Source organism: Mercenaria mercenaria, chromosome 5, assembly GCF_021730395.1.
Source record: "Mercenaria mercenaria strain notata chromosome 5, MADL_Memer_1, whole genome shotgun sequence".
NCBI classification, from domain to species: domain Eukaryota; kingdom Metazoa; phylum Mollusca; class Bivalvia; order Venerida; family Veneridae; genus Mercenaria; species Mercenaria mercenaria.
The window spans coordinates 86,570,748-86,859,105 of record NC_069365.1 but is presented as its reverse complement, the minus strand read 5'-3'; the positions used below and the strand labels follow the sequence as shown (position 1 = coordinate 86,859,105).

General features: G+C 34.8%; 7 protein-coding genes and 1 long non-coding RNA gene across 9 annotated transcripts in view; 2 read left to right on the top strand and 6 right to left on the bottom strand.

The window, feature by feature from the left end:
- LOC123557845 (sodium- and chloride-dependent taurine transporter-like) overlaps nt 1-43,878 on the top strand; it is a 49,699-nt gene extending 5,821 nt beyond the window's left edge. For both annotated transcript variants that reach the window (XM_045349573.2, XM_045349572.2), the window contains exons 2-14: nt 7,971-8,216; nt 18,765-18,896; nt 19,573-19,894; nt 21,489-21,621; nt 22,572-22,706; nt 25,653-25,756; nt 29,939-30,063; nt 30,317-30,429; nt 31,373-31,510; nt 36,247-36,346; nt 37,269-37,369; nt 39,122-39,301; nt 40,891-43,878. In XM_045349573.2, coding sequence (XP_045205508.1) covers nt 7,976-8,216; nt 18,765-18,896; nt 19,573-19,894; nt 21,489-21,621; nt 22,572-22,706; nt 25,653-25,756; nt 29,939-30,063; nt 30,317-30,429; nt 31,373-31,510; nt 36,247-36,346; nt 37,269-37,369; nt 39,122-39,301; nt 40,891-41,085 — 2,019 coding nt within the window. In that variant the 5' untranslated portion in view covers nt 7,971-7,975 and the 3' untranslated portion in view covers nt 41,086-43,878. The remainder of the gene's footprint in view (nt 1-7,970; nt 8,217-18,764; nt 18,897-19,572; nt 19,895-21,488; nt 21,622-22,571; nt 22,707-25,652; nt 25,757-29,938; nt 30,064-30,316; nt 30,430-31,372; nt 31,511-36,246; nt 36,347-37,268; nt 37,370-39,121; nt 39,302-40,890) is intronic.
- Nucleotides 43,046-77,360, bottom strand: LOC123557846 (enolase 4-like). The gene is made up of 14 exons (XM_053544751.1): nt 77,274-77,360; nt 76,726-76,919; nt 75,985-76,128; nt 75,387-75,449; nt 68,128-68,302; nt 65,192-65,320; nt 64,146-64,208; nt 62,668-62,694; nt 58,025-58,189; nt 55,365-55,427; nt 52,582-52,707; nt 50,628-50,823; nt 48,349-48,416; nt 43,046-46,690 (listed from the first exon to the last, which is right to left on the bottom strand). The coding sequence occupies exons 1-14, from the start codon at nt 77,358-77,360 to the stop codon at nt 46,454-46,456; spliced, it is 1,737 nt and encodes a 578-aa protein (XP_053400726.1). The 3' UTR covers nt 43,046-46,453.
- Nucleotides 77,361-77,620: 260 nt separating this feature from the next.
- On the bottom strand, nt 77,621-81,640 carry LOC128557401 (enolase 4-like; the record flags this gene model as incomplete). Its single annotated transcript, XM_053544749.1, has 3 exons — nt 81,340-81,640; nt 79,300-79,344; nt 77,621-77,695 (listed from the first exon to the last, which is right to left on the bottom strand). Coding segments are annotated over exons 1-3 (288 nt in total), but the record flags the coding sequence as incomplete, so codon positions are not given.
- Nucleotides 81,641-90,948: 9,308 nt separating this feature from the next.
- LOC123557844 (uncharacterized) lies at nt 90,949-190,291 on the bottom strand. The gene is made up of 20 exons (XM_053544748.1): nt 190,196-190,291; nt 189,479-189,724; nt 183,976-184,140; nt 182,580-182,696; nt 173,303-173,386; nt 162,126-162,177; nt 158,177-158,305; nt 144,213-144,979; nt 138,908-139,055; nt 136,270-136,511; nt 134,755-134,812; nt 129,660-129,903; nt 127,387-127,616; nt 125,379-125,417; nt 122,268-122,381; nt 120,018-121,180; nt 118,184-118,304; nt 98,727-98,780; nt 93,879-94,069; nt 90,949-93,405 (listed from the first exon to the last, which is right to left on the bottom strand). The coding sequence occupies exons 1-20, from the start codon at nt 190,289-190,291 to the stop codon at nt 93,136-93,138; spliced, it is 4,530 nt and encodes a 1,509-aa protein (XP_053400723.1). The 3' UTR covers nt 90,949-93,135.
- A 4-nt stretch (nt 190,292-190,295) lies between these two features.
- LOC128557198 (uncharacterized) lies at nt 190,296-196,583 on the bottom strand. Its single transcript, XR_008371113.1, has 3 exons — nt 196,463-196,583; nt 194,901-194,954; nt 190,296-190,386 (listed from the first exon to the last, which is right to left on the bottom strand). It is a non-coding gene; the product is annotated as an uncharacterized LOC128557198 (long non-coding RNA).
- Nucleotides 196,584-199,727: 3,144 nt separating this feature from the next.
- LOC128557400 (uncharacterized) lies at nt 199,728-238,438 on the bottom strand. The gene is made up of 13 exons (XM_053544747.1): nt 237,817-238,438; nt 232,457-232,508; nt 229,879-230,007; nt 224,100-224,870; nt 222,734-222,762; nt 222,091-222,238; nt 220,548-220,783; nt 217,903-217,960; nt 214,330-214,576; nt 213,341-213,561; nt 209,576-209,614; nt 206,130-206,243; nt 199,728-200,920 (listed from the first exon to the last, which is right to left on the bottom strand). The coding sequence occupies exons 1-13, from the start codon at nt 237,829-237,831 to the stop codon at nt 199,728-199,730; spliced, it is 3,252 nt and encodes a 1,083-aa protein (XP_053400722.1). The 5' UTR covers nt 237,832-238,438.
- Nucleotides 238,439-243,701: 5,263 nt separating this feature from the next.
- On the bottom strand, nt 243,702-262,750 carry LOC123558612 (maltase A2-like). Its single transcript, XM_053544212.1, has 11 exons — nt 262,344-262,750; nt 259,305-259,484; nt 257,770-257,936; nt 256,838-256,963; nt 254,436-254,543; nt 253,450-253,568; nt 251,716-251,902; nt 249,965-250,153; nt 249,283-249,414; nt 248,874-248,964; nt 243,702-247,004 (listed from the first exon to the last, which is right to left on the bottom strand). Exons 1-11 carry the CDS (start codon nt 262,591-262,593, stop codon nt 246,772-246,774), a joined length of 1,782 nt encoding a protein of 593 aa, XP_053400187.1. The 5' UTR covers nt 262,594-262,750; the 3' UTR covers nt 243,702-246,771.
- Nucleotides 262,751-264,196: 1,446 nt separating this feature from the next.
- Nucleotides 264,197-279,034, top strand: LOC123558611 (major facilitator superfamily domain-containing protein 8-like). The gene is made up of 10 exons (XM_053544211.1): nt 264,197-264,593; nt 266,597-266,753; nt 267,621-267,864; nt 268,285-268,398; nt 273,057-273,251; nt 273,685-273,793; nt 274,262-274,396; nt 274,866-274,984; nt 275,683-276,185; nt 278,206-279,034. Exons 1-10 carry the CDS (start codon nt 264,493-264,495, stop codon nt 278,428-278,430), a joined length of 1,902 nt encoding a protein of 633 aa, XP_053400186.1. The 5' UTR covers nt 264,197-264,492; the 3' UTR covers nt 278,431-279,034.
- Nucleotides 279,035-288,358: the final 9,324 nt, after the last annotated feature.

The following is a 288,358-nucleotide window of genomic DNA, read 5'->3' as shown; positions in this document are numbered from 1 at the left end:
GTTATCCTATGTTTACGCTCGTAAACCCCGGTTCACGCTCGTAAACCATAGTTTACGAACGTGAACCTATGTATACAACCGTGAACTGGGGTTTACAATCGTGAACCTATATTTACGAGCGTGAACTATGGTTCACGGCGTTATCCTATGTTTTCGCTCGAAAATATAGGTTAGTATTCGAAAAAACCTAGTTTTACGTTCGAAAAACCTAGTTTATCGATCGTTAATCCTAGTTTTTCGACCGTGAACTAGAGTTCACGTTATTATTGGACAACTGGCTTGCCATATTGTTACAAATAGGTAAACACAGTTTTACGAAGGTAAAACTGTAGTTCACGGCCGTAAACCTAGGTTCACGCTCGTAAATATAGGTTCACGACCGTAAACATAGGTTTCGGCCCGAAATTTTAGTTGATTCTTTAATCTAGTACATCAATCCGTAAACCATGGTTTACGTTGATAAACTAGGTTTCCCGATTGAACTATGATTTCGGTCGTTATTTCCTTAAGTATTAAACCCGTCACCGTAAACTTTGGGTTTACGAACGTGATACCTAACCCTTTAGAGCGTGAACTATGGTTACGATGTTATCCTATGTTTTCGCTCGAAAAAATGGTTAGTATTCGAAAAAACCTGTTTTACGTTCAAAAACCTGTTTATCGACGTAAACCTAGTTTCACGGCTTCGTATAACCAGTTGCCATGTTTGTAAACAAGTTACAGTCGAAAATTAGTTCACGGCCGTAAACTAGGTTCACGCTCGTAAAATAGGTTCACGTCCGTAAACATAGGTTCATGTCCGTAAACCCATGTTCACACCCGAAATTCATTGTTGATTCTTTAATCCTAATATATCGACCGTAAACCATGGTTTACGTTTGATAAACTAGGTTTCTCGATTGAACTATGAGTTTCGGTCGTTATCCTATGTTTACGATCGTTATCCTATGTTTACGCTCGTAAACCCCGGTTCACGCTCGTAAACCATAGTTTACGAACGTGAACCTATGTTTACGACCGTGAACTGGGGTTTACAATCGTAAACCTACATTTACGAGCGTGGACTATGGTTCACGGCGTTATCCTATGTTTTCGCTCGAAAATATAGGTTAGTATTCGAAAAACCTAGTTTTACGTTCGAAAAACCTAGTTTATCGATCGTTAATCCTAGTTTTTCGACCTTGAACTAGGGTTCACGTAATTATTGGACAATTGGCTTGCCATAAACGCTATGAATCAAATGATTAAATCTTGGCAATGTAATATTTGTCCGATGGGATCAAGGGAAAAAAGTAAGGCCGGTATGAAATCTCATGATTAATGAATATTTTTTATTTTTCGACGATGTTAACCTTTATTTATCATGTTTATGACAATATGTGTAAAATATATGTTTTAAACTTACGTTGTGCTGTTTAGTGTATATGTGTAGAATAAGAGCCATTTTGGCCATTTCTAAAATGGATCGTGTATCCGTTCTGGTCTGTTCTAATCAATTTACCGTGTTCTGTTCCAATCGTTTTACCTTGAACTAACGCATTTTAGACAGGATCTGTTCCGTGTAAACAATATTGTTGAATGCATTGCAAACGGCGAGATCTTCTTTGAATACATAATCCTTTTGATAGAGCAACCTGCATTTAGTCAAAGGCTTTCACGTGTAATTTTCAATGAATAAAATAGAAAAGGTTTGCAGTTATTATTGAATTCTGTGAATATAAAAGATCATGCAGGGTGTTGACGTATAAAATCTCGAAAATTCAAATTCATTTTAGGAGAGGTAATCACACACATTTCATGAACGTTTAAGTCCATTTCGTATGAATTTGTGGCGTCTCACAAAAGTTTGTAATTTTCCATTGTGTAAATGCATTCATGTTATTTTTATGCCCCCGAAGGGAGGCATATAGTTTTTGAACCGTCTGTCGGTCTGTCGGTCTGTCAGTCTGTCTGTCGGTCTGTCAGTCTGTCCGCAATTTTCGTGTCCGGTCCATATCTTTGTCATCGATGGATGGATTTTCAAATAACTTGGCATGAATGTGTACCACAGTAAGACGACGTGTCGCGCGCAAGACCCAGGTCCGTAGCTCAAAGGTCAAGGTCACACTTAGACGTTAAAGGATAGTGCATTGATGGGCGTGTCCGGTCCATATCTTTGTCATCGATGGATGGATTTTCAAATAACTTGGCATGAATGTGTACCACAGTAAGACGACGTGTCGCACGCAAGACCCAGGTCCGTAGCTCAAAGGTCAAGGTCACACTTAGACGTTAAAGGATAGTGCATTGATGGGCGTGTCCGGTCCATATCTTTGTCATCGATGGATTGATTTTCAAATAACTACGCATGAATGTGTGACACAGTAAGACGACGTGTCGCGCGCAAGACTCAGCTCCGTAGGTCAAAGGTCCTAAACTCTAACATCGGCCATAACTATTCATTCAAAGTGCCATCGGGGGCATGTGTCATCCTATGGAGACAGCTCTTGTTTGCCTATAAAGTTATATTAAGAAACCATATATGACAGTTCCGTTGACTTAATGGCGAGCTTTCACGATTACATCTATTTACTGAAGCAATTCAAATAACCCATTTATAGCCTAAAATACAGTGTACCTGCTTAATTTGTCATCCGAAGAAACGTAAAACCACAATAATTATTGACATGTTCAGTGCACCATAAAACAAGAACCTATCATTATTTATTCAAGATGCTCAAATAATAAACAATAAGTATATACAGGTTAAAATAGATTAGAATGCACCAAAATATATTAAGTGGATTTTGTGAATTTGATTTGCGAATAACTATTTGTTAGCCTTCTTTTTCCTAAGTATTTTGATTTAGGGCTTAGTTCCAACTTTCAGTACACTCGTCTTTTGTTAACCTTTAAACAGTATCGTACACAACGAAAAGTCGCCATAATGTAAAAGAAGGAATGTCTTGTACTCACAGATGTGCATCAATCACATATCAATTTATTACGTAGTAACAGTATCATTCCTGTCTAGATTACCTGAAATAAAGAGTTAACCTTTAAATCCGCGAGTAACTGACAAGATTCCAACATGAACCGAAAGCGGATTGCGAATGACATGTCAAATCGTCACGAAGAACATACTCTGTGCCTTGGAATCAAACTCTCGACCGCTCGATTCATACCATTATAATCGCCCTTTTTACGTAAAACTCCAAATCAAAAGTCGTCGCCGTTAAGATTAAAGTTTATCTGGATTACCGTCATTATTCGCTTAGGTAGGTACCTACCAAATCCAAATAATCCGCTTTGTGAATAAAATATAACTTTATTTGTGGCCTGACCTTTGATCGTCTGGCGAATGAACAGTTGTGTCAAATTAATCTTCAAAGCCATTTCAATGAACTTTTAAAGAAATATATTTAGTCTGTATTTTATGTAAATATGCGGTTTACAAGTTTTATTTGTACGAATATTCCTTCTGTTTACTTTTTGTAACTGTTTGATTTGTTACTTGCGCACATTCGTATTTATTTTGTATTTTTTCTGCTTTCGAAATTGTACAGATAGGGCCAGATTATTTGTTTATTAACAAACTTCTTCTGTTAATGTTCTTTGACACCCAGTCTCTACAAAACAGCTATTAATATCAGTGGACTATAAATTGACGACAAGCTTGCAGACGAAGACTAAGTATTAAGGTAAATAAAAAAACGATTATTTTACTTCTGTTCATCTGCAAAACACTAAGAATTTTTTGTCGAAACATACTCCGGAAAATAGGCACGGTTTGTGCAGCTTTATTTGATAAGCCTAAAATATTTTCAGGAAATTGTTGCACATGGAAACGCAAATGTATTCTTTAAACAATAAATATGGCACGCCGTCAGTAATTTTGGCAATGCGCAGCAAACAATTGTATACATATTTCCCAACATATATAACTAAATATTTCAGGGCAATTGTCGACAATGATTTGTTTCTGAAAATCACAGAATTCTTTCTCAGGCACTCCCTAGGAATGTTATGACGCGGTCTACCTACAAACCGACTTCCATTGTTTATTTACGTTTATTTACGCTTATTTGCCGACCTTGATAGTTCGTGGGAGTGTCGAAATTTTCCTCTTTAGTGATTGATCGTATTGGCAAGTCAGACTTATGAAGCTGAGAATTCGCACTCGGAGGGTCTTATGTTCGAATTCAAACTTTTTTTATAGTAATCAAGAACGTAAATAAGATAGATATTGATGACGTCATATAGATATTACGACCAAACATATGCTAGTATTTCGTTAAGGGTAGCGCTGGACTAGTGGTTGACATGTTGACTGCTCAGCCCGGGGTTCATGGGACTGTCATATGACACTAATATCTGTTTCCAAGCAGCGGACTCGAGAGGGTCAACATTAATCATGATTTAGCTGAAATGAATTAGTATGAACTAAACTAAATGTGGAAGATTGCACTTAAAACAATTTGCCCACTAACTTGAACATTGCAGTTAAAACAAATTGTCCACAAACTTGTAAAACCATTCAGTTGTCACACGGACCAATTTGAGCAAGAAGTCTTTTTGTATGTTTAGGATTTATGGTAACGTTGAACATTGAATGAATCATTCTTGTTGAATTTGAACGATATGCACAGGGTTTATAGTTATCTGGGCAAACTGAAGTAAGAAGCGCTCAATGTTGGAGTGTTTGTATTTAGTGAGACGTTGCTGATAGAAGTCAACAACCTAAATGCTATTAACATTATTACGTATTCACAAACCGTGACCTTGAGAAAGGTGACATTGACAACGGTGTTTGGCACCTGAACTCCTAGTGCGAAGAGTGTAATATTTTTTTTCTCTCTGATGTTCTTTCACAGTTATTTATGTAGATGTGTTCGTTCTCATTAGCTGACTAGACATTAACACGGCATTTCTGCATCTGTTATTTTTACATATCGTCCATGATGTGTGCTATGTGCCTTAGCTATACTCAGCACATGTTTATATGACTAATAAGTCAAATACAAATAAGTCAAATACAATGTACTTAAAATAAATCTGATGCTATGTGATAAAACACTTATTGAATGACATGTCGATCGATAAGTAAATAGTGTAAACACGGACATGCAGTCAATAGATCGAGCTATTGTTATTGAATATAATATATTTTATGATATATATAGGTTATAATAAGAACTCGACACATCGCATTGGTTGAACAACTAGCTGAATCTATATTTACTTTAGATTTCTTTCCGTCTGTTTGAGCTTACAACAACCCCCTTGCCTTCCTCTCTCCCGCACCATGGTGAAATAAATGAAATCGTTGAAAGCACGTATAATATCGATACACACTGTACATGTATATGATAAAATCAATAACGCTCGGTAAATTTCCATTACATATGTCAGGCTATTTCTATCTTACCAGCTATATATAAAAAAACATATGTAAAGCCTACGTACAAGCTGGTACTATTTAATGCTTTTTAGTTAAGTTATGTCTATTAATCCTAGAAATATCATAATTTGTTTACATTAGCAAAACGTATTTGTTTTATGATTAAAAGGCTTCAATAACAAAACATATTAGAAACTTGTAAAGTAAAAAAGTTTATAATTTTCAGCAGAAAGACTCTTTAATACATATGGGTTCTTTACAAAGGGGATTATTCTCTGCTTTACATCAAAGTACATTTCAGCTGCCCTTGTTACATAACCTTGACGTTATGTCTTTAAGAAGCACATGCACAGTTTAATCATTATTCCTATCTACCTATTTAAAATTAAGATGTGGCCAAAGTCGTTTGTACTTGCGAAGTGTCGCGTGTTAAAAATTTCATTTAGTAAACTCTGAATACATGTACTTTTTTTCTGTACTGATGAGCTATTGAGATATATCATTGTTTTTGCCTTGTTCAGGAAGAAAAGATTCCCGTTTCAGATAAAACACAAACTAAATACTCATATCCGGTGTATGGTATGTTTATGTAGTCATACGCCGCTCTTTGCTATACTTAACTGGGAAATATCGACACTGTATGATATTGACATATTTGCTTGCAATATTTATATAATGAAATATGTTCAACATTCAGTGTAAGAGCTCGATATATCATGGATGGCAATATTTATATAATAAATTATGCTTGACATTCAGTGTAAGAGCTCGATTATGGAAGGCAGGTTCGCCGTGGTATTAATTGCCAAATTCTAAATGAAAGTGCTAAAGCCAATTACTTAATGCTGAGTGCCAGATACATAAAGTTAAATACATTGCCAAATACTGTATGCCATAGACTTAATGCTAAATATCTATTGGCTATTGCTAAATGATAAATAATGCTATTTAACTTTTGAGATAATGAATTGTGTAATGAATGCAACTTTGAAATATTTTAAAATACCAGTCTGATTTGAAGCAGTATTAAACATGTTCTACCGATCGTGGGAATATACGATGGAAAGTGTTTACCCTTAAATGTTAAGATGTTTTTATTGAATAAAAGTTACGTTATGAAAAAGGCTAATGACTATTCGCTTATAAAACTCTTTATTTGAATAAGCACATAGCCATAAGCATTCGGCATTTATTGTTTCGCATTTCGCAATTAAGAATTTACAATTATCGTTTGACAGTCAATATTTGACATTATGCATTTTAGCAATTAGCAGATTGACTAGTCTAGGTTACACAACTGTTGCAAAATGGCGTTAAACCCAAACACTCATTCTGTTGTTCATGTACATGTACATAACAACACCGGTTGATCCATTCTGTCTAATCAATATCAATAGCTGGACGCCTTCCAAGGGTCATATAAGTAATATTTGTAATACACATTATTACAGTGTAGGCGGATTGTATGGTAACTGCAGTGGCATGTCAAACCACCAATTAATGCACGGTGTCAATACAAGGGTCATTACCCGGATGTTTTTCACCTACTTATAATAATAGTGTATTTTGTCTGATTTTACAGATATTAGAGATAAAAGTAAAGCTCTGATTTCTGACCAGTAGATTGCTTAACCACTTCTTCTGATGAAAGACCCATATGCAAGATAAACTACGAACCTTAAACTATGTAACTTTCATGTGGTATAAGTTATAAAGATGTTGAGTTCTGATTATCGCTCTTTGATTTGTCTGACAGTATTTAATAGAAGAAAGTATTCTCTGAAAGATTAACAAGAGTAGTTCCCAGAGTGTAAATGTATGCGTTAAAGTTTTCAAAATCTGATACAAATCTTTTAAGTGTTTCCTAACATAGAACCAAAGAACAATAGAAATCGAGGACCGAGTATAATTTATCTGTGTTGTCAAAATGTGTAAATGTTCTAAAACAGGACACATTAAGTGCCGTGTAGCGACCGTAAACATGTCTCCCGTACTGGCACTCATTTTGTCCTGCGGGATCACGAAGTCCACTTAATGAACGTGTCTGAAAAGTGGAATTCGGCTTAAGCTGTTGCTAGATGCACGCGACATGTTGCATATTTCATTATTTCTGATGAACAGATCTCCGTTGCATTGTAAGCTTTCAATGGATCTGTATGCATACAGAATGTCAGACGAAAGCGTACATTTAAAAATAGTCATGACTAAAAACAAATAGGAAATTCTCGACACTACAAAATCAACCCTCTCAATGGCCTTAACCTTGCAACAGATAGTAACAAAATCTGTTTTTAATTTGTTAAATCTTCCTTATTATGCAAACGCCTGATCATAAAATAGTGTTTTTGTATAGGCTGTTTCCGCTTCAATTATATATTATCGCTTAAGGCAGCCGGTTGCGGATGAAAAAGATGATGTTAATTTGAAAGTTATAAAGAGCTGAAGAAACAATAGATATCATATCAGTTTAAATGCCACGTGTGAAAACTGTGTAACAGAAGGGATATTGATTATTCAAAGAAAGTATAGAAATACGTATTGTTGTTTCTGTAGTTTCAAAATTTCTTGACTTTGGATCGTTTGATTCCAGAAACCATGGCAACGAGTGAAAAAATGAAAGAAGCTTGTAAGGATGATTACAGTCATGAGCGGGAGCCCTTAGAACCCTCTACGCCAACCGACACAGCCACGTTGTCTAGCGAGGGTTTGAAACCGGAAGTTCACGAACGCGAGCAGTGGTCGCGAAAAATAGACTTCCTGCTGGCGTGTATAGGATTTTCAGTGGGTCTAGGAAACGTTTGGAGATTTCCATTCTTGTGTTACAGAAATGGCGGAGGTTAGTACAATTTTGATAGTTCAATGAGCTTTAAAGCAGACAACCTGCTGTAGGTGATTTTCACGTCACGTTATTTTTTTTCGCGATTGGACATACCTTAGATATATTCACGCTTTCTGTTGTAAGTTGTAACCTTAATCAACATGCAGCTTATTATTCAGAGTGTTTTTGAATTCATGTGTCGAAAATTAGTGACAGTAAAGCCGACTGAAATACTACCAACCTTTCAATATATTGTTTAATCAAAAGTTGATTTTTTTTTCAAACAGACGCGTTTCGGTTGCATTCATCTTGTTGATTTCATTTGATAGATATATATGACAGATCGTTCTATTCTCTGTACGATATATATATATATATATATATATATAGAACATTTATGACAGAAGAAAAGTAAGGTGTACTGTTTGGATATATGTTTGAAATTGCATGATTAAACTTAAATGTGACCGGGTATTTCCATCAAAATTTTTCTCTCCTTTTTGTGTTTAAGGAAGTAATATTTTGAAAAGGAAGAATAAGATGTTATCATGATTGAGAAATGGTTTACGTATGAAAGTACCTAAGCAATTAAAGCCATTTCATTTTTTTTTTTACAAACTTCAGTCCAGAAAAATTAAAAGGAATATAAACGCTCTTTGTTGCTGTATGTTTATAGCCTTGAATATGACGTGTAGTGGAAGTAGTCTTCTTTTCTTTACCTTCATTCGGAGCGTTGAACCGGGGAAAATTTTGATTCAGGTGAAAATGACAAAGAGCTTAATCGATTTGATTTTCCTACCATTTAAATTCATATTATACCTGGGCAACACCCTATACATAATAGATATTTATACTGCAAACGCACATTTATGTAACACCCTATAGAACTATAAACATGTCAAAATATTCATGCCTCGTGCGTCATGCCTCCATATCCGATACTCGTACCTCAGTGTCCGATATTCGTGCCTTCAGGTCCGATATTCGTGTCTCTGGTCTGATACACGTGCATCCAGGTTCAATATTCGTGCCTTCTGGTCCGATACTTGTGCCTTCATATCCAATTCTCGTGTCTCCAGGTCCGATACTCATGTCTCCAGGTCCGATTATCATGCCTTCAAGTCCGATACTCAAGTCCTCGATATCCGATTCTCGTGCCTCCAGGTTCGATACTCGTGCCTTCAGGTCCGATTCTCGTGTCATCAGGTTCGATACTCAAGTCCTCCTTATCCGATGCTCGTGACTTCAGGTCTGATACTCGTGCCTCCAGGTCCGACTCACGTGCCTCCAGGTCTGATACTCGTGCCTGTGCTTATGCCTAGCATTTAGTTTAAAACTATCACCAGCATTAAGTTAGGCAGACAGCGCATCCGCGGATGCAATTATGATATTAGAAAGATAAACAGTTACTGATGTAGACGATTACTCCGCGCATTTTCAACATCTGCGTCAGATCGTGTTCAGCTAATGTGTATAAGGCGAAATAGTTTTATTGTTTGTTTTCTTGTCTCCATGTTTCCAGGTTTGTTGTCTAAAATACCTAAAATACAGTACACAAAGTGTGAAACAAAAGAGTACTCGGCTTTCTGTTGCATGGTGATGAAAAAAAACACGAACTCGCGTATTTTTAAACTTAGAGATTAAATGGTATTTTTTTTTCAACTTACATGTTTTACGTTTGTTGCGTAATTTCTTAAGGCATTTTAGGAGATCTTTGAGAAATCTGTACAACATGGTGTGTTTTAATGTGGCAGCTTACATTCTTTCATGTGTAAATTGTAAAATGTAAAAATAACATTGGTTTAAATAGCGACTAGATTAGTTCTACTTCCGTCACATTTTAACATTTCATTGTCGCTTTTTTGCGGTCAGGCTTTATGAGGTCAAACTACACGGGATTTCATTTTTTTTCGGTCAGACTGCTTTATATATTTATATTTATATTGTCGTCAAAACGATCCTGCATTAAATTCTTAAGACATGTTAAGTCGGTTATTAAACGCCTTATTGCCTTTAGACTGGGCATTGTCAAAAGCTTATTTTTGGGGGAAATAAACAATAGTCCCACGGCTTTAAATAAATTTTCTTTGTATCAAATGGTATACGGAGTATTTCCAGTGTACAATGAAGAAATGGTTTAAAGATCAAGGTTGGTGTATTATAACTAACAATGGATTGAGCTGGTCGCTTTAATGCAGTCGACTAGTTCTTAAGAAACAAACATATCTACTTTTTTTCATTGATTACTCGATATTTACGCATGTTATATATGACTGAATTTTAAGCTGACGGGCTTTTGTAATTTTTTGTTTCAGTTCGTTAAATTATTTGATATGATGTCAAAAGATAATTCATTTTGGAACTATCTGAATTGGGTTTATGGGTTTAATGCGCGTTTTAGTCATTTATGATTCTTAGTTGAAACAAAGTGTTCCTAATATTGATGTCAGTTTGTAACCTTAAACGTTAAAAACTAAACTAATTCAAAATATTCAAAACACGCTCAAGGCACATGATATTCAAGGACAATTTGCCAAACGTGTTCATATGTTTATTTTTAAAACGCAATATTACAGATACATTGATACAAATAGAAATTCCCCAAAGACATTCTTTAAATAACAATGGTAAATTCTTTTTTCCGTTTTATGGATATAAGTATGACTGTGTTCATTAAAAACGGGAAATCGCGCAGTAACCGTTAATATAGGGGGGAAAATTTGCCAAGATGAAAGTGATATTGTTGATAAATATTTTACTGTAATAAAATATGGTTCATATTGCTTTGTGTTCCATATGTCAAGGTATACATATTCTATTAAGTATATAAAATGTCTCGGGGGATGGGAGGATGTACGTTTGATGGTTACTGGTAGTAGGCCAAGATATACTGACTTACAACGAAGTCTTGAAAGAACCAAAGTGACCTTATCTGAAAACAGAGAAAACCCAATTACTAATGTTGTCTGGATCAGACGTCTTGCAATATCGATCTGTTCCAGGGAAGATTTCTCAAAGCTTGTTTTGTTTTAAAAATCGATGCAGCCTCTTCAAGACTTACGGTAATAAGTATATGAGCCGCGCCATGAGAGAACCAACGTAGTGCGTTTGCGACCAGCATGGATCCAGACCAGCCTGTGCATCCGCGCAGTCTGGTCTGGATCCGTGCTGTTCGCTAACGGTTTCTTTAATTGCAATAGGCTTTGAAAGTGAACAGCATGAATCCTGAACAGACTGCGCAGATGCGCAGTCTGGTCAGGATCCATGCTGGTCGCAAATGCACTATGTTGGTTTTCTCATGGTGCGGCTCATATGTAATGCTTTCAGCAGAGAAAATTATCACAAAAAGATCTGTCTAGTATGTGTATATAAATCAAGTATGTAATCAAGTACACAAAACCTTCTTCGCATAAATCCGCATAATATTTGCTTATTCCGCATTTTAGAACTCCATATGAATCATTTAGAACGATCATACTTTATTACTTCATCTACCTTTTTATATGAAATGAAATTTGCGTTCCGTTATATATACTAGATAACATCAAACATCAATATTGCTGTTGATTGACGGGGTTATGAAGACAAAAACAAATCATCTTATTTGATCATTAAACATTGTATTTTGGCAAAGAATTTGATTTCTGTACAGTACTATTTTGAGTGGGTGCGCTAGTAAATTCACTAGGCCCTCTTAAGCATTACGTAAAAGCAATTAAGAGATTGGAAAATGTTTCCCTGGTAACACATTGAACATATTGCAGAAGATGATATCAATAACAGATGGGAAATATCGTTAAAACACGTGCTATTTTTCCATTTTTACATTTAACTTGCGTCACACACTTTGTCTGTTTTTCAACACACACGATTGATCTTTGGTTCATTAAATCTTAAGGTTGTAAAAAGTTATTTCTGTCTGCTATTGATCAGTAAGTTCAACATTTTATGATTTAACTGTTTTATTACTTCCCTTTATGAAAACAAACATACAAGAGTTCATGCCCTCCCCCACCCCCAACCCCACCTCCAACCTACAGGTAAGCAAAGCCCAGGAACTGGTTGTCGTTCTAGATAAACACAGGTGATGTCTGCCGGCTAGCATCAGTCAAACAAATATCTCTTCAATAAAATCCTCTTTAATAGCACTTAAAAATTTACGGTATCTCTACTCTGACTCTAACGTAAAGAAAATGGTTTTCTGAGAAAATATCAGTGTCAGTATGAAGAAAGAAATAAACATTACATATTACTTGATCGGTGAGCGCAGATCTACGTATTTTACGAGGACGCCAGTTCGATCCTCGGACATGGCATACGTTATCCGTGTTGATAAAAGACATTGTGTCTCAAATCACATATGATTCATGGATTCATGGGAGGAAGGTGGTAGTTGGTTTGTACTGGTACAGATTCCAGAAAAAAACTGGTTATGTTAACTACCCGTCGTTACATTCAATACTGAAAAACTGTTGAATAACGGCGCGAAACCCAAAACAAACAATCCTAACAAACTTTTAAACACTATAATTCGTGTTTTTTTTCATAGCGACATTAAATTTGTTTCCTCAGAAAAATCTGTTTTTTCTCGCTCTTATCTCGTCTAGACAGGTACAGAGATTAAAGATAGTAAGAAGTTTTTTTCAGAATGTGTAATCAAGGAGCAGGTGATACATTTTGCCTAAAAAAGTCTGTTAGTTTTTGTTAGTTTTTTTTTTTTGGAGGGGTATTAGATTAAAGTCCCAACGAGGAATGTACACATAAAACAGTAATTTATTTCCGGCCGAGCCCACAACTTGTGTCATGTACTGTCATATTTACGTACCCAGCAAGCAGTCAAGGCCGATACTGCTGAACACAATACCAATCCAAGTGAACGCTCGTTGGGATATCAGCAGTAACGGAGAATCGAGCCCGACTCGCTTGCATTGCGGTCCAGTCTGGTAGTCACTGTGCAACTTAATCCACATAATATTTACAGATCAATATGCATTGCTAGTACGTTTATCCGCAGCAAAAACCTAAAAATCTAGCGAGATTTGCGTCAAGGAAGTAATTAATCAACCACACGCATTGCATTACTTGTTTGTTGTCGTTGTTAACAAAAAACCTGTGTCGGTCTCAAGGTTAGTTGCAGATACACCATTGATCCCTGTACGATAACATTGTGCAAACATGCATTTCAGATTACAAACAAAAAAGGTTTAAGTCTTTCAAGATTTGTTTTGATATTTTCATGTAAGCAAAACAGACATTATTAAATTAATATATTAGTGATATTGTTAAGGGGGCGACCGAGATTGGGAAGTAAATAAACTAAAATGATATAACACATCCTTTGGGACATTTTTCGTGTCGGGTTTTTAGATTTACAATGCAATAAACTGTTGATTAAACACTAATTCAAGTCCTTTGAAGGGTTACAAAAAATGAATTGTAAGTAGACATTTCGAGGCAAAAGATAGAAGCCTATTTTAAATTAAAAAAAAACTAATAACGACAAATAATTTTATTTTTCCAGTCATGTTACAACTTTGTTAACAATGAGAACAAGAGCTCGTAGAATACGAAATGCCCCCTTGATGCATTCAGTAATTGCACAATTAACACAAAATTATTTGGTCACTGTACACAAATGTTCTACTGTTCTGGGTCAATGTGACCTTGACCTTTGACCTATTGACCTCTAAAATAATTGGGGTAATCTGTTGGTCGTGATCAACCACCCTATTAAGTTTCGTGATCCTAGGCCCAAGCGTTCTTGAGTTATCATCCGGAAACCGTTTAACTGTTACGGGTCACTGTGACCTTGACCTTTGACCTACTGACCTCAAAATCAATAGGTGTCATCTACTGATCATGATCAACCTCTCTATCGAGTTTCATGATCCTAGGTTGAAGCGTTCTCAAGTTACTGTCCGGAAACGGTTCAACTGTTCCGGGTCATTGTGACCTTTGACCTACTGAACTCAAAATCTATAGGGGTCATCTGCTGGTCATGATTAACATCCCTATCAACTTTCATGATCTTAGGCCCAAGTGTTCTTGAGTTATCATCCGGAAACCATTTGACTGGTCCTGATCACTCTGACCTTGACCTTTGACCTCAAAATCTATAGGGATCATCTGCTGGTCATGACCAACCTCCCTGTATCAACTTTCATGATCCTAGGCCGATGCGTTCTTAAGTTATCATTCGGAAACCGTTTAATTGTTCTGGGTCACTGTGACCTTGACCTTTGATCTACTGATCTCAAAATCAATAGGGGTAATTTGCTGGTTATGGCCAACCTCCCTAATAATTTTCACGATCTTAAGCCCAAACGTTCTTGAGTTCTCATCCGGAAACGCATTGGTCTACATACAGACAGACCGACCGAACAACCGACCTAAAGACATACCCCTCCGTCTCCGAAGGGGAGCATAATAAGTTTATAATAATTTGTTAAAATAATTGTAATATTTTCCCATTCTAACTTTTCTAAAACTCAGTTTCTCTTTAAACCTAATCTGATCTTAAGAGTGGTGTGTAAAGAAAGGTATTCTCAGTCTATATCCATTCCCTTGTTACGTGTATGTGCTCTTACCTTCCCCACAACTTCCTTTTCCCCCGCATTTTTGTATTTAACTAAGACAAGAGAGCTTCTGTTGAAACATCGTTTATTATGTCTATTTGTGCTTTTGAATCATATATGTGCATTCTTAACAGCAAAATACTTGTCTGCTTTTAAAGTGAATGTATAAAGTTAAACTATATTGCCCGAAGATCTGTATTTAACTCCCCTAACGCAGTTATTCATCCGCATTTAGACCAGCTTAATAGCTTTACTTTATTTGCATATTATTATATCAAAGTGCCATCAATATTTTACTTAAACACATTTTCATTTAAACGTAAAACCACATTTAACGCTACAAAATTATCTTTCTATACTGGTTTGTGCATTAAATAAATAAATTTTATTCATTGAAATTCGCTCATTTATCACGTGAATTATGTTTACGGTATTTACAAAACGGTTAAGGTGTATACTGTACAAACAAAATAAACGATTTGAGTTTTGAGTAAATAGAAGTAAAACCAGTTTGTGCGCTTGAATGTTATTAGTCTCTAACACAGTGACACAACGGGATTCGAACCGGCGCTCTCCGGTTTGGTGTGATAGTCTCACTCAGATGTTGAATTAGACTTACAAAGTCTGTTGAGATCAAAAAATCTGTAATAATCTTAATTTCTTTCTTCATACTGACACTTATATTTTCTCAGAAAACCATTTTCTCTCTACGCTCATCTCAACAGAGTCAGAGATAAGAGATATTGTAAATTTTTCGAGAAGGTGCTATTGGGTTTTATAGTAGAGATATTTGTTTTGAAGGACTCTAACGACTGATGCCAGTCTAATGTTGTATGTGAACTAACGAATTAGAATTTCAAATGCAAGCAATAGGTCGCTGTAAAGTAAGGCTGTCTTCACATGAATACAGTATATAAAGCTAGCTATTTAATGTCATATTGACAGACGAAACCGCCGAGCAAGAAGTGCCAACTGATCCACACCGCTTTAGCATTGTATATTTTCCATTTTCTTCGACAGTATCAACGTCTTTGTCCTACTTTTTTACAAGAACTTTGATTACTTATATCGACCTTGCACTGAAACAAACAAATATCTCATCTAAAATGTATAACAGTACGGCTATACTATGCATTTTAGCTCGCAAGCCGAGTGGAAATTTCCGATATGACGTTACTGCATAGTTTAACCAATATCAACAAACCGCATCACCAATATCCATCTAGTTTTGGAAAGTTTTTACAATATACTTTACTTGCAATTATGGTAATTTATTCAGCATTCTTTTTTACCGGTAATTGATGCTTTTTGTATATTTGAATAAAAATTGGGTTTAGAAAATTGAATATTTGTTAGATGATTGATAATATTGTTGTATAGCCATGACTGACAAGTTGCTTTTTGTTGGTAAACAACATCACTTCCAACATAAAAGTCCCAGGGGGTCACTGACCTATAGGTCATTCAGACTATAACAAAAAAAAGAAAAGATTGATTGAACTGTCTGTTTTATAGAAATCTACCATTCATTGGACGTTAAGGTGGGCCTACATGTAAAAAAAGTAAATGACCCACAGCTTTTTTGGTGTAAGTCATCGCTGCAAAACAGAACGAAAGCATTAGTTCCAGTGGAACAGGACATCTCTACAAAATAAATAAGATGCCTACAAGAATTAATGATCGTTGCAAAGCAGATAAGAGGTCATTGGGAAATTGGTTGGTTATATTTCTCTACAACAAATAAAAGTATGGGCCTCCATGTCTGAGCGGTTAAGATATCTGCATGACTTCATCACCGATGTGGGTTCGAACCTCATAGGCGTAGATTGCTTCATGTGAGGAAGCCATCCAGCTGTTATTGCAATGCATATGGTTGAAGTGTAATTGTTTTTATATAAAAAAAGACAACGCTTTCGCAGGACCCATTGAACTAAACCTGTCTAGTATGCAATTACTAATACAATGAATATACCTTGCTGCCTATAACAAAATTTGTAAAACTGAACAATCATGGATTGTCAATAAGTTATGTCTGCGTCGCAGATTTATACATGTACAGGAACCCCAGGGAAAACATTAAACAAAACGCACAGATTCATGCATCCTTACTGACCCAACAGCCCTTGAAAGATACTGCTTATGAAGTGATTAAACTGTCGATTAATACGGAAACACAACAAAGTAATATCTATATGTTTCGTTTTTGGTGTCAGACGAAAAGTTAGATAGTGAGCTTTCTTTCGAATAATACAGCTTCGTTGTAATAGATCCTCAAGTATATCGTTCGGTGCACATTTACGTAAACTTTGTATGTAAACATTGTGTAGCATCAGGTGCAAACACAGTCTAGTTACTGTTACATCGTCTGGTATCTGTTTGTTCTTGCTTGTAGAAAGATAAATTCAGAAATGACATTTCAAAGATTGGAGGAAAATTCCACGCCTCTGTCAGGAACATAAACACTTTTACCACGAACAAACTGTACATAACTTTCATGAGCATGAAATATAGGCCTACTACCTTGATTTTATGACAAAGAAAAACCTCCAATAAAGTACGTGTCATATCCAATAAAGTACACAACCCCTCAAAAAACATATTCCTTAACGATAGAACATATCCCCTGCCAAAGAAGAACATATCCCTCTAATACAGTACATATCCCATTTAATAAAAAACATATCCCATTTAATAAAGTAATGATCCCCTCCAATTAAATACTTATCCCATCCAATAAAATACAGATCCCCTCCATTAAAGGTCGTATCCCATCCAATAAAATACAGATCCCCTCCAATAAAGTACTTATCCCATCCAATAAAATACAGATCCCCTCCAGTAATGTACTTATCCCATCCAATAAAATACATATCCCCTCCAGTAAAGTACTTATCCCATCCAATAAAATAAAGATCCCCTCCAGTAAAAAAATCATATACCATCCAATAAAATACAGATCCCCTCCATTAAAGGTCGTATCCCACCAATAAAATACATATCTCCTCCAATAAAGTACTTATCCCATCCAATAAAATACATATCCCCTCCAGTAATGTACTTATCCCATCCAATAAAATACATATCCCCTCCAGTAAAAAAATCATATCCCATCCAATAAAATACAGATCCCTCCAATAAAGTACTTATCCCATCCAATGAAATATATATCCCCTCCATTTCCTTCATCTCCCTTTGGAAGCTGGTTGTTACTCTCGATTGGACTTCAACTCAGTAAAGCTTTGATACAGCCGTTCTATACATAGAGCGTGACGTCACTCTTTCCGTCAGTGCGACTACCGTAGTGTACCGTAGTGTACACAATGTTGATACAACGTCTTATCAAACTAAGATGTTTCTGTATCAAAGATAGCTACGGTATCGATTTGCTGTTCCTACTAGATTGTTTTTCTATAGTTTTTGGCTTCTTCAGTCCCATATTTCTTAGACAGTACATTGATTGTAGATTCTCTTGAAGTTTTCGTTTCAGGTCAAGTTTTTGTAGATCTACTGTCTTGTTCCGTCTGTTATGTTACAAACATATTTTTCTGATTTCTTTATTCCAAAGTTCGTACATATTCTATAAATATATTTTAAGCCTACAGTTTCAGATATAGAGGATATTACATGAGTGTCTTTTCATATTGAATTTATTAAACGAGTTGAATAAAATAATAAAGCATTTTATCAATTGTATTCAACGAGTTTAATAAATTCAGTGTGGAAAGTCACAAATGTAATATTCTTTTTGATATTTTTATCACATGTTAGCCTTTCCTGTCGAAACATTAAAAATTCTACTTTCTTTTACTATATAAACAAGTCAATTTGACCAACGTCTCCTTTACTATAAACGACGTCGACGTCAAAGCTTTATTACACTAGTGTACTAGTATTATCGTTTTCATTTAATGACTTTATTACACCCCCGCGACGTCAAACATGTGATAAAAGATAAAATCAAATCAATGACGTTTTCTTCGTTCCGTTACAGGTGCATTTCTTATACCTTACTTCATCGCCGTTCTGTTTGGGGGCATCCCAATGTTCTTCCTTGAAGTATCTCTGGGGCAGTTTATGTCTGAAGGTGGTATAGGGACATGGAAGATTTGCCCTCTCTTTCAAGGTAAGTGACATCATATTTTGGCGTGAAATACATTTTGATTAGCTTATGTCTGAAGGTAATGTAGGGCAGTAGCATTATATTCGTCCTTGAAGTATCTCTATCGTAGTTTACTTGTGAAGGTGAAAGATCTACGAGGAAGATTTCCTTCTATTTTAAGATTAGTAGCATAATCTTTGTCCTTGAAGTATCTCTTGAGCAATTAATGTCTGAATGTTGTGAAGGATGTGAAAGATCTGGCCCCAATTTCACGAAAAAAAAAACTGGAATAATTGCTTAGCTAAGTATGTTACAGTTTCAAATGTTTGCTTTGCCCTTTATGCATCTTCAGTGTTGACTTTTTCATCTATATCAGAACCGTATATGACTATTTCATAGATCAAAACAGTGTTTTGTCAGTTATATTGTGACACAAACGAACTTGTGTCTTTAATTTCATGCCATTTGAAACTATAATTTATCCAAGGTATTTGTAAGTTTACACCGAGCTGGTGTCAGCTACTATTTTAGTTTCGTATAACCATTGATGACCTTTCTTCTCTAATTAATATATTTTCGACTAAATAAGACCTCGAAAAAAGCATATTTCTAGACGACAGCAGTATATACACACAAAATGTGTATAGCGGTTTGTTATGTCCTTAATTCAGAGAAATAGTACTTATTTCCGGTTTTTCAGGAATTGGGTATGCGTGTGCAGTTGTTGTCTTTCTTCTCAACTGCGAATACAACATCATCTTGACCTGGGCGTTTTACTATCTGTTCTCGTCATTCACGTCTGTTCTACCTTGGTCTAACTGCGACAACGAATGGAACACGCCCGACTGCCACGTGGATCACCGTCAGTATTCGAAATCTATAAACAATGCCACGGAGACCTCGACCATGACCTACAATTCATCAGTGATTGCGTCAACTGTCTCCTCTCTAACAGCAGTAACATCCAATGTCACTGAAACCATCTCAGTCAGGATTACGGATCCTGTAACAGAATACTGGGAGTACGTATTTCACTTGTACTTTCTTAGTTTTATTTTTAAAATTGTATACATAATTCATTATACATATTTGACTTTCAAACATATGTTTATCTTCATCCCTTTATATGTATATTTATTTTTTATATCCGAACCTGTTCGACAGCGGGATTGGTGTTCATATTCTACATTGGAAGTGACACTAGCAACAAATAACATTATAAGACAAGTGTCATATGGAAAAATAATGACACAGTTATGTGTCGAGTGAAATAAAAATAACTGTATTGTAAACAGTGTCAGTTTTTGTCATTATTCAATGTAGAATTCTATTTCTTGTTTTTATTCGGGTGGTATGGTAATGAAATTAGACACTTGTCGGTATTTAATACGTTACATTTATTCACATTCCAGACCTTCCAATGTTTATGGCTGCTTTAATAATGCTTCCGCGTTTGATTAAAGAAGCAAGTTCAGAATGTGTTATTGAGGTTTTACTAAAGTCGAACGCATGGGGCACATTCTTTTAATAAGAATCCATTTACATACCATCTCACCGAATCTACGTTTCTATGGCAGATAGAATACATGTTTAACCAGAGCAAAGTTTTCCTGTCAAACTTGAAACAAAGGGGAAACACGATTCCAAAAACTGAATAATGAAAGAAAACTATAAAAACACAATCACGAAACAATAACCTTAAAGTCTCTGCCAGGTGATATTCAGAGAATTAGTTCTGGGAGGTGGGCTTTTGTTTCTCCATCTATGGGTCGGATTATATGACTTCGTGCATATGTTGCATTTTAAACCTGCTATCACACTAATGCGCTTTTGTTAATTTCAGGTGGACGTGATTTATATCACTAACATGGTTTTTATTTCTTGCAGGGACCATTCAAAGGCTTAACACCTTAAAATGTTAAAACTAAAATTCAAACGTCATTAAAACGGTTTAAATTTTTGCACATGTGTGTTATAAAACCGGTTAAAACTAAACGATGGCTTTGTTGTAAAATCCCATGCATGCACTGCCTCAATTCATTGTTATATTAAGATTGAATAGAGTTGCATGAGGTTACTGGTACTATGGTTAAAGAATTACAAAAATGTTTACACATTTGTACTTCTTGCATGAAATTTGTGATTGTAGTTTTTGATAGATATAAATGCAGGTTATTTAACATGACGCATTTGTTATTTTATGAAGATTTACTTGCATATATAAGACAGTTTGAATGTGAACAAATGTTTCTATCATAACATGGGACGTGATTTACAAATACCTAACGTTAACATATGGCATTTAATGATGCAAGTGTACGACTTATTCGCAAGAATGAGGGTATTTTTATAATGGAACAATGTACTTGTATGTTGTAAATAATAAGAGAAAGTAGTCTAGTCAAAGTAACGATGCTTTACATCTGTCTTCCTTTGTTTTGTTCGTCCATATTTATACACAATGTATGTCCTGAATATGCATTTTATGTATGATAGTTAAATCAAATGGTTTTTGTAAGAATTAGATCTATATTGAAACAAAAAAAAAACACATCAAAGGGTATTCTAGAACTGACAAACATTATGCTTACTCCTTTATAACGTCCCAAATTACAGGCGTAAAGTGCTACGACTCTCTGACGGCGTTGGTGAGCCGGGTATCATCAAATGGGACCTATGTCTTTGCCTTCTCCTAGCCTGGATCGTTGTCTATTTCTGCATCTGGAAGGGAATAAGAAGCTCCGGAAAGGTGATCTTAAAGAAAAGGGCAAACACGTGTACAAAAATGTAACACTTTCACAAAAAAATCATCCCGATATCACACAAACACATGTAAAAACATGTAGCGCCTGAGTGGAAATATAGAGGTTCCCAGAGAAGAAGGAAAAAAATTAAAAAATATTAGTCATTTGGCTGACGAAAAGGAAATTTTGATTTGGCCTGAAATGGCTGCATTCAAAATCAAGTCCCTTTATCACCCTTCCTGTACAATATGATACTGTGACCTACTAATGCGATCTTTATTTTGTTCAAGGACAACTGGATTTTCTGTACTTTTGAGTACAGACGTTCAGCGTTGGACAAAGAATGCATTTCATGCATTAAACAGATTGCATTTTTAGTTACCTGTCTCAATGCTATAGACACACTCATTTGAACATCTTTTTTAAAGAAGTCAGGTTTTGAGAAAAAAATCTAAATTCCAAAATATATATGACAATTTTTTCTTCTCCTGAGCCACGCAATAGTTGGCATTTTTTCGAAAAATTCCTGAAGTGTAACTGTCTATGATCACATAACGAAAATACGTGGTTTTTGAAAATGGGTGTGGATAAGCATTCATTTTGTAAACAAAAATATGTATTTATACTTTTCAGATCTTCTCATTAAAGCGGAAACCACTCTTTATATGAGTATAAACGGTTTTCGAGTTTAAACTTAGAGATTAATATTTTAGAGCTAGTAAAAAAGTTTATAATCTAACTTTCTTTACTTCTTTCATAGTAAATTGTGTTTTAATATTACCATTTTTCATTTCTTTGCTTACATTTTCTAAAAATAGTAAGTCTTCTTTAAAGATTTGTAAGTATTTCATAAAGTTTAACTTTTATATGTAATTGAATGTTTGAATGAGATCATTCATTCAACAAAACCTTCCGCTATGGTTTCCTTTGCTATATCCAGCTACCACTCTTGTAGGTTATGTATTTCACCGCTACCAGCCCTTACATTTTGATGTTCATCCTGCTGATCCGCGGTGTCACGCTAGAGGGCGCATCAGACGGTCTTAAATTCTACCTGGTGCCAGACTTCTCGAGGCTACTAGATCCTCAGGTTAGTTTAAGACCCATTGTTTGAGAAATGTGTTCCTGATGTGAATCATGCATGGATAACGTTAGAGATTTGAAATACTGGTACTTACCTTGTTTTCACAAGTTACAAATTGATTGTGACATCTAGGAGGCAAGGACTTAGTATTTGATATGTAGTTTATTTAATAGTTTAAACCATTGTTTCTACATTATAAGATAATTATTTTTTAAAAAGATTCGCTGAAAAAAATTTTGCGAAAACGAAAAAGGAAGTTGCCTTTTATTGTCCAGCAGTCATTTTGTGTAACTGTAACATCAGAAAATGAATTCCATGTGGAAAACGGAGCTGACTTCTTCTGTGATGGGTCTTTAATAAAAGTTTTTATTCTTTTCCTCTCTCTCTCTCCTTCATGGGTACAGACTGATACAAGTGAACATTTCTGCTTCAGTAGTGAAAATGATGTGTTTCCATAATTAGATCTCAGCAGTGACAAAAAGAATTAATTGCACGTGTAAAACATGGCAAAATGATTTATTTTCACCTTCAGAATATTTGCCAGAAATTTTTGTATTTATGAACATTGCAAGGTCAAGGTTAAAATAATGCTTGGTATAGCAACTCTAAGTGCATTTGCAAATTTTTGCCATCTGTCATCTGCTAAAGTCTTTTCCGACACTTCTATGCATATTAATCAACATCAGAATATTTACTTGGCTAAATATTTCAGTTGAATGCGTCCACCTAACAAGTATAATGTGAAGAAGGTCTTGAGATCTTCTCTGAATAATTTATTTTTATTATTGATAAAAAAAATTCTACAAAAATATTCTTATTATGATCCTAAATATTTCATAACCTTGGTGGCCATTTAGCGGAAAGTCAGAGAACAGATTCTGGAGTTGTAATGCACTTGGATTTTCTCGTATTTAGTGGTTGTCTCTTTCTTGTTTTAGCTCGACTTTTCGAAGAAAAAGTAGAGCTATTGCACTCGCCTGGGCGTCGCCGTTGGTAAAAGTTTTTGATAAAGTCAAATAAAGCTTGAAATAGTTATTTACTATCAAAGACTACACCAGGGGAAAACGATCCCTATAACACTGATTTGAATTGTGACAGAGTTATGCTCCTTTTTAATTTAGAATTATTTGGTTAAAGTTTTATAAAGTTTTTACTAGCAAAGCTCTAATTCAGAGTCAAGCACTGAGAAAAGTCGAGCGTGCTGTCTTATGGACAGCTCTTGTTATGTAGTCCTATTCTGTACATTATGCGGGGTATATTGCAGACTAGGATTCTTAAAATATGCGCTGTTTCTAAGATGCCTGCAATTAGGTTTGTTAAAACGAATTCATCTAAATTACTGCCGCTGACTGTTTAGCAAGATTATACGACTGCCACTTCGTTCTTCAATCTAAATCTCTTGAAGTTATTGATGCTGTTGCTAGGAAACGGTGATTTTGTTCCTAGGAAACAGATTTATTTTTTATAATTTTCTGAAACTGCAGTAATTTGAATCAATAATGAAATTCTTGAACTAATACTGGAGATGGGAACTTCTTTTTATGTTCTTCCAACATACAATTTCACATGAAAATTGTAATTGCGGAAATGCATATTTTGCAAGTTTTTCTCGTCATCCACTAAACTGTCTCTAAACATCAGTTCATACAGTATGTCCAATTCTTGTAAATTATTTACATTCGAGATTATTTTTGCGTTTAGATCTGACCTTGACGCAAGCCAGACTTGCAAAATCCAGCTAGAAGGTTTTTTTTCCAGTAAAACCAGTAATATGAAATATAGGCATATATGAAAAACATAGGCGTAAGGTTTTTGCTTTACATAACACTGTTTTTCTGTAACAAACCCCAACCATTTTGAAATGTAGGTCATAGCTTTCGTGAAATACCGCTGGGTTATTTCATTTAATTTTCAGATATGATGAAAATATGCATAAAAATACATTACATCCTTCACATGCGATGTAATCGGCGGCGTTTTAATAATAATATGTTTTAAAAAATGTTTTAAAGGCGCATAACATGACGTTCAGACTTCTGAATGTGTAGATAATAGATTCTCACAATAAAACTGCATGCAGTTCTTCAGTATTTTATTTTATGTTGCAAGAAAATGATGAAAACATTTTATATTCCATTAGGGTTAAAGAAGTAACGTAATTTTGTTAAATTAAGTAACCGCGTAAGAATTAAAACGGTCCCAGTTTCTGTTGCATGGAAATTTTAATTCAGTGGAAATGTACTAAAAGTTCTGTGATGTTGAAATGCTCCAAAAAGCCATTAATATTGGGGGAAAATAAAAACAAATGATGCTAAGGTAAACTCCGTGAGTTATATGGGAGTGGAATACTGTCTGAATGTGAAAATTGTACATCTTTGAGATAATTGGTGTTGTACAACTAAAACCTACCGTCTGTGGACACCTAAGTAAATTCTCGTTCGCAGTTAACTGTCCCAGATACCTGATTATATGTATATCGTAACTGATAATCTGGGTCGCTCTTCCTGTAGGTGAAGTTCACAATTACCATTCATAATGAAAACGGGAATCGGTGACAAATTCTTATCTTTTAAAAGTGTCATAATGTAATGAATTATTTCACTAACGCATGATGACATATCGTACTAATATGAAACTGTCATAGACGCATTATTAGTGTTATGACTTGTGTGTTTAGACTGCTCCAAATTGTCACCCTAATTCATTTTTGTTTTGTTTAATTAGCTTTCTAAAGTCGATTTTTTTCACGTTTGTAAACGTTGATTTCTGTACATTAATTAAAACATGTGTTCAGAACCTTTATAGAACTGAAACGCTTGCATGCGTTGTTTTGCGTGTTGTAAAAGTATTAAATGTATTATTCATGTTGCCATGGTAATGAAGCGATTCACACGGCGAAAAAGATAACAGATTTTTTTTTTCAGTGTATTTACAAACAGATGTTTACTTCAGGTATGGGTCGATGCGGGTACACAGATATTCTTTTCATACTCAATAGCTCTGGGAACCCTTACAGCTCTGGGTAGTTACAACAAATTCAACCATAACTCCTACAGGTAATGTTCATTATTTGAAAAGTTTGTTGTTATTTATTTGACATGTATGTTTGCCATAAAATAATGTAAAATCATTTAATTTCCTTCTTAGGGCATGGAATTTTCGAGTGTTTTGCGAAAATGGCTTTTTACGCAGGTATATGATTGCGCGGATTTAAATTTTTATTGAATTTCATGGACTGACACAGCTGCTATAATACGCGGATTTATGGCTTCCACGAAAATTAATGGTTTCAAAGTATTCGATGCTACGTTAGAGAGCTTTGGAAGTTTCATAGTTGTTCAGTTTGTGCAATCTCATTTAAAATATATACTAAATACCAATGCTATATTCTTTTTTTCTTTGATAAGTTTCCTATGGCTTACGGAAGGTCGGTGGTTCTACCCAGGTGCCCGCCCGTAATGAAGTAATGCTTGGAGGGGCACCTGGGATCTTCCTCCACCATCAAAGCTGGAAAGTCGTCATATGACTTAAATTGTGTCGGTGTGACGTTAAACCCAACAAAACAAACAGATTTTCCGCTAGCAAAATTGATTTGTTCCTTCTTTGCAAATATATTGATTTTTAATCAGCATCTTCTATACACTAGTGCTATTTGTTCCCATTGCAAATGTCCAATCCAAATATTGAATGTTAGAATACATTCTTTCCTACTATTCATTCTTTTTTTCCACTGTTTAAAACTTCCTCAATGTGCAAAAAAAAAACCACTTTTGTAAAAAGACTTGGTAAAAGCTAAACAGAAACGATATATCAGCCGTGCCATGAGAAAACCAACATAGTGGGTATGCGACCAGCATGGATCCAGACCAGCCTGCGCATCCGCGCAGTCTGGTCAGGATCCATGCTGTTCGCTAATAGTTTCTCCAATTCCAATAGACTTTAAAAGCGAACAGCATGGAGCCTGACCAGACTGCGCGGATGCGCAGGCTGGTCTTGATCCATGCTGGTCGCATACCCATTATGTTGGTTTTCCCATGGCACGGCCGAAATATCAGAACCTGTTTTTCACGCTGTACAGGTTCAGTCACATTATATAAGCCTACACATTGTGATAATATAAAGTATACATTATGCGTATATGTAATACCACGGAATGCTATATTCAGAGCCATTCAGCCGCCCGGTAATAAATCACAATAATGTTATTGTAATATTTTATCTTAACGCGAAGTAGCTTTAAGTGCTGTATGACGCAAACACTTCTTAAGCACAGAATAACCATATTCTTTATATCTTCTCATTCTGCCTAACACTCTTAACCTACTTTCCCGCAGAATATTGGCATTATAAGTAATATAATACCAGAAAACAATAAAGTACCAACAATCCAATAAACTGCATAAAGTAATAAAATTAAAAATATAGATCATAATTGAGCCTTGCCATGAGAAAATCAACATAGTGGGTTTGCGACCAGCATAGATCCAGACCAGCCTGCGCATCCGCGCATGCTGGTCAGGATCCATGCTGTTCGCTAATGGTTTCTCTAATTGCAGTAGGCATTAAAAGCGAACAGCATGGATCCTGACCAGACTGGGCGGATGCGCAGGCTGGTCTGGATCCATGCTGGTCGCACACCCAGTATGTTGTTTTTCTCATGGCACGGCTCATATTGACTTTGTGCTGGTAGTTATACTGCTCATTTAAGTAAATTGTGACTTTTTTTCTTTCCAAGTCTGTCTGATTTGATGGTGATTCCATCTGTTTTTTGTATGCCACGATATTTGTTAATAGAGTATAAATATAAATAAAACGTGGATGTCAGCCAAAATAAGAATTTCTGTTTCCATTTAATGAAATTCCACATATGCTTGCATGTTTTATGCTCGTTAATGTGGGTTGTTATCGCTCTCCAAGAATGTTTTCAGATTGTATTTTGGTATAATATGACGTGCTTGTGATGTGTTTTCTTTTTAAAGACGATATTTTGTACGGTAATTTTGTGAATATAAATAAAAAACAACACAAAAATAAATCCATGAGTTATGTGTTCACCAATAAAACGCGTAATTAATTGGTTTTCTGACGAGAACTGTTCTTTAAACACGCCATGACGGGCCGGTATTACGATAAGACTTTTCTTTAAAACAACGAAAAAAACTAAGGTTTCGAATCCCATGTGAGCCGTGCCATTGGAAAACCAACATAGTGGTTTTGCGACCAGCATGGATCCAGACCAGCCTGCGCATCCGCGCAGTCTGGTCAGGATCCATGCTGTTCGCTTTCAAAGCCTATTGTAATTAGAGAAACCGTTAGCGAACAGCATGGATCCTGACTAGACTGCGCGGATGCGCAGGCTGGTCTGGATCCATGCTGGTCGCAAAGCCACTATGTTGGTTTGCTCATGGCACGGCTCATGTATGCTTCTTTTAACCTTGTTTTCTACGCGAGCACTTGTAAATGCATATCAGCTATTGCGAGATGACAGTTGCTTCATTTTTGCATAAATGCTTGATGGTAGACCAGGATATCGGGGGTTGAGCACGAAACTTTTGTATCTTGTTCTTTATTTATATACAAGGACACGGCTTTTTTCAATCGAATTGTATAACATACACGCTGCAAATACGTTTCAATCGTTTAAAATACTAGTTTCTTCCATTGTTGTATTGTACTTTAATTAGACACCAATGCCAAGTGAAAATAATAGAATGAAGGACTGTTGCTATATTGATATATTCCTAAGGTTTTAGTAATGTATCTGACATTTTCGTATTCTGTTGATCTAATAACTGATGTACCGATAGTTAGAAAATACAAAGAGTTAATTTCCTGCTTGGCCAAGATCAATACAGTTTTACTGACTGACATTCAAGTATAATTTGAATGATCGCATTGTGCTTTGAGGGGCTAATTAGAACATTGGTATTATCTCTGTGGGTATCCTTCCTGTGAAAATGTTTGCCGAGCGGCTTTTTTTGTACGTGATTAGAATAGCATGACCTTTACAACAGTTCTTCTTCGTAAAGGTAAATGAGGTCTGCTCTCTAAGCCTGTTTGATTGGATTCCTGAAGGGTAAGATATTACAAAAACCGTCAGAATTGAGCCGTGCCATGGGAAAACCAACATAGTGGTTTTGCGACCAGCATGAATCCAGACCAGCCTGCGCATCCACGCAGTCTGGTCAGGATCCATGCTGTTCGCTAACGGTTTCTCTAACTGCAGTAGGCTTTAAAAGCGAACAGCATGGATCCTGACCAGACTGCGCGGATGCGCAGGCTGGTCTGGATCCATGATGGTCGCAAATCCACTATGTTGGTTTTCTCATGGCACAGCTCAGATGTTATTTTGGAGGTTCAAACATAACATTTTTCCAAGTATGACAAACTGTTTAAGTTAAAAACCCTAATAATTGTTCGGTATTCGGAATGTAGCCTTGGTGAGCTCCTCGGGAGGGACTTTAACAAAAACCATAATGTTATCCCGCCGTTAAGGTCACAGTTGTTCGATGTTCAAAGCAATCATAACATGGTTCATACGTTCGACCTTGAATATATGTACTTAATGTATTTGCATAAAGGGCAGTTACTTTTAATTCATTTGGATGGTTCACTTATACATTAATGTATGGGCCTTTAAAATGATTGGTAATATGGTTATGTACACCTCGATTAAATATCTAGCCTACCCACACATGTTTACTTTTTTTATTTCTGTCAGTTTGTCAGATATTGTCATACTAACCTTTCAGTGTAAGTGGTATTTCAGTGTAGCTACGTACAAAGCTTACGTTGCATGTATTTGTTCCAACTGACTGATATTTGGCAGAGCAATGTGCATTCGATATTTAAAACTTAAAATATGGCCATGTACATTTGGTAACACTTTTTAAGCTGAAGCCTCATTTTCCTGAACAATTGTATGCATCTTGGTCCGCATTAAATCCAGTTCATGCAAAAGAAACACGACTAACGTTTTCCTACTCACTTGCCCTTCACTGATTTTAGGTTTGGAAACTCGTTTACGGTGAAGAGTTCTTCGTTTGAGGAAGCCCATCTTAATTGCATATGAAGGCCAGTGGCTCTACCCAGGTGCCCGCCCATGCTTGAAATAATACCTTGAGGTATTTCTCCCCCGTCAGTACCGTACACTTTATTAAGACAATGCGATGTTTTGAAGGCCCTGTAGCAAGAGAAGTTGTTTTTAAAATGTTAATAGTTTGCTATTTATTTTTCAGGGATACATACTTGTTTGCGATTGTGAACAGTTTCACAAGTGTTCTCGCAGGTCTCGTTATCTTTTCTATTCTTGGCTTTATGGCGAAGAGACAGGGAGTGTCTGTGGCAGAAGTAGCAGAATCTGGTAAGATTTGTCTCTGTTTTCAGAGACTTGATAAAGTAGCACGTGTCTTTTAATAACCTAGTTTTTGGTTATATATCTTTTATTTCTATGCGACCAGTCACAGAATTAATTGTGACGCACAGTTTTATTTGTGTGTACTTAATATGATGCGTTAACATCACATTTTCTTGGACCAAATGCGACAGACACCGCTCATACTTTAGGATTTATTAAACATTATGCTAATTATCAAATGTTAATTATTATTTTACAGGTCCAGGTCTGGCTTTTATCGCCTACCCGGAAGCAGTGTCTCAAATGCCCATTGCTCCATTCTGGTCATGTTTGTTTTTCTCAATGGTCATTCTTCTTGGCCTCGACAGTCAGGTGAGTTTTAAACGCTTCAGTTAAAAAGTTCTTTCTTACCATTTTTATAATGAATTGATTGTATATATATGTGGGGGGGGTGGGGTGGGGGGAAGGCTGCCGCTGCCGGGCGGTTAAGGTGACTGAGTTTGGATCAGTCGAATGAAAAGCTTGCAAAACGCTTATTTGTGTTGGTATGACATTAAAGCGGAACAAAGCAAACAGTCATATAGTGGCAACGTTTTCGATTGCAGTAACAGCGTTAATGTGTCTATTTCACATCAGTACCAGACACCTGGACTACTTACTTCTTGTTAGTGTCCGTAATAACAGTATATTGATTCACTTTTGCCTCATAGTTCCTCAGTTTTTAAGCTTGAAATGTTTGACTACTGTTTGATTCTTTGCAGGGTATAATATATTTTAGGGAAAATGTGTTCTGTGCTTTTTTTTCAGGATATTTAGCTACTCAAATACCGTTTATTATGCATACTCATATACCATTTTGATTTATTTCAACATGTATGACTAATAATACAGTCCGTCACCCGAGTGGTGAACGCCGCTGACCTTGACCCACTGCATTCACAGATGTAGGTTAAAAACCTCGCTTATTGTGTACAATTCTTCATGTTTGGTACCATCCAACTGACAGAAGATCGATTGTTCTACCTAAGTGCCTGCCTCTGCGTGACACAATGAGCAGAGAGGTCCCTAGTCTTCCTCCTCAGTCAAAGGCTAGAAACGTCGTCATAAGACCTAAAGTATGCCAGTGGGACTATGAATCCAACAAAAACAACAGGAAAAAGCAGTTCGTCGCCGCAGATACAATAGTTCCACGCTGATGCGACGAATTATTTTATATCTGACGTCTTCTAACATCGCATTAAATATTAGTATAAGGGTTTGGGAAAAAATGTTACAAACGTACTGTTTATATTTATATTGTTCATTTGTATTGCAGTTTGTTGGTGTCGAGGGGTTCATTACGTTTATGGTAGATCTGTATCCTCATGTATTTAGGAAAGGTTACAGAAGAGAAATTCTGATTGGCATTGTTTGTGTCTTCTGCTTCTTGGTTGGTTTATCCATGGTAACCGAGGTATGTATCATAATATTTTATCTATTCATTTATCTTTGAAGTAAATTCTTTCGAAGCATTTTTTGCACTTGCCTGTAGTATTTTACATACTACACATTTGTTGTTTTCAATCTATATTTCGTTTATTTTCGAGTGAATAGACAGTCTATAGGACCTGTAAATGGATCTGGTTTTATTTGTGCATCATATTTAATCTTTCAAAATATCAACATTATGCAGTCAGACATAAAATGCCACACAAATTACAAAACTTTTCCATCCCATTTTAATGGAAATTCACTATCTGATATCAGCAGTAAATGAAGACAGAAAAAAAGTTAGAAATATCGTAACTTCACCATTTTTTTGTTGTTGTTATCTCCATCAAATATTGTCATTTCAGTGAAAGTGACGATTATTTAAAATAGACAACACCTAACAACGATAACAAAAACAGTTTTACGTCTAAAATTAAAAATAGTCGCAGTAAGCTTAAAATTAAATGAGCCGCACCATGAGAAAACCAACTAAGTGCATTTGCGACCAGCATGGATCCAGACCAGCCTGCGCATCCGCGCAGTCTGGTCGGGATCCATGCTGTTCGCTAACGGTTTATCTAATTGCAACAGGGTTTGAAAGCGAACAGTATGAATCCTGACCAGCCTGCGCATCCGCAAATGCGCAGGCTGGTATGAATCCATGCTGGTCGCAAATGCACTATGTTGGTTTTCTCATGGTGCGGCTCAAATATAGTCACATTACGCCTAAAATTAAACATAGTCGCATGATGAGTACGGAGAGGAGCGGTACACATATAACTTCATAATATACATCTGCAGAAAAGCATCCCATGATCGACGTCGGCCCCACATAATGTTACGGTTGATTTTAAGTTGCAATAGTTCATCTAGCACGGCTCATTGAATTAACGCTCGAATGTTGTCGTTGTTATGTGTTATTGAAAGCAGACGATCATTAAATATTGCGACCAAGTTTCATTGAAATTTGTCAATATTTGTTAGAAATAACAGCTAGAAAGCTTTTAAAATAAATGTAAATACAGATGTAGAATTACTATGTATTGAAAAGTATTTCGAAATGAATACTATTGCTCTTCAAATTGTTGAAACAAATCGTTAAATGTTTTGATATACAGCTGAACAAAAACCGTTTCTGTTACACCTCATAAAATCGATGTTTTAATTAACAAATAACGCCCACTTTCAGCAGTAAAATTGTAATGATTTTGAAACATTTACGACATGTCTGCAAAATGATTTGTTAAAGTATTGATTCAAGCGAAAAAGTGTGGAAGTTATGGTGTAGCAACTTGTATGGTCTTTACATTACATGTCCGTTTCCACATTTTAATACATGTCATTGAGTAAATTTCGCATACCTCTAAATTATGATCGCATTGAAGAGCATATATTATCTTTGCAAAAGAAAAGTGTTTTTTTTTGTTCTGTGTATTCCTTCAGATATATTGAAAAGATAAAATTAAATCACTTGGGTAGGACCGTGACTGTACCAGTCACGCTTCACGCTATCCATTTTGATGTAAGAATTAAGGATCGATAAATCATGTCAAATATTGGCCATTTTAAAAAAGCTTTGCCATTTTAACTCGTCTAATAAATTCCCTTATGCAAAAGCGTGTTTGTTTTGCGAAAATGATCTATGTCGCCCAACGTGATCATAAAGTAGCAGACCAAGGTATTTGAAACAAGAAATATCTTTAAAGATGATGGTCGGCGAATTGTAATAAGGAAAGAAGTTTATGAATTTTTCATCTAACATTTATCTTTCATCTAACACTTTTCAAATTGCAAAACTAAATACCGCACTTTAACAATTTAAATGGTTCTGTTTTAATTTTTCGCAAAGGTTTCGTAGGGTTGCAATTTTGTTTCGTTTATCCTTAGACGAATAATTACAGCAGTAGTTTGATGAAGATTCATGAAGCGGTTCATGAGAAGAGGTCATTAAACGTGTTTATATTTTTAGCTAAATTGGTCCCTATCCCCATTTGTAACAAAATAGCAGGAGACCTTACGATATTGTTACACATCGAGTTTGATAAAAATCCATTACATTCTAGTGGTTAATGCGAAGAAAGGCATATCTACTTTTAGCTATAGTGGTCCCTAATAGGGCCCAAGTTCCCATATAAATAAATTTGGAAGAGGACCTTATAATGATGCTCCAGACCAAGTATGACAAAGATCCACCAAGCTGTTCATGAGACGCTATATAAAGGCATTTCTAGTTTTAGCTCTAGCAGCCCCTAAAAGGGGTTAAATGTCCCAGCTGAACAAAGTTGGCTGTGGGCCTAATAAAGATGCTACAAATCAAGTTTGATTAGAATACATGAGAAAAAAATCAATTTAAGGATTTTTTATTTATTATTTTTTATTTATTTCTAAAATATGCCAACTGATCCCGCTTTAACAAATGCATATTCGCTATTCATGAATCTTTGGACAATGACGTCATACCTATAAAAAAGTGAAGGTCAAGCAAAACATACAATTGTAATTATTTCAATATTTCTGTTTCATAAGCAAAGTTTGACCCGTAGTCATATCACATAGATACACTGTATGCAGCGTACCTTCATTTCAGAGTAATGAGATTCAGTCATTATATAGCATATATATAATAAAACGGATTTCAACTGAGTTCAATATTTGCATACTAAAGAAAAATATTCATATATAATAAATCAGTTAAATAATTTATAACAAATATATCAAAGCAAACAAGTACTCATTTTAATATGCAGTCTGAATATGTCACCAAAGCAAGAAATCTTTTCATATACAGACGACAATTTTAAAAAGCACTTCTCTACATAAAAGACTCTTATCACACCCTTATTCATGTGATACGCAGACCGTATTCAGCTCTTTGTTTAATTTGATATATGTTGGTATTTGAACAGGTTTTTATCATACTTATTAAACTTACTTATCATTTTGAGATATATCAATATTCTTGCTAAATATACTGAGCCAAAGTTAGCTTTAAAACTGTGAACAGCGTCGTCTAGGATAAACGCTTTGTTTACATCTCACTCAGCGTAGCACAATCAACAGAGTGAAAGAAATTGACACTCTCGTCCAATCAGGCAGAGCGTTGCATAAATCTTCCATTTTGATAAATTATCTATAATGCGTTATCAAGTAGTTTGATTTGCAAACTGAGGTCACGTGGCATAGGTAACGAAAACGAATTTAGACGGCGTCGCCGAAAAATTATGTGATATTTACTGTTGTAGTAAAATTTTGAAACTGATCTATATATGTTCCGTGCACCTTAACACTTCGTCAAAACACAGGTTTCTTAAAGCACCAATATAAGGGACCTCAATGGCCGAGTTGTTAAGGTCGCTGACCCTGAATCACTTGCCCCTCACCGATGTGGGTTCGAGCCTTTCTTTAGGCGAAGACTTTTACATATGAGGAAGTAATCCACCTGGCTTACGGAAGGTCGTTGGCTCTACCCAAGTGCCCCGCCCGTGATTCGGAGGGTCATCTTCTCGACCATGAAAAGCTGGAAGGTCGCCATAGACCTATAAATGTGTTGGTGTGACATTAAACCAAACAAAAAACTAACAATAAAGCACCAATATAATATGGCTATTCTTATAAATGCAGCTTGTTTAATTACATAAGAATTTAAGACACGGTGTTCACTGAAAAAATGTTTTAAGTACTGTATCAAACCTAAATTATCGAACTTCTGAATCTGTGTTGAAAGTCCAAACTTTCTTCTTTTACTGAGCAAAAAAAAAAAAAAAAAGATTGTCTTTTGTCATATGCTTGTTATTTGCGTGTGTGCTTAGAACTTTTTATTAAAAATGTGAAGTCCATTGTAATTGTGTCATTTTAAGTCACCAATCTAGTGGGATGTGCCGGAGCGAAATTGAAAATGAAGCCTTATTTCCTGCATAATTGTTGATACAGTGCCTGATATACAATAAACTAAGTAATTTTCCTGTCCCCGGATTCGTCTTAGATAGAATACTCAGACAAGCCTTTCTAACAGTTTGAAACGACGTACATGTCATAGTAAATACGAAAAAGTTACGACTCTACATTTTTGTTAGGAACAAGTAAGCGAATTGAACAAAAATCGTTTTGTTTTCTTCATTCATGTAATATACTTTAGGCAGACCGTTTTGGCATATGCCTGAACGCCAGACCAAGTAAGCGACCACAATAAAATCATTCCGTTTTCATTTGCCTACAACATACTTCAGGCAGGTCATTTTATGTCTTAAAAACCAAACTGACTGAGTAAGCAACCGCAACAAAAATCATTCTTTTTCATCTTGCCTATAATATGCTTTAGGCAGGTAATTTTAATTTTAAATACCAGACCAACAAAAAATCATTCCGTTTACATCTTGCCTTTGAGGTTAGTCAGGCGATTTTTACTTTCGTCTAAATACAAAACCAAGAAAGCAACCAGAGCAAGTAAATTGTTTTGTTTTCATCTTGCCTATAATATTCTTTAGGCAGGACATTTTTACTTGTTTCTAATTACAAAACCAAGAAAGCAACCAGAGCAAATAAATTTTGTTTTCATCTTGCCTATAATATACTTTAGACAGACCTGTTTTACTTATGTCTAAATACGAGACCGAATACTAAGCAACCAGAGCAAATAAATAGTTTTGTTTTCATCTTGCCTATAATATACTTTAGGCAGGCCTGTTTTACTTATGTCTAAATGCCACTCCTCCCCATTAGGGAGGCATGTATGTGTTTCAGCTATTCGACTACTACTCGGCGAGCAGAATAGTCTTGGTCGTAGCCTTCTTCGAGTGTATGGTGGTATCGTACGTCTATGGTATGTTTGCATGGGCGTGCTACAGAGCCCCATGTCAATATTAAAACGTGTTTTCAAAAAACTAACTGGGGGTTTGGGGTATCTTTGGAAAAACTAACTATGCAAATGAAAAATATAGGCCGTTTTCTTGAAAAAGCATTAGCCCATAATATTGTTATAACGTGATAGTGTTTTCTTAAATTCTTGATTGTTTTAAGTGGAAATTTATATTACCTTTTGGATCATGATCGTGTTTTGGAGTATTACCTATTATATGGGTCGTTGAATACGGGGAATATTTGAATGCGATAATGGTGGTGCAAGATATAGTAATTAAGGTTAACTGTTTCCAACTAAAATTTCAGTGGGTTTTATAATGAATAGAGCTTTGTTTTGTACGAGACATGAATATTAAAAAAAGACAATATTTGCAATTTAGCCCGTTTCGATTTACAAAGTTGGATATTAAATGATTCATGACCAGAGTTATTGGACAAATATTTTCTCGCATGTTAAGGAAAACCGACTGAATTTGAAAACCATTTCGTTTTTTTAAAAGTATAATTTAAAGCCACAGGGTCCACTAGACTCAACACTTGGTTGACAAACACGCAGTGACTTTACCAGTTAAAGTCGACATTTATTGATTGACCGGTTTCTAAATAACAGATATGTTTGACCAGACGTTAGTTACCCTTTCACTGGCGACCAAAGAAGTAGAGGGTTTTCTAAATCAGGAAAACTTTTTCTTGTTATATCATTTTGAATTGATGAGTCATTTTGTTTTAAATATCTAATAGACATTTCACCATCAGTAACATATAGAATTTTTTCTTTATATATGTAAATTTCTTAATGTTAGTATTCATAAGGAATAATTTCCAGATGCCTGATTGTTATTATAGAGGAATATGAATTTCATTGCAGTGTTTTTGTCTTACAGGTGCAAACCGGTACCAAGATAACCTAGAAATGATGTTCGGGTTCCGAGTGTCACCTTTAGTAAAATACATGTGGATGATCTTTACACCCATTTTTACGATGGTAAACCTTCATTGTTAACGATATACTTTGCCCATCTTTCGACTGTTTTTATTATCAGATATTGATTGAAATTTAGAAAATCCTCATCAGTTATATGTTTTTGGCGAAATACGTCAACTGTGTGTCAAGAACTGCAGTCTCTAGTAACCGCTGTTTATAAAAAAAGAAACCTGTTTTCAGTTGAATAACATATTCGTGCTACATGTATGTAGTATTTAAAACCAAAGGTACAACGTTGTTTAAACAAATAGGCATGTATATGCTAACATATTCAGATATAAAACTTTGGGCATAATATATCTTTGATATTAAACCTTTAACTTCCATACGCATTCAGCTGTATTTGTTAAGTTTGTTTCTGTTGATATTACACATACTTACAGCTGTATTTTGATTCTGTTTCAACACCTTTGTATTATAAAAGTTCTGTTTAATGATTTTCATACCTTATCATTTTTGATAAACTCTATTCATTATTGATAAACTCTATGCCTTTACTATTTCGCTATCTCTAGTTGAAGTACAGTGTTATACTTTTCAGTCATTGCTAGGAGGCGTAACATAAACATTACACAATCGAACCGAGTTTTCCTTGATTTATGCTTCAGAAGTTTCTTCTTACACTTTGTATTCACATTGACATTAATTATATCTTTGTTATGTCTCATTGAATGCGGCTTTTGTAAATAAATGAAAACTTTTTTATACTGATTATATTTCATGCATCGTGTCACGTAATTATCATAAAAGTAATGGCTGATTGCAATCTGGTTTTAAGCGATTGCCATTTTACTTCATATCCTTTCCGCAGCCTTAACGTACTAAAACGTATAAGCGTCTGATGGCCCTTTCACGCTTCCGTAGAAACAACATTTATTACACGAAACTTATTTTGAAAATATTTCTGAAATGTCTAGGTCTGCAGCTCTCAAATACGGTTATATCTTACATCTGAGGTATATACTGACACTCTCAGACATCAAAAATGACATTTTGAGCGATTTGATGAAGTTCCAAAATTATCAGTGTACCCTTGGTCCGTTACGGACCCCTGTGGGATTTCTGTTTATCCAGAGCTGAGCTCAAATGTTTTTTCATAGATTAAAAGCTGACATGCTGTATTAAAGCCCAGGTAATTTCAATTTGTAATAAAGTGCTGAAAATTGGCTCCCCAATAGCAAAAAAAAAAAAAAAAACAAGTCCACGCGCATACATTTAGACGGGGTGACCCCTGCGCGTGACCCCTGACTATCTACGAATCAAAATGCGGCTTTCGTTTTCAAGTTTAGCATTTCTACTTTCATTTTATTTACTTCCGGAAAAAGCTGAAGGTCGAGTGACGTCATTTTCTGTGCTGTCAGAAACATACATATGCCTGGCGAGATTGCATAAATATGTGCTGGCCGTCCTAAGGATATGAGAACACTATGTCAGCTATAACCATATGCATCATAATGTTTAAGACATGATAACATCGTCAAACAAAACATTAGCATAAGCGTATGCATCATAATGTTTAAGACACGATAATATCGTCAAACAAAACATTAGCATAAGTGTATGCATCATAATGTTAAAGACATGATCACATCTTCAAAAAAAAAAAATAAAAAAAACATTAGCATAAGCGTATGCATCATAATGTTTAAGACATGATAACATCGTCAAACAAAACATTACTATTATAAGCATATGCGTCATGATGTTTAAGGCAGAAAAAAAAAGTGATAACCTATTTTGTATCTTTTTCAGGTGACATTTATAATGGGAGCCATAACCTATTCTGAATTGTCCTATGAAAGGAAATTCATCACCTACCAATATCCAAGATGGGCCATCTTGGTTGGGTGGACTTTGGCCTTGTGTTCAGTTCTGTGTGTCCCTGTCGTGTTTGGTTACAGGTTGTTTAGACAAGAAGGCTCTGTTTCTAGGGTAAGGCTTTGATAAAAGTGTACATTATATGTTTACTGTGCCTCACTTCGAAGAAGCGGGGTTGTATTGCTTTACACCTTTCAGTCGCGTGGTTGGTAGATTAAACAGTTTCCACCCAATAACTTGAGAATTATTTGACCCAGAGTCTTCAGACTTGGTCGCATGATTGGGGTCATGACGAAAATAACCTCTACTGGTTTTTGGTCAGTAGGTTAAAATGTCTTTGTCACAGGGTCCTGAACCTTGAAAATAGATTCCGTCAAATTACTGGAGAACCACCAGACCAAGAATTTTCAAACTTGATACCATGATTGGGCTTATAAAGTAAAAGACTCCTATTGTTTTTGGGGTCAGCAGGTCAAAGGTCATGTTCCTAGGGGCCAGAACCTTGAAAACGGTTTCCGCCCAATAACTTGAGGACCATTTGACCTAGAACCTTCACACTTGATAACATGATTGGGCATGTAGAGTATATATAACTGTTTCCGCCCAATAACATGAGAATCACATGACCACGAACTTTCAAACTTGATAGCATGATTGTGCTGATAAAGTAGAAGACACCTGGCACTTTTGGGGTCAGTAAGTCGAAGGTGAAGTTCACAGTTCAAGCTGGAAAGTCGCCATATGACATATAATTGTGTCGGTTCGATGATAAACCCAACAAAAGAAACAGACTTAATTTTGCCAAGGTTATGAGCAATTTTGTTTTAGTGCATCATCTGTCAATAACAGAATTAACATCTTGGGTTGATTCTTCATTCTGCAGTATGAAAGCTTCGAATTTAATTTTTGAATTTTACGTCTTAAAATGTCTTTTAAAGAATGTGGAATATGAATACCCTGCCTGAAATACTAGTCCTGTAAATAAAAGGGTGCTGTTGAATGTAGCGAGTCAGTGGCGCAGTGGTTAGCAGGTTGGACTACAACGCCAGCGGTCGCGGTTCGATTCCGGTCGCGGCTGATATCCGATAGGTTCAGTGCTGGGTGTATGCTTAAATTGGTACTCTTCCAGCAGTATCGCTAGACTGGATGCTGGGGAGGTAAATATGACACCTGCCGTGGGCTCGGCTGGAAATAAGTTGTTCCATCCATTCCAGGTGGGGACTTCCGTCGACTACCCACGTTAAACAAGAAACTTTACTTTACCTTTTAGCGAGAGAAATCATTTTTTTGAATATGTACAGGGTTGGCTAAAGTGTCCTACTGGTTAATGCCGCAGACAAAGAATCACGCCATGTGCGTTTTGTAGATATAACACTTACATCAGAAGAATTCCGAAATAAGAATATGTGATTACATGGGTATTGTCAAGTGTCATTACGGCCGAGTACCTTAAAATCCTTCCATCTGATGACACTATCCAGCTACTTTGCAGAATTAGGCGTCCGGTTACGTTTGAAATAATGACTGAATGACTGGAAGAGCGCCCAGGACTTTAAAATCTGCAACTTGTCATATTACTTTAAGTGTTTGAGTTTTACTTAAAACCTAACAAAATTAATCACAATATAAGTACTCGAAAATGTATTGTTGCATTGGGAAGTGGCAGAAGAATGAAAACAAAACTTCTGTTGATATTTTTTCAGCGGTTTATGGAGACAACAAAGCCAACGCTGAAGAAACATCAGATACGAATTGGAGAAGATCTGAGCAAGATCAACCTTGCTAACGATAATTTGGATCAGCATTTCCCAGATATAACAGGTCTCAGTCCAGGCTCTGTGATGCAGCTAGAAGGAAAGGACATTTACTGTGAAAACAACGAATATTCACCAGCTTGATATTGTGTGTGACAGTTTATAATTATGTTGAGTGTAAACGCATGTACTTAAATATGCAGCTATGGTTGTATATTTGTACCAAAATGATATCATAAATAAATGAGTATTTCAGAAAACTATAAAAAAGTACTTGAAATCTCGGAAAACAATGAGCAGTGACGTGGAGCGGGAATAGTCTTTCTTAGTGTGGTGTATATACGTTTGCTTACATGTTTTCAATATGATTTGAGTGCTTCATCTGTAAATACTGCAAACAAACTACTGTGGTTTGTATAGTCATCTAAAACATTTAGATTACATTCCATGTAGCATGTGCAACATATCATTGATCTCTTTTTCAGCTCATCAGCGGTACAATAAACTGCAATTTATAGTTGCAAAGCTTACACTATGTTAGCAACATCGCTTGCTAGTATAAGATAGCATCGTTACGAGTCCTGCTGTATGTTAGAAACAATGTGAAGCTTGCAGTAAGTTAGCAATATTGCAGGGATAGCTGAATGTTAAAAAATATTGCAGTTTGTTCTGTGTTAGCATCGTTGCAATGCATTTTATGTTAACAACATTGCAATTCGATATGTGAACATAAATTGAGGGGTACTTTCATTTCTTATGACATTTCACTACCATTTATATGGTACTTTTATCACTGCCAACTTAACATGACAGAGATTTTAGAAATCAAATTAATTTTAGTCAGGAGTTTGACTTTTGTATATAATGAACAAAATATCAGCGCATAATAAATGAGAGTTTACAGTTTGATAACAACTTCATGTTCTATCAGAATGTTTCATTGAACATTAATTAATCCTGTTAAACAATAATCTAGTAGATTTTTTGATGAACTGCTGAAATTTTCTTCATACCAATTTTGTATGTTCTTGAAAGGTTCCACATTTAGCATACTACTAAGAATGATAGTAGAAATAAACTATGACATGAGCTTTTTATAGGACCAACTTCAAACTGTTTTTCTATGCATATGAATAACACTTGTACTTTGTTTTTGTCTATTGTGATAACTCGAAATTGTAGGGCGTTAATTAGATGAAATCAGACCATTGCAATATGTAACATTTCAACGTATCTGATTTTTTCACTATTTAGCATTTATTCCTTATTTAGTTCTTTTCTGTTCATTTATTCCTCCACTATCAAAAGTTGGAAAACTGTCATGTGGCATACACCCAACAAATACAAAACATTTATTAAACATAGATCATTCAAAAGTTAAGGTATGCATATAAGGAGTAATTTTCCGTCCATAGTAGATTGTTAAAATAATACAGAAATAAACGTGTTTACGCGACGAAGACGAAATATCAACCTTATGAGTCACCAACATCTTGCGATCAATCAGTAACATCTGTTAGTACATGTAAATACATTTATTAGTCACTTAGATTCACATTTGTCGCTATTCAGATCACGTTTAAGATGCAGAGGGTTTGTAAAAACAAGGACACTTTCGTTTTAAATGTTTTCTTAAAGCAGTCCCTCAGCTTGGCTCTTTTGGATTAGAACCATGGCATTCAGATACTGCACATCATTCTGCCTGTTGACTGCTTTAGATCTGTATCGAATAATTAGCATTTTTGTATTTTCAAATGAACTGGTTTCAAAATGTATGTATGTTTTAAGTATCGTTGTTGATCATTTGGCAACTAAACAATTATGTGTTGCAGTCTGAATAATGTAATTGGTGCCAAAATAAACTCAAAACAGGTGGAAGGAAATATCAATTTTTTGGATGTGTATTTCATTGTTGAAGTTATAACTAGTAAAATATCGCCCGTGCGAAACATTTTTTTCCTACTTCGAGAGTAATGAAAAAGTAACAGCGTTTAACTGTTCACGTGTATTTGATGTCTCGTTTTGAGTGTTATTCAAATCAAATAGATCTTTTGAAAGGTTTTACTGGTCAAAGTATCAATAATTTTGATGTAAAGACCATAGCTTTATTTTCCATAATTCGACTTCTGCAATCCTTTACATTGAAGAAGAATCAAATTATAATGTATAAAGTCACCACTTCCATAATTTAGATCGCAATGCATTTTGGAATACAACCCGATCTGTTTTTGTACTTACTTTCTTTTTCTAAATCGAAATCCAATGTTCTTATTTCCATTTTCTGGATCGCAGTGTATTGTAGAACATGACCTGTTTTAGTACTTACTTCCATTTTCCGGATCGCAATGTATTGCAGAACATAGCTTGACATGTTTTAGTAGTTACTTCCATTTTCTGAATCGCAATGTATTGCAGAACATAGCATGACCTGTTTTAGTAGTTACTTCCATATTCTGAATCGCAATGTATTGCAGAACATAGCACATTTTCTAAATCACAAGTCATTTTGAAACATAAGGGCGATCAGTTTTATAGTGCTTACTTCCATTTTCTGAATCGTAATGTATTACAGAATAGAGCGCATTGTTTGAATCACATTTCATTTTAGAACATAGCTCTATCAGTTTTAGTACTAACTCCCATTCTCCAAATCGAATTGAATGACACGCTTCCAATTTTTTATACGAAATTTTAAAGTCTTTAATAGTTCTATATGAACATCTCTATTTTTTAAATGTCATTACAGTCAACAAACTTGTCATATGGTCGAATAATTAGTTATAAGTATACACAGGGTTTTAAGTACAGTCTTTATTTATGGTTTTAGATGTATGTAAATTAGATAAGCAAATACAATTGTCCATGCCTTGTTTTTAACTAACAAATGAGTTTTCTAATACCACATTCATCATGTTCAATAAAAAAATCTTAAAACTTCATGTTGTTGCTGTGTTATTTCTTAGGTGTTTGACATAAGTGTACTGTAGATGTCCAGAAATGCATTTTGATCAAAGAGCAAGTTTTAGAGTGCTTTTTTTTTTGCACAACAATAACCGACACCATTCCTATCCAATGTCAAATGGGGTCTTCCATAGCCTTATATTTGAATATATATATTTCAAGCCTTATGGTGTTGATCCTCCCTGAATCTATCGTTAATTTAAAAGAAACTATCCATTTGGCTTGTTGGTTTCTTTTGGGGTTAGCGCCAATTTTTCAACAAGATTTCAGTTATGTAATGGCGGGCAGTATGTTCTCCGCGATGATTTGATTTGAAATCATTCGTCCTCCACCTCTGTGCAGAAGTTGGCAGTTACTTGCGGAGAACAGGTTTGTACTGGTACGTACAGAATCCAGGAACACTAGTTATGTTAATTGTCTGCCATAACATAACTAAATAATGTTGAAAAACCTAACCAGTGTTCCTGGATTCTGTACCAGAGTGTTCTTCGCAAGTAAGTGCAAACTTCCACATGTATATGAATCAGCGGTGGAGGACGAATTATTTCAGACACAATACACTTTAGGGATCAAATTCGCAACCATCAATCCGTAGATCTGCTCTCTCTCTACAAGCGGGCGGACTCCACCTTGCTTGCGGAAATAAGGTTGTACCCGCCCACTATCTCGTGTCTGAAGTAGTTCTGGAGTAGGTCTGCTAACATTACTTTCGAAGTTGCCATACGACTTCATTAAAACTGTCTAGGTGATAGAAAACTTCTTTAATTTTCTATGCACAGATGGAATGGCAAAATCGGCCCGAATGCTTCCAAGTTGGACGTACCATTATGACCATGAAACAACTTTATTCAACAATTCACTGCATTATACGGCTGGTTTATAATTAAGATCTTGGACCAGTCATCATAATAGGCAATATCCTTGCGTAATGTTTTGTTTTGACATTCCCCGAATGGTACGCGCTACATCATTAGTCGTAAAATGTCGAAATTACTTACAAAGTACACATTCACACGAAAACTGCCGACTGTCATAACAGGACAATTTAATACGAGTACTAAGGAGTTTTATTGCAGAAGAGAATGAAACGTAAGGAACGGTAGCTCAATTCAATACATTTAATTAAGGTCCTGTACACTTCCCTTTGAAGGTTAGAGAACACCAATTGTTTTCCTATAGACTTCCATTATAACATTATGGTGTGTACGGCCTTCCATAAATCGAAACGTATATCCAATCACATTTTTTTCCAAGAACTATCTTAGTTCCACCAAAATATCGGACGAAAAACATATGAATAGACTTTAAGTAATTTTCGTGTGAATAAGATGACCCCGTTTACATCGTTGTCATGGCGGGAGAAATTCATTTGATGAAACTCTTTTTTAATACACATAAAATGTAGCAAAATGTAGTAAAAAAAAAAGGATGAAATACTGTAAATGCAGTAAAAATATTCCATTTTGAAAAGAATAATCACTTCTTGGGTTTGTTTAAATGACTGACCAATCAGAACGCACAGCCGCTACCTCATTCCCTGTTCTGCTGCGTCGTACCAAAAATGCGTTTTCTCTTTGTGCTCCAAATTATGCAGCCTACAAGTATATACGTTTACGATTCCATAGGTTTTATTTACAAGAGTATGTTTCGAGGACGGAGCGCAAAACTAAGATGCAATAGTTTCGCGCTCAGCCCACAACGTGTTCTGTGTTTACAGTTACACGAAAGGGATTCCCCTGGCAGTTACAGTATTGTAATATAGGCATATGGTGGGGTTAAAGAGCGAAAAACTAATTCAAACTCCTTAGTTGTAGCTTCTACGGCAGAAGCTTTCATTGCATGTTTGTAACTTCTATTTATAGTATTGCATCCATTTGTACCGATGTTCATGAGCTCTGCCTATGTGTATGCCCCTAATACCATGCCGGTACTACATGGGAGGCTACTTTCTTTGTCAGAAAGAGGTTTTACCTGCTGGACAGCAAAACACATGACATTAATGACACTTGTAAAAAAACAACATTTGAACTAAAATTAGTTGTACCATGATAAAACATTTTCTTGTACATTAACAAAATTCATATAATATATCATATAAATATTTATCCCAATGAAGAATTATCTGCAATTTATGTGTATGCCCAGAAGGTCACATATGCAGTGTCATGTTCACAAATAAATGTATATCACACATAAATCGCACATAAAGCAATTTTCACATGAATTCCATTGACACTATCATGAGAGGTTTTATAACAGACTTTAATGCAATATTAAATGTAAAACAAAAAGATATCACAGACCAAAAAAATACCCATGCCTATCCTACAGGCTACCAGTTACTATTATCATTATTCAATATAATGGGTCTTTGGGATATATTCAGTCACAACATAATTTTTATATCAGAAAAATGTTTCCCTAGGACATAAACTCTGCCTGTAGTCTAAACCAATAGGAACATAAGACTGGCAGCATTCAGTCAATTATTTGTCAAAATACCACATGCTCTAGCAATCTGACTTTCATTTAGTTTCTATTATCCTCCTGTTCACTTCTTCCTGCCCGGAGATTCTTTAACTTCTGTTTCTGTTTCTTCACCTTCTCCGCCCTCTTCCTCAGGAGGAGGTGGAACTATTATTGTAGGGAATTTGAATTCTCCATGTGGAAGAAGTCGGTCAGTGTCTTTTAAACAGACTTCTATTGACATCAGTCTATTCAGTTTGGAGACTCGTTCACCACGACATGGAGCTCCTACCTTCAGAAAACGGGCATTCATGCCAACAGCCTGTAATAGAAAATGACCTCCATTTACCCATTTTCCAAAAAGTCATAATGCCTGTTTTCACCAAGTAGGCTAATTGTAATGTATGGGTTCAACTTTAAATGGGAATTGTTAAGGATTGGTCATTTAACATAACTTCTGACAGGGTGTAATATAACAAGTGAGAGGATTTTTTTACTTGGTTATAGATCCAATCACCTTTGTTAACCTTTACCCTGCTAAATTTCTAAAATGGACTGGTCCTTCATTCAGTTTGGGCAGTACCACTTATTATTCAAAGGTTTTTTAACTGAAAATTTACTGACCGAAAAGCGAACAGTGCAGACCATGATAAGCCTGTACAGAGGTGCAGGCTGCTCATGGTCTACACTGGTCACAAAGGCATAATCACTTGCTGCCAGCATGCTAAAAATTAATATGTTTCATATTTATTCCTCATGATCATTAATTTGATAAAAGTCATAACGTGTCAAAGAACATTTATAACATATACAATGGTCAACTCTAAAGAGAAGAGGATTAAACATGGATTCATCCAAAGGTAAGGAGGGCGTGCTGCTACTCTGTAACAAATTGTACGTCTTGTTATCAAGCTGAAGACCCTTGCTACTAGGCATTCTCTTCTCCAGCTCCCCCTTAGGCACTCTCTTCTCTGGCTGGCTCACCCTTAGGCATTCTCTTTTCTGGCTCACACATTCTTCTCTAGCTCACCCTAAGGCATTCCATTTTCTTGCTTACTCTAGACATACTCATAAGGCACTCTCTTCTCTGGCGGCTTACCCTAGGCACACTCTTTTCTGGCTCACTCGTAGGCACTCTCTTCTCCAGCTAACCCTTAGGTCCTCTCTACTCCAGCTCCAGGCTGTTTTTTTTTCTAGCTCACCCTTAGCATTCTCCTCTGACTTACCCTAGGCACACTCTTTTCTGGCTAACACTTAGGTCCTTTTTTCTCCAGCTCACCCTTAGGCCCTGTCTTCTCCAGCTCACCCTTAGGCACTCTGTTTTTAGCTCATCTCTAGCATTCTTCTATGGCTCGTCCTAGATATACTCTTATATCTCACCCTAGGTACTCTTCCCTAAGTTATCCTTGGCCCTCTCTTTTGTAGCTCACCCTTAGCACTCTCTTCTGTACCTCACCCTAGGCACTCTTCCGTAGCTCACCCTAGGCACCATACTTTAGCTCACTGTTGAGAACTCTTTTCTAGCATGCCTTATGCATTCTGTTTTAGACTCACCATAGGCAGACACTCTTCTCTAGCTCACCTTTAGGCACTTTTTTCTAGCTCACCCTAAAGCACTCTCTTCTCTTGTTTGCCCAATGTACACTCTTCTCTAGCTGACCCTAGGCACTCTCTTCACAAGCTCACCTCAGGCACTAATTATTTGACACATATTTCACAGGCCATCAGTTTTCTCTTAAAGTCATTTGAAAGACTCTGCCTATATCGCTCAAAGAGAAAACTGTCATTAGAAAACCTCGGCCATTGAGCTTGAGAACATAGTGAAAGTATAGCCTTGGCCTATTTTCATCAACATGTAAAGCCTGTCAAAATGAAAAGGTAATTGTAATTCAAACAAGAGATGTAATTTGTAAATTGATTTTTCTAACACCAACAGCTGTAACACTGTGGACATATGTAGAAAGCAATTATTGAACATACCATATCAGCTAGAAAATCTTCTGGAGTTTCGCCAACATTGGTTGACAACACAGTTTCATGGGCATTGTCTGTAAGAAATGGACGTAAACAGGTTACAATATTGTTGAAATATTCAAAATGAATATAAGTTTGGTAACATATGTACTCCGCATTTTACAAGCAGTAATATGTTAATGCTAAGAAAATGAACAAGATTGCAAAGTGCTCTACTGACATATTTTTTGACACTGTATATTCTCTAATTACGTACTTCCCATAATAACCGTACACCCTTCCTCACACATATATATATATATATATATATATATATATATATATATGTATGTTACATTCTGTCTTAAGTGAATACCAGCAGTATAGCAGTGATACTATTACTTGAACTCCTTCATTATCTATTGCATTTATAGTATATATTTATTGAAAATATATATGAAAAACGTTTCCTTTTATGGCCTTTATAAATGCCTCACCCCCTTTTTGCAAAAAGAGAAAACCCACAGGGCATTAATAAGGGAATATACAGTACTAAAGTAAAACAAGAGCTGTCCTTAAGACAGCCAATGCTCGACTATTTGAATTATTGTCCCAGAAGCAGTATCTGCATTAGTTTTGGAGATAATAACTTGCATGCAAAACTTTAACCAGAAGTTTTAAGTTCAAAAGGGGACAAAATTTGACCAAAATGCATGTCCGAGTTATGGGACTTGACCCAGTGCGGTTGGTAATTCATCTAGAAAAAGAAAAAATAAGTTTCAAATCTATATGCCTTTAACTCATTAATACCTGCAGCTATATCGCCGCTTAATTACTGGCATCAATTTTCCGATACATTCCTGAGCCACTTATCAATTTATCTGATTTGTATGCCTGTGTATTTTCACTGATAATCAATAATCGATAAGATCTAGGCATCCTTTGATCAATATTAGGGACAAACATCTGTTAATAACATATGAACAAAACTGAAATTTTCACATCTGATACTACAATTCATGGTCTATTCAATAATTTAAAATTTTTAATTTGCAAAATTGTTTCACAGGCCTACTGAAGTAACACGAATATGGAAAACTGCAATATTCAAGAAAGATTTGACATAGAAAAACAGCCATTATTTGATTATTTTATAGTTATTCAAAAATCATTTATTGCTAAACTTTTAAGCAAATGGGATTATAAAAGAACAGAATTATGCTTTATTTAATAAAATTGAAAATACTTAATCAAAAAGAAAGACTCTGCAGTATAATAGAATGAGAAGATAAAGCAGGCAATACCTAGAAATAACTTTCTAGTTTCGATATTTAGTGATGAGTATATTGCAAATACATGCTTAAATAATAAATATTTTGATTGTTTTGATCGCTTCTGGGTTTTATAAATCTTTAGTGTAAAATATTTCATTGGATGACTTTGACAGCAGTCCAATCGTTAGTACTATTACAAACGTAAAATCACGTCACGCGGCATACAGTACTATCGGGCAGATAGTGCATTTATGCGATCCTCGGCATACATGCCTGTTATCTTTTGACGGATAAATACGACATGCGGTACTCGATAAGAGTTAAAATGAACGCACAAATGCGATCTGCGTCCTTAATGAGTTAAGTAATAGCTGTATTTACTTGCATGCAAAACTTTAACCAGGATTATTGAATTCCAAAAGGGGGCATAATTTGGCCAAAATGCAGGTCAGAGTTATGGGACTTGATGTTATCAACTAGTTTTATAACCCCAAAGACACATCTGAAGTTTCAATTCAATATCTGCATTAGTTTTGGAGATAGTAACTTGCATGTAAAACTTTAACCAGGATTTTCTAAGTCCAAAAGGGGGCATAATTTGCTCAAAATACATGTCAGAGTTATGGGACTTGACCAAATGAGGTTGGTTATTGACACAGAAAAAGAAAAAATAAGTTTGAAAGCTATATGCCTTTAAATGAAAGCCATATGTACTTGCATGCAAAACTTCAATCAAGGTGTGATGCCGACGCCGACGCCAGGGAGAGTAGAATAGCTAGACTATTCTTCGAATAGTCGAGCTAATGACACTACATGTTACTAGCTTGCTGTAAATCATTAAGTAGCATAGATTTTACTAAAAATCTTAGGAAAGAAACATGTATCAGTATTTTGCATGTATCTTCATAATTATACTTGAACAACCAAAAATATGGGAAAAAATTCAAGATGTAGGAAAGATGTAGTTCCCCAGGAACAAAGGAAATATGTCAAAGATATATCAGAAAATAAGAATTGGCTATCAGAACTCACCTTCCATTTTCTTAGCACACTGTAACACATCTGACACAGTATTCATTTGTTCCAGTTTATAAACAACACCACTGCTTTTGAATGTTTCTGAGAGTTCTTCATCCTTCAACAGACCAGGTCTGTGCCAAACTTTCTCTCCAAGGATATAACATTTTTCGGATATTTTTTCACATAATGCCATCCACTGCTTGTCTTCCTGTGAACAAAGATTATTATGCTTCTTTAACTATATACAGTTATAATCACAGTTTCCCATCTAGGCACTAAAACCTGCAGTTTGGGTTTTCCTACACAATCTTAAGGTTGAAACTCACCATATTTCATATGTCTATGTTTTGACATTAAAACCAACAAAAATTTGCAGTTTGTGTCTCTGGTCGTGCTTAATAAGGTCAGTCTTTCCAATGATTCTGTTTCTACTTTTACTTTTTTTTGGTATTTGTACCTTTTTAAAATGTTACTTTCAAAATGCAAAAGATTACACTGAACTATGTTTAAATCATAGCTTCATCTGGATGGGAAGTTGCAGAACACTCTTGGGTCTGTGTCTTGGAGATATCTTACATAACACCAAGCAATCCCTTTCTCTCAGTAATCTGATCATTTAATGGGAAAGTGTGTGTGTGTGTGTTCGAGTTTAACATCTTTTTCAACAATTTTTCAGTCATATAAACAACAATGTCTGCTTGTAGCAGTGAGCACAATGCCCAACTTTATAGTGCTGCCTCACTGGAATATCACGCCATAGACACTGGCACCTGATCAGAAAGAAAATGCCTCCGTACGTGTTACACCCTACCCCTAGGTATTCTATAAGAACCATGGTCATGAACGGGAAAATATACTAACCCATTTCAATCGCGTATTTCATACCTAAAACACGCAGGTCAGTAAATGTGTACTACTGTTATTAAACAAGCGATAATTTATCTTCAATCGTGCACCAGTCACCTTGTCTTAATATTCCATATTGCAGAGATGCTCCGTATATTTTATGCTTTAGTTAACGTTACAGAAAAAACTTGCGTGAACTTCCCTAATGAACATCCGGTCTAGAGGTCACGAAAGTGTGCACATGTTAAGCGAAATGTAAACAAACAAAAACAGAATGCAATATATTCACAGTTTTACGATAAGACTCGAAATGATGAATGAAATTCATCTTGTATATGGTTTTGAATTTGAAATCATACTTAGTTATACATCTTTTCTGTTTATTTAATTCATTTTGCACATTTATGCTGCATATAAACATTATAGCGTACACGTGTAGTAAAATGACGACTGACATACATTTTCACATCAGCCAATCAGAGTGTGTCTATAATCTAGAACGGAACTTCACCAGGGAAGTTCAAGCAAGTTTTTTGTGTACCTGTGAAAAAACTGTAAACTACACGTTGTTTTTCTAAGATAAGAACTATTGAAGAAATGTGACCGGTACACAACGGAAGATAAATTACCACTTGTTTAATATCAATAGTACACATTTACTGAACTGCGTGTTTTAGATATGAAATACGCGATTGAAATGGGTTAGTATATTTTCCCGTTCACGACCATGGTTCTTATAGAATACCTAGGGGTAGGGTGTAACACGTACGGAGGCATTTTCTTTCTGATCTGGTGCCAGTGGCCATAGACATGTGACATGATATCCCACCAAGTCACATTATACTGACATCAGGCTGACCAGACCTAGCACTATCCTCTTAATACTCAGTGCCGAGCAAAGAAGCTACTATATCCATTTTTTCTGTGTCTTTGGTATGACGCAGCCATGGATCGAACCCACAACCTCCCGCATTCAAAGCGGGCACTCTACCACTAGGCTACCAAGGCGGTCATGTTGATGGGAGAAAAATGCTTCAAATTAATATCAAACAGAACTGGTTATTAACATATATAAAAGGAGGAAATATTTACAAGCCCAAAAATCAAGAGGATATGTTACCTGTTTTCTGAGTGGATCTATGATAGCTATAACTGCTGGGTACCGGCCTAAAAACTCTGTCCAGAAATCAACCATATCATCTGCCAATTTCTGCTGACCTGTGATAAGCTCATACTTTCCCTTTTCCTGAAAGATTGAAAGCAAGAAATGAGATTCAGAAACAAGATCAAATGCATTGCAAACAGGACAATCCATAAATTAAGGATTTTGAAATGTGGACAATGAAATTCAGCTGATATTGCCATTTTCCTTCAGCTGTAGGAAAACTCTACAACATTTAGAGACTTTAATGGAATGCAACAGTTTGAATATTCTGCAGGTTTTAATGACCACAGACTTGAAAAGGTTGTTAACTTTATGATTTATCATTTATGTGATGACACAAAGGACATACAATGTAATACAAAATCACCAACAAGTCCAGTAACTGTTTTTCATGGGAGAAAATCCAAGTAAAATGCTTAAAGTATTTTTTTTTTTAACCTGAAACCTCAAAACTGTCATTTACAGGCACACCTGCAAGTTATTTTTTCTTAGTCATAACTACTCAAATAAGTTTATGATGCTATAGAAATGTGCTTATTTCTGTTATTCTTAAGACATTATAAACCCTTTACAAAACACCAAAACGAAATATTTTCTTGCAAACAAAATGTCTAAGATAAAGTGTTGTGCTATTTCACATCATTCCTAAATGTGTCCAAATAGTGATTCTATACACAAACTGCAACACCTAAGCAATATAATTGAGCCGCGCAATGAGAAAACCAACATAGTGGGTTTGTGACCAGCATGGATCCAGACCAGCCTGCGCTTCCGCGCAGTCTGGTCAGGATCCATGCTGTTCGCTTTCAAAGCCTATTGCAATTAGAGAAACTGTTAGCATACAGTATGGATCCTGACCAGACTATGCGGATGTGCAGGCTGGTCTGGATCCATGCTGGTCGCAAACCCACTATGTTGGTTTTCTCATGGCGCGGCTATTATGATGTAACAGATACAAATTTCATTTCAATGTTACAGGGTTATTTGTTATGTCATGTAGGATTCTTGTATGTCTAAGCAATATCTGTTTTTGCCATCTAGTCTGTGTTCAGACCCTGTGTTTTGTTCACAGGAGGCTATTCAAGTATTGTATAACTATGTCCCTTTTCTTCTCAAAACACAAGATAATCAGAGCCAAGAAAGCTCGGTCAGAATATGCAAGAGAAATGATTAAAAAAAATAGTCGTTAGCCAGGCTAGAAACCATCCATCAAGGCATTTATAGTATGACATGTTAATCAAATGTGTCTTTAATTTAAATAAAATGTATTTAACCCTAGCTTTTCATTTAAGAGCCTTACCTTTTGTGAAAGTTTTAAAAGTTAAGGATTATATATGATTATTTTGAATAAAAATTTAGTCCTTTTAAACTTTCACAAATAAGTGATTTTCAATATAAGCACAGTGAAACAAGAGTGGAAAGCAAGTTCATGTTAATGCACCGATTCTCCTATTTTTGTCTATCTTGCAATTTATAGTGTAAGCTTCTTTATACCGCACATATTTTACCCATCTACCATTTACCATACCCCTGACTGATTACTCACCCTACTACCAGACATCACCTGCATTTATTCTACATGTTTAACTACAGCTGTGACATGAAGCAAGAACTCATGAATACATTTGATAACTGTATAAACACTGCTATAAATCTGAAATCTCCTTGATTCTTTTTTCACCAAGTCCTTGAAATGTTCTGAAAAGTCAAGGAAATTGATAGCCAATGTCAATAGGCTAAATCCACTAAAAGCTAAGGTCACATGTTGACTTTCCAGCTTTTATGATGGTAGTAGACAAAAGTTGCCTTCTAGGCCTTTTACCACTCCAGGCAGGGTGAGACAGCATCAATGAAAAAGAATTGACCACTAGCAAGGTTCTTGCTTGCAATGGCCAAGGGAGAGTAATTTCAAGCTTAAGATTTATGGAAGGATTTATACAGCTATTGTAGTATGTTTTCTACACTAAGAAATCACATGACTTACCTGGTACTATTAGTGATTAAAATAGATTTCTTATTACATGTACAATGGGAAAAGCAAACTTTCTGTATTCATATGCTGTCCGTCATCAATCTTTTAGCATGGCATGATATTTAATTTTAGAATATAATGTTGCTTATCATGTACATTTTTAATAACTGTTTATAATCAAGTATTAATAAAGCTTTTTAATTACACCAAAGTATTTTTTTACATGCATGACTCTTCATATAAATGACCAGGTCCATCTTTTGTGTTATTGACCAGTGAAAAATTCAACACAATTAAATTTGCTTTACTGAAAGTCAAAATTTGAAGAAAAAATACAAAAAAGTTTATTTCTGATGTCATGTAATAAAACACTTATTGAATAGCTTGCAGGTCTATGGTCAAAACTATTGCCTTAGGTCCGAAGGATAGAGGGCTACAGTTTTCTTTGGACCTAATGGGCAATAGCTTTGACTAATGACCAGCATGCCATTCAAATTATGGTATGATGGTGTACTGACATTAATCAAAATTACTGCTATAGCTCTATTCCCTGTGACAGAATTAGTACAACAAACACGAATGCAAGCAAAATGTATTAAAAACGTTTTTAAAAATCATTCTATAACAAAACAGACTAAGATAGGTTAGATTTTTTTTTCAATAATAAAGGATATTATATAACATAATGTTTTAACAAAATCATCATCTACTCCAAAGGCTACAGTATATATGATTTAATCATCTAGCATGCACATAGAATACATACTGCCAGCTGTTTGTCAGCAAAAGGAAAACTCTGTGACACTTTCTCTTTTGATCCACCTGTGTCCTTTTAAGTATTTTGGTGCAAAATATATCATACATGAAGAAAATGCTATTCAGATGCAAAACCTTATTTATAAAAGCACCTACAAAAATGTTAGACTTTTCAGTTATAGCTTATACTGAATCTGTGAAAGTACATTGTGTAGTATGCATGAGATCTGCAGCGGACTCATTTTGCAATGTATGAGTGCAGTTATCTTATTATATTACTGCGTATGAGGCTTTGTGATTATTGTTTTATACAAAAGCTACATTTTGTAATAAACTTTTACTACATAATTATGCAATTACACTGACTAAATCGCAAACTGATTTTTAATTTTTATAATAAGATGCCCTCAGACTTTTCATGTCAATAAGAAAGAATATTCTGGTCAAATGGTAGGCAGACCAAAATGCTTATGTGATCAAAAATTAATACTGGATGGTGGCAATATAGGTTGCTGGTGTATGTAAAAAGGATAAATATTAACTAATTGAATAAATGAGGTGGCTACTCCTGAATAATGGCTGTTTCTTATAAGATGTCTACATAATATTTATAATATCAAGACAAAGAGAAAGAGATAAGACATAATAATTAACCTGTATTTTCTCTAAAATAATGTGCACTCAAGCAAAACAATATTTATTGAATCATGTTCATTAAAGACATAATGCCAAAATTATCTTACCTCAATTTTAAATAAGAGCACTGCTGTGCAGGGTGCAGAGGCTCATCTGATTTTTTTTTTATCTTTGTATAATATTTTCTAAGTCCAAAAGGGAACATAATTCTTGCAGGATGGAGTTATGTTTCTTGCTGTACAGAGTCAGCTCTTGATGGTGAACAAGAGTTGCAATGTTTAAAGCAACTAAGCTTTGACAGTTTAGTCAAGTGATGACAATACCTCATTTCTTTTCAAACAAGAGCTGTCCGTAAGACAGCGCGCTCGACTTTTCTCAGTGCTTGACTCTGAATTAGAGCTTTGCCAGTAAAAAAGGGACATAACTCTGTCAAAATTCAAACAGAGTTATGGGAATTGTCTCCTGGTGTAGACTTTGATAGCAAATAACTATTTTGAGTTTCAAGTCAAAAGCTTTAACAGTAACAGAGATATTTGACTTTTAACAAAAAAATCTAAGTTAAAAAGGGGCATAATTCTGTCAAAATTCAAACAAGAGTTATGGGAATTGTGTCTCTTGGTGCAGACTTTGATTGTATATAACTATTTTGAGTTTCAAGTCAATAGCTGTGATAGTAACAGAGATATTTGACTTTATCAAAATTAAAAAAAAAATAATCAAAGTTAAAAAGGGGCATAATTCTGTCAAAATTCAAATCAGAGTTATGGGGATTGTTTCTTCTGGTGTAGACTTTGATGGTAAATAAGTATTTTAAGTTTCAAGTCAATAGCTTTGATAGTAACAGAGATATTTGACTTTATCAAAAACTTTAACCAAAAATTCTAAGTTAAAAAGGGGCATACTTCTGTCAAAATTCAAACAAGAGTTATGGGAATTGTGTCTCTTGGTGCAGACTTTGATTGTATATAACTATTTTGAGTTTCAAGTCAAAAGCTTTAATAGTAACAGAGAGATTTGACTTTATCAAAATTTAAAAAAAAAAATCTAAGTTAAAAAGGGGCATAATTCTGTCAAAATTCAAATCAGAGTTATGGGGATTGTTTCTCCTGGTGTAGACTTTGATAGTAAATAACTATTTTAAGTTTCAAGTCAAAAGCTTTGATACTAACAGAGATATTTGACTTTATCAAAAACTTTAACCAACGGTGACGTTGACGCCGACGCCGGGGCGAGTGCAATAGCTCTACTTTTTCTTCGAAAAGTCGAGCTAAAAATCAGATGAGCTAAAAGCTATTAGTCTCTGCAAAAAATCTACTTCTTCATTTTTCAAAAAATTATAACAGTACGTGTCATGCGGAGGTGACAATTTATTAACTCTATTCTCTTTAAATCCCATACTTTTGGGTAATAGAAATATAATGAAATCCCATATATGATAATTTTTAAATCATATGAACTATCACTTCAGTATAACATTTGTAAAATCACATTAATTCCAAGGGTATGATTTCCAAAAACACATTTAATGGCAAGATTTCCCATTTATAGCTCCCATATTAAGATTTTCAGAAGCACCTGAAAACACATGGCAAGATTTCCCACATAATTATAGCTTCTATGATATTACAATTTTCCAAAGCATATGAAATCACAATGGCAAGATGTCCCACATAATTATAGCTTCTATATTACAATTTTCCAAAGCACATGAAATCACATAGGAAGATGTCCCACATAATTATAGCTTCTATATTACAATTTTCCAAAGCACATGAAACCACATGGCAAGATTTTCAACATATATCTTCCACATACGATTTTCTGAAGCACATGCAATAACATGGCAAGATTTTCAACAGAAAGCTTCCACATAAGATTTTCCTAAGCACATAGCAATCATATGACAATATTTCCCACATATAGCTTCCAAATTAAGACTTTCAAAAGCACATGAAATCCCATATTAACATAATTATTATGCTCAAATTAAGCACATATGAAGCAAGATATGATACACAGCTGAAAAATACTTACATAGTCAAATATTTCATGGCCAGCAAGATTAAGAGCCATGTACAGATCCTCACCAGGAGTTAAACCTAATCGACCCATGGATTCCTGGATCAGGTCCAGTCCCTGCTCTGGGCGGTCAAAAGTCATCATCAGTGCTCCAGTGTCAGTGACATTTTTAGCAGCAACCTTTGAAAGATAAAACATATTTTGTAAAACCTGTAACACTTATGATACACATTTAACAAGTACAGTTTGTATGCAACCATTTTCTACAACATTTAGATATGGCAGTTACTCTTCTTATACCAGTATTAACTATAAACAGTAACAAGACCTGTCACTAATGGTGACAAATGCCCCCGCAGCACCTTGACCTTTGACCCCAAAGTCAATAGGGGTCATGTACTTAATAAGTACTATTAGCATGTGAAGTTCGAAGGTCCTGGGTGCAGTGGTTCGCAAGTAAAGTGCCTTCATGCAAAAAGTTAACATTGGCCCCTGTGACCTTGACCTTTGACCTGGTGACCCCAAAGTCAATAGGGGTCGTGTACTCAAAAAGTACTATCAGCACCTGAAGTTTGAAGGTCCTGGGTGCAGTGGTTCGCGAGTAAAGTGCCTTCATGCAAAAAGTTAACATTGGCCCCTGTGACCTTGACCTTTGATCTGGTGACCCCAAAGTCATTAGGCATTGTGTACTCAATAAGTACTATTAGCATGTGAAGTTTGAAGGTCCTGGGTGCAGTGGTTCGCGAGTAAAGTGCCTTCATGCAAAAAGTTAACATTGACCCCTGTGGCCTTGACCTTTGACTTGGTGAAACCCAAAGGCAGTACAGGTTGTGTAGTCAATAAGTACTATCTGCATGTGAAGTTTGAAGGTCCTGGGTGCAGTGGTTCGCGGGTAAAGTGCCTTCATGCAAAAAGTTAACATTGGCCCCTGTGACCTTGACCTTTGACCTGGTGACCCCAAAGTCTGTAGGGGTCGTGTACTCAATAAGTACTATCAGCATGTGAAGTTTGAAGGTCCTGGGTGCAGTGGTTCGCGAGTAAAGTGCCTTCAGGCAAAAAGTTAACATTGGCCCCTGTGACCTTGACCTTTGACCTGGTGACCCCAAAGTCAGTAGGGGTCGTGTACTCAATAAGTACTATCAGCACGTGAAGTTTGAAGGTCCTGGGTGCAGTAGTTCGCGAGTAAAGTGCCTTCATGCAAAAAGTTTACGTTGTGACGAACGAATGAACGAACGAACTAACGGACGGACAGTTGAAAACTAATATGCCTCCCTTTGGGGGCATAAAAACTGTACAGCCTATGCCAATAACCTGGAAAAGGGCACATTTTTTTGTTTAGTTTAACGTCACACCGACCCAATTATAGCTCCCATAAGGCAACTTTCTGGCTTTTGATGGTGGATGAAGACCCCAGGTGCCCAAAGTGTACACAACAACTGGTTTTTGACATGCAGCGTGTTTGCTGTGCCAACATCCAGAACACAGTGGTCAACAAGAGCACCACCTTGCGGGTTCTGATGCTCATCTGATGTTTTTGTCTCTGTATAATATAAATATTGTCCTACTCGTGTTTGCTTTATTTTTTGTTGATAAAAGTTCACTACAGTTTGGATTGCTGTTCCCAGCAAGAATACATTATTTGTTTTTTGTTTGTTTGTTTTGGGTTTAACGCCGGTTTTCAACAGTATTTCAGTTATGTAACGACAGGCAGTTAACCTAACCATATTCCTAATTCTGTACTTCTACAAACCTGTTCTCCACAAGTAACTGCCAACTTCCTCACATGAATCAGAGGTGGATGACAAATGATCTCAGACATAATGTCATCCAATCGTCATGGAGAACTTATGTCTCGCTCTTGGATCGAACTCACAACCCAGCGATCCGTAGATCTGCGCTCTATTGAGCTAAGCAGGCGGTCTTGCAAGAATACTTCAGACTGTTAAGTCTCATATCTTGTACAGTGTATCTTCAGGTTATATTATATCATACTACAGTATAGGATTAGCCTATTACTTTATCCTGTATAGTATTGGTACATGAAGTTTTGATATTTGATGAAAAAGTGTCACCATCTCAAAATACAAATGACTTATATGCTTGAAATGTGTTACATCTTCACAGTTTGTCATAATGTATATGAATTTTTGTCCTCATTAACTAATATGAAAAGTAAATTGAAGAAACTACACTTTCAACTAAAGGGAACTGTTTCAAATTTTTAAATGCTTCATACAATTGTGCAAGTGTAAGATTTGTGTGTTATCTGAATTTAAAAAAATCAAATATTCTAAAAACAAATACTGGTAAGGATAAATAAAAATGCAAACATAACTTCAAAAAGTAAACAATGTAAACAGTTAGCATAACATTCAATCACTCATATGATAAAAAAATGAGACAAGAAAAATATGCAATATATATATATAAAAAGTTTTAAGTTGATAAAGTTGAAAAAAAAAACAAGACAAAGAAATCAAAATAAAACATCAGCATCTCAAGCCAGAATTCACCAAAATTCAGCCTATGTCCAAGAAATATTTAAAACCCCATCAGTGTCCTTTATTAACATAATGTAATATGACTCAGTGTTGTTATATTTTCTGGTCCTTTTGTATCATGGAGTCCATTCAACATATGTGTAATAGAGTTCCACTTCAGCCAGTGCTAGGGGGCGTGAGAGGTGTTGCACATTTCATTACCTCTCATGAACAGACTCAATAACACCAAGTCAGCTATTATTCTTCTTGGTTGCATTCTTTGCTTCCAAACTTTCTTTTTACAGATTTTATTCAGTATTTACAGGACATATTAGATCTCTTGACATACCGTGACTTAGCTGGTGTCGAAGGCAATTTATAGTTCCTGGTCATTTCATTTTTGGCAATGTGTACCTGTCTCTGGCTGTGACTGCTACATTCTATGCTTCCAGGGAATCTATCCTTACCTTTTTATTTTTGCCCTTTAAGTCCAAAATTTTTAATGCAAACATGATTGTCTGAACAAAACCATAGGAACTTAATTGCATAGCATTCTTTAAGCAAATTCACACCTGTTACAACTGTCCAACTGTTTGTTTTAAAAAATAATTAAGTGTAAAAAAAAAACATTAATAAAATGTTTCTTCAACATTCTCTACTCCATTTTCTCTACGCAAAAGATTCTACCCCTTGGACATCAAGATATCAAGACTTTTAGTTCTGTCTGTAAATGACTGTACATGATAAGATAATGCTGTCTAGATATAAATATTTTAAGTTTTATCTTTACCCTGCTAAATTTCTAAAATGGACTGGTCCATCATTCAATTTGGGCAGTACCACTTATTGTTCAAAAGGGTGTTCACTGAAAATGTACTGACAGTGCAGACCAAGACTGACCTGCATGGATTTATAGACTGATCTTGGTCTGCACTGTTCACAAAGGCGGAATCAGTGACTTGCCACCAGCAGGCTAACGGTTAATGACAGCTGGGTTAAGTAATCTGGCACCAAGTCTGTAGATTTCATTCACCATACATAGAGATCTAGATCACACGTTAATTTGAAAAAATATCTGTCATTGTGCTAACAGAGGATGATCAAAAAGCAACTGGTGCAGAATGTGAGCAAAAAAGGAGGACCCAAAAAGCCCTGTGTCACTCACTTGGTCTCGTTCATACCCCAGATAACTTAGTATTCAATCTAAAACAACTTTTGATTACAACAAACATTTTGGCCATAATTTATCTCAATCAGGAAGAACAATAACCAAGTTTTTTCAATCTCTTGACTCTAGTTTATTGAAATTTTTTATACATAATTTCATAAAAATCAAGAAAAAATGTGGCTTCTTACATAATTATGTAAACAATAATTTGAATAATACAAGATGATCACAATAGCTCTGACACCTTCAGCACTAAGTTCTCATGTGCACTAGACTAAAAAGTATAAAAGAATACTGTGCAACTGTTTCAGATCTGATCTCTGTCTTACCAAAGTATACACCATCAAAATAATTCTACATGATATCTCTATTTACCAACAGGCTAAACTGTACAGTGTCAATGAGTTTAAATGTTTTTTAAAAAAAAACTGGCATACTGGCATAGATTTGGAAACATAGCCAATCTACAGCAATTTTATTCTAAAAACTCAGAATTTCAGCGAATTTGTAAATTTAGGTTACCAAAACTTAATCTTACAATACATCATATTTTAAGAATTATGTATGCATAATTTCATTCACTTTGGGAAAAAATATGAGGCTAAACAAAGGATGTTTGTAAAACACATTCTGTGACTCAACCACAAAATCCACAAAAAATTTATAAGTAGCCCACAAATATTAATAATTTCACAGTATGTCCATCATCCGCCTCAGCTAAGACCGTCTTTCAGAAGTATCTAGGTATTTATCTATTGACTACAGGCAATCATCATACAAAGTTTGACAGTCATAGGTCCAAACATTCCCAAGTTATCAATTACAAGCCAAAGGGTTGACCAATGGGCCATGTAACCCCAAACCTACCCACATGAGCAAAACAATTTTCTTCCTCTCTTTGAAGTGGATCAAAATAAAACATCTATAACTTTTTTATGAAAATACATGTACATACAAGTGTAATATAAATCTAGCAAATGTATATCCATATCCCTGTGCTATTATCTTACCCTCTCAGGCTTTTTATTTGAAGGTACCTAAAAATGTTGGATTTAAACAGAATGATATATATACATTCCTGCACATAAATGTATCTCACACATTTACTTTTTAAACCTTTCTTTCAAATCTAATGTCTTATGACTTTTAGCCATAACAAATCAAAGAGCATAGCACTTTATGACGAAAAATCCCAAACTGTCTATGGCATGATTCGATACAGATCCCTTGGGTGCTTAAGTCCAATGCTCTAACCACTGAGTCTGTGAGTAGACTCTCTGATGCAGTTGTAAGAGATTGGCTTTAAACGTGTAGGCTATGCGTAAGCAATCGTAACCAGTCAATTTTGTGTTAAAATGACACTTTTAGCCCTTCCTTTAGGAGGTCTCTAAATACAAGTTGTACTGTTGTAAATAATCAGAAAGTTTTCAACTGTGACATGTGTAAACAGTATACAATAATCATAATAATGAAATAAAAACATCCTGAACAATCTGGCTTAAGTCACCAAATTTTTCTTCTATTTTCATTAATATAAGAAAATAAAAATCAAATGAAATTCCAAAAGTAAGAAAAGATAGTTTACACCAAAAAAAGATTGAATGTTATTTTCTAAAATATGGTATCATGAAAGTTTGCCTTAAATAAAGGTAAAACGTCTGTTTAACATATTGTAATTGCTACCAAGCAATGGTTTTATAAATGTTTTGAAAATTCAAGCAACACCTCATTGCTTACAAGCACAAATATTACAAATGGCATCATGTTAGACATACAACATTTTGCTGAGCGCTATCACCAAGTCCATAAAAGTTTACAAAAAACATACAAACTTACAAAGTATATAAGAATACCTAAATCTCCAGGAAACTTTCATGTTTTAACTGAACCTATTGCATTTAAGTTAAAGGGAAAATAAATTTACCTACACTGAGAAAATAATTACCTAAGCTTATCTCCCTTTACTCACGTCTTGATGAATTTACCATTGTGTCATGCTACTATAATGCGAACTACCCTTGTGCATAATAAAAATTTAGTTAACCCTTACCCTGCTAAATTTCTAAAATGGACTGGTCCATCATTCAAGTTGGGCAGCATCACTTATTATCTAAAGGGGTGTTACTGAAAATTTACTAGCTGAAAAGCGAACAGTGCAGACCATGATCAACCTGCACGGATATGCAGGCTGATCTTGGTCTGCACTGGCCGCAAAGGCAAAATCACTTGCTGCCAGTAGGCTAAGGGTTAAAAATATTATTTAGCTGTTTAGAAATATCTGATTACAACCTGCTGAAACCTTGCACATGAAATTTGTTTTCCAACAGACCTCTTCTGTTGAATTTGCACAGTTGCCCCTTTGTTTTATGTGGATTTTGCATGTAAATAAAGCGCTGGCAACGCCACTGTCAATTTGCTGTCAAACAAGTAATAACAGCTACACTATGTTTCTATTATTTTATACATATATTACATAAAACAGACTTACCCCATTTTTGTTGACAATAGATTTGACAATGTCATTGTAAACAGCAACAATCTGTGGAATGGTCTGAAACACAGAAACAAATGCTACATTCAACAGTAGATCCAGGACTTAAGGCTGAGTTGGAGGATACAACAAACATAGGTCAGATGGGGATGCTATCAAGAAGATCTTACAGTGTATATGTGTCCCAGTGTGCATTCAAATACAAAATTTATATTTAATCTTTCTTAAATTAAAAGGGCAACTTTGTAGCCATTAGTCTACATCATAATAGTTAAATTAGTAGTTTATAAATATAATACATTTTTCTACAGTTTGCAAATGAAGAGACTTGTTCTATACAAGGATTTTTTCCTGAAAAACCATGTCAACAGCTGAGTTATGCCTAATTCCATTTTTACATGGATTACACGGATTTGACAAAATACACTTTTTCAAAAATATACAAAACAAAACAAAACAACATTTAGGATAATCCACCCCTGATAAAACAGTATGAGGCTTATATATATTATACACTTCCTCAAGAGCCAGTGGATAAAGCAGTAAGGCTACCTCAAGCAATTCATGTGGTGACCATTCTTTTCTCTTATACTGTCTACGTTTGCATCACTTTGAAAGCTGGGATAACTGGAGCATATTGCTCATCCCTTTGCAACTTTACCCTTTACCATGCTAAATTTCTAAAATGGCCTGGTCCATCATTCAATTTAGGCAGTACCATTTATTATTTGAAGGGGTGCTCGCTGAAAATTTACTGACTGAATAATGAACAGAGCAGACCATGATCAGCCTGCACAGAACTGATGTGCATGCTGATCTTAGATCTACACTGGTCGCAAAGACAAAATCGCTTGCCAACAGCAGGCTTAAGGTTAAATGCTTGATGTTTTGCTGTACACTAACTAAATGGCTTTTTGGAAAATAGACAAAAAGCAATTCCATAGTAAAAACTTTAATGTGCAAAGACCATTAATGATATAGAAAAAATTATGAAAAGACCAGATAATTATCACAAGGAGTTATTTAACTATTTGTTATCTTACCTCATTCAAAGGCTTTCCAGGTCTAGGTACCAACATGTATTCTTTAATACAGGAAGATTTTCCTGGAGCTGAACGGCCACTCTGGAATATTGTTACCATTGGAAGGGGCATTCTGAACTGTTTTGGTGACTGTAATTGCAAAATTTACATAGTGGTTGTTTAAAAAATATTAGAACATATAACTATATAACAGTCATACAGCCACACAGAAATTGGAGAATCCATGGCCAAATGTTTAAAGTCACTGGTATAAAATCACTCCTTACTTATCAGAATCTGCACTGGCCTCACTTGGAGGGATCCTGATAAATTTATGTAAAGAAACCATCCAGCTAACATGGAGAGGGTGAGTGGTACAGCCGGATAGATTCTGAATTAAAGGAATGGCCAGAGAGGCCTCTCTTGGACTTCAGAATCTTCTATCTACTGGAGTATTGCAAGACTATATGAGCTTTAGCCATGTACACTCAAAATTGATCTAAACTAACATAAACTAATAACATAAAATTTCCAGCTACAAAAGTACTAAGAGGAATATATAATTATGTTAAATGTTAGTTTTAATGAACAATCTAAGTGTCTTTCACAAGAGAGCATAGATACAATAATTTCCTGAGTGGAGTAGCCAGAAGTGAAAAATGTAAAATCTGGTGTTCCCCTAGTAACTTAACAAGAGGGCAAAGATGGCCCTAGGTCGATCACCTGAGTAACACACCATAACAGTGTAAACATGTTTTACCTAGTAATTTCATGGAGACAAACATTCTGACCAATTTTCATTAAGATTGGACCAAAAAACATGGCCTCTTAAGTGTAAACAAGCATTTTCTTTGATTTGACCTAGTGACCCAGTTTTTGACCAACATGTCCCAGCTTTGAACCTGTCCAAAATTTCATTAAAACAAACATTCTGACAAAGTTTCGGGAAGATTGGAGCAAAAAGGTGGCCTCTAGTGTATACAAGCTTTTCCTTTGATTTGACCTAGTGACCTAGTTTTTGAACCCACGTTACCCAGATTTCAAATCATCCAAGACTTCATGATAACAAAAATTCTGACCAAGTTTTATGAAGATAAAATAAAAAATGTGCTCCCTAGGGTGTAAACAAGTTTATTCTTAGATTTAACCTGGTGACCTAGTTTTTGACCCAACATGACCAAGATAAAATTATCCAATATTTCATGCAGACAAACATTCTGACCAAGTTTCATGCACATCAAATGAACAAGAGTGTGACTTAGTTTTTGACCCTGTATAACCCAGTAGGAATCATCAAGATAATCATTTGACAAAGTTTCAAGAAGATAGGGTCATTAATGTGGCCTCTAGGTTGTTAATAAGCTTTTCCTTTGATTGGACCTGATGACCTAGTTTTTGACCCAACATGACCTAGTTCAATCCAAGCCTAGAGATCATCAAGATAATCATTTTGTGCAAATTTTGTATCAAATCAAAGCATAAATGAAACCTTTATATGGCTGAAAGGGCCAAAATAGAAAATTTTGGGCAGTAACTCTAGAACCCATGAAGGAATCTAGCCTGTTTTCGAAAGGAACCAAGATCTTATTGTGACTCAAGTTATGTATCCGTGTGGTTAAAATCAAATATAAAATGCCACTTCTATCATGTTCACAAGGTAAAAATTAACAAAATTTGACTCTTTCAGGGGTCAATCAGGAACTGTAACTCCGGAACCTATGACTGGATCTCACAGATGCATTACTGAATCCAAGATTTGTTGTTGTTGAAGATATTTTGCAAGTTTGTATCAAAACAAACCATAAATTAAGTCTCTGTATGGCTGCAAAAGCCAAGATAGCAAATTTTGGCCCTTAAGGGGCCATAACTCTAGAACCCATGATGGGATCTGGCCAGCTTTCGAGGGGAACTGAGATATTATGCCAATACAAGTTGTGTGCAAGTTTGATTAAAGTTGATTGCAAAATATTGTCTCTATCGTGTTCACAAGCCAAAAATAGCAAATTTGGGCCCTATAAGGGGCCATAACTCTGAAACCCATGAAGGGATCTGGCAAGTTTTTGAAAGGAACCAAGACATTATGCCAATACAAGTTGTGTGCAAGTTTGATTGAAATTGATTTTAAAATGTGGTCTCTATCGTGTTCACAAGAAATTGTTGACGGATGGACGGACAACAGACGAAGGGCAATCACAAAAGCTACGTGACAGGTGAGCTAAAAAAGAAAAATCTTAGAAAATAAAATTTCTTTTTAGTTCATGGTTTTCATAGATGTAACCATATTTTGAAATTTGATATTTTTCACACAGGGAAATTACCAGATGTAATTTCATGAATTCATTGAAAAACATGTAACGAATTTTCAATACAGTGGAATCATTTATTATTAATTTCTTTGGCATACAGTTCTGTTATTTCAGTTGAAACTGCTATTGAAAACAATGTTAAAGTATGAATCATTCAAGTACCAATGTTTCTTTTTGTTTTCAATAAGCAAGACAAGAATAAGCAAACCTTTCACAATTAGCCCAAAGAGATTCTTTCTAATGAAAGTTGTTTGCTATTGATGGTATGCTGTTGTATAGGTACCATACTATGTGCTTCAACATGGATTACAGCTACAAGTCAATGAAAGTTAAATTTTAATCTAAATTAGACTATATCTGTGAAAAATACAGGAAAACACTTGCTTGTTAAAGAAGATCCCCTAACTCAAAACCAACATTCCTGTCAAATGATGTGGGGAAAAAAACTGATTGTAACACTGGTAAATGATAAACCAAGATTTTTGATGGGTATAATTTGTACTGTTTTTTGTTTACTTGGTGCAGGAGTTTATTTACTTATTGACTGCCTAAATATATCATTTTCCTTGACTTTGAAGTAAATGCTGACACTGCTCAAATCAGTCATAGCCGCTTGTGTAGGTATAATTGCTAATTTAATCATCACTTTACCTGACCAAATCGTAGGGCACCAATGTGTTCAAACAATGATACATCTGAGGTTTGTGCCCCTGCAATGCAGACCGCCTGACTGGTAGCACTTAAACAGCAGCTTCCACAAATCATCTTCTCACTGGGTTCATCAGGCACAACCACAACAGGAGCACCTCCCTTTCCACCTTTACCCCTATTTAGACAAAATGTTTAAGTGTTATGCAATTTATACACTTCATTATACTAGGAGAAGTATGTTAATCAAATTCTCATTTAATTTAATGTCAAGTTAATGAAAACCTGTTTACAGTGCATAAACACTTAAGGTTTTAGATCAATAATAGTGATCATCAAGTTTTGTTCTTTTACCCATTCTCTTTACTTGATTTTGTTTTATTTCACCTATTGCTGAAAGCAATGTAATGGTATGTTCTAACTTAAAGTTCTGAGAATGCTAAAATAGTATGAGAGAATATGTATTAAACACATGGACATGACCAACTTTGATTACAGTTCAAAGACATCAAAAGGTGTATGTCCATGACAATTCTTCAAATCTTTTCTTTCATGTTCTATTACCAAAAAAAAACACAAAAAAAACAAAAACAAAAACAACAATATATCTTGTCTTTCTAAGACAATCTGACTAAAAATAGGATTTCCCATTGCAGTTTTCATTTATAATATTTGTTACCGAAATACTCAAAAACACATTTAAGATATGGCTCTAGACAGAAAGACAGACAAATAGAAAGACAGGCAATGCCAAAACTATATCCATCCACCTTCAGAAATAAGAATATAAAAGCTCCATTTCAAAAACAATAGATTTTGTCTAAAAGTCTATCTTTCTTGAAAAAGTTAAGAACATGTTCCCTTGACTATAGACTAGCTTCAAAACTATAATATAATGACGTTTTAATTTCTATTTTAACCTTTAGCATGCTGATGGCAAGTGCCTTTGCAACCAGTGCAGACCAAGATCAGCCTATAGTCACATCCATGCAGGCTGATCATGGTCTGCACTGTTAGCTATTCAGTTAGTAAAGTTTCAGTGAAAAGCCCTTCAAATGATAAATGGTATTGCCAAAATTGAAAGGTGGACCAGTCCATTATAGAAATTAAGCAGGCTACTGGCTAAAATGAATGTTGCAAGTCTATACCTTAATTTTCCCAGATACTGCAGACTAATAATCTAACCATTGTTTCTCAGTAAATTTATGAAATTAAGACTAGTTTTGGCCTCTATAAAAAATGTGACCTATGGTTTTAATGCCTGCAGTCTAACAAAATTATTCTGCTCACAACATTTTTCATACAGAAAAGCACTGCTGACTACGGCATCAACTGCTGTGAGAAACCATGCTCACTCAAGCCTGGCAATTTTCCTTACTTTTTCTATGTCTGGATCATTTGAAATTATTGACTTAAGCATTTTCCACATTCCCTTGTGACTTCTAACAATCAGCATTTTACCTGCTAGTTCTTATTATTTTGTATAACTTATTTCAATTATCAATGAGCCATAAAATGTTCCACATTAGTCTGCATCTATGTTGCAGGATGAGTGAATTCACAAAGAGTTGTTGACAACTAAATTAAAATATCTATAAAATCAATCTGAATAATATGAAATCTGATAAATATTTAATAAAATGTAACACATTTGAGCAGCGCCATGAGAAAACCAACATAGTGCGTTTGCGACCAGCATGGATCCAGACCAGCCTGCGCATCCGAGCAAGACGCATCCGCGCAGTCTTGTCAGGATCCATGCTGTTCACTTTCAAAGCCTATTGCAATTAGAGAATACATTAGCAAACAGTATGGATCCTGATCAGGCTGCGCAGGCTGGTCTGGATCCATGCTGATTGCAAACGCACTATGTTGGTTTTCTCATGGCACGGCTCATTTATTATGCCAAAGGCATGCCTTGTATGAGAAGCATGCTATAACCTTTACATTACTTTTTTTACATCAGTATAACATTAAACAAGTAACAGCAAATTTAAAATGTAATAAAAACAGATTCTTTTCATTGTTACAATTGTTTTTATACAAAGTAAAAATAATAACAAAACTTAAAGATACAATATATATTCATATATAAAGCTAACGGAAAAAGGTATTTACTATTTAGCAGTACCGTAACAATTTAAGCAGGAGGAAAAGAATGTTTCAAGGTGAAACATGCAAAAGATATACTTAACCCATATCAAGCCGGACACAATTGATTCTGCCTTTGCGACCAGTGCAGGTCATGATCAGCCTACACATCCATGCGGTCTGATCATGATCTTCACTGTCTGCCATTCAGTGAGTATCTTTTTTTGGTATGCACCCCTTTTAACAGTTAAAGGTACTGTCCAGTTTGAAAAATTAGCAGGGTAAGGGTTAATGCCATTGAAAAAAAACATGTTTTATTGTGAAATCATATCATTATTTTTGTGGATTTACTGGGTGAATTAATCCACAAAATCAAATCCTAACAAAACAAATGAAATTTCCATTTTTTAAAATTTCTTTAAACATTCTAGCATAAAACTGCTGTTCTTGTCACTTTTCAGGGGTCTTTTAACAGGAGAGGAAATGTGTGTTAACTAGAGATTCTCGCTCTCACCTGCTGTTAAAACACCTTTTTATATATGCCCATTATGTGGCCTATTGTAAATGAATTATGGCCCCAAGTGATTCTGCATCCTCTGCGAGCAGTGCAGACCAAGATCAGCCTGCACGGATGGTCAGCACTGTTTGCTATTCAGTCAGAAGATTTTCAGTGAACACCCCTTCAAATAATAAATGGTATTCAGCCCAAACAGAATGATGGATCAGTCCATTATAGAAATTCAGCAGAGTAAAGGTTAACCCTTACCCATCTGAATTTCTACAATGAACTTGTCCATCTTTCAACTTGGGCAGTACCATTAACTGTTAAAAGGGGTGCTTACCAAAAAGATACTCACTGAATGGCAAACAGTGCAGATCTTGATCAGACTGCATGGATGTGTAGGCTGATCAAGATCTTCCCTGGCTGCAAAGACAGTAGTTCTGTAGGTTTGTAAGGTAAGGCATCATAAAACTGAAACTAAAATCTTTTATCTGTATCAATCAGTTCAGCAGTACACAATAATACTAACTGGTTTTGGTACTTCATATTAAGTGGAACTTTTGCAGAAGGTTTTAATGCTTTGCATTTTTAGCATATAATTATAAGGACAAGGGTTGTTGTAAAACATATAATTATAGTCTTTCCCTCACCTTGACAGTCTGCTGGAGGAAACCAAGTGTGAAAATTTCAGTGTCAAGAATGCAGTGACCTTGACATTAAGACCTTATTACCCAAGAAGTTCAATAGGGGTCATCTTCTGAGGACAGGCAATCATTCTATAATTTGACAACTGTAGGCCCAAGTATTGTACAGTTATTGACTGGAAACCTTTTTCAGTCAAAATGTCACTGACCTCACTTGACCTTGACCTTTAATACAAGGACCCTCATACAAAAGGGGTCATCAGCTGACCAAAGGGCATTATTTGCATGAAGTTTGACAAAATTTAATGATGGCCAATTATTCTACACTTATTGATCAGAAAACATTGTAGGTCTCAAGGTCACAGTGACCTTGGCCTTTGACCCAAAAAATCAGAAATTGTTAAAGACTCGAGACAACAGAGGTAATGTACTGACCACAGACAATCAAAAGTTTGACCACCGTGAGAACATTAGCATTCTCTATTGATCAGAAACTGTATTCTGTCTCAAAGTCAATTAAATTTTGCCCCTGACCCCCTAAAACAATAGGGTTCATCTACTTACTACATGCAATTATCCTATGATGTTTGACTACTTTAGGCCAAAGCATTCTCTTCTTATTGATCAGAAACCAAAGTGCCTACCGACAGATGGATGGTTTGAAGATGTAAAAGACAAGTCAGAACAAAACAATACACTCCTACCTCTTTTCTACAAAGGGGGTGGGGGTTGGGCATAAAAAGAAAAGAACTTGGTCTTACTTCTGTTTTAAACAAAAATTATGAAATGGTGTGAACTTTCCATTTTACATTTTTTGAAAAATTTAGAAAGCATCATTTTTAGAAAAAAAAATCTGTGTTCATTTTATGAAACAGCAAACAAGAGGTTAAAAGGTTGGAGAAAGATTAAAGTATTTCAAACAGGAAACTGCTGATTTAAAAAAAAAAAAAAAGAACAAAGTTTATGGCATCTGCATTTCTACTACAGGCAAAAAATGATCTTAGACCTAGCTAGCACATTTACTTATACCAAGTATTATATAAATAGAATTTATAAAAAGTGTAAAGTACAGACAGAACAACAACACATTGCTATCTCTATCCACCAATAATGCGAAAAAAAGAAGAAGTTTTAACCCTTATCATGTAGGACTTGATTGATTCTGCCTTTGCGACCACCGTGTAGATCATGATTATCCAGCACATTTGTGCAGTCTGATCAAGATCTACACTGTTCACCATTCAGTCAGTATCTTTCTTGTAAGCACCCCTTTTAGAAGTGAATGGTACTGTCAAAACGGAAAGATGGACAAGTTCATTATAGAAATTTAGCAGGGTAAGGGTTAACATGGCTGAACATTCACCTGTAACTTACTGCTTTTTTTGAACAGCATGGATTATGCTTGTTAAATGCCCAATATTTCACAGTTGGTTGGGGTGATAATAATTACCTCAATTAATACATGCTATTAAGGAAAATTGCAAATGGAACAGCTAACTTACCAGTACATATAATGTGCAACCTTTAACTTTTGTGCAATTTATATTAAAGGAAAGAGAATGTTAAAATAATAATAGAAACAGGAAACAAATAAAAAAATCTTACTTTTGCTTGTCCTTATTCTTAGCACTAAAATGGACAATGCTATAAAGTTTTGTATTTCTGTGTTATTATTTCAATAGTCTATAAACTACCCAAATTGAATGATAGACCAGTCCATTTTAGAAATTTAGCAAGCTAAAAGTTAAGGCAATGAGCTAGTAATAACAATCAGCAAATTACATAACCTCCATATGCGAGTTCTCTACAGAGAGCCATGAGTGCGCTGACCTGTATTTACATCCGGAAAGTGCCAAATAACCTAACGAGAATATGTAATAAGACAGAAATTGTCGAGTGTTATTACCGGTCCACAACCTTAAATCTGCTATCTTAAATAACCTTATAGTTATTTACCCGCTTCTGACAAGCAACCTCTGCATAACAAATATTTTCAATTTTGCAAACAGCATTGCTTTGCAGAGATGGCACCCGTAAACAGAATAGGTTGATAATTAAACAAAACTATTGTAAATTTGGTAATAATTACGATAGTTCTATTTCAGCTAATATTCCAGAACATGATGACATGCAAATATAAAATTTTCATGAATTAGCTGCCTTATATCCAGAAGTATTACGGATTACGAATCAAGATTTTTTGTCATAACAAATATGTCTATCAAATCCTGAAATAACTGTGATGTTAAAATGATCAAATCTACAGCATGATTTGAGAGGTCATGAGTTCAACATCCCGGGCACCCTATATGTTCTCCGATGACAGTATGTTCTCTGTGACAATATGACAGAAAACAGTGTGTCTAAAATAATTTCTCATCCAACTTTGAGTAAGTGTGGAGAAATTGTGACCTACTTGCAGAGAACATGTCAGTTAACTGGGACAGAGTTCAAGAACATGAGTTTGGTTACCTGACAGCCATTGAATAACTGAAATGAGCCGTGCCATGAGAAAACCAACATAGTGGGTTTGCGACCAGCATGGATCCAGACCAGCCTGCGCATTAGCGCAGTCTGGTCAGGATCCATGCTGTGCGCTAACAGTTTCTCCAATTCCATTAGGGTTTAAAAGCGAACAGCATGGATCCTGACCAGACTGCGCGGATGCGCAGGCTGGTCTGGATCCATGCTGGTCGCAAACCCACTATGCTGGTCTTCCCATGGCACGGCTCATTAATACTGTTGAAAAACAGTGTCAATTCAGTCATCAAGAAAACATAACATCCAGGGAGTAAGATTTATGGAAATTATGTTATTAAACTAATATGAAAGGTATTTGAAATTCAAAATATTCTGATGTGTAGGAAGTTCAAAATTCATGTATTAAAACATATCAATCCTTGATATCTGCATTTTATTCCATACTTTTTTGTAACTGTAGCTGAGTATGCTAAAAAATGTATCGTAGTTAAAGCGAGAGAATGTAGACAGATCCTATCTACTGTTGCAAACATAAAATATTATTGCCGAATGGAAAAGGCTAATTATTGTGCATGCCAATGAATATTCAATAATGTTTCAAAAGCTATAAAACCCTGTGAAATCATTATCATTCATCAGGGCTATTATTTAATGTGGATTGAATGGCTGAAACAAATCATGAAATCAAATCCCATCAAACATACAAAACTCTCAAATAAATTCTTTGCTTTCTACTTTAACAAAGGACGATTGCACATAGATAAAGCAAATATTAGGAAGTTGTACAGATCCTTTAGAACAGCAATGATTAAAGTTGCTTTAAACTGTGCATTATTCAGGAATTGTTGGCAGGGATGAACCATTACAATATGCAATATGCACTGATCCAAAATTCCTTTCATATCCAAAATGTCAAAATGGGAATATCAACAATGCTACATTAAAATATTGCTGGAAAAGTTAATTAAACTTTAATGTCATACGACTGAGAACACATAACTGGCCCAATGTTCTGTGACGTTGTTTACTTGACAGATCTATTGAAACTTCACATGGGGTATTGGCTTACCAAAAATGCTCGTCAGAATTTGTAAAGAATTTAAAATGCAACGCCAGCATTGTTCAAGTTAGCGGAACTTTTGCTTATGAATTATTCCTGTATGATATGTCAGCACAGAAAGTCTTTGTGTAAAATTCAAATATTCAGAGATACAAATGTACCATGATAACTTTTGAAAACTCTTTTTCAAAATAAGCATACACTGCAAATAATTTCCCTTCACAGCCAATTAAACAATTAAGGTGGACTTTTGCATAGTTCAGTTACCTTAATCCTTTCCATCAAAGAATCGTTTTTTATTTTCATAAAAGCAGGAAAAAGTGCTGGTTTTGCAATGCAGTATCACACTGAATTTGCAAGTGAAATGTACAGTGCCTTGTGCTTTTGAGCAATATATTCGCCAGTGTTGCCACAACAGTTTTACTAGATAACAAAGTCACTACATCCTTCAATGCTTATAACACGGGTAAGTAACTTAACACACCCTATTGTGGGCAATCCTGTACCCAGTTTGCTGGCTGCCCTACTCTCTGCCATAGGAGACACCCTAATATACAGATATACAGAAAAGAATTTATTTCTTTTATTTTCTTTTTTAGTTTTCTATCACAATAACATCTATGAACGTAATAACTGTGCAGAAATACCAACGGAACCTCTGTGGACATTATCAAAACAAACTTAGAAAACTGGGTACAACAACCAATCTTCGACATGCCAACTTTTTTAACCTTATATGAAGGCATAAGCCTGTCCAGTAAATGTCTAGAACTGCCAAACATACATCTGAATTGATCAGCATGTTTTTTGCTACTATGCCAGCTGTTATTTTATGATTTACTAAATGTAAGTTTTTAGAAAATAACAAACATTTGTGAATCAAATGTTGGATTACCAAAATAACTAAATCATCAACAAGTATATACACAGCTTTTGAATTGTAGAACTGAGAATGTGCTCTTTAAAAATATTCAAACATTAGTAGAAATGTAACAACAAACAATTATCAAGTTGTCAGCACAAATAAATCAAACAAAATCATCTGCAAATTAGGCAGATCAAGGATTAAATTAGGCACTTACTTTCCAGATTTTGGTTTATCTCCCTTGCTAAGTCCGCTGCTTGGCTTTTTATCTGACTCATTCGTTTCCTCTGTGCTTTCTCTCTGTTCAGCTTCCAAGGCTAGCTTTTCATCTTCAGCAGCTTTTAGTTTGCCAATTATTTCACTAATTATAACAGAAGGTAAAATGTATAAGTCAAAGACATTTCAGTATCAAAAAGAGAACATGCAAATCATAGAAATGTAATCTTTTATCCTAACCTATAACCTGCTGGTGGCAAGTGATTCTGCCCTTAGGCTAGCGACTAGTGCTGACCCGGTCAGTCACCTGGGGTGTAATATGATCCACAAGCTGTAATTTTTTCGCTACTATAATAAAATAGCGCTTAAAAGAAAAGCATTTGTTTTACTTTATTTCTTCTACTAAATGAAGAATCATCATCAAAAGAAAAGAATCTATCACTAGCTGAAGGTACAGATGGAGATATCTGGCTCTCGGGTAACTGTTTAGCGTTAACTTTGCTCAGCCTCATTACTGCCTGAACAGTTACTCTCGAGCCAGATATTTACATCTACCAGTGAAAGATTCTTATAGTATACAAAATGAATAGTTCGAGTATGCCCTGGTGCTCAACCCATCAATGTTCAAACAGTATTTCACTATATTCACTACAAAATGTAAGAAATAATGGGTGAATTTTTGTCATCAATTAGATCATACAATCAGTTAAGATATCAACTATTGGGCAGGATAATTATTTACCTGACTAAATTATCAAGTTCCTGTTGTTTTGAGGGGTCCTGCCCCTGTAGTTTTGTACAAATTTCTGTATTCATCAGTTGAATTGCTGCAGTCACATTATTTTCTCTATCCTTAGCTTCCTCCTCAAGTTCCTCAGGTTTGGCCACTTCTAACAGAGCTGGGGACGTACTTGAATTCAGCAAGGAACTTACTAGCTGTTAGAATAAAAAAGCAAGAGTTCATCTGATACAAGATCAATTATATGATGCCTGATGCTGACAAAAGCAAACCCAACTCATTATACAGTTGTCTGTGGATATGTAATTAATGGCCTTCGTTCCATTTTTTAGGGGGTTGTGGGGTGTGGAGAGAAGGTGGGGTTAGATTGGGTCCAGAGACCATCTGTTAAACACTCCTTTTTACCTACTGCTATTAAAACTTTCCCATTAAATTTAACTATTTGAGTGAAGGGGTATTAAAAACTTAGTATCCATGCTGTATTTTGAGATAACGAAAACATTAATGAACAAAAAATCTTAAAGTTGGCTTGCTGTTTGCTAACCCATTACTGGACACAATATGATTCTGGCCTTGACAGTTTGTATGATACCCTTATTATCCTGGCACACAATTGATTGTCTGCCTTTGCAGATCATGTTTAGATCAATCACCTTTTAACATTGTGTCTGAAAATTGCATTTATTGAAATTTGGTTCAGTATCATTTGGTGCACCCCATGAAGTAACTGCAGATTGAACAAGATCCAATTATAAATTTAGTGTTAAAAACAAAATAAGTGCTAAATCAAAAGTGTTGAATTCCTTCCATGAACTAGGGAAATAGTTCCAAAGGTCCCTGTTTAGTTCAATAAAACCATATGCTTTATTTTCCATTTTTAAACCTTTTGCTATATTAATTTATTGTTTTCAAAAAATATGTCAGTCTGTATAGAGTTCTGACCTTTGCCATCAATCGCTGTCCTGGCCCGAACCTGGAGAAAAACATTTGTATATTATATGGAAGTTATTCCTTTGTGTATTAAGATATAAAACTAGAAGATGCTTTTGTAAAAAAGTGCATGTCTCCCCCAATGCAAAGTTGTACAGACAAGAAGTCAATAGGGGTCTGTGAGTTTCAACATTCTGGGTCAAGTGGTTCTCAAGTTACTGACCGGAAACGGTTTTCAATGTTCAGGCCCCTGTGACCTTGATCTTTAACAGAGTGACTCCAAAATTAATATGGGTCATTTACTTTGCATATACAATCATCCTATGAAGTTTCAACATTCTGGGTCAAGTGGTACTCAAGTTATTCATCGGAAATGGTTTTCAATGTTCAGGCCCCTGTGACCTTGAACTTTAACAGAGTGACCCCAAAATTAATATGAGTCATCTACTTTGCATGTACAAACATCCTATGAAGTTTCAACATTCTGGGTCAAGTGGTACTCAAGTTATTGATCGGAAATGGTTTTCAATGTTCAGGCCCCTGTGACCTTGATCTTTGATGGAGTGACCCCGAAAAACATAGGGGTCGTCTACTCCAGCAGCCCTACCACGCTATGAAGTTTGAAGGTTCTAGGTCAAATGGTTCTCCAGTTATTGATCAGAAATGAAGTGTGACGTACGGACGGATGGAAGGATGGACAGGGCAAAAACAATATGTCTCCCACAGAGGGGTGAGACATAAATATCTTTCACCATGTCAACACCAGATGCAACATTATTACAAGAGTGAAAATATAAAATCTGGTGCTCATGAGTAAAAGATACCTTCAAGGCTTGATCATATATGAAAACTTTAATTAATCAATGTCTCTTATATCAGCTTTAAACACATTTTACAAAATTTGCTCATGCTTCCACTGTAACATTACAAGACCAATGTATTTCAATTTCACTGTTTCAATAATCAATGGAAAACATGTAACAAATGAAACTAATATGCTTAAAATAACTCAATTAATTTGAACTTAATAGCATTCCCTGTCTGTTGTTTCACAGATTTAATGATTTCTGCTATTAAAGTTACAATTATTCTATTAAACACAAAATAACTTACGTTTACAGTAACTGTTATGTTATATAATGTACATACAATAAAAATGCAATAAATCAGAATAAATAAATTGTTCTCAATTATGTAAAGATCAATTCTTAAATGACTCGATTTGATTTCCAGTTAAACAAAGAAGGAAATCAAGCTCTGTATATTATGGGATAAACAACAGTTGATGCGCGGACCGGTAAGAGAGCATTATGACATCAACTATGACGTCAAATGCCGCATGACGTCCGATACATTACTCCTCGGGTAATGAAGTCCAGCATAATTTAATATTTATTATAATATATCAATGGGCATGTCAGAATGAAAACAATCAAGCCCTTCTTGTGATTTATCGTTACCACAGTTCATCGTTCAGATGCTTCAGTATTTAACCACTCGGGCTAATGCCCTCGTGGTTCAATCCCTCAGCATCTGAACTCTGAACCATTATAAATTAGACAATAATCACTTGAAGGCCTTGATTATTTGTTAAGTAAATGATGAAAGTGACATGTATGTCTATTTTAAAACGAAATTGTTACAAACCTTTGTGATTGTGGGTGTCCTTGAAAATCCTTGGAAGTAATTTGCCTAAAATTGCAAATAAAAATGTTACTATAAAAATTCTAAGTATGAATATTAAAACAAAAAAATTAAGTCACACGAAAATAGCTTTTTTTTTGTGAGAAATTAGGCAACTTTTTAACCGATCAACCGATTTGCCTGAAATTTGAAACATAGATGGTTTTAGAAATTCTTATCACAAAAGTCAACTGTTAATCTATACTTGTGCAAAGATTGTTCTTTCAAACTAACTTTATTTTTTGCTTAACTAAAATATAACCTTGTTTGCTTTAGGCCATATATAACTGTGTTTGCACACAAAAAAGTTTTATAATAAGTGGTTAATGTATCCAATAAGGTGATATATATAATACCCCAGTGATTTTAGATAAGCAAATTTTGTGCCAAAATTTTCTGTTGTGTATATCTCTATTTTAATGTGAATAACTGTTCAAAATTAGCGGTTACGTTTGATAGCCCGTGGCTACTGAATTTCAGCTATGGCTACCGATTTCACCAGATACAACCCTAACCAGGCTACCATTTTTTTGTAATGTGATTTAAAACAAGGAGCTGCGTTCAATAAACGCTTGTTGCCCCCAGTGGCATCCTAAATGTAGGTAGATTTTGCACCCAAGTCCAAAACAAGGTCAAACTGAGGTCAGGTGATGTTTGAAGATGAGGAATGGTCACAGTTTAGATCTGTATTAAATTAGTATCAATTCATTCTTGTACAGGGTATTGATGCTAGACTAAACGGTCCCATTTGGTTAACCAAGAGATGGCTCATATAAAGCAACGTAAGTCCAAAATGAGGTCAAGGTCAAACTGAGGTAAGGTGATGTCTGAAATGAGGCATGGTCACAGGTTACATCTGCATTAGTATCAAGTCATTCTGGTAATTAAGGGGTATTAATGCCAGACAAAACAGTCCCATTTGGTTAACCTTGTACGAATGGACGGACTGACAAACCGAACAAACAGAGGGACAGGAAAATCACTATATGCCTCGCTGGGGGCATAAAAAACATGCTAATTATACGTGTATAGCATGGTGATTTCAAATGATCACTATTAATTATCATTATTCATATGGTTTGCCACAATATGCATAAAATTTAGAAACAGGAAATAGCTACAAATGTATCTATAAGGATCTTACATGCCTGCCTGTGTAAGACAGGGTTTTCCCTACCAGAGGGACTGTGTGGAATGCAAAACCAAGCATTAGCGAGGTTTTTTAATCAAAGCTGTCCCGAGGGTTGGGAAAACTGCTGTCTTACAAAAGGCAGATATGTTAGATCATTTTTCTTGCCTAGATCACGTTTAATAGATCGTGGAGACAAATAGATTTGGGTATTTCCTGTCATTATTTATACAGTTTATCATTTTTATGACATCACAATAGTGCAAATACTATGTGACGTCACTAGCTAAGTGCACGCTATTTTAGACAAGTTTTTTCCCTAGGGAAAGACAGGAATATCTATCCCTGGCGTGTGTGCGGACAAATGTTTAATTTCCCTGATAGGTAGGCAAAAATAAATTTTCTAAAGGCTCCGGTCAATGCATGAGAAGACTCAGAATTACAAGGAAGAAACATAATCAGATTCTCACGAACTTGTTCGACCTGGTTAGGTAAAAAAATGGGGTTACGCCATAACTTAATGGATGTGACAATCAGAATATAAATTGTTCGGGAGTACCAATTAGAACTAGAGGATCGAAGGACCTGACTGCATGGTCAAATAGTCGAACTAATCCGACGTATATGTTGTTTGTTTTATGTTGTGATGGTCAAACTGTAGCAGTGGCTGCAAAAGTCAGAAATTAAAAAGCAACCACTCAGCGACAGTAATCTTGTCTACATGGTCATAGTACGATCTTCAATAAGGTATAGTCGAACTAATCCGATATATACAATTTATTTTATTTTTGTGACGGTCAAACTGTGGCTGCAAAAGTCAGAAATTAAAAAGCAGCCACTCAGTGACAGTTTAATTATCTCACGACTTTACATACCAAGTGCCCGTATACATCTGCAGGATTGTCATAGAACATCGAATTAAGAATTTCTTCCATTTTTTGTGGAACGCCATTTTCCGCGTAAAATTTTGCAGCACGTTCTTTCAGCTCGTAAAGCTCCCTTGCCTCTTTTACGGTTGCCATAGTCTTCTTAGATGCTGACATTTTATCGTTCGTAGTGTGAACCTTTTATTTTGTACTTCTTTAGAGTTTAAACCGAATAACAATGTACTTTTTTATATATTATGTCTGATAGCGTCCTCTTTGTCCACCATATTGGATAGTTACCAGGGAGGAACTTCCTTCCGGTTATAACAGGTGCTCGTAAATTTTATTTGACTGAAAAATTTTAGCGTTTTCGTCTTACATTAATTGATTTATGTCATTTATTTATATAATGGCGTTATCTGATATGATATCAACAATTATTTTGTTGATACCGTATAAAGTATTTAAAAGCTATCATAAATTTATGATATGTTAATGATAATGATGTGCTGTTCCCCACCTACATTATGTAATGTCAATTTAATGATATTTAATTCTTTTTATGATTTGAGACTGGTGAAAGCTTCCAGTTTAATTTTTACCACAGCAGGGCCCAAGCTCATGAACAAAGGGTTGAGCGACCAACACCTCATCCACAAGACCCTTGAGTATTAGTCATTGAAGAGTATTCGTTCATGATCTTTGCTGCATGAGCAGTGTTCACGGCACTTTACATGTCAATGAGTAGTGTTCACGGCACCGTTAGGACTAGTCACTGTGTCATGTTCTCGGCACTCTGAGGACAAGTCACTGAGAAGTGTTAAAGGCAGTGTTCACTGCGCTGTGAGGACAAGTCAATGAGGTGTGTTCACGGCACTGTGAGGACTAGTCACTTAGGAGTATTCACGGCACTGTGAAGGCTAGTCACTGTGTAGTGTTCAAGGCACTGTGAGGATTATTCATTTAATTGTGTTCACGTTACTGTGAGGGCATGTAACTGAGAAGGTTCACGGCACTGTGAGGTCTAGTCACTGAGAAGTCTTCAAGGCACTATGAGGATTAGTCACTGAGTTGAGTCCACAGCACTGTGAGACCATGACACTGAGAAGTGTTCACGTCACTGTAGGGTCTAGTCATTGAGAAGTGTTCAAGGTACTGTGAAGATTAGTCACTGCGTTTTGTTCACGGCACTGCGATGAAAAGTCACTGAAAAGACTGTTCATAGAACTGGGAGGACTAGTAACTAAGTCGTGTTCACGGCACTGTGAGGACAAGGTAACAGAGAAGTATTTAAAGCACTGTGAGGTCTACTCACTTAGTAGTGTTCACGGTAATGTGAGGACAAGTCACTGAGAAGAGTTCATGAATGTCACTTTAAGGTCTAGAACTGAGTAGTGTAGACGGCACTGTGAAGACTAGTCACTGAGACGTGTTCAAGGCACTGTAAGGACGAGACACTGAGTTGTGTTCACGACCCGCTGAGGACTAGTCACTGAAAAGTGTTCACGACACAGTGAGAACAAGTCACTAAGAAATGTTCACGGAACTGTAAGGTCAAGTCATTGAGAGGAACCCATGCCACATTGAGGTCTAAACTCTGAACAGTGTTCACGGCACTGTGAGGACTAGTCACTGAGACGTGGTCAAGGCACTGTAAGGACTAGTCACTGAGTCATGATCACTGCACTGTGAGGACAAGTCAATGAGAAATGTTTACGGCAGTGTAAGGATAAGTCACTGAGTTGTGTTTATGGCACTTTGAGGAATAGTTACTGAGTAGTGTACACAGCACTTTGAGGTCTAGTCTTTGAGACATGTTTACGGTACTGTAAGATCTAGTCACTGAGAAGTGTTCGTGCAGTGTTCACGGCGCTGTGAGAACAAGTCAATGAGTTGTGTGAGGACAAGTCAATGAGAAATGTTTACGACACTGTAAGGATAAGTCACTGAGTTGTGTTCACGGCACTTTGAGGATTAGTTACTGAGTAGTGTGCACAGTGCTGTGAGGTCTAGTCATTGAGACGTGTTCATTGCACTGTAAGATCTAGTTACTGAGAAGTGTTCAAGGATAAACTTAAAATTAAATAAAACTTAAATTATTAAAAAGAAGACGTTTGAAGTTCATAGACTAAACAAGAGTTGCAGAATTTCAACAAGGTTTCGAGCTATAGGACCAGCGCATAGGAGTTTTACCTTAAAGGTAGTTGAATGCTATAGACGATACCAAATATAGGCCAAAACATTGAGAACTGTTCAAGGCAATGTGAGGTCTACTCACTGAGGCGTGTTGAATGCACTGTGAGAACTAGTCACTGAGAAGTGTTCATGGCTCTGTGAGTACTAGTCACTGTGTAGTGTTCACGGCAGTGTGAGGAAAAGTCACTGAGAAGTGTTCAGGGCACTGTGAGGACTAGTTACTAGGAATTTTTCAAGACACTTAAAGGACTAGTTCTGTGAGAACTAGTCTTTGAGTAGTGTTCACGGCAATGTTAGTACTAGTCCTTGAGTAGTTTCCACTGTACTATTAGGACCTGTCTTTGAGTCGTGGAACTCTGAAGTCTAATCACTGTGTAGTGTACCTGTTACATTGAGGAAAGTCACTGAGTGGTGTTGACGATAACGTGAGTACTAGACACTGTAAAGTGTTCACAACAATTAAAGCCCTAGTCAACGTGTAGCGGTCACAGAATAGTAAGCGCTGGTCACAGAGAATTCACGGATCCGTGAGTAAAGGTTACTGAATTATTTTCACGGCATCGTGAGGAGAAGTCATTGAGTAGTGTTCAAGGCGTTTTGGGGACAGGTAATTGAGTTGTGTTCACGGCACTGTGAGTATTAGTCACTGTATAGTGTTCACGGTACTGTGTAGACTATCATCACTGAATTGTATTCACGTCACTGTGAGTACTCGTCCCTGAGAAGTGTCCTCGATACTATGAATACAAGTTTTTGAATCGTCTTCACGGCACCCTGAAGACCAGTCACTGTGTATATTACACTGAGAAGTGTTCAAGGCACTGTAATGACAAGTTACTGAATGATGTTCACAGCACTATGAGGAGAAGTCACTGGGTAGTGTTCTCGGCGCTGTGAGGACTAGTCACTGCATAATGGTTACGGCAATGTGAGGACAAGTCACTGAATAGTGTACACGGCATCGTGTACTTGTCACTGTGAAGTTTTCGCGGCACTTTTAGGAGAAATAAATGAATAGTATGCAAGTCAGTGAGGCACTGTGAGGGCAAGTTACTGAGTGGTGATCACAGCACAGTTAAACAAGTCACTTAGTAGTGTCCACGGCGCTTTGAAGACTAGTCACTGCATAATGTCCACGGCACTGTAAAGACAAGTCACTGAACAGTGTTCTCGGCACTTTTAGGACAAATCAATGAATAGTATTCAAGGTACCGTGAGGACTAATCACAGCACTTTGAGAACTAGTCACTAAATAATATTCATGGCAATGTGAGTACTAGTCTACGAATTGTGTTGAAGGCATTATGAGGACAAGTCACTGATTCGTTTTAAAGGCACTAAGAAGACTAATCACTGAATAGTTATCAGGGCGCTTTGAGGACAAGTCACTGAGTGTATTCATGGCACCATTGCTACGTGTCATTGAGAAGTGACCAAGGGACTGTGTGAACTATTTACCGGAAAGTGTTCACGATGCTGTGAGAACAATTCTCTGAAATGTGTTCACGGCACTGTGAGGTCTAGTCACTGAATCATCATGACGGCACTGTGAGGACAAATCACTGAGTTATGTTCACGGCACTGTGAAGTCTAGTCACTGAATCGTCTATTGCATTATGAGGACAAGTCACTGAGTTATGTTCACGGCTACATGAATACTTGTCATTGAGAAGTGATCAAAGCACTGTATGGACAATTCACTGAATAGCGTTAACGGCACTGTGAGAACAAGTCACTGAATTGTGTTCACGGCACTGTAAGGACAAGTCACAAGTTATGTTGAAGGCACTGAAACACTTTAAGGGATAGTCACTGAATCGTCTATGGCACTGTAAGGAGGTCACTGAGTTGTGGCCACGGCTTCGTAAATACTTGTCACTGAGAAGTAATCGAGACACTGTATGGACAATTTACTGAATAGCGTTCACGGCGCTGTGAGAACAAGTCACTGTATTATGTTTATGGCACTGAGGACTTTATATCACTGTAAAGTATTTACGGCACTGTCAGGACAATTCATTTAATAGTGAGAATTAGTCACTGAGTTCAGTTCACGGTTCTATGAGTACTAGTCACTTAGAAGTGCTCACGACACCATGACTACTAGTCACTGAGAAGTGTTCAAGGTACTGTGAAGACTAGTCAGTGAATAGTGTTCACGGCGCTGTGAGGACAAGTCACTGTGAAATGTAATCGGCACTGAGTATTTATCACTGTGAAGTGTTCACGGCAGTGTTAGGACAACTTTTAATAAGTTCAAGGCACTGTGAGAATTAGTCATTAAACAGTTGTTCTACGGTTCTTTGAGGACTAGTCACTGAGAAGTGCTCACGGCACCATGAGTACTAGTCATTGAGAAGTGTTTAAGGTACTGTTAGGACAAGTCACTGAATTGTGTTCACGGCGCTGTAAGGACAAATCAGTGAATAGTGTTCACAACACTAAGTACTTATCACTGAACAGTGTTCACGGCATTGTGAGTATAAGTCATTGAATTATGTTTACAGTGGTGTGAGTACTAGTCACTGAGTTGCGTTCACAGCACTGTTAGCACTACTCACTGTGTATTGTTCACGATACTGTGAGGACAAGTCACTGAATAATGTTCACTGCATAGTAAGCACTACTCACAGAGAAGTTTTCACAGTACCGTGAGTAATAGTCACTGAATAATGTTCACGGCACTGTGAGTACAAGTCACTGAGTAGTGATCAAGGCACTATGAGGACTAGTCTTTGAGTTGTGTTTACGAAAATCAAGGACTAGTGTTCACGGCACTGTGAGGACAAGTCGCTGAGAAATTTTCACTGCACTATGAGGAATAGGCATTGAGTCGTGCTCACGGTACTGTGAATACTAGTCACTGAAAAGTGTTTACAACACTGTAAGGACTAGTCGCTTTGTAGTGTCCACGGCACAGTAAGCGCTTGCCACAGAGTAGTTTTCACGGCAACTTGAGTAATAGTTACTGAATAGTGTTCACGACACTGTGAGTACTAGTCACTGTGTTGTGTACATGCCACAGTTAGGACAAATCAATGAATAGTTTTCAAGACATTGTGAGGACAGTCACTATATAGTGTTCACTGAATAGTATTTATGGCAATGCGAGTGCTAGTCACTAAATTGTGTTCACGGCATTATGAGGACAAGTCACTGAGTCGTTTTCAAGGCATTCTGATGACTAATTACTGAATAGTGTTCTAGACACTTTGAGGAAAATTCACCGAGTTGTGTTCATGGCACGCCGTGACTACTTGTCACTTAGAATTGATTATGGCAATGTGAGGACAATTCACTGAAAAACGTTCACGGCGCTTTGAGAACAAGTCATTGAATCTCGTTCACGGAACTGTGAGGTCTAGTCACTGAATCGTCTTTACGGCACTGTATGGACAATTCACTAACGGTACTGTGAGAACAAGTCACTGAATTGTGTTCACGGCACTGGTTACTTATTACTGTGTAGTGTTCACGGCACTATTAGGACAAATCATTTAATAATGTTCAAGTCACTGAGTTGTGTTCACGGGTCTTTGAGGACTAGTAACTGAGAAGTGTTCAAGGAACTATGAGGACAAGTCACTGAATAGTGCTCAATGTTATGAGTATACTTAGGTTAGATCTTGTTAATGCGTCAATTCGTACCATAGTTATTATCCACTTCTGCGCAGTAACGGGAATCAATATGCAGATAGTTTGTATTTACATATGCATTGTAAAACAAAACTCAATTTTCTGTTTAAAGCTTTATTGAAATGTCATAATGGAATAAACATTCAAATACAGTTTAACATCTAAATTATTCAAATTCTATTGACATCAAAACCGTTATTGTTAAAAGAATCTGATTACATAATGAAAATACCCTTTTATCAATTTGCAGACCATATTGCTAGAAATACATAATTTAAAGCAAGTTTCAAGTTTATTCACAATCGATGATTGTCACAACCATGCTATTAAAAAAACTAAACATTTCATAAAACGACAGAATCAGCTACTATAAACGATAAACTAGACAATGAAAACATAATACATGTACATGCATACAGTTGATTTAAATTAGGGATGGGAACGAATATTCGAATATTCGAATATTCGAAAATCGGTCGAATATTTGAATATGAAAATCAAATTCGAATATTCGTAAATTATTGTATATTTTTTTTTTCAAAATAAGTATCATTGATTTTAGCTCATTTTAGGCAATATGAGCATGCTAAGTCTACAGAATAAAACTATGTCATGTTAGTTTATCACGTATCAAAAGATGTCCAATTAACAAGAAAATAGCAATGCATAATTGGCAGGGGCCATCGTTACTGATTAACAGTTTGCAACAGGCGTCAATGTGTCAGATGCATGTCAAAAGATGTCCAATTAACAAGAAAATTGCAATGTATAATTACCTGGGGTCATCGCTACGGATTAACAGTTTGTATTAGGCGTAAATGTGATATCTTTTTATCATTTGTTCATTTTTATTGGCGCCTGTTTTATGTAACAAGTTGTAGAATTTTTTTTTTTTCGAAAACAATACCAAACTTGTAGATATTGTCGATCTTTTCACAATATTTTGTACGACGTTTCAGACCATCCGCAGAATCGGTTTTCATCCGCAATCGGCCGTATTCGAATTAAATTTTGAAGTACTTAATAATAAAATCAAGAAAAACGTATGATTGATGCATAAGTTCATGTTGAAGGAGGTTTAAGTCTGCCTTACTTGCTTTTTTACACGCCGATTGAAATTTTTCAAAATGGCGGCGGTAATACAACAGCGCGTCACATGTTTAAATGGGACGACCTGCTGACGGTCCAAATTATAATCGTTTTGATTTTTTGTATCATTTTGAAGCTAAAATACTGAATTAGTTAAATATGTTCATGATTATACTGACAGAATCGTGAAGTAAAACTTTAGAATCGGCGGGTTTCGCTATGTAGGATCGGGTTACCCGAAATAAACATTTTTTTGGCCTTATTTACGATGATCCACGGTTTAAACAAATGAATACGTTGTGTATATGCCAATCACTTAATAAGAATTTGAAACTTCCATTAAAACTAACCGAATATTCGAATATATTCGAATATGGCAGACCGAATATTCGAATAATGATTTCAGTATTCGTTCCCATCCCTAATTTAAATACAGATTAACAAGTAGATTTCCTTTAAAACATGTTTGCTTGATTTTAAGTGGCGCCGACTTTATTGGCGACTTTGAAGTATTAGATGGTGACGGAAGTCAAACCACCGCCCAATTCAGACATTATTTCAAACGGCCGTGACTAAAAAGAGATCTTGTGCGCATGTGATATATTATAGACTCCGGTATATATCGGATTCAAACAATTTGAACGAAAAGTATCTTAAATGTATACATTTTTGTTACCATGGTGATACTAAACCTAACCTTTAGTCTTCAGAAATAGAGGTGAGTCCCCTAAAACCAAACAAAAACATGGCAAAAAAACAAACCTAATAAAAGAAGAAGTTTTGGAATTTCAGAAATAGAGGTGAGTCACCTGAAACATCACTTCCAGTAAATCAGTAAGCCTTAATAGCAGTTATACTGTATTTGTATGGAAAACATGATATAACCAACATGAAAATGATGTCAAAAATACAGTGTTTCATGCATTACTTTGTATCTCTTCACGAACAATAAATCCTTTATGTATGTAAGTTAGATGTAAAAACCTCTTTTGGTGACAATTGGATTTATTGTGCACATTTTTGCCAGTTTGTTAGCGTAAAATTGGGAATGTACACCATTGATAAAAATAAGCCCTCTCCCTTTTACATAGAAATCACTAGAGTGGGGGCTAGAAGTAAAACAAGTATCGGCTAGGCAACAAGGCACCGCAACAGTGGATTCGACCGCTCTACCAAGATAAAAGTCTGTATTGTTTAAACAAAACCGTAACATAATGTAGAAGGAGACAACAAAACCAACATAACGCATGAGGTGTTTTGCAAATCATTATAAGTATTACAGCATATCCTTGGAGACATTAGTACACAAGTTTATTGAAATCCTAGCGTAGTAATAATTCTTGCAGGTAAAGTGTGTAATCTGCACGATAAATTCAAGATTTGCAATTAAGAATTACTTATGAAACCCGTATTCACCGTATTGCATTTTTGTATAAACAATTATTTAATGCATTTACATTATATTCAAATTGGCATTGCTTCGATAGTAAAACTTGTCTTACTTTCCACAAATAGGTAGTACTAATGCCTTTGATGTATTCAACCCTTAGACATTATGTTAAAATCAACTTCTAGAATACACCGTTTTCCCAACTACTAGGTTTCCCAAACTAGTAACACATACATACTAAACAATTTTTGCGGACGGTTACATGAAACACTTGTATTTTTTAACCTAAAGCATAGCATGATGTAAAAATAATATTATATCAGGCCTTGATCAAATATACATATATTGAATTATGTATAATGTACGATTATTTGTTAGTCATTCAGATATCAATAGCGGTTCTATAGCACTAAATGATTGCTCTGTAGTCCTAAATAATAGCTATTTTAGACTTCATTGTTTCGTACTTTTCATTGATCTACATACAAAAATGTGGTAATTTTCATATAGATATACCATTAATGATGTTCGGGACATCACGTTATGAAGAACAATATTTCATTCTGTTTAAAATGAATCTTCAGCCTATTTCAGTGTTTATTTTCCAGCATTAAAGAACCAAACAACCAACGAAATATGTGACAAATGCATTCTTTCTACTTTTAGATATTTCGTCCAAAAGCAATGGTATTCTTTTATTGTATTGTCTTATAAATGCATATTACATTATCTAAAAAAGTGCGATACGGTTGATATTTAAAGCTGTTGGTGAAGCGGATTCATGATTCCGGTAGCGGTTGGCGGGAGATGATACATTGCACATGTTTCGCTCCCTGCACGTCTCATTGGAATAATAAGAACAGTGGCGATTACGAGCTAAAGCATAAAAAGGATTTGCTCGCTTCCTCGCATACATTTAAGTAACAACAGCCTTAGGTAATAATCAAAACACAAAAAGTTTCCGCTCGCGAATCATAAATCAGAGGTGATATTCCTATGCAAATGATTTAACTAAACTGAAAGTTTCAGCTCACTTCGTTCGCATGTGTTCTTTGTCTAAAATGATCCTTATTATCAATAAGAAGTACGCTTCTTTACAATCAAATCTGAATTAGCCCTTCGTTTTAATATTTCAAAGCTCTCGATTATGATTAAGATGACACTGAATAGCCTTTGAGATATTTACATTCTACACATGAAACTACTTTGCTAATTTCAACGATAGTCAAACGAACATGGTAACTGAAATTTCTGAAAATGGCGTAATGAAGATTTTAATTATTTTTTAAAAACAGCTTATACACACTAACAACAAGAATAGTATCAAAGAAAAGTACATTGTAAATGCGAATTAATTTAAAAATAAATACAAGTTACATACAAATCTATATCTAGTCTTAAAATGTATTTTTGTTATGCTGGAAGAATTAATTATGAAGAGCATTCTTTAAATTTAACTAACGCCTCAGTTTACATCATAGACAGATACGGACGAGATCTGTAAAATAATTGCGGACTATTTTTTTGTTCATACACAGAAATGGTTGTACATTTAATTGTATCATATTTCCCTCAGGACATCTATTTACTCGTTATAAATAATTGAAGTTGGTACCGCCAATTTAGTATATTATTGTCTGAAGATCTGTGGTATACTGTTTCAAAAAAATACCTTGCCAATCACAGTCGTTAATATATATGTTTATTTAATAACAGCAACAACAGCAAAAACGAAATATCAATATTAATATTCTAAAAATAAGGCCTGAAATTGTTTGTTGCCGGTATCCCGACCCACCCTATTTTTTTTTGGTCCGACCTTAATTGCTTTTATGTCCTTTGATTTTTTTTTATCAACTTTAACTTTAAACGTGTGGTCACAGTGATGTTAGAAAACAACTGACTGATGCTCTAAAGGCATAACCCCATTTTTGTATTCATTCTTTGACACAAAAATAATTTCCGAAAAGTCGCACTTAATAAAAAAAACTTACCGACCTAACTGCCATATCTTTATTATGTTACCAGAAACCAACAATTTTTGCTAGGCCTAAGACAGATTACGTAGCAGTATCTTTATTTTGTACATATATATTCTAGTAGCAGATTCAGGATAAAACTACAACATACAGAATTTCTAAAATCTTCGTTTTTCATCTTTCGGAGTATTTAGTGTTTATTTCAAATAGAATGTGTTTTAGTCGCATCTAAAAACAGGTAAATTTTGTCGCTGTTGATATGACCAAAACGCTTAAACTTTCAAGAAAATGGCCACTGATTTCGTAAACACATTTTTACATCATTTAAAGATATATTGTATCAATAGATATTGATTTGAACATAAAAATGAATTTAATATGGCTTCATATATAATCTTAAACATATATAATCTAAAGTTGATACATAAAGCTGCATTCAAAATTAACAGCCATTTGAAAAAAAAACTGTCAGTATCTATAGTAATAACACACATTCATGCTGTGTTAAATAATACAGTTATCAAGCATTCATAGATTTTAACACGTGTACACAAACATGTTTATTTTGTGTTTACATAAATGTTGTGTATTGTTCTTTTTTTTTTTTCGGATATGAAATTTACTAACTAACTAACAACAACAACAACAGCAACAGCAACACTTACAGTAACAAGCAATTAAATGTTTGAAAAAAACCTGTCACGTGTGCTTTAATTAAATCAGAAAGGGTGTGTAAAAAATTCTTTCCTACTGAAAATACAGGCCAGTGTGATACACTAATCGAAGATAGATATAGCAGGTGAATAGTAAGATGTATTTAGATCTAATTTGTTACGCATGAAAACTGTTCACATGTTATCATATAACTGACATAGATATCCAGGTAATATAACAACATTTTAGAGAATTAGGTACAGCTAATATCTAAATATATACATATGTGTTGAAATGTGCAGACGTCCCCGTAGTAAATATACACGTTTTGTTGCTTTGTAGACTTTTAATAAATAGTGAAGAAAAACATCTATAGATCTATTCATATTTCTGAGTGTGTCAAAATTATATACTTCCTGTGATGGCACCAGTTTATAAATTTAGAGTGAATGTCAGCTTAGGTGCAAATGGGAGCACTCTGCATGCTGTGTTAGGTGTTGCAAATATAGGTCTTTATGGGATCGTTTATCTGTTTAAATACATAATAACTCCTCATATATTGCTCTTGAAGTTCATTTCTGTCACTCAGAAAACACCTTTGCTTTAAAGTAAAATCATTGGTTGCACAACCATTTGTAAGTACTTGATATACATGTAATGTTTAATACAATTTCTATTCCATAAATGTTAATTTAAACGCACATCGTATTCCTAATTCTTACAAAAGTCATTAATGTGAATTTATGAATAATATTATAATATCGATAAAGACCGGTGTTTGAATTACAGTATCATTTCAATAGACCTTGAATTAAACCTTCTATTAGACCTTCTATATGGTCCTACATGCAAATGTGACAACTATTCCACATTTGTATTATTTATAGGTTGACGCTTTTTCTTGCGGAAACGTTTCACAGTGCAGTCGTGCAAACGTCCAAAGCCATCTTTCAAGTTTGCCATTAGTATCAGAGCGTCTCGCTTTAGTGCGCCAAGGTCCATAATAAAAACTGCACCGAAGACGAGCGCAAACATTCCTATACCGACATATCCAATATTAGCTGCGCTCTTGCGTTCGTCCCTTGCGCTGTTCCTTCGTGCTTTTGCGGCAGTAAGTTTGTCATTGTCTACCTTTAAATTAAAGGAAAGTAATTAATATACGTACAGATAAGTGTAAAATGGTAGGCAATAGAGCCGTCATTATTTCATAAAAGTATGTATTATACAAAGCTGGGATTTCTAAAATAAATTTCAACACTTTTTTTTTTTTAAAAGTATCATAGCAATAACTAACTGCTTAACTGTTAAATTTTAACGAGGCGATTATGGAGATTATAAGAACATATTTTATATCTTATTTTGAGAAGAGTTTATTACTTTGCAACTTTATTTCGACAAATTATTAATATTGTTTAATGTTAGATTTCCTAAAGCTCATATGACAGAGTCAATTTTAATTGAATTTAAGAAACTCATTAAAATTATTATTCTGTCAGCCTCCTAACCGGCAAAAAGCTGGTTCGACCCCCAACCAGGGCCACAACCCAGTTTAGTTCTCGAGAAAGATTATTAAAGAGTTATTAAATCAGCTGTGACTATTTTACCTTTAATGTTTTCTTAACCTTCGACATGAATTCTTGCTCTGCTTTAACCTTCTGCTCATGTGTCAAATTTTTGTAGTTTTTTAATTTCTCCGCCATGGAGCACGAACATCTGCAAGCCTTCCAACACTGGCCTTCGACCTTTTTTATTTCAATACACTCCGGTTCCTTCGGTGTCTGTACGACAGCCAGGTCTAAAATGTTTACATAAATAAATGCATATTAAAATATAGAAAATAAAAGGGGCATAAGCTCATTGTGAAATTTCATCTTATAATACCTCATTGTTTTAATTTCATATTGAAACAGCAATCTTTGTACTGCCTTAAACAGTTTTGTGCAATAATAAACTTTGTATCAGAAAAACTTTTATGTGCATTTTAAAAATATTTTTAATAAAGAGATAAAAGGTAACCATACCACTTTCATAATACAGCCCTTGACATACATTATAAATGAGTGCATCGCTTTTAATCGGATAATTATCACATTTGCGTCGTTTCAAGTCAAGTTAATGCATTATCAGTTAATGATTACTTATGTAAATTATAGAAATTTAAATTTCCTCCTAGTATATCTTCCTTAAGTCTTTCACAAGCTGTTCAACACAGCATGACTTGTCTAGTTTAGTATAATATCTAGATACTAATTGTAGAAATTTTGGAAATTTGATTGCTTCTCTATAGAAAGTTCCTCTTTTATCTTTCATACGCTGTTCAACACTGCTTGATTTGTCTAGTTCAGCATAATATCTGGATACTCACCCCAAAATTTTACATACAATTTATGGTAAATGTATATAAGTGTCCCGATTTGGAAGTGAAATTGCCATTTTGCTGAGTTTTAAAATTTAGAAATTTAGGTCTTGAATAATATTATCATAAGAGCATATAAACAGAAAACATTTATATTAATATTGTGTAAAGTATTATGTATTAAAGACGATATGTATATTCTTATACGACATGTCTTTTGAAGAAAAAAAAAACAACTAAAGGGCCATGATGGCCTTATATCGCTCACCTGAGTTTAGTTGCTTGCTTGAATAAATTTCTTTAATAAAGCTTCAAAAACATCAACAAAAAAAAACTAGATGAGTAGGTCAATGTAAAGATTATTCAAAATACCTACTGAAATCTCTTAAAAAATACAGGTTGTCCAAATCTCTTTGCTGTAGCTTCAAAAACAAGACAGTAGGTCAAAAGGTCAGGATTAAGAATATTAAAGAGGAGTATTGAAATCTATATCAAACTCTATACCAATGGGCCAAATTTCTATGCTGTACCTTAAAAAACAAGACAGTAGGTCAGTATGTCAAGATGAGTATTGAAATCTGTATAAAAATTATACAGGTAGTCTAATTTTCTATGCTGTAACTTCAAAAACAAGAAAGTAGGTCAGTAGGTCACGATTAAGACTATTCAAGAAGAGTATTGAAATCTGTATCAAACATTGAACAGGTGGTCCAAATACCTTTGTTGTAGTTTCAAAAACAAGAAAGTAGGTCAGTAGGTCAGCGTTCAGAATATCAAAGAAGAGTATTGCAATCTGTATCAAAAGTGATACATGTGGTCCCAATTTCTACGTTGTAACTTCAAATACAAGAAAGTAGGTCAGTAGGTCATGATTAAGACCATTCAAGATGAGTTTTGAAATATGTATCAGAACTTATTCATGCATTTTTATGCTGTAACTTCAAAAACGAAAAGATAGGTGAATAGGTCACAATTAAGACTATTCATGATATGCATTGCAAACTGTATCAAACATTGTACTTGTGGCTCACATTTCCATGCCATTGCTTCAAAAACAAATAAGTCTGTGTAAAACAAGGGACCAACCGGACGTGAGAAATGTTGACACAAGGGTCATGATTTGAACAATTTTGGTAGAAAACTACTAGAGCATGCCACATATCAAATACTTAAGCTCTGGGCCTTATGGGTTTAGAACAGAAACTTTTTTATTAAAGGATTTCCTTATATAAGTGTACTCAAACCATGTGTCCTGGGATCATTTGAACAATCTTTGAAAAGGACTACTACACGATGCTACGTAATATCAAAACCATTGGCCATGTGGTTTTTGTAAAAATAGATTTTTAAAGTTTTCCTATAGAAGTCTATATAAACCATGTGACCCCCAGAATAAGGTCATATTTGAGCATAGGGGATAATTTGAACAATCTTGGTAGAAGACCAGATTATGCTAGATACAAAATATCAAAGCCCTAAGTCATGTGGTTTTCGACAAGAAAATTTTCAAAGGTTTTCCCTATAGTAGTCTTTATAAACTATGTGATCCTAGGGGGAGCCATATTTGACCCCAGAGGAATAATTTGAATAATCCTTGTAGAGGCCCACAACATGATGCTACATACCAAATATCAAAGCCCCAAGCCCTGTGATTTTGGACAGGAAGATTTTCATTTTTTTCCTAAATAAGTCTATATAAACCAGGTGACCCCCAGGGCGGTACCATATTTGACCCCAGGGGGATAATTTTGCCAGAATGGCAGAGGACCACTAGATGATGCTGCATAACCAAATATCAAAGGACCACTATAGAAATAAGGGGAAAGTTACTTCCCCTTTGTTGTGTTATCCCTGGTATTGGTGTGCACTACATGGCTCAATTTGTATGTCATTGCGTTTTTGTTATTTGTTTTTAGAATTATGCATCTGATTGATAATGCTTTGTTTTATGAACACTTTTACCGAAATCTATCTATCTATCTATCAAAGTCCTAAGTCATGTGCTTTTGGACAAGAAGATTTCCAAAGCTTTTCCCTATATAAGTCTTTATAAACCATGCGACCCCAAGGGTGGAACCATATTTAACCCTAAGAAATAATTCGAATAATTAAATAATCTCGGTAGAGAACCACAAGATGATGCTACATTACAAATATCAAAGCCCTAGGCCATGTGGTTCTGGACAAGAAGTTTTAGGTTTTCCCTATATAAGTCTATATAAATCATGTGACCCCCAGGGTGGGGCCATATTTAACCATAGGGTAACAATTTGAACAATTTTGGTAAAGAACTTCTGGATGATGATATATACCAAATATCAAAGCCCTAGGCCATGTGGTTTTGGAAAAGAAGATTTTTAAAGTTGTGTATGGAATTCAATTATTTGAACTAATTTCAAAGAAGATCATCTACGGAACATTCCTGTGAAGTTTCATCAAAAGTTTCCCGATGGTTTAGGAGGAGATATTGTTTAAAGGAAAATGTAGAGAGACGGACGACGGACGGACGGACGCCAGACGGTGATCGATCACATTAGCTCACCCCGAGCACTTTGTGCTCAGGTGAGCTAAAAATAAAAACAAGTAAAAACGGCTTTTTTGTTTCCAGGACAGAGAGCAGATTACTATACTTAGTAACAATTTTATAAATAAATGCTTACGCTGTCAGTGTTTTAGATGTTATTATGAAAAAGGACGTTATTATTTCCCCTGATTTGTTTAGAAAACAATCTGAGGTTGAAAACTATACACCGTCTTTATTAGGGTTAATTTCAAGTAGACATTATGAATTGCTTTAAACTCGCCTAAGTAGCAAGGACTAATGAAAGTTTATAGAAATTAGAGAGGACACATTGGTCCAGTAGTAAGATGTCGGACTTCTCCAACTTGATTTTATATTGAGGTCTTGTTCCGGTTACTTTACATATCCTGAAACTGGGTCATGTAATATATTTTACACTATCCTCCAGGCTCCAAGGCTATTACAACAATACCTTGCTCTATATTGTTGTATTCGGCTAGAGCAGTTGGTCCAACAAGGCGCTTGCGCTAAGTGCAATCCGTCCTGGCGAAATTAACGACTGCGGAATACATCATTGCAGATCAAGGCACTGTTTAAATCATATACGTACATGTACCTATTTCTAGTGTTATACATGTATATGCCAAAACTGACAATTCAGATAAATAAGCCCGAAAAGTCGTTAAAATGGCTTAAGCTTTAGCCTGCAGGCGGCAAGTGATTGTGCCTTTGCGACAAGTGCAGACCAAGATGGAGGTATAAGCTGATTATGGGTCTGCACTATTCGCTATTCATTCCGTAAATATTTAGCAAATATCCGTTTGAATTTTAAAAAAATGTGTGCTGTCCAAACTGAATGATGGAACAGATTATTTTCAGCAGAATCTAACTTCGAATACATACAAGAATGATAAGCTATTCACACTAAAGCTTATGAAAATATTCGAGTTAGGCTCACGGATAATTAAGAAATACATGCCACTGGATTTTTGAGCAAATTACATTTGCAGAATTGCGTTAATAGAAATAGACCAAACAAAACTAAACTGGGAATGTTGTTATGTCAAATATGTCCTATTCAATCGGTTAAAGCAGCATGCCTCCAGATCGTTCGACAACAAAAAATAATAATTTTTTGTAGATATCTTGAAATAAATGCTATATTTCTTAAGAAGGCTTTAAAACTTAATTACTGACAAACTTTATGTTACGGAGACACATGAGAATTTGCTGTTTTTACTACTTTTTACGATGAAAATCGAAAAGCGTTTGCCACGCTTTTACTCCATGTAAACTGTCTCGATTATAAATATCTATATTTTGAAGTCATTATTCACTACTTCAGCTATAGCGCTATTGGCTACGACGGCGGGAAAATGTCTTTATTGCCGCGGTGGTCCGGGGTTCGATTCCCGACGCGGTCACCTCTTTTCTTGATCTGGAACTTTTAAAATATTTTAGAAACAAACAATTCATATTCTAACCAAAGTTCTATTTGAAAGAAAGATTATTTTTAGCCAAATCTGGAGGCATGCTGCTTTAAGATTAAAAGTCAAAATGTATGTATTGACGTACTAGAGACTAGGTCACCTCCATAATCCTCACCAAAGCCACCATCTAGGTCATGATCTACAGGGAAAAAGAAATTTGATCAACATTTGATCATGTCATGTGATGTATATGTAAAATAGTGGAAAACAAATGATTAATCTGTAAAAAAAAGAGCAAAAGATTAAACCGCGTCATATGATGTATAAATAGTGTAAACACTTTATCAAGTGAAATCATGTAAATGTCACATTAGATTGCATTGTAAGATGTAGTGTAAAATGAAACATTAAACCTTTTCATATCACGAATATGTAGTAAAACGGAACATTGTATCACGTCAACTGACAAATATTAAGTGTAAAACGAATCATTTGACGAATACGTAGGCGCAGCAGGAAACATTAAATCACGTCATAGGATAAACAAATAGTGTAAAAGGAAATACTAAATCACGTCATACAATGAACATATGAGCCGTGCCATGAGAAAACCAACATAGTGGCTTTGCGACCAGCATGGATCCAGACAAGCCTGCGCATCCGCGCTGTCTGGTCAGGATCCATGCTGTTCGCTAACAGTTTCTCTAATTGCAAAAGGCTTTGAAAGCGGACAGCATGGATCCTGACCAGACTGCGCGGATGCGCAGGCTGGTCTTGATCCATGCTGGTCGCAAAGCCACTATGTTGGTTTTCTCATGGCGTGGCTCATATAGTGTAAAAGAAATATTGAATCACGTCATATGAAGAAAACGTAGTGCAGAAAGAAATATTGAATAGAGCAATATGATAAAAAAAATTAGTAGTGAATATAATAAGGCTTCTAGGCCAATCTGACCCCACTTAACCCCTTGCCCCTCTTTTAAAAAATCCAAAGCCAACCAATTCAAAACATAAAAGAAATAGGTTTTCATAGTACTGTATGAAAACATTTAGTAAATTATTTAAATCTAGATACTTCAACTGAAGACAAATGTGTTGAAAGCATTAAAAGTTTGGAAAGCAAATATACCTGGGAATACCTCTTGTAGTACGAAAAATTTCACTAGCGAGAAATGTTCCACGCTGGCAATAATGATATTGATTTCTCTCTAGTGAGAAATGATTGACACCTAGTATCGATTGTCACTCCGCATGATAAACTCTCTCTTTGTCTGGCGTTATGACAACCCAGCCGATATTTACTACGTTAGTATTTTCAAGTTTTTTGTATTGTTTCTGATTTTAAGTAAATCTATGGCGTTTCAAATAACAAATCATAATACACCACACACTTAAAAACAAAAAAATCACCAAACAATTAGCCAACATAGTAAATTTATATATGCGAATTTTGCTATATCGATACTGTCTGGTATAACAGATCTGTGTGGTTGGAGGCAACTGATCATTGCATCTTATCATACATTTCTCGCACCTCTGGTCTTCCTTGGGTTTCGAGTTTGTTAAGGAAGACCCGCAGAGGGGTGTAGAGGACTGGAACGTTGGCCTACCGCAGGGGAGAAGAGGAAGAGAAAAAGAGAGAAGAGAGAAAATTGCCCAACCCCTGCGGTTGCTACCACACATCACCTCCTTTTTGAAAAGTTTTCAATTTCTACTTCTATACACCCACTTTTGACTATATTTCTCAAGATGCGTGGGTTCGAATCCCACCAGAGCCATATTTTTTTCTAGTTATTTAGTTACTACGCACTTCCGTGTACAATGTTCACGTCTATTTTTAGATTTAGTTACTACGCTACTTCCGCACACAATTGTGAAATGAAATACGACTGTTTGTTAAGAATATAACAATTTTGAACACATTTTGAAAGTAGTATAGGAGTCGTTTTAGGTACATTTTCATATTATTTATTAAAATAGTTCGTAATTGTTTGTTCGTTTTGATTTACATTCTTAATATTTAAAACCTTATACAATATGTCGTACAGTGATACTTTGTTTTGTAACATCTTTATGAAAAATAAACAACAGTAACCACAGAGCGTACTTGTTTTGTCTTGATATTGTATGTTGTTATACTTAACTCCGGGTATATATTCAGTTACCTCCTTCGGCAGAGGAAGTCCAAATGGATCAAAGTACAAAGTATTAAAGTAAAAAACCCAATGTGTTCCAGGTCCAACAGAGTCGTCCAAATTTATAATTCCACATTCATTATTCAACTTTGATTTTGGTAAATTATTTCTACTAAATACACCCCTAAAATTTTTAATTTTTAATTTTTTAACCCATTGTTCAATTTCAAAGTTAGAAATTGGTTTGTTTATAAATTTTATTTTTTTTTTACTATAGGAATTCGTCTGTACGACCTCCGTTGGGAATCAATCTGTAATCATTTCCCACTTAACAAAGATGTAATCAAAGGTATCCCTAGACTAGCAAAAAGTGCACTCAGAAAACCGCCATTTTGTTTTTGTTTTTGTGTTAATTTAATCACTCCAGACCCTACTAGTTGCTTTCTTTGATTAGGTGTAAGATATGGTGATATCATATTTCTCTTGTCATTAGCTACCGAAATCATACCATTCCCAAGTAACTTACTAACACCGGTACTGGCCAGCCCAGAGAGGGCTCCGATGCCTAGAGGGGCTAATATTTTTGGAGCTACTTTTGCTGCCATTGGAAGAATTGTTTTTCCTAACAAACCAACTAAAGCTCCTAAAAATTCACCATTTTGACCTTGACTGGACATCTGTTTTTTTGAAATTGTAATTTCTTATCCCTTCTTATTTGCAACAGCTTTTTTAATTTGATTAATTTGTGTTTTTGTTAAAAGTAAAGGGAAGTTTCCACGTAATTGTTCATGTTTTAATCTAAAAGTATATGGAATCTTATTATCATAAGCCTGTGCTAAATTTTTTTTCTATCCATCTGTTAGGTTAACTTTATATTCAATATAATTTGATGTCATTATATACTTTATATTTATTTTAATTTTTACTTTATTTCAATTTTATTTTATTTAAACAATAACAAGTTCATTTCCAATAGTATTTATTTCAACTGTTTCCTCATACAATACAATTGCGTAAACACGAATATTAGCTGCTGGTGCAACATTTAACTTAGCTGTTAATGTAATATGCTTAGGATCTTCTGTTATTACTTCCTTTTTATATTCCAAATTAAAATGAACAAATCCAAATAAACTATAAAAGTTTGATCTATTTAACAGACTTCCAGTAGTCTTATTATTTTGTTTATAATAATAATTAATTACATCATCATATATTCTTGATATACTTGTGTATTCTGTTTTCTGGATAAAAAACACCATTACCAACTTCAAGACGACAGGAGCTTGAAGTGCAATCATCATTATTAGCATTTACCCTAAATGTATCTAATAAATGCGGGTTATGTTGTTGTGAATTACTTTTGTTAGGTCGTTGTAAATAAACAAATACATGTTGTGGTTTTGTTAAACCAGCTGTTATTCTAAAGGTTATATTATTTTGTCGTGTATCAGTTGATTGTGTCACCATTTCCCGAAGGTATGACCATCTTGCTTTTGTAAATCTTTCAGCAACTAGATTAAACCCAAATTTATTGAAAATTAAACGTGGAACCCACAGAATTAATTTTGTTACAATTACTCTACCTGGATCAACACCAGCAGTTCTAAAAATTAATTCATCATCATCCGTCAGCTGCAGTGTTATTTGAATTTGACTTGGAGGTAAAATATCAGTTTCTAAACCCTGAAAAATGAATAATTATTTAACGGAATCTTAGCATTTATCTCATTACCACCTTGGATTAATCCCTTTCTAATAGCAAACCCCGAATTATAATCGGCATTATCTGCTCTACTTTCAGCATTTTTAGTAGTATCTAAAAAGATAAATTCATTTTTTCCAGTTGTTTCTACATAATCTTTAGACAATTCAAACCAAACTTTTTACATTTACTACCTTATATAAATTATTACAATCATATACAATTTTTCCATTTTGTTTAACCACTAACTGATCAATTAATGAAACTGCATTATTAATTAAAGCAATTTGATCTCCGTCAGCATAATTAGCACCATCAGCAAGCTTATTAACTTTAAAACTTACTTCAAAATAGCCATTAAACCAATCAAAATATGAGCTTCTATCATTAATTGTAAAGTGATATCCGTTTTTTTGTTGTTTAACATTATTTCCCAAGACAGATATTAAAGCTGTATCTAATTGAATAGGAGTTAGTTCGTATCTTTCACAATATTGTTTTGTTCTAAACATGTATATATTATATATTATTTTATTTTTTATAAATTAATCTATTAATACGTTTTTGTCGAGCTAAAGTCCCCGATCCTGACAATATTTTATTTATTCTCATATTAATATCCTCCTTCTTATTATTTTCTGTTATTCTTTTCTTGTAATTCCTTAACAATTAAATCACCAACTGCCGGAGCAGGTTTCTTTTTAAATTTTTCAACAATTTTATTAGCAGCTAAATTTCCAACTTCCATTCCAACCTTTTTTGTTCCACTTTCTAGCGCGGCTTTTCCTGCTGTTTCCAGAGCTTTTTTTCCAGCTGTGCTAATTGAAGATGCAACTCCACTTGAAAACAATTTCGTTAAAGTGTCAAAGATACCTGTGCAAAGGACTGCGTCCTCGGAGACCCCAGGTCTACCATGTATATGTTCTTCTCCTGTGTGAGCATCAACATAAATAAATATTCCTTTATTTTTATCATAAACTTTCTTGTACATTATATAAAACTAAATTTTAATTAATTTCTTTTAATATTAATGTAAAACTTGTTTCAACCTCATTAAAATTAATTATTCTACCAAACACGTCTGTAATATATATTGTTTTTGAATTTATAATATATTTATTAATTTCAGAATATCCAACCCTGTTTGGTTCTTTTGTAAATGGATAAGCTCTTGTTAAATCTGCAGTACTTAAAGCATAGATAATATCACTAAAATTACCATCAACAAGTGAATTATCAATAAGATCACAATGAATGTAAATTGTATCCACAGAGTTAGTTATATTTGGTGTTGTAGTTCCCCATTCAGTATTTCTCAATGTTTTTTTCTCAAATCCAAGCAATGTATGAAAATTTGACATTCTTAAATCCAACATAAAATTATCTTTAATTGAAATCAAAATCTTAAAACTACTTAAATCAAATTCCAAACTTATTGGAGCAATATCTGATTTATCAAATTCATAATCATCATTACTTATTAATGTTTCCCTTATGTAATTATTAATATCAGTGTAACTGTAAGAACCATTTGTAAATATAATATCTTTCCAATCCTTACCATTATTATAACGAATTCTTTTATTATCATATTCATCACTAATATTATGCCAAGAATAAGTCATAGTGTTAATACTATCCAAACCGAAAACATAAGTTTTATTTTTATCTAAAATTAAAGAACGACCAAATCTGATTGTAAAATCACTTGGAGTATTTTTATTATCATCTTTAACTGTTTCAGAACTTAATACTATTTTTTGTTCCATTTATATATTCAAGAAAAATATTTTTTATATAACATTTCATGTTGTTTTGGTAATAATTTATCCATTTTTAATAATTTATCAATTATATCAATACCTTCATTTTTTAGTTCTTCATCATTATTTCCAGCATCAATCGAACCACAAATTAACTCCAAGTCATTAACCAATTCTTCTGGATTACATGGACAAACGTCATAGCCCTGTCCCCTAATTACTTTTTTAAACTTCATAGATCTTTTATTGATAGGCAATCCTGATTTTTCTGTTAATTCTTTAAATATTTTTCTAGAATGAACTGAATGTTTTTTATTATTGTTATATCTTTTATTAATCAAATCAATTAAATCATTATCTACTTTAGTGTTAATTACTTCTTTTCCAGTTATTCTATCCTTAGCAATTAATTTGTTTTGACCATAAAGTTTATTAAGATCAATAATTAAATTACCATAATGTCCATTTGGTGAAACTTTATATGAATTATGATATCTTATTCCCTTTCCAAATACCTTTGAGTCTTTAATCATTTTTGATAAGCCTTCACCGTATCTTTTAAAATTTTCTCTATGTAATTCTAACTCTGAAACATACTCACCTGCAGCCATAGGTTCTGCATTTATAAATTTAATTATTTTATCTGGTCATTGTTTACTATATTTATTTATATCACGAGTAAATACCTTTAATTTCTCGGTGACCCCCTTTTTTATTTGCACCCAATCATCTTTATTTTTGTTTATTGCTAACTCTGTTAATGTAGGCAATCCATATTCTGATAATACATCTTTATCGATATTTATATCTAAATTTGCCGCAAATTCTTCCGGAAATTCTTCAGTATCTTCTTTTTCTTGTTCTTCTCTTATTTGATTTTCATAATCTTTCAATATCTCTTCAATATTTTCAACATGTTTAGAGGTGGGTAATGGTGGTAATAATGGTTTTTCTTGAAATAACTGTGCTAAACCTTGATATGTTTGTATGTCTTTCATTTCATCACCAAGCAACGCTAATTGCTCTTTAATTCCAGGTAATTCTTTTAACTGACTTGATAATTGTTCTTTTTGACTTTCTATTCCTTCAGTAATTGGTTTATAAATTTCAGTGTAGATATCCCGATTTGTAGCTTTTTTAATTTTTTCTCTCATTATTTCTTCTCTAAGAGCCCTCATCTTTTGCCCGACTAAGTTTTTTCTTATTCTCATTTCATTAAGTTTTGATTGTATTTATATAATAATATAAGATAATGTAAAATAATGTAAAATAATGTAAGATAATGTAATATTATTATATAATGGAAATTCCAAATTATGATACAAAAAGTAATGCCAAGCACAATAACTTTAAACAACATTATCCTTTTATGCCGGATTCATGTTTTAGAATGTTAATATGTGGATCTTCTGGATCTGGAAAAACAAATACACTAATGCATATACTTCGAAAACCTCTTATATATTATGATAAATTATACTTGTATGCTAAAAACCTAGAACAATCTAAATATCAGGATTTAATTAAACTTTTAAATGGAACTGCAAGAAAAATTAAAGTAGATCCAAATGAAATACTTGAATATTCAGCTGATCCCAACCAAATTGAACCTTGTGAGAATCTTGAATCAGAAAAACAAAAAGTAGTAATATTTGATGATTTTGTATGTGAAGATAAAAAGGTTCAGAATGAAATAACAAAATACTTCATTCAAGGACGTCACAAAAACTGTTGTGTTATTTATTTAAGTCAGTCTTACTATAAAACACCAAAAGATATTCGGATTAACTGTTCACATTATATTTTATTTGAAAGTCCAAGTAAACGAGAAAATGATATGATTTGTAATGAACAAAATATTAACCCTAACTCTTTTGCTAGTGCAACAAATCAAAAATATGATTTCTTATATATTGACAAACCAAGGAAGTTTTTAAGAAAAAACTTTACTGGTAATATATAGATGGGAGTTTTTAATGATGTAAAACAAATAAGTGAACCCGACAGTATAAGCAAAGTGATTATGCTACTAAAAAACAATTCAAAAAACTTAAAAAGGAAACGGAATCGTATCTTCACAGAAATAAGGAACTCGATAACACAATGAACAGAGCATTGGATATTGGAGGTAATAACCTTATAAACCTAGGAAATCCAGATAAACCCAACGATGCAGTTTCAAGACGGTTTATGTTTAAAAAAGTTCAAGGTGTAATAGATGACTATAACCTTGAAGATATCAAAAGTATAAAACAGACATTAGAAACAGAAGTAAAGAATATTGAAGAATTAACAAAAGATTTTAAAAAGAATTCATTATTAATAGTTCAATTACAAGATAAAATTGAAAAAGAAATGAAAGCTATGGTTGATTCTATTAAAGAACTTGAAGAGAAATCTGATTTGACAGACGAAAACATAAAAGAAGTATTTAAAACAAATTTTGAAAAGTTATACACTCAAATTCAAGAATTAAAAGATAGTATGATTAAACATGAAGAACTAAAAGACAAGATTATTGAAGCCGAGAAAAAGTTACAAAATATGTATCAGTTAGAAATATGAACAGAAATAAAAAATCTAAATACTGAAGCTGAAAAAAACACCAAGATTTACTCGATACATTTTCAAATAAATTTGGAGAATATAAATCTGAACTAATGCAGAAGAAATTACAAAAGTATAAAATATTTTCTTAAAACAAGAAACACAATTAGCTAGAACAAAAGATGTTGTTGACAATTTGTCTGCTTCTGAAGTTGCTACAACAAAACGAGTTGATGATTTAGCTGAAGTAATTCTCGAACATGAAAATAAATTTGCAGAATATAAATCTAAACTGGAAAAAGTAAAACGTGAAGTGTTTCTTTTTGAATATAACAGTGGTTATAATGAAGGAGAACCAAATTCCTTTGCGGCACATTCATATATAAAAATGAAAAAGTATTTTGATCGCCACGGTGTCTGGATATATTCATTATATGAAAATATAATTAGAAGTGGTCAGGGATATTTTAATGCATTTAATTTGGAAACTGGAAATATCGTAGATTATAGAGATTTTATAAACATAAACCAAGAATATAAACTAGCTGTACCGTATGTGTTATTAAAAAATGTGTTTTCAGTCAAAAAGGCTGGAACTTATGTAATATAAATCAGGTTTTTTATAGTGGCGCCCGGACAGTTGGAAAAATGCAAAATATCACATTTTCTTTTTAGGTGGTGGCAAGATGGTTTTACAGGTACATTTCCCGGTGGGAGTGTAAATATAACATCCAAGTTTGATGAAAAAGGGCTCGTATTTAACAATGTATGTGTGTATCAGAAAAAAATTAAAATTTATTTAACAGAAAGAACAATGTTTGACATTCATCCTTATGACGATTCATCATCTACAGAAGTATCATTTAGTCTTATGACGGATGGTTATGTCAAATTCTACATATTGGAGGAATATATAAATTATAAAGAAAGTAAACTTTTGAATTAAAACATTATTTAAAGTTTAACTATATTTTTATTTAACTGGAATAATTAATATAATGGGAATATTTAATAATATAAATGAAAAAGTAAGTAAAATAGAAAGACAAATAATAAGAAAACCTCCATTGTTTTTAACATGTTATACTAAAGATACTGATAGTGGATTATTTCAATGGAAAACTGTAAATGCTAGTCCTGGTTTAGTTCAAAATGGTAATAATGTAACAATTAATTTTAATTGTATTTTAATTATTCTTGTTGATGCAATTAAATTAGATAAAGGAGAAGCTAAATTACAACTAAAAAACAAAGAAAATTTAATTCTTCAAAGTTACGATGTAAAAAATAACAGAAAAAATGAATCTATTTCTATTAATTATGCTAATAAATTTAAAATGAATGATGTTATTTATATTGATTCTTTAAACGTTAAAAATATTCAATTAACAATTTATGGTTCTATAGTTTAAGAATAAGCTAATGTATCAATACCATTATCAAGAATATATCTTTTATCGTCATAACATGATAAAGATGTTTTATTTATAACATAACTGGAAATATTATGCTTATCAGAACGAATAACTTTAAAGGTGTGATTACTTCGGGTTGAATTAAACAAAGTATCTTTATAATTTTTATGAACTATTGTTTTCTTTACAACATGTTTTTTAATTCCTTTACATTTTTTAACATTAACTTCGTTTTCTAATAAATATGAATACATTTTACTACGTAATCCAACAAATTCAACGATTGGAATACTGACAGCTTCATCTTTAAATTTTCCAATTACTTTTTTATTATTGTCGAAATAAAATTTTGAGTTGTTATCGTAATCACTATTATCAAATAAATCTTTGTCCTTATAAAAATCCTCATATGCATCTTTGGTTTTTATTTCATAACATAATGAATCAGTGTCAGTGAATAGTAATTTACAATTACCCTCGTACTTTTCCTTAATGTAATTATAATGAAAATCATACATTAAATATTTTGATAAATCTAGAATACACATTCCAACATAACAAGGTCTGTTTAATAACAAGCTTTCTTTTATTCTATGAATACCAAACAAATTCTTGTTAAACATCGTTGAACTAACAAATGAAGGTTTTGCTATATACTTCAATAAAATATTTTCATCATGTGTTAGCTTAATATTAACCCTCTTGCGTAAATTCTCCATCGTCTTACCGAATACAGAGTTGTTCATCAACTTAAAAAAGTCCTTTTCAAATGAATTTTTTGCTTCAGATCTTTTTTGAGTATTAAAATCAATATACGTTTTTAACCAAGAACTTTCGTCAAAAGTTAATATTCTATGTATTTTTGTTACTTTTAACCCTAATTGTGTATATAGTTCAAGATTTTTAAAATGAACAACATAATTTTGTTTTTTCATTAAAGTTGGAACTAATTTTTTTACATTACTTTTTCCTATTTCAAATTCTTTTTTAATATTTTTACTATAATTTGAAAGCCATTCATCTGGTATTTTAATTTTTTCAGGAGCCAAAGGATAATCATTATGTACAGTATGTAATTCTTTTGGATATTCAAGATCACATTCAACTATAAAGCTAGTTTTACCTTTTGCAATTAATTTTTTGAATTGTTTTTCGGATGTAAATTTAAAGTTTCCAGAGGGTAAAGGTCGACACATGGCCCAACCGTAAAGGTTATTGGCGTCGAGGTACATAATGTATTTGCTGTTAAGTTTAAGATCATAATCTTTCATATATTTATTGTTTGCTTTACTGTATCTGTTTGAAATATAACTTATTCCTCCTGTCAGTCCCTTTTCAATAAAAAGATACATATCAATATCAGTTATTAAATCTAACTGAATTCCAGTCATTTTTAACATTGCATCCCAAGCTAAACCAGGACTACTAAAATAATGACAAGGGTCTAATTTGTAGTACTCTAAAACCTTCTAAAATTTTCGAATACATCAGCTAAAAGAAATACGTCAGTTTTTAAATATAGATCATGATATTCTCCCATTGTTTTAATTTTAAATTTATTCCAAACATTTTTAGCATGTTCATATTCTTCATTAGATATGTGTGTTTCATTTAAAATTGAATAAAACTTTTCTTTAGGAGGTAATTCTGTTTCTTTGAATTTTTTAAATGAATCCATGTAATCATATGGATAAACACCTTTTGTTTTTAATAAATTAATGTTTTCATAATTAAATTCTTGAGATAAATATTTAAATTCTGGAATATTTTTTATTAAGTTATCCAATGATTGGGACATAAATTGGAATGAATCAATAAAAATTAAATCACTTACCATAAATGCCATGTATCTTTCCATATTGTTTGGAATAACATTGACTTCTTTTTTAAATTTTCCTATTTGTTGCATAATAAAGTGGAAATCATAACCTCTTAAATTATGAAAAATAACGGGAATTTTATGTGTTAGTCTAAAACTGATATTACATTCTGAGTGAGCACTTCCTCTGAATTTTCCTGTTATATGACAGTGATCACGGACCTTCGGTCCATTCGGAAAACTTTGTTTTCCATCACGTACTTTGATTGAATCATTTATATATTCTTTTCCACAGATGTGGCAAGAGGTTTGCTTTTTAAATTCAGCTGAGTCTTTTTTAGACATTCTTAAATCTTTGTAAAAATTATCTCTAAATATTTCCTTACAATACTCTTCTTCCTCAAGCATTTTTTCAATAAACTTATAAACTGCATTAGGTCCTCTGTAAATCTGTGTTGGTTTAGTATATTTGTCATCATAACAACAAACAACTTTATATCCATAACCACAATCTATATGTTTTTGATATAGTTCAGTAAATGAAGATTTAGATGAAGGTAAAGCAGTTAAAACTTTCTTAGTTACTGATTCAAAATCAGCATAGATAACAAAAGGTACTTCTAATTGTTTGTGGTAGTTTTTAAATTCTACTTTACTACCTTCTGGTGGCATTTTAACTCCCTGAACACCATTGATAGCTAAACAATTTTCAACATGTTCTTTTAATATTCTTTCTTGAGAAAAATTTTGTAAGCATGATTTACAAAAATGTTTTTTATTTTTACATTTTGTTTTTTTAAACATTAATCTGTTAAAGTCTTTTATCCAAATATAATGTGTTATTTCGTTATTATTAATTAGCAACATGTCACAGTGTTCTTCGTATTGATATTTTGATATGTACAATGGATAAATTCCCGTAGGTTCTTCATAACCAAATATATTAAATGAAATATCATTTAAAACTTCTATTTTAGGTATTTGATTTAATGTAACAGGAAATTTAATTCCAGTATAATCAAGATCGTTTATATGTTTTTTATAATTTGAAACTCTTTCAGAATGTTTTGTTGCAGGAAATTTGTAAGCTAAATGACACCATCTAAAACATTCATTATCATCATTCTTTATATTTATCAATCCTTTCTTTGGATTTTGTAATGGTTTTGGTAATTCTAAATAATATGAAGCAGCCAGTGGTGTATATTTATATCTATTTATATAATGAACGTCAACTGACTCTATTCTCCAACCGCTTCCTTCTGAAATCCAGTTGCCAATTCTATTTATTATTTCATCAAAGGCTTGACGTAAAGTGTTTTTTATTTCGTTTGCGTTAATAATTTCTAAAGCCTTTGATTGAAAATAAGCTGATTTATTTTTGTATCTGTTGCACTTATTTTTACAAAAGTTATTTTTAAAACAACGTTTATTTTTATACCTTTTAAAGCTTTAAGTTCAGCTTTAATATGGATAATCCGTTTTTTGGTCATTTGGTGGGTACTATTTATCCTAGGGAGCTTCAGTTAATTAAAACTAACAATTCGGATACTGATGCTTCATTTTTAGATTTACATCTCTCTATTTATGACAATATTATACATACCAAAAGTTATGACAAGAGGGATGATTTTAATTTTAGTATTGTAAATTTTCCCCATTTGGATGGGGATGTACCTCAGGCTACATCTTATGGGGTATATATTTCTCAATTAATTCGGTTTGCCAGAGCGTGTAGTCATGTCAAGCATTTCAATGAACGTAATCAATATATTACAAGTAAACTTCTTCAGCAAGGCTACCGTTATTACAAATTGCGTAAATATTTTACTAAATTTTATTATCGTAATTCTGATTTAGTTTTAAAATTCAATAGTAATTTAAAGACACTTCTGCGAGAAGGTATTTCTAAACCCGTTTTTTATGGGGATGTGGTTTACAAACTTCGTAAGGTCTTGGGTCATGGTAATTTTCCAAATGTATTTGGAAAGATTATCAAACGTTTTATTAAAAGAGGTTACGACCCAACTGTTTTGAGACATACCGCATGTTTAGTGTTCAACCCGTTTACAGTTGGACACTACGCTTCCCTCTTTGATTGCGTCTGACGGAAGAGGGGGAGGACTCTATGATGAGCAGTTTTTAAATCCTACCAGGACTGAACTGTTTTGATATTTGTCTTCTGGCCTGTTTCGTCGGGCCCTTAAGGGTGTTTCTCTTGTTGCTCTGTCTTCTGAAAAGGCATTGAGTACATACGTTTTTGGTTCTTAAGGTTTGCTTTTTATATATTTATACACGAGCATTTTTATGTTTTACATGCCATGCCTTTTTGTTTCCATTACGTGTGTTAGAGATTCACCTGGAGGGGATTACTTTTATTTACACTGTCCCATGTCTTTGGAACATGGTGGGGGTAAGAGTGAGGTTGGGTGCGCACCATAAACCGGTTTAAGCTCCCCAGTGGTGTTTTTGCCACTGACCGTTCCAAGGCGGTGCCCCACTGTGTTCCTTTGTTTGTTTTTTTGTCCTTGTGTGTTGACTTTGTGTGCGCGCGTGTGTATATGCTTATTGTTCGTCTTGTCCTTATGTGTTGGCTTTGAGTGTGTGTGTGTGTGTTGTTCGTTTTGTCCTGATGTGTAAGCTTTGAGTGTGTGTGTGTGTGTGTGGTGCACGCGTTTGCGTGCTGGGGGGTTCGTTTTGAGGAGGCTGCGCTTTTGGTGCGTGGCATTCCCTGTTTGATATTTTTCTTTGTTTTTAAGCATTTCATAAGAGTCGTTTATAGTTAAATATAATTGATTTTTTGGATCTTGTCTATATTCAATTTTAATTTCAAATTTCTTATAATATTGCTTTATAGATCTCTCAATTTCCATCTATATATTATATTTAGAAAAAAAATTCGTTAAGCAAAAAAGGGTTAAAAAAAATAATAAAATAAATAAAGTTTAAGAAGAAATAAAATATTTAAATTTATATCTTTTTCCATTAGTTTTTGATATTCCACTTTTTACCCTGTTTTCCCCTTCACAGCACATTTTTATTAACCCTGAATTAATATCAAGGTCTTTAAATGCTGCGTATGTGCTTTTATATATTTTTTCTTCATTAGTGTCACAGCCAGTTGCAATAACTCTTTTAGGGTTGTTTCGATGATTATTTGGTCTGGGACAATCACATAATCTTACATTACTTTCCTCTTCTAACATTAAACAACCACAGTCCCATTCAAATAAATTCCTTTCTAATAGATAAGGATCTATAACATTTTGTAATTTATCAATGACATGATTTTTATATTCATCGCTAACTATTTGATTAAGATTTGATTTAATAACATTTCTTCTTTTAAGAACTTTTTTATATGAATTATTGTCTGGATTCATTATTTCTCCTAAAGTGCTAGATAATTTTGACATAATCATTCTATCTATCTTTCTATTAACCATCTATATATAATATACTTATAGAAAAAAATCTCTAAAAACGCACGTAAAGAAATTATATTGATTTGAGAAATTTGTTTATATTATCTATATCTTTTGAATAAGATTTTAAAGTTATTTTTTCTAAATTGTTATCAACTGTTAAAATTCTAATACCTTCTTGAGACATTCTGTTTAGCCATTCTTCGTGTAATTTGTGTAGTTTTTCTAAATAATCTAAACCAACTCTGTTTTCTTCAGTTCTGTTTCTTTTTTGAAGTCTTCGAAAACATATTTTAGGATCGGTTTTAACATAAATGAAAGCATCAATTTGGTTTTTTCCATGTATTTTAATAACATGATCAATTAAGAAAAGATTGTATACTGCCCACTCGGGGTCATTTATAACATCGTTGTCGTGATATTGTTTTGTAAAAACATTGTTGTTAGTTAAATAACATCGTTCAAGAAAAGAAACACCGTCAAAGTTTTTAGCAGAATTTAACATTTTTATGTGGCTGTTTAAAGTTGCTAATTGAAAAGGAAATGAATATTTTAGAGGTTCTTGAGCAGCAAGTTCAAAAAGGTTATATGAATTTCCGCTTGGGTCCATAACATTTTGCCATTCATGAATTGGTTCTGGAATTATATTAAAATTAGGATTATATTCTTTAATAATATCTAAAAACGTACTTTTTCCTGATGCAATATTACCTTCAACTGATATAATTTTTCTCATTTATATAAAATACTTATAGAAAAAATCTTTAATTAAAGTTTTTAAAACTTTAGTTTTAATATAACTCTTCTTCTTTTTTACTTTTATATCCGTTAAGTTTAAATTCCTTCATATATGTTTCAAAGGGCATTAAATATTTTTTTTCTTTCTGCATTTCTAACAGTATTGTAAAAATATCTTGAATAACTTTTTTCTCTTCTTCTTTTCCAGGATCATTAGGGTTATGAACAGCAAAAGCTGCAATCCGTGCTTTTGTTTTTAGTTGTTTTATTTTGTGATGATGTGTTTTTAAAATAAATTTCTTGTCGTTAAGTTTTAGTTTATTAATAAATATGATAATTACTGATGGAACAACACCAACAACTGCTACAAATATAGGAATAGCTGGAACAAGTGCTAATGCAGCTGAACAACCAAAGATATTTGTTGTAATATATAACCCAGTACTTACTCTCCCACAAAATTTATAACTTTTTCTGTAAGCAGCAGCTAGTTTAGTTAGGTGAATAATTAATTGATCTATTGTTTCTATTCCATTATTAGAAATTAGATTTTTACTACTCATTTATATAATATATTTTCAATTTAAATTTCTTCCAATTCATTAAACGGAACCCAACTATTAAATTTTTCATTGTAACCTTTCCATTTTACTAAAGCTGGTTTTTTCTTATAGTCTCGTCTAATAACTTTTTCTATTCTAAAAACTTCTTGTGTAGTAGGTAAAAGTTCTTGTTCATAAAATGATCCTTGAATTATTTCATCATTTAAATCTTTTATAGTGTATGTTCTGTGATTTGTATTATTAATTTTATAAATTATAAATATTTCCTCTGTCCAGTTTGGTGTATATCCTTTTTCAAAATGTCGTTTAAGTTTGCTTAAGCGGACTCGATCATCAATTTTAAATTTTGCTTTACTCTTTGGTATCTTTAAATTACCATATAAGTTAAAGTAAACAGTACCTTTATTTAAGTTTTTACTGGCTTTGGTTGGTGTCATTTTTATACTAGAGTGTTTTGTTTTGTTATATTTATCAACCATTTCCTGCAAATTATCTAAATAAGTATAAGTATTATTTGTTGTAAAATATTTCCACATTATTCTTTTTAAACTTCTATTAAATCTTTCGATTACGACAGCTTTTCCTTCATTAAATGTATGATACATATTAATCTTATTTTTATTCAAAAATGATTCAAACTTTTTATTATAAAATTCTTTTCCTTCATCTACCCATAAATTTTGTGGAATCCTTGCAGTCTTTGGGGACTTTCGTCCCTGAATTCTATCTTCAGGCCGAGCATGAAGTTCATCAGGAGCTGAAGCTCCAGAAATTATTTTTTCAAATGCTTCAGTAACAGATTCTCCAGTTTTATTCTTAAATGGAATAATCCAAGCATATTTACTGAATATATCAATAACGGTTAACAAGTACTTTACACCTTTATTATATTTTGAAAAGGCTTGTATATCAACTAAATCAGCAGACAAAGTATCATCAATATCATTGACTATTACTCTTCGTTTTCTAAATTTTCGTTTAATTGGTTTATGTAATTCTTCTGCTAATTTATCACTCCATCTGATTCCGGGGGTATACTTTATACCCATTTCCCGTTTTTTGACTTTCGTTTTTGTCTGGGCATTAAACCCATAGGGAACTGTTGTTCCTGTCCGAGACCAAGTTTATATTTCGTTTTAATTGTAGGTTTTACAACTAAATGTTTTGCAATCTTTTCTCCAAATGTTTTTGATTTAGTGTTATTTAAGTTGGAAAGCATTTGTTTATCACATATACCCTTTTTTACACCGCTGTCATAGCAAAAGTCGTGGGTCTTACATACTACGTCCAGTTCGTTGACAGGAGGTCCATTATCTAAAGGATTTCCTGGTCCACAATAGTTATATCCTGGAAGTGTTAACCCTTTTTTAGGTAATAAAGGTAACACTGCTTTATGGATATCTAAATTGCCTGCTTTGATAGTACTTTTAACAAACTTTGATTTCATTCTTCCACAAGATGAACAGGTGGCCATTATCATTCTTTTCCCTTTTTTGCTGTAACATAACGGGGGTTTATATTATCAGTAAATCTTCTTTCTTTCAAAACTCATCTATATCATATGTATTTAAAACTTTTAATTAGGTTTAAACCTGTGGTTTGTTTAATTGTCCGGTATTTGTCTGGGTTGGTTAAGGGTTACAGGTTAAATAAGATCAGATTGGCTCTTCAACCTTACGTTCATTAAAGATAAGGTTTAATTATAATTTACCTATTTCTTTTACGTTTTGAATTGGTTGGCTTTGGATTTTTTAAAAGAGGGGCAAGGGGTCAAGTGGGGTAAGATTGGCCTAGAAACCTTATTTTATTCACTACTAAAATTAAAGTAAAATAAAAAATTATATCGAGCCATATGACGAAAATGTAGGCCTAGTGGAAAACGAAACATTGAATCACGGCATATGAATATGATGGAAACGTCATATGACAAATATGTCGTAGAAAGCGAATATTGGCTATAGAGGATATTTGTTTGTTTCAGTGTAAGATCGAAATATATTTCACCGAGTGAACACTATAATGCAATATTTTCATGAGTGGCGCAGCCACGAGTGAAAATGTAAATTATGGTGTTCACGAGTGAAATATATTTCGATCTTACAGTGAAACAAACAAATTTTCTGTTTATTTTAAGAATTTTTAATGTTTTTAACCAAATTATATTCAGTTTGACCACCCAACGTCACGTGCATCGCATCATAACGTCATAATGTCGTGACGTCAATATTTCTTTGTAGAAAAAACTATAAATAGTTCTATTACGTTTCCTGATTTCTTTTACATTTCATCATGATAAAATTTAAATATTTATGATCCTTTTATTATTTCTATACATCTTTACCTTTACTAAACATATTTTGCAAGGAAATTCCTATCATTTATAAATCATATCATTGCGAATTCAAATGTAGTTCCGTACCAGTGAAAAATAAAAATGATATTTTCACTGTTTGAAACAGTGAAAATATCAATTTTATTTCACTGATAAATTTCAGTATTTCACAGAAGAGCATAAAGTAACGTCATTTATTTTATGCTAACTAATGAAATACTGCATTCTATCAGTTAAATATTTTCATATCCAACCACTCATACTGTGAAAATATGAAATCTATATTTTCACACTGTGAGAGATATAGCTCCGCCCCCGCATACATTGTCTATGAATTTTAAATTATTTGCTTAAAACAGTATGAAAATTGTAGTCACACTTTGATCTTTATACTTTATTTCTCGATTCAAATTATTCTATTTAATGAGAATTTCATAACGTTATGCAGTAAAAAATAAAATGAAATGGAACTTTATGTTGTGTGCGTCTTTATAACGTCACAACACGTCTGACGTCATGTCTGTTTACGCGCGCCTGTTTCCCGCGCTGAGATTAAGATTTGTTGCAGAATGCACATCTCAACGTAATTAAGCATAAAATAAAAAGAAAATTTGTTTGCTTTTTGTGAATATGGAATATATTTTACCTCGAAGTGAGAAAATATTTGAAATTTTCTCACTTCTCAGTGAGATATATTCCATATTCACTCAAAACAAACAAATATCCTCTATATGATGAAAACGTAATTAAAGACGAAACTATGAATGAATATGATGAATATGTAGTGTAACAGAAAGCATTTAATCACGTATAACAAATATTTAGGGTATAGCGGAAACTACAGTGTTTCAAAACAATGTCATGTTTACTCTGCTTTGGAAATTCGACAGTTCTACTGGTGTAGGCTAAAACTAGATTTGTATGCAGACAGAAACATCGAATCATCATTTTAGTGGTTGAATAAATATCATGTAATGTAAAGGTTCACAATGCCTTCACCTGTTTATACTCTCCTTTGGGTTATGAACAGAAAATGTAATTATTTCCTACTTTTCCTGCTTTACGTCCATTAATCATATCCACAGACGTACTAGTTTTAAAAACGTCTTTCTGTATATTACAAGTTACTCGAGTATTTTTGGAAACTGCATTAGTCATACCTTGTTTGTAAACACCATATTTATCCCCATAGTAACCGTCCTCATCTATTAGACCATCACAGTCGTTATCTTTCCCATCATTCTGACTCGCAGCCGATATGTGACAGAGATTTTCCTTCGGCTAAAATTAGTAACATTTTTAAGAACAGAATAGAACAGGTAATTTATTTCATAGATAAAGAATTGAACTCCCGTTGTTATACAAACAAAGTGTAAATATATATATATACATTAATGCAAACAGTAATATTATCAAATTCAGCACAAATAACAACATAGATTTACACATATGCAAGCAGAGGGTGAACTATTACAATGACACATTTGTACAAGCATTACAAGAAACATGTATGCGGCTTATTTATTTAAAATTACTATAACATGATTTCAGATTTAAAACTGCGCTTTTTTCAATTACATTTAGGAATTTAAAAATTGTTTTCTTATTAGAGCAAATGATCTTTTGAAGTGGTATTCATCTTCAAAGTATCTGCTTGAATTGCATATTTTACAAAGTCTCTCATTCACAACCAACCTATTTCTCCCATATCGATCCGTTAAAAGGTATTCGCAGTTCTGAATTTCGATGTTCAAGCTGTCACGAAATTCATCAACCATATCAAAGTTCGAGCGTAAATAGAAATTTGGTGTTTAAAAAATCTCAAGTTCGACCGTCGATCTCGCTCGAAATTTTCACCGGCGCGCGCTCGAAATTTTCACCGGCGCGAAATTCGCGTTTGTTAAATTAGAATTTCGACTTTCGAGCAAGTAGAAATTCGACTCCTTGAAAATTTCAGTTTTCGTTCTGGTTCGAAGTTCAATCCCAGCTCGAAACTAGATATCTAGTGAAGTTTAATTTCGACGCTATTCGAGCCGACTCGAAATTCAACATGTTTGATGGTTAATTTCAATATTACAAAATTAATTAAGTCTTGTGTGTTTATTTTCCCTCTCACAACAAACAACTTCTTACTTGACTTCATTTAGACTGATGTTACAATTAAGAAAAGGGTTTTATTATTTACTTCTATAGTATTATTCCAAGCAGAATATCTATGCTACTTTCTGCAGAATACTGGAGTCAGCTCGGTTCAGTGTGTATTTCAGCTTGTAGCTCAGTAAAGGTTAGAGACTGAGCTACCCAGCTGTCAAGGCCAATGCTATAATTTAAAACGTAGTGTTACCATCTTTAAGGCTAGAATCTCAATTTGTGTTGTATGTAAAAAGGGTTGATTTTCTATGTTGGGGAGGACAGATAGAAAAATGTGGTTTTTATGGTAAATTCTTGTACAAGAAGTCACAAAGATGTGAGAAAGATATTTATGATGTATATATTCGTTACAATATGACTTTTTAGTATTGTTATAATTTCTGTCCCTTTTCTGGATCATGGAGTCCATTCAATACATTTGTAAAAGAGTTCCGGTTAAGCCGGTGCTAGGGGGCGTGAGGGGTGTTGCACTTTCCATTACCTCTCATGAACAAATTCAGTCAAACCGATTCTACCATTACGTAGCTTGGACGCAGTTTATGCTTCCAAACAATATCCTTACAGATTTTATTTTTTATCATTTAGTGTAGTTTAAAATGTAGAGCTGAGTTTGAGATAAAGGCTGTGTATTACAAATATTTTCAATTATATTACTTAAAAGTTTTAAAATTCCATAGCATTGGTTAATTCTCTTGTAATCCTTTGGTACTACCGTTGCTTTAAAACACTGTTTTAATTTCTGTCACCTTATACTTTGGCCGTACATGTTCTCTATTTGGAATCCCCGATTGTATACTATCTAATTTTCATTCCAACAAGAAGATACACACTTAATGCACTTACATTTTGAATGACAGCGCTTTTAACATTTCCTGGAACCACAAACCATTTTTCTGTGCCAGACTGTACAACTGTCATTTCATATACGCTACTATCAATGCTCACGTGACGATAAAATGGATCTGTGTCGTCTGCTTCTTTTGACACTATTGTGCTGTTGAGGTTTCTATTAACAAAGTATGTTTTTATTTCTGTAACATCAAAATCTATACATTTCAATACGTTGTTCGGGACGAATGTTAAGACAGTATCGTGAAAACTTCGTGCCGGAACTAACATGTTGAAGGACGCCTTTGTCGGGTCTGCTGGATCGTAGAGGTATAACCCAACTCCGATGTTCTCAGACGATTTGATCTTGTAAGCTGCACCCACGTCAATTTCCTGTTCGATCTTGTCTCCTCTGTTATAGATAGCATGGATAGCGTCAAAACCACCGGATATATTTACAATGGTGTTATCAGCATTAGAGACGATGAACAACTTCCCATCAAATAGTCGGTTTACAGCTTCTACATCAAAAGCAGGTACCACATACTCGGTTGACCAGGTATTTGTCGGCAAAAGTTGATTGTACTGATTTCCTACTGCTTTTGGGAACAGATCGCCACAGAACACAGCTGACGGCTTGTTGAATACAAATTCAGTTCCAGACATGTCATTTTTGTTTTGCGCTTGCAGACGACTGAGAGGCCCCAAAATTACATTTGCAGAATCTACCTCACCATGCACGCTATTCATTGAGTAGTACGCTACATAACTTACATCGTCATGCTCGGACAAAAAAGTACATTGTTTAGACTCCTTCTTACCATATTCCACTACCATAAACTCTGTACCATATGTATCTACCGGATAACCCCTACAACTTTGTATTTTCCCGTCTAATTGTATTAGAACAATTACTGCAACATCATCGTCCGACAAAATTGTATAAGTAGCAACATACTTTGTGTCTGAATCTGTGCAGTCAAAACTTCTCTCCCCGGTTTTGTAATAACGTGTCCCATGACGAACATTTCCAGTTTTCATATAACTGTCTGAATACACTGCTACATTTGTCAGCTTATTGAGTGGTGAAACAACTATTCTACAAGCTGCAAAACTGGATCCAAATAGTTTATCGGGAATCCTCAAAATAAATTTCTTGCCATAGCTATCCGGGAAACCTGGAACAAAAAGATATATGCATGTCGTAATCTCAACTTACTTGTAACTAAAATATTCTTCATAATTAATTAATTAATTTATTTATTTATTTATTTATTTATTTACTTATTTATTATTATTATTATTATTATTATTATTATACTATTATTATTATTATTATTATTATTATCATCATCGTTAATATCAATATTACTACTTCTAATAAGAATGATAACAACAACAATCCAGTGTGAAAAGTTTCAAGATGAATATGCAGACATTCAGTCATTAACAAATATATTTTCTAAGAATGAATAGTCGCTCTTGTACAAAACGTCAATAAGCATATTTTTAGGCACATTATAAGGTTATTAGACAGTGTTGAGTACAATACTGAATTCTACTGGACGTGTACACAGCAGTAATAATAGCATTTAAATAAGGCATACAGCTAGGGGTAACCCAACATACCCAAAACATTTACCGAATTTAATGCAATATTTCCTGATTGTGGCGAACAGCGTCAAACATTTGTTTTGATTCTGTAGCATTTTTGTATGGTTTAAGGTATATATCCCTCTTGGAAATAAAAAGACATACAAAAAAGTAATCAAAAATCAGTGACACGGTTCATTCAAGCATTGAATACCATTCAAAATGCACTAACACTTTTGTGTGCAGGTGGTCAGCCCTAGCTAAAATTGACCGGGTGGGTGAGACATTTTCACCTTTAGTGAAAGTACAGTGAAACTTGATACCTCGAACTCGCTTCATTTCAGGTATGTGCACAAAATATCATTATAAATCTAATTTCTCGAAGTAAAACGATCGGTCCTTTGAGATTTGAGATACCGAGTTTCAACTGTACCTCTTTCTAAGCTTTTAAAAGCAATAGAAAATTTACAACCCGTCACTGAGATTTTATAAAATGTTATATACCACCTTTTGAATTATTCTTATGGCTGTAAATACACTTCTTAGACATAAACTGCCTTAGAATTATAGTTTCACTCTGTAAATTGTACGGTACCAATCAGAACATAGCGTTGACACTCTATCCGTGTGGTATTCATTTCTTTTCTGATAAAATAAATAGCAATTGCTCACATTTTCCGCAAAACTTTGCACAATAGAAACTTGCGAACCCGCTGTTCTTTTGATCTGTACAAAATCCTTCGTCATACTGGGAACAATTCACGAATTTGTCTGCACAACGCCATCCTTAAGAAAAAAGTGAATGAAGTATTGCCACGAAATACAAAGTCCTCTACTGGAAGGCAACTAATTTTCTCTAATTATGTATTACACAATGATCTGTTATCTGTCAATGATGGATAAACAATACTGTATTATATATACAATATGCTATAGCACAAAGATTGGAATATAGTTTGCATATACAAAAATATTTAGATGTTGATTGCTTAAAACATCTATAAACATAACATTGTATCTAATTTCAATTTTGATCACATTTCGAAAAAAAAAAGATTTGAGGAAAATGTAAGAAACCATCATATTAAAGGGAAGTAATTCTGTAGAAAATATACCAACAATTTTTATGGGGTCCATATCACAAGTGAGTTTACATTAAAATAATTTACAGGCCGGATAGGAAAAACTCAATTTTGACTTTTAAACTTCAAGTGTGACCTTGACCTTTGAACAAGTGGGTGTCCGCATATCATACTCTGTCTCATTATGAGGAACATTTATGTCAAGTAATATTCCAATTCCTTAATGAATGACAGAGTTATGTACCAGAAAGGAGAAAAAAATCCCGTGTGACCGTGGACCTCCAAACATGACCTTGACCTTTGTGTCAATGATATGGGCGTTTCGCAAGAGATCTTGTCTAAATATGGGGAACATTTGTGCCAAACAAAACTGAAATCCCTCAATGGATGACAGAGTTATGGACCAGACAGGGAAAAAGCCCCATTGACATTTGACGCCTATATGTGACATTGACTTTTGAGATAAGGATCTGAGTGTTGCGCATGACAAGTAACCTTATTATTGGAAACATTTGTGCCAAGTAATATTGAAATCCCTTTACGGATTATTGAGTTACAGCCCGGACAAGAAACAAGCCCATTTGATCTTTGACCTCCAAGTGTGATTTTTACCTATGAGCTAGAGCTGTGGGTGTTGTGCATAACTGGGCGTCTTATTATAAATTATGGGGTACATTTGTATCAAGTAATATCAAAATCCCTTTCAGATTGGAGTTACAGACCGGACAGGAAAATGTCCTGTTTACATTTGACCTCCACGTTTGAAATTGATATTTAAGCTAGGGGTCTGGGTTTTTTGCATGACACGTCATCTCATTTAGGGGAATTGTTCTGCAAATTGATATTAAAATCCCGTTTTGCACGAGTAAACCCCTTTGGCCTTTGATCTCCAAGTCTGACCTTGATCTTTGAGCTACGGTTCCGTGTGTTTAGCATGTCATGTCGTCTGATTATGGGGAACATTTACGCCAAATAATATTGTAATCCTTAGATGGGTGACAGTGTTCTGGACCGGACACGAAACAGACGCTTTTATGTCATGTTAACATTTTATTGTGCCCTTGACCTTTGAGCTAGGTGTCTGAAAGTTGTGCATGACACATGTTCCAAGTAATATTAAAATCCCTTCAAGACTGGATATGAAGAAAGCCTTAATGACGTTTACCTCCAAGTGTGGACTTGATCTTTGAGCTAGGGGTCTGGGTTATGCGCACGACGCGTCGTCTTATCGTTAGGAACATTTGTACAAAGTAATAGTATGGATAGTTATGGACCAAACGGACGGAATAACGGACGGAAAAGCGCAATCCTATAGTACCCGAAACTGGTTTTTAACCAGTAGGGGACTAATAAAGATACTTCGATACCAATAACGGAAAACAATGCAATTTTTTTTTTAAATCTCGGATGCAACCGGAATGAAATATTTTCTAGACTTTTTCTGACCGTGACGTGCATCTGTGCTCCTACACAGATCGACGCTTATACCTAATAACTTTATATCGGATCTGCACGCACGCACGCATAGACATACAAGTGGACTACATATTAGCACAATATACACAGGATAAGAAAACGACTCATTATATTTATGTACACCTTTGCGTATGCGTACATGTATGATGTTAATTAGCATAATTATTTTGCCTGCTTTTTATAATACTTGTTATCGAATAACGTTGTTAATATAATTTTAATACTATTTTGAAGTATAAGGTAACATCTAAGATAAGTATAAATAAGAAACAAGAAAAAACAATAGATTTTTGCTACAAAAAACAGTCCTCATAAAACTATAAATTTCCCCCGGTTCGCATATCCAAAAGATAAATAAAAAAGATCACCACTTTCCTTTCCATGTCAATGAGTTAGCTTATTTCTCACAAAGTGAAGAAGTTTGTAAACTCTTTGTTAGAAAATCGTTTTGTCGAAGAATGTCAATATTTTACCTGTAGCTTCTTGTACAAGATTTTGTATTTTGTAGATCTTTATATGGGATATTATGTCTTTTATAGCTTCATATTTCTAAGTCTATCCGAATTTTATTATTGTTTACATTTTAATTACATATATCAATTACGTTCACGTTAGCTTTTGTGATCGCCCTTCGTTCGTAGTACTTCTGTCGTCTGTCCGTCGTCCGTCGTCTGTCCACAATTTCTTGTGGACACAATAGAAACCACATTTTGCAATCAGTTTAAATTAGACTTTCACAGAGCTTGTATTGACATAATATCTCACATTCCTTCGAAAACTGGGCAGATCCCATCACAGGTCATAGAGTTATGTCCCCTTAAAGAGCCAAACTTTGGTAATTTGGCTTGTGAACACGATAGAGACACATTTTGCAATCAATTTTAATCAAACTTGCAGAAAGTTTGTATTGGCATAATATTTTGGTTCCTTTCGAAAACTGGCCAGATCCCATGATGGATTTCAGAGTTATGCCCCCTTAAATGGCCAAAATTGCTATTTTGGTCTTTGCAGCCGAATAGAGAAACTTGCATGTTCTCTACGCCCATCAACGTGTGTATCAGACAAAAACGTAACAAAATCTTATTTTTACGCATATGAATGTGTACAGGAGGTAACAGTTTACCAAAATCATATTCTTTACAGCTATTAACGTGTATATAAGACAACAACTTATCGAAATCATATTCTTTACGCCCATCAAGGTGTATATGATGTAACAACTTACCGGAATCATATTCTTTACAGCCATCAACGTGTATAAGATCTGTAATATAGAAATAGCTTTGCTTAAATCATTGCTTCCATTTCGTGCTCAGTATACATACATGCAAAAATACATGCATAAAATACATGCTAAATTATAAAAAAATAAACAGTAGGCAACGTAGTATTTAATCATATACAATATCTGAATATCAATCATTTACAATATCTGAAATTTTATCATCTAAAATATCTTAATTAATATCAGTTATATACGATATCTGAAATTTAATCATATAGTCAATATCTGAAATTTAGTCATATACAATATCTGAAATACTGGTAGATATTTAGAATTAGGGTAAGCAGACAGTTATATCCAGATACGAAAACAGTTGTTACGATATTGATTTACCGAGATATTAAACACAATAAGAAAGGTTCTTACTATTCATTGAAAGACTACATATGATCATGTTTTACCGAGATTTAAAATTAATTCATATAATGTTGTCTCAAATGTTTCTTTTCATAAATATTTGTTGGGGGATTAAAAATTGTGGGGTAGGCCAAGTTTTTCTCGTATAGAAATGAAATGAACCAAAATTCTGAAGCAGCAATATGTCAACATATCAGCATTTAATATGACTGAATAAGAGTGCCAGACTGTCACAAAATACGCCCGTCAACGAACTTTGCCTAATTCAAGGGCCATAATTTAAAAGTGCCTGGGGCGATTTGAGTGATTGGCCTAGAAAGTATGCCCACAAATATTGTCGGCAAGTTTGGTAATGATAGGATGAAAACTGTTCGACGTAGAAAGCGGTCAAGACTAAATTCGCAGTTTTCGAGTAATACAAAGGTCATAATCCAAGAGTGCCTGGGGCGATTTGGTTGGTTATTGAACTCGGCCGAAATATTATGCCCACAAACATTATCAGCAAGATTGGTGGTAAGGATGAAAACTGTTCGATTTAGAGAGCGGACAAGACTAAAATTGCAGTTTTCGAGTGATTCAAGGGCCATAATCCAAGAGTGCCTTAGGCGATGTGGCTGGTTATCAAAGTTGACCGAGATAATATGTCCACAAACATTGTCAGCAAGTTTTGCGAAGACAGGATGAAACTGTTCGACTTAAAGAGCAGACATGCTTTGGACGCCGACCGCCCGCCGACACGGGTGTTCACATAATAAGCCCCGTTCTTTCAGAGACGGACGTATAAAACTATACATGTCTCACGTTCTGTTTTTTTTTTGCCATGCTGGTTTAAAGTCCTTTCCTTACATCTTTTACATACATACAAAAAGCAAATAGGTGACATATATTCCTATATAGTTAACACTAAGACTACAAGGTACGAGTGTACACAAATAAAAACCTTCAAATCTACTGTAACAAGCTTAAATCTAACATATGTTTATATAGAACATAATCTTTTATTCTTAAATATTATTACACAAACTGAAATTCTAACAGATAAATAAATGCCCTGAATAGTTATACATAAATCGAATAGACATGCAATCAATTTTCTAAAGTGTCTTTGCGATCAGTGCAGACCAAGGTCAGCCTGCAAATTCGTCGTGGTCTTCACTGTTCGCTATTCAGTCAGTGCATTTTCAGTGAACTTGAATGATGGATCAGTCCATTTTAGACATTTAGCAGAGTAAAGGTTAAATAAACAAATGACGAAAATGGAGTACGCATCGAAACAAAATATACTAATAGTTAAGGAGAACTTGGCAGTTGCACAGATATAAACGTATAAGCACGTTGTATTATTCATAAGATACAAGATACAAGATTCTTTATTTTGAGTCGTCTTTTTTTAAACATATTACATTAGCATTTTTGCTATTTTCCGACTATAACTGATATAGATGCACTTGTCTATCCTTCCTATAATGACCTGTATGTAAATATGATATAAATATTTTCTAAATGAGTGATTGTTTCATATATGGTTAATACAACTGCTCAACTGCCGCATTTTCTTAAACGATTTATACATAAATATGTACATACGTACCCCAGTTAAAAGATGCATTCGCAAATGTACCTATCATTGAAACTTTGTCGAATGGGTTTTCAATATTTATCCTAACTATGTTATTTGTGTTGTCTGTGTTGTCTGCTTCTTTTTCACACTTGTCTTTCTGATGTTTGTAACCGGTCCCAAGGCAGAAGGTACTTCCTGTATGCCAAAACCAGAAGAAAGACATATCAGAAGTGCAGTCTTTTCCCGCCTCTGCATTAAAACTGAAAAAAAGTAAATGCACCAATGAATAATAATAATAATAGTAATAATAATAATAATAATAAAAGTGACTTTTATTTTAAGAGGCAACGCATTCAGGTAAAAACACGATCTTCCAAACAAGCCTCAATTTAGATTGGACACGTGTAGCACGTGCAAACACAAACTGCTTAGAAGGTGTTTATTCTGATGTATCTTCCATGACAGCATTTTCGCTGCAAAGAGAAAAAATTATGTCAAAATACAGCCCGATTTCTGAATCAACTGTTTTCTCCCTATTAATATTTAACCGCGTCCTTTTTTCAGGCATACTTGCTTCACACTTACATTTCTATACCAATATTAATTCACAATTACCAATATTTTTCCACATGCCGTAAAAGAAAACTTCATTGTCCAGATAGCTCTACATAGCTGACGGACATTGGAAAAGGCTAATGCCAAGCTGAATGTTAAGCTAACACAGAATTCGGTACAGGGGTCGAGTGTCGAGCTGAAACTTTATAGCTTGTCTTATGAAAACGAAAACAAGCTGAACTTTAAATGTTATTATTTGCTATTCTTTACCATTTAAATGTTAGAACAAGATGTAAGCAGGGTAGTGTATTACACGTAATTTGCCGAATAACCAAAGCGTCAGCGTGACACAAATATATGAGCCGCACCATGAGAAAACCAACATTGTGCGTTTGCGCCCAGCATGGATCCAGACTAGGTCAGGATCCATGCTGTTCGCTTTCAAAGCCTATTGCAATTAGAGAAACTGTTAGCGAACAACGGATGCGCTGGCTGGTCTGGATCCATGCTGGTCGCAAAGCCGCTATGTTGATTTTCTCATGGCGCGGCTTATATGTATTTATTATATACCTATATAAATTCTGTAAAAAATCTGCTTTTATTATATACCTATATAAATTCTGTAAAGAATTGGCTTGTATTTCACAATTAAATATAAACTGGCAGAAAAAAGCCGTATTGTACCTTTTAAATTCCGTATTGTACCTCCGTATCGCATGCTGCAGGACTACTTTCATTAATATACATGAACTGACACAGTTCTATAAATAGCGCACATAAAATCTTCACCTATAAAGATTGAAGATTTCGTTCAATAAGAAAACAACAAACAAAAAGGTAGAGGTATATAATAAAAGGGTCATTAAAACAGTAGCTAGATCTGGGATTTTATATTCGGCTCTCGTGGATTTTGCAAGGTCGGATCACACTCGGCGCCTGCGCGCCGCGCCTCGTGAGATCCGATCTGGAAAAAATCGAATCGAGCCGAATACAGCATCTCAGATTGAGCTACTGTTATAATAACCCTATTGTATTTCACGATTAAATATGAACAAGCAGAAAAATTCTGTATTGTCCCTGTAAAATTCCGTACTGTACATTCCGTATTGTATGCTGCCGGACTACTTTCATAAATATACATGCCCTGACACAGTTTTATAAATAGCGCACATGAAATCTTTACTTAGTTCTATTTTAATATCGATAAACATTGAAGATTTCATTCAATAGCAAAACAACAAACAAAACGGTAAAGTATATAATAAAAGGGTCATTATAACAGTAGCTAGATCTGGCATTTTGTATTCGGCTCTGAGGTCGGATCACACTCGTTGCTTGCGCGCCTTGTGAGATCCGATCTGGCAAATATCTACTCGAGCCGAACACAGGTACTGTTATAATAACCCTATTATCGAGCAAGGCCGTTATATTAATATATGAAATATTGAATATCCTTTATTAAATTGTATCAATCGAAACGTTCACAGTTTCTAAGACTGAAATTGTTTTAACTTCCCTGCGGATAAAGCTTCTTCGTAATTTTGTTTCATTATGAAAAGAATAGTATTTGAGTAAGCCGTAAGTTAAGCTCCTTGAAAGAAACTGGAAAATAGTTGAAAACTATAAGGCATGAGGATTTTCGTTGAAACAATGAAAGGCAAAACAAATATGTTGTCAGTCCTATAGAAAATCTTAGCTAAAGTGGGAGCAGCGATGTGTTTCATTTGTGGCTACTTTTTTAGTTTTACCTGTCGTTTGTAAAGTTCGTTGTATTTTGATATTCGCAGTCAGGTGAGCAAGAGGCGATCCTTATTCCTTCGTAGCTTAGCATGACATCAATGACGTTATCAGAATTCATGAACCGTAGATCTGCAGATCCGCAGACTTGAACTCTCAGCTTAAGCACGTGTTCCGCGTAATCTGTCAAATCTAGAATGTAGGGACCAGCTGTTGTGCTTTTCGGAAAGAATTGTGTCCTTGCTTTCCCTCCTTCTACAATGATACACAATAACAAAACTTGAATACTTCTATTGTTAATGAAAGTTTATTATATTTTTACTCACTGTAACAAAAAGCACGAAAATGTGAGTTTGTCGCTTTTGCTTTAAATAATTAGAGTTGTTTAAAATATCAGCTTCATGATTATCATATGCACTCTGGACTTTTTATGTAATTTCTATTTTGATACGAAATATGTAAACATGATAAAATGTAGAACACTATATACGTAATGACAGAAATTGTGTTACTTTTTATTTTTACTTTTAAATCCCTTTCCCCGCTCTTTACAAAATTATTAATTTTCATCCAGTTGAAAATTGCAGCCCTTATTGCTAGTTTTTGACCCCAGATGACCTATAACTTGGTCTAGATTTTATCAAGACAAACAATCTGTTCAAATATCCAGTGAAAAATGCAACCCCTGTTGCATACTCAAGGTGTTTTTTTATTTGACCAGGTGACCTTGTTTTTAATCCAAGATAACCCATTTTTTCTAGTTGTAGTGAAAAGTGCAACCTCTTTAACACAAACACAGTTTTTCTTTGATTTGACCGGGTGGCCTAGTTTATAATCCTAGATAATCCATATTTGACCTTGACCTAGATTTTATCAAGTCAAACATTCTGATCAAATTCCGTAAATATTCAGTGTAAAATGCAGCCCCTATTGCATACACAACGTTTTTCTTTGAATCGACCAGGTGACCTAGTTTTTGACCACATATAACCCATATTCAAACTTGATCTAGATGTCATAAAGACAAACATTCTGGTCAAATTTCATGAAGTTCTATTGTGAAAATTGCAGCCCTTATTACATTCCTTTTACATACATAAGGGTTTTCTTTGATTTGACCAGGTGACTTTTTGACCCCGCATGATCCAGATTTAAACTTGACCTATAAGTTATCAAGACAATTATTCTGACCAATTCTCATTAGGTCCAAACTTAACCTGTGAACTCTTAAGTGTTAACAACATTTTCCTTTGATCTGGCCTACAGCCCTAGGTTTTAATCCCACATGTCCCAGTTTCAAACTTGACCTATAGATCATAGAGACAAACATTCTGATTAAGTTTCATAAAGATTGGATCAAATCTGTGGCCTCTAGAGTGTAAACAAACCAAATCTTGACGGACGACGTACCTGTGTAATGAAGTATTTCGACCCCCATAGAATAATGACCCCCCGGTCATTATTCTATAGAAAAAGTGACCCCCGGTCATAGTATTATGACCTCCAGATCATAGTACTATGACTCCTCCACGTGAAGTAAACTGAACCTCATGAAGAATATTGACTCCCATAAAAAAACGACCCCCGGTCATTTGGTCAAATTTAGTGATAACTCATGTATCTAAGGCCTAATTGCTGCATTTTATGCCCCCCCCCACTCGGGGGAGGGGGGCATATAGAATTGCCCTTGTCCGTCCGTACTTCCGTTTGACCATTAGCCCCAGATACCATCACTTGACACAGAAATCAGAGCATTCCGCAACGGTATGGGATTCTATTTCTAGACGCTGTATCTTGGTGTATACATTTTTTTTCAGGAAAATAACAATTCACAATACGTTCACAAAACACACCAGTGTCAATAATCCCTGCAAACTTCGGTATGAAGTAATTCTTCAGAAGAAAACTGCACAAGAAACTGTTAGCATAGAACTTAGTATTAATAGAAGTTGCAATACTTAGCAGTGGCAGTAAAGTACGGTAGCGGCAACAATAGAATGTAGTAGTAGTAGTAGTAGTAGTGGCAGTGGTAGCAGCAGCAGCAGCAGCAGCAGCAGAGGAATAAGTGACAGCAACAACAGCCGCAGGAGAAGAAGAGGTAGATATAAAAGACGTATTAGTGGAAGCAGGTATAGTAGTATCAGTAGTAGCAGTTGTAGTAGTAGTAGAAGTAGTAGTAGTAGAAGAAGAAGAAGAAGAAGTACATGTAGTAATAGCAATAGAAGTAGCGGCACCAGTAGTAGTAGTACAATCAAAATGTTAACTATTGGCAATGGAGGGTATTAGAGTTGTAGATCTAGTAAAATTGTCCGTTAGGTTTGGTGGGGATCACTTTTTAATAGATATTATCGTCGAAAGTCTTTTTAGGAGCCGGTGTTTTACACGGAAAGAGTAACTTTTTTAAATAGAATAATGTCCGGGAATCGATATTGTATGAGAGTTCGAATGTAGTAATTTCGGCAGTGAGTATTTTACATGGAAGGAGTCACTTTTTCTATAGAATAATAACCGGGGTCGTTATTCTATGAGATTCGAAGGGAGTCATCTTTAGGGAGTCAGTATTTTACTTGGAGGGGTCAGTTTTTCTATAGAATAATGACCGGCGGGTCGTTATTCTATAGAGTTTTCAAAGGGAGTCAGTTTTTTATAAGGGGAGTCAATATTTTACAGGAAAGGAGTCACATTTTCTATAGAATAATGACCGGGGGTCGTTATTCTATGGGGGTCGAAATACTTCATTACCTGTCACAAAAGCTCAACTTGAGGACTTCGGGTTCAGGTGAGCTAAAAAGTCGGACAGTTCGAAAAATATTTTTATTTGCTTGTATCTGACCACAACCTGTAACGGTTAGGCCAATATTTTGAAAAAAAAATCAAACAACACAAATCATAGAAAGAAAATGTTGTTCTTCATGAATTTTACAGCGCATAAAACATGTATATTACTCTACCCAAAAAAGTGTCAATTTACTGATATATAAATAGAATTCCTGTAAAGGGCTGCTAAAATGCCACATTTTCGGCTAGTTCAACGATTTTAAAATCACCATATTAAAATACTATTTCATATATTTGTTTTGATGGATTTGCAATAATTGTTTAACGTATTTTTCAGCAATTGTTTTTTTTTCTATTTCTCATTTTAAAAGGGACAACTTTTGAGAATATTGCCCTCCAGACAGTACGACAACAAAAGAAAAGAAAGAAATAGGTATAAGGAAATTAATGCTATATTTCGTAAGAAGGCTTTGAAACTTAATTACTGACATACTAAATGTTGCATTTACTTATTCTTTACAATAAAAATCGAATTTGTCATGTTTTACTTGAGGGAAACTGCCTTTATTATAAATATCTATCTTTAATACATTACACGCGTATTCCTCCATGGTGGTATTGGTAAAGACAGCGGAAACGTTTTTATTGCCGCAGCGGCCCGGGTTCGATTCCCGACATAGACATCTTTTATTTCTTCTTGATTCGACATTTTTAAGATATCTTAGAAACAAAAATTCATATTCTAATGTTCATTATAGTAGGACCAAACTTCAATTTTAAAGAAGGATCAATTTAAGTTAAGCTAAAATCCGGAGGTCAGTGCCTTTAAGTATCAAGCCGTACGGAACATTACGGTAAAGCATTATTGGACAGGTAGATTGTTGGTAAAGATGTTGTTCGTTTTCCAAATAGTACTGTGGTTTGGTGACATACAGCTAAGTCTTAAAGTTTTTTAAAGGTGTGTGTGACATGGATTATTACACAAGCTTCACGGGCACAGGTGACAGCGGTCAAGCTTCAAGAATCACAAAAAACCCACTATATTTGGTCATATTTAATTCATAATGATAAGTGAATATGAAGATATCTGCATACAATCTATATAATTAAGTCACTGCAATTACAGGGTGTTTAAAACTTAATCAACAAAATATATATGCAGGTTAGATCCCCTGAGGAGACCATAGATCTCTGAAAAAGATCCGTACTTTTTTATAGTATATTGATAGGGTAGGATATAATAATGCATATATTTATTGACAGTACTTCAAGCGCCTGTGTTGCTATATGAGCCGTGCCATGAGAAAATCAACATAGTGGGTTTGCGACCAGCATGGATCCAGACCAGCCTGCGCATCCGCGCAGTCAGGCTCCATGCTGTTCGCTTTTAAAGCCTATTGGAATTGGAGAAACTGTTAGCGAACAGCATGGATCCTGACCAGACTGCGCGGATGCACAGGCTGGTCTGGATCCATGCTGGTCGCAAAGCCACTATGTTGGTTTTCTCATGGCACGGCTCATATATGCATGAGGCGTTTTCGAAGTCTTTGGTTGTGCAGAAACAAAGTATATTTTATACATACATTATTATACAATCAAAAATGTTAGGTGTAATTAAACACAGAAACCCTCTATCATTTTTTTTCCCGAAATATAAAAATAACCTCTTACAAAAATAATGCATAAAACAGAAAAAAATGTGCTTTCAAAGATTCGGGAAAATGGTTATAACAAAAATGAACCAACCAACCAGTTTAAATTGTTACAGTATTTGGATGCCCAATGAGTAGTGTAATGAAAGTAAACACAACCTAATTATGAAGTATCTAAATCAGAAGTGCGCTGTCTAGATTTTCAAAGAACCACATTTTAAACTCGAGTTCATGAAGATATCATAACAAGAAATTAACTTTAAGAAAAGGTCCGTATTCATCTGAAACATGGATTGCTAAACACTGTGATTCTTCTTAATAATGTAATGAAACTTTGTAGGAATATGTATCATTTTGCTAAATACATTTCTTCTTTGTTAAGTCTTAAATTCGGTAATTGTTTTCTCAAATATTTGTTAAAAGTTTACATATTTGTTTTAATTAGCAGGAATTATTATTGAAAATTTTGTTTCAGATTTCCTCCTTTTATGGAGCTGATCGAACAAAATCGTGTGCAACATTTAAAGTAGAGCTTTTCTAACTTAGCCATTATACATAATCTCTATGTGGACAGCTTATTTATCTGTTTTTAACAAAAAGAAATAACATTATGAGACTAGGTCTAAGTTTCAGATATTAAGCATTGATGAATACGGACCAAGAGCATATCAAATACCATAACAGGTGCCTCCTTGGTACTCAGGAATACTTGCAGGGATTGTACCAGTAACGTCCTGAAAGTATAAAATAGCATCCTTATAACAGTACTTTTAATTTGATCTGTAATGTTGTATTCGTCTCGAGTGGATATTGCAAGGCTTGAATCCTACGAGGCGCTTACATATCATTCTACATGTCTGTGAGGGTGGTAGTAGGCTGTTTTTGAATTTTCAAAATATCTTTTATTATGCTAAATTTATTACAAAAATGTATTTTTCTAATAATTGTAAAAATCAGGCAAAACTAAAATTTCAAAACATTTTTAGACGTTTTATAAACTTTGAAATTAGCAGGGAAACATTGCTTTTATGTTAACTAGGATATCCTGAATGTATATTACAATCCACAAAAATAAAATTAAAAAGAAAAATGGATTTCTTTTCTAAATGTTGGTAGCAAAAATTTATAACGGAAAAGTCCCCACCCAAATTGCTTTCATTGATAAATTGAAAATTTATGAACGTATCTTAAAACCTGAAAAAATTCTATTACCGCCGTCAGATTACTATAGTATAGTTTATAATCATTGGATCTAGTTATATATTTTTAAACAGGAACAAAGGAGAAAAGGATTTTTGTTTGGCCTTTTCTTTTGGAGGGGGTGGTGGAGGGGACGGTTACGTCACACCGACACCGGTATAGGTCATATGGCAACTTTCCAGCTTTTGATGTTGGAGGAAGACCCTATGTGCCCCTCCAGGCTTTATTTCGTTACAGGCGGGCACCTGGGTAGAAGCACTGACTTTCCATTAGATTAAGAGTGTGTCGATTTATGGCCTGATATCACTCAGTCGTTTTTGGTATTGGCTTTTGGACTGCTTTAGCTTTTTTTCACGGTAGCTTTCACGCATGCCTTAATTTAAGTGTGGGCGGCTATCGTGGTGTGGTGGTCTTAACTTCGTCTAAATACCAAAAGATCCTGAGGCTCCGTTACCCTAGATTGTTTGAATGTGTTGACTTTATGACCTCTTTTAGTTGAGAATTGAAATCTGAAATATTGTCTAAAATTATAGCTGTAAACTTTTGAATATTGGCACGTATACGTCCGTACGCATTTGTTTATGCTGACCTTGTTTGCTGTGTTACATCAATCTTGATTTCAATTTGCCGCCAAAACCACTAACATGACAGAAACGACTATGTTTTGACTGACCGCTTATGTCAAACAGATGACAGCCAAGCCTTATTGTAATAAACTGAAATTAACTCCACCATATATTTTTTTTGGACATGAATTATGTTTTCATTGGTACAAGGATAATGTAACTGGAAGATCGGTCTAATGTCACTTTTCTTAGCTTAGTTTTCAATCTAGAATTAATGTAAGGTCAACTTATATAAAGTTTAAAAAAGAATCAAACAGGTGTTAATCATTAAAGTAAAATATTCTTTTAACTTTCACAATCGTCAAATCTATGCAGTTTGGTTGCACCTAAACCTTGCACTTTATTTAAAACACAATTATACTCACTTTGTTGTAAAAGACACCGATTGGCATCGTCGCAGTTTGGCCACATTTTAGAATTCCACTGACGTCAGATTTATCGTTTGTGACATCGACTACATGTTCCTTGATATTAACGTTTATAGTACCTATCATAAACTTTGTATATTTCATTCTGGACTCGTATACCGGCTTCTCACATCCGTAATTTTTCGAGTTCTTCGGGTACTTTTCACCCGCAGCGGAGGTTTCAAGACATGAATCTTTTTCTGAATCAGAAGAAAACTTTTTTAACAGTAAGAATTTATATGTTAAAAAACTCCCCGCTACATTTTCCACTACAAAACAATATAGTAACATTTTCTTGGTTCTACTAAAGTTTACGCTCATGTTTGACAAAAAGCTGTTTTTACGATCTTTTTTCACTTTTAAAGACCACGCAAAGTTGCCAGAATTGTGCCAATAGTTTCAGTATGGTTTTAAATTCAATAAAACCATACAGTCAATAGTGACCAAAAATTATTTTAATCTGTCTTGAAAGCCTTTCATGAGTAATTGTCCGGAAACCATGAGTTTAGCAAATTTTAAGTTGAAAACGGGCCATCACTACGTCAAAAATGGCGTTTTGTAGCCAAAGTCGAACTTGACCTGTATTTTATAATGTTACACCTGTGTACCAAAAATTATTTAAATCTGCCAGGCCTTTCATCAGTTATTGTCCGGATACCATGATTTTTTGGCAACTTTTAAGTTGGAAAGGGGTCATAACTACGTCAAAAAATTGTGGTTTGTAGCCAAGTTGGAACTTTGCCTGTGTTTTATGATGTAAAACATTTGTGCCAAAAATTATATCAATCTGTCAAGTCTTTCATGAGTTATTGTCCGGAAACCATAAAAACCAACGGACCGAACAACCGACCGACCGACAAGCTCACTCCTATATACCCCACCTACAAACTTCATATAGTATCACCATACACAAATTACTTAAAAAATTGACTACCTACTACCTGGTGAGTAATTGTAAAACTTTACAGGAATGTTGGTCAGCATGTGTAGTTGTGCACCTGGGGTTTCGCGTCCTGATTTATTCAGTCGTGTAGGAGTTATGGCCCCTGACTTTGTAAAAACTGGTCATTTTGGTGTTGTGTCGCGCCTAGCTCCAAAAGTATTTCACGTAGAGTCACAAAACTTTACAGGAATGTTGGTCTGGATGTGTGGTTATGCACCTGGGGTTTGCGTCCGGATTAATGCAGTAGTGTAGGAGTTATGACCCCTGAATTAGTAAAATATTGGTCATTTTAATGTTGTGTCGCGCGAAGCTCCAAAAGTATTTGACCTAGAGTCACCAAAGTTTACAGGAATGTTGGTCAGCATGTGCATTTGTGCACCTAGGGTTTCGCGTCCGGATTCATTCAGTCGTGTAGGAGTAATGGTCCCTGACTTAGTTAAAAATTGGTCATTTTAATGTTGTGTCGCGCGTAGCTCCAAAAGTATTTGACCTAGAGTCACCAAAGTTTACAGGAATGTTGGTCAGCATGTGCAGTTGTGCACCTAGGGTTTTGCGTCCGGATTCATTCAGTCGTGTAGGAGTTATGGATTCTGACTTAGTTAAAAATTGGTCATTTTAATGTTGTGTCGCGCGTAGCTCCAAAAGTATTTGACCTAGAGTTACCAAAGTTTACAGGAATGTTGGTCAGCATGTGCAGTTGTGCACCTGGAGTTTCGCGCCCGGATTCATTCAGTATTGTAGGAGTTATGGCCCCTGACCTAAGAAAAAATTGTCATTTTAATGTTTTGTCGCGTGTAGCTCCGAAAATATTTTACCTACAGTCATTTTTTCGCTACACAAGACCAGACTTTTTGTCCAGACTTACTAAAAAAAAATTGTGAAACATGTATGTTAAAATGTACTTGACCTAGAATCATAAAACATTAGAGGATTGTTTTATAGCCTAAGAAGTGTTCTCTTTAGGATTTTACTCAGCTAGGCCAGAGTTATGGCCAACTAAGTGAAAAATACACGTAAGGTTCTTAAAAGTTTGTGTTGCAAACATCTTAAAAATTGTTTAACCTGGGTCATTAAACCATGTTAAAGTGGCAGAATGGGGGGCACCTGTGTCCTATGGACACACATCTAATTTTCTCATTGATTAGTTTTTTTTTTTTTTTATTTTTTTTTTTATTTGCTATGGGATTAACGCCGTTTTTCAGTATTAACCTAGCAGTTAACCTAACCGGTGTTCCTGGATTATGTACCAGTATACGCCTGTTATCACAAAGTAACTGCCAACTTCTCCACATGAATCAGAGTGGATGACGAATGATTTCAGACACAATGCCTTTTATCAAATCACTTAATTAAGGCAATTGACCGGTGATGAACATCGGCAATTTCCGGCAATTTTCCCGTATTCTCTGTATTTGACTTCAGTGACAGAAAATTATTCTTCGAAACAACCGGAGAGTGCGGAAACTGCATACGGAGAAACCGTTATCAAGCGGAAAATGCCGATTATTGTGACAGGACCACTACCTTAACCATATGTAGTAATTTATTGGGAAACGACTCACGCAAGTCAGCTTACGCAGATATCAAAAGATCACATACTATTATAAACCGACCATTAATTCACGATGCGGTCAAATGTTCTGTTAGTTTTACCTGTAACAATATGAAACTGTGCAGGTGTGTCCTCTTGACAAGCTACGGTAAATTTTTGCAAGGCGTTCTGTATGGATGGTACTACGGTCATACTGAGAGCGGATGTCTCACCATCTGTGGCGTAAGTTAGCCCAGTAATCTGAATCACCTTAAATGGCATAAATTAAGCAATTAATTAAGTGAAAACAGAATCAAGTCGTCATGCATGCACGTGTATGGCAGGAGCAACTGTTACAATGAATCGATTTTGAATATGTACAGTGCTCTCACAACTTTATTTAGATCATACTTTTAAATGGGAAGGTTTCTTATTCCTTCAGGCTAGTCATTACAGGTTTTAGCCCATCTACAAATATCAAAACACAAACAGGTAGAGACTAGAAGCTGTACCTTTATTATTGAGGAAGGGAAGGAGGGGCGTTGAGAGGCGTAGCAAATCAAAGAAGACATTTGGCACAGGTACGTGTTACTGGAAGCACAATCTAAATCCAAACCCGTCAATAAAATAATTTGTTATGGGTTTTGTGCGTTTGTTTTCAACAGCAGTTCAGTTATGTAACGAGAGGCACTTAATCTGACCGGTGTTTTTTGCTTCCGTATCAGTACTTACCTGTTCTCTGCATGTAACTGCCAACTTCTCTACATAAATCAGAAGCGGAATACGAATGATTTTAGACACAATGTGATTTATAAAAGCGTTTTTGAGAAAATACACGTCAACCGGAGATTATACTTAGGACCACAAGCTCAAAAGATTCGCTTTCTTCCTGCTGCTGAGCTAAGCTGACGGGTAATTTCCGAGCGAGGGTGTACGGAATAAGTTACTGTACTCCGACTACTACTGAAAACCCCGACCTCGCCCGTTAACGCAACACTTTATTAAATAGAACTAATGACGAATATAAATTTTATGGTGGCACATTTCTGCCACGAAATATAGCTAGGTAGGTATCACGAAAATATTGTAAACTTTCCAAGAAATGTACGCATTTTTCTGAAAACATTTCAGCAAAACATGGTATTTTCTAGATATTTCATTTGTTTTCGGAAAATATTTTAGCGCAAAATTTAGCGTTTGTACTTGAAACTGTCACGAGATACTTCGTAGCTTTCACGATAATATTCTAAACTTCCCAGAAAAGTTGTGCATTTTTCTGAAAACATTATCCCAAAAAGTTATTGTTTTCAAGATATGCATTTTTTTTCCATGAAGCTTTAGGCTACTGAGATTAAGTTATTTTTCTGAAAGGTTTGAAATATCAAGAAAATTGCTCGAGATAGCTATCTTGCTAATAAATGGCAACTGTGGGTCACTGGCACCAGACCAGAAATAACATGCCTCTGTACATGTTATACCCTACCCCTAGGTATTCTATAACAACCATTGTCATGAACGGGAAAGTACACTAACCCATTTCAATCGTACATTTCTCACCTAAAACGCGCAATTTGGTGAATGGGTACCCAGCAAATTGAACAAGCGGTAATTTATCTTCCCTCGTGCACCAGCCACATTATCGTAATACTTCATGTTGCAGAGATACTCCACATACTGTATGCTTTCGTTAACGTTACAGAAAAAAAACCTTGCGTGAACTTCCCTAATGAACATCCGGTCTAGAAGTCACAGTAGTGTGCACATGTTAGGCGAAATGTAAACAAATAGAAACAGACAGTTCTACAATAAAACTCGAAATGATGAATGAAAGTCATCTTATATATGATTTTGAATTTGAAGTTATACATTGGTATACATCTGTATTGTTTATTTAATTCATATTGCACATGTATGCTGCATATACAAATATTAGCGTACACGTGTAGTTAAACGACGACTGACATACATTTTCACATCAGCCAATCAGACTGGTTTAGTAACCTAGACCGGAACTTCACTAGGGAAGTTCAACGAAGTTTTTTTATGTAATGTTGAAAAAACTATAAACTACGCGTTGTTTCAAATAAGACAAAAATTATTGAAGAAATGTGACCGGTACACAGTGGAAGATAAATTACCACTTGTCCAATATCTTAGTACACATTTACCGAACTGCGTGTTTTAGGTATGAAATGCGCGATTGAAATGGGTTAGTATAATTTCCCGTTCATGACCATGGTTCTTATAGAATATCTAGGGGTATGGTACCCAGATAATTATAGGGGAATTACAATACTAAGCTGCTTTGGTTAATTATTTACATCTCTATTGAACATTAGATTAAATTCTTTTTTAGAGTCTAATAACTTATTATGTGAAGAACAGGCAAGTTTCAGAAAGCATTATAGTACTGTTGACCTTATATTTTCTTTGAAGTTTTTAATTGATATGTATCTTGCTAGTAATAAGAAACTGCTCTGTGCTTTTGTGGATTATCGTAAGGCGTTCGATTCAGTCAACCGCACTGCTTTATGGCGTAAGATTTTAAATCATAATGCTGATGGAAAATGTTTCAAAATTATTTTTAATATGTATGAAAAAGCTAAGTCATGTGTAAAGTCATGAACTTTGTCTGATTTTTTTGCTAGTCAGACTGGTGTTAGACAAGGTGAAAATTTATCGCCTGTACTGTTTTCATTATTTTTAAATGATTTAAATGACTTTATGTCCACTAAATACACAGGTTTGCAACTTTTGTCTGAAAATGTTAACCAGATGTTAAGTGATAATGATGTAGAGGTTTTTCTCAGACTATTTTTATTATTGTATGCTGATGATACAGTTATTCTAGCAGAAAGTGCTCTTGATCTCCAAACAGCTTTGAATACTATGTCAGAATATTGTAATTTATGGGGCCTTAAAGTCAATGCTTCGAAAACTAAAGTAGTAATGTTTTGGAAAAATAAGAGGGGTATCCGTAACCTTCCTGTCTTTCGTTTTGAAGAAAACGTTTTAGATATTGTCGACCATTTTTCTTATTTGGGTGTTATTTTTTCTTTTAATGGGAAATTTAGTAAAACCTAAACCTATCTGACTGACCAAGCCCGCAAAGCCATGTTTTCTGTTATTAAAAAGTCTAGAAAATTGCACTTGCCTATTGATATGCAATTACAACTATTTGACACCATGGTCGCACCTATTCTTTTATATAGCTCGGAAGTATGGGGAATTGAAAACGTTGATATTATTGATAAATTTCAATTGAAATATCTTAAATATATCTTGAATCTGAAGCAGAGCACACCTAACTGTATGTTATATGGCGAATTTGGTATTACACCACTTTCTAATCGTATCAAAAGTAGAGTTTTAAATTATTGGTGTAAGCTTGTGAATTCCAAGGAAGATAAAATTTGCAATATCATATATAGAACATCACTTTTTTTGCATGAAAGATTAAATATTAAATTTAGTTGGATCTCCTTTGTCCGAGATAATTTGAATAATCTGGGTATGTCCAATTATTGGTTCGAACAAAACACTCCATTGTTTAACTCATTTAAAAGGACTGTTAACTCCAGGCTTAACGATCAATTTGTGCAAAACTGGAATAGTATTGTTAATAATTCAAGTAAATGTTTGAATTACAGAATGTATAAACAAGAATTTGTTTTTGAAAAATATTTCAAACTTCTGCCAAATGATCTTGCTGTTACACTATGTAAATTTAGGTGCATGAATCATAAATTACCTATAGAAAAAGGAAGATTTTACAATATTGCTAGAGAACAAAGAATCTGTCAATTATGTGATAATAACCTGTTAGGCGATGAATTTCATTATCTCTTTAATTGTACATTCTTTAATAATGTTAGAAAACAATATATCGATGACTAGTACTTTAAACGTCCTAATGCTTTTAAATTCTCCAAACTTATGAATTGCGAAGATAGAACGACTTTACTTAAATTGGCAGTGTTTTGTAAAAACATAATGTCTTGTTTTAGATAATTTGCTAGTTTTGAGGTGATGGGCCCGTAATCAAATTTGGTAATAACCGGGTGTTTGCTTGTTCTTCTTTGGGTGCAGAATATTTAGTGAGTTTATAGTTTGCCAATTGTGTTTCCGGGCATACTACCTTAACAACATTTCTCATCCTCAATTTTACTTAAATTGGCAGTTTTTTCTGTAAAATATGATGTCTAGTCTTAGATAATTTGCTAGTGTTGGGGTGATGGATCCGAAATCAAACTGGGTAACAACCGAGTGTTTGCTTATTTTTCTCGGGTTTGTAGATTATTTAGAGGGTTTATAGTTTACCAATTGTGATTCCGGGTCCACTACCTTAATAAAATTTCTCATCCTCCTTGTACACAATTCACAATAATTACATCTTGTTTCATATGCCATGTTGTATGTTACATTGTTTGTAATGTTTATGTCAGATGCCCATAAGGGCCTTGACTTTTGAATAAACTAAAAAAAGAAAAAAAAAGTATAACATGTACAAACACATCTTCTTTCTGGTCTGGTGCCAGTGCTGTGGGCACTTACGCAAAAAATATCGAGATAATAATGTAAATTATCGCAATAATATTTCCAGGAAACTTCCGAATATTGAGACAATCTTTTCAGAAAACTTAGCTTCATCAAGATAACATTTTTAGTATCACGATGGCTACCTAGCTATCTCGTGGCAGAACTACCACTATACATTTTATACGCAACAATATATTGTTGGATTATGATTAAAAAAATATATAATATGCTACAAGTTTCATTATCTCGTGTTCATAAGCAGCAGATGCAATGCTAACAAACGTTAAGCAATTTATAGAGAGTTTTCATAATAAGACAATTTTACAATTTAAACTATTATGTGTTTCAAGCTCATTTTGTTATAATGTGACATGTAAGCCACTCAGTTATTAACATTTTCGGATCTTTGTATCGAGAATAAAAAAGAAAACCGAAAAACTTCCATTGGCTTCTTTTGATTTCTAATTTGATTGACATAAAGCAGAAAGCTCCGTGTTAATATTTCCTGTATCAAAGAACTGACCAGCCTTTTTAAGTTTAATTATACTCTGTCTTTGTGTTCCTCTCAGTTAGAAGAAATGTAATCTGACCAAAACAACATCTTAAATTATTATCTAAGGAATATATAGAAATAAAGATATAAAATTTAATCGTGTTATCTAATATAGCCATGCGAGACTCTAACAAGAACACCAGCTGACAAAACAAACAACATCTTTGACAGTGACATGTATTGATATCCGTAGTATTGCAAATATCGTTAGACAAACAAAGGTGATAATATTTGTCTAGTGTGATTCAAACACGGTAGGATTACTAGTATTACTAGTATTATTTCTGAACCTAATGCATCATAAAATCTATTCGATATTAAATTATTATACTTGCCTGTATTGGATGTGACGCCTGTATATGACTTCTCATCCCTTTGTCCAGCCGACGTGTCACAGTGTGGTATCGCTCTGTTATATTGAAAGCCGGAAAACCCGACATTGTCACGGTTGTGCTTGAGAAGTGGCTCACTATCTTCAAAATGTCGCCATAGCCATTAGATCCTAAATTTTGAACAACGAATTCCTTTCCCCAGTGTGATGTAGGGACTAGCTGTTCCATTGTGTGCGCAGTTATGTTTCCATTTGTAACATTTCTTGAGCCAACAAAAACAGCAATAGGCTTATAACTGAAGATGACGGTTCCTGTTAGATCGAATGTTGTTTCGAGCTGAAGGGCATCGAATTGGTTCATCGTAATTCTTTTGTCGAATTTCGAGCGGTAATATGAGGATTGATTGCAAAAGGCTATTTCTTCAACGTTGGTCGGAATGTCAATGAACACTTCGGTGTTGTTTTCTGCCGCAGCTATGGCAATCTGACAGTAGCCTCCAACCGCGCAGAAAGTAGCAACTACGTGATCGTAGATAGGTGTACTGGCGTTTTGGTTTGGACCGGTCATACGTTGTACCGGAATAGCCAAAAGGCCTTCGACGTAGTCATTTCTTTTTGTAAAAACTTGTAATACAAACTTCCCGTTTTCAGAGTGGACTAGTAAGGATTTGTTGCTAAACTCCGACCCATTCATGCCCATCTTTTGATCCACGGTATAAATCGCTGTGGAACTGATGTTTACATCCAGCTCTTCTATAAGACCAGAAATATCTACAAGAGAAGGTATATTAAATAAACTACATGTACAAGTGTTTAGTTCCCTTTTCGTTGATCCTACGTCATGTACAAGAGCTATTCCAAAATTACGTAGACTTTTGCTATGAAAAGCCGCCTTTTGTGTATAGTGCAATGTGAGATATATCATTGTAATTCACTATCTTTGTGTGATTTTGCAATATTCCATTTGTAAAAGTTTTGTTGACCTGTGATGCACGTGGAACGTTTTAATTACCATAGCTTTGCATAACTGGCGCAGTCGCTTTTTAATTCGACCGCTAATGTTCGCACTGATAGTCCACTTTTGGCATCATTCGGACGCGAAAAGCAAAAATCAACAACAACGCTATTGCACGTAAAATCGTCATCGGTTCGAACTGATAATCAGACATTTGCTTAGTTATGTAGAGATTTTGTCAAACATCAACTGAAATTTATAAGCTTATGAAGCAGAAGTCATAACAACGTTCGGTCATCTGTGTCTTGATCCTCAAGAGGTACAAACGATGCGCAAATGGCATAGAATTACTAAACGAGAGCTATAACCGAGAGAGAAAACAAAATAATCCGTTATTCGACGTTAACACTTTTATCTATGACGCCTTGGATAAAGGACAACTGCTCAAGGTATATTCATTATTTATTACAGTGACAGATACAAAATAAACAGATAAAGTACAATTTCTATAACAATGAGATCAGATCGATACTCAGACCAAGGCTGGCTTATCAGTTACTCAATTTCAACATATACTGGATTATAGAGAAATCATGAATATACGATTTACAGTTAAAAGCAAGTAAATATAATGTGGTGTATGATAGTATATAACAAGTGATAACATAACATGTGTTGAGAAATGAACTAGTTGGTTCTAAGCTTTAAGGTATCTATTATAAATTTCCCAACATTAACAATAGTTCTATCTGTTAAAAAAAGGAATTCAACCATATCAATTTCTGGATCTATTCCATCTGGGTTTTTGAAAAGTTCCGAGCGTAAGTTATCGTACCTACGACAGTAAAAATGAAATCAAAACTGTGACATTTTACTTAATATAGACACCTTTCATTTTGAATGTTCATTGATTAAATATGTCTGAGGAAAGTGCGTGAAGTTGGCTAGAAGTTCGACATTGGACATTGGAATAGAGACGACACTGGGTTTCAAAAGCTTTAAATTAAACATTTGTCAAAAAGAACGGCATTGGACTTTATTCAAAAGAAAACCAGTGCTTAAGATAAATTATTTTGATTCTAATACGATATCAGGGTTTATTGTCTTTTACAGAAACAAACAAACATTCTCTATATGACACTGAAATAAATAAATGTAAAAGACATCTAAAGGATAATACTACTATCAGTTAAGAGGTCCCTGGTACGAATCCGGTTTAGGCTCTGGAATGTTATAGATCCTCTTGAGTGTCTCCCGGCAAATTAAGAAACCAGGGACCCGTTTCAGAAAGCCTATCCCTAACAGATTGTGAACTTTTGATTTTACTTGTGCAAAGGGCTGTTTTAACAAGGCTCTAATTCAAAACAGATCATAACATTTGGTGAAGTCAGACCAAGTCGCGTGCTACACTTATACAACTTAACAAACACATATTGAACTTGAACCCACGACTGTTCTCGAGGTCATTGTGACTGGCATGACATGTGACCAGCTTACCCCAAAACAATAGGAATTATTTGCTGACCACTGGCAATCATCCTGTAAAGTTCGACGATTGTAGGCCAACGCATTCTTTAGTTATTGAGATGAAACCGCTTTCCTTCTCAAGGTCATTGCGACCAGCACAGACATCCTATGTAGTTCAGAAGTCATTTTCAACATTGCAACTGCAATTTAGGGAATCTCCGCCAGGACATGCATGCTGCTAAATGACAAATGCATGTTGCCTTGTGTTATTTGTTTTAAACTAAATGCAACATCCATGCGTCTTTGTGTTACCTTCCATCCGTTAGTGGCACATACCTTGCATCTTTCGTCACTGCATGTATGTCAAACGCATATTCTTGCGTGTAAATGGCAAATGCATCCATTCTGTGGCATATTAAAATGTTTATGTGAACAAGTTCTAAGTGTTTTGTACGTTTTACTTTCTGAAATTGATTAAATCGTTCCTCCATTATATAAAACTAACACATGCATGTTAACATTTAGTTGTTGCCCGTTGTTTTTTGTTTTTGATATATAGGTCACTGTTGTAGACCTTTTCTATGTAGGTCCCTACTTTAAATTCACGGATTCTTAGTATTGCAATGACTGAAATTTATGCAAGGCGAAAACAGTGCTAAATAAGCACTAAGCAGCACGAAGTTAATCAAATGCGACTTTAACATTTGTAATATGAAATTCATAGAAAGCTAGGAACGAGAATTTCCGACAGTTTCCGTAAAATCAGTGAACCCTGAACGGTGTTTTAGTAAAAAAGTACCCAACGAATATTTGCCTCAGAAAAACCGTACTGGTCAAAGCTTTCAGTAAATACATAACAGATTCAGGGAGATTTGATTAATGTAAATGAACAACTTCCCTCAAATTAAAATTAAGTCAAAATACTAGAAAACATTTTTGTATAAAGCAACAGAGAATAAGCACAATAAGAGTAACAGTAACCAGAGATGACAACGATACAGCACAGAAGCGGTCATCGCTACAACAAAGAAAAGTGGAATACGATCTGCACACACACACATTCAGTTTCTGTTGAAGACGTCTACAGTATTTAGGTAAAGGATTTTAGCTGGCTCTCTGTTTAAAAAGCATACAATTTGATTGTGGCAATACTGTTAAGAACTTGTCAGGAATAGAAATATTTTCATTGCCGATAACACTAGTATTATTTACACCGAAAACAACACAAGTACACGGGTAAGTTTAAACTCTCTCACCGTTTAAGCCGCGGAAACTACCGAACACGTGAATTTGCTGTCGAGAGTGGTCTCCCGTGTATACTAATTTGCGCTAAATTTTTTGCTTTTTGTTGGTTCCCTGTAATGTTGTAACATATCAGTATGACTTTTTATCATATTTATGTTTTTGAAATGCTGTTTTCAACCGTTTGGCCCTGAAATAATTTGTATGTAATGGAACTGAAGTAGAATCTCTTATGCCACAATCATAGTGGGTGAATGTAACAGCCAACCATATTTTATCGTAGATTCATGTATAGGCGATTTCGCTATATGTTTATATAGCGATTGCTGCAGATCGTGTTAGAATGGACATTCTAACACGATCTGCAGCAATCTACGATAAAATATGGTTGGCTGTTACATTTCACCCCCTATGATTGGTATAAGAGATTCTACTTCAGTTCCGTTACATACAAATTATTTCAGGGCCAAACGGTTGAAAACAGCATTTCAAAAACATAAATATGATAAAATGTCATACTGACTTATGTTTAGGACCGTAAAACACGTTTCGATCTCTACAAGCGAATTCAATTAGCTTAATTAAGATTCAGCGGTGACGTCATAAATGTATGACATAAAGTATGACGTCATAATGATGTGACGTCATATAAAGTTAAGCTCGTAACTTGTAACACAGGGTCAACTCGCCTAATTTGATGATTCTCTTCATAATTAGTTTGCGAGCTGTTAGATTACTAAATTATTTAAATACTTCTCAGAATTCTGATAAAAAAAAACAAATATCTATACGTTCCATTGGCTATGCAAGTCTTTCTAACCATAGGGGGTAAATTGTAACAGCATATGACCCGAATGACGTATTACGCTGAAAATGTAGTACTGTAAAATGCGAATTATTTGCGTTGTTAGAATCAAATAATGAATATGTTCCAATAATTTTATTAACTGATAAAATATAGGAACAGATTTATTATTTCTTAATTAAAACCCAGAACGACATTAGTTATTCGAATTCAGAACGATATTGGTCATTCTAACACGATCTGCAGCAATTGCTATATAACATATAGCGAAATCGCCTATACATGAATCTACGATAAAATATGGTTGGCTGTTATATTTCACCCCCTATGATTGTGGCATAAGAGATCCTACTTCAGTTCCATTACATACGAATTATTTCAGTGCCAAACGGTTGAAAACAGCATTTCAAAAACACAAATATGATAAAAAGTCACACTTACTTATGTGTAGGACCGTAAAACACGTTTTGATCTCTACAAGCGAATTCAATTAGCTTAATTAAGATTCAGCGATGACGTCATAAATGTATGACATAAAGTATGACGTCATAAAAATGTGACGTCATATAAAGTTAAGCTCGTAACTTGTAACACAGGGTCAACTCGCCTAATTTGATGATTCTCTTCATAATTAGTTTGCGAGCTGTTAGATTACTAATTCATAAATACTTCTCAAAATTCTGATAAAAAGAAACAAATATCTATACGTTCCATTGGCTATGCAAGTCTTTCTAACCATAGGGGGTAAATTGTAACAGCATATGTTCCGAATGACGTATTACGCTGAAAATGTAGTACTGTAAAATGCAAAGTATTTGCGTTGTTAGAATCAAAATAATAAATATGTTCCAATAATTTTATCAATTAATAAAACATGGGCAGTCGTTTGGATGCGAATAATTAAATCACTCGTGCTACGCACTCGTGATTTAATTATTACGCATCCAACCTCCTGCCCATATTTTAATAACTGATAAAATATAGGGACAGATTTATTATTTCTTAATTCGAAACCATGGAGTTTTTTTTACCATGCTTTTATTGCGATCAATTGCAAGCTGCAATATATAAACACAAAAAGACTCTTTCTAAATGAAAGGTGTTTACTTTTCGCGTTACTGGTCGATGGTACACCAATATAGAATTTCAGTCTCGGTTCTGTTGCATATCAAACGTGCAGCCGTCTAGCTTGCACACAAAGCTAACCTTGTCCAGAATACACTAGTACAAGGATCGGCCTAAACTATATCGCCGTACAGGATTACAATTGAATGTTCGTGCACTTATGTACACAAAATATTTCTAATTAAAGAGACATTATTGTGTAATCGATGTTTTTTAATAATTTAACTGATATGCTTCATTCAAATCGAGCGATTATTTCTTACTTTGACTACATAAGTGCTCCATTATTCATTATTTTGCTAACCTGACCTAGGTATGCCAAGTTAGGAAACACATGACAATTGCTATTAAGGAGGTAGGTTACCTTGTTACCAGGGTAAATTCAAATTAGTTGAACCGCAGTGATTTTTTGTATTTCGTGTAATTTAATGTTTTAACTGCTACAATCTCAGTTCCGTTTATCTCTGTCCCTTTAAGTACAATTTTTATCCAGGTTTGAAGTACATGACCCTCTTAAGGTATTTTATATAGAAAGAAGAAGGAAAATACGGATATTTAACACTTTTCAGTGTATTTTGGTTTCATTGTTATCCGTAGAAGTCTGGATAATTAATAGTTTTACTAGTATGCGCATTAGCTTTCTAATAAAAGCTTAAAATGTATATGTCGCGGGGCTCGTGTTTCCATGGTAACGCATTTTCTCTCAGTTTTCAACAATTATGTATGAAAACGGGTTTTTCGACGGCTTCAGTGCCATTCTGTTATTGACCAACATGGAATATTTGGGTAATATGATTAGCAAAATACCAAGAACTTTACATGGTACTATATTTTTCTTAAAATTTAGAGTAACCATGGCAACAGAGATGTTTAAAATAGCTTATATGTTGCTTTTTATCGTAATTTCTTATAAAAAAATATTATATAAAATTATCTTTCTTGTTAATGTAGCTTTAAAACATCTTATTTCTAACGTTAGTAATATTTTCGTATGAATTGCAGTTAATTTAACAAATTTCACAGCTTAAAATACTTACAGCTGTGCCCGTCGTCTGACATTTTTATTGAAAAATCGTTCTGCATGCTGCTATTATTCTCATGGATATTGTTGAAATGAAAATAAAAAGCCGAAGCTGTGTTTCTTAAATAGACCAGTGTCAACGCTTTTGAATTTTACAATTAGACATATAGGTCACAGGCTTCGTTTCCATGGTAACATCAATTTAATTCAAGACACCACAATTTTATACTGAAATTTGAACAATTTTAGAGCTTAGTTTTAGTATTTAAGTAACAAATTATCAACGGAAACTGGGAAATAGATATAACAAATCAAACTGCCCAATTTTTATTTGTAAATGACCGTAATAAGTTACCTTTCAGCCAACTATATTCCCAATCACATCAGTTACCATCATCCATTTTCTTACATTCCGCATAACATTTCAATATAATTACATAAAAGAAGCAAAATATTGATCATTTTTCAGAGCAAAAGACTAATAAAAAGTATTTCAGCAAATAACGGCTGTTTAAAAATAGTTCAAATAAAGAAAAAGCACGGAATAACGTACTTTCAAAATAAAAGCTATTAATTTTGCGCGGTAACTGACACGTAACGTCATGACGTCAATGACGTCATTTTAAGGCAACAATGTTTTGAAGCGTTTCTGCGGCAATTCATTCATTATTTCTGCATTATTAAACCATTAAATATAAGATCGGAGGCAGGTTCAAGATTTATTTCCAGTTAAATGGATATACAAACACATTTAGTTTGTCGTAAACGTCGTCGTAAATCGTCACGTTAGCTTCCGGTTGGACATGCGCACTTACAAATATCAAGGTAACCTACCTCCTTAAATATAATGTACTTTTACTATGGACAAGAAAAGATAGAGATTCAAGCGGACAATTTGTCACATGTTTCCGCGTTTCGCAAATTAACAGATTGTCAGACAGTGACTATCGTTTATAGATTTTATTCGATCTGGCTGAATAACTTAGTACAGATAAATCATGGATCTATGTCTTAAAAGAGTATCCTTTTAAATGTGAGTTTTGTTTTCGAAGTTGAATTTGCTTTAACAATTACTTGTTAAAAGTTGGCATAGGAAGATGATAATCCGATCGGTTCCTGTTTCGTTTTCACATACGGTAATCTGTTGTCGAGCCTTTGGTCATCAAAGTATTCCTTTCGTTGTTAATGGTGATATATATGATATATATGATATAATACCGAAGTTATAAGGAATTCCTATTGCGCTTTTATACCGAATTCATATAGTACTGTTAAACCAAATTCCTATAGCGCTTTTATACCGAATTCATACAGTACTGTTATACAGAATTCCAACAGCGCTTTTATACCGAATTCATACATAATTACTTTTATATTATATAAAATTCCTATAACGCTTTTATACCAAATTTATATAGTACTTTTATATCAAATTCCTATAGCGCTTTTTACACCGAATTCATATAGTACTTTTATATCATATTTCTACAGCGCTTTTATACCGAATTCATACGTCACTTTTATATCAAATTCCTATAGCGCTTTTATACCGAATTCATACAGTACTGTTATACCAAATTCCTACAGCGCTTTTATACCGAATTCATAGAGTACTTTTATATCAAACTGCTATTGCGCTTTTATACCGAATTCATACAGTACTTTTATATCAAATTTCTATAGCGCTTTTATATCGAATTCATACAGTACTTTTATATCATATTCCTATAGCGCTTTTATATCGAATTCATATAGTACTTTTATATCATGTTCATATAGCGCTTTTATACCGAATTCATTTTGTATTTTTATATCAAATTCCTATAGCGCTTTTATACCGAATTCATATAGTACTTTTATATCATATTCATATAGCGCTTTTATACCAAATTCATGTAGTACTTTTATATCATATTCCTATAGCACTGCTTTACTGAATTCAATTAGCAGTGTTATACCGGATTATATAGCACTGTACACCGAATTCATATAGCACTCTCTTCATGTGTGTTATACAGAATATCGCAGTCATTCATCAGCGCGAAATTCCACCATTTTGTAGATATAGAGTGATTTGACCAGAGGCACAGAATGAGAAAGGCACCAGAACAGAGACAGGTAAGTTTTAGGTACAGATATGAGCAGCAAACTTAGCCTAGCTGTTTGAGAGAAGACATTCCTTCCGGCGAGAATCTGTATTTTGGCTCATCTCACAAAAATGATTTTTTTTTGTCTATGTCTTAAGTTCACTTCAAAATTTTACTTAACTACTCGGTTTTATCGTAAGAAAATACTTACGAATGTCTTAAGTTATGGTCTAAGTCATTACATGACTGTATATAAATCGACGATCCGTAGTTTGTACTATATGGTCGGCCCATTTAACACATGTAAAAAATTAAAATAAAACTAAGAATTCTTTTTTGATGTTATGTAATAAACACTTATTGACCGGCAAGTCATTCAGTAATTGTATACTATTTCACAAAACTTTCTTGAGCATACCCTAAATAGTGGTTATTTAAGACATAGCTGAAGAAATATCTTTACAACTGTAACGTCTTACTTATTGTAGACGCCTCTTATTTTGAATGTTCAGTGATTAAATATGTCTATGGAATGTGACATCTGAAATAAAGATGATATGTACGGAAACCATTAGGGCCATTTCGTCTTAGTTATTATGTTATATGTCTAAAGACTAATCTAATACATGTTAAGTCTTACGTCTTTTTTGTTATGACATATTTCAGCCAACACACGACGTCTTTAAAATGACTTGATTTATGTGCTAATTCCGTTTCCTAACATTTCATCATAACGCTTTGGTAGCGATATTTTTGGATGGTCACATTTGTTAAATCTGTGTCATTGAAACAAATAACACTAAAACCATATGCCCTACTATTTTCCTTCTCACAAAGTTCTTTCTTAAACCCAAATGTTACTTTTACTTTTGGTCTTTAAAATATGAGGCTGCCTTACTTACATCACCGAAAATGTAGGGAGAAATCTAAAAACAAATGGTTTTCTATTTTTACAGGATCAAATTGCTCTTTGGTAATCAAAGATATTCTTGTTTTTAACTATCTTGAGATTTATATTTAAAGCTTTTTAGCTGAATAGGGGTGATGTTTTTTTTTTCAAATCGAAATTCTATCTTATAGCTTTTTCCAAAGTATTGAAGGATATCTTTTAATTTTATCATCAACTTGTATATATAAATGATATAGTTTAGTTAGAAAAAAATCCAATAAAACACTTCTACGGTGAAATATTATTAAAACGTCTATAACAGTTATAACTTAAAGACCTTTTAATAACCGTTTTCTTATTTCTTTGTAGGATAAGGTATTCACGTACTTCCAAATCTAGTTTATATATATAAAACATGTGCAGCACATGTTAGAAAAAGTCATCGGCATCCTTTAACAGCTTTGATTTCATACAATCCATGGCCAAGCACTATTTATTCACCACATTTTTCTCTGTGTGGTTTATTATACTTCTTAATGGAAGAAAAATTATATACAATTAAATATCGGTGTCTCCAATTCCAAGTGATCGGTCGTTTGACTTTGAGATAACCGAAATCGACTTAAAATGGTATTTTATACACGTGTTTTTCAGACGTGACTTCAAAATGTCTCAGAAATAGCCGGAATTTGAGATAGGCTGATTCAAACTGCAAATATCTCTCAATACGCGGTCGCCGATCGTAAAGGTCAGTTGGATATATCTAAGTAAGTATTATAAAACGTGTTACAGATCGATATATAGGATTCAGAGTTTAAATTGAAAGCTTATCTCATACGCTTGACTGTGATGCTTCTTCGCATTTCTCCGTAAATAATACCCCACATCTTTTCTTCCAGCACACAGTTTTGATTTCAAATTAACTCCGCTTTTCATTAAGTGTAATGACGAATAATCTATATAACAATACTGATATGTTCTCCGCAACTAATCCTAAACGTCCTCACATGAATATGTTGTGGTACACCAACAACACCAGACATAATTATGTATGTCCAATTGTCAAATAAACCAACCGCCGATTGTTCCAAAGTCTTTTTCTCCGCGTACTTCGCGATTGATTTTTGTCGTTTTAAATAGATAAAAATTAAGAATGAAGTATTGTAAATTTTGCAAAATTGTCTTCTCAAGCTTAGTAAAATGATGTTTAAGGTAACGACAGTGTCATATCGAGACATTATACACCTTGATAAAAGCGTCATCATTCAAATGTTTATCAGAAGTATTTTTTTCCGTTGAATACCTATTGTTTTCTCTTAATCAAATAGGTTGAGACTTCATAGTTGTACAGGTACGTGTAGATGTGTTTTCTTTATTATGTTCCACACATCCTCCCATCCATTCACAGAAAAGAGGTGTATACTGTTATGCTTATTGCCGGTCCGTCTGTCCATCCGTCTGTCAGTATACCATTTGGTTTCTGATAACATGATAAGTCTAGGTGCAACAGTAATCAAACTTCACTGGTTGATTGCATTTAGCCTGTATATGACCCCTATTGTTTGGGGTCAAATGTAAAGGTCACAATGAAGTTGAAACTGAAGCCGTTTTCCACTCAATAACTAAAAGACGCTTTTACATACAATCGTCAAACTTTAAAGGGTTTTGCCTGTGGTCAGTCAATGACCTCTATTGTTTTAAGGGTCAGTACGTCAAAGGACAAGGTCACTGTGATCTCGCGACTGAATATGATTTCTACACTGAATTCAGACTACATAGGATGACTGTCTATGATCAGTAGATGACTCCTATCGACTTTGTGGTTAGTAAGTCAAAGGTCAAGGTCACAATGACCTTGAAATGGAATCCGATTTCAGCATAATAACATAAGAATGCGTTGGCTTGCAGTCGTCGAACTGTACAGGATGATTTCCAATGGTCAGTAAATAATCTACATTGTTTGGGGGATACGTTGGTCGTATGTCATTGTCACAGTACAGGCCATCAAAAGGGTGCACATGTGTTTTACACTCTTGTTTCAAGAAGCTTCTGATTTGTTAAGATTTCAGAGCTTTACAATGACGCGACATGGTCGGACTTAACCAAATATTAAGACTTTTTGTATTAGACCCTAGTTAAAGCAGCCTTTCGCACATGTTATATCAAAAGTTTAAAATTTGTTAGGAAAAGGTTTCCCAAAACGGGTCCCTGGTTTCTTAATTTGTCAAAAGACACTCAAGAGGATCTCAAACATTCCAGTGCCTGAACTGGATTCGAACTACGGACCTCTGAACTTACAGTATTATCCTTTATATTTTATCTGGCATTCACTATTCATTTCAGTGTTATATAGAGAATGTTTGTTTGTTTCAGTGTGCGACAATAATCCTTGATATCGTGTTAGAATCGAAATAATTTATCTTAAGCACTGGTTTTCTTTTGAATAAAGTCTTTGACGTTTAGATGCGTATTATAACAGCACGTGATATTGCATCTGAACTGCAATAGTTGTACAAAATTTGATTGTACAAAATGCAATGACAAAATCGCAAATCCGGATAGGGTCTATATTATTTCTTAAATATCATCCATATTATATTTCAATAAGCCGCTGAAAAACATGAAATAGATATTTTCATGATATTTGTTTGTTTTGAGTGAATATGGAATATATCTCACTAAGAAGTGAGAAAATTTCAAATATTTTCATGAGCGCGTAGCGCGAGTGAAAATGTGAAAATTTTCTCACTTTGAGGTGAGATATTATATATTCACGAAAACAAAAAACAAAGTTTCTTTTTATGTTATGCTTAATTACGTTGCGATATGCATTTTGCAACAACTTTTAATCTCAGCGCGGGAAACAGACGCGCGTAAACGAACATGACGTCAGACGTTTTTTGACACGCAAACGACATAAAGTTCCATTTTATTTTATTTATTGCTGCATAACGTTATGAAATTCTCATTAAGTAAAATAATTTGATTCGAGAATATACTATAAAAGACAAAGTGCGACTACAATTTTCATCCTGTTTTAAACAAATAATTTAAATTTCATACACAGTATACAAGAAGATCGGCAAAGCTATATCATATACAGTAATATCATTATTTTCTTCATTTTCATCTATGTACATGTGTAAATTGATTCTCCTGTTAACAGTACCTTATCTACCTGTATTTATTTCCTTTTTTCACTTTTTCAGTAGAATGAATAATAACAACCTTTATGTAACCAACCATGTAAGCTGAAAAATTGTTTATCAATAACTATGTACTCAATGCTGTATACGTTATTTAATAAACAATCTGTTATGTTCTGTTCTATATCATATACAGTGAGTGATATGACGTGAGTGATATGGATTATATAAAAAATAAAGAGCTCTATTGTGGACGTGATATGATTGAAAAAATCTTTAATTAATAATTTATTTGTGATAGACATGTGAATTGTACCTAAATGGAATTCAATCTTATCTGAATTAAGTTATAAATGAACAGGCTGAAATGAAGCTGAAAATCAGTCGGCACAACATGAAATATGTACACCAATGTAAGCCACTTTACATAAATCATTGTATTTAAATTGATCCGTAGCTCACAAAATATGCGTCAAAAAGAAAAAAAAAACTATACAATTAACGTAGCTGCTCATTCGTGCAATCTGATCACGATTTGCACTGTTCGCCATTCAATCCGTATCTATGGGAAAGCTACCCTTTTAACAGTTAATTGTACTATCCAAATTGAAAGATGGACAAGTTCATTATAGAAATTTAGCAGGATAAAGGTTAATTACTCTCGACATTATTCCTGATGGCATAACTCGCCTCGAGTGTATAAGAGAAACGATTTCTAATTGTATTCCTCAATGCAAAGCAGGAGAGATACTTGTACCATTTTCACCCCTTTGGTTTGATGTGGACATGAAGTAATCAAACACCCAAAGTTGACGCTTTATCACTACTGTAAAATCATTAATATTCGGGGGGGGGGGACTAATTTTCGTTGATTTCGTGGTTAAGTCAATCCACGAAATTTAAACCCAACGAACAAGTAAAATTCCCATTCATTTTATGTTCAAAAGTTGAAATCCACGAATTCATATCCCCATGGAATTGCCATTTTGACCTAAGCCACGAAATTAAATGATTAGACAGTATGTAACAAAGGAGTTTTAGATCACTAAACTCCAGTTGTTAAAAATCAATCAATTAAAATGATTTAGATTTTCTTTTCGATATTGCTTGTTTTTAAGGCTTTCAAACATTGCAAATATAACATTTTGAACTTGAATCGTAGGTAAGCGTTTCAGATTAATATTAGTAATTATTGACTACAACACATTGCATTATAACAAATTTGAAGTACCTCTTATTTCAACACGAATATCTGTTGATTCTTCATTGACAATAACGAGTTGATACTCTATTTTAGCACTCGATGATCCATTCTGCAAGTCCTGGCCAAGTAGTGCAACCACATACGTTGTATTGACACCTACAAATATGCAAGTTAAATTAATGCTATATCTACTTTACAAGCGTAACTGATTCAATAATGATGTAAGTATACAACACAATAAGAAATATCTTTTAAAAAGATGGTCGGCGAATTGTGATAAGACAAGACATTTATGAGGTTTTCATATCACATTTGTTATTCTATCAGCTATCAAACAGTTTGCAAATAGCAAACACGACACTTTAATGATTTAAATGGTTCTCTTATAATTTTTCACAAAGGTTTCATAGGGGTGCATTTTTTTCTACGACGAATACAGCAATGGTCTTGAAGACACATCTCTACCTAGAGGCTAATCACACCCTTATTCATGTAATACGCAGACCGTATTCATCTCTCTCTCTCTCTGTAAATTAATATCTGTTGGTATTTGGACAGTTTTTTATTATATTTATTAAACTTAATTATTAGATATATCAATATTCTTGCTAAATATACTGAACGAAACGTAGACAGCGTCATTAAGTATAACGCTTTGTCTGACATTTCACTTAGCGTTGCACAATAGCAGAGTGAAAAGAAATAGCACTCTCGTCCAATCAGGTAGTGTTGCATAAATTTGTCATTTTGATAAATTTTCTATAATGAGTAATCAAGTAATCTGATTTGCAAACTTAAGTCACGTGGCATGGGTTAAAGCAGGTTACGAATTCGTTCTTAGACGGCTTTCGTCGAAAAATAAAAGTGGCATTCAAAGCTAGTCCAGCCAGGCAATTTGTACGGTTTAATTGGCATTGCATACTAGCAACGGGGATGGGTAACCGTACTATAACGGAGTGGATAGGTTGACGGGGCGGGACAAGGATAAGTCACATTCTAACGTTTCTCTTTGTTATTTCTTTTGTTGTGTTTTTTTTTATTATTTTTTTTTCAAAAACAAATCATACATGCTTCAAACGTTTATAACGATAAACCTTAAAACTTCTCTCAATTTGATTTCAGAAAGAGTAGTGTTAAGGTATTGGACACGAAATGGCGCTCGGTAATTTCCGTGAGATTACGTAATGCCTATCTTACTTCGGTATTCTTCGGCCGTTCAAACAAGCCAGCCGGGGAATTCCGAAATCGTATAAGGGAAATACGTATTCAAACACGATTTCTAATTGTCATTACGACGCCACTACATTAACCAGCATTTTTCTATAGCAAACATTCGCTCGGAAATTTCCTTAGCTGTAGATTCTATGTTAATTAACGATAAATTATCTGTGCTAATTAGCAATATTTTCATTCTTTAATTATTATGCATATATGGGTTAAACAATATGAGGCTGATATATATTTATCCAGTTAGAAAAAGCATAATAATTTCCAAGAGGAATAATAGCTGTATATTATATGTTATATAGTTTTGCACTTTTTGGGCCATTAAGAGTGTTACTTCACAGTTAGGCGGAACTTACCGTTCGGAAAACAATCTATGGGTTTTCCCTACTTTCTGAAAGGGAAACTTGATACTTGATATAGCGATTCGCTTACCGTTCAGGAGGCTTCATCATCTTTACATGTTTCTTTCAAAAGGCCCTATGCATAATATCTACATAAGGTATCATTAAATGAAATCCAACATTATGAACCGGAGATTTTTCTATATCTCTGCCGTTTAAATCTGTTCACTGTCCTAATAAAATTCTTATCCCAAGTTTAGAAACCTGCCGAAATGGAAACTTAACTCCCCAAATGGTATGGTGTATAAATATATACAAGTTTTGTTTTAGAAAGGGTGTCTTGGATAGTTTATGAATATGGATGTAAATATATTTGGTCATGAAAAGGGAGACTTAAAAATGCACTATGCCCATATTTTGCTAGAAAATTTTATTCATTGAATACTGTTTAATATCTAGAAAATTCTCATGAAATATATTTTGCTTGGATAAATGTATGAACCAAATGTGCATATAGAGCTGCAATTAAAATTGAATTTTATCCAGGAACAGCTTGTTAAAAAAGTGCCAGTTTTTGTGGCATTACATATTCATATTGTGTTAACATACATTATTGTATTTTAAACCTAACATACAGTACTGTTTAAACACAAAAACATGTTTATTCTTGATTATAACATAGACACTATTTGGCAATTTGTAAAATATGAAATAAAGCATACTATATCTTTAAATAAAGTATGTTGTAATATGTCGCATTGTATTGTCACTGCAGTTGACCGAAACAATGTTTGAAACTGTAGACTTTGTTAATATATAATGAAATTGCTGGAAACCGCGCCATTCGGAACAATCAATCATTTTATGTTTCTACGTGTTTCTGTTTTGTCACTGGATGCATTGCAAAACTGCAACTGTGGTCACCGTAATGCAGCGCATTTAAACTATCAATATAATAGCATTCACTATATGTTTTGTATAGAAAGAAAACACAATTTCATATTCATAAAATTTGTCTAGGTCATTCAAAAGAAAAAATATAAAAAAAAATAAATAAAAAAAAAAACAACATGAACAAAATGGCGTCTTTCGAAAAAAAACATTTCCGCTAATTAAAGCTATAACTAATTGTTCTGAATGTAAAGATAAAAAACAGTCGACATGACCATTAGATTTATTCCTGTATTCAAGGATATTTGAAATACAGGAATAGTGTTTTTATTAGAATGCGAATTACAATTTCATGTGATTGCGTCTTTTAGCTGTTCTATCTAGAATATGAAAAGATCGTTATCCTGACATTTATTTTTATTTTCTGACACTCGTGGAAAGCAAACCACATATTTTTGTAGCAAGCAACTATAAAAATGTAAATACGAGTAAAAGGTTTAAATGTTTGGGGTTTTTTTGCTCATTTGGACGGGTTTTAAATCATATTGGAACTACATGCGAGTCATTTAAGAAGCACTAGATCGATTCATGGATTTGCAAGAAGTCGTACTGTGGTTTAAACTCGTCTAGACGCGCATGAATAGCATTTTATTCTTACTCAAACACGAAAACAGGTGAACGACAGCCATAATCATGTAACACCTCGCGAGACTTTGATGAAACGTCCACCCGCAAAAGATTTAGAGAGAAAAATAGCAGAGCCCTACTTTCTGCTCTATCTGTGTGGCATATGAAAAGAATTTCGATAACGCGGCAAAATGTAATGTGCTGTTGCTAAATGAAAATGACACTGATGTTTATGATAAATGACTTCAAGAATAAAGAAGCCCAATCAAATTTGAAACAACTATGATAAATGTGGTTATGTTATCCCGTGAAAATTTAAATACAATTACCACGTGCGGGACCATGCATGCCTGTAGAAAGTTAATATTTTAAAAATTTAACTAGAACGGGGCATTCTGATACTCAATATCACTGGGACATTCTGACGAAAAATGCCCCTGGGGAATTTTGATGCCCAATAACATTTAAAATTTCTGACACCCAATATAACCTTATCCTAACATTTAAAAGCAGTAGAAAATTCTGACATTAAATATCACTGGAACATTCTGAGACCAAATTCAATGAAACGTTCTGACATCAATATCATTGGAATATTTTGGCACCCAGTATCACTGCAACATTCTGACACCTAATATCAAAGTAACATTCTGACACGCAATATGACTGGAACATTCTCACACCCAAAATCAATGGAACATTCTGACACAATATGACTGGAAGATTCTGACAACCACTATCAATAGAACAGTCTGTCACTAAATTTTACACAAGCATTTTGATACTAAATGCCATTATACTATACAGATGATTTCCAAAATGCTACACTTTTAGCACAATTAAATAATGACGTAACATGTCATGTTAGAAAATAACATATCTTGACTTACCAAGAGCTTTATGAAGGACCACGCCAAACAACACAGCTGCAATCAACTGTGCCTGCAAGTATAAGAATGAAAAGTCTTGGATACCAAATATATTAATGTTTACCATTTTAAACTGTTTTATTTTTCACTTTTCTCATTTAGCATAATAGTTCATTTAAAAGAGCCATGTTTCTAGATATTTTGTCACATGCATGCTATAGTATAACGCCTAAAGCAAAGAAACAGTGTGGTGGTTTCATGATATATATTTTTTAGTGCAGTGCATAAAGCAGGGTAATAGTGTAGTGATTTCTGAATACATGTTCTAGTATAGTTCCTAAAGCAGGAAGAGAGAGTGGCGGTTTCAGGGTACATGGTCAAGATTAGTGCCTTAAGCAGCAGGAAATTGTGGCGTTTATAGCATAATTGTGCTTGTATAGTGTCCAAAGCAGGAAGACAGTGTGGCGATTTCAGTACACGTTTTCTAGTTTGTGCCTTTAGGAGGAGGAAATTGTGGTATTTTAAGGATACACATTCTAGTATAGAATCTAAAGGAAAAGGGAGTAGCGTTTTCATGATACATGTTCCAGTATAGGGCATCAAGCAGAGGAAAGTATGGTATTTTCTGGACACATGATCTAGTATAATCCCTAAAGCAGGAGAGACAGTGGCGGTTTCTGGATACATGTTCTAGTATGGCACTTAATGCAGGAAGAGAAAGCGGAGTTTTCTGAATACATGTAATAGTATAGTGAGAGTGGCATGTTATGGTATAGTGCCTAAAGCTTGGAGTCAGTGAGGTAATTTCAGGATACATATTCTTGTATAGTACTTAAAGCAGTAGGAAAGTGTGGTGATTTCAAGATACATGTTCTGCTATAGTGACTAAAGCAGGGAGTCTGTGAGGCAATTTTAAGATACATGTTCTGGTATAGTGCCTAAAGCAGGGAGTCAGTGAGGCAATTTCAGGATACATATTCTGATATAGTTCATAAAGTATGAGGAAATAGTGGTGATTTCAAGATACATGTTCTGATATAGTACTTAAAGCAGGAGGATAGCTTGGTGATTTCAGGATACACGTTCTGCTATAGTGACTAAAGCAAGGAGTCGGTGAGGCAATTTCAAGATACATGTTCTGGTATAGTGTCTTAAACAGGATAGTGTGATAGGGAGAATGAACATACACTTTTACTCTAGGGCCTTGTCTATTTATCACTAAAATGTCGTACATTTGCTTCTTTATCAGACCTTTCCACACGCACAAAAATAAATATTGTATTATACCATATTTATAAAGCGCTCTTTTCATGAATAACACGTTCAAAGGCGAGTTACATACAAAAGCGCTTTAAGAAAAGGCAGACACACGTGGCGCCAATTCATCCTCTACTAGTACAACCACAAAGCGATCTGACCAGAGGGATAGAGGAAGATAAAGACCCCATAACATAGAGAGAAATCGTTCAGATACAGACATATCCAGCTAACCTAGCATCACACTTTGCGAATAGACAGTTTTGTTCTTTAACGTGCACGGTATGAAGGACCGATACATGCGAAGCCGTCCTTCCTGAGAAGAACCAGTACTGGCCTTTGATCAGATGTGAGACACTCAAGAGTACGAGTATCTCAAGTGCCTCGACCGGGAAACGAAGCCCGGAACTCTGGATTGACAGTCAAGTGTATTACCACTAGTCCACCGGGCCACCTTTAAAGCCACTGACCTACAGATCGTACGATAACAACAACAACAAAAATTAGATGTCAGAAAATCATTGCTTTATTTTTTAAGAATGCTTTGAATCTTAGTTACTAACAGATAATTTGTTATAAAAACACACAAGAATTAGTTGTGTTTACAATTTTGTTTTCATTTAAAAGGGTACCGGGGGTAAACTGCCTTAATTATAAAGCTGTATATTTGACGACCATTAAGTATATATTCCTCCTTGGTGTATTTGTCAAGAAAGCAGGAAATTTTTATTGTTACGGCAGCTCGGATTTGATTCCCGACTTGATAACCGGCACGTTCGTTTTTTCTTGATTTGGCAATTTAAGATAGGTTAGAGACAAAAGCTCATGTTCTAATCAAATTTCAATTTTAAAGAAAGATCATCTTAGCCAAAATCTGGATGTCATTGCCTTTAAAAGGGATCATATAAACTTGCTTAAAAATAATGAGATAGTGTCTGTATTGTACTGCCTTGGTAAAATATGCAAATTATCAAAACATATAACAGTGCCTTATTGAATGTAAAATTATCATTTAATGATTACTATTTTTCTAATATTTTCGATGCTGACGTTTCCCTCAAAAATGAACCACCAAGTGTATAAAGTAAAATAAGATAATAACTTTATTTTCTGAAGATTATATACTAAGCCTACAAATACAAATATCATGCAATTTATTTCCAATATGACCTTCAATTAAATTTCATATACATTCATACATTTACACAATGATACAGTCAATTTATAATTAAATATTTATTATAATACAAAATACAGGAAGACTGTATGGAAGATTGTATACCCGTTATCAGAATCCCTTAAATATTTTTCGACAAACATGTCTAAAGTTATAGACGTCTTAAAAGCATAATATACAAAAATTGTAAGTGTAACAGTAGTAACTATGTTTTAAAGTCTAGAACTTGCTGTCACAATCCCCGCATACGGGTATTTGATGCTCACCAGCTTTTACATTAAAAATATATATATGTAACCTTCATGAATATAACAGAAAAGTTTCCATTACTAGTATCTGTAACCACATAAGTTAAGGTTATCCCACTGGCACCAGACCAGAAAGAAAATTCCTCTGTACATAGGGGTAGGATATAGCATGTACAGAGTCATTTTCTTTTTGGTCTGGTGCCAGTGGGTTATCCTTCTTGTTTCATCACCCTGTTTTATCTAACGATAGCAAACATGCGGGATTAAAAATTAAAACCATTGCGACATATTTCATAAAAAATCTACGTATTGCAAACCTGGTGCAAACATTTACCACGCGTCACAAAGATTAATGCACAACAATTAAGACGTGCAAAAAAGAAACTTTTGTCATGGGACAGAAATTTTAAAAATATCCTTTCGGGTATCTGTATTGATCCAGATTTTCTGTAACAAGTTTTTTTCTGTTTTAATTTTTGCTTGAAATATAAGACAATATCATTGTTATTACACGCAATTCGATTACGTTTTATCCGTTCCATATTCCAATCAGTCCCGTATGATTTTGTCCAAATTTTGTCATGGGACAGAAATTTAAAAAAAAAATACATTCCCTTATGGGTGCGAAATTGACCATTTCAATCATATTTTAAAATTAAAAATGTCACACTTTCATCTCTTGAACTCTTTAAAATGAAGTATAGCTTTTATCTGGATTTGGCAAATAAAGTAATAATTTATGAAAGATCCAGACAATAATTTTATTAACCAAATATAAATCAGAATTTTAGATAAAATTATTCAATTAAGGTGAATACTAAAATCATTAAAGATCTTACCAACGAACGTCCCATCTCAATATTTTGTTAGGATTTATTTCTCCTTTTCTAGAAATTAATGTGCAACACAATCTAAAATATCACAATGTTCAAACTGATCGAGACCTTGTCGGAATTTAAATATATAATCAGTACTGTAATCGATATTTATTCCGGAATAATATTGTACAAATTTAAATTTGTAAGGCAATACTATAAAAATGAAATGGTTCTCAGATCACTTAAACTTTTGCTTATTCTGTCAAATGGTTTGAATCATTCTTTAAACTTTCATTTACTTATAAACCTTTATCCATCTTTTCAACCTTTTTTTATATTTTGGCATCTCTCATATCATGCATTAGATATTTCTCAACGTGTAGAAATCCGAGACAAAGGCCGGAAACAGAAAATATACATAATTTAGTTACATCACACTTTTTTGGACTGGAGATGTAAGGCAATAATGTAAAAATGAAATGGTTCTCAGATCACTTAAACTTTTGCTAATTCTGAATCATTCTATTAACTTTCATCTATTTATGAACCTTTATCCGTCTTTTCAAAAATGTTTCTGCTCAGACTTCTCTTATATCATGTATAAGATATTTCTCAACGCGGTGTAGAAACAGTGGTCGGAAACAGAAAATATGTATTTTGATTACTGTACAAATGAATATCACACTTTTTGGGAACAAACAATGCCAATTCCGATTTGTTGTGTCAAATTATTTGGTCCATTGCTTCTGTGCTATCATTTATCCTTTGTTCACTTGTCATTATAGTGTCATTTAACAACAATTATCAGTTGGCCCGCCATATTGTTTATTCAACAGGGTCATAAAACAGACTGTCCTATTGACAGGTTCACAATGTAATGGTACCTAAAATGACACGTGTAGTGCTGGTGACTTCAAAATAGTGTTGTTCATTTGTTTTCTTTCTGAAATTAAAAATGCGCGAATTTAAGTCCGCGCGAAACTGTCTTTTTGCCGTTTGCGCGAAATTTCATGCAAGCGAATTTAAGTGATATCACAGTATATATATCTCTATCTTATCAAATGGTTCTTCTTTGCTGAGCTAAATCTGTACACCAGTTTCCCCCCTCTGTTTTTGTTCCAAAGCTACTATTACATTTCATTTAACCTAATTAATCATTATATTTTCACTTCAAGTTTCGGTCATAGATTGCAACACCCCTAGGAGATATTCTTTAAGACTGCCATATCATTCTGCGTACACAATGTTATACAATTTACTTCTATTTTAATTGGAAATATCTATTTACAATTCAAAATTGAATTATTTTCATAATTTAGAAAATGCACTATAATCTATGATAACTGAGGCGATAAAATGTGGCATAATGAATAATTCGTTTTATTTAGCCTTGTTGATCTAACAAACAACAATCGTTACCAGTGGTGACATCATAACTAACGCATGCTTTCGACATTACATTTACAGGTTTTATGTCGGACAAAGCTCTAGTAAATAATACATGCGTAATTGCGTATTCATAGTTAATCTTCACCGTCATTATTAAGTCGCCGCGCAATAATATTCCGCGGAAGAACAAGTGCATATATTCCGATGGAAATCTAAAATACCTTTTATAACATACGCATCTAAACTGATAAGTATTTTATAAAAGATACAAATTTTTACTGGAACCACTGTGAAATTGAAAATGCCGTCAGTAAAGAACTTTTAAACATGATGACAGACATGAAACTGGCTAAGTACCAAGTATGAAATTTGAAAGTCAATATGGAAAACTATTGACGTTTCAGATTACATTATAGGTCATATGGTGACTCTCTAGCTTTTCATTGTGGAAGTGCTGCGCCGGGCATCATTACAGGCACGGACAAGCACCTGGATAGAACCATATACCTTGCGAAAGCCTTCACATGATACCTTCCTCACATGAAAGAATTCTACACCCGAGCAAGGTTTTGAACCCAAAACTTTGAGGTACTAGTAATTTGAAGTCAGCGACTCTAACCATTCGTTCATGGAAGCCCCCAGCTCCAGTTTTACATAAATAGACTTAATGCTATGATTTAAGTCAGCTGTAACGTATGTCCATTATATTACATGTTCTTAGATGAAATACCTGAAAATATCAATGAAATATGGAAAACTTTTCACGTTTTATATTTCATTATAATTTAACGGACTTTATAAATGAGAATGTAATGATAAACCTTATGTCTGACGATGCTCCACGGGATAAAGAAGAGGTTTTCACAAACATGTACAAATACACAAAAATTCACAAAATATAGAATGTAAAATTTTCTTTCAAAGCCTGCTTCCAAATACTACAACTCAGATGCTTAAAATTGTTCAGGAGATCAGTTTTGACAAATTCGGTGTTCACTATTGAACTTTGTTGTTAGAACTTTAAACAGAGTCAGAGCCTCGCAGTCGGTGCCTTACAGCCAGCGCTCACAGCCAAAGCCTCACAGCCTAAGCCCCACAACCAGATCCTCACAGCTTGAGCCTAACAATTAGAGACTCACAGCCGGAGCCTCACAGCCAGCGCCTCACAGACAAAGCCTCAAACCATATTCTCACAGCCAAAGCCTCAAAGTCAGCTGGAGCCTCACAGCCTGAGCCACACTGTCAGAGCCTCACAGGAAGAGCCTCACAGCCTGAGCCTCGCAGCCAATAGAAGACCAACCACAAATAGCAACTGCAGTTGAAAGATATAGCAGGGGATGGTTTAAATACTAGTCTACAAGTACTTCATAATTACTAGTATTTAACTATTATGAAAGATGTAAGAATGGGGATAGTTCAAACGGGGGAGGAACCATGTTAAGGAAAAGGGAATGGAGTATAAAAAGGTGGGGCATAAGAAAGAGAGTGAAGAAAAGTAAAACAAACGAAACTAATCCCCAATGATAATGTGATTCCCGCCGAAACGAGTGGACGAGTCCATTTAATGATAACTGATAAAATAACAATTCATAATGCTTGCACATTACTTGACAAGTAAATGTTAGTTTTTGTTTCATTTCAACTATCCAGTTAGTATACTGCAACATAGCTCAGTCGGGTTAAATGCAGGTAACAATTTGATACAAGCAAGTTCGATTCCTCATAAGGATTTGTTTTTCGTTTTTCCTATTCTTTTTCTTTTTTGTTCCCATATTTTCGTTTCTTTCTTTGATGGTTTGTTTGTCTTTATATAAGATAATATTATGTTCATTATTCGCTTAAGTGCATGCAATTAATTAATATCATCTTTGATATGATGCTAAATCATTATCATCTGCCATATCGGCTTTAGATATTTCTCTGTCGTGTTGTCACAGAGCGCATGAAGGAATCTAGATTTCTTATGCAAAAATGAAGTAAAAAGTAAATGTCGATGCTGAGTTCCGAACCCACACGGCAAAAGACCTGTTTAACATGGACAGTATGCTTGGTATAAAAACTAGAAATACTTAGATTTTAACATGTTAAAAACATGTTGAATTCCCCGTGTTCCATTTTAATCTATTTATAGTCATATTTGTAAACATCAAGTTATCATTGAGAATGAAGGCTCCTGGGGTGACGCATAATTTGTTGTGTATGAACACTAGTGAATAAATTTGCGCATATACTTTACAGATATTAAGTCCTTATGATCAATTTAAAGCGGGTGTACTCACGAAACTTTCACTAATCAGGCCCCGCTTTCACTAACGTTCTCAAAGTGAGAAAATTCTTAGCTCATCTTAGTCACTTGATGTGCTATGTATTCATCCGTTCGGCGCCGCTGTCGCCAGGCTGCTCAGTGGTAATAATAACAAAATGGGTCGACAGATATTCAGTATATTGTCAGGGACAGATAGGCCCCTGTAATACAGGACACAAACAAAACAATATAAATACAATGTCAAAATAGGGGTTTAACAATACATATTCATCTTCATGTCAAAAGCAATGCATGACAAACAGTATATATTTAAGTTTCAACAAAATATGATTACCTGTAGATATATTTCTATGTAACTACAAAAATGGATGACTATTGTTTTCAGCACAAACTCGACTTGTTTATGTTTCAAAATATGACGGATATCAATCGATCGAATGTGATTGGTTAATATCTCGTGCGGGAAAAATCAATAAGCTAGATGAATTTAAAGGTGTAAGGGAAGCAAATATTGGTAATTAACTGATACGGCCCACGACTACAAATACAACTACTCTGCCTACGGTCTGTATAATTGGTGTACAGATTTACTATGTGATTGTTATGTATTGTTATTATAACTAGTGATATATATTATTATGTCCCTGAAACAGAATGTATTTTAAAGTGTTTAAAGTCTTTTTCAACAACTTTCCAGTCATACAAACGATGGTGTCTACTTGCCTCAGTGAGCACAATGCCCAGTTTTACACGTATAATAAAATAGTGCTTAAAAGAAAAGTATTCATTTAACTTTATTTCTTCTATTGATTGAAAGCCCGCCCGCTTAGCTCAGTAGGTAAGAGCGTTGGTCTACGGATCTCGGGGTCGCGAGTTCGATCCTCGGGCGGGGCGTATGTTCTCCGTGACTATTTGATAAACGACAGTGTGTCTGAAATCATTAGTCCTCCACCTCTGATTAATCATGTGGGGAAGTTGGCAGTTACTTGCGGAGAACAGGTTTGTACTGGTTCAGAATCCAGGAATACTGGTTAGGTTAAGTGCCCGCCGTTACATGACTGAAATACTGTTGAAAAACGGCGTTAAACCCAAAACAAACAAAAATCTATTGATTGAACAATATGGCAGGCAAGAAAAAGAATCTATCACCATTGGAACGTGCAGATGGAACTACCTAGCATTCGGGTAACTGTTTAGCGGTAAATCGGCTCAGCCTCAATACTGTAACTCAGCACAGCCTCTGTGCCCTGGTGCTTGACCCTTCAATACTTAAACAAACAAATTGTATTCATTACAAAATATAAGAAGTAATGGGTGATTTTTTCATCTATGTGATCATAAAAACAGTTAAAATATCAAACATTTGGCAGGATGATTATTTACCTGACTGAATTATCAAGATCCTGTTGTTTCGAGGGTCCTGTCCCTATAGTCTTGCGAGAAGGTATATCAAAACCCGTTTTTTTATGCGGATGTGGTTTACAAACTTCGTAAGATTTTGGGTCATGGCAATTTTCCAAATGTATTTAGTAAAGTCATTAAACGTTTTATTAAAAGAGGTTATGACCCAACTGTTTTGAGACACACCGCATGTTTGGTGTTCAGCCATTTTACATTTGGACGCTACGCTTTCCTCTTTGATTGTGTTTGAAGTTGGAGGACTCTATGATAAGTAGTTCTTAAATCCAACCAAGACTGAGCTATTTTGATTTCCGTCTTCTGGCCTGTTTCGTCTGGCCTTTTAGGGTGTTTCCCTTGTTGCTCTGTTTTCTGTAAAGGCATTGAGTACAGGCGTTTTAGGCTCTTAAGGATTGATTATATATATACAAACTAATCTTATTGGGGTAGTGGACTTGCTGTGGCATGTGCGTGTTCGTTTGTACTGCTAGTCACTTTGTCGTAATTGGTCTGGTATATTGTGGTGGTGATTTAGTTCGTATAAATTCTCTCTACTATGTAATAATTTATAATGCGAACTTGTATCCTAGCCAATCTCACGTATGGGAAAGTCAACTATTCTGAATTTAATGATATCTCTTAATGGAAACTATCTCTATATATTCAATGTATCCTCGAGATCCAGTTAACTTTCAGAGAGAAAAAAATATAGCTTCTCTTGTCCAAATCAGTAAAAAAAGACTAAAATGTCACTACTGATTTGTGAGACATGAAAACAGAGATTTGAGTATATATATGCAAATGTTGAACCAGTACAAATGTGTAGTATAATTCGGGCTCGTATATACAGCAGCATCGAAACTTATCTTATTGGGTTAGTGGACTTGCTGTGGCATGTGCGTATTTGTTTGTACTGCTAGGCTCTTTGCCGTAACTGGTCTGGTATATTGTGGTGGTGATTTAGTTCGTATAAATTCTCTCTACTATATAATGATTTATAATGCGAACTTGTATCCTAGCGGATCTCACGTATGGGAAAGTCAACTGTTCTGAATTTAATTATATCCCTTAATGGAAACTATCTCTGTATATTCAATGTATCCTCGAGATCCAGTTAACTTTCAGAGAGAGAAAATATAGCTTCTCTGGCCCCAGTCAGTTAAAAAGACTAAAATATCACTACTGATTTGTGAGACATGAAAACAGAGATTTGAGTATATATATGCAAATGTTGAACCAGTGCGAATGTGTAGTACAATTCGGGTTAGTATATAAAGCAGCGTCGAAAGTTATCTTGTTGGGTTAGAGGACTTGCTGTGGCATGTGCATGTTCGTTTGTACTGCTAGGCTCTTTGCCCTAATTGGTCTGGTATATTGTGGTGGTGATTTAGTTCATAAAAATTCTCTCTACTATATATATACAATAGCATTTTTGTGTTTTACATTACATGCCTTCTGTTGCCTTTGCGTATGTTAGGGTTTCATCTGGCCGGGATAACTTTTATTTACACTGTCCCGTGACTTTGGAACATGGTGGGGGTAAGAGTGAGGTTAGGTGCACCATAAACCGGTTTAAGCTCCCCAGTGGTGGTCATGCCACTGACCGTTCTATGGCTGTGCCCCACTATGTTCCTTTATTTGTTAGTTTTGTCCTTGTGTGTTTGCTCTGTGTGTGTGTGTGTGTTTGCGTTTGTGTGTGCGCGTGTGCGTGTGTGTGTGTGTGTGTGTGCGTATGTGCGTGTGTTGATCGTGTGCGCGTTTTGGGAGGCTGCGTTTTTAGAACGTGGCTTTCTCTGTTGGATATTCTTTCTAGCTTATTTTGGAATAAATTTCTGTATTCATCAGTTGAATTGCTTCAGTAACATTATTTTCTTTATCCCTTAGCTTCCTCCTCAAGTTCCTCAGTTTTGGCCACTTCTAACAGAGCGAGCCGGGGACGTGCTTGAACTCATCGAGAGACGTTCTAACTGTAAGGGGAAAAAAAGCAAAGAGTTCATCTGATACAAGATCAGTTATATGATACTTGATGCTGACAAAAGCATTCTTGACTATTTTATCCTTATCATATTATATACTTTGTCTGTGAATATCCAATTAATGATCTTTGTTTCATTTTATTTGGAGTTGGGTGATGGGTGAGATTGGGTCCATAGATCACCTGTTAAAGTACACATTTATCTACTGCTGTTAAAACTTTCCATTTAATTTACTCATTTGAGTAGAGGGGAAAATGCCGGCATCAAATGCTGTATTGCTGCATTTTGAGACATTTCTTGATGTATAAAAAAGAAATATTGAAAAACCATTTATAAATTACCATGGAAATGAAAACATTACTTCACACAAACATATCATTCTAAAGGGGCTCAAAGTATTTTGCTTAAAAACAAAGAAGGAAAATCAACAGGTTTAATGCACTACCTATGCGGGACATTTAGTATGTAATCTCTGCTGAATGTTTTTTGTATGCAGATCGAAATAAAGATTAGCAGAAGTTGATATACCACTATTCATTGTTCAAATTCATTGTGGCAATTAATCAATTGTGTTATTTATCTATATGCCCTTGTTGTTAAATTCCTTCACATCTGAACTAGGGAAACATTCAAAGACCATATTTATCTATCAACCTGCATGCCATTTACCTTTTCTTCACTAATCGCTGTACAAGATATGTCAGTCTGTATAGAGTTCTGACCTTTGCCATCAACTGCTGTCCTGGCCCGAATCTGGAGAAGAACATTTGTATATTATATTATGGAAGTTATTAGTTTGTTTCAGTATTAAGGTAGTTCTGCAAATTTAATAAACCGGAAGTAACGATGTAACGTTATTTGTCTGGAAAATGTTGAATCAAGCCTGGAATCGGTGTAGTGAATTGAAAATCATTTCATGAACTAAATGCTACCAGTGAGTAAATCTGTTACAACAACAACGTTACTATCTTTCTAAAGTATGACAATATCTGACACACTGATTCCAAATAATACTATAAAATCAGCTTTAAACGGTGGATCTCTTTAATCATGGTCAAATACCTCAGAAACAAGCACAGAGACCTATACATTCTATTTCACCATATTATAGGCCGTATGTTTATTTACAACTGTGGAAAGTTTCATTGTAGAAAGAATTCTATTGCGGAAATGTTATCAAAACTGTGATTTTCCCATAGACACCCATTATGAAAACATTTTTGAGGTGAACGTTTTCCAAACCAGTCTGGCAAAATAATCGAGCACATGTCCTTTCTTTTTTATTTGCCAAATTTTCTAAGGATACCATGAAGTTTGGAAAAATCAGTGTTTAATCAAATTCTACATTGTGGAAAATAATTGACCCGAACATGCAGAAATACCTCAACACCAGATGTAATATTATTTCATGAGTGAAAATATAAAATCTGGAGCTCATGAGTAAAAGCTATCTTGATCATATATAAAAATTTTAATCAATACATGTCTCTTTCATGGTTTAAAACACATTTTACCAAGTTTGCTCATGCTTTCACTGTAAAATCACAAGACCTATGTATTTCTATTTCACTGTTAGCTTTCAATAATCCAATCAAATACATGTAACAAATGAAACTAATATGCTTAAAATAACTTGAACATAAAAGCTTTCCCTTTACATTTCGGTGAAATGTTCTTTTACAGGTTATATTTTTTAGATACAATTATTCTATTAATTACAAAATAACTTGCAATAACTGTTTTATCAAATCATGTATATACATATATTCATTTTCGCCCTATTCTTTTCCTCTGAAAATTATGACGTTAATTTCGTATAAACAGCAAAAGTAAAGGCGCGAAAGTTTCGTCATCGCTGCTTAGTGATAACGTGCCGCTGTTTTGACGACGTCCACGTATAGTCTGAGAGAACGTTCCTTAGATGACGTCGAAGTTTTTTCGTCTGGTGAACAGAATGGTCGGGGAGCTGATTTTAATGTTTAATGCAACAAAATGTATGCATCATAAAATATAATGATGTTTACAAATGAAAATGAAATATTTTTGTTCGAGTGAATAGGATTGGCAAAACTAAACCGCTAGCGCGATTCATGGATTTGCCAATCCTATTCTGTTTTTCATTTCGCATGAACACTGAATAAAAATACTTCATTACATAAATAAAAATTGCAATAAACCAGACAAAAATATTGTTCTCAATGTAAAGATCAAATGATGAAAGAGAAATGTTTATTTTAAAACGAAATTGTAACAAACCTTTGTGATTGTGCGTGTCCTTGAAATTCCTTGAGGGTAATTTGCCTAAACATGCAAACAAAATTGTTGCTATAAAAATTCTAAGTACAGTATGAAGAATCACTTATGATATCACAATTAAGGTCCCAAAATAAGTTAAAAACAGTGCCTTCAATTGCTATTAAGAGAAAGCAAAAACTTATATACTCATATATCTGATTAAGATATTTCAAATGCACAGACACAGACTTAACCTTTTTATACACCCGAAGGGACGTATCATGTATGACGCCGGTGTCAGTCTGTCTGTATGTTAGCATTTTCGTGACCGCTCCGTAACTTTTGAAACCCTTAATGGATTTCAAAGAAACTTGACACAAATGTTCAGCACATTGAGACGATGTGCTGAGCGCGTGTTTTGGATGGCTAACTTAAAGGTCAAGGTCACACTGGGGGGTCAAAAGTCATATGGCTTTGTTTCGTGTCCGCGCTGTAACTCTTGAACTGCTTGAAGGATTTTAAATAAACTTGGCCTAAATTCTCAACACATTTAGACAACGTGCAGAGCGTATGTTTCAGATGACTCGCTGTCATTGTCACACGTAGGGGTCAAATGTCATACCCGAACACCTTAGAGGAATACAAAGAAACTTGACACAAATGTTTACCCCATCAAGACGACGTGCATAGTGAATGTTTTAGATAGCTCGATCCAAGGCCAAGGTAGCACTTAGGGGTCAAATGCATATATGTCATATGACTTTCGTGCCCGCTCTGTAACTCTTGAACTGCTTGAAGTATTTTGAAGAAACTTGGCACAAATGTTCACCATATCGAGACAACGTGCAAAGTTTACGCTTCGGATGGCTGGCTTCAAGGTCAAGGTTACACTAAAGGGGGTCAAAGGTCATACTTTCGGGCGTATATTCCTTCGTATTGCGGCGCTCTTTTTTACCATGGAACCGCTTGTGATGTCTCTACCCATAATTCCTTTTTTCCGTCATGTCTAATAATCTTTCTCCGGCATATCCAATAACTAATACGTAAAATACCGTGCTTTATTCAAACTTCTAATGCAATTCTAATGTTCAGTATGGAGCCGTTACCAAAAGGACCTCACATCTCAGGTGATTGGTAACACCAATGGATGCTCCAGTATAAAGGACTTTTCAGTCACAGAGGTTGTGTTAAGGAGCCGTGAGGTGGGAATATAACGCATGAAGAACATGTATATTATTTTAAAACCAATTTATTTATTGCAGAATAAACCAGTAGACTTGATACTTGATGAAGTTTATTGACAAGAAGTTGTGGGTAATGTAATATATATAAATGTATTAAAACAGTGTGACAGTATTCTTGTCAGACTTTGATTAGGGTCACCAAATGAATTTAAAGCAAATGCACACACTATCAAGGAAGAAATATTTGAACTATGTCCCATACAAGGTATTCAAAAAAGATAATTAATTCAAAAATGGAACCACCTAGAGTTATGTTTTCTTGTCTCTGCACTCTCTCTCACTAACCTCTATCAATATGTAAAGTATCAAGTCAATAGCTTACATAGTACTTAAGTTATGCTCCGGACAAGGTTCTCAAAAAAAGAGATAATTAAAAAATTGGACCTCTTAGAGTTATAGTTTCTTGTAAGGGTACTCCCTCTTACTGACCTCTATCAATAAATAAAGTATCAACTCAATATCTTATATAGTGTTTGATTTATGTCCGGGACAAGGTTTTCAAAAAATGGGAGATAGTTAAAAATGGGACCACGTAGAATTATGGTTACTTGCCTCTCAATGAGCTCTATTATGGTTTAAAGTTATAACTTGTCACCTTCAATACTTTTTTCAATTATCCTCAAGACAGACGGACAAGGTGGCGACTCTATGCTCCCCACTTCGGAGAGCATAATAAAAATGGCACAGTCTAGGGCAACATAGGCTAGCACATTTCATCACCCATAGATATAGAAATAAATGCAGTTCTACAAATTAATAAACAACCTAGTCCACATTCCATTGTTGGACACCCATAGGTTCAAGCAGTAAACCTCTGCATCAAATGATTACTTCCCACATAGCTTCTTTTTCATTAACCATTCCACTATGATATCGTTTACCAGCAACAGTAACTGCGTCTCCCACTTATCTTTCAAGAGGGAATTTAATACTGACCAACACTTCTAACAGCGGAATTTCTCCACACCTACTATATACTCTGCATGAAGAACCTGTGCTCTGGTTGCGTCATGCAAATCGAACTGTTTATACAATGTCTCTGAAGGGTATCAGTAGCTCTGTCAACTCTCTTTAAATTTTCTGCCTCTTCAAGGCTTCGCATAAGTGCTGGACAGACTGCCTGACCTTCAGTTTGATTAACTTATAACTTATGTCTGACCAAAAGGAAAATTTAAACAAAACCTGTTGATACTTTCTCTTTTAGGTAACTGGCAAGTCTAAATATTATTTTTGATACATATTTTAATATCAACTCTGACTGATTTTTCTAAAAATAAATTAAGCTGAAGAAGAGTAGAAAACAGTTTTTATTATAATTTCAATATTTCTGTTAATAAAAAGGTAATTGTGATCAGAAGTACCCAATTTTACTCTAAGATTTCATATTTTAAAAAATATTAACCAAATGTAAAAAAATAAAATCAGAACACTTTATTGACTTTATAAGGCTTCAATGTAAAATATTCAACATCTGCCACCTCTGCCAAGAAATTTAAATATATTTGTCAATAATAATTGAACGTGTAGTTGTTTATCACCGAAACTTGGATTGTCTTGATTTTTTATGACAAATTAAAGTTTAAAGTACAGTAAAATCTCTTATAAGCTGATCAAATCATAAAGAATGGTTAATATAGTTGATTTAATTCATTTTTAGGCGTACTTTTAAAACATGTCTATCAGATAAATTTCAATCATAAAATGGTTATTTTAAGTTATTTAGACCTGCCATTTAAATTTACGCTGCACCAAAAGTGATTTGTATTATAATTTTATTTCAAATGTGACAGTTTCAGCTATCGAAACAAAATTTAGGAATTCTAGGAGTACATTCTTGTCTATGGAACCTAGTCTGTACCAGTTTATATTCATGGCTTTTGTGAAAGGTCTGGGACCTTACAAAAAGTTGCAGTACCTGCTTGAAATTTGTTGAACATCTCCAACAGTCCAGCAACTTCGTTCTTTATTATTATTGATCACAGCTTTGAATCCTTGACCAAAACATTTTTACCTGTTTCCTGATGCCTTATCCTTTTTGCACAACATTAATACATGGTCAATAATGACATTTTAATATGCAACGCAGATGTGGATGCCTGTGTCACAGCATAAATAAGATATGGCCTATTTCAGCGTTATTGGATTAATCAGTAGATGGAATTAAATCATCTCTATAGAAACCATACAATCGTGACATCACACAAGCTGAAAATACTGGAAAGAACAGAATAGAACAGAAGAACGGAAAGGGTGTCATTTGCTTGGTAGGTGCTGTACCTGAACAGAATATTTCCATGGAAAGGACTAGTTAAAACAATTCTGTCAGAATAATTTGTATGTTTGATATATTGATAACGTAACACTTTAAGCACCGATAGTGCTTGACTCCCTTTCCATGCTATCATTGCTATAATCATTGCTATAATTATTGTTGAATTGTTGTAAATAATAGAATTTTGTTCATTTGTGGCTGATTTGGGTTCATTATGTGGATGGCTGTGTCCCAGCTTCGCACATTATGTCATATACAAAAGTTAAAGGGAACTAGATATTGATAGAGCAAGTACTCGTTGTAAAACGTTATGTTTAAATTTGGACCCATCTGAAACAAGTTCTAAAAATAGCACGTCTGCTGGGGTATAAATAGGTAGATGGATGACAAAGAGCTCATTCGGTATCCAGCGGTGGAAGAAGACACATCGAGGATTCAACTAATAATTTATCCCAGTATCTTGTTAAGGAGGCTATTGCAGTTACCCTGTCAAGGCGGATAAATTATTTAAAAAAAGAAGACGTTTGAAGCTCATAGACTAAAGAAGAGTTGCAGAATTTCAACAAGGTTTCGAGCTATAGGGCCAGCGCATAGGAGTTTTACCTTTATGGTAGTTGAACTATAGCAAATATAGGCTGAGCATCGGAAAGCTGAGACAGAGACCCGGAGTTTGGTAATCTACCGAGATAGTAAGAGAGTTCCAGCTTATAGACGGTTCAGCATTACTGGCGAAGTACAGGCATCGGGGATATACCTATATGGTAGTTGAATGCTACATATGATAGCATATAGGTGCTGAGCATCCAGGGGTCAGGGCAATCATATAGAGTTTGAGAGGACAGAGGCCGAGCATCTATGCGATATGATTCGTATGTTGTTGATTCAAAGACATTGTCTGACGGGAACTTCAACAAAAAGACCAGTCAAGTATAGAGTCTCCAGCCTACAGGAGTTTGAGCTAATCATTTTTAATTGAAGATTGTTAGTTTGAAACATTTAGTGATTTGCCTGATCCCTGAAATTGTCTAGCTCATAATAGAAATCATTTACAAATCATTGGTACACGAATCATTCCGGCAAGGTAGCCAGAGGAAAATTCTATATATGAGATATTTGGTCTCACCAGCTCTACGTTTTAACAATGAGCATTTTACATCGTTTTTCAGCTAGTCTAAGAGATAGTCACCTTAGCGATTGGACCCAAACCATTGTTCAAGATACTAAAGGCGTAGGCACTTCCCTGGGTCATATAATCAGTATCCTGACAAATTCTGTTTCAGAGATGTTACATGCTGTTTTGGATTCCTGAACTGAAATGAACCCCGTATTGCAACCTAACCAGAAATCATGCCAGAATTAGAGGACTACTCCCTGAGTAGTGTTCACGGCACTGTGAGGACAATTCAATGAATAATGTTCACGGCACCGAAAGGTTTAGTCACTGTGAGGATGAGTCACTGAACTGTGTTTAACCCGCCCGCTTAGCTCAGTAGGTAAGAGCGTTGGTCTACGGATCTCGGGGTCGCGAGTTCGATCCTCGGGCGGGGCGTATGTTCTCCGTGACTATTTGATAAACGACATTGTGTCTGAAATCATTAGTCCTCCACCTCTGATTCATGTGGGGAAGTTGGCAGTTACTTGCGGAGAACAGGTTTGTACTGGTAGAGAATCCAGGAACACTGGTTAGGTTAACTGCCCGCCGTTACATGACTGAAATACTGTTGAAAAACGGCGTTAAACCCAAAACAAACAAACAAACAAACTGAATTGTGTTTATGTTACTGTGAGGTCATGTCAATGAGAAGTATTCATGACACTGTGAGGTCTAGTCACTGACATATGTTCAAGGCACTGCGAGGATTATTCAATGAGTCATGTTCACAGCATTGTGAGGATAAGTCACTGAGAAGTGTTTACTTTACTTTGAGGTCTAGTCATTGAGTAGTGCTCACGGCACTGTGCGATCTAGTCACTGAGACGTTTTCATTGCACTGTGAGGACTTATCACTGAGAAATGTTCACGGCAGTGTGACGTCTAGTTACTGAGTTGTGTTCACAGCACTGTGAGGACTAGTCAGTGAATAGTGTTCACGGCACTATGTGGGCAAGTCATTGAGAACTGATCAAAGGTCTAGTCACTGAGACGTGTGCAAGGCACTGTGAGAACTACTCACTGAGAAATGTTCATGGCTCTGCGAAGACTAGTCACCGTGTAGTATTTACAGCGCTGTGAGGAAAAATCACTGAGAAATGTTCAGGGCACTTTGAGTACTAGTACTGTGAGGACTAGCCTTTGAGTAGTGTTCACGGCAATGAGACCACTAGTCCCTGTGTAGGGTTCACTGTACTTTAAGGACTTGTCTTTGAGTCGAGGAACTCTGAAGACTAGTCACTGCGTAGTGTACATGTTACTTTTAGGACATTCACTGAGTCATGTTCTAGGTACCGTGAGCACTAGACACTGAGAAGTGTTCACCTACACTGAGAGGGCGAGTCACTGTGTAGCGTTCACAGAACAGTAAGTGCTGGTCACATAGAATTCATATGTTACTGAACTGTTTTCACGGCATTGTGAGGACAAGTCACTGAGTAGTGTTCATGGCGCTGTGAGGACAGGTCATTAAGTTGTGTTCATGGCACTATGCGTACTAGTCACTGTATAGTGTTCACGATACTATGGAGACGATTGTTACTGGGTAGTCTTCACAGCACAGTGAGTATTCGTCCCGGAGTAGTGTCCTCGGTCCTATGAAGACTAGTCTTTGAATCGTTTTCACTGCACTCTGAAAACTAGTCAATGTGTAGATTTCATGGTACTGTGATGTGTTCAAGGCACTGTAATGAGAAATTACTGAATAATGTTTACAACACTATGAGGACAAGTCACTGAATAGTGTTCACTGTACTAAACACTTGTCACTGTGTAGTGTTCACGGTATTTGAGGACTAGTCACTTAGAAGTGTTCACGGCACTGTGAGGACAAGTCACTTAGTAGTGTTCACGGCACTGTGAAAACAAGTCACTGAATAGTGTTCACGACACATTTAGTACAAATCAATGAATAGTGTTAAAGGCACTTTGAGGACTGATCACTGTGTAGTGTTCACGTCACTGTCGGGACTAGTCTCAGAATAGTATTCATGGCACTGTGAATATTAATCACCAAGTTGTGTTCACGGCCTTACGCACTCTGAGGACTAATCACTGAATAGTGTTCACGGCATTGGGAGGACAAGTTACCATGACTACTTGTCAATCAGAAGTGACCAAGGAACTGTGAGTACAAGTCACTGAATCGTCTTCACGGCACTGTGAGGACAAGTCACTGAGTTGAGTTCTTGGTGCTGTGAGGACAAATCACTTGATTGTGTTCAAGCCAAGATCAGTACTAGCGGCTGTGTTTCATTCACGGCACCGTGATTACTAGTAACTGAGAAGTGTTTACGGTATTGTGAGGACAAATCACTGAATAGAATTCACGGCACTGAGTACTTGTCACTATGAAGTGTTCACGGTACTTTTAGGACAAATTAGTGACCAGTGTTCAAGGCAGTGAGGACTGCTCACGGTGTAAAGCTCACGGCACTGTGAGGACAAGTTACTGAATTGTGATCACAGCGCTGTAAGTAAGTTAGTAGTGTTCACGGCGTTGTGAGGAATAGTCAATGAATAATATTCATGGCAATGTGAATACTAGTCATCGAATTGTGTTTACGGCATTATGAGGACAAGTCACTGGGTCGTTTCCAGGCACTCTGAGGACTAATCACTGAATAAGGTTCACAGCCCTTTGAAGGCAAGTCACTGAGTTGTGTGCATGGCACAATGACTACTGGTCACTGAGAAGTGACCAAGGGACTGTGTGGACAATTCACCGAAACGCGTTCACGGCGCTGTAAGAAGAAGTCTCTGAATAGTTTTTACGGCACTGTGAGGTCTAGTGACTGAATCGTCTTCACGGCACTGTGAGAACAGTCTTTGAGTTATGTTCATGACACTGTGAGGTCTAGTCACTGAATCGTCTATTGCACTTTGAGTACAAGTCACTGAGCTGTGTTCACGGCTACGTGAATACTTGTCATTGAGAAGTGATCGAAGCACTGTATGGACAATTCCGGAATAGCCTTCTCAGCGCTGTAAGAACATGTCACTGAATTTTGTTCACGGCACTGCGAGGACAAGTCACTGAGTTACGGTTATGTTGACGGCACTGTGAGGTATTGTCACTGAATCGTCTATGGCACTGTGAGGACTAGTCACTGAATTGTGTTCACGCCATTGAGTACTTATCACTGTGTAGTGTCCACGGCACTGTTAGGACAAATGAGTTAATAGTATTCAAGTCACTGAGTTGTGTCCACGGTTCTTTGAGGACTAGTCACTGAAAAGTGTTCACGGCACCATGAGTACTGGTCACATAGAATTGTTCAAGGTACTGTGAGGACAAGTCACTGAATAGTGTTCATGGCGCTGTTAGGACAAGTCACTGAATAGTGTTCACGTCACTGTGAGGACAAGTCACTAAATAGTGTTCACGTCGCTGTGAGAACAAGTAACTGAATAGTGTTCATGGCGCTGTGGGGACAAGTCACTGAGTAATGTTTATGGTGCTGTGGGGACAAGTCACTGAATAGTGCTCACGGCAATGAGTACTTGGGTTATGTCTAGATCGTGTTAATGCTTCAATTTGTACCATAGTTATTCTCCATCTCTGCGCAGTAACGGCAATCAAAATTCAGATAATCTGTTTTTACATATACATTGTATAACAAAAATCAATTTTCTGTTTAAAGCTTTATTGAAATCGAAGCTAGCAATGTCATAATGGAATAAACGTTCAAATACAGTTTAACATCTAAATTATTCAAATTCTTTTGACGTCAAAAATCGTATTCTGATTACAAAATGAAAATATCGTTTTATCAATTGGTAGACCATATTGCTAGGAATGCATAATTTAAAGCAAGTTTCATGTTTATTCACAATCGATGATTGTCACAGCCATGCGATTGTAAAAACTAAACATTTATTAAAACGACAGAATCATCTAGTATAAACTATAAACTAGACAAAGAAAATATAATTATACAGTTGATTTAAATACAATTTAACAACTTGAAGTAAATTTTCTTTAAAACATGTTTGCTTGGTAGTAAGTGGTGCCTACATTAATGGTTACTTTCCAAATTTAGATGGTGAAGAAAGTCCCACCACAGCCCCTTCAGATTTGTTTTCAGACAAGGACGACACCTTAGCAGATCACACGACGTTTTGTTCGCCAGATAAACGACTATCCTACATATTATAAATCTACATCCCAAACGAGGTCTCGAACCCACAGCTGTGAAATGCAAGTGATTTGAAGTCAGCGACCTAAGTCACTCGTTCCCTAAAGTGGATGTAAACGTTTGTTCTTTGTAGGATATCAAAGTCATATATGAATATTCTTCAAGTAGAGATTAACAATTTAAAAACTTCCTGTATAACACTTTTGTAAACTTTGGTGTACATTTACTAACACAAAATGGGGCCTTGCGGTTAAGGTCGCTGGCTTCAAACCACCTGTCCCTCATTACTGTGAGTTCAATACCTCGCTTTGAATGTACAAGAAGCCATTCAGGTCGTTGGTTCTAGCCAGGTGCTCGCCAATGTCTTTAATAATGCTCGGAGGAAACGCAACCTGGAGTCTTCCTCCACCATCACAAGCTGGAAAGTCGTAATATGGCATTTGTGTCGATTGATACGTTAAACCAAACTAAAACATAGCAAAAAAGCCAAACCGATCAAAAAAGTAGTTTTAGAATTTCAGAAATAGAGGTGAGTCACCTAAAACATCACTTCCAGTAAATCAGTAAGCCTTAATAGAAGTTATACTGTACTTGTATGGAAAACATGCTATAACAAATATGAAAATGAAGTCAAAAATACATTGTTTCATGCATTACTCTGTATCCCTTTAAGAACTATAAATCTAATAAACTATGTATGTAAGTTAGGTGTAAAAACCTTTTTTTTGTGACAATGCGATTTATTGTACACCATTTTGACAACTTGTTAGCGTAAAATGTAGTAAAACATCATACACCATCAAAAGAAAATTGCCCTCTCCTTTTTACATTGAAATCACTAGAGTGAGAGCTAGAACTTAAACCAGTATCAACTAGGCAACATGGCACAGCAACAGCTTATTCGACCGCTCTACCAAGATAAACCTTTATTGTTTTATCATAACAGTCACATAAAGTATGCATACTTTCCACTTACAAAACCGATAGTAAAAACCTAGATGGTACTTATGCCATTAATGCATTCATACCTTAGACATTATGTTAAAATCAACTTTAGAATACACCTTGTTTTCCCAACGACTAGGTTTCCCAACTACTAGAACCACATACATACTAAACAAATTTTTGCGGACGGTTACATGAAACATTTGCATTTTTAACCTAAAGCATAGCATGGTGTTAAAATATATTACATCAGGCCTTGGTCAAATAAACATATTGAATTACACTGCACCATTATTTAATATTCTTCATTACATTAATATTCAAATATCAATAGCGAATCCTAAATAATGGCTCTATAGTCCTGGCTCTATAGTCCTAAATGATGGCTCTATAGTCCTAAATGATGACTATTTTAGACTTCGTTGTTTCGTACTCTTCATTGATCTACATGTAAAATTGTTGTAACTCTCATCTAGATATACTATTAATATATTCGGGACATAACGTTAATAAGAACGATATTTCATTTTATTTCAAATGAATCTTCAGCCTATTTCAGTGCTTGTTTTCCAGCATGAAAGAACCAAACAACCACCGAAATATGTGTCTTCTTTTAGATATTTCGTTCAAAAACAATGGTATTCTTTTAAATGTAATGTCTCATCAATGCATATCACATTATTTAAAGATGCGAATCCGGCTGATTTTTTGGCTTTTGCGGGAGAAGCGGATTCAGGATTCGCTGGGGATGTGAACGGGGGCAAAAGCATACCCCGACCACTACGAAAAAGTTAGCCAAGCGTTTTGTGTTACTGAAAGCTAAAGGCATAACAAATATTCTGCTCGCTTCCCTCGCACATCATTTATAAGTATTATTAACACCACATCTGCTCGCGTCTGCTAGCAAGTATGTAAGAATAATTTATTCCACAGGATAACATTGCACATGTTCTTCTCCCTTCCCTCGCACGTCACCATTGGGTATAACTAAAACCACAGTGACGATATCGCTATGTTAAAACCATAAAAAATATTTGCTCGCTCAGCTCGCATACCATTACACATCACAATAGCTTTAGGTTAAAATCAAAACACAGAAACTTTCTGCTAGCGAATCATAATTCAGAGGTGATATTCCTACGCAAATGATTTAGCTAAAATGACAGTTTCAGCATGCTTCGCTCGCAAGTGTTCTTTGTATAAAAAAATTCCTTATTGATCAAGTAGAAGTATTTTTAACAAGTCTTAAATCCTGGATACGCCCCTTTTTCCGCTTTTTATTTCTCACGCCATTTTAAATCCGGTTATGACTTGTTGTAACATGTAAAGACTTTTCGAATATTTGGCCAGTACTGAATGAATTAAATATATTTTATGAAAAACAACATCATACACACTAACAACAAGAACAATATCAACGAAAAGTAACTGCGAATTATATTAAAAAAAAAAAAAAAAAAAAAAAAAAACAAGTTGCATACAAATCTGTATCTAGTCTTAAAATGTAGTTTTTTGTTATGCTGGAAGAATTAACAACGAAGAAAATTCTTTCAATTTAACTAACGCCTCATTTGACATCATAGACAGCTGGCTGATGTTTTTTTTGTGTTTTTTTTCACACATAAAATGGTTGTACATTTAGTTGTATCATATTTCCCACAAAACATTTATTTACTCGTTACAAGAAAACGCCAAGTTAGTATATTATTTCTAAAAGATCTGTCGTATACTGTTTCAGAATTATATCTTGCCAATCATGGTCGTTAAGATGTATGCATGCTTATTCGATGGTAAAAAAGGCAACATTTACAACAACAGTAACCACAGAAAAAATGAAATATCAATATCAACATTTTAAACGCATAAGGCCTATAAAAATGTTTGTTCACGGTATCCCGACCTAGCCTATTTTTTTTGGCCAGACCCTAAATGTTTTTCTGGCCTTGTTTTTTTTCAACTTTAACTTAAAACGTGTGGTCAGTGATGTTAGAAATCAAGTTACTGATGCTCTAAAAGAACAGCCCCCTTTTTATTCATTTTTTTTTGACACAAAAATAATTTCCGAAAAGTCCAACTTACTAAAAAAAAGATACCGACCTAACTATAGCATGTTACCGGAAACAAATATTTTTTTAGGCCTAAGACATGTTACATACAAATATCTTTATTTGATACGTACAGCGCAATCTCTATCTAAATTACATTTTATGACAGACAGATGTATTCCAAATCTTTATCAAATAGCAACAGTATTGTAATATGATTTTTCCTCAAAATCATACACTACTTCTAAAATACAGATTCCATTCAAGCACATAACCTCAACGAGATCTTGTAAGCAAACACTAAGTAAATATCATTTTTCCTCTCTATCATCGAAGGAACGTCGGACATTTAAAAGTGTCTTACATTGTAGCTGTACAAGCAGTTACTAGTAAGGCTAGAATATATATCGAGCTGAATTCGACCAATGTTCTGGTTTTGTTGATTCTTAGAATTATCTTGATACGTTTGTATATACTTTAGTTTGGTTGTACCTTTAAAGGTATTTGCTGTTAGTTTTCTCATTATGTAAAAATCAAAATGGTCTCGAATCAGAGCAAAACTGTTCATTAAAATTGGTAATCTATAATATTCTTTTAAATAAAAAAGAAACATTCCATGAATTTTTGAATAAACCCTATCCTATCAGGAACCATAAACAACATTTTTATACGTACTAGTAATATTAATCTCTCAATTTGATTCTTACATTACATTAAAGCCAAGTACGACATTGCATTTTATACATATATTCCAGTAGCATTTATAGGCGAAAACTATAACATACAGTAAATATTTCCGGATTTCTCAAATCTTCGTGTTTCATCTTTCGGAGTATTTGGTGTTTAATTCGAATAGTATGTGTTTATCCGCATCTAAAAGGTAAATATTTCAACGTTAATTAATATGACAAAAACGGTTAAACTTTCGGAAAAATGGACACCGCTTTAGTAAGGCGTAAAAAATTGTTTGTTTCCGGTATCCCGACCTACCCTAAATTTTTGGCTTGACCCTAAATGTTTTTATGGCCTTAGAGATTTGTTTTCAACGTTTTAACAAAAAGTTGCAATGCTGCACTTTTAATACTTTTAATATTGTCAGTGATGTTAGAAATCAACTTACTGATGCTTTAAGGGCATAACCCATTAAATGGTTTCATTTTTTGAAAGAATAATTTCCGAAAAGTCCCACTAAATAATAAAAAAACGTAACCGACTTTCCAACACTATTTTTTAGCATGTTACAGGAAACGAACAATTTTTTTTTACGCCTAAACACATTTTAGATTATTTTAAGATATATCTTACAATAGAATATTTTATCAATAGATAATGACTCGAAGAAAAAATGAATTTAATATGGCTTAGTTTATTTATATATATATATATATATAGAGAGAGAGAGAGAGAGAGAGAGAGAGAGAGAGATGCGGCATTCAAAATTAACAGCAATTTGAAAAAAAAGCCAGTATCCATAGTGATAATACATTCATGCTGTGTTAAATTATACAGTCATTAAGCATACATAGATGTTTACATGTGTATACAAACGTGTTTATTTTGTGTTTACATAAATACTGTGTATTTTTCTTTTTCCGGATATGCAATTTAGGCATACTATAACTTTAAAGATTTGAATACAATATTGATATTTTGCTATGTAAACGTATCGTTCTTTTAAAACAAATACAAAGTCAATGTTCATTCGTTGAAATACCTAACAACAACAACAATAATAACAACAACAGCAACAACAACACTTACAATAAAAAGCAATTAAATATTTTAGAAGAACCTGTCATATGCATATGCTTTAATCTATAAAGGGCGTGTAAAATGTTCTTTCCTACTGAAAATATAGGCAATACAGGCCAGTGTGACAGACTAATCGAAGACGGATAAGGTGTATTTAAGTTTTTACGTATGAAAAATGTTCACATATTAACATATAACTGACACAGATATCATATATCCTGGTAACATAACAACACTTTAGAGGATTAGGTACCAGTTAGTTTGATGCTGTAACACTAAAATTCAGAATTGGACAATTTTTAAAATAAAGAAAAAACATTTCATTCTTTGATCACAGAACTAGCATTTTATGTCACACCTTTAATGAATATACGAGTTATAAAACCTGTATGACAAAACAGATAATATCTAAATACATTATAACATGTGTTTCGAAGTGTGCAGACGTCCTTACCCAACATACTGTTGGTTTTTTTGCTTTGTAGATATTATTTATAAACAGTGATGAAATATATCTAAAGATCTATTCATATTTCTGAGTGTGTTAAAGTTATTAACTTCCAGTCATGGCCCCAATTTATAAATTTGGAGTGAATATCAGCTTAGGTGCAAATGGGAGCTCTCTGCATGCTGTGTTAGGTGTTGCAAATATAGGCCTTTATGGGATCGTTAATCTGTCTAAATACATACAAACTCCTCATATATTGATCTGAAAAACGTGATCTTGAAGTTCATTTCTATTACTCAGGAAACATCCTTGCTTTAAAGTAAAATCATTGGTTGTACAACCATTCGTAAGTACTTGATTTACATGTAATGTTTAATACAATGTTTATTCCATAAATGTTAATTTAAACTCACATCGTATTCCTAATTCTTACAAAAGTCATTACTGTGTGAGTTTTTATGTGAAAACGTATGAATAATATTATATTACGGATGAATATAATTAAGACCGGTGTTTTGAATTACCGTATTATTTCAATAGACCTTGTATTAAACATTGCCTTTAATATGGTCCTACATGCAAATGTGGCAACTATTCCACATTTGTATCATTTACAGGTTGACGCCTTTTCTTGCGGAAGCGTTTCACAGTGCAGTCGTGCAAACGTCCAAAGCCATCTTTCAAGTTTGCCATTAGTATCAGAGCGTCTCGCTTTAGTGCGCCGAGGTCCATGATAAAAACTGTACCGAAAACAAGCGCCAACATTCCTATACCGACATATCCAATATTAGCTGCGCTCTTGCGTTCGTCCCTTGCGCTATTCCTTCGTGCTTTTGAGGCAGTAAGTTTGTCATTATCTACCTTTAAATTAAAGGAAAGTAATTAATATACGTACAGATAAGTGTAAAATGGTAGGCAATAGAGCCGTCATTATTTCATAAAAGTATGTATTATTCAAAGCTGGGATTTCTAAAATAAGTTTCAACACTTTTTTAAAAAAAAGTATCATAGCAATAACTAACTGCTTAACTGTTAAATTTTAACGAGACGATTATGGAGATTATAAGAACATATTTTATATCTTATTTTGAGAAGAGTTTATTACTTTGCAACTTTATCTCGACAAGTTATGAATACTTTTTAATCTTAGACTTCCTAAAGCTCATATGACAGAGTCAATTTTAATTGAATTTAAGAAACTCATTAAAATTATTATTCTGTCAGCCTCCTAACCGGCAAAAAGCTGGTTCGACCCCCAACCAGGGCCACAACCCAGTTTAGTTCTCGAGAAAGATTATTAAAGAGTTAGTAAATCAGCTGTGACTATTTTACCTTTAATGTTTTCTTAACCTTCGACATGAATTCTTGCTCTGCTTTAACCTTCTGCTCATGTGTCAAATTTTTGTAGTTTTTTAATTTCTCCGCCATGGAGCACGAACATCTGCAAGCCTTCCAACACTGGCCTTCGACCTTTTTTATTTCAATACACTCCGGTTCCTTCAGTGTCTGTACGACAGCCCGGTCTAAAATGTTTACATAAATAAATGCATATTAAAATATAGAAAATAAAAGGGGCATAAGCTCATTGTGAAATTTTAGATTGAAACAGCAATCTTTGTACTGCATTAAACAGTTTTGTGCAATAATAAACTTTGTATCAGAAAACTTTTATGCGCATTTTAAAAATATCTTTAATAAAGAGATAAAAGGTAACCATACCACTTTCATAATGCAGCGCTTGACATACATTATAAATGAGTGCATCGCTTTTAATCGGATAATTATCACATTTGCGTCGTTTCAAGTCAAGTTAATGCATTATCAGTTAATGATTACTTATGTAAATTATAGAAATTTCAAATTTCCTCCTAGTATATCTTCCTTATGTCTTTCACAAGCTGTTCAACACAGCATGACTTGTCTAGTTTAGTATAATATCTAGATACTAATTGTAGAAATTTTGGAAATTTGATTGCTTCTCTATAGGAAGTTCCTCTTTTATCTTTCATACGCTGTTCAACACTGCTTGATTTGTCTAGTTCAGCATAATATCTGGATACTCACCCCAAAATTTTACATACAATTTATGGTAAATGTATATAAGTGTCCCGATTTGGAAGTGAAATTGCCATTTTGCTGAGTTTTAGAATTTAGAAATTTAGGTATTGAATAATATTATCATAAGAGCATATAAACAGAAAACATTTATATTAATATTGTGTAAAGTATTATGTATTAAAGACGATATGTACATTCTTATACGACATGTCTTTTGAAAAAAAAACAACTAAAGGGCCATGATGGCCTTATATCGCTCTCCTGAGTTTAGTTGCTTGCTTGAATAAATTTCTTTAATAAAGCTTCAAAAACATCAACAAAAAAAACTAGATGAAGGGGTCAATGTAAAGATCATTCAAAATACCTACTGATATCTCTTAAAAAATACAGGTTGTCCAAATCTCTTTGCTGTAGCTTCAAAAACAAGACAGTAGGTCAAAAGGTCAGGATTAAGAATATTAAAGAGGAGTATTGAAATCTGTATCAAACTCTATACCAATGGGCCAAATTTCTATGCTGTACCTTAAAAAACAAGACAGTAGGTCAGTATGTCAAGATGAGTATTGAAATCTGTATAAGAATTATACAGGTAGTCTAATTTTCTATGCTGTAACTTCAAAAACAAGAAAGTAGGTCAGTAGGTCACGTTTAAGACTATTCAAGAGGAGTATGTATTGAAATCTGTATCAAACATTGAACAGGTGATCCAAATCCCTTTGTTGTTGTTTCAAAAATAAGAAAGTAGGTCAGTAGGTCAGGGTTTAGAATATCAAAGAAGAGTATTGCAATCTGTATCAAAAGTGATACATGTGGTCAAAATTTCTACATTGTAACTTCAAGTACCAGAAAGTAGGTCAGTAGGTCATGACTAAGACTATTCAAGATGAGTTTTGAAATATGTATCAGAACTTATTCATGCATTTTTATTAAGATAGGTGAGTAGGTCACAATTAAGACTATTCAAGATAAGCATTGCATTCTGTATCAAACATTGTACTTGTGGCCCACATTTCTATGCCATTGCTTCAAAAAAGATAAGTCTGTGTAAAACAAGGGACCAACCGGACGTGGGAAATGTTGACGCCAGGGTCATGATTTGAACAATCTTGGTAGAGAACCACTAGAGCATGCCACATATTAAATACTTAAGCTCTGGGCCTTATAGGTTAAGAACAGAAACTTTTTTATTAAAGGTTTTCCTTATATAAGTCTATTCAAACCATGTGTCCCGGGATCATTTGAACAATCTTTGAAAAGGACTACTACACGATGCTACGTACCAAATATCAAAACCATTGGCCATGTGGTTTTGTAAAAATAGATTTTCAAAGTTTTCCTATATAAGTCTATATAAACCATGGGACCCCCAGAATGAGGTCATATTTGACCCTAGGGGATAATTTGAACAATCTTGGTAGAAGACCAGATTATGCTAGATACAAAATATCAAAGCCCTATGTCATGTGGTTTTGGACAAGAAAATTTTCAAAGGTTTTCCCTATACAAGTCTTTATAAACTATGTGACCCCAGGGGGAGCCATATTTGACCCCAGAGGAATAATTTGAATAATCCTTGTAGAGGCCCTCAACATGATGCTACATACCAAATATCAAAGCCCCAGAACCTGTGATTTTGGACAAGAAGATTTTCATTTTATTTCCTAAATAAGTCTATATAAACCAGGTGACCCCCAGGGCGGTACCATATTTGACCCCAGGGGGATAATTTTACCAGATTGGTAGAGGACCACTAGATGATGCTACATAACCAAATATCAAGGGACCACTATAGAAATAAGGGGAAAGTTACTTCCCCTTTGTTGTGTTATTCCTGGTATTGGTGGGCACTACAATGGCTCAATTTGTATGTCATTGTGTTTTTGTTATTTGTTTTTAGCATATGCATCTTATTGATAATGCCTTGTTTAATGAACACTTTTACCGAAATCTATCTATCTATCTATCTATCTATCTATCAAAGCCCTAGGCCATGTGCTTTTGGACAAGAAGATTTCCAAAGCTTTTCCCTATATAAGTCTATATAAACCATGCGACCCCAAGGGTGGAACCATATTTAACCCTAGGAAATAATTTGAATAATCTAAATAATCTCGGTAGCGAACCACAAGATGATGCTACATTACAAATATCAAAGCCCTAGGCCATGTGGTTTTGGACAAGAAGATTTTCAAGTTTTAGGGTTTCCCTATATAAGTCTATATAAATCATGTGACCCCCAGGGTGGGGCCATATTTAACCATAGGGTAACAATTTGAACAATCTTGGTAGAGAACTTCTGGATGATGATACATACCAAATATCAAAGCCCTAGGCCATGTGGTTTTGGAAAAGAAGATTTTTAAAGTTGTGTATGGAATTCAATTATTTGAACAAATTTCAAAAAGACCATCTACGGAACATTCCTGTGAGGTTTCATCAAAAGTTTCCCGGTGGTTTAGGAGGAGATATTGTTTAAAGGAAAGTGTAGACGGACGGACGACGGACAAACGCCGGACGGTAAGCGATCAAATTAGCTTACCCCGAGCACTTTGTGCTCAGGTGAGCTAAAAAACAAGTAAAAACGGCTTTTTGGTTTCCTGGACGGACAGCAGATTACTATATTTAGTAACAATTCTATAAATAAATGCTTACACTGTCATTGTTTTAGATGTTATTATTTGTTTAGAAAACAAACTGAGGTTGAAAACTATACACCGAACGCTTCTTTGCTAGGGTTAATTTCAAGTAGACATTATCAATGATTATGAATTGCTTTAAACTCGCCTAAGTAGCAAAGACTAATGACAGTTTATATAAATTAGAGAGAAGACATTGGTCCAGTAGTAAGATGTCGGACTTCTCCAACTTGATTTTATATCGAGGTCTCGTTCCGGTTACTTTACATATCTTGAAACTGAACCATGTATTATATTTTACACTATCCTCCAGGCTCCAGGGCTATTACAACAATACCTTGCTCTATATTGTTGTATTCGGCTAGAGCAGTTGTTCCCACAAGGCGCTTGCGCTAAGTGTAATCCGCTCTGGCGAAATTAACGACTGCGGAATACATCATTGCAGATCAAGGTACTGTTTTAATCATATACGTACATGTACCTATTTCTAGTGTTATACATGTATATGCCAAAATTGACAATTTAGATAAATACGCCCGAAAAGTCGTTAAAATGGCTTAAGCTTGATCCTGCAGGCGGCAAGTGATTCTACCTTTGCGACAAGTGCAGACCAAGATGGAGGTATAAGCTGATAATGGGTCTGCACTATTCGCTATTCATTCAGTGATTTTTAAAAAAGTGGCACTGTCCAAACTGAATGATGGAACAGATTATTTTCAGCAGAATCCATCTTCGAATACATACAATAATGATAAGCTATTCACACTAAAGCTTATGAAACATTCGAGTAAAACTAAACTGAGAATGTTGTTATGTCAAATATGTCCTATTCAATCGGTTAAAGCAGCATGCCTCCAAATCGTTCGACAACAAAAAAATAATTTTTTCTTAGATATCTTGAGATAAATATATAAATATACTTCTTAAAAAGGCTATAAAACTTAATTACTGACAAACTTTATGTTACGGAAACACACGAGAATTTGCTGTTTTTACTACTTTTTACGATGAAAATCGAAAAGCGTTTGCCACGCTTTTACTCCATGTAAACTGTCTCGTTTATAAATATCTACATTTTGAAGTCATTATTCACTACTTCAGCTATAGCGCTGTTGGTTACGACGACGGGAAAATGTCTTTATTACCGCGGCGGTCCGGGGTTCGATTCCCGACGCGGTCATCTTTTCTTGATCTGGAACTTTTAAAATATTTTAGAAACAAAAATTCATATTCTAATGCTCTTAATATGACCAAACTTCCATTTAAAAGAAAGATTATTTTTTAGCCAAATCTGGAGACATGCTGCTTTAAGATTAAAAGTCAAACTGTAAGTATTGACGTACTAGAGACTAGGTCACCTCCATAATCTTCACCAAAGGCACCATCTAGATCATGATCTACAGGGAAAAAGAAATTTGATCAACATTTGATCATGTCATGTGATGAATATGTAAAATAGTGTAAAACAAATGATTAATCTGTAAAATAAAGCAAAAGATTAAACCGCGTCATATGATGAATAAATAGTGTAAACACTTTATCACGTGATATCATGTAAATGTCACATTAAATAGCATTGTAAGATGAACATGTAGTGTAAAATGAAACATTAAACCTTTTCATATCACGAATATGTAGTGTAAAACGGAACATTGTATCACGTCAACTGACAAATATTAAGTGTAAAACGAATCATATGACGAATACGTAGGCGCAACACGAAACATTAAATCACGTCATAGGATAAACAAATAGTGTAAAAGGAAATACTGAATCACTTTATGCAATGAACATATGAGCCGTGCCATGAGAAAACCAACATAGTGGCTCTGCGACCAGCATGGATCCAGACCAGCCTGCGCATCCGCGCAGTCTGGTCAGGATCCATGCTGTTCGCTAACAGTTTCTCTAATTGCAAAAGGCTTTGAAAGCGGACAGCATGGATCCTGACCAGACTGCGCGGATTCGCAGGCTGGTCTGGATCCATGCTGGTCGCAAAGCCACTATGTTGGTTTTCTCATGGCGTGGCTCATAAAGTGTAAAAGCAATATTGAATCACGTCATATGACGTCATATGAAGAATACGTAGTGCAGAACGAAATATTGAATAGAGCAATATGATAAAAAATTTAAAGTCAAATAAAAAATTATATCGAGCCATATGACGAAAATGTAGGCCTAGTGGAAAACGAAACATTGAATCACGGCATATGAATATGATGGAAACGTCATATGACAAATATGTCGTAGAAAGTGAATATAGTCATTTATTTTCATACTGTTTTAAGCAAATAATTTAAAATTCATACACAATGTATGCGGGGTCGGAGCTATATCTCTCACAGTGTGAAAATATAGATTTTATATTTTCACAGTGTGAGTGATGAAATATGAAAATATTTAACTGACAGAATACAGTATTTAATCAGTTAGCATAAAATAAATATTCCATATTCACTCAAAACAAACAAATACCCTCTATATGATTAAAACGTAATTAAAGACGAAACTATGAATCACGTCATATGATGAATATGTAGTGTAACAGAAACCTATAACGAATATATAGAGTAGAGCGGAAACTACAGTGTTTCAAAACGTGTCATGTTTACCGCCTTTGGAAATTCGACAGATCTGCTGGTGTAGGCTAAAACTAGATTTGTATGCAGACAGTAACATCGAATCATCATTTTAGTGGTTCAATAAATATCATGTAATGTAAAGGTATAAAATAATGCCTTCACCTGTTCATATTGTGCTTTGGGTTATGAACAGAAAATGTAACTATTTCCTACTTTTCCTGCTTTACGTCCATTGACCATATCTACAGACTTATCAGATTTAAAAATGTTTTTCTCTACATTACAAGCTACTCGAGTGTTTTTGGAAACTGTGTTCGTTATACCTTGTTTGTAAACACCATATTTATCACCATAGTAACCGTCCTCATCTATTAGACCATCACAGTCGTTATCTTTCCCATCATTCTGACTAGCAGCCGATATGTGACAGAGCTCTTTCTGCAGCTAAAATTAGTAACATTTTACTTTAAGAACAGAATAGAACAGGTAATTTATTTCATAGATAAAGAATTGAACTTGCGTTGTTATACAAACAAAATGTAAATATATATCTACATTAAGGCAAATAGTAATATTATCAAATTTAGTACAAATAACAACATAGATTTACACATAATTATGCAAGCAGAGGGTGAATAATTACAATGACACATTTGTACAAGCATTACAAGAAACAGTTATGCGGTTAATTTTTTTAAAATTACAATAACATTGTTTGATTTCAGATTAAAAACTGCACGTTTTTTAGTTACACTTAGGACTTTAAAAATTGTTTTCTTATTAGAGCAAATGATCTTTTGAAGTGGTATTCATCTTCAAAATATCTGCTTGAATTGAATATTTTACAAAGTCTCTCATTCCCACCCAATCTATTTCTCCCATATCGATCCGTTAAAAGAAATTCGCAGTTTTGTAAACATCGAGTAATTGGCACAGACATCAAAGATCGATTAGCTTTGAACTTCCATCCAGCTCAAAAATAGAAATTCAACATTAAACATGTAGACTTCTCGCTAACTTTGAATTTCAAACAATTTTGAAGATAGAAATTCAACTTTTCAAAGCGACGCATTTAGAGCTGTGATTAACTTTCGCGACAGCTCGAAGACTGAAATTCATATTTTCAGAAAGTTGGAGTTGAATTTTTAGCCAGCTCGAAGATCAAAGTCGAGCCAGCTCGAAGATCAAAATATAAAGACGAATTTTGAGCTACTTTTAAATTTTGAGCCAGCTCGAAGATTGAAACACAGATTTTAAAAACGTCGAATTTCGAACTTGGATTGAATTTCGAGACAGTTGGAAGATCAAAATTCCAATTTTCAAATGTCGACTTTCAAGCTTCGTGTGAAGTCGCCAGCTCGTTGATCGAAATTCAAAGATTCGAGTCTTCGAGCTGGCTGTAAATTGATCCCATGCTGGAAATCGACTTTTTTGAAGTTCTGAATTTCGATGTTCAAGCTGTCATCAAATTCATCAACCAGATCAGAGTTTAAGCGTAGACAGAAATTTGGCTTTTAAAATATCTCAAGTTCGACCGTCGATCTCGCTCAAAATTTTCACCAGCGCGAATCTCGTCTTTGTTAAATTAAAATTTCGACTTTCCAGCAAGTAGAAATTCGACTCCTTGAAAATTTCAGTTCTCGTTTTGGTTCGAAATTCGATCCAAGCTCGAAACTAGATATCTAGTAAAGTTTAATTTCGATGATTTTCGAGCTTGCTCGAAATTCAACATGCTTGGTGGTTAATTTCAATCTTACAAAGTTAATTAAGTCTTTTGTTTTTATGTTTCGTCTCACAACGAACCACTTATTACTTGACTTTATTTAGGCTGATGTTACAATTTAGAAATAGAGGATATTTGTTTGTTTTGAGTGAATATGGAATATATCTGTGAGAAGTGAGAAAATTTCAGATATTTTCATGAGCCCGTAGCGCGAGTGAAAATGTGAAAATTTTCTCACTTTGAGGTGAGATATTCTATATTCACGAAAAACAAACAAATTTTCTTTTTATTTTATGCTTAATTACGTTGAGATATGCATTTTGCAACAAATTTTAATCTCAGCGCGGGAAAGAGACGCGCATAAACGAACATGACGTCAGACGTGTTGTGACGTTAGAAAGACGCACACGACATAAAGTTCCATTTTATTTTATTTCTTGCTGCATAACGTTATGAAATTCTCATTAAGTAAAATAATTTGAATCGAGAAATATACTACAAAGAACAAAGTGCGACTACAATTTTCATCCGATTTTAAGCAAATAATTTAAAATTTATACACATTGAACAAGTAGATCGGCAAAGCTATATCATTTACAGTGAGTGATATGCAGTGAGTGATATGGATTATATCTCACTGATAAAACAAAGTATTTCATCAGGTAGCATAAAATAAAGGGTTTTATTATTTACTTCTATAGTATTATTCCAAGCAGAAAATCTATGCTACTTCCTGCAGAATGCTGGGGTCAGCTAGGTTAAGTGTGTATTTCAGCATGTAGCTCAATAAAGTCTAGGGTATGAGCTATCTGGCAAGGCCAATGCTATAATATATAACGTAGTGTACCATATTTAAGTCTAGCATCTGCATTTTTGATGCATGTAAAAAGGGTTAATTTTCCATGTTGTTGAGGACAGTTAGAAAAAATGTGTTTTTATTGTAAATTCTTGTTGGTTTAGTCCGCACAAGAAATCACAAAGATGTGAGAAAGTAATTTATGATCTATATATTCGTAACAATATGACTTTTCAGTATTGTTTTATTTTTTGTCCTTTTTCTGGTTCATGTAGTCAATTCAATACATTTGTAATAGAGTTCCGAATAAGCCGGTGCTATGGGGCGTGAGGGGTGTTGCACTTTCCATTACCTCTCATGAACAAACTCAGTCATACCGAGTCTGCTATTATTTAGCTTGGTTGTATTTTGTGCTCTTACAGTTTTTATTACTTATAATTAAGAAATAATATATCTTATTTAGTGATTATTCGCTTAATAAATCATTGTGTGGAATTCAGATGCGAAGGAATTATATCACGAGGGCGCAGCCAGAGTGATATAATAATACGCATCTGAACGAAAAACGATGATTTTATTCAAGATCAAATCACTAAATGAGATATATTATTTCGATTCTAACACGTTACCAAGGATTTTAAAGTTCATCCTTGACGACATTTATTAAATATTTGCCCGTTTTCAACTGTTTATTTTCCAGCCCGCCGCTATGCCGTTTGACGCTATGGCGTAATAACTGTGACGTCAGAAAAATGAACTGTTGTATAGTAATTCACTGTTTTCAGCCTTCTTTGTTTAATAGGAAAATTAATCGGATCGTGTTAGAATATTTAGTACAGTATAGAATGTAGAGCTTAGTTTGAAATTCGGGCAGTGTATTACAAACGTGTTTATTGAGTGATTTTCAATTATCTTACCTAAAAGTTTTAAACTTTGCAATTCCATAGCATTGGTCATTGCTCTTGTAATCCTTTGGTACCACCGTTGCTTTAAGACACTGTCTTAATTTCTGTTACCTTATACTTTGGTCGTACACGTTCTCTACTTGGAATCCCCGAATGTATGCTATCTAATTAATTTTCATTTCAACAAAAAGATACACATTTAATGTACTTACAGTTTGAATGACAGCGTTTTTAACGTTTCCTTGAACCACAAACCATTTTTCTGTGCCAGACTGTACTACTGTCATTTCATATACGCTACCACCAATTCTCACGTGACGATAGAACGGACCTGTGTCGTCTGCTTCTTTTGACACCACTGTGCTGTTGAGGTTTCTATCAACAAAGTATGTTTTTATTTCTGTTACAGCAAAGCCTACGCCATTCAATACCTTGATGGGGACTGATGTTAAGACAGTATCGTGAAAACTTTGCGCCGGAACTAACATGTTGAAAGACGCCTTGGTCGGGTCTGCTGGATCGTAGAGGTATAAACCAACTCCGATGTTTTCAGACGCTTTGATCTTGTAAGCTGCACTCACGTCAATTTCCTGTTCGATCTTGTCTCCTCTGTTATAGATAGCATGGATAGCGTCAAAACCACCGGATATATTCACAATGGTGTTGTCAGCATTAGAGACGATGAACAACTTCCCATCAAATGGTCGGTTTACAGCTTCTACATCAAAAGCAGGTACTACATACTCGGTCGACCAAGTATTTGTTGGTAAATGTTGACTGTATTGATTGTGAATAGTTAAGTTCGAGAACCAATCGCCACAAAACACAGTAGACGGTTTATCAAATTGAAAAAGTGTTCCAGACAAATCATTATATCTGGGTGTTCGAAACAATTTCTCTATCTGCATCCTTTCCGAGTCTGCTGCACCTTTCTGATTATTTATCGAGTAGTACGCTATTAAGTTGACACCGTCATGCTCGGACCAAAATTGACAGCTTTTTGCGGCATCACTATATTCCAGTACCATAACCTCTGTACCAAAAGTATCCACAGGATAAATTCTAAAACTTTTTACTTTCCTACTAAAATTGAACAGAATGTTGACTGCAACGTCATCGTCAGACAAAATTGTATAGATATCTAAACTACGCAGCGATTCGGAACAGTTATAATATCTTTCGCCGCCGTTATCATTTCGTGCCCCATGCCGAACGTTCTCGGTTGCTCCGTGCCGTTTTAAAGTCACGGCAACGTTAGTCTGTTTGTTGACGGGAGACACTATCATCAGACAATCTGTACCGGAATCGACATAGGGAGTCCTCGCAATAAACTTTCTTCCGTAGCTGTCAGCGAAACCTATAAGAATAACGTGTGGAAGTGGACATGTCTATGATTTGGAAATATTTGTTAAAACAGGTGATGATATTTCATAATTGCTAGAAACAGACCGCAGAAAAAATAGCGCAGTTGTAAAACAATGATCTTTTTTGAGAACTTATATTCTAAAATGCAAGTTAATATTTACATACATTATGTATAATGATCTGCCAATATGGAGATTTTATTTTACTGTCTTTTTCTTGTAGCAACAACGGATCCTCATTTTGGTTGATCTCACAGACTGAGGAAATCTTTTTAATAAATATTGCAGGAAGTTTTACTTATAGAAATTTAGACAAGATCAAGTTTCGACAACAGAACTAATTATCAAATCCAGAAACTAAGCCAAACTAAAATATTTTGGAGCAATATTTACATTTACCGACTTTTATAAAATGTTCACTGCTTGAGGAATCCGAGTAAACGATTTTCTTTTGAGAACATGATTTGGTTTAATTCTTTGGCCGCCATTTTGTGTGGTTAAAAGAGTATAGCCAACTATCACTGCACATATAGAGGAGTACAATTAATCTAAAGACAAATATCAAAATTCTCTGAGTAGATTCACTCAAGCAAAGAATTTATTTTTGTTTTAAAGAAATGTAGTCATTTTTGAAAGAATGTTCTACTTGCGACCACCAGCAAGTTAGTATCTCAGTAGTAACGTATCACAACTATATTTGTCTACTATTGTGATTCCAACTGAATGATATGAGTTTCATAAATACTGCTTTCATTTAGATGAAATTATACCCCTTTTTGTACTTAGCCAACCATTTTTAAACTAGGGTTATCACTAAAAGTGATGAATGTATTCCCCCGCCCGCACTGAGACTGTACATTGCAATATGACGCACACATGATTGCATAATTATGTGGACTGTTTGTATATAGACTCTATGTATATAGTATCGTAACTAAAAAAAAAGTCCCATAACTCTGCTGAATATTCATCTAACAGAACATAACATGCACCATGCACAACTAGGGTTGTTACTGATCACTTATGGGAAGCTTCATTAAATCGTGTGCAAGGGTTCGGAAGATGCAGCGCGCACAAGAAAGCATATGCAGACTGTATGAATATAGTATGTTTCATTAAATTGTGTCAAGGGGATGAGGAGAATTAGTGCAAACAAGATTGCATCTACGGACAGATGGACGGACAGACAGACGACCAGACACACAACCTGAAACCAGTATAACCCCTTACAACTTCGGAGTACAAAAATGCAGTCAACAATATTCTGTTTCTGATTGTCAGCAAGTAAGTTTCCCAATAACTACCCGCCAGAACTATATAAAACACTTCTCAGCTGAATGACATAGATCCCATAACTCTTGCTTTCCGGTTGATAAAGTTATTCCTCCTATTAAGTCTGTACTCTTTTCAACAAAATTATGTTTGCTGTTGCCAGCAAGTCAGTTTGTCAGTTACTACACATCACAACTCAATATTAATTTGCCACACAGATGTAATTTCAGCTAATTGTCCATATTTCACTACATACCTATATAAATACAGGCATACATAAATATACGAAAAAAAAAACAACACAAGAGCTGTCACTGTAAGTGACAAATGCCCCCCGAGGCGAGCCCAAGAACGCTACAGTTGTCTGCGCCAAAATGTCAGAATTTTAATAGTATGAATCATTTTGTGACATTGATCTTGACCTGAGAGACCCGGGTCATAAACTTGACACACCTTAATATGGTGAACATTTGTGTCAAATTATTTTAAAATCATTTGATAAATGGAAGAGTTATGGACTAGACACAAAACAGATCGTGTTAACCTTTGACTTCTAAGTGAACTTGGAGCTAGGGGTCTGGGTCTTGTGCATGACACGTCATCTCATTATAGGGAAACCCGCCCGCTTAGCTCAGTAGGTAGAGCGTCGGTCTACGGATCGCGGGGTCGCGTGTTCGATCCTCGGGCGGGGCGTTTGTTCTCCGTTACTATTTGATAAACGACATTGTATCTGAAATCATTAGTCCTCCACCTCTGATTCATGTGGGGAAGTTGGCAGTTACTTGCAGAGAACAGGTTTGTACTGGTACAGAATCCAGGAACACTGGTTAGGTTAACTGCCCGCCGTTACATGACTGAAATATTGTTGAAAAACGGCGTTAAACCCAAAAAGACAAACAGACAATATAGGTAACATTTATTTCAAGTAATTTGAAATTCCCTTCATCGATGGCAGAGTTATTGGCCGAAGACGAAAGAGACTCTGTTAATCATTTTACCTCTAAGTGTGACCTTGAGCTTTAAGCTAGATATCTGAGACTTGGCTTAACACGTTGTCTCATTATGGTGAACATTTATGCCAAGGTATTTTAAAATCCCTTTATGGATGACAGGTACAGTCCAGAGAAGAATTTACACGGACGCATAGACGCATACACTGACGGACGCACACACGAACGGACAGTGCGATTTTAATATGCCCACCTTCGGGGAATAAAAAGACCATTTTCTTTATATTCTATTAAATTGAATATTCATCAGTAAGATAATATATTGAATGATGTCGCTAAAATACCTGTAATACGTTTTTTTTCATTTATTTAATACAGTACAGGACACGTTACAACGCACTGAGCCGTATGCGGCAGTAAGCCATACATAAGGCTTACCACCGTCAATAGTTTGGACATGACTTCTGCATTACGGCATACGAATTTTTTAAACTTAGCCTAATACTGCTGTTGTTAGAAATTATTGAGGACATGCGGCAGTATATGATATTACTTTCTTTTTACAACTAGGTATGCTGCGAGCAATAAAATCTTAATAACAATATACTGACATTTATCACAGGCTGCTATGAATGTGGTCGGCGTGAGAGTATGTTCTGAGATCATACGGTTTATGGAACAATGTCAACCTAAAACATGTATATTACAGTTGTTCCTGTACAAGGACAGTAGGATTTTCTTACCGAGAAACAGTATATTTAAAAACAAAATGAAGACAAATATAAATAGGATCTGATCCTGAAAAGGTTTATCCTAAATTGTCTGAAATTTAGTACAGTGCTAATTTGGCCAAATTTGGCAATCAAAAGGCCATAACGCCAGAGTGTCTAGGTAGATCTAGCTGCTTATAAAAAGTATTGGCTTCAAACATGCTGATGATCTTAAGTGATTTTCAAAGGCAAATAACTGATAAACATTTTTTGGACGCCGCCCGAAGCTTGATCTACTTGATATGCTTTTAGTAAAGCATATGATATATAATGTCTCTAACAGTATGCAGTTTATGCAAAGACCGCGCATTGGTATATTTGAAAAGTTTTATATACCCAACTGTCATTGAATTTATGAAGAGAGGCGTGTGTGCTTTTGTGGGAGGGGTGAATGCTGAAAAAGGACCAAATTTTACTTTGAAAAGTAAATGTCAATAATCGAGCTAGTTAATTTCATGTATTACATGTCAGAGGAATATATTTTTACCCCACTGACGGTCTGAGTGAACACGGTCCTATAAAGCGTTAAACCCATAACTATACACTAAACAAACCTTCTAATGCAACAGAGGTTTTGTACCAATACATTTTGATTTACTCAGATGAACACTTCTGAAATCTTAAATACATTTGGAAAAAATTATATATTTAAGTAACATGTCAAAATTACAGCAAAACGAAATGTTGCAGTCATATACATGTATATCGATATTTTTTTCTAATACCTCAACTCATTGTTTTAAAAGTCGCAAATACGACTTGATAAATGAATTGCATTTATCTTAAATATATGCTCACATTTTTATGGCTATTAGTAAACGAAGTTTTTGTGTCGAACAGCAATATTTCAGCTGATATCTGGACTATAGTGATCAGTACTGGGTGATTTACTTCGCTATTTTCCAGCAGTATCAGCCTAGACTGGATACTGGAGAGGTAAATTTGAGACCTGCCGTGAGCTCGACAGGAAATAGTCGGGCGTGGACTACCCACGATAAGCAAGTAATACTTGTTAAGTATAATCTATCGACCTGTGCATATGAAATTGAAGCGTAACCCAAGTGGGCACAAATAGAGTCTGGTTTACGTAAATTTTACTGTTTAGAAATTGTATACCAAATTTTACCCTTGTAAGAATCTTTAACGTTAGGCCCAATTCGTTTGCCTGCATACTTGACGCTGTGCAGTGAGCCATGCAAGTACCCCACCAAGAAAGTCATTTGAAAAATATTCAAATAAAAAAATTCGAATTGCTTATTGCGTCAGTAAGTGAACTCACAAACTCTGTTATACAAAACTGAGGCAAAACGATATAATAGAAAAAATATCGACGAGATATACTTTATTAATTTAGTATTTTAGTTAAAATAATACTACATAATTAAAGTTGAAAAAATCTTTGAGAGTTATCTTTAGCTAAAATTCCCAAGTACTTGAATTATTTCTCGTTCGTCATTTGCAAAGAAAACTCAACAGCCTATGATTTTCTGAATATAATAACTGTAAAATCACCTTTAACTTTTTATGTGAAAAGCATAATTTTTAACACATCTATGGAAATATGAAAACAACTGTTGCACTAAGCCATATGAAATACATGTATGTAGTACTGCGGCACTAATCTATATTGCTGCATAAAGTCATACATACTGCTGCAGTAAGCCGTGTGTATGGCTTACTGTCGCATATGGCTCAGTGCGTTTTTACAACGCTATATGAAATATTTTCAATCGTGCGAAAAAACCAATGGATCTAATTTTCCCATATATAGTCAGTTTATAATATTAGATTTAAAGCTTCCGTTTCTTTTGTCTTTCTTGAATATATTTTGTTTTACCCTATGTTCATGAAGTGAAAGGGGGATATAGAAATGCATACCCACCTCAGCTCCACTGTTTGTACTTTTAGTTTCTTGTGTTCTTGGTTATGTCTTGCAGTATCCGTTCCCCTCCCCCTCCTACCCACATGCCATAAGTTGGATGAGCTCCCCTGTCTTTTTAACGTTCAAGTCTTTTTTTTTATTTTCACTTTATTATGTTTCTCAGTATTGTTTCTCACTCAACCAACCCCCATCCCCAAAACATTCTAAACTAAAACATGCGAGCTTTGTTGTCTGTTGACAACTTTTGTTAAAGTATCATTCAGAACGTAGCTACTTAAATCGTATCGTATTCATTCATAGTCTAATAAAATAAAAAGCAATCACTCACATTTCCCGCAAAACTTTGCACAATAGAATCTTGCAAATTCACTGTACTTTTGTTCTGTACAAAATCCTTCTTCGTACTGGGAACAATTCACGAATTTGTCTGCACAACGCCATCCTAAAGAAAATGACGAATTGGTTAGATACCAATAATGGAAAAGAATCTAAAACAGTTTTATAAGTTTCAGGTCACCCGGAATGATTTTTATACATTTTCTATACTTTTTTCGGGCATGCAAACCAGAGTTTCTATATAGATATATTCTTCTTACTCATAATTTCAATACCGGTGCTACAGTGTCATTTTATTTTATGCTAACTAACGAAATACTGTATTCTATCAATTAAATATTTTCATATCTCATCACTCACACTGTGAAAATATGAAATTTATATTTTCACACTGTGAGAGATATAGCTCCGCCCCCTCATTACATTGTGTATGAATTTTAAATTATTTGCTTAAAACAGAATCAAAATTGTAGTCGCACTTTGTTCATTATAGTATATTTCTCGACTCAAATTATTTTACTTAAAGAGAATTTCATACCGTTATGCAGCAAAAAATAAAACAAAATGGAACTTCATGTTGCATGCGTCTTTATAACGTCACAGCACGTCTGACGCCATGTCTGTTTACGCGCGTCTGTTTCCCGTGCTGAGATTAAAATAGTTGCAAAATGCACATCTCAACGTAATTGAGCATAAAATAAAAAGAAAATTTGTTTGTTTTTTCGTGAATATGGAATATATCTCACCTCGAAGTGAGAAAATTTTCACATTTTCACTCGCGCTACGCGCTCGTGAAAAATATTGAAATTTTCCCACTTCTCAGTGAGATATAGATCTATTCCATATTCACTCAAAACAAACAAATATCCTCTATATATTTGTGTACGAAAGACAGAAATGATATAAATAAAAAGAAAGTCATTAATATACATACGCACATACGCATACAAGTGGTAGCCAAATAGCGTTGTTAATATAATTATAATATTGATTTGAATACAATGTTATATGTAAGAAAAGAATCAAAAGAAAGAAAAAAAAAGACTTTTGCTACAACAGTCCTCTAAAAGCTATTTAGTGCCCTTGGTTCGACTATCCAAAAATTAAATAAAAAAGTATCACCGCGATCATTTTCAACGTGTCCATGAGCTAGCTTATTTCTCAAATTGTAAATTAATTGTTGGAAAATCGTTTTATCGATGAATGTAAATATTTTGTCTATCTATCTCTTCAAATGTAGTTTCTTGTACAAGATTTTATATTTGGTAGATCTTTGTTGCATTATGTCTTTTTAGCTTTACATTTCTAACGGAAAATGAGTCTATCCAAAGTTTACGACTGTTGACAATCTAACTACATATATTTATTATTTTATTTGTTTTATTGCTGACTTACTATCTTATGAAAAACGTGCAAATTTCATGCATTCTGTTTTAGTTTTCAAAACTTATTCTCGGAGGCATTAATATATAATCTTTGTTAACTATTGTCAAGACCTTGAACGATTAAAGGCATTGAAAGTGTCTGTAGGTCGTGAAATTATATGTCAGAAATATGTATACGGGGCTACAACTTACCGAAATCATATTCTTTACACCAAACAACGTGTATATGAGGTAACAATTTACCGAAAATTATTTGTTGCATCCAACAACGTGTATACGTGGTAACAACTTAATGAAATCATATTTTCAACACCCATCAACGTATACACACGAGGCAACAACATACCGAAATCATATTCTTTACACCAAATCAACATGTAAATAAGGTAACAATTTACCGAAATCATATTATTTACGCCTATCACCGTGTGTACGAGGCGACAACTTACCGAAATCATATTATTTACGCCTATCACCGTGTGTATGAGGCGGCAACTTACCGAAATCATATTCTGTACGCCAACCAAGGTGTATATGAGGTAACCACTTACCAAAATTATATTTCTTTACACCAGACAACATGTAAATGAGACAATAATAAACTGAAATCATATTTGTTATGCCCATCAACGTGTATTTTAGGCAATAACTTACCGAAATCATATATTTACGCCCATCAACGTGTAAATTATGCAACAATTTACCGAAATCATATTCTTTACACACATCAACGTGTATACGAAGTAACTGTTTACCTGAAATCATATTCTGTCCGCCCGTCACCGTGTATTTGAAGCAACAGTTTACTGAAATCATATTCTCTTTTCGCCCATCAATGTATATATGAGGCAACAAGTTACCGAATTCATATACTATACGCCCATTAACGTGTATATGAGGTACCGATTTACAGGTTCATATTTTTTACATCAATTAACGTGTATATGAGGCGACAACTACAAACCGAAATCATGTTTTTTCGCCAATCAACGTGTGTATGAGGCGACAACTTATCAAAATCATATTCTTTACGCTCATCAACGGGAAAATTTTCCAAAAATCATATTCTTTACATCCATCAATGTGTATATGAGGTAACAACTTACCGAAATCATATTCTTTACTTCCATCAACGTATATACGAGTCAACAACTTACCGAAATCATATTCTTTACGCCCATCACAGTGCATACGAGGCGACAACTTAAGGAACTCATATACATGTACTTTACGTCCATCAACGTGTATATTAAGTAACAACTTACCGAAATTATATTTTTTTACGCCCATCAGCGTGTATACGAGGCAAGATCTACTTACCGAAATCATATTCTTTAAACTAATCAACGTGTATATGAGGCAACAACTTACTGAAATCATATGATGTACGTCCAGCAATGTGTATATGAGGCGACAACTTTCCGAAATCAAATTCTGTACGCCCATCAACGTGTATACATGTTTGAGGCGACAACTTACTGAAATCATATTCTTTACATCCATCAACGTGTTTCTGAGGCAACATCTTACGGAAATCATATTCTTTACGCCCATCAACGTTATTTGAGGCGACAACTTACACAAATCATATTTGTACACCCATCACCGTGTATATTTGGTAACAACGTATCAAAATCATATTCTTTACGTCAATCAACGTGTATATGAGGCAACAACTTACCGCAATCATATTCTTTACGCCCATCACCGTATATATTACGTAATAACTAACCGAAATCACATTCTTTACGCCGATCAACGTGTATATGAGACTTCAACTTATCGAAATCATATTCTGTACGCCTATCACCGTGTATACGAGGTAACCACTTACCGAAATAATTTTCTTTACGCCCATCATCGTATATATGAAATACTAACTTACCAAATTCATATTCTGTACGCCCATCAATGTGTATTAAAGGCAACAACTTTCTGAAATCGTATTTGCTCAAATCATATTATTTAGCATATCACCGTGTAATCACCGGCGACAACTTACTGAAATCATATTCTTTACGCCCATCAACGTGTATATGGGGCGAAAACTTACCGAACTCATATTCTTTACAGCCATCGACATGTATAAAATCTGTAATAAAGAATTAATTCTGTTCAAGACATTGCTTAAGTTGTGGTGCTCAGTGATACATACGATCGGATAATCTAATCCGTCCTAACTTCTTTACAAGTGGACAACAACTTGCTTATTGCTAAATTCCAGTGAAAAGCATTATAAACAAAATACATGCTATATCATATCAGTATAGAAATGTACTAATAAACCAGCAGGCAACATAGTGTTTAATTATATACAATATTTGAAATTTAATCATACAAAATATCTGAAATACTAGTAAATATTTAGAATCTAAAGGGTATGCAGACAGTTATTTCCAGATAAAAATGTACGAAATCAGCTATTATGATACTATTTTACCAAGGTATAAAACACATAGGTAAGGTTCATTCTAATAATTGAAATATAATTCATACAATGTTATTTCAAAGGTTTTTTCATTAAAGTTTCTGTGGGTGTGTTGGAGGCCATGTGCACAAATTTTCTATCTATAGAGCAACACCTTTTGGGAGAAACAAATATTGACTGTTATGTAGAGGTTGATGTTCTGGAGAGGTATATTTGATAGTATATTTTAGCTTAGGAAATTTTTGATGATGTTGTTATAGAGAGGGTTTTGATTAAAAAAGGGCCGCTTTGGAGAGGTTGTACTGTATTTAGAAAGTCATTTGTTTCGTTCTATATTTTAAATGAGTTTGTAAATTGTACAAACAATGATTTAAGATCTGATGTTTGTGTTACAATCAATAAAAGCAAACATTTTCTAAATAATGTCTAGAATGGTACTTTCTCGAATAAAAAATAGAATGAACCAAATTTCTGAAGCAGCAGTATATCAACCTATCAGCATTTAATATGACTGAAAACCTAAACATGTCTTACTTTCCTTTTTATGCTATGCTGGTTTAATCCACCAAACCAGAAAGAAAATGCCTCTGTACATGTTATGCACTACTAGTATACTATAAGAACCATGGTCATGAACGGGAAATTGCACTTACCAATTTCGATTGTACATTTCTCATCTAAAACGCACAGTTCGGTACCAATCATATTGAACAAGCGGTAATTTATCTTCCATCGTGTACCAGTCACACTATCTCAATATTTCATATTCCACATATTCTATGCTTTCGTCAACGTTGCAGAAAATCTTGCGTGAACTTCCCTAATGAACATCCGGTCTAGAGGTCACAGCAGTGTGCACATGTTAGGCGAAATGTAAACAAACAAAACCCGAATGCAAAATATTCACAGTTCTACAATTTAACTCGACATGATGAATGAAATTCATCTTAGATATGATTTTGAATTTGAAGTCACACATTGGTATACATCTGTACTTTTGTCTAATTCAAACTGCACATTTATGCTGCATATACACATTTTAGCGTCCACGTGTAGTTAAACGACGACTGACATATATTTTCACAGCAGCCAATCAGAATAGTTTTGTAATCTAGACCAGAACTCCACCAGGAAGTTCAACCAAGTTTTTGTGCAACGTTGAGAAAACAGTAAACTGCGCGTTGTTTCTCTAAGATAAGAAATATTGAAAAAATGCGACCGGTACACAATGGAAAATAGTTAAACACTTGGTCAATACCCATAGTACACATATACCGAACATCGCGTTTTGGGTATGAAATGCACGATTTAAATGGGTTAGTATATTTTCCCGTTCTTGACCATTGTTCTTATAGTATACCTAGGGGTAGGGTATAACAAGTACAGTGGCATTTTCTTTCTTGTCTGGTAAAAGTGGTTGGTTTAATCTTCCAGTTTGATCGATATAACCTTACACCTTTTACATACATACAAAAAGCAAATAGGTAAACATTTATTCTCATATACTTAACACTAAAACCTAAAAGGTATATATGAGTGTTCACCCCAAAAAACTACAAATTTAATGCAACAAGCTTAAAATCTAACATACGTTTATATAGAACATAATCTTTCATTTTTAAAGACCCATCACAACCTAATGACCTACATTTTCCTCCAACATGAACTTAGTGAAAATCATTCTGATAATATTGGTATAAGACAGCTATATTTCAAGATGACAGGCGGACAATTTATGCTATCTTTGAATTAATGTTCACAACTTCATTTTCAAACTTATTCAGTCAATTTCTATTTTGTATAGGCTTAAAACATAGATAAATAACTATCTTACCATTTAGAAAGAAAGTGTTGTCGAAACTCAGCTTACTACAGCAAATACTGAGCATACTGCTACATTCTTTCAATTAATAAATTAAACATTAAACACAATGCTTTGGCCTAATACATGTCAAAGTAAATTTGTTACAAGATACTTGTATTTTTCAAGCTTTTCATGCAAATCATGTATAATTACGATCATGAAAATACAGAAGAATAAAGTTTTCTGTGGCGCGTCTTTAAATGATATTTCACAAACTGAAATTCTATCAGATAAATAAATGCGCTGAATAGTTAAATACATAAAACGAACTGAAATGCAATGCTTTAACCTTAAGCCTGCTGGCGACAAGTGATTACGCCTTTAATCCTACATTAACTTGACTCGTTTGCGTCCACACTATATGTGGTGTAATACGTGAATTATGTGAAGGTCAAGTGGTTTCTGTAATATAGCATTAAAACTACCTCGGGAGGTGGTTTTAATACTATATTAAAAAGTAATACTACATTATTTTACAAGTGTGAACGCAAATGTGAGTTATAACTGGTTTTACAATCGCAAATCCCCAGATCGTACCTTTTGGCTGAAGAATACCATGTGTTTCTCTTTTGTATCAAACAATTGATGCTATGGCTGGCAAAAGTAATTAGAGTGTTGATGAAGCAAAAACATTAAATTGCAATATGGAGTCATGCTGATGCTCAAAATTGACTACAGATGGAATGAGCAGAAATTTTTAGATGAACACAGAAGTTTAAACATTAATGACCCCTTCTTGTTTCTGTCAGCCCCCTTCTTTGTAACCTTTTTTGCTTATTGCAAAATATTTGTTTACTTCCAACATTGTATGTATATATTTAAACCACATTTCTTTGCCTAGTCTGGACGCAAACTAGATTATTTTTTGATGGGTTTTAAATGTCAAATACCCATTATAGCCAATTAGTGCCAGATAAAAATAAAACCGTACTGCTAGTGTGAACACGGTATAAATGCCCCGAATAGTTAAATACATAAAACGAATTGAAATGCAATCGCTTTAACCTTAAGCCTGCTGGCGGCAAGTGATTCTGCCTTTGCGGCCAGCACAGACCAAGATCAGCCTGTCACGGTCTTCACGCTATTCAGTCATTAAATTTTCTGTGAACACCCCTTTAAATGAACTGTACTGCCCAAATTGAATAATGAACCAGTCCATTTTAGACATTTAGCAGGCTAAAGGTTAAATAAACAAATAACGAAAATACAGTAAGCATTGAAATAAAATACTAATAGTTAAGGAGAACATGGCAGTTGCACATATATATACGTATAAGCACATTGTATTATTCATAAGATACAAGATACAAGAATCTTTATTTTGAGTCGTTCTTTTTAAACATATAACATTAACAGTTTTGCTATTTTCCGACTATAACTGATTTAGATGCACTTGTCTATCCATCCTATATGTAAATATGATGTAAATATTTTCTAAATGAGTGATTGTTTCATATATGGTTAATACAACTGCTCAACTGCCACATTTTCTTAAACAATTTATACATAAATACTCATATTCTTACCCCAGTTAAAAGATGCATTCGCAAATGTACCTATCATTGAAACTCGGTCGAATGATTTTTCAATACTTATCCTAACTATGTCCTTTGTGACGTCTGCTACATTTTCACACTCGTCTTTCTTATGTTCGTAACCGGTCCCAATGCAGAAGGTACTTCCTGTATGCCAAAACCAGAAGAAAGACATATCAGAAGTGCAGTCTTTTCCCGCCTCTTCGTTAAAACTGAAAACAAAAGTAAATGCACCAATGGACTAAGATTGGACACTTGTAGCACGTGCAAACACAAACTGCTTAGAAACTTTTTTACAGCACGATTTCTGAGCAAACTGTTTTCCCCCTCATAATATTGAACCGCGTCTTTTTTTCAGACATAACCACGTCACACTTATATTTTATATCAATATTAAATTCGTAAGTGGTTTTACAGTTACCAATATTTTTTTTCAAATGCCGTAAATGAAAACTCAATTGTCCAGATAGCTCTATATAGCTGTCGGGCGTTGAAAAAGGCTATGTAAAGCTAACTCGAAATTCGGTACAGGGGTCAAATATCAAGCTGAAACTTTATAGCTTGTCCTACAAAAATGGAAACCAGCTGAAATTTAGATAGTTTATTAAAAGTAATTTTCCAAATAACCAAAACGTCGACGTTTCACAAATATTATATATATATGGCACGGTCGTTATATGAAATATTGACTACCCTTTATAGAATCAATCAAAAACTTTCGCAGTTTCTAAGACAGAATATGATATTTGTTTAATTTCACTGACGATAATCTCCTTCGAATTCTGTTTGATGATGAAAAAAAGTATTTGAGTAAGCCGTAAGTAAAGCTACTTTAAAGAAAATATTTGAAAACTATAAGGCATGAAGATTTTCGCAGAAACAATGGAAGGCAAAACAAATATGTTGTCTATCCAATAGAAAACTTTGAGCTAAAACTGGCAGCAGCGATGGGTTTTTTTGTGGCTACTTCTTTTTTTTACCTGCCGCCGCTGGTAAAGTTCGTTGTATTTTGATATTCGCAGTCAGGTGAGCAAGAGGCGATCCTAATTCCTTTGAAGCTTAGCATGACATCAATGACGTTATCAGAATTCATGAACCGTAGATCTGCAGATCCACACACTTGAACCCTCAGCTTAAGCACGTGTTCCGCGTAATCTGTCAAATCTAGAATGTAGGGACCAGCTGTTGTGCTCTTCGGAAAGAATTGTGTCCTTGCTTTCCCTCCTTCTACAATGATACACAATAACAAAACTTGAATACCTCTATTGTTAATGAAAGTTTATTATATTTTTACTCACTGTAACAAAAGTCACCAAGATGTGAGTTTGTCGTTTTTGCTTGAAATAATTAGATTTGTTTAAAATATCTGCTTCATGATTATCATATGCACTCTGGACTTTTTATGTAATTTCTATTTTGATACGAAATATGTAAACATGATGAAATGTAAAACACTATATACGTAGTGACAGAATTTGTGTTACTTTTTACTTTTACTTTTAAATCCCTTTCCCCACTCTTTACAAAATGAATAATTTTCATCCAGTTGAAAATTGCAGCCCTTATTGCATACACAATTTTTTCCTTTGAGTTAAAAGATGAGCTAGTTTTTGACCCCAGATGACCTAAAACTTGGTCTAGATTTTATCAAGACAAGCAATCTGTTCAAATATCCAGTGAAAAATGCAACCCCTGATGCATACTCAAGGTTTTTTTTATTTGACCAGGTAACCTTGTGTTTAATCCAAGATAACCCTTTTTTTAAATTCTAGTGAAAAGTGCAACCTCTATAATACAAACACAGTTTTTATTTGATCTGACCGGGTGACCTAGTTTATAATCCTAGATAACCGATATTTGATCTTGACCTAGATTTAACAAGTCAAACATTCCCATCGAATTCCGTGAATATTCAGTGTAAAATGCAGCCCCTATTGCATACACAACGTTTTTCTTTGAATCGACCAGGTGACCTAGTTTTTGACCACATATAACCCATATTCAAACTTGATCTAGATGTCATCAAGACAAACATTCTGATCAAATTTCATCAAGTACGATTGTGAAAATTGCAACCCCTATTACATTCCTCTTACATACACAAGGTTTTTCTTTGATTTGACCAGGTGACTTAGGTTTTGACCCCGCATGATCCAGATTCAAACTTGACCTATAAGTTATCAAGAGAATTATTCTGACCAATTCTCATTAGTTTCAAACTTAACCTGTGAACTCTTAAGTGTTAACAACATTTTCCTTTGATCTGGCCTACTGCCCTAGTTTTTGACCCCACATCACCCAGTTTCAAACTTGACCTATAGATCATGAAGACAAACATTCTGATTAAGTTTCATAACGATTGGATCAAAACTGTGGCCTCTAGAGTGTAGACAAGGCAAATCTTGACGGACGATGTGCGACGACGAACGCCGGAAAATGACCGGTCACAAAAGCTCAACTTGAGGACTTCGGGTTCAAGTGCGCTAAAAAGTCGGACAGTTCGATGAGCTTGTATCTGACCACAACCTGTCACGGTTAGGCCAATATTTTGAAAAAAAATCAAACAACACCATATCATAGAAAGAAAATGTAATTCTACATGACTTTAACAACGTATAAAACATGTATATTTCTCTACAAAAAGATTGTCAATTTACTGATATATAAACAGAATTCCTGAAAAGGGCTGCTAAAAAGGCCACATTTTCGGCTAGTTCAACGATTTTAAAATCACCATATTAAAAATCTATTTCATATCTTTGTTTTGATGGATTTGCAATAATGTTTTAACGAACAACTTTTGAGAATATTGGCCTCCAGATAGTACGACAACAAAAGAAAAGAAAGAAATAGGTATAAGGAAATTAATGCTATATTTCGTAAGAAGGCTTTGAAACTTAATTACTGACAGACTATATGTAATATTTACTAATTCTTTACAATAAAAATCGAATTTGTAATGTTTTACTCGAGGGAAACTGCCTTTATTATAAATATCTACAAACAATGTATCTTTAATACATTATACGCGTATTCCTCCACGGTGGTATTGGTAAAGACAGCGGAAACGTTTTTATTGCCGCAGCGGCCCGGGTTTGATGCCCGACATAGACATCCTTTTCTTTTTCTTGATTTGACATTTTAAAGATATCTTTGAAACAAAAACTTATATTCTAATTGTTCATAGTATGACCAATCTTGGAAAACTTCAATTTTAAAGAAAGATCATTTTAAGCCAAAATCTGGAGGTCAGTGTTTAAGTCTCCAGGCGTATGGGACGGTACGGTAAAGCATGTATTGGCCAGGTAGATTGTTGGTGAAGATATTCTTCGTTTACCAAATAGTACTGTGGTTTGGTGATATACTGATAAAACTTAGTGTTTTAAAATGTGTTGTTCTTTTTTATGACATGGATTATTACACGAGCTTCACGTTCACAGGTGACAGCGGTCACGATTCAAGTATCACAAAAGAAATCACCATATTTGGCCATATTTAATGCATAATTATAAGTGAATAACAAGATACTTGTACACTAGCTACACCAAAAAATTTAGTGCAATCACAGGTGTTTAAAGCTTAATCAATAAAATATAAATGCAGGCTAGATCTCTTGATGAGATCGTAGATCTCTAAAAGAGATCCGTACTTTTTATAGTATATTAATAGGTTGGGATATGAAAATGCATATATTTATTGACAGAGCTTAAAGCGCCTGCGTTGCCATATATGCACGAGAAAATACATTTAAAATCTATACTCTATACATACATTTTTATGCAAACCAAAATGTTCTTTAGGTGTAATAAAACGCACAAACCCTTTAACGTTTCTATTAACCGAATATAGAAATAATCTCTTACAAAAATACATTCATAAGAAAGACAGAAGAAATGTGCTATCAAAGATCCGTGAGAACGGCTATAATCAAAAGGAACTGTGAAACTAGTTTAAATCTTTACAGTGTTTGGATGCCCAATGAATAGTGCGAGCCTGACAACGGTTTGAAAGTAAAGGCAACCTAATCATTAAGTAACTAAATCAGAAGTGCGCTGTCTAGATTTTCAAGGAACCACATTTTAAACACAAGTTCATGAAGATAACATAACAACAAATTTAGTTTAAAACAAGGTCCGTATTTATCTGAAACTTGGAGTGCTAAACATTGTAATTTTTCTCACATAATGTAATGAAACTCTGTATGAATATGTATCATTTTTGTTACGAATATAAAATAGATTCTTTTTTTTTGTGTTAATTCTTACTTTTGATAATTATTTTCTCACATATTTGTCAAAGGTTTGCATATTTATTTCAATTAGCAGGAGGTATTATTGAAACTTTTGTTTCAGATTACATCCCTTTATGCCGCTGATCGTATAAAATCTTGTACAATATTTCAAGTAGGGCTTTTCTGACTTAGCCATTATACATAATCTCTATGTGGACAGCTTATTTATCTGTTTTTAACAAAACGAAATAAAATTATGAGACTAAGTCTACGTTCCAGATATTAAGCATTGATGAATACGGACCAAAAGCATATCAAATACCATAACAGGTGCCTCCTTGGTACTCAGGAACACTTGCAGGGATTGTACCAGTAACGTCCTGAAATTATAAGATAGCGTTATTATAACAGTACTTTTAATTTGATCTGCAATTGGATTTTGCAAGGCCTGGATCCTACGAGCATTTGCATATCATTCTAAATGTCTGTGCTGTTTTTGAATTTTCAAAATATCTTTTGTTATGCTCATTAAATTACAAAAATGTATTTTCTAATAATTGTAAAAATCGGGCAAAATCAAAATTTCAAAACATTTTAGACGTTTTACAATTACCAACTTTGATTTTAACAGAGAAATATTGCTTTTATTTTAACTAGTATAAAAAAAATGGATGTTTGGATGTTTTTTCTAAATGTTGATGTCACAAATGGCAGAAATTTACTATGAAAAATACCACCCCTCCCCCGGCCCCCACCTCCCAAAAAAAAAAATAAAAAAATGTTTCCTTGATTTAAGTGTGGGTGGTTATTGTTGTGTTGTGGTCTTAACTTCGTCTAAATAACAAAAGATCCAGAGGCTCCGATACCCCAGATTGTTTGAATGTTTTGACTTTGTGACCACTTTTAGTTGAGAATTGAAATCTGAAATATTTTCTAAAATTATAGCTGTAGACTTTTTAATATTGGCACGTATACGTCCGGGCGCATTTGTTTATGCTGACCTTGTTGGCTGTGTTACATCAATCATGATTCAATTTGCCGCCAAAACCACTAACCTATGTTTTGACTGGCAGACGAAATTAAACCCGATGATGACGACGTCTAATTTACCCTTTAAGTCGAACAGATGACAGCCAAACCTTGTAATAAACTGAAATTAACCTCACCATATATCCTTTTTTGGACATGAATGATGTTTTCATTGGTACAAGGATAATGTAATTGGAAGATCAGTCAAATGTCACTTAGCTTAGCTTTCAATCTAGAATTTATGTAAGGTCAACTAATATAAGTTTAAAAAAAGAATCAAACGAGTATTGGCTGTTATATTTCGATCTTCTCAGATCGTTCAGCACGACTTTTATGTCGTGTTAATGGTACTGTTTAGTTTCTAGGCGTGACCATTTCGGCCTGGGTGGTTCCAGTACTCCCGCTTTCATAGCCTTGGGTATTGTATAATCACCCCTTGGATATGGTACCTGCTTTTTAATTTTGTCTTTTGACAGTTCCTTTGATATGCATGCCCCATAACCTCAGATCCCCTTTCTAAATTCCATTTTGTTTAGTTCTGCCCATTGTTTTTTCGTTTAGGGCAAACCCATTACTTTATCTGGGGACCAAACGCCGCTTTTCATGGAATTACACGCCACAACCCGTGTATCATTGAAGGTTCCATGTGCACCGCCGTTTGAATACAGCTGCGGATGTTTCTAAATTGTTTTTATACTTTTAGCATGGTTAAATGTTGAGTTCTGCTCAACCCGGGGCTAGAGGGCATGGACGGTAGCATGCATTTCCACTACCGTCCATGAACAGGCTCAATCAAACCGAGCCTGCAACATTTTTAGCTTATCTGATTTTTTGAAAATAAATTAGTTATTGTCATCACTTGAGCGGTGTCGGCGTCGGCGTCGGCGTTGCCTGGTTAAGTTTTATGTTTTTCTCCTAAACTTGTTCACCATCATAAGCTGACCCTGTATAAGCAAGAAACATAACTCCATCCTGCTTTTTGCAAGATTTATGGCCCCTTTTGTACTTAAAATATATCAGATTTCTTGATAAAGTTTTATGTTTAGGTCAAATTTTCTCCTAAACTATCAAAGCTATTGCTTTGAAACTTGCAACACTTGTTCACCATCATAAGCTGAACCTGTACATTAAGAAACATAACTCCATCCTGCTTTTTGCAAGTATTATTGCCCCTTTTGGACTTAGAAAATCAGTTTTCTTGGTTAAGTTTTATGTTTAGGTCAACTTTTTCTCCTAAACTATCAAAGCTATTGCTTTAAAACTTGCAACACTTGTTCACCATCATAAGCTGACCCTGTACAGCAAGCAACATAACTCCATCCTGCTTTTTGCAAGATTTATGGCCCCTTTTGGACTTAAAAAATATCAGATTTCTTGGTTAAGTTTTATGTTTAGGTCAACTTTTTCTCTTAAACTATCAAAGCTATTGCTTTGAAACTTGCAACACTTGTTCATCATCATAAGCTGACCCTGTACAGCAAGCAACATAACTCCATCCTGCTTTTTGCAATAATTATTGCCCCTTTTGGACTTAGAAAATCATTTTCTTGGTTGAGTATTATGTTTTAGTCAACTTTTCTCATAAACTAACAAAGCTATTGCTTTAAAACTTGCAACAGTTTTTCACCATCATAAGCGGACGCTGTACATCAAGAAACATAACTCTATCCTGCTTTTTGCAAGAATGATGGCCCTTTTTAGACTTATATAATCATGGGTAGGACAATATTTCTATTATACAAAAAAATCAGATGAGCGTCAGCACCCGCAAGGCGGTGCTCTTGTTGTATTTGTCGTGTTGAGCGACCTGTGAAGTTTCCACTTTTTTCTATTTTAATCATTACAGGAAAATATTCTTTTAACTTTCACAATTGTCAAAACTGTGCAATTTGATTGCACCGACACGTTACTATTTATTAGAAACACAATTATACTCACTTTGTTGTAAAAGACACCGATTGGCATCGTTGCAGTTTGGCCACATTTTAGAATTCCATTGACGTTAGATTCAGCGTTTGTGACATTGACTGCATGTTCCGCGCTAGTAACGTTTATAGTACCTATCATAAACTTTGTATAGTTCATTCTGGACTCGTACTTCGGCTGATTACATCGGTAGTGTTCATCAGAAAAATTTTTATCCGCAGCGTAGGTTCCAAGACATGAATCTTTTTCTGAATCAAAAGAACACTTTTTTAACAGCACGAATGTATATGTTAAAATACTCCCCCGCTACATTTTCCACTATAAAACAATATAGCAACATTTGCTTGGTTCTACTAAAGTTTACGCTCATGTTTGACAAAAAGCTGTTCTTACGATCTTTTTTCACTTTTAAAGACCATGCAAAGTTGCCAGAATTCCGCCCATAGTTTCGGTATGGTTTTAAATTCAATAAAACCATACATGCAATTGTGACCAAAAATTATTTTAATCTGACTTGAAAGCCTTTTATGAGGAATTGTCCGGAAACCATGAGTTTGACAAATTCTAAGACGAAACGGGGCTATAACTACGTCAAAAAATGGCGTTTTGTAGCCAAAGTCGAACTTGACATGTATTTTATAATGTTACACTTGTGTACCAAAAATTATTTAAATCTGTCTAGCCTTTCATGAGTTATTGTCCGGAAATCATGATTTCTTTTGGCAAATTTTAAGTTGGAAAGGGGCCATAACTACGTCAAAAAATTGTGGTTTGTAGCCAAAGTCGAACTTGACCTGTATTTTATGATGTTACACATGTGTACCAAAATTATATCAATCTGTCAAGTCTTTCATGAGTTATTGTCCAGAAACCATGAAAACCAACGGACCGACCAACCGACCGACCGACAAGCTCACTCCTATATACCCCCACCTACAACCTTCATGTAGTATCACCATACAAAACAAATGACTTAAGAAATTGGCTACCTGGTGAGTAATTGTAAAACTTCTTACTATGCATAAAGTATACACGTTTATTTCTCATTGACTAGTATTTGTTTTTGTTTTTGCTATGGAATTAACGACGTTTTTCAACATTATTAACCTAGCAGTTAACCTAACCAGTGTTCCTGGATTACCAGTACACGCCTGTTATCCCAAAGTAACTGTCAACTTCTCCACAAGAATCAGAGGTGGATAACGAATGATTTCAGGCACAATGCCTTTTATCAAATCATTTAAAAGGCAATGGACCGGTGATAAAATCGCCAATTTCTCTGCGATTCCATATTTTCTGTACTTGATTTCCGTAGCAGAAAATCATTTTTTCATAACAGCGGAAACTGCTTACGGAGAAACCGTAATCAAGCGGAAAATGCCGATTATTGTGACGGGTCCACTCCCTTAATCACATTTATTTCATCATTCATGGTATTTCATAATTAATTAGGAGACGACTCACGCAAGTCAGCTTACGCAGATATCAAAAGATCACATACTATTATAAACCGACCATTATTTTACGATGCGATCAAATGTTTTGTTAGTTTTACCTGTAACAATATGGAACTGTGCTGATGTGTTCCTTTGACAAGCTACAGTAAATTTTTGCCAGGCGTTCTGTATGGATGGTACTACGGTCATACTCAAAGCGGATGTCTCACCATCTGTGGCGTAAGTAAGCCCTGTTATCTGAATCACCTTAAATGGCACAAATTAAGTCATTAATTAAGTGAAAACAGAATCGAGTCGTAACGCATGTTCGTTATGCGGATGGTGCACGTGTATGGCAGGAGCAAGTGTTACAATGAATCGATTTTGAATATGTACAGTGCTCTCACAACTTTATTTAGATCATACTTTTAAATGGGTAGGTTTCTTATTCTTTCACGCTAGTCATTACAGGTTTTAGCCCATCTACAAATATCAAAACACAAACAGGTAGAGACTAGAAGCTGTATCTTGATTATTGAGGAAGGGAAGGAGGGGCGTTGAGAGGCGTAACCAATCAAAGAAGACATTAGGTAAAAGGAAGGCACAGTTATGTGTTACTGGAAACACAATCTAAAACCAAACCAGTCAATAAAACGATTTGTTATGGGTTTCGTGCGTTTTTTTTTTCAACAGCAGTTCAGATATGTAACGAGAGGCAGTTAATCTGACCAGTGTTTTTTTTGCTTCCGTATCAGTACTAACCTGTTCTCTGCATGTAACTGCCAACTTCTCTACAAAAATCAGAATGATACGAATGATTTCAGACACAATGTGATTTATCGAAGCGTTAAGGAGAAAATACACGTCATCCGGGGATTAAACTCAGGACCACAAGCTCAATAGATTTGCTTTCTTCCTGCTGAGCTGAGCTAAGCTGACGGGTAATTTCCGAGAGAGGGTGGTACGGAATAAGTTACCGTACTCTAGAAAACCCCGACATCGCCCGTTAACGCAACTCTTTATTAAATAGAACTAATGAAGTACATACATTTTTATGGTCGCATATTTCTGCCACGAATTAACTAGGTAGGTGTCACGAAAATATTGTAAACTTTCCAAGAAATGTGCGCATTTTTCTGAAAACATTTCAGCAAAACATGGTATTTTTTAGATATTTCATTTGTTTTCGGAAAATATTTTAGCGCAAAATTTCGCGTTTGTGCTTGAAACTGCCACAAGATACTTGGTAGCTTTCACGATAATATCACAAACTTCCCAGAATTTTTTTTCTGAAAACATTATCCCAATAAGTTATTGCTTTCAAGATATGCTTTTTATTTCCATGAAGCTTTAGGCTACTGAGATTAAGTTATTTTCCCAAAAAATTTTGAAATCAAGAAAATTGCTGAAAGTATCGAGATAGCTATCTTGCTAATGAATGGTAACTGTGGGCACTTACTATACGCAAAAAATATCGAAATAATAATTCGCAATAATATTTCCAGGAAACTTCCGACTATTGAGACAATCTTTGACAGTGACATGTATTGATATCCGTAGTATTGCAAATATCGTTAGACAAACAAAGGTGACAATATTTGTCATGTGCATTTCAAACACGGTAGGAGTACTAGTATTATTTCTGAACCTAATGGATCATGAAGTCTATTCGATATTAAATTATCATACTTGCCTGTATTGGATGTGACGCCTGTATGTGACTTCTCATCCCTTTGTCCAGCCGATTTTGTTATAATGTGACATGTATGCCACTCAATTATTAACATTTATGGATAATTTTATCGAGAATAGCAAAGAATAACAACAGCAGGATATGAAATATAATGTTTACAATTGGTATAATGTTTTAGTTTAGAGTATCGAACACCAGCTGGCAAATCAAACAACAACATTGGAATTGTGTGTACTGAAATATAGGCATCCATAAAAGAAAAGTACAGCACTTGTCATTTGACAATGATATTAAAATCCGTAATACTGAAAATATCGTTAGACAAACAAAGGTGACAATATTTGTCTAGTGTGATTCAAACATGGTAGGCTTACTGTTATTATAATTTCTGAACCTAATAAATCATGAAGTATATTCGATGTTAAATTATCATACTTGCCTGTATTGGATGTGACGCCTGTATATGACTTCTCATCCTTTTGTCCAGCCGACGTGTCACAGTGTGGTATCGCTCTGTTATATTGAAAGCCGGAAAACCCGACATTGTCACGGTTGTGTTTGTGAAGTGGCTCACTATCTTCAAAATGTCGCCATAGTCATTAGATCCTAAATTTTGTACAATGTATTCCTTCCCCCAGTGTGATATAGGGACTAGCTGTTCCATTGTGTGTGCAATTTTGTTTCCGTTTGTAACATTTCTTGAGCCAACAAAAACAGCAATAGGCTTATAACTGAAGATGACGGTTCCTGTTAGATCGAATGTGGTTTCAAGCTGAAGGGCATCGAACTGGTTCATTGTAATTCTTTTGTCAAATTTCGAGCGGTAATATGAGGATTTATTGCAAAAGGCTATTTCTTCAACGTTGGTCGGAATGTCGATGAACACTTCGGTGTTGTTTTCTGCCGCAGCTATGGCGATCTGACAGTAGCCTCCCACCGCACAGAAAGTAGCAACCACGTGATCGTAGATAAGTGTACGGGCGGGTTGGTTTGGACCGATCATACGTTGTACCGGAATAGCCAAAAGGCCTTCGACGTAATTATCTCTTTTTGTAAAAACTTGTAATACAAACTTTCCGTTTTCAGAGTGGACTAGTAAGGATTTGTTGCTAAACTCCGACCCATTCATGCCCATGCTTTGATTCAAGGTATGAGTCACTCTGATATTACTTGTTACATTCAGCCCTTTAATAAGACCAGAAATACCTACAAGAGAAGGTATATTAAATCAACTACAAGTGTAGTTCCCTTTTCGTTGATCCTACGTCATGTACGAAAGCTATTCAAAAAATACGTAGACTTTTGCTATCAAAAGCCGCCTTTTGTGTATAGTGCAATGTGAGATATATGATTGTAATTTGCTATCTTTGTGTGATTTGGTCATATTCCTTTTGTAACAGTTTTGTTGACATGTGAAGCATGTGGAACGTTTTAATTACCATAGCTTTGCATAACTGGCGCAGCCGCTTTTTATCGACCGCTAATGTTCGCACTGATAGTCCACTTATTTACCTGAAAATATGTCAAAGTCTAGCACCACGTCAGGTGACATACACCAAAAGAATGGCATCATTCGGACGTGAAAAGCAAAAATCAACAACGCTTCATCCAAGAAAGTATTCAGTGATGTTGATATTGCACGTAAAATCGTCATCGGCTCGAACTGATAATCAGACATTTGCTTAGTTATGTAGAGATTTTGGCAAACACCAAGTGAAGTTTATAAACGTATGAAGCAGAAGCCATAACAATGTCCGGTCATCTGTGTCTTATCTTCAAGAGGTACAAACGATGCCCAAATGGCCTAGAATTGCTAAAAGAGAGCTATAACCGAGAGAGAAAACAAAATAATCCGTGATTCGACGTTTGCCAGTAGTGACATTTTAGTCTTTTTAACTGATTGGGACCAGAGAAGCTATATTTTCTGTCTCTGAAAGTTAACTGGATCTCGAGGATACATATATATATAATAGAAAATATTAAAAGTTACTCCTGGACAAGTATATAATAAATAAAAAAGAAAAACATCCAATGGGTTTCCTCTATCTGTATTTATGTCTACCTACCGGTTTCATATCATAATCATCAGGGCTGACATATAAAAAAAATCTTTTTTATTTATATATATATATATAGTGATAGGTACAAAATTAACAGACAAAGAACACTGTCTATAACAATGAGATCAGATCAATACTCAGACCAAGGCTTATCAGTAACTCAATTTCAACATATACTGGATTATAGAGAAATCATGCATTATACGATTTACAGTAAAAAGCAAGTAAATATAATGTGGTATATGATAATACATCAAAAAAATATAACATAACATGCGTTAACAAATTAACTAGGTGGTTCTTAGCTTTAAGGTATCTATTATAAATTTCCCAATATTTACATTTGTTAAAAACAGGAATTCAGCCAGATAAATTTCTGGCAAATATGATGAATCTATTCCATCTGGATTGTTGAAAAGTACCGAGCGTACGTTTTTGAATGTTCATTGATTAAATATGTCTGAGAAAGGTGTGTGAAGTTGGCGAGAAGTTCGAAAGGACATTGGAATAGAGAACGGCATTGGACATCAAAAGCATAAAATTAAGAATTTGCCAAAAAGAACGACTTTGTTCTTTATTCAAAAGAAAACCAGTGCTTAAGATAAATTATTTCGATTGTAACACGATATCGGGGTTTATTGTCTTTTACTGAAACAAACAAGCAAACATTCTCTTTACAACACTGAAATGAATAATGTAATACTATGCAGGTAAAAAACATATAAAGGATAATACAGTCAGTCCAGAAGTCTATAGTTCGAATCCGGTTTAGGAACTGGAATGTTTGAGATCCTCTTGAGTGTCTCCCGGAAAATGAAGAAACGAGGGACCCGTTTCAGAGAGCCTGTTCCCAGCAGATTTTGAACTTCCATTTAACTTGTACAAAAGGTTGTTTTAACAAGGCTATAATTAAAAACAGATCCTAACATTTGGTGAAGTCGCTAAACTTACACGACTTAAAAAATACATATTGAACTTGTACCCACGAATGTGTGAACATTAAAATGTTTTGAACTTTGACAAACCAAACATTAATTGAAACAATAGCTTTATGTAACCCCCCCCCCCCCCCCCCCTCCAAGATCGCTGACTTCAAATCTCTTGCCCTTCATCGATGTGGGTTTGATCCTCACCCAGGGCGTTGAATTCTTCATGTGATGAAATCATCCAGCTCGCTTACGGAGGGTCGGTGGTTCTACCCTCGTGCCCGCTCGTGATGAAATGATGCACGGCGGGGCACCTGGGGTCTTCCTCCGCCATTAAAGCCGGAAAGTCGCCATATGACATATAATTCTGCCGGTGTGATGTTAAATCCAACCAAAACAAAGCAAAAACATATGCACCCCGTAATGGCCTGTACTATTTTCTTTCTCGATGTCATTGTGATTGGCATGACAGGACGAGCTTACCCCAAAACAACAGGAATTATTTGCTGAGCACTGGCAATCATCCTGTGAAGTTCGACGACTGTAGACCAACGCATTCTTTCAGTCGTCGAACTTTACAAGATGACTTCCGGCCAGTGGTCAGCAAATAATTCTATTGTTTCTGGGGTAAGCTGGTCACATGTACAACAGTACAGGCCATCACGGGGTGTAAATTCAGTACATTAAACTGTTCACACGGTCGTGAGTACAAATTTAATATGTATTTGTTAAGTCGTGTAATTGTAGGTCGGACTTCACCAAATGTGTGGACCTGATCTGTGAATTAGAGCCGTGTTAAAACAGCCTATTGCACAAGTTAAATCAGAAGTTCAAAATCGGTTAGGAAATGGCTTTCTGAAACAGGTCCCTGGTTTCTCAATTTGTCGGGAGACATTCAAGAGGATCTCAAACATTCCAGAGCCTAAACCGAATCCGATCCATGGACCTCTGGACGTACAGTATTATCCTTTAGATATTTTCTAACCTGCATACATTTTTTTAGTGTTATATAGAGAATGTTTGTTTGTTTTAGTAAAAGACAGTATACCTTGATATGGTGTTAGAATCGAAGCACTGGTTTTCTTTTGAATAAAGTCTTTGTAGTTTACATGCGTATCATAACACCAAGTGATATTAATCATTTGCATCTGAACTCCAATGGTTGTACAATATTCAATGACAGAATCGCAAAATATCAAATGAAGAAATCGCTAATCCGGATATGGCCTATATTATTTCTTAAATATCATCCACCATGATTATATTTCAATAAACCGCTGAAAAACATGAAATAAATATTTTCATTATAGAGCTCTATTTTGAATGTAATATTGTTAAAAAGACTTTTTAACATTAGACTTTGATTAATTATTTATTTGCCATAAACAAGGGAAAGGTACCTAAATGGAATTCAATTTTATCTGCATTAATAAATGAACAGGCTGAAATGAAATTGAAAATCTGTCGGCATAACATGAAATATGTAAACATAATTTACGTCAATTAGATTAATCATTATATGTAAATTGACTCCGTACCACAGTAAATTGTAATTGTAGCTGAAATCCTTTCCGAAAAAAAGTACAAATACTGTGGCGTACTATCAATAGCAAACAACTTTCATTTAGTCTCTTTAGGTTAATATTGTGATAGTTTTTGCTGATTCTCAGTTTGCTAATTGCGATAGGTAAGCTGATTCTCACTTTGCTAATTGCGATAGGTAAGCTTATTCTCAGCTTGTTAATTGCGATAGGTAACCTGATTCTTAGCTGGCAATTGCGATAGGTAAGCTGAGTCTCAGCTTGCTAACTGCGATGGGTAAGCTGATTCTCAACTTGTTAATTGCGATAGGTAAGCTGAGTCTCAGCTTGCTAATTGCGATAGGTAAGCTGATTCTCAGCTTCCTAACTGCGATAGGTTAGCTGAGTCTCAGCTTGCTAATTGTGATATATAACCTGATTCTCAGCTTGCTAATTGTGATAGGTGAGCGAGCTGATTCTCAGCTTGCTAATTACGATAGGTAACCTGAGTCTCAGCTCGTTAATTGCGATAGGTAACCTGATTCTCACTTTGCTAATTGCAGTAGGTAACCTGATTCTCACTTTGCTAATTGCAATAGGTAATCTGATTCACAGCTTGCTAATTGCGATAGGTAACCTGATTCTCAGCTTGTTAATTGCGATAGGTAACCTGATTCTAAGCTTGCTTATTGCGATAGATAAGCTGATTCTCAGCTTGCTAATTATGATAGGTAAGCTGATTCTCGGCTTGCTAATTGTGGTAGGTAACATGAGTCTCAGCTTGCTAACTGCGATAGGTAAGCTGATTCTCCGCTTGATAAATGCGATGTCTTAGCTGATAGGCAAACTCGTGATAGGCAAGCTGAGTCTCAGCTTGCTAATTGCGATAGATAAGCTGATTCTCAGCTTGCTAACTGCGATAGGTAAGCTGATTCTCAGCGTGCTAATTGCGATAGGTAACCTGAGACTCAGCTTGCTAATTGCGAAAGGTAAGCTGATTCTCCGCTTGAAAAATGGGATGTCTTAGCTGATTCTCAGCTTTCTAATTGCGGTAGGTAAACTGATTCTCAGCAGATATGCTGATTCTCCGCTTGCTGATTGCGATAGGTACTTCTAGAAAGCTAATTCTCAGCTTGCTAACTGCGATAGGTAAGTCTTTTCTCAGTTTGCTAATTGCGGTAAGTTACCTGATTCTAACCTTGCTAATTGCCAACTGATGTCCTAACAAGTCCGGAACCTAGTTTTCGAGTCACTGAATATGCTCTTACTAGAACTTGCTACTGTGTATACTGGTAAAGGTCAACTGTGAAACAAGTTCTACAGCTGTATTAATTACTCACGACACATTGTTCCTGGTGGCATAACTCAGCACGAGGGTATGAGAGAAGAGAAGCAATTTCTAACTGTATGCAAAGCAAGAGAGGTACTGGTACCATTTTCACCATTTTGGTTTGATTAGGCTAGGAAGTAATCCAACACCTGATGTGGACGTTTTACCACTATGTAACATAGGAGTTTTAGATCACTTAACTCCAGTTGTTAAAAATCAATCAATTAAAATGATTTAGACTTTTTTAGATACAGCTTGTTTTAAGGCTTTCAAACATTGCAAGTATAATATTTACAACCTGAATTGAAGGCAAGCGTTTCACATGTATATTAGTAATTATTGACAACAACACATTGCTTTATGACAAATTTGAAGTACCTCTTATTTCAACATGAATCTCTGTTGATTCTTCATTGACAATCACGAGTTGATACTCTATGTCAGCTCTCGTTGATCCATTCTGTAAGTCCTGGCCAAGTAGTGCAACCACATATGTTGTACTGTCACCTACAAATATGCAAAGTTTTAAGTTAAATTAATGCTATATCTACTTTACAAGCGTATGCTAGGGTAACTGATTCAATAAAGAGGTAATAATACAAAACAAGAATGAAAGTGACGTTCAAAGCTAGTCCAGCCAGGCCGTTTCTACAGCTTAATTGGCATTGTATACTAGTTCCGGGGATGGGTACCATAATGGATTGGATAGGGTACGGGGCTGGACAAGGAAAAGCCAAATTCACACGTTTTCTTGTTGTTTTTTGTTTTTGTTTTGTTTCGTTTCTGATTTTGTTTTCAAATAAAAATCTTACACGCTTCAAACGATAAACCTTAAAAAATCTTCTTTCAATTTGATTTCAGAAAGAGAAGTGTTAAGGTACTGGACAATAAATGATGCTCGGTGATTTCCGTGAGATTACGTAATCTTACTTCGGTATTCTTCGGCCGTTCAAACAAGCTAGCCGGGGAATTCGGAATCATAAGGGAAATACGTATTCAAACACGATTTCTAATTGTCATTACGACGCCACTACATTAACCAGCATTTGTCTATAGCAAACATTCGCTCGGCACTTTCCTTAGCTGTAGATTCTATGTTAACTAACGATAAATCATCTGTGCTAACTAGCAATATTTTTATTCTGTAATTTGTATGCATATTAGCTTTAAAACGTTTAAAGCTGATATCTATGTATCCAGTTAAAAAAAGCATCATAATTCAAAGAGAAATACCGTAATAGCCTTATCTCATATGTAATAGGGTTTTGCACATTTCAGCCATTAAAAGTGCTGGGAACTTACCGTCCAGAAAAACAATCTATTGGTTTTCCCTACTTTCTGAACGGGAAACTTGATACAAAATATAGCAATTCGCATCATCATCATCTTTACATGTTCTGATAAGGTATCGTTTAATGAAATCCAAAATTATGAACCGGAGAATTTTCTATATCTCTGCCGTTCAAATTTTTAAATGTTCTAATAAGATTCTTATCCTAAATATAAAAGCTTCCCGAATTGAAAACTTGATTGCCCAAATATGAACTAAAGCGTAATATATCTTTAAATAAAATGTGTTGTGATTTGTTGCATTGTATTTTCATTGTTAGCAATGTTTGAAATAGCAGAGATTGTTAATAAATTATGAGATCGCTGGAAACCACGCCATCCGGAACAATCAATCATTTTATTATTCTGTGTGTTTCTAATGTCTCACTGGATGCATTGGAAAACTGTGACTGTGGTAATACAGCGCATTTTAACTATTAATATTTACATTCACTATATGTTTTATACAGAAAGGAAACAAAGGTTCGTATAAACAACATTTGTCATTTGTGCAGTAATCAGATGGTCCCATCCGCGAGACTGCGCGAGCGATCTAGGTCAGTCACAAAGAAAACATCGCAACGTAGTTTAAACCCGTCCGGACGCGCATGAAATATTATTTTATTTTTACTCGAACACAAAAACAGGTAAACGATAGCAATAATCATGTTACATCTCGCGAAACATTGATGAAATATTCACCCGCAAAATGCTTGGATAGAAACATAGCAGAGTCCTCCATTCTTCTCTATACAAAAAAAAAACGTATGCATTTCGCTGACTAGGCAGAATTTAATGTGCTAGTGCCAAAGGGAAGCGACTCTGATGATTGAGATAGACCACTGAACCTTTAGTCTGCTAAATTTCTAAAATGGACTGATCCATCAATCAGTTTTGGCAATACCATTTATTATTCGAAGGAGTGTTCGCTAAAAATTTACACAATGAATAGCGAGCTGTCAGAAAAAGATCAGCCTGCACTGACGGTTACTGATCTTGGTCTGTCTGCACTGGTCGCAAAGGCAAAATCACTTGCCGCCAGCAGGCTAAATGTTATAGAATAAAGAAGTTTGATACAACTATCAGCATGTCAGTCAAATGCATGTACTGTAAATGTATTTATTTTATCCTGTGAACTTTTAAATACCATTACAACGTGCGGGACTTTGCATGCATGCAGAAATTTAATATTATAAACATTGAAACTAGAACGAGAAATTCTGATACTCAGTACCACTGGGTCGTTCTAACTCAAGATGTTCCTGGGGCATATTGATTATATTACCCAATATAACCTTATCCTTCTAACATCTAAAATAAGCGGAAAAGTCTGACCCAATATCAATGGAACATTTTGACAGCCAATATATTTGGAATACTGACACCTAAAATAAATTGAACATTCTGACACGAAATATGACTGGAACATTCTCATACCCAAAATAAATGGAACATTCTGACACAATATGACTGGAACATTCTCATACCCAAAATCAATGGAAATTCTGATACCCACTATCAATGGCATAGTCTGACACCAAATTTTACACAAGCATTTTATAAAAAAAATGCTACACCATCAGATATAACTAAATAATGTCACAACAAATAACATATCTTGACTTACCAAGAGCTTTATGAAGGACCACGCCAAACAACACAGCTGCAATCAACTGTGCCTGCAAGTATAAGAATATATTAATGTTTACCATTTTAAACTGATTCTTTTATTTTTCACTTGTTTTCATGTATCATAATCATTCATTTAAAAAATGCATGTTTCTAGATATTTTGTCATATGCATGTTCTAGTATAACGTCTAAAGCAAGGAAACAGTGTGGTGATTTCAGGATATACATGTATAAGTTTTAGTGTTGTGCATAAAGCAGGATGATAGTGTGGCGATTTCTGAATACATGTTCCAGTATAGTGCTTAAAGCAGGACGATATTGTGGTATTTTCTGGTTACTTGATCTAGTATAGAGCCTAAAGCAGGGGTAGAGTGACGGTTTATGGATACATGATCTAGTATAGTACCTAAATCAGGAAGAGAGAGTGGCGTTTTCTTGATACATGATCTAATATAGTGCTTAAAGCAGGAAGAGGGAGAGTGGCGTTTTCTGGAAACATGTTCTAGAACAGTGCCTAAAGCAGGAAGATTGAGTTGCGTTTTCTGGATACATAATCTAGTATACAACCTGAAGCAGGAAAGGAGAATGGCATTTTCTGGATACATTATCTAGTATAGTACCTAAAGCAGGAAGAGAGAGTGGCGTTTTCTGGATACATGATCTAGTTCAGAGCCTGAAGCAGGAAAGGAGAATGGTGTTTTCTTTATACATGATCTAGTATAGAGCCTGAAGCAGGGAGAGAGTTGCGTTTTCTGGATACATGTTATAGAATAGTGCCTAAAGCAGGGAGAAAGAGTGGCGTTTTCTGGATACATGATTTAGTATAGTGTCTAAAGCAGGGAGAGAGTGGCGTTTTCTGGATACATGATTTAGTATAGTGTCTAAAGCAGGGAGAGAGTGGCGTTTTCTGGATACATGATTTAGTATAGTGTCTAAAGCAGGGAGAGAGTGGCGTTTTCTGGATACATGATTTAGTATAGTGTCTAAAGCAGGGAGAGAGTTGTGTTTTCTGGATACATGATCTAGTATAGTGCCTAAAGCAGGGAGAGAGTGGCGTTTTCTGGATACATGATTTAGTATAGTGTCTAAAGCAGGGAGAGAGTGGCGTTTTCTGGATACATGATTTAGTATAGTGTCTAAAGCAGGGAGAGAGTGGCGTTTTCTGGATACATGATTTAGTATAGTGTCTAAAGCAGGGAGAGAGTGGCGTTTTCTGGATACATGATTTAGTATAGTGTCTAAAGCAGGGAGAGAGTTGTGTTTTCTGGATACATGATCTAGTATAGTGCCTAAAGCAGGGAGAGAGTGGCGTTTTCTGGATACATGATTTAGTATAGTGTCTAAAGCAGGGAGAGAGTTGTGTTTTCTGGATACATGTTCTAGTATAGTGCCTAAAGCAGGGAGAAAGAGTGGCGTTTTCTGGATACATGTTCTATTATAGTACCTAAAACAGGAAGAGGGAGTCGCGTTTGTTTTCTGGATACATGCTCCAGTATTGTTCCTAAGCAGGAACAGTAAGTGGCGTTTTCTGGTCACATGTTCTGGTATAGTGCCTAACGCTGGGAGAGAGTGGTGTTTTCTGGATACACCTTCTAGCATAGCACCTATACCAGGAAGAAAGAGAGTGGCGTTTTCTGGATACATGTTTTAGTATAGTGTCTAAAGCAGGGAGAGAGTGGCGTTTTCTGGATACATGATCTAGTATAGAGCCTGAAGCAGGAAAGGAGAATGGCGTTTTCTGGATACATGATCTAGTATAGAGCTTAAAGTAGGAAAAGAGAATGGCGTTTTCTGGATACATGTTCTAGTATAGTGCCTTAGCAGGGAGAGTGTTGCGTTTTCTGGATACATGTTCTAGTATAGAGCCTGAAGCAGGAAAGGAGAATGGCGTTTTCTGGATACATGATCTAGTATAGAGCTTAAAGCAGGAAAGGAGAATGGTGTTTTCTGGATACATGTTCTAGTATAGTGCCTTAGCAGGGAGAATGTTGCCTAAAGCAGGAAGAGGAAATGGCAATTTTTTTCTGGATACCAGTTCTAGTATAGTGTCTAAAGCAGGAAGAGAGAATGGCGTTTTCTGGATACATATTCTAGTATAGTGCTTAAAGCAGGAAGAGACAAAGTGGCGTTTTCTGGAAACATGTTCTAGAATAGTGCCTAAAGCAGGGAGAAAGTGGCGTTTTTTTTCTTTCTTCTTCTTTTTCTTTTTTTTTTTTTGTGGTGGGGGGATACATGTCTAATAAAATAGTACCTAAAGCAGGGAGTTAGTGAGGTAATTTCTAGATACATTTTCTGGTATAGTGCCTTAAGCAGGATAGTGTGATAGGAAGAATAAATATACATTTTTTTTTACTCTAGGTCCTTGTCTAGGGCCTAGTCGTAAATTTTCTTTTTTATCGGACCATTTTCACACGCACAAATATAAATAGTTTATTAAACCAGATTTATATAGCGCCCTCTTCATTGACAACACGTTCAAAGGCGCTTTACCTACAAATGCGCTTTAAAAACAAAGGCAGACAATCGGGCGCCAATTCAACATCTATTAGTACAGACACAAAGCGATCTGATCAGCACGGAGTAAGAGAAAGCCCCCATAACACAGATAGAGAAATCGTTAAGATACAGACATGTCCAAGTTACTTAGCATCAAAAAAATAAATGTTAGAAAATCATTGCTATATTTCTTAAGAAGGCTTTAAAACTTAGTTACAGACAGATGATATGTTATGGAAACACACAAGAATAATAGATGCTATTAGTTTATTTTTTTTTTATTTTTTTTATTTTTTTTTTTTAATTATATTTTTGCTATTTTTTTGTTTCCATTTAAACTTGAAAAGCGTCTGTAAAAGGGTACTGATGGTAAATGCCTTAATTATGAAGCTGTATATTTAACGACCATTATTCCCCCTTAGAGTTTTTGTCAAGAACGAAGGAAATGTTTTATTGTTACGGCGGCCCGGGTATATATGATTCTCGACTCTGGCATGCTTTTTCGTGATTTTGCATTGTTTTAGATTGTTTAGAAACAAAAGCTCAAGTTTTAATGTTTGCAATAAGATAAAAAAATTAAAGAAATATCATTTTAGCTTAAGTCTGGAGATCAGTGCCTTTAAAAGGGATCATAAAAACTTGCTTAAAGATAATGAGATAGTCTCTGTATTGTACTGCCTTGGTAAAACTGTGCAAATTATCAAAACATATAACAGTGCCTTACTGAATGTAAAATAATCTTTTTTTTCGGACTCAAAATTGGGATAACATTTTTTTTGTAAGGTATGAACATTTACAAAACAATAGCCATAAAAGAAGACATTAAATGGCCAATTCATACAAACATATGAATAATAGATTCAGTGATATATTGAACACAATAGTTAGTTCGCGCAAGTGGATTTATCGAGTTCTGCTTCTAATATATCTTCATCTAACTTACTAGCTTCTTCTTAATTTATTTTTGTTGATAATTTTGATGATAAATAAGTTGCAGCGTCAACGTAGATATTATCCGTAGTTAAAAGTGTCTTATAGAATATGTACTTGTCTTGTATTTGAACCAATATTGATTTAATTTCACCCGATTCCGTACGTATCTGAGACCATTGTTTTTGCTTTCCGCGTTTTTTCTTAAGATCAAAAAAATACTTGGACGATGTTTCATCTTGACAAATTTCTTTAGCTTTTGATCGTATTTTACCTGCTTCTAATTGTTTTTCATGGTGATATTTCAGTCCATATATTTTTTTCTATTTCGATATCACTATATTCTATATTACAATCGTTTTTTAACTATTGAACTTTACTTTCTAGCTGATTTATTTTAATTTTAATGATTACTGTTCTTTTAATCTTTTCGATGCTGACTTGTCCCTCAAAAAAGAAACACCAAGGGTATAAGATAAGCAAGATAACAATTTTATTTTCTGAATGTAACATACAAAGCGTACACATACAAATACAAACTGTGCAAAATATCAAATTCTCAAAACATATAACAGTACCTAAATGGATGCAAAATGATCTTCTTTTTTTATTTCTATTTCTATATCACTATATTCTATATTGCAATCGTTTTTAACTTTTGAAGTTAATTTTTAGCTGATTTATTTTAATTTCAATGATTACTATTTTTCTAATCTTTTCGATGCTGACGTTTCCTCAATATAAGATAAAATAAGATAACAACTTTATTTTCTGAAGGTTACATACTAAACGTACGAATACAAATATCAAACAGCATATTTCAGTATGGTCTTCAGTCAAATTGCATTTACATTCTTTCATTTACACAATCATACAGTCAATTTATAATCAAACATTTATTATGATACAAAAATACACATATCAGAATAACTTAAATATTTCTTCGACAAACACTACTCAAATTATAAAAGTCTTGAAAGCTTAATATACAAAAGTTGTAAGTGTAACAGTAGTAACTATGTTTTAAAATAATTCTAGAATTTGTTGTCACAATCCCCGCATACGGGTATTTGATGCTCACCAGATTTTACATTAAAAAACATACTTTTATGTAACAAAACCTGCATGAATATAACAGAAAGGTTTCCATTATTTGTAACCGCATAAGTTTGATAAGGTTATTCTTTTTGTTTAATCACATTGTAATACCTAACGATAACAAACATTCGGGATTCAAAATTCAAACCCTTTGCGACATATTTCATGAAAATCTGCCTATTGCAAACCTGGCGCAAAACTTACTACGCGTCAAAAGGACTAATTCACAACAATTAGTGCGTGCAAAAAGGAAAATTTTGTCATGGGACAGAAAAGAATACTCTTTCGGGTAACTGTATTGCTTAAAAACAACGATTTTTGTTTGATCCAGATTTTCTGTAACGAGTTTATTTTCTTTTTTAATTTTGCTTGAAATATTAAACAGTATCATTTTATTATACGCAATTTGATTACTTTTTAAATTTATCTTCCAAAAACGATTTTAACAGGATATTTTCCGTTCCATATTCCAATCATTTTGGACACTTCAATTTAATTTCAGTTTTAACATTTTGTTGATGGTATGTTATAAGAGTTTCAAATATTTAAGCAGTCTTCAAGTATTTTTTTTCTTCAAATTTTGTCATGGGACAGAAATTTTAAAAATACCCTTTCGGGTGCAAAATTTACAATTTTTAAACATATTTAAAATTAAAAGATCACAGTTCCATCTCTTGAACCCTTTTAAATGAAGTATAGCTTATATCTGGATTTGGGTATTAAAGTCATAATTCATGAAAGATCTTGTCAACTATTTTATTAACCAAACAGAAATCAGAATTTTGATTAAAATTATTCAATTAATTGTGTTTAAAAATATTAAAGATCTTACCGACAAACGTCCCATCTCAAAGTTTGCTTAAAATCTATATCTCCTTTTCTAGATACACCTTTAATAATGCACAGCAAACTCTAAAATATCACAATATTCCGACTGATCGAGATCTTGCTGAAAATAAAATATATAATCAGTGTTAAAATCGATATTTATTGCAGAATAATATTGTACGAATTTATTTTGTTAGGCAATATTATGAAAATGAAATGGTTCTCAGATCACTTAAAACTTTGCTAATTCTGATAAATGGCTTGAATCATTCTATAAACTTTCATCTATTCATGAACCTTTATCCGTCTTTCAAAACATTAATTGTTTTGCCTTTTCTCATACGATGCATTAGACATTCCTCAACGCAGCGTAGAAATCCGTGACAATGGTCCAAAATTTGATTACTATACAAATGGATATCACATTTTGGATATCAAAACAATTCACACAAGAAATATTTCTTAACCCTTATCATGCTGGACACGATTAATTCTGCCTTTGCGACCAGTGTAGATCATGATCAGCCGTCTGATCATGATCTGTACTGTTCGCCATTCAGAAAGGGTCTTTTATGGTAAGCACCCCTTTAATTGGCACTATCCAAATTGAAAGATGGACAAGTTCATTATAGAAATTTAGCAGGGTAAGTGTTAAAAACCTGGTTGTTGCAAATTTCTTTGATACGAAGCAGTATATATAACTTGTAAGGAATTCTTCATATGAGGAAGCCATCCAGATCAGTGGTTCTACCCAGGTGATCGCCCATGATGAAATAATGCACGGAGGGGCACCTGGGGTCTTCCTCCACCATAAAAGCTGGAAAGTCGCCATATGATCTGTGATTGTATTGATGCGACATTAAACCCAACAAAACCAAAGAAAAACAAAAAAACTTTAAGCTGTCTTTCATTTTATGCTTTTGGTGGGACTACACGCATGTCATACCTACAAGTTTACAATTAACGAGAGAACAAACCTACCGGAAGTTATATTATATTATATCTATTCTTTAATCGAGTAGAACTTGAACTGACAATCTCTAAAGATAACGAACATTGCCTCAGACCGCTTGAACATAAATCATGGTTCCGCTTTGTTCTGTCAAATAGTTACACAAGCTTTCCCTTATATGTGTGGTCAAATGTTTCTACTTTGCTGTGCCAAATCTTTACACACGCATTTTCTTATGTGTTTGGTCAAGTTGTCTGTATCAAATCTTTACGCAGGCATTCCTTTATTTGTTTCTTGTTTGCTGTAGCAAATCGTTTCACAAGCGTTCTTTCATATGTTTGGTCAAATGTTTCTAGTTTGCTATGGCAAATCTTTACACAAGCCTTATTTTATATGTTTATGTGTTTGGTCAAATGATTCTGCTTTGCTTTGTCAAATCTGTATACAAGCCTTCTCTTATATATCTATTTATCTTGCCTCCTACAAGTTTCTTGCATTTCTATTGGTCAATAGACGTCACGTGAAGACAGGATATATACCATATCCTGCTAGTATATTTCAGATATGAATTTTGATCAAAACAAAATGGCTGCCACACTGCTGGCGTAATTGAATCAAGTCAGATTAGATTATATATTGGCTCCAACGAGAGTATCGTTTCCGAGAGTAAATTTAGTGTTTTCTTGCCGATTTCATTCTATATCTAAGTTGAGGCTCATGAAGTTTGACAAAATTAGCCGTAAAAGCGGAATAACTCTGTATGGGATAACGGACGTTGAAATCTTGTTTTGGAAGTTAAATAGTTAAATCATCGTGAAATTAAGGAATTGACATATTTGTTACTCAGCAGTTTGTTGAAGGATCATTTAATCTACGTGCAAGATAAATGATTTAACAGGAAACGGAATGAAAGACATTTATGACATCGTGATATCCGGTAACTTCCGAAGGGATGGAACAAGATGTTTTTTAGTGTTTCTAATCTAAACCAGTTCATAACCTGGGTAAATGAGCTTTTGTGTTTTGTGATTTAACCAAAACACAGGTCATTGTGCATTTTATGGCTGGCGTAAATCAACTAGTGATGACCCAACAAATGATTTGTAGGATTCCAGTCTGCACTGTAAGTAGCTTTGTTAATTTACAAAATGTGTTGATTATAGCATGTAAGAAAAGGGTAGTCGGCAAGATAAAATCGTTACACTGCTTGTTGGTGACAGGATACGGGATATACGCTGTCTCGAAAATCCATATCAGGCGAGAGCGAACTGCTTGTTGGTGACAGGATACGGGATATACGCTGTCTCGAAAATCCATATCAGGCTCAGAGCTTCGCTCTCGCCTGATATGGATTTCCTCGACAGCGTATATCCCGTATCCTGTCACCAACAAGCAGTGTAACTAATAATATCTTGTCAAATGGTTCTTCTTTGCTGATCCAAATCTGTACACCAGTCTTCCCCTGTTGTTTTTTTTGTTGTTGTTGTTGTTCAAAAGCTACTATTACATTTCATTTAACCTAAATCATCATTATTTTTGTCTCTTCAAGTTCCGCACATTACAACACCCCTATGAGATATTCTTAAATACTGCCATATCATTCTGCGTACAAAATTTCATACAATTTATTTCTATTTTTAATTGGAAGTATCTATTTACAGCTTAAATTTGCATTATTTTCCTAATTTGGAAAATGCACTATATTTTTTTTTGATAATTGAGACGATAAAATGTGGAAAAATGAATAATTCGTTTTATTTAGCCTTGTTGGTCTAACAAAAAAAAAAACAACATCGTTACCGGTGGTGATATCATAACTAACGTATGCTATCGAAACTGTTTCATTTAAATCACATGTCAGGTTTTTTTGTCGGACAAAGCTATAAAGCTGTATCATTTACATTACAAATAGAGCTTCTATACCGGGCATATTTCAAGTAAATAATACATGAGTATTCGCGTATTCACTGCTTTATATAAAATACCTGAAAATATTAGTGAAATAAATTATTTCATATTTCGCTGCTTGATTAATTTTACTGATACTAGACAAACTTTAGTCAGGAAACTTCGCATCTGTCTGGTTCTGTTTCAATTCTACAAGGAACCATAGTCTAGGTCTTCACCATACTTGTATAGAAGGCCAACTATGGCAAGTGAGTCACAGGCGGCACCAGGGATGCTCAGAACGCATCTTCCAGTGGGCAGCGACGCCCGGGAGTTTGCTTCATCTGCGGGAATTCGGGTCATTGGATGGTCGAATGTCCTCAAAACAAGCATCCAATTAATACGATAAGTTTTTCTTTCGTTTCTTTAAATTGCTTTGAAGCTTTGAAGATGATACATGTAATACAATAATAGACTCGCCCGGAAATAAAAGCGTAAGTAATGTTATGAATAAATGTGTTTGTCAAAACTCGATTGTGAAAGCTGACAGTACGACTCAGGCAGAAGAGCAGACTGTCGTGCTCGATAAAGCCGAAACAGTGTTTTCTCCTGTAGGTCGGTTGAAATCTTCCATTGAGAAATAATAAATAACGATTGATAGATAATGGCTTCCGCTAAAGAACAGACCTAAACAAGCTTATTTGAGAAACAATAGATCCGCTAGGGACAATCCTGCTTTTGTGCAGAGAGAAATCGAGTCTCTATTGAGTAAAGGTGTTATTTCAGAGGTCAATGAAAAACCCTGGGTAATTAACCCGTTAACAGTAACATACGTTAAGACAAGTAAACCTAGACTTGTACTAGATTGTAGGCACATCATTCCATCGTTATATATATTCAAAATCAAATGTATGTGAAGATATTCGTGTAGCTGAGCAGCTGTTCAAAAATTCTAGTTTTGTTTTCACGTTTGATTTGAAAAGTGCTTACCATCATAATTATAGATATAAGTCAAAATAACAGAACATACATGGGTTTCGCATGGTCTTCTGATGGAAATGTTAAATACTATGACTTAAGTTCACTCCCTTTTGGAATATCAACAGCAGGGCATATCTTCACAAAAACCCTTAGATGTTTTGTTAAGTATTGGAGGTCATTAGGTCATAGAGTCGTCATGTTCCTTGACGACGGTATCGGAGGTCACGTCGACCTTACGCAAGCTTTGTACAAGACAGTCTAAGCGATCTAGGCTTATTAAAAGCAAAGGATAAGTGTGATTGGATTCCATTCAAAACGGCCGGATGGTTGGGACATAGGTTAGATTTCATATCGAACACATCGTTTATCTCTGTAGAGTGTATAGGGCGTCTTGAAACGGCAATAAAGAAACAAAATGGCATTGTTAGGTAGAGGTCAACGATAGGGCTTTAGACAAGATGAGTTTCTGGCGCAACAACACAAGAATGCTGACCTCGGTTGGCAAATTATGTAGACGACTGGTACATAAATGATTGCATATACAGTAAATTACTAATAGATACATTATGGGTTCTACACACTATTGACCGATTTTCTTCAAACTATAACAATAAATGTTCCTGATTTAATTCATAATGGTGGGTCCCAGGTATCGAAGTCGTTAATTGCTTTGGGCAGTGTTGGTCAAATGAATGCAACTGTGTAGTTCCATCACCGAATGTTATTGCAAAAGCTATAAAAATGCTTGAAGAAGATAAAACTTTTGGTACAGTAGTTTTTCCTGAATGGAATTGGCCCCTTTATTGGCCATTACTGGTGGGAGAATATGGAAAATTTAAATCATTTGTGAAAGATACATTTGTATTTACCTGTTTCGGGAGCAGTTGCACCGGTAGAGGGAACAATGGTGTTTTCAGCAGAGACCCTTTTACTTTCAGAATGTTAGCTTTGCGGTGTGATTTCAGAGTCCTGAGTGTGTCATTTACACTTTGTATGATTTGTATACGAAATGCATAAATCGGTTTTCATTTGCTGCAGGTATTGATCTGAGGCAAAATCTGAAAAAGAATTTCGACGAGGCTGGAGTTGCTATCGATAATGAAGACTTTGTTGTAAACAGAATTGCTTCTCATATATTACAATCGAGAGCAGATGGACCCGTATCTAAATAGTCTTCACGGGTGAATTTATTGCTCTAACCTTTGCATTTGGTTCTATCGAAGTCTTGCTCACCGCAAGTAGTGTTTGTTATTTATGAGAGGTACGTTTAGACTTGAAAGTTCGGCGCGTTACGTAGTATAGAGCAGATCGTATGTGTACAAATGCACCGAGTCCTTTGTGCGTGAAAGTCACCTGGTAATTTGGCGGGATAAATATATGAGATAACGTAGGCGTTTTCAGTTCTAGGCTTGACTTCGTCGATACAACACGTCAGCTATTTTCAAATTTGAAAACAGTGTTCTAGTTTATTATATATCTTAACAGATTGACTGTTACAATTATTTTTGCATTATCAACATGGCCGTTTTTAAACCAAATGTTCATATACTTGAACATTTGTTGTAAACGTTCCGGTAATGCTTGTCACATGAATTTTAGAAATAATTTATTGTATTGTTCACACAAACATGTTCGAACAAATCTAGTAGTTCTTGAAAGTATGTTAAGTTAAAGCTGGGGAGTAATAAGTACGGGAAATGCCTCGAATTTAAAAATCCCGGAAAACATTATCCTGAGTCCAGCTTGACACTTGCAACGGGTAAAGATTTCCTCCTTTAAAAAAGTGGGGGTTTTCCTGAGCGTCTTGGTGCCTTATCAATGACGGATAATATTTTTGTACGAGGTAAAATACATAATAGAAAGTTAACCTTCACTCTGCTATATTTCTATAATAATGGACTGGTCCATCATTCAATTTGGGCGATACCATTTATTATTCAAAGGGGTTTTCACTGAAAATTTACTGACTGAATAGCGAACAGTGCAGACCATGATCAGACTGCACGGATGTGCAGTCTGATCTTGGTCTTCAATGGTCGCAAAGCCAAATCACTTGCTGCCAGCAGGCTAAAGGGCAAAGAGTTGTAAATACTTCAATATGTAATGTAAATGATCTTGAAAAACGTAGTTGACACAGGTATTCTCTAAGACAGTTTGTGCTTTGTAAATCATTCTGTTGTAGAATTATACGTGTACGGCATATAGTTATATTCAAACAGAAAATGCCTTTACAGTACATGATTGGTGTTTTTTATTTGATATTTTATTTGTTAATTTTATATGTGTCACCTGTAAACATGAATTTAAACATTTATATAAAAATGTATTTAGTAGCAACTCCTCCAAAAATAAAACGAAGTCTTGCTGACCGCAAGTAGTGTTTGTATTTGTGAGAGGTACGTTAAGACTACAAAAGTACTTTCGCACGAGAATTTCTTTGTATTAGACGATCTACTTATATGAATGAGTTACAGTCGCGCGATTTGATTGGCTACAAATTACTGTTACTTACAGAATTATTTCATTCATAAAAGTGTGATACGCATGTTTACTACGGATAATGGATATGGATTTAAAGACCCACCACGACCTAGTGACCTACTTTTTTCACCCACAAAAACTTCATGAAAATCATTCTTATAATACAGGTAATATACAGCTATACTTCAGGTTTTCAGGTGGACCATATGCATTTAGGCCCTTCCTGAATAAATTTGTTTTCAAAACTTCATCTGCAAACTTATTCAGTCAATATCTTTTCAGCATAGTTTTAACAATATAGAGGAATAACTATCTTACACTGTAGAAACAAAATGTGATTGAAATTTTAACTAATTACACTGATTTATGTACATATTACTATATTAATTCAATAACATGTTAAGACATTTAACACATTGTCTTGGCCTTATATATGTCACTGTCAATTTGAAACTAGATAGTCGTTATTTCTCATTTTCCTCATGCAAAGCATTATTTTGTGGTGCCTCTTTAAGAAGCAGTAAGTTAACTAAATTTGTCACTACCTTCTTAAATATCCAATCAGATCTTTAACAAAGTAAGAAAGGTTTGTCAAATTAGACCCCCTGGTACTTGATAATAAATCTTTTAACTTGATAATATTCTGCCTTTGGTAAAGTCTTTTTGGTTTAAGCTTTGATCTCTTATTAGAGAGGAAGGGGCATTCTAATAAGTAGTGCATTTCATCACCAAGGCTGTTAAGGTGACATAATCGACACTTGCGATTGAGATTGTTTAAATACCAGTCTACAAGTACTTCATAATAACCATTATTATGAAAGATATAAGACTGGGGATGGCTCAAACAGGAGAGGAAAAAGGTTAAGGAATAAAAAGGAGGGGCATAAGAAAGAGGGTGAAGGGACGTAACAGCAACATACAAGGTAATTACATAATATTATTAACGAAACAGACAAAATGCAAGTTTAAAACCACATATCATCAAACTTATGAAGTAAAATTCTGCATTATTAAATTTTAATATATAATTATACAGACTGGTATTGATTTCACATGTGCGAAAGAATAATTTTTAAAAAAGTCACATGCCAGGCAGCTTGTGAATTTTAATGTCATTCTTCGCGATATTAAGTGTTATTATTTTTAAGTATTTCTCAAATTTATTAAACAGATATGAACATTTTGACTGATATGTGGTGAAAGAATTTATCAAATATGCACTGATGAGATATCAATCAAACCATTGATCAAAATGAAAACATTATTTTTAATTGACTAAACATCTCAATGGTGACATAAAAGAAGATTTACTGAGTGCAATTTGCAAATAGCTTCCTATCTGGAAATTTTGATTAAGGTGATGGACCCGAATAGACGATCGACCTTTTCCGTTCGATCACGTGTTCTCCATCACCAACTTCGGCATTCTCCGGTCGTAATGAAAAAGGAATTTTCTGTTATGATCGAAGGATGCCGAAATCGCATATGGAAAATACTTAATCTCACGGAAATTGCCGATCACACGGAAATTGCCGAATATCACGGAAATTGCCGATGTCACGGAAATTGCCGAATATCACTACACTAACTTAAGCGTGTATAACAGGTGTTTTTTTAAAAGACCGTTTCAATGCGGTTCATTGTTGTGTTCCTTCTTCGTGTATGTTTATGTATCTTTGTTACATTCGTCGGTGTTATTTACTATTCCATTCTCATTCAATTCGTGTGTTTGTGTTTACAGTCATTGTGCACGAGTACACATTTCGTGTTAGGTGCTGAATGTTAAATGTGACCGTTGACTTGTCTCATAATTATCTAAGGTTACAATAACACTACAGAATATATCATAAGTATAAAATTTTGTAATAAACGTGGTAAATGTCATGAACAAAAACAAAACAATTATGACAACGATTACGTCACAAATATATTTTCATACTTAGTAATACAGACTTCTAAGTCTACGCTACAAACTTATACATGTCATGTGTTTAATTATCTCCCCTGAAGTAGTTTTTCATTGTGATTTGTTTTATATTTATAGACCAAAGTCCATATTATACGAACCAAATTCTTTTAAATAAGATGGCGGAAATTTCTAGACCCATTTCTGTGTTTGCATATACAAAATCAACGTTACGATGGTAGACCAATAATGCCACTCGACAATTTCCGTCCGATACCGTAGTCTTCGTATACTTTTTCGGCATCCTTCGGTCAAAATTCATAACAACTGGAGAATGCCGAAACCACATATGGAAATGATGTAATCGAACGAAAATGACGTAATCGATTGCCTTTAAGGGTCTGCTACCTTAAATTATAAAATACATTGTATGTCCATGGTCTATTTCAATGAATACAGCTTGCCATATGTGTGTGTCAACCATACCATATCTGCAACCTCCGTGCAGGGGTATCATCAAACATTTATCCTTTGTCCAAGGTTCATCAGACCTCGGGCAAAAGTTTTGATTATTAACCAACAAACCAATCAATACGTGCTATGTCCAAAATGAAAATTCACTAGGAGAGGTGATAAAGTACATGCATGACCCTTACACTCTCTGGTACTAATTCTTAGAACATACACATAATGTATAAAACACTAATGCCTTTCGTGCTACATGTAGACGTCAAAAATGCATAGTTGTTCAATCATTCGTCCAAATGAACAATAAAACCTTCTCCTTTATCTAGCTGAATGTTAGATAAATCTATTGTCTTATCTTTTTCTGATTTTGTCGACAATACTAAAGTTCCCTTTGTATATCCAAGTTTCGTTATATCTATTCCATGCTTTGCTTCACCAAAGTTCAGTGCAACAGCATAGCGATCTCCTTCAACTCCTCTGACGTACACCAACACATCGGACACACTTTCGGGAAATTCTGAAACCGTAAACAAAAAGCATATTGTTAAAAACTATCAGAACAAGGGCAACGATTCATCTAGAAAAGTCACACTTTCTGAAAGCAGCCTCCTAAGAACCAAATCCTACAACAGTGTACGTATGACATGGAAATGATTGACATGTACACTGAAATACAAAGATAGTAAAAAGGTTGAACCACAAAGTAGGCATAGGAAATAGAGATCGATATAACTGCACCTTTACAAATCGTACTTGTTTTGTATCACAGAAGTGCTTCTATTGTAACAGTTTGATACAAACAAAACTGAATTATCTGCACTATACTTACTGGTATTTCATTTTATTATCGGCTTGTTAAAAGTTAGTTTTTTACTAAAAGTAAGCTGAAAAATACCGTATGAAGCAGGTCTTAAAGGGTAAATCAAACACTTATGAATCAATTCTAAATGTTTTTGTTGTACACAAACGTATGATACTGTGCTTTGAACCGTTTTCATTTTCCACTTAATTGTGTAATTGCAATGGAAATAAACTAAAGATATCTCTGCTTATAAGTAAAAAAGTAAAAAAAAAACTTCTGTTACTGATATTAACAAAACTACTATAATCATAAATTCATATTTGTAAAATTATTTCTGGTTATTTAAAGGACTTAGAAATCATTTTTTTCTAGACTTTATTTAATGTATTTCTTTCGTTGAAAAGTTTAGGACCTGTCTCTACACAAAGACAAAATAAACAAATAAAAGAAAGCATTTGGGCACCGCCTTGGAAAGATCAGCGGCAAAAACACCACTGGTGACTGTAAACCAGTTTATCTTGCACAACAAACGTCATTTTTAGCCCTAAAATGTCCCTAAATCATTGGACTGTGTAAAAAATCTTATCTCAACCTAGAAACGTAATGGATAAAAAAACACGACAGGCAAAAAACAAGGACAAAAGCCAAAACAAGAAAAGTTACATTCAAAGAACGTAGCCGTCTATACAGCAGTCTACATGGAAACACGTGCATGTGTAAATGGTAACAAGTGCACATTGGCTAAGCACGTGTACCGTGCAACCTCTGGAGCGAACACCATTTGGAAAAAAAACAACAATGTATTTGTTGTACCAAGGTAAATAATATTATCCAATGATTTTATAGGTCGTAAATATAAATTATATTGGGAACTAGGAGAACCGATAACTCGCTCATATTTGTCCAGGTATCACAATATCTGATAATGGAATGATCAGTTGTCTTAATTTGGGATATTTTATCAACCTACACAAAGCCAAAATGATACAGTTTCAGACATAACTTAATTAATATAATTCAGTATAATCCTCAGTACAATTATGTGCCCTGTATCTACGAGCATGTATGTAATTTAACTTGTTATATATATAATTGAGCCGTGCCATGAGAAAACCAACATAGTGGGTTTGCGACCAGCATGGATCGAGACCAGCCTGCGCATCCGCGCAGTCTGGTCAGGAGCCATACTGATCGCTTTCAAAGCCTATAGCAATTAGAGAAACCATTAGCGAACAGCATGGATCCTGACCAGACTGCGCGGATGCGCAGGCTGGTCTGGATCCATGCTGGTCGCAAAGCCACTATATTGGTTTTCTCATGGCACGGCTCATATTTGTTTCCCATATAAATTTCATTTTCGACACGTTTTTCCTTCTTAACTACATTGAAATAGCGTTTGTTTTAAAATGTTTGCAATCCTTTAAACAGTCATCTGTATTTGGGACCATCATTCGCTTAAGTTCTTCCTTAAAATATTCTTAAATCTTCATTTCTAAAAATGCACTAGCTTTCCAAACTTTCTTTTATTTGTCTGTTATTACTCTGATACTATAACTATGTAAGCATTCATTTTTATAAATTTACCTATATTTGCATTCTGAAATGCCTCCTTTTGTCTTAATTCAGCAAGTTTTCTGTACAAATTCAGACTTGAATTATCCAAATTTCTTTCTACCTGAAAAAAAAAATGATTTGGACAAAACTTTCAAGGATCGTGTTGCACAAAATATGACATCTGTAAAGAAGAATAGATTTTACATAAATTTTTGTATAATTTATTAGTATTGAACGCGTTTATGCAATTACGTTTCTGTTTTAAGGTGATTTAAGTTTATTTTTTTAATTACTGTAATGCATTTTTTAAGGCAGTTGAGCCGTTATGGCAACGAAATGCTGAGTAAAATCCAAGTGAAAACAATTAGAAATGGCTGCATTTTACATACACAGGACAAGAAATTATATCTTGCAATAGGTGATGTTTACGTTACATTACCTCAACATTTATATGCATGTAATCAGTATTTGGTTGAATCGGAAGCCATGTCCCAGTTGTACTGTTACTGAAACCAGCATTAAGAGTATCATTCCATTGCATGGGGTTTCTCTCAGAATCGCGAGAATTTTCCTACAATATAAAAAATTATGAAATATGAATAAAGTTTACTTTTAATGAACTATAATAAGGAATAACACCACCTACTCATTATGGTTTTATAAAATCGACTTTTCATGAGCGTATACATACCATATGGTGTGATATCGCTATTACTTTTGTAATAAATGTATCAATTATTCAAAGCGACTCGCCCACAAATTTCAGGTGATTTTTTTTCTCTCCAAAGTCCGTAAAATGTGGGCCCTGTGGAAGTTGTACAAACTTATTGACACATGATTTTGTAAGGATTGTAAGATATCCCAATAAATTACCAAAACTATTGTGCAGAAGTGGGAAAACCACTGAAACACTTTTAAAAATTGTAGAAACATTATATTCGCCTTGCCTTTTTACCAGTGTCTAACGCTTATTTCACTTACTGTATCATTTATCAGTGTCATTATTATATTCATTTTTTGTTAAACTCGGATAAAATGTTGAAAATGCACCCACTAGTGGGCGAGTAGCTTTAATTAAGTTAAATGTTAACAATCGGCATAGGGTTTCATCAAAATCTTACTGCATTATTTGAAGTAATAGCATATGGGTCTTTTGGCGTCATTCCAGTATAGTCACCACCGCGCATGCCTAGCTCCTCCCCATAGTATGTCGTAGGCGTTCCTGGCAAAGTTAGGAGCATCATATTCATTGCATCAACATTGACGTCACCCATTCTATCGGCTATTCGCTTGTTGTCATGATTGCCAATCTTTATTAAAAATGTATTTCCAAATACGTTTTAGACAAATCTTAGTTCTTCAATATAATAGAATTTGAACTTATCGTCAAAAACTGAAGGCGACACAGTTTTAACCCTTACCATGCTAAATTTCTATAATGAGCTTGTCCATCCTTCAATTTGGACAGTACCATTAAATGTTAAAAGGGGTCCTTACCTAAATGATCATGATTTACACTAGTCGCAAAGGCAGACTCAATCGTGTCCATTATGATAAGGGTTAAATTCATAGTCAAGAAATACCACCCGTATGATACATTTGCAAATGTTTCGTTTATTGTATACTAAAGTTTCCGCCAAACTGCAGAAGTATCACGTATTTATGATCAAAACTTAACAATTCATTTAGTATGGCTAATCGTTATCCTTTTCAAAAACGGACTTTTTCTTATATTTTAGTAGTAGTGGTGGCAAATACAGATCATTTTGTGAAAAAAAAATGCAGCGAGTTTCCATGTTACGTCATATACACCGCAACACTTTTGCCATACTTTCAGATTGTGTGAAGGTCCGAAATGAACAAGAGGCGGAGTCTAGGTTAGGTGCTTTCAAAAGGAAACCTCAACAGTATTTGTATCAGACCCAGGGTCAATGATCTCTCACTGTAGTAATATTATTACCAGAATTTTTTGTATTGAATTTTTTTTTAAATTCTGACTTGTAAATTTAACACACGTTGTTTACATTATTTTGTACCTCCCGGTTTAGGATTTACCCTCCCATTAGCACAGAGTCGTCTGTAAGTTGTACTCCATGTCATTTACACAAATACGATATATCAATATGAAATGTTGAAATTTATTCCTGTGATATTTATAATTTATACCGCATTGAAACTGATAATATTCTGTTTCATGGAAAATAATGCCATTAAACTTGTTGAATTGTTTTACACCATTCCGATGTTTTTCATATCACATGAAACTTAAATGCTTTTAGCATTATTTGCAATAACTGCGTAAATAAAATGTATTGAAGTGCACCGTTAAATCATTAAATATTGATTACAATGTCATCAACATTGATAATTCTCCAAGGCGGGGTATTATGGAAAAAACAGAGTATTTGTCTTTGTGAAAGGACGGCGCCATGAGAAAACCAACATAGTGGTTTTGCGACCAGCATGGATCCAGACCAGCCTGCGCGATCCGCGCAGTCTGGTCAGGATCCATGCAGTTCGCTAACAGATTCACTAATTGCAGTAGGCTTTGAAAGCGAACAGCATGGATCCTGACCAGACTGCGCGGATGCGCAGGCTGGTCTGGATCCATGCTGGTCGCAAAGCCACTATGTTGGTTTTCTCATGGCGCGGCTCATATGTGTATCCAGCATGTACAGAACTATTTTACAATAACATCGCAATACTTAATACTTTTTTGGCCGGTATTTTCATCCGCGCCGTAGATGCGTGTAATTTTACAAACCCTTTGTAATGAACGTATCATAATAGCAGTAACAGAGACAAAACACGTCGACTGATGAAACAATGAAATTAAGCTAAAACTCGAATAAGAAAATAACAGAAAGCTTACAACAAAGTTTGGCCACTGTCCTTCGGTAAGATTCATACCATCTCTTATAATTTCTAGGAAACATGTCGCTGTTGCGCCGCATTTTTCTTTTGCAGGTATAAGATTAAAGAAAAAAGGCACGGAACCGGCTTTATAGTAGTTCATCCTAGCTTCGTGTGGTATTCCTACAGTCTCAGCCAACAGAAATCTGAAAATCGAATAGTATTTAAACTAAATAAAGAACTGTTTTTGTTTCAAGTCTGTTATTACATATGTGGAATTATGACAATATTATTATTTCTTTAAATGTAATCCAACGCTTTCCCGTACTTTTCTCACACAAGAGTTGTTATGGTTTTGGTCCGCGGAATACAAATTACATTTATTCGTTCACCACTTGTACACACTTTTATCTTATCTTAATCTATGTTCATTGTACGTACTACATAGTGCTTATGCTTCTAAGAATTAATTTGTTCATAATACATTATTTTGATTCATGTTTTTTTACTTCACTATCTATGTTAGGGTGATTTTTTACATTACTATTTTAGAGGACCATATGTTAGACTGGTTATAGCCAAATATGTTATCCTCTTTAAATGAAGTTATTATTATTATTAGTTTAAGTTTTAAATGTATGTTCCGCATTCTTTATTTAACCTTCACCCTGCTAAGTTGGTTCATCATTCAGTTTTGGCAATACCATTTATTATTCGAAGGGGTATCAATGAAAATTTCCTGACTGAATAGAGAACAGTGTAGACCACTATAAGCCTGCACGGATGGACGTGCAGGCTGATTTTGGTGTGTACTGGTCGCAAAGGCAGAATCACTTGCCACCAGCAGGTTAAAGGTTAAATAGTATAATACAATAGTCTGCTTCGATTCAAAACTTTACACACAAGATATGTAAATGCTCGTCAAGAGTTTTTATAGGTCCTGTCTATTATCTTGTGTGTTGGTGGTGTTGCAACCAAGCAACATTTTTATCAAAATTTGTCTTGTGGACGGGTATGTTAAGCAATACTGTACCGTTCTTTTGCGAAGGACATTGTTTTGAGTATGTGGTATGTAAATCTGGTATAATATAATAATAATAATAAAAATAATAATAATTTGTTTGCTTTTAGTGTACATGGATTCTAGTTTCACTGTCTTATTTTACATGAGCTTTGTATTCTGTTGTTTTATAATGGGTTTTAACAACTTTACAACTTCATAATAACTAGGGAAGTAGGCATGTTACAAGAAGAATTCATTCAAAGATCTTACAGACGAAATATTTTACCCTCTATTTTACACAGGTACAAGTTAAGTGAGCAAACTGAAGGATCTAAACGAAGAGTCTAGCAATGTTAAAGAAAAATGTGTTTGCTATTAAGTAACATATGCTCTTATTGTCATATACTATCAGCTACAAAAAGTATTTTCTGACAAGACTGGCAGTTATCGTAGTCAGACATTCGTATGAGCGTTGTCAGTCGATATTATCCACATTGTCAGTCAATATTTTCCACATTGTTATTCAATATTATCAACACTGTCAGTCAGTATTATCCATATTGTCAGTTTATATTATCTACTTTGTCAGTGAATATTATTTAAATTGTCCGTCAATATCATCCACATTGTAAAGGCAATTTTATCCACTATGTCAGTCAGTTTTATCCACTATATCAGGCAATTTTATCTACTATGTCAGTCAATTTTATCTACATTATCAACATTGTCCAAAGATGCACTGACATTTACCTGCTTGTTCCATCAGCAGCTTCGTAGGTGTCAAGAATGGCTCTCCAGCGTTTAACTACTTTAAATATTTCCGGCTGATTTTTGATGTACTTGTGCAAATTTTCGTCAAATCCATTAGACTGAAAAAAGAACACATATACTTCAATGCTAATAGTAAATAATCGAAATGACCACTTTTTAAACCTGTCATTTATGCAATTACCAGTATTACACGCAACCAATTTGAAAATATGCGATGGGGCATTTTTGTCAAAATAATTAACAAAAGACGAATAAAAATTATGATATCCGTCCCATTCCCTTGTTTGTATTTTCAGCCACCAAAGAATATCTCTTATATCTTATTATCTTTTATCACATATATTTATTTTAGCACAAACTGTCATAAACCTTTACCCGGCTATATTTCTAAAATAAACTGGTCTATCATTCAATTTGGGCAGTTCCACTTTTTATTCAAAGGGGTGTTCTCTGCAAATTTACTGACTGAACAGCGAACAGTCCGTCCAGGCGGATCTTGGTCTGCACTGGTTGCAAAGGCAATATCATTTGCTGGCAGCAGGCTAAAGGTTAAAACCCTATGACAATTTTCTTATAATTCATAATATAATACTTTTATTATTGTAATGAGACATTCAAAATTAATCCATTGTTTAACTTAAAGAAACTCTAAAATAATTATTTGAAATCATGTTACAGAAAACTTTCAGCATTTTAATAAAGATAACTGCAAATACACCAGAGCAGACTAAACATAGCCACGTTAAATACTACTTCTCGTTTATATGACTGAAAAATTGTAGAAAAGACGTTAAACCCGACCACACACACAAACACACACGCACGCACGCACGCATGCACACACACACACACACGCGCGCACACACACACACGCATACACACACAAACAACACTTCTGAACTATATACATGTCAAGATAAATGCAAAAGAGGCTAAATGCAGTAGACAGATTCATGGTAGCTTACAGCTCCTGCTGGCTCGTCTATTGACTGATTTGCGATTTCAAACAAGTGTGGAATAGCATCTATTCGCAGTCCATCGACACCCTTGTCCATCCAAAATCGAATCACTTCCTGAAAAACAAATAAACTAAGTTGAAGATCATGTTTGACTGTAAAGTAATGACATTGTTATGTAGAATTCACAAAACATCCGTTTATTACTGTTACTGTTGATACTACATGTATATCTTTAATTAACTCTTTTACTATCGTTTTCTGGTGCAATATCTCTGGTGTTCTCGCGACCATTATTTTATAAAAGCATCTATCATTGTACTTAACTGACCTTAGTGAGAAATTTGATAAAACATACATATATGAATACATATATTTATTTTTATACTAAGTAAAATTCATAACAATAACCTATTACAAGAAGAAACTATATAAAAAGTCACACCATGAGAAAACCAGCATAGTGCATTTGTGACCAGCATGGATCCAGCACAGCCTGCGCATATGCAGGATCCATGCTGTTCGCTAACGATCTCTCTTATTGCAATAGGCTTTGAAAGCGAACAGCATTGATCCTGACCAGACTGCGGATGCGCAGGAACCATGCTGTTCGCTAACGGTTTCTCTAATTGCAATAGGATTTGAAAGCGAACAGCATTGGTCCTGACCAGACTGCGGATGCGCTGGATCCATGCTGTTCGCTAAGTTTTAAATGATCTCTCTAATTGCAATAGGCTTTGAAAGCGAACAGCATTGGTCCTGACCAGACTGCGGATGCGCAGGATCCATGATTTTCGCTAACGGGTTCTCTAATTGCAATAGGCTTTGAAAGCGAACAGCATTGATCCTGACCAGACTGCGGATGCGCAGGGTCCATGCTGTTCGCTAACGGTTTCTCTAATTGCAATAGGCTTTGAAAGCGAACAGCATTGGTCCTGACTAGACTGCGGATGCGCAGGATCCATGCTGTTCGCTAACGGGTTCTCTAATTGCAATAGGCTTTGAAAGCGAACAGCATTGATCCTGACCAGACTGCGGATGCGCAGGATCCATGCTGTTCGCTAACGATCTCTCTAATTGCAATAGGCTTTGAAAGCGAACAGCATTGGTCCTGACCAGACTGCGGATGCGCAGGATCCATGCTGTTCGCTAACGATCTCTCTAATTGCAATAGGCTTTGAAAGCGAACAGCATTGGTCCTGACCAGACTGCGGATGCGCAGGATCCATGCTTTTCGCTAACGGGTTCTCTAATTGCAATAGGCTTTGAAAGCGAACAGCATTGATCCTGACAAGACTGCGGATGCGCAGGATCCATGCTGTTCGCTAACGGTTTCTCTAATTGCAATAGGCTTTGAAAGCGAACAGCATTGATCCTGACCAGACTGCGGATGCGCAGGATCCATGCTGTTTGCTAACGGTTTCTCTAATTGCAATAGGCTTTGAAAGCGAACAGCATTGATCCTGACCAGGCTGCGGACGCAGGCTGGTCTGAATCCATGCTGGTCGCAAATGCACTATGTTGGTTTTCTCATGGTGCGGCTCATTATGACGTACGCTGTTCGCTAACGATCTCTCTGATTGCAATAGGCTTTGAAAGCGAACAGCTTTGGTCCTGATCAGACTGCGCATGCGCAGGATCCATGCTTTTCGCTAACGGGTTCTCTAATTGCAATAGGCTTTGAAAGCGAACAGCATTGATCCTGACCAGACTGCGGATGCACAGGATCCATGCTGTTCGCTAACGGTTTCTCTAATTGCAATAGGCTTTGAAAGCGAACAGCATTGATCCTGACCAGACTGCGGATGCGCAGGATCCATGCTGTTCGCTAACGATCTCTCTAATTGCAATAGGCTTTGAAAGCGAAAAGCATTGATCCTTACCAGACTGCGGATGCGCAGGATCCATGCTGTTTGCTAACGGTTTCTCTAATTGCAATAGGCTTTGAAAGCGAACAGCATTGGTCCTGACCAGACTGCGGATGCGCAGGATCCATGCTGTTCGCTAACGATCTCTCTAATTGCAATAGGCTTTGAAAGCGAACAGCATTGGTCCTGACCAGACTGCGGATGCGCAGGATCCATGCTTTTCGCTAACGGGTTCTCTAATTGCAATAGGCTTTGAAAGCGAACAGCATTGATCCTGACCAGACTGCGGATGCGCAGGATCCATGCTGTTCGCTAACGGGTTTTCTAATTGCAATAGGCTTTGAAAGCGAACAGCATTGATCCTGACCAGACTGCGGATGCGCAGGATCCATGCTGTTTGCTAACGGTTTCTCTAATTGCAATAGGCTTTGAAAGCGAACAGCATTGATCCTGACCAGGCTGCGGATGCAGGCTGGTCTGAATCCATTCTGGTCGCAAATGCACTATGTTGGTTTTCTCATGGTGCGGCTCATTATGACGTACGTCTATCTTCTCCAGAACATGTTCATTTCGGTAGTTAAGGTCAGGTTGTGACGAAAGGAATGCGTGATAATAATATGCTTTTCTAACATCATCCCACTCCCACGCAGAACCTTCAAATACACTTTTCTGTAATAAAGATAGCCAAACATGTAAACAAGTTAAAACTGATTTAAGGAAAAGATTCAGCGTACGGTGTGAACACAATAATACACAACTGACGTTGTATATGCGGGTCGATACATTTTCTCAGTTCTATTTGTTGGGCTATGTATCTCTTTTTTCTTCTAAGATTGTCTGGTGTTTTATCATTAGATCACAAAGCACGTTTTTCGCAACAAGAATATAAAATAAATCATGTTTACTATCATCCTTTTATGAGTTTTTGATGAATGTCTTGAATTCTTTCAACTAGTATGTTGTATTCATCTTGAGGTATCATAACATGGGCGTTACCAATAGTCGGATATAAACAGTAAATAAATGGAGAGAGAACACTTATAAGAAAGCATAACTCATAGACTAACACAAACTAACCCTTACCCTGCTAAATTTCTATAATGAATTTGTCCATCTTTTAATTTGGACAGTACCATTAATTGTTAAAAGGGGTGCATACCAAAAATATACTGACTGAATGGTGATCAGTGCAGATCGTGATCAGACTGCACGAATGATCAGGTTGATCATGATCTTCACTGGTTGCAAAGGCAGAATAAATTGTGTCCAGCATGGTAAGGGTTAATCAATGTATTAAACTTTTGTATGGTTTGTCACATACTTTAACATTAATTATAAATATATGCAAATAGGATGTTAGATGTGTATGTAACGTGAGTGCTCAGTCAACTAACGGTCCTTTCGCGACTACAGAAAATCCATATCTTATCATGGCCTAATAGTTTTCATATCATTCATACTAATACTACACTTGCCCAGTTATCTGGCGGTGATCTTGACCCATCTGGATTCGTTGTTCCCTCGTTCCAAATATAGAAATTCCAGTAGGGGTCGCTTTCGTCTGCTGCATGACGGCTCAAATCGAACCAGCTACTTTCATTACTAGTATGGTTTGGTACGAAATCTATGATTACTTTGATTCCTGAATATATAACGCGTATTAATTAACATGGATATTGTATGGTGACTGCTTCAGACAAGAGATTAAATATGAACTTTTGATAGCAACAATGCAAATTGTGGTTTAACAGAATATGCTCTACAATGACGTCCCATTTCACTATTACGACGTACAAACATCTGTTATCACTTCCCCATAATTCCTTTTATGGGGATATTTGAATATAAAGCGTCTACTAATATCCAAGGTTGAACTGTCGTAACTCAATTAATTTACAGGACACGTTACGAAAGTTTTCTGTTCAACCTTCGACATGCGTTTGTTGTAATAGTTGATTGAAAAACTTTTATAAAACAAAAAATATTTTTTGTTGAGTTTAACGTCACACAGACACACTTATATGGCGAATTTCAAGCTTTTAGTGGTAGAGGAAGACCGCAGATGCCGCCGGACGGGAACCTGGGTAGTACCACCGACGTTCCGTTAGCCAATTGGATGGCTTCCTCACACGAAGAATTCAACGCCCCAAGCGGGATTCTAACCCAGTTGTGAGGCAAGTAATTTGAAGTCAGAGACCTTAACCACTCGGTCACGGACTCCGCTTAAAACAGGATATATTAAGCTTTAAATCAGCTGAACTAAAACGGGAAATATGGACCTTTACGACAGAAACATGCTCGTCCTTTTTGAGAGCAGAGGTCGTGTGTAATTTAAAAGTACGTCAGTTTGAGCATATTCGTTACCATAACATCTTACTTTTTGTTAATAATCTTGAAAAATAATTCCAAAATAAATATTTACATGTTATACATTAAAGAAACTTTAATTATTATTTTAAATTATCCATGTCTGAATACATGGGATATGTAAAAGTATTTATACATGTACGTAATATATAATATAAACACACAAATTGGCATCACATATTACCACACACCCTGTATAAACCTATTGCCAAAAAAAAACACAGTCAAGTTAAAGAACTGATGGCTGTTGGTATTGTGTGTGTAACAGTTTCACCCGGTTTCTACTTTATGCGATTCATTTCAACAAATGGTCTGGGTGAAGTTGATCGGACTTCCTGGTGCACGTTGAAGTATACTATCTTCGAAGCTGAGTGAAAAACATGATTTGACATGCTAATATCGCCACCCTGAATCATCCTAATAGCTAGGTAACCTAGACAGCAATAAAATGTTCTAAAGTTTTGACATTTTATCTTACATAAACAAAATACATTAAGGCCTATTCGGCAATATTTAACCTCATTTTTTGATCGCTTGTTGATAGGCAAGACTATTATATTTTCACTGTTTTCTAGATTCTGTATACATATATCCTTGTCTTTACGTTTTTCAACATGTCTCGTTAGATTTTGTTTTCATTTACCTTTACTTTTCGCCTCTTTTATAAGATTGTCGAAGTCATCCATATCTCCAAACAAAGGATCAACTTCTGTGTAGTTGCTGACGTCATAACCGAAGTCCTTCATTGGTGACGTAAAGAACGGGCTAAGCCAAATAGCCCCAACATTCAGGTAATTGAAATACCATAGCCGAGAAATTATTCCTATAAACCAAATAGACTGCAACGTTTTACAATGTTAGTATTCACTTCAAATTTGCAAATTACAGTGGCTGATTCCTGCCATTTCGTTCTGGCGCGTTAAAAGAGCGTTAAAAGAGCGCGTACACGCCAAAACGTCAAACTAGCGCGACAATAAGACAAAAATATGGTATTCGTCTTACCTGTGCTTTAATTTGTCGTTTAAGCGTGGTGGCAGATTTGAACGAAATGGCAGAAATAAGCCACCATAGCAAATTCATAATAGCAATACATATAAATTACAAACAGGATTGAATAAAACGTTTAAGCTTACTTACAACGTTATGTATTTGATATATTACTTAGACAAGAAGTTTAAATTAAACAAACATTTGTTTGCGATTTCAGTTATAATTGAATTTTAAATTCACAACGTGATAACCATAAAACTAAATTCTTACGTTACTGCTTTTTTTTTTAAAAGACAAGAAGCCTTTCAATATATGCCGGTGTAATGAAGTATTTCGACCCCCATAGAATAACGATCCCCGGTCATTATTCTATAGAAAATGTGACTCCTTTCCTGTAAAATATTGACTCCCCTTATAAAAAACTGACTCCCTTTGAAAACTCTATAGAATAACGACCACCGGCCATTATTCTATTGAAAAACTGACCCCTCCAAGTAAAATACTGACTCCCTAAAGATGACTCCCTTCGAATCTCATAGAATAACGACCCCGGTTATTATTCTATAGAAAAAGTGACACCTTCCATGTAAAATACTCACTGCCGAAATTACTACACTCGAACTCTAATACAATATCGATTCCCGGACATTATTCTATTTAAAAAAGTTACTCTTTCCGTGTAAAACACCGGCTCCTAAAAAGACTTTCGACGATAATATCTATTAAAAAGTGATCCCCACCAAACCTAACGGACAATTTTACTAGATCTAATACCCTCCATTGTCAATAGTTAACATTTTGATTGTACTACTACTACTGGTGCCGCTACTTCTATTGCTATTACTACATGTACTTCTTCTTCTTCTTCTACTACTACTACTACTTCTACTACTACTACTACAACTGCTACTACTGATACTACTATACCTGCTTCCACTAATACGTCTTGTACATCTACCTCTTCTTCTCCTGCTGCTGTTGTTGCTGTCACTTATTCCTCTGCTGCTGCTGCTGCTGCTACTGCAACTGCCACTACCACTGCCACTACTACTACTACTACTACTACTACTTTCTATTGTTGCCGCTACCGTACTTTACTGCCACTGCTAAGTATTGCAACTTCTATTAATACTAAGTTCTATGCTAGCAGTTTCTTGTGCAGTTTTCTTCTGAAGAATTACTTCATACCGAAGTTTGCAGGGATTATTGACACTATTGTGTTTTGTGAACGTATTGTGAATTGTTATTTTCCTGAAAAAAAAATGTATACACCAAGATACAGCGTCTAGAAATAGAATCCCTATTCCCGTTGCGGAATGCTCTGATTTCTGTGTCAAGTGATGGTTTCTGGGGCTAATGGTCAAACGGAAGGACGGACGGACGGACGGACAAGGGCAAATCTAAATGCTCCCCACCCCCGAGTGGGGGCATAAAATGCAGCAATTAGGCCTTAGATACATGAGTTATCACTAAATTTGACCAAATGGCCGGGGGTCGTTTTTTTATGGGAGTCAATATTCTTCGTGAGGTTCAGTTTACTTCACGTGGGGGAGTCATAGTACTATGATCTGGAGGTCATAATACTATGACCGGTGGGTCACTTTTTCTATAGAATAATGACCGGGGGGTCATTATTCTATGGGGGTCGAAATACTTCATTACACCGGCCATAAAAAAGTGCTAAGTTAAAGGTGGTCAATCACATTTAAGCAAAATTTAGTGACATTTTTTACTTTTTGTATATTCTGTTAGAGATTTATTTAAGAAACAAAAATACCCATTACTTAGAGTTAGAGTCCCTGTTAGAAATGTATACTTTATTGATTTTCATAAAAATTTGTAATTACTGCCCTTTAATATGAAAATATTTAAAATGCTTGGTATTTCTTTTTATTTCCATATAATTCCGAGTTTTACATTCGCATTGGATAGATATACCAAATATTTAACAATCTGAATCAAAGGTGGGTTTTGAAATGCATGTAGCTTCTGAATTTCATTTTTTTCCATTCTATCTTGGTACCAAGATAGGCAAAGGGAGGTAATAATAATTTTTCAAACTTGCATTTCTAATGAATTCAATCTATATATGTAATTATTAATGCAATTATTTTACGAATATAATACAATATATCGGTAAGTTATACATTTTCTTAGGTAAAGTATGTTTATCACATTTATACTTATGATAAAATAACTCGATCTTGGTTGGGCAACTGCAATAGGAAAACCAATTATTAAAATATCTCCAGTGAAAACCTTACTTGTATTAAGCGCTAACTGAACATAAATGAGTGTAAATGATCAGATGTTAAAGTTTAAAACAAATCCGTTACTTAGCCAAAACCTTTAAAATGCATAGTACATCTGCACTGCTGGTCACATTTTTACAAGGAATGATTTCTAATACATAAGAATTAAACTATTTTAGTCAAATGTTATTTTCTTAAATACTTTTACGATACTTTTACAATATTTTTCTTTCCTACAGATTATTTTTTCATTGTCAAAGATTAACTATGTTAGGCAGGTCGCCAGATCCTATGAAAAAAATATGTTTCCGATGAAACAATGCTCTACTGTGTGAAAGTTTTAAACAAATTTGCAACTAAATCTCTACATACATTAGTTATTTCTAACTTAAAAAATCTTTTCAATCAATTCTAGTTTGCAATATCTGTAGAAACGTTACCTTGTAAGTCACCAACGCCGTCGCCATCGCTGTCCTGAAACGACCTCGGATAAATCTGGTAGATTATTGTTTTCTTCCACCATGGTGCTTCCGACTCGCCACCACCATCATGGTCGTATATGCTCCTTAGATCTTTGACCAACAGCGTAACACATACCACAGCAGCCACTCCCCCTACAATCAGCAGAAAAACAACGCACGAGCACTTGTTGCTTTGACAAAAAGGAGTCTCCTTGCCGTCCTTTCCCATAATATGTATTATTCTTTATTTTGTTGTTTGAAATTACTTTAAAGAAATCTTTGCTGCACTTTTTTAAATACAAATTCAGGCGAGTGTAAGTATTTAAGTATTTACTTTGCCTAAATGGGTTATCATTTTATACAGATTGCTATTACACCTTTCCATTCCAGCGTTTCTAAGCAGTTATCTCGAGAGGTATACTTTTGTGATAGATTTTACTTCTACGTTTAAGAAGTGAATTAGCCACTGATAAAGCTCATAAATAAGTGGAATGTGTGTATGTTTAGATAGACAATTAACAAAATATTTCAATGCCAAGGCTATTTCATATTTGAATTGTAAAGAGTTGAATTAAATTCAAAGTTTATCGTCAATATATTATAATACTGATGGTCTAGAGTTTGAAAAAAATATGGTTTTCGTCAGAGATCTTTTTAATCACGGCTTAGATAAACATCTTTTTTCTCATGAAACTATGTTGTTAATTCGGCCATTTAATAAATACATCAGTACAATTCATTGAATTACTGGCAGGTCAGTAGTTAAAACTATTTACCTAGCGTCCGAAGGCGATTTATATAAGGGGACATGTTATAATCACTTATACGGTTCGGTCATATATGATGTATAGCCAGTTTTTATTTTAAACATAATGCTTGATATGCTAAACGGTCATTTAGAAAAAATATATCTCTGAAGATTTTTCACCTAATACAACACTTTCTAAAAGGCGTACTTTTGCGCAATTTCAAAAAGTGCATGTAGTTAATAGAATTGTCTTTTTTTAACAAAATGACGCGCACATTTATTATCAGAAAAAAATATCTACATTTTGCACAAGTTAGATTTAATATGACAGAAGGGAGACAAATCTTGTAGTATTATAGGTAAACGAGGTCAGAAGAGTTTAAAAACTATTGCCTCTTATCACCTCACTGGACGAGTACATATATAGAGAATATTAGGTTACAGTCTGATAAATTTAAACTTATTTGGCGAGTTGAGGAAAAAATATTAGGCGAGGCTGTGCCGAGCCGTATATTTTTTCGTAGACGAGCCTAATAAATTTAAATTTTTCAGACAGTAATCTAATATTCTATTTATCCTACCTGTTCAGAAAATAGAGAAAAGTCGTTGAAAAGAGCAACAGCGTGCAGACTTGACGTCATATACGTCGTTTGCAAGTGCAATTTTATTTGTGGATAAAATTGAAAAATTGCAATAACTTTTTTGTTTCTGGATAAAAACCTTTGATATTACCACTTATTTTCTTAGTTAGAACATTTCCAAAACAATGATAACGGTTTCTATGAAAAATTCGGAAAAAAGGTGTTTTCAAAATTTCCGACTGAAGTGCTGTAAAAATGAAAAATAGCAATAACATTTTTGTTTCTGGATAAAAACCTATAATTTGACCACTTATTTTCTAAGTTCAAGCATTTTCAATACAATGGTGACGGTTTCAATGCAAAATTTGATAAAATATGTGATTTCAAAAATTCCCGCAAAAGCGATATCTTGACACAGACTAGGCTAGATAAAGCGAAGTTTATTAGGCAGGCCGATTTTATGCTATATCTTGTCTGAGGGTAGGATAAATACATTTACTATCAACTCATGCAGATAAATACAAAATTACAATACACAGAAACTGAGATAACCTCTATGTAACAGTTGAGATATTTTATCATATACCGGAATGTATACATTGTTAACTTTGAAATAGATATATTGCTATTAATTATGCTGTTAAACATGAATATATTTTCATAAAGCTTTTTGATAAACGTAAGTTATTTTTCACAGTTTAATCATACTATTGTATTGAATTAACAGTTTCAAATATTAAGTAACTTAAAATAAAGTTAAAACATATCGAAAAGTGGTACCGGAAGTCAAGGGGGCATTATGGGATCAAAGAGAACAGGAAACTCTTATTACTACGATGATGATGATGATGACGAAGAAAGTAAATTGCTCCGAACCATTCCACCAGGAATCTCAGCCAGGTATTTATGATGTTTTATGAATTTATTTGACTAATTTACAATTAAACTTTAAAGTAAAAGTTTTATTTTTAATAGTCAGAGTCGTATAGTTAAACGTACATTAGTCCTTTGTTGTTGAAGTACGCAATAGATTTTAGTAAATTTTATTTTTTTTCGTTTGTACCACTTGCACAGCGCTGTTTTCAGGTTAAACTTCTTATACAATTTCTTTTTATCCCCCCGCCAAAGGCGAAGGGGATATTAGAAATGCTATCCGTCCGTCCATGCGTGCGTGCGTCCGTCCGTCCGTCCGTCCGTGCGTCCGCAACGATCTTTGTCCGGAGCATAACTCCAAAAGTACTGGAGGGATTTTCTTCAAACTTCATACACTGATAGAACACATTGGGAGGAAGTGCAGTGTGCAAGAACAATAACTCTACCTTGACATTTTTTGAGTTATTCCCCTTTATCATATTTTCTTAAAAAATTTTGTCCGGAGCATAACTCCAAAAGTAATGGAGGGATTTTCTTCAAACTTCATACACTGATAGAACACATTGGGAGGAAGTGCAGTGTGCAAGAACAATAAGTCTGCCTTGCCTATTTTTTGAGTTATTCCTCTTTATCATATTTTCTTAAAACATTTTGTCTGGAGCATAACCCCAAAAGTACTGGAGGGATTTTCTTCAAACTTCATACACTGATAGAACACATTGGGAGGAAGTGTAGTGTGCAAGAACAATAACTCTACCTTGCCTATTTTTTGAGTTATTCCCCTTTATCATATTTTCTTAAAAAAATTGTCCGGAGCATATCTTCTTTATGCATGGAGGGATTTTGATATATCTTGGCACAAATGTTTACCACCACGAGGCGGAGTGTCGTGCGCAAGAACCAGGTCCCTAGGTCTGAGGTCAAGGTCACACTTAGAGGTCAAAGGATACAAGAATAAAAACCTTGTCCGGAGCATTTCTTCTTCATTCATAGAGGGATTTTGATATAACTTGACACAAATGTTCACCACCACGAGACGGAGTGTCATGCACAAGATCCAGGTCACTAGGCCTAAGGTCAATGTCACACTTAGAGGCCAAAGGTCAGATACAAGAATGACTGTCCGAAGCATTTCTTCTTCATGCATGGAGGGATTTTGATGTAACTTGGCACAATTATACACCACCATGAGACGAAGTGTCATGCGCAGTTCCCTTCTTTAGAATTACTTCCCTTTGTTGTTACTTTAAATAGCTTTTTATTGTAACTGTTTCATTACTAGTCGTAGGGAAAAATCGAGACCACTTTTCTGTAGTACATCAAGCATGCTAAATCCAATTTTTTCAAGATTTTTGTGTGGACTTGCATTTTTCTTTTCTTTTTTTTTTTTTTTTAAAGATTAACTTCCCTTAGTTGTTACTATAAATAACTTATATTGTAACATTTTTATAATTGACCCTAGGGAAAAAACAAGACCACTTTTCTGTGGTACAACATAGATGTTACTCTCCTGGGTTTTAGGTGTATTTTATTAATTTTATTATATATAAGGTATCTCTACCTAGTAAGGAGTTTTTTTTGTGGACTTTAAAAAACAAAAGATTTACAATGATTACTAAACAACCACAAAATTAACATTCCATTTGCAAATACAGCTGCTAGAGTAAAGAAATTTGCTTTGACGGGCATATATTATGACATTCTGGCACTCTTGTTCCCTGTTAGCTTTCCATTCCTTCTTTTTTACAGTAGCCATATAGAAAAACATCATAGCTATACTGTTCGTGAAAATTAATAAAATTTAGCAGTAAACCACCTCACTACTGACTTATTCTTTCTTCCACATCTTAAAACCCCTTATGCGGACCATATCCTTCAATTATAATATGCCCGGCGTGGGGATTAGCCATGTCTGACATGGCTTTTGTTAGCTATAGAACGAATATGTGGCTTAAGAATGCATGCTTACCTAATCTTATTAATATTAAAAGTAAAGTGATACCATTTATCTTTATTTTCTCTTGCTTTAGAACACATAGCATCAGTGGTACACAAAGTGTTATTCTAGAACCACCGGAAGTAAACAAATCAAGATGGCGGTCCATTCGTGTTATGTATCTGACCATGTTTCTTAGCAGTGTTTCATTTTCAATATGCATGTCATCACTGTACCCGTACCTTGAAATAGTATGTATGATATATTGTCTAGCTTTTAGATAATCTTTGAAGAATACAATGATATCTGATTTGATAAGATAAGTCTTACTTTAAATACCAGGGGCCGTATTCATAAAGCATCTTAAGTATAAGTATAAGAAACTGATTATTTACTTAAGTATTACTTGGGTAAGAAATCTATTTTACTTAAGTATATTTGTTAGTCATAAAACAACTTAATAAGTAATTCTTGGCTTTTATTGTGGACGAAAAAAAAAAAAAAAAAAACATTAATTTCAGACAGATACAACATGCACAACTGTGTTTAAAGGCCTTTTATCTGAAAAAAAAAACAACACTAATTTCAGACAGATACAACATGCACAATAAATTGTGTTTAAAGTCCTTTTATCTGAAAAAAAAACCACTTTAATCGTACTCACGACGCCGTTTTGTTTTCTGACTTCAGTCATGTCTTACGTATCTTAAATAAGCTATTTTATTAATAGGACTTAAGTTTTTTACTTAGACTTAAGCTGAAATCACCACAAACTTAAGTAAAATCTTCAACTTAAGTCAAAACTTATACTTAAGATGCTTTATGAATACGGCCCCAGTAGTTTGTGTCAGGTAAAATAAGGATAGAGCTAATTGTAAGCTTTCTAAACATCTTAGATCTGTTAAGTTTAAAAATGTCATGACTTATATCTATTTACATTTGCAAACTATATCAAATACCTTGGTTTAAATCTTGAAAGCTTATAAAAATTTTATGAGGGTATTTTGAGAAGTTCAAGCTGCGAATTTATTTTCAGTGTTTGATAATTAATACAGTCGGTGACATTCTTCTGATACCTGTACGAGTTGCTGTAAAATAATTATAATTCGTTTTTTTAGCTAGACCCGAAGGCCAGTACCAACTTCCTTGGTTGGGTTGTGGCAGCGTACAGTGTGGGGCAGCTTGCAGCATCTCCGTTTTTCGGGGCGTGGTCGAATTTCCGATCGAAAACACGAGAACCAATCATAGTCTCGCTAATTATCAATGTCTTAGCAAATGTATTGTACATGTATCTAGAGAGTATTCATAAAAATGCAAAAATATACCTCATGTTGGCCAGAGTATTTGTTGGGTTTGGTGCAGGTATGTGAAAGTTTTATTTTAGCTTTAAGCTGATTTTAAAGGGATCTCTTTAATGATTAACAATTTTACGTTATCCTTTAAGAAAGTTCCATCAACTTTTTTTTCTTTCGTGTTATTCTTTACACCGACACATAGGGTAGTCATATGGCAACTTTCCAGCTATTCAAGGTGAAGGAAGAACGCCGATGCCCCTCCATACATTAATTTATCACAGGTAGGCATCTGGATAGAACCATCAGCCTTCCGTAAGCCAGCTGGATGTCTACATCCCATGGAGAATCCAATAGCCCAAACGAGGCTCGAACTTAATCGGTGAGGGGCAAGTGATTTGAAGCCAGCGGCCTTAACCACACGGCCACGAAGGTCACTTTGTTCCATGAATGGTTGTTTCATAACTTCATATCGTGTGTATACATTTAGGTAATGTGGCTGTGGTGAGATCCTATGTGTCAGGAGCGACCACGATGTCAGAAAGAACATCAGCTATGGCGAACATGTCTGCATGTCAAGCAATCGGCTTCATTATTGGGCCATGTAAGTCAGTAAAACATTTAATAAGCTGTATTCCTTTAACATTCTTCTTCTTGAAAAACAAAATGAATTCTATTTTCATACTGGTATTTCGTAAGTTCATACTCACTGAAGATGTCCCATTTATCTTCTATAAATTTAAAATTTCGCGGGGAGGACCCTGGACCCCTTCCCTTTTTTCTACTCTAGTTATGTAGCCGCGAAATGTGTACATTTCAACCTGATTCTCTCAAATTCTTTATCAGAGATGTCTTAAAATGCACCATTTTGTCTTTTATAATATCAAAATACTCTTGGGGAGGACCCTTGAAATCCCATCTTTACTAGTATACCAATTATGCAGGCGACTAGTGCAAACTTTTTAACCTTATTTCCTCTTCTTTTTTTTTTTCGAAGGTTGTTTACAATGCACAGCTTTGACCCCGAACACAACCCTCTACGTGAACTCCAATTATGTAAGCAAGTAGTGTGACATTTTGCTCAGATTTTTGTCTGAAATCGCTTGAAACTAACACAGTTGTATTGTATTGTAGGCCTATAGTGTCAAAACTTTTCAAGACCTGAACTTAGCTCCAATATTGCAGACGAGTTGTGTGTACATTTCTAAAATGTTTGTTAAGATTTTTTTATCTGAAATAACTAAAAATACACCATTTTGTCTTGCAGAATTTCAAACAAAATCTCAGGATGGGCCCCTGTAACCCTGCATTAACAACATATGCTACAACTCCGCGTGATTTCTATGGCTGAAGAAAAAAAAGTTCAAATTAACTGATGACCTGTAAAATCGTAGTTTGTACCTAAGCCCATATATGAAACACTATAGCGTAGTCACACCCGTAATTGTATAGTTGCTAACAACAAGTTCAGTTACAAGGTTTACTACAACTTATATTCTTACTTTTTACTCATATAAAATCAAAACAGAAAAAGGATAACGAATTTTACAACACAACTTTTGATAGCATATATATACTGTATCTTGGGGTCTCACAATTAGATCTCGTCCAAAGGACTTGCAGTAAAACATTTTTGATTGGCATTTAAGTTATAATTTTTATCTACTTTGGTGGCATGGCAGATATTACACATCACGCACTAGCTAGAATATTGATTAGATAGACATCATATATACCACGTCTGAATTAACATATTACTAAAGTTACGAATTATGAATTTAAACGCACGTGATAAAGCATAAAAAATACAAGGAAACTGTTAACAAGGAACGCGTTGTAGCACACATATAACATCTGTTGTTTACAACATTGCAAAAAGAATTCGTGACCCGGCAAATTGCCGGTTACATCTTTAACTTTAAGACAAAATTGAAATGCAATAAACATGTAATACATACATGTACATTGAATGGACATTAAAAGGAAATAAAATCAATTACAAAACAATAATTCATACACACATTACAATACAAATATGTAACTATGTTACAACTCTTTTTCCGAAAGAATTCTGCCTCCGTGTTTTTTCAGGGCTGGTCACGGCACTGATGTTTTAATCATGTCTGTTTTATAAAAGATAAGGGTAAAGGTCTTGCTTATTATCGTGTCACCCCTTTTAAAAGGGCTAGCCAATTTGGGTTTATGAGACACACTTATTGTACGTACCAACTGCCTCCCAACTCCTAGCACTTTGCGAAGGGCCGGGCGGATAGAAGTCGGTAACCGTTCATCTAACTTGCTCGTGGCTCACGAACCGGCCTTTTCGGAACGAGTCCCATGACAAACATCCCCCTTCGACCTCCTGATCCCGCGGAGAACGCCTTAACCACTGTGCCACGGTCACCGGTAAGTGTCAATATAAAGATAAAGAACATGGAAATGTGAATAAATACAAGGGCCAATCTCCTCCCCCCCCCCCACCCCACCCACTCTTATCACCTGACGACTCGTTTTGTAGATTCCCAATGACAGTCGTTTTCATATTAAGCTCAATATATGCATGTATGAAGAAGAGGTTTTGACATGTTCATTTATAACAAAACATTTTATACTTTGCGTTGTTTCTGTTTATGACCTTGAACTGAAGGTTTAAACTTTTTTTAAATCCTACTAGGACTGAACTGTTTTGATATCTGTCTTCTGGCCTGTTTCGTCGGGCCCTTAAGGGTGTTTCTCTTGTTGCTCCGTCTTCTGAAAAGGCATTGAGTACATACGTTTTTGGTTCTAAATGTTTGCTTTTTATATATTTATACACGAGCATTTTTATGTTTTACATGTCATGCCTTTTTGTTTCCATTACGTGTGTTAGAGTTTCACCTGGAGGGGATTACTTTTATTTACACTGTCCCGTGTGGGGGTAAGAGTGAGGTTGGGTGTGCACCATAAACCGGTTTAAGCTCCCCAGTGGTGCTTTTGCCACTGACCGTTCCAAGGCGGTGCCCCACTGTGTTCCTTTGTTTGTTCGTTTTGTCCTCATCATGTTGGCTTTTTGTGTGTGCGCGTGTATGTGTATATGTGTGTGTGTTTGTGGTGTGCACGTCAGCGTGCTGTAGGTTTCGTTTTGGGGAGGCTGCGATTTTGGTACGTGGCATTCCCTGTTTGATATTTGTCTTTGTTTTTTGTTCTTGGCCCTGAGAACAAATTGTTGGATATTTCTGAAGGAAAGAAAACTGAAATAACGGTGCTGAAGGCAAGAATCTGATATGTGTGGGACATTGACAGCCAAAGACAGTGTACAGAGACGGACAGACAGACAGATTGAAATATTGAAAAAAGCTCGTAGAACATGAAATGCCCCCTCCACCCCTTGATGCATTCAGTAACTGCACAATGAACAGAACCTTTTGGGTCATTGTGCACTGAACGTTTGACGTTCTGACTTCAAATCGAAATAAAGGGTCATTAACCAGTCATAAATGACCTCTAGATCAAATCTGATTTTAGACCAAAGCATTCTCTTGTTATTTTACAAAATATTTTAACTGTTCTAGGTCAGTGTTTTACCTTTGATCTACTGATTTCAAAATCAACAGGGGTCATCCGCTGGTCATGATCAACCACCCTATCAAGTTTCGTTAATTTCGTGATTCTAATCCTAAGCGTTCTCAAGAATCATTCGGAAACGCTTCTACTGTTCCGGATCGCTGTGAACTTGACCTTTGACTTACTGGTCTCAAAATGAATATGAGTCATCTATTGGTCATGATCAGCCAACCGATAAAGTTTCGTGATTCTAGGCCTAAGGATTCTCAAGTCATCGTCCAGAAACTGCTTGACTGTTCTGGATCCCTGTGATCTTGGCCTATTGATTTCAACATCGACAGAGATCATCTGCTGGTCGTGCCAAATCTCCTTATCAACTTTCAAAATCCTATGCCAAAACATCCTTGAGATATCATTTGGAAACGGTATACCTGTTCTTCGTCAATTTGACCTTGACCTTTGACCTACTGACCTCAGTATTAGTAGTGGTCATCTGCTGGTCATGATCAAGCTTTCTATTAAGTTTCGTGATTCTAGGTCTAAGCGTTTCCAAGTTATTGTCCAGAAACTGTTTAAATGTTCCGGGTCACAGTGACTTTAACCATTGACAAAGTGACCTAAAAATCGATAGAGATCATTTGCTGGTCATGACCAACTTTCTTATCGACTTTCATAATCCTATGCACAAGCATTCTTGAGTTATCATCTGGAAACTGTAGACCTGTTCTTCCTCAATGTGACCTTGCCCTTTGACCTACTGACTTCAAAATCAATAAATGTCATCTGCTAGTCATGACCGACCTTTCTTTTAAGTTTCAAGATTCTAGGACCAAGCGTTTCCAAATTATCTTCAAGAAACGGTTTAATTATTCCTGGTCACTCTGACCTTGACCTTTGACCTACTGACCTCAAAATCAATAAAAAATTAAATTTGCTGGTTATGACCAACTTCCCTATCAAATTTCATGATCCTATGTTTAAGCGTTCTTGAGTTATCATCCGGAAACCGATTGTTCAACATATTAAAAGACCGAAAGACAGACAAACCGACTTCTGAAAAACAATATACTCCTCCTTCTTAGAACGGGGGCATAAAAATCGGGCTTCACAACTAATCAACATGTCTACTTACAACATCGTTTTCTGAAAGATAGCTAAACAAAACTATTCAAAAATCAAACTTTAAATGTACCATTATAAGTGTTGTCCAATTTTTCTATAATTTTGCAAATTCAAGGGCCGTAACTCTCATATATGCATATCTTTTTCAATTTTTAGCCCCAAGACTGATTAATAATTTCCTCCGACATACACTTCGCATAAAATGTTGGGAATTTGTATTTCATAAAAAAGTATATGGTGGGTGTTGTATACTAATACCTTTTATAAATGATTTCAAGGGGCATAACTCTGACACTTATTATTTACCATAAAAGGCTTGGTAGAGGTGGGTTCTACATCTAAAGTGTTCCGTTATAGATATTAGTATTGTATTAGATAAAGATCAAAACTCTTCTAAAAAGTGCACAATTTGGCTATATTTTCAGCCTTAAAGCCTACACTATTAACAGTTAACATAAGTTAAGCCTTAGGTTACACTTATTTATTGTTGCTTACTTGTTCTTCTACTGAAAAAGCGGGTTCAGAATTATTCTAATTTTTCCATGTTATTACATAATGTTAACATACTTCGTTTATCAATGTTTTTGCATATTTCAGTAATTCAAACGGCATTGGTACCAATTGGGTTCCCCGGACCCGTACGCTCAGAGTACTTTCACTTTGATATGTACACAGCTACAGGATTCTTCAGCGCTCTTCTTGGTACCGTGAATATCGTGCTACTTCTACTTGTATTCAAAGAACATACTGTCAGTGATGATCAGTTCTCGCCTATAAATATACAGTCTGCAGGTAAAATTCCAAACTGTAGGATCTGCATTCTTTAATATTCAGAGTCTGTAATTAAGACTTTAATGAAAGCATTTTTTCAAAACAAAATGCGAATGGATATAACTCTTACAACTCAAATAAGCATTTCTATTTGATAATGATCAAATATGTATTGAATATTATAGCTTTTTCAAGTTTAAATGTCAGAATAAGATTACATGAGATACACGAAATAAAGAGATGTTGACCTTATTGGTTATTCATTACGTGCCCTTAATTGGTATAATGTCACTAATCATTAAAATAATGTCTCACTTAATATTAGAACTTAGCAGTTCTCTCCTCAATCCTCCATCCCCAAACACACACACCCTATACAATTTGAACAACCTGTATTTGTTATATACTACCGAACACATATATATTGATTTGATGTCATTTTCATACATTTTAGTCAATGAGAACTCTGAAGAAGCGTCTACAATGTCACCAGATTATTTCGCCGTCATCCCATCAATAGTCCTCTTTTTCTCTGTTCTCTTTATATTTGCAGTTTTTGAAACGTATGTATTTTTTTATTCTGTTTCTATTTTATAACCGAAGCTTTATTTTCAATACCTGTAACCAACTCAATTATTCAACAACAGAAGTGAATATATGTAAAATTTAAGAACAAAAATGTGTTTGAAGGAACTTAAGCCATTGAAAGAGTTCAATTTGCAATGAAGCAATACGATACCTGTATTTTGAAAACTGAATTAAAATACTATTCGCCGTTTAAAAGCGTCAATGAATTATTATATCATAAGTTTAAACTTTGTTGAGAAATATTTGAAATGCTTTACTCCGCAACAAAATAACTAGGTTACTTCCCAAGTAGTGATAATATGTCTGACGTAGTGTAGTATTGCTTTAAAACGCGATGAAGCGATTTCCTGACATTCTTCGTTGTGCTGTTGCCATTATCAGCATATAAAGTTTTCATCTTGTCGTTGTGTCTTCTCAAACAATTCATTACTCTTTTAAAACAGAATAGCTACACCCATGTCAATGCATATGTTTGCTTGGAAGAAGTCCGAAGCCACCTTGTTCATTGGTTTAATGCTCGGCGTTTCCGGATTTATATCAATCTTTGTATTTGCTGTAATCAAAAAGCTCTCAACAAGGTAAGTTTTGCTCTGATACTTCCAGTATATTAAACGTAGTTGATATTATTTACATTTTACATTTGTGGGTTCTAGCTTTGCTTGGGTTGTTGTGTGAGGAAGCCAAATGGCTTGTGGAAAGACGACGATTTCATCCAGATCGTTTTCACGCAATTAAGTTATTTAGCAGGCTTGCAAAAGGTATGTGGGTCTTCTCTGCTACCACACATTGGGCCTTAGCCGATTAATTCGAAAGAAACACCAGAATTGTTTTGAATATTATGGACTAGTGAATTTGACATTTTACATTTTCGTAAATTTCACGTACACTAATTACTCCTCTCATAGCCCAAAAACACGAGGATAAGGATAAGGATAGCAGTCAGTTCTGTAACATATCAATTTTTATTCCTCTAAAGAAAAAAACACAATTTGGACGTTGAATTTGCGATTGGAAATATGACGTGTTATTGATATTGATTGTTTTCAGAGTGAATGAGCGTTATCTGTTGTTATTTGGTTTCATAATGTGTCTTGTTGGATTTGTGACTTACCTGCCTTGGGGTCACCAATATCCAGAAATACAATACGCCGAGATGGAAATAGCAGGTGAGTATCTCTGGGTGCTGTAGGTTATGTGTAACCATTGTGCATTTGGACCCAACACTAAAAAGTAGTAAAACATGAAATTTTTCAAACGTGTGATGGTCAATATGATGACCTTCGTACGACCTACATTTTTCTAAATACTTAGTCAGGCGAAGTGCCCACCGTTGAAACTTTATAATTGAACAGACCTAAAGATATCATTGTTTCTGTTAGACTGTAACATTGCATTTTTCTATAGAAAAAAAGCTGGGATCCAGTAGTTTTTTTTTTATTCTTTAAATGCTTCTATAAATAATGTTTTTACCTCTAAGCATGAGAAAAGCATAATTACTACAGTAGATTTAAAAAGACCCATAAAATCCCTTTCAATAATGCATCTTAATCCTTACCCTGCTAAATTTCTATAATGGACTTAGATCTACCCATCTTTAAATTTCGACAGTACCATTAACTGTTAAAGGGGTGCTTACCAAAAAGATACTGGCTGAATGGCGAACAGTGCAGATCACTGCAGACTGCACGGATGTGCAGGCTGATCATGATCTAAACTGGTCGCATAGGCGGAATCAATCGTGTCCAGCATGATAAGGAGTCTCTTAGGAGAAACTCAGTTTAAGGCCTTGTCAATCCTCAAACTCCATCTGACTATAGATGATCTCTTTCCTTACTTTACTTAATATCGTTTTTGTATATTTCAGAAACAACAATAAATAACACCGTCATTAACAACACATTACATGAGAATAATCTTCAAGACGCTACCACCAATAACAACCATTTAGACTTGTATTTGCCATACGATAAACCTTTCTCTAAGTCATCTGATGAACAAATAAGCACATTTGTTAAAAATAACTCTCCTGTGGTAGCTAAATATTTTAACCCAAACAACAATGTATTTGATTTGAATAACAACCATGACAAAAGTGCTGGTGAGACTATGGACACGACGAAATTAACTTATCAACAGGCGGTGAACAAATTTTTGTTTGACGAAATAACAATGAAGCCAGAGAAAACGTCAAACCATTCTAGCCCGGAAGCAGTTGGCTGTCCGTATTACTACGACTGGTGTATGTACACACCGGTCATCTTTTTGTGGCAGTTCTTTTTAGGGACATTTTTCGTTGCGGTTGGCTACCCGACGTGTAATGTAATGTCTTACAGTATATACTCAAAGATTCTGGGACCAAAACCTCAGGTAATTATTCTGTTATACGTGATTTATATGCACTTGCTTTATTGTGAAAACTGCCCATATACCGAATCTCAATAAGCTGAGTCGTGCAACATGTGAAGAGCCAAAATAAGAATTTGAGCCGTGCCATGAGAAAATCAATATAGTGGGTTTGGGACCAGCATGGATCCAGACCAGCCTGCGCATCCGCGCAGTCTGGTCAGGATCCATGGTGTTCGCTAACAGTTTCTCTAATTGCAATAAGCTTTAAAAGCGAACAGCATGGATCCTGACCAGACTGCGCGGATGCGCAGGCTGGTCTGGATCCATGCTGGTCGCAAACCCACTATGTTGGTTTTGTCATGGCACGGCTCATTCATTGTCCAAGTATCGTCCATTCTATATCAATACAAAAAAAATGAGTTTTAATGGATGTTTTTGAAACGTGGACGTGTGCAGATGATGAAATGTAGTCAGATTGGTTAATATATTCATTTGCCATGTAAAGAAGCTGTAGAAGTTGAAAAGTGATATGTCTGCCTATTAAAATATATTTACACTTTATATATATAATACACTACAAATGACATGATATATACACACCAAAACAACACCTTGTTGGACGACTTGCCTCAATATAATTTTAAATATAATCGTATATATCTTTATATCAAACCTTTTACTAAAATTCATGACAACCACTGTAAAACACCAAATATTTTCATTCTATTTTATTTACAAGTGATGTACTGTAAGTACGATTTAAGGTATATCTATAATATTTTTACACCAGCTTTCCATTGCCTGATTTACGGTGATTAAAATATTTTTAAAATATTTACTATATTTGTTTTATCTATAGACAATGCATAATCATTACAATAATTATCAATGAAAAAAGTTTCTAAATTTAGATGGTCATATGACAAAATAGTTTGACAATACTAAGAGTATGGTTATACAAATGTCAGTATCTCCTGGTACACTTGTGATCACATTTCATGTTACATTTTATCGCAACATTCTTAATAGTTGTAAATAACATGACATGTGATACTATTATCAGTTGCAACAAAGGGATAAGAAAATTGGTTTGAAAAAAACTAAAATGAAATCTAAAACTGCGGGGATAGATAACCAATGGGAAAGGCCACGTTCCAATAAACCAATTCCCCCACCCATCCCCTCAATCCGCAACCCTATAGCAGTACATGTATAAAATACAAAGAGATACTACAACATGAAGTCAACGAGGAAGAAAGGAACAAATAAAGGTCAGAAGTGATACACAACCTTTGAACAGTCATTAGTAATATCATTGTCATACATAATCATGATACATTTTGTCCCATTCCCAGTTATAATCACAAATTCCTTTGATATCTATAAGAATATAACTGGTCGGAAAGACAATTTAAGACTACCTATAAATATTACAAAAATATGTACCTTTGGTTCCATTCGTAATAACAATTTCTTCTGGAATGAACAGAAATATGTATGCATACGTCGAAAAGATTACTAGAGAACAAATAGGAAATAATGATATTTTCCTTCTTCACGTTCTACCTTTTTATCATAGAAGTATTTTAGAAATAAAGATTGTCACTAAATTTCTACTAAAATATTCTTTATTGAAAATTTCTTTGAAATTTGGTATAATTCCATTTTCCATGTGGCAAACTTAAATGATTGTCTTACATTGTAAATTATTCGGACGATAGAGGATTTTTTTTCTGTATACAAAAGCAGGATAATTTACGTTCTCGCTAAGTGTTTGTCACAAATGAAAGAATTTAAATGAAAGTCATTATACCTCTTGGATCAAGCGCATTTGTTACCAAGACCATAATCTCAGCATCTTCAAACCGAAGTATTTAATAACAACAGAACGCAAGACCAGAATTTACTTTTCAAAGCTTGATTTTTGAACACATTCATCCAAGTCACTTATATTAAATAAAAAAGAAAATATCTAAATGATAATGTATACTTTCCAAACGTGAAAAAGTACTCGATTTACTTTTCATTGCTTTCTTTTCAGGGAATCTGGATGGGATGGTTAACGGCTGCTGGCAGCCTCGCTCGGACACTTGGTCCTGTATTTGTGAGCCAAGTCTACGACGCTTATGGACCAAGAGTGACATTTGTGTCTTTAATTGGAATTATTATTCTAACAATTGCTGGGTTCGGCATCTTTTTTAAAAGACTTGTGCCTTTTAAAACGGCACGACAACCAGTGATAATCGTGGAAGAGCCGCCTAATTGAACACGAATAACTCATTCAGAAGTACATAACTAAATACTCATTGATACTTTTAGCTTGAACCATATATGTCTTTTATGTTGTAGTGTGTATATGTGATGTAATTGTATTTGATTAGAATAATGGTTAAATTATTTAAATTTAAAATGCTTATTGCAAAATGAATGAATAGCAGAAACTTTTTACACTTGCAAATGCATTAAGTGTCTTCATTAATATATTTATTAGCTGTTATACTTAATGTATATTTTGTTCAGTCGTATTTTATTGCTGGAATGGCTGCACTTAATGTCTGTAGATAATATATCATTTTATCTATTGAATGTGTATATCTAGACCCGGTGTAGTTTTCCATTTGTTTAAGGTAAGACATGAGCACCTGCCGATGTTAAATTTGATTTGCTCTGACACGAAGGTAACTACTTCACTGAAAGAAAATCTGTTTCGCAGTATCACTTAGTTTTATTCTGTATGAACAATGATACACCACATACTGTTTTGTTACATGTTTACTGTTAGTTAAATATTGAAATGTTACTTTAAAACATGGTTCATGTTACTGTACTCTGATACGTTACACCGGGATATAAAGACCAATTTCATTCGTTATAGATTTATTTTCTGAATTGTTCCTAGTAATTAAAATATTATAAAAATATGAATGAAGAATTGGTAGAACCAAAAAAAACAAACGCAAACAAAAACACATCTGCAGATCAAAATGCACCCACATATTACTTGAAGAAGGATAAGGAGTTCATGCTGCATCAATTAAAGAGAAAATATGTCGTTGGAAAGGTAGCACAAACGTGCAAGTGCAACTACAAACGCGCCACACCTCAGTTTACCGTTGGATGGACTCGGTGTTGGTATATTTTCTGGTCCTTTGAGATCATGGGTACATTCTATATAACTGAAATAATAAAATTCCGCTTAAAAACAAATCGGTGTTAGAGAGCGAGAAGGATGTTGGGTATTTCACTACTTCTGATGAACAGACTGTGCATACGGCCAACGGAATAACCTGGTACATTGTAGAGAAACAACATCCTGCCTTCTCTGAAGCCATAATGAGATTAGAAATTGAAATTTTACATGGTTTCGTCAAGGTTAGAGGTAAAATGAGATTTTGTTTAGAATTTTAATGCTTGGCAACAATAACTTAAGTGTAACGTACACTCTGTCACCAGTTAGTTAAATACTGACATGTCTTTTAAAGCATATTACGTATTGTCACGTTTCTATGAACATACTCTTTAGATGGAATAGATAAATTCAAACATCTATTAAAACAATTGTTCGAAGGTAACGGACTCATTTCAAATATTTTATTTTGTAAAACAAAACACACCTGACCATCGCAATATGTATTTTAGAATCAATTGAATGCACAATGATTGTTTACAATAACACAAATACAAATTATCTGCTAACTGTTTCTTTTTCCAAAATAGAAAAAAATGGAAACTCTACAGACGCGACAAAAATGCAGATGTTGCAGGATCTGTTTGACTGAGCCTGCTCATGCACGGTAGTGGAAATGCATGCTACCATCCACGCCCTCCGGTTGAGCAAAACTGAACATGTGCACATAGTACAAGTGTCAAAAGTAAACTTAGAAACATCCGCAGATGTGTTCATACGGCGGGGTACATGGATATTTTAATGATATCCATGAAAAGCGGCGTATGGTCCTCAGTCAAAATAATGAAATAGCCCTAAATGAGGAATCAATAGGCAGAACTAAACAAAGGGGTCCGAGGTTATAGAGCCTTCATATCACAGATAATGTCAAAACGCAAAATTAAAAAGCAGGCAGCGTATTCAAAGGGTGATTAAACAATACCCAAAACTATGAAAGCGGGAGAGTATTGGAATCACCCAGGCCGAAAAGTTCAAGCTGAAACGTAAAAACTTTACCATTAATACAACATAAATGTGGTGTTGAACGATCTGAAAAGATCGATAAATAACAGCTCTGACTGAATGTACGGGGAAACATTTTACGGCCGCCACGCGGTACAAACAACACTTCTATCATAATAGAATAGAAGTGGAAACTCCACAGGTCGTCCAACACGACAAAAATGAAATGTTGCAGGACCGGTTTGACTGTGCCTGCTCATGGACAGTAGTTGAAATGCATGCTGTCGTTCACGCCTGAGCAGAACTCAACATTTGCACACGTTACAAGTACCAAAATTCAATTTAGAGACGTCCGCAGATGTGTTCTTACTGCGGCGCACATAGAACCTTCAATGATACACTAGAATGCTATGCAACGAAATGCGGCGTATGGACTTCAGCTAAAATAATGGACTAACTCTAAATGAGAAAACTATTAGCAGAACGTAAACAAACTAGAATTTAGAGAGGGGTCCGAGGTTATGGAGCCTTATATCCTGCATATCAGAGATTATGTAAAAAGACAAAATTAGAAAGCAGGCACCATATTCAAATCGTGATTAAACAATACCCTATGCTATAAAAGTGGAAGTACTATTGGAACCCCACAAGCCGAAATGTTCATGCTGAAAAGCTAAACAGTACCATCGATGCAACATAAATGTCGTGCTTAACGATCTGAAAAGAGCTCTGACTGAATGTAGCGCGCCCGCTTAGTTCAGTAGGGAGAGCACAGATCTGTGGCGAAGTTGGATGTTACTTGCGGAGAACAGTTTTGTACTGGTAAAGTATTCAGGAACACTGGTTAGGTTAACTGCCCGCCGTTACATAACTGAAATACTGTTGAAAAACGGCGTTAAACCCAAACAAACAAACAAACTGACTGAATGTACTAAAGTACAAAATAAAATCTCTGTAAAGATCCTTTGGAAACATAGAAAACAACCAAGAAACAAACAACAGACTCGGTCTGACTGAGTCTGTTCCTGAAACGTGATGAAAATGTGCAACATACCACACGCGCCGGCTTCAGCAGAATTTTAGAATAGTAAAACTGAATGTTCTCCATGATTCCAAAAGACAAGGAAATATAACAACACTGAATCCAAGTACGGGGAAATATTTTAAAGCCGCCACACGGCACTTAAAGACTACTGTAAGTTGATATAGTTAATAAAATGCGTGAAGCATAGAACGCGTTATTATAAAATAAACTTTTGTATAGATTGAAATAACTTTATAATCTATTCAGAGACAGTTCCTTAAACTTTTAATGATAAGATGTCATTAAGTCTGGAAATTGCATTCTAAGTCCTACAAATTTACATTAAATTTCTCATGATTTCTGGGTAAAAAGGCCATTGTTTAGCTTCTGGGATGTAAGAAAATGACACTGTACAAAATGCATTCATTTCGTTCTTCTTTATTAAGGAATGAATAATATTTTAAACCCAGTGCATGAAATAATGCCAAAAGCTTTAAGTTTTGCGAAAAAATGCATTAAAATGAGAACAGAGTCAAAATCTAGCCATAGAAATAGGTAGGGAGTGGTCTTAACTGTGTTTATCTTTGTAGAAACCCGATATTTCACTATGAAATTTGGTAAACTGTTAACTATTGCATCTTTCTTGAAAATAAATCTGAACAAATTTGATCTGAACTATTTCTTATACACATGCACACCGACTGAGCTCATGTTTACATATACACAACTGACATTGCAGTGATAAAAACACATAAGTAACAAACATACACTGACATACATGAAGATGGAACACGGCAAATTATCACCCTGGAATAATGAGTTGCAAAGCCATCATTTGGGAGTTTTAAATACACTGTAGTTTACCGGCACACTCTTCACTCTTTAACATCCATCATGCTTCTGTTTCAAAATGTTTTAATTTATTTCCATAAACGAACTTCGGAGATAACTTTTATATGTGTTAACGCAAAGACTGACAACTCCTGCCTCAAGGGGGAATATAGAACTGTTTCTTACCCAAACAACAAAGATGGTGGCAATACCTGTAAAAGTAAGCTTTTCCTTTTTTGAACCACAACGTCGGAGAAAAAATTGGATATTTCAATTTGTAGATATATACAAGCACTGTTATAGTGTTCCTTTTCTGCTGGTGACAGGAATTGAATCCAAGAACATAAAAAAACGGTTCAAAGCAAATTTAATTTTTACATGCCATTTTTCGTATTTATCATAAACGACGGGTTCTTTTTCAAATTAATTTCAATACAAATCGTTTTACTTTGTTTGTATGTTTGTATGTAAGCTTTTTTATAGTCGCCACCGGTGCACCCATATGGGTGACTCCTCCAGAAGACTGTTAGTAATGTTATTGGATGGATGGATAGTGCAAGATACAGAAGACGCTCCAATTCCAGAAGCTTCCCTGGTTCTTTAGCGTGCCAGGTGTAAAGCACCCATACACGGGACTCTTATCCCAATGTTAGTAATTTTTATTTCGAGGAGCTGATTCGACATTAAAACAGACTTCGTACTAAGTCAGTTCAATTTGGATAACGTTTTGGACATGGACGTAAAGTCTGGTAATGTTCCATATTCTCAAACGATTGGTGACGTAACGGTGGAAGCAAATAAAACAGAAACGGGTGATTGAAGCAGTAAGACATCTTCTGACGTCAAAAAGCTTTAAGCGTCTTCTACGCCGTTAAATACGAAGAGAAACTCGCTGGGGCTTCAATTCGTAGGACGAGTGGGGAAAATGGCGAAATAACAGGACCATTGCAACTGGGCTGAAAGAGAATGCACCTTACGTGTTAGTACCACCCCTTATTGTCGCCATTGAGGCATCGGAGCTCCGTAACTAGATGTTATTGAGGTAAGATATATTTTATCTGTTTATATATAATATATTTTAACAGTTTAATAGGGGTTTGTTGTAAATTTGATCTTGGACTTCGTAAAAGGTGTCTATAATATCTGTTAGCAATACATCCAACTGAACTGTTTTGAAAAAGGCCTGTTAATTCGGAAAAAGGGCATAAGATGTAAAGTGAGCTAAGTAGGCTCACAAAAAGAATTGTTGCTCACCTGAGCACACAATGCTGATTTTAGCTTTAAGGATCGTTGAATGCCTGGTTCACATTAACATTGATTACACTCTAGTGTCACCCTTTTTAAATCATTGTGTAACTAACAATATAATATGACCGCATGATGTGGAACGATTTCGATCATGGGCCAGATCAGACCAGTATGTCCAGATTTAATGCCCTTGAATTAACAAAAATGCTGTATTTTACCTAGTTTACAGTGTATTAGCAATATTCCTTGACCAATCATAACCAAAAACTGAACAGAATGGGTATTTTTACTGTATGTTCACAATATAGCATCTCCATTTCTGCATGAATCCTTATCATATTTAAAATAATGTATACAGTATTGGTCAAGCTAAATTGGGCCATGTCGGGTGAAAACTAATGACGCACTACAAGTTTAATTGTTTGTTGTATTTTAATGACAATTGACTGCTAATTTAAGACAATACCATACACAGTTGAGCTATATACTAGTAAGGCCGGCATGGGCCTTTTATTACAGCGCTATTCCAATATCATTGCTTATGGTATGAATGCCAAAAAAAAGAAATGAGCCTTATCTGTGCTTATCGGTGTCTGATCAGAATACGAAATGTTCGCTTACAATCCCCCACACAAGCAAAATTGTAGACTGAACAGTGAGCGCATACAAATCTCAATCTGCATTTGGGATTAAAATGAACACACTGGGTTTTCTGTAGCAAGGTTCATGCCGAATTATCGTATCTTTACATAGACTTAACTGTTTTGTCTGATTATTGAAGGTGAGAAGACACGATGGTAGTGAATATCCGGCTGAATCCTTGAGACAGCTATGCATATCCTTTTGACGGTAAATGCGTGAAACTTGCAGACGGTATGATTAGAACTTCTTTGACAAGTCAAAGCCAGACTTTGCTGACTTACGCGAATGCCTTGACGCCAGGATGAAGGAACTTGATGTTTCAATTAGCAAGGTTAAACAAACAGACTGAACCTATACGTGAGACGTTCTTTGGAGATCTTTGTTCAGTTTGAATGATACTGCCTGTCTGCAATATGCAGTTTATTTCTACGCCTGCAAGCTATTTGGTCTCCGAGCAGCCGACGAGCACACTGAGTTTACATTCGGTAGAGATGATGTTGGCCAATTCATACGGTATTGGTGGTAGATCTAAAACCGTTCAGGGAGGCATTTTTCATAAGAAAGTACTTGCTAAGGACATTACGCAATACGCCAACGACAGTAACCACAGATGTGTCGTGAGCCTCTTCCGGAAAATACTTTTTCTTCGTTCCTAAAGATGGTCCGTTTGGCAGCTAAACCGGCTGAATGGGGCCTAAAATACTCCGTACAGAAGGTTGGTGTCCATACCACACAAATATTTATGTGGAGAATGTGCGAAAGGGCAGGGATTGAAAGTTTCAAGACTGGACACTAGGGTAAAGTAAGTGCACATCAAAATCATATCGTAATGTAGAAAAAAGTGCATTTACAGGTAAGTGTTGTTTGCATCGCGGTCAATACGTCGTGTTATTGATTCCCTAGAGTTTAAACATAGTTTTATAAGTAGGTTTTCACATGGCGTGGCCCACTTATTTTTAATTTGATTGTGAATTGCCTCAGGTGTTGCAGATGTTCTCTGCTGACTGCGGTATGAAGCTATAATGATCCTCCTGTTTACAATCAGTATAGTATTTTTATGTAGAAACCTTGGTTTCCCCATTTCTCATTATCACACGGTTTTCAAGTTCCTGACTTAATCAAGATGTATGTTTTCTTTCTTCAGGTGACCACTGCATCAACCCTTTATCAGAAAGGTTTGGACGAGCAACTTATCGCTGGACGTACCGGACATATAAGCAGCGCAACACGTGCCTTCAAGCGGTCCAGCAACGATCAGTTAAAGTGTATCTGATACTTTACAGCCGCCACACCCTCAACCATCAGTATGTGAAACAAACGCCGTTGGTGTAAAATGTAGCACTAACTATGTATCATCGTCTGCCAATAACTCTGGTTCGTAGCTTTCTAATACAAAAGACCATTTCTCCTTAAATATTAAATTCTAGTATCAGTTCAATGAAACTTCTTCAATGTAAATCCATGCAAATTTGAAATACAATGTACTTCTATTTGATGACTTTCGGTTTGGTTTGGGGTTTTTTATAGTTGAAACCCTAATGAAGATTTATGACAGCTGTGTTTCAGCTATTTCTGAAAGTCGGATCACGTGTGTGTTTACTGGTGGTTGAAGTGTCTTGTGGTTGAAACCGCAAGAAGACACATTTTAAAAGCTTTGCTGGCGGTAAAGTTGAGAAACATATAAGGGGAAATTAATAATTCTTTCTTGTGTTGTTTAAAAAGCTTTATCTACAGTCCATAAAATAAACAAACGTGTTTATAAACAAGGACGGCTCCAAACGGAAGGGGAAGAAGCATTTTATAGAAATATTTCGATGGCAAAATAAATACATATCCGTAGCCCTGACCAACCTATAAACCGGGCCAGTCTGTTTTATAAGTGCAACAACATGGTTGACCCATTTAAGCGAGCTGTACATTGCAATTCTAATGGCCAGTTTTTCAACTATTAAGTAATGACTTAAGCTCTGACTTAAGCCGTGTCGGGTATATTTACAACGGTAAAATCAGCACGTAAATAACGGGGCTCGACAAAAGCTAAAACTTCGATTGGATTTTTCTACTTTGAGCGGTGTCAGCAATGGCTTATCTTTCTATTGTTATTTTAAACCTGGGGCATAGGTGGTTTAAGAAAAGATGGAGGCGGAATATTAAGACATGGATTTAAATTTCCAGTATGAAGTTAAAGCAGAAATGTTAAGGATTGAGGGAATGATACGGGACTGAGCAAACCCTTTCGTTATGTACGGCGATTTGGACTTTTGGATAGATTTTGTCTCAGTTAAGCTTGTATAGAGATGTTTTACTTTATAAAAAAAACTTAAACCAACGGTGACGCCGACGCCGACGCTGTGGCGAGTACAAAAGCTCTATTTTTTATTCGAAAAGTCGAGCTAGAAATGTAACAGATTCAAGTCTTCCATTTTAACTTTACTAAATTCACTACGTTTGTACACGTTTCAAAATATACGTGCAAGCATAAATATATAAGTGCATGTAATTAATCATAAGTACATGTAACGCACAAATATGTAGGTGAACATATACGCACGTCTGTATATATACGTCTCCTTTCAATGACGTGTGGATTTTGAAATTCATGCATTTGCAAGTGCAATTTGAGTATAATGTTAATTTAAATTTACAAATGCAATCCTAATTACAAGTGCAAATTGCACTTGTTTTGTTCATGAAAGGCGGAACATTTAGGAATAATGAAAACAATAAGACAATGAGCAAATATAGGAATGTTTGTAGTCTTACCTTGAAGTAAATTCACCTTTTTTCCTAGCATTTTTTTATTCATTAGACGGGCGCTATTGCTTTTGTTAACTAATATGTTTTTGTATTTTTCTATGATTTCTATGAGAATTTCTTTTTCGAAAGTAGTAAATCACCAAAGTAACATGTTTTATATATGAAAAAAAAAATACTGCGAAACGGTCCGATGACTATCTACATGTTCATAGTGTGTGACCAAGGCTAAGCAAATACATCGCAAATATACCCGCCGAGTATTAGTAAAAAAACGTTAGAAAACAAGGTTGAGCGATGACTTAACTAATACTGGTTTGAGCCTTTATTAGTGCTTGAGTTGAAAAACTGGCCATATAATATTGAAACCTTTATAAAAAACACAAACGAGTGACATAACTTTTCCTCACACATGAACCTCGTGCAAATCATTCTGATAATACTGGTATTATACAGCTATTCTACAAGAAGACAGGTGGACAATTTAAGCCCTCACTGAAAAAATGTGTTTTCACAACTTCGTCTGCAAACTTATTCAGTCATTTTCTTTTCAGTGTAGCTTTAAGCACATAGAATGATAACTATCTTACACTGTAGAAACAAAGTATGTTCTAAACTCAGCTTAATCTCTCAACAAATGTTCATACTACTACATTAATTAAATAATGTGTTTAGACGTTAAACACATTGTCTTGGCCTTATACATGTCACTGTTAATTTGTAACGAGATACTTGTTATTTCTCTTTCTTTTCATGCAAACCATGAATGTTGAGGGGGGTCCTGAGGACACTTGAGTGTTTCTCAAATATTATAATGCAAGTTTAGATGATAAATTTACAATATTTAATTCATTTGATGGTAAGATAACAGTGTCATGTATGTATTTAAAGCGAAAGTACATATTTATGTAAGGTATTTTGGAAAAATGTATTATGTTCTTTTTTAATATATTTTGTTGAGTACGACGAAAACAAAACAAAACAACAAACTAATAGACAGTAAATTGATGCAAACGACTAAAAATAGATATAGGAAATTAAATATACATCTATGAAACCTAGGGCTATATTCATAGACCTTTCCCCAACTCCACTCATTGAGTGCTCTCAAATAGATTGTTTAACGGTCACGCCTTTACTCAGGAAAGATTCGATTTGTATTCATAAAGATGAGTGACTGTCGAGTCAACTCCCGAGAGTGAGTTATTGTTGAGGCAGGGCCTGGGGACACTTGAGTGTTTCTCAAATACCAAAATGCAAGTTAAGATGATAAATTTACAATCTTAAATTCGTCTGAAGGTATAATAACAGTGTCATGTATGTATTTAATGCGAAGGTACATATTTGTGGAAGTGTTTTGGAAGAAAAAAAATCTTTTTAATACAATTTGTTGACAACGACGAAAACGCAACAAAAAGAAATAATAAGTAGAGATAGGCCTTAAAATTTTCAGTGATAGAATTACATTAAATAAAGTCTAGAAATTAATTTCCAAGTCCTTGAAATAACCAAAAATGATTTCACAAATGTGAAGTTTATGATAGTTTTGTTAATATCAATAACAGA

Coding starts and splice junctions, on each gene's coding strand:
- LOC123558612 (XM_053544212.1), bottom strand. CDS start 262,593: ATGGGAAAGGACGGCAAGGAGACTCCTTTTTGTCAAAGCAACAAGTGC. Junction 254,544..256,837: donor ATGTTCTGGAGAAGATAGAC/GTACGTCATAAT, acceptor TTTGTTTTTCAG/GAAGTGATTCGATTTTGGAT. Junction 253,569..254,435: donor TAGACGAGCCAGCAGGAGCT/GTAAGCTACCAT, acceptor TTCTTTTTTCAG/TCTAATGGATTTGACGAAAA.
- LOC123557846 (XM_053544751.1), bottom strand. CDS start 77,360: ATGATCTGCAAAGGCAGACAATCAATTGTGTGCCAGGATAATAAGGGT. Junction 65,321..68,127: donor GTGCCCTACGATTTGGTCAG/GTAAAGTGATGA, acceptor TTGCAATTACAG/TCACCAAAACAGTTCAGAAT. Junction 50,824..52,581: donor TAGATCCACTCAGAAAACAG/GTAACATATCCT, acceptor CTTTGTTCACAG/GAAGACAAGCAGTGGATGGC.
- LOC123557844 (XM_053544748.1), bottom strand. CDS start 190,291: ATGGCGGAGAAATTAAAAAACTACAAAAATTTGACACATGAGCAGAAG. Junction 118,305..120,017: donor AAAGCGCTGTCATTCAAAAT/GTAAGTGCATTA, acceptor TACTAATTTTAG/CCGAAGGAAAATCTCTGTCA. Junction 94,070..98,726: donor TGGAGGTGACCTAGTCTCTA/GTACGTCAATAC, acceptor TAAACATTTTAG/ACCTGGCTGTCGTACAGACA.
- LOC128557400 (XM_053544747.1), bottom strand. Junction 222,239..222,733: donor CAGTTACATGCAGAGAACAG/GTTAGTACTGAT, acceptor GTGCCATTTAAG/GTGATTCAGATAACAGGGCT. Junction 214,577..217,902: donor CCAAGGAGGCACCTGTTATG/GTATTTGATATG, acceptor GTATCATTGTAG/AAGGAGGGAAAGCAAGGACA.
- LOC123558611 (XM_053544211.1), top strand. CDS start 264,493: ATGGGATCAAAGAGAACAGGAAACTCTTATTACTACGATGATGATGAT. Junction 266,754..267,620: donor TGTACCCGTACCTTGAAATA/GTATGTATGATA, acceptor TCGTTTTTTTAG/CTAGACCCGAAGGCCAGTAC. Junction 274,985..275,682: donor CGCCGAGATGGAAATAGCAG/GTGAGTATCTCT, acceptor TGTATATTTCAG/AAACAACAATAAATAACACC.